The sequence below is a fragment of the Hetaerina americana genome, unplaced genomic scaffold, assembly GCF_022747635.1.
Source record: "Hetaerina americana unplaced genomic scaffold, ioHetAmer1.1.p SCAF_92, whole genome shotgun sequence".
Lineage (NCBI taxonomy): Eukaryota > Metazoa > Arthropoda > Insecta > Odonata > Calopterygidae > Hetaerina > Hetaerina americana.
In genome coordinates this window covers 910586-1170000 of record NW_027287561.1, presented here as the reverse complement: position 1 = coordinate 1170000, position 259415 = coordinate 910586, and the positions used below count along the sequence as shown (strand labels likewise).

The following is a 259415-nucleotide window of genomic DNA, read 5'->3' as shown; positions in this document are numbered from 1 at the left end:
TGAAAAAGAATATGACGTAGATGAAGATAGCTTAGGTCCAGGCATACTAGACGATGAGATAAAAAGGGCATTAAGGGAGATGAAACAAAATAAGGCCATAGTGTGACAAATTCGCACAGATTCACGGGAGCGGATGCGGACTCAGACCACAATTTAGTTGTTATGAAATGTATAGTAGCGTCCGTTTTAAAAAGATAAGGCAGGGGCGGCGAGTTGGAAAATGGAATGTAGAAGCATTAAATGGTTTGAAAAGGACGGAATACTAACAGGTGGAAGAAGGAATACAAATCATGGAGAGTGGTAAAGAGCTAAGTACTATCGAAGAAAAATGGGAAAGTATCAAGAAAGGGTTGTCTAAAGCCGCAAAGGACACTATTGGAACCGTTAACCCTAAAAGGACTGGGAAACCGTGGATCACGGATGAGATGATTACAAGGATGGATGAGTGGAGAAAATGGAAGAATGTACAAGAAAAGAAAGCAAAAGAAGCATGGCGGAAGGCGCAGTGCGAGGTTATGGAAAATCTCAAGAGGAAGGGCGAAATCGGTGCGCTGTACAGGAAAGTTAAATCTTTATCGGGAAGTAAGAAAGGAAGTTCTTTGCTAACAGTTAGAGATAAGGCGGGTGAGAAAATAGCTGACACAGGAAAGATCCAAGAGACATGGAAGGAGTATATGGAAGAACTGTATAGTAAAGAACTTCGACCAACAAAGTTAGACATTGAAAAAGAATATGACGTAGATGAAGATAGCTTAGGTCCAGGCATACTAGACGATGAGATAAAAAGGGCATTAAGGGAGATGAAACAAAATAAGGCCGTGGGGGTGGATAACATTCCCGCGGAACTATTGAAATGTTTAGGAAAATGTGGGAGGAAGAGACTGTATGGACTCATTCGTAGTATTTACGAGGAAGGAATCTAGCCGGGAGACTTTGTGAGATCGATTTTAGTTCCTATTCCGAAAAAGGTAAAGGCTATAATATGTGAGGACTACAGGACGATAAGTTTGATATCCCACGCAGCTAAGGTTGTTCTCGAATCATAAACAAAATGATAGAGATTAGGGCAAATGATTACTCAGGGGATGATCAGCTTGGGTTTAGGAAGGAGAGAGGTACGCGTGATGCCTCTGCAGTAATGAGAGTATTAATCGAGAGGAATATAGAACACAACCAGGAGGTATTTGCCGGTGCCATAGATTTCGAAAAAGCGTTTGATAGAGTGAATTGGGAAAAACTAATGAGTATATTGTAGAAAATAGGAATACATTGGAGGAAAAGGAGGCTAATCCGCAACCCATACGTGTCTCGCGTACCTGCGTCTCTGAGCGTACCTCTCTCCTTCCTAAACCCAAGCTGATCATCCCCTGAGTAATCATTTGCCCTACTCTCTATCCTTTTGCTTATGATCCTGAGAACAACTTTAGCTGCGTGGCATATCAAACTTATTGTCTCGTAGTCCTCACATGACGTAGCCTTTACCTTTTTCGAAATAGGGATTAAAACCGATCTCACAAAGTCTTCCAGCCAGATGCCTTCCTTACAGATACTTCGAATCAACCCATACAGCCTCTTCCTCCCACATTTTCCTAAACATTTCAATAGTTCCGCGGAAATGTTTTCCACCCCTACGGCCTTATTTAGTTTCATCTCACTTGAATCCCTTTCTTTCTCATCGCCGAGTGTGCCTGAACCTAAGCTATCTTCCTCCATGTTCCATTTCTATGTCTTTGATGGGCTAAGCTCTTTACCATACAGTTCTTCTATATATTCTTTCCATCTCTCTTGGATCTTTCCTGCGTCAAATATTATCTTACCCGCCTTATCTCTAACTGTTAGTATAGATCTTCCTCTCTTACTTCCCGATAGTGTTTTTTGTTGTATAGCGCACCGATTTCACCCTTCCTCTGTAGACTTCCCATATCCTTGTACTGCATCTTCAACCAATCTGTCCTCATTTGTGAATTAAATCATTGTAGTTCATTCTGCCTAACTGTGTGTTTACATTTTTCCATCTCCTTCTTTCGTTTATAAAAGCATTAATGATGATAGCTTAGATCATGCAATATAATGTTTACTAATCAAATCATCCGTAATCCATGGTTTCCTTCTCCTTTTCCGTATTAAGTTTTCTTTCGTTCCGTTAACCGATTTCAATTTCTTCTTTTAATATGCTGCCATTTTTCTTACACAGTACTTAGCTCCCTGTCTTCACTCAATTTTCTCTGAAGCCTCATATTGCTCCTTCGCCGCTGTCAATACGTCTACATTTTATTTCTTAACCCACCTTCCCTGCCTTATCTTTTTAAAACGGACGCTAAACTTCATAACCACTAAATTGTGATCAGCGTTCGTATCCCACGAAATTGTACGAATTAATCACGCTTTTCCTAAATCTGTGCCTAGCCATAAGAAAATCTAACCGATATATTTCGGAGTCCCCTGGCATTATTGACATATACATTAGTCTTTTTACCCTCATCTTTCGCCTCTTTGTGATATATAAACCAAGTGTTGGTGATGATAAACCCCTCGTCGCATTCTCATCCCCATCACTATCAAATGTTAACATCTAAGAACACACGCGGTTATGTCCTCTAACTGATCGTATATCCTATCGACTTCTTCCTCCTTATGGTTGCTCGGTGGCATGTATACCTGAACAATGACCAAGTTCGTCGGTTCCGCTTTTATCTCTACTAGTAATATTCTATCTGTTGCATTTTCTATGTTGACTACGATTCTTCCTATCTCTTTATTCAATATTATGGCTCTCGTCCCAGCCGCTGTATATTACTCTATAACTATCACCCCATTAATCCCCGCTATCCATCCATTTCACCTCGCATAGACCGTAAACACCTTTATTTCTTCTTTTCCATCTCCAGCTTTTTATCGTAACAGGTAATCTACCGGTACACAAAACACAACGCAATATCCAACCCTACACCAAGCCCCTCTTCAACTCCTAACACTTCCTTCATTCCGTCCAACCCAAGCCCTATCCTCTTCCTCCCCTTCCTCGATTGCTCAACATTCATCCCCTCCAGTTCATTTTCTCAATAAAAGTTAGCAATTGACATTGATCAGCCTGATTTCAGCGATAGATGACTGCTTGGTGCTGTTATGGCTCCCCGTCGTGCTCCAGAGAGCCGAGTCTGCATGGTTCGCCGCCGCATTTCAACCCGGCGGACTTCAAACTTGCCGCGGGGCATCGTCCTACGAAGGCGCTCTCCGCCGTCTGCGGCGCACCCTCCCTTCCAGTCGGGGTCGGAAGGAGGAGAGGGTGGATTCATCCCCCTCCGCCCCCCCGATAATGCAGCCGACGCCCCCCTCGGTCCCGTTAACTCCACTCGACAATCCTCCTGGTCTCGCCTTTTGTGGGAGGCGGGCGATGATGCCCGCTCTCCGCCTGCCCGACCGCAGCGCCGACGGCCGCTCAACTGCGTTCGACACTCGACGGAGGCCGACCATCGGCCCGCCGCCAATCCATCCCGGGAATAAGGTACCAAGCACGACGAGCAAATAGTGCGGATTTAAAAAAAACATTGATTATATTCACATAGCGACGAGTCGTTATGCGATCTTGAACGCATCGTTGTAGATGAAGAATGAGAAATTCCCGGGGTTTCCAAGAGTCCTCTGTTTCACGGGGATTTTTGGGTCAGTTCCAAGCGAAGAACACTTGGAATAGAGCCATATTTGCATTTACATCCGTATTGAAATTAATGTCCATCAAATATGACCCACTAACTGTGACAACGATTCGAATATGGGCATCGATGGTGAATATATGTTAGTTGTAAAAATAAGGTAAATGAAGCTCAGTGATAAGTTTCCAAGAATACAGCCTCTGGGGGGAAAATTTCGACCATTCGGCGATCAACAAGCATGTTTTGCTGTTTTAAATGGAGAAATAGCTAGAGAGTTTTGCTAAAGATATATCTACGAGTGCCTCGTGAAAGAGCGAAAAATACCACAAAGATAGTGCAACGATAGAGCCGTGCATTAACGCCCGACTGACGGCACACCGCCCCAAAAGCTGGTGTTCCATGCCCTCGCCCGACACGAAATGATCGAAGATGGAGGATTACGCCGGCATGTCCTCGACTGCTGAGTTTCCTTCAATGCTTTTAATATAGAGGTCTATAGACCTTTGTGAAATAACATTTCAGGATTTAAAAATGAATCAGGAGTGTAAAAAATATCCACACGCCCTCTCAAGCCCTGGGTTCGGAAATTGTTTTCTCCGTCGACCGGAAATGGAACGGACTGCAGCCGTGATCGCCGCAGCATAAATTCGAGAGTGCCTGTCGTGGACAAGGGCGAAGCGTGATTTCGATGGGGGCACACTCCTCCCCAGCGTAGTCACGAGGAGGGGTCACGATTCGTGGGGGAGACTCTACCCTCATTCCACTCCGGTGGGCACATCGGCTGGTGACCCAAGGGCGGTCGGGCGTGACTGGGACCGCAAATGCCGAGCGCCACGCGAATCGCTTCCCCTGGCGATCAACTAACGGCCTTCCCATGGTCGAATTTCACGATGGCAACGACGTCGTTGATATTATAAACTGAGGGAAAATGCGCCGTGAAATCGAAAGATTAAATTAGCGAGCTCATTTTCCGCATATTCGGCTTCGTGAATAATTTGGCCCTGAATTGAAGCTTACAGTCGGAGAGTTTTGGGCGTCGTGAGTCGTAATTCCTGCATCCACGACTTGGGGATCTCTGATAGCCTGTGCCAAATGGTTAACACTTGCGCGGTCTATATCAGTGATGAAATAACTTATGGGATTTGTTCTGCGACACTATAAATTGAAAACCCGACGTTTCGCTTCCCTTACGGGAGGTCTTTTCAGGTGGCGGGTATAAAAAATAACGACTAAATACTTCTGCCTCACTCCCGAAGAACTCCCTAAGGCAGTGCTGTTAACGTTTTAGGTTTTCAATAAATAGGGACGCGCTAAAACGCCAAAAATAAATATGTATTACTGTATTTCTCAAATTTACAATCGAATGTAAATGGTCAAGCAAAGCCTTTTTTTAGCTATCGTCAAACAAATCAAATTTTCAAGTGTTTTTACTTTGCCAACGATGGTGCCATCTCAATCACATTACAGCTGGCGCCGTTTCGTGTCGCGATATTGAGATTTGATTTACTAGAAATTAGACTCAATATATTAATAGTTCTATTCATATGAGCAGGTATTTGTGTGTCCATAGGGATTAGCCTTAGGGTTTTCAGCTACACGGCACAAACGACGGGCGTCTGTCCAAGGGCAGCTGCTTGTGGGTATATCATCCTTTGCTGTTTTCTATTATAATTCTTAGGCGTACCACCGATCTGGATTAAGTTTCCATGGATGCATTTTCGAACCGTTTGGCCATGAAAATTGGGCGATCCTTACTGAAGCAGAATAATGAACCACCCGGTAATCATTGGCATGGAAATGAAAGGCTATTGAAATTGAAGCATAAGGTACATTGGCGTGGGGAAAGAGTAAAATATTTGGCCGAAATCCTTAATATAAATTCCACGTGTTATAACGCCTCCACGTAACGTAAAGAAAACTTTGAACATAGTCCTTTAAATTTATTTATAAAAACAGGTGTTCACAATAAGAACTTTTGTAATAATTTATTTGATTTTAGTGAGATGAGTAGGCACTATGGTTATGGGTCGTATAAGAGATGATACCCTCCCCGGACTACAGTTTAGTTGTTATGGAATATAGCGTCCGTTTTAAAAAGATAAGGCAGGGGCGGCGAGTTGGAAAATGGAATGTAGAAGCATTAAATGGTTTGAAAAGGACGGAATACTAACAGGTGGAAGAAGGAATACAAATCATGGAGAGTGGTAAAGAGCTAAGTACTATCGAAGAAAAATGGGAAAGTATCAAGAAAGGGTTGTCTAAAGCCGCAAAGGACACTATTGGAACCGTTAACCCTAAAAGGACTGGGAAACCGTGGATCACGGATGAGATGATTACAAGGATGGATGAGTGGAGAAAATGGAAGAATGTACAAGAAAAGAAAGCAAAAGAAGCATGGCGGAAGGCGCAGTGCGAGGTTATGGAAAATCTCAAGAGGAAGGGCGAAATCGGTGCGCTGTACAGGAAAGTTAAATCTTTATCGGGAAGTAAGAAAGGAAGTTCTTTGCTAACAGTTAGAGATAAGGCGGGTGAGAAAATAGCTGACACAGGAAAGATCCAAGAGACATGGAAGGAGTATATGGAAGAACTGTATAGTAAAGAACTTCGACCAACAAAGTTAGACATTGAAAAAGAATATGACGTAGATGAAGATAGCTTAGGTCCAGGCATACTAGACGATGAGATAAAAAGGGCATTAAGGGAGATGAAACAAAATAAGGCCGTGGGGGTGGATAACATTCCCGCGGAACTATTGAAATGTTTAGGAAAATGTGGGAGGAAGAGACTGTATGGACTCATTCGTAGTATTTACGAGGAAGGAATCTAGCCGGGAGACTTTGTGAGATCGATTTTAGTTCCTATTCCGAAAAAGGTAAAGGCTATAATATGTGAGGACTACAGGACGATAAGTTTGATATCCCACGCAGCTAAGGTTGTTCTCGAATCATAAACAAAATGATAGAGATTAGGGCAAATGATTACTCAGGGGATGATCAGCTTGGGTTTAGGAAGGAGAGAGGTACGCGTGATGCCTCTGCAGTAATGAGAGTATTAATCGAGAGGAATATAGAACACAACCAGGAGGTATTTGCCGGTGCCATAGATTTCGAAAAAGCGTTTGATAGAGTGAATTGGGAAAAACTAATGAGGATTCTGCAGAAAATAATATTAGATTGGAGGGAAAGGAGGCTAATCCGCAACCTGTACATGTCTCAGACTGCTTAGGTGCGGGTGGGAAACGGGGAGTCAGGATGGGCAATGTTAGGAAGGGGTGTAAGGCAGGGTTGCTCATTATCACCGTTGCTGTTCAACCTGTATGCAGAGGAAATGATTAAAGAGGCATGGGAAGAACTCGAGGTAGGAATGAAAGTGGGCGGGGGATTCGTAAAATCAGTTAGGTTTGCTGATGAGCAAGCATTAGTTTGCCAGTCAGCCAAGGGGTTGCAAGCATTGCTGAGTGAATTGGAAATTCAGTGCGACAGGTATGGGATGAGAATCAATATTAATAATACAAAGGTTATGCGATTTTCTAGAAAGAAAATGGCTAAGCTAAACATTAAAATAGGAGGGCTAGAACTAGAGCAGGTAGAACAGTTTACGTATCTCGGGAGTGTTTTGGACCAACACGGTCAAAGTAGTAGGGACGTAAGGAGAAGAATTGCGCTAGGCAAAGAGGCTTTCACAAGAAGGAGGGAGTTGATGAGAGGGACGCTTAATAAGGATGTTAAGAAAAGATTCGTAAAAACTTTCATATGGAGCGTAGCTATGTACGGCGCGGAAACGTGGTCATTGAAGCAGGAGGATAGACTGGAGGCTTTTGAAATGTAGATGTTGAGAACAATGGGGAATGTGAAATGGACAGAGAAGAAAACAAATGGAGAAGTGCTTGGTATGGTGGGCGAAGAGAGGGGTTTGTTGGGAGAAATCCTTTGGAGGCAGGAAAAGTGGATGAAGGGGGTATTGACCGGCAATGGGATGTTGAAGACTGTAATAGATGGGAGAATGTTGGGCAAACGAGGAAAGGGAAGGAATAGGATAGGGATGTTGGACGGGATGAAGGGAGGAAGAAAGTACTCAGAGCTGAAGAGGGACCTGATGTAGAGTAGGATGTTGTGTTTTGCTAGGGGTCAGAAATTATTTAATTAGTAATTATGTCCAGCCAAAAACCTACCTTAACCGGTAGATTACCTAATAATAATAAGAGAAGATGTCAATTACGGAATTTGATCATATTACAAAGATATTCTTAAAAAAGCAGCAATCAACCCACGGTTACTTTAAAAGCTGAGGAAACCATTTTTGCTGTGTACATACTACGAAGCCCTCGTACGGTGTGTGAAATCTATCGGACATAATGCAAAAAAAACTTATCGACGCGTTTTTGGTATGAAATCAGGTTTTTTGTAGCATCTAACTAAATTCAGATTGACAATAGTTTTTGTATGGTTATATTAAATATATTCCACCGTTCCCGGAATGTGATGTAATTTTTCTTATAGGCTTATTGGCGTCGAAATATACGCAAGACGTACGTATCAGGTCGCCGAAATTATTTCCTCAAAAAAGTGAGTGAAAATCCGCTCTAACCCTTTCTTTGATCGAGGGGTGAAATGTGAGAGGGTGGCGGAGTGAGCGAAGAGCAAGGTCGAGGTCGAATGACATGTTCCAGTGTATACCACGCTGAGAGTAGGGACGGCACCTGTTTTCCTCCGGGGAAGAAGGATTTGAAAGTCACTGAAATTAAGAATGTCTGGATGAGAATGAAATATTTGGCGAAAAACTTGTTTATTCTTGCGATCGAGGAGTTAAAGCAGAAGTATGAACAATCGGCTAAAGTACTGGGGAAAAGCACTTTTTTAGTTAAATTAATTTTTTAATTTTTTAATCTAAGTACTGGGAAAGTTATTAATGTTCGTAGAGTTGTGTAAGATGCTGAGTGTAATGGATATACAGGTGAGGACGTTGCTCGGAAACCTTTCCCAGAGTGCGAGTTACAGAACTAACGCCGGAAGAGATTCCACGGAAGACCTGTTTTTGTCGGTGATATTCGTAAGGATTAAGGCGTATACGCATCCCCAAGAAAGTGAATAATGGGCGGGCCACTGGCGCAGGGAGAAATCTCTCGTAAGCCCTGAGTGGGTGTGAGTACTTGATACTAGCAAGTATCAATGCTATTTGGCACATTCAAGCTAGAGAGTGCGTGATTAATTTGAATTTATTTTATTACGTGTGATTGGTTGGCCGCTGGGGCAGGGAGTAAACTATCGCAAGCCCTGTCTGAGGAAGTGATTGATATGGGCGATGCTATCTTGTGGAATTTAGCCAGAGCGTTTTTGCCATCGAATTTCGCTTAAATCGTTTTTTCTGTTAAAACCCCCCTGTATCATTTTATTTTTAAAATTTGTTATTCATTTATTTTTCCTCCTTAATTTCAATCTCCATATCCTTTGCTCGCTATCAAGAGAACGGCTGGTATTGATCCTTCCCATAATATTCACACGGCCGTAGTTATCGTTCCTTTTCATGCATTAAATGTGTTTTAACGATTACCATAGGGAGCCTTTGCTAAAAAAATTACTACTATGGTAAGTTGCGCTCTAAATTAAAATTCTAGCCGTGCAACCTTTCTTCAAAACTAGCGGGGTAAATTTTTTCATAAATTTTCGGGAGATTATCCAACTCCGTGATGTTGAGTGGTGAGTAACCTTGGAGATATCAAGGCGAGGAAGCGTGCCATGCAGTACGAGGAGGAAACGTATGCACAACTTCTCCGTAGAGCCCTTTGGGATTTTCGAGACAATCACATTGTCATGAAATAGATATTGTTTGAGCAAAAGTTATATCATGCAAGTAACGCACATGAGTGTGGTGTTCGTGTATCCGTCGGAGATCGGGGGGACCCAACCCGAAGGCCGCACGCCACCCAACGCGGGCACGAATGCAGTCATGGAGTAATTTTAAAATAATAGAACTAAACAATTTCTTGAGGTACTCATATTTTTTCTATTATATCTCAAATGTGTTTGGGTATCAATGGGTTGATGAGCTGACCAGTCCTAATGATTTGTTGATCAAATATTTTTACTCGACTGCAGTGTAACAGTCGAGAGTTAAACATAACAGTTCCTGGCTTAACTTTGTAGAATTCATACGTGATGTGGATAGAAATGGGTTCTGCGCATCATCATCAGGGGATGACGATGCGCGGCATCGAAACCATGGTCGTGTGAAGCTTTAAATCTTAATGTTTCCAGTGCAGTTTCTTTTTCTACCCTCATCAGTCGAGAGTTAGTTACTCGGTTGACCTCAGCAGGCGAATGTGAACGGCATGGTGCCCTCAATCAGGTGTCAGAAGGAATGCTTCAACCTCAGAAAAGAATGTTTGTCGACTTGGCAGCAGAATTTTCTAAATGGAGATGTTTTTGGAAGATTTTGGCTATGATTTCGCGGAATAGTGCCGCCATTTTTACGAAAGATGCTGTTCTATGAGATCCAAAACTTTTCCCGATAAATTTGAGTGAGTGAGAAGAGTAATAGCTGGATGTCCATGGCTACGTGCTCCTTTCAATGCCGAAGCAAACGAAGCACGGGAAGACCCGGAGGCGGGAGTGCACAGAGTCGGGGAAATCTTTATAAATCAGCCACATTCGCGGATGATCAAGCATTGTTTACCCCGTCAGTCAACCACCACTAAGTGCATTACAGAGTCGATCTGATGAGTATAGTACAATGAAAATCGATCATGAGACATCGACCTTCCCCACAGACACCAATTTTCCCGCGTGAGTTACGACTTTTCAACGCACGGCGACAAGGCAAGTGCGCCCGAGGACGCTCCGGGATGAAACCGAGGAGGACCCTTTTCATGTCCTTCACATTTGTCTATTCATCCACGCCGCCGCCTTTCACTTCTCGCCGAGGACTTTTCGAGAGTTTTCTGGAAAATAGCTCGACCCCATTTTAGTAGCCGACACGGAAATCGACGCCGAAGTGAGGATGCGCAGGAGCGCGCTCGTTCAGGAGGGCGGTCACTTGCTGTCCGAGAGACGCCCTTCGACCCCTTTTCGACCGGGGTCTCCTCGCTCGGGGTCACGCATCCCTCAGCCACCCCCGAAGTCCTCCGCATGATCCCGCAGAGTTTAGAAAATGAATAGAAAGCATATGTAAAGATATTCTAACGGTGACCGGAAAATACGATTAATACGGATATTACAAAGAAACGTTGCGGATCATTAAAAACTTTTTGAAATTTAATAAAACCAATACTGCATCCAGATGCCAGTTTTATTGAAGACCGAAAAAAGGCTACAAATACGATATCGCTCCCTTACATGCTATTCTCTTTTAAGAAAATATATCCCTATTTTCCCATTATAACAAATGCCGTATTGGCAAACGCTGCCTTGTAAGGGGGACAGACTCTATTGGTGCTGCCATAAGCGGTCAACCATATCTCACGCCCCTGCCCAGCACTGCCCCTCTCGATTCTCGCTTTGGTGACCATCTGATCTGTGCTATTGATTCATTGACGAGTTTCGAAATCATAATAATGATAATATTAATAATATTAATAATATTAATAATATTAATAATATTAATATTAATAATATTAATATTAATAATATTAATAATATTAATAATATTAATAATATTAATATTAATAATATTAATAATATTAATAATATTAATAATATTAATAATATTAATAATATTAATAATATTAATAATATTAATAATATTAATAACATTAATATAAAGAAAATATCGATACATGTAGAAGTAGAAAAGCGGGACCCCCGCCACACGCCCTTGCGGCGGCTTGCGGGGTATTATGTAGATGTAGAAAAGCGGGACTAGCGAATCTTTCGAAACCCGTCAATGAATCAGATGGCTCAAGTAAGGTTAAAATAACTAATGTTAATAATATGATTAATATGTTTTATTGATATTATTGTCATCAATAATATCAATACTACCCACCATCCGTTCGTCATTCGCCCGTTACTAATCCTCCAATCCGCACACCCTGATTATATTCCGCACTCCTTTCCGCTGACCTGATGTCCTCGTCCCTCAAATGGCATGACGCGTTCCTCTCTCTCCTTACTAAACCAAAACTGAACGAGGCCCACGCAATTGTCCGCACGGTTTTGTGTACTTATCTTGGTGATCGTTATACGTTCGTTCTTTGCACCCCTTTACACTTTTAAGGCTTCGGGAACCTTTTTTCCTTGAGCCAGACTTGACCCAAGGAAATCTTCTCGTCATATTCCCTCCACACTCGATTCCTGGGAGTCCCTTCCTTCCATTTTCTTCCGAAACCTTTAGAAAATCAACGAGGGTATTATCTGCTGCTACTGTCTGACCCGGACCATCGGAGGAGGGTGTCCTCGTCTACGTGGCCTTATTTCCTTCCCATCCTCGCTTTGGCCGGCCTAATATCTTTACCACTAAGCTCTCCTCTTGCCCTGGAATCCCATTCTATCTCACGTGGTCGGCCCAGCGTCTCTATTTCTGCATCTTCGCACTCATCCAGCCTGCTTACACGGCGCTCCCACGTCTTCTTCTGACTGAAGTGCATGGATGTCCTCTAACTGAACTATCCACCGCATATTTTGGCCTGACAGAGTCTTGCCTAAATTTATTGAGTCGATTGCTTAGGTACCCGTGCATGCATTCTCCGACTTTCCGTGATTTCGTCCTCCGATTTCTTTTGGCATCCGTCCCCTTAAGTATCCCTCCCGTGACATCGTGATTCTCTTACCAGGCCTTTCTTTGTCTTTACGCCCTGCCCTTTTTAAGCGCCACCCGTCTCTTTCCAACTGCTGTTTTAATCCCCCATGCTCATTCAGCCCTCCTGCGTCGTTTACGTGGTGGGAGGGCACGTCAGGGGCGTTTCCAATGATCAATAGAGCTGTGCTGGCGGGTTGCTGCTGGTAGGGTCACCCATGCCAAATAGGTCGAAAGACGGTGGTCAGACGAAAGAGAGTCCTCGCAGCTCTTTGACTGCGATTGGCTCTGGGTAGCGTCAATGCTCGATTGGAGTGGACGCATGCGTGCAGCGTTGAGGTAACTTTTGAGGAAGACAAATCGAAACCACATTTATTATTTCTCCACAAAAATTGTGATGTTGCCCATGTCCTGTATGGACATGGGTTCTGAGGACTGCGGGATTCGACCCACTGAAATGCGCCCGGAAACGGGAGAGGTGATGCCTCGGAGGTCACCAGCACGCACCGATCACAAAACGCCAGCGGCAGCAGCACAGAAAGGGACACGGAGGAAGGTCGGAAAAGTCAGGATAGAGACTTGGCATGTTAGGAAGATGTTGAGGGCAGTGCAATCACAAAATATAAGTGGAGAGATGGGATGAGGGAATGGAGACGGTCAAGGGCTGTGCGAGGTGGGATGAAAGAAAAGCAGGGATAATTGGAGCGACAGTTGCAAGGTAAGACGATGTTAGTTAGTGAGGTTCTCGAAATGTAATAGAAATACACGGCATAAGAAAATTTTAATTTTCAATGAAGTCTCCTTGTACACTAATACACCTGCTCCAGCGATGTTCCAATGTCAATCCCATATCGAAAATTAGATTCTTTCATGCCTGCGAAATACCCGTCTATTTCCGCAGTTCTTTGATCTAAGAGAATATATCCGTCGACTGGGGAAAATTTTGAGCTTTGGGAAGATATAGAAATATAATGGATCCAAATCACGCGAATTAGGCGGCTGTGGCAACAATTCGTATCTTGGTTCACGTAGTATTTTTGCCATGGCGACGACACTACTGTATGGGAGTGCACTGTCTTGATAAAAGATGATCTTCTTCCTTACCAAATCTGGCGTTTTTCGTGTTTCTTCCGCTGTAGTTGGTCCAGGATATTAGCGCAGTATTGTCCAGTGGTTGTTTGACCAGTGGGAAGATAATCTATCAGCAGAATCCCTTTCGCATCCCAGAGAACTGAGGCCATCAACTTTCCGGCTGACCGTATTGCATTTGCTTTCTAGCGTGGTGGTGAATCAACATCTTTCCATTGATTTCATCTAATCTTACATAACACCCTGCAAACCACTGCCAGGATGTGTGGCAGATGGTGACTACACACCAGGCTACTTTTGATGTCAAATATCTCCCCCCCCCTGGGCGCTGTCGGACAGTATAATTCTGATCCCTTATCGTTCGTTGGAAAAATGGTATGTTAAATCTATCTGTTCTACACTTGATCCGTCTAATGTTACTTACATGATCTCTCCTACCATAGGAATAATGCATTTTAAACATCATCGAATTACAATACAACAACCTCAAAGTGTAAAAATCATTCGCTTTGATCCAGCTTCGGTCCCGGATTCCGAAGATAATAGTTAAAGTTTAAATATAGATAAAATTAATTGATTAAACATTTAGTTTTAATATCAGGAGGTTTTACGTGGAATTCAGTTGATTTTCATTGATCCTGATATTTGGTACGCTTATACAAACTGTTTATTGGCAAAAGAAAGACTATTTTTTTTAATGGAAAGTGATAATCAATTCTCGCGAGAGTCGGGATTTAAGTGCGCCACAGCCGCCGTTATTACTCCACGCATCGTCAGTTCTCCAAATGGTACTGTAATTAAAACTCACACTTTCGATTCCGAATGCCAAGATTCGATTTCCCTTGACCCCCTGGAAAGAGGGAAATGTATCATTCCCACACTGAGGATCGAGGACAAGTGGAATGCCATGTGCACGTCTGCCGTCTTTGCGGCATTTCCTGGTCAGAGATCTCTTTTGATTGATTGGGAACGTAGAGCCTGTGTGCGGTATCATTATTACTATTATATTAGTAGTGTTATTTTCTCATTTCATTGGCAAATATATTATTAGGTAATCGCATTACACCAGGTAAACAGGATACTAGATAATTGGAGGAATACATTCCATTGCAGCTTTTTTCGAGTCCTTCGGTGCTATTCGCGGAGTCACACTTCATTAGATCGGTGGCCGACAAGAAGTTAACGACAACTCGGCGGGGTGGCAGTGTCCTCCAGGCGGACGGGACCTCCGTCCAAAGGCCTCGAAACCTCCAGGGACGAACACCGTTCCCCGGCACTGCCGAACGCGCACAACCCCCCCATTGTCCCAGAGAGCGATTCGGCAACTCAAACCCCGAGGGGGAGGGAGGGGTGTGTGCGGCGGTCACAGGCCTCTCCCTCTCTCTCTCCTCGCCACTGCGAGAGACGACTGCCCCCCCTCCCCATTCAGTGAAACGACGACGCTCTTCCACAAGCGCGCGATCTCTGGGCGTCTACTCTCATCTTTAGACGAAACCACAACTACAATTTCACCCACACTATACTCCCAATAATGCAGGGAAATATGGAGCGACACTCGGGAATGGAAATAGCAACAAAGTACAAAATGAACTTGGGCTTTCCTCGAGTACACCTCGAGTGCACGTAGAAATTCCTCTCCAGTCTTTCACCGGGCGAAGGTCTCTCTCGACCCGGGCATCGTCCGCAGGGCAGTACATCGGTGTCGCGGTATGTTCTTGAGAAATTGCCTTCGCGAAGAAGTCAGCTATGGCGGGAGGGAAGGGGGAGAAGGGCGTAAAAAAGTAGGCAGAGGTCAGCACGTTCTGGGTTTTACCCAGGATAGGTAGTGAGTGTGGGTAATGCTTAAATACTGGTAATATATATGAAGTACTGAACTGTGAGGATCATCGGCCTGCATGGATTGTTTTATTAATATTGATTTTCATCCCATTCCTGTCGCACTGAATTTCCAAAGCACCCAGCAATGCTTGCAACCCCTTGACTGACTGACAAACTAAAGCTTGGTCTGGCTAAAGGTGTGGAGAAGAATGGAAATTGTGAAATGGACAGACAAGAAAACAAACGAGGAAGTACTTGGTATGGTGGGCGAAGAGTGGGGTTTGTTGAGAGAAATCCTATGGAGGCAGGAAAAGTGGATGTAGGGGATATTGACCGGCAGTGTGATTTTGAAGACTGTAATAGAGGGGAGAATGTTAGGCAAACGTGGAAAGGGAAGGAGCAGGATAGGGATGTTGGACGGGATGAAGGGAGGAAGAAAGTCCTCAGAGATGAAGAGGGATCTGATGTAGAGTAGAATATTCGATTTTGTGTTTTGTTAGGAGTCACAAAATATTTATTTAGTAGCTTTGTCCATCCAAAAACCTACCTTAACCGGTAGATTACATAATAATATATATAAACTCATTCATATGGATATAGGAATAGGGATAGGAACACATACAATGGACGAGCACAGTAGATGGCCCGTTAGGCGGGATTTCGTGTCTGAATTTGTATTAGGCCAATGTGGATCGTCTCTTCTTCTGGTTATGCGTGCCACGAAACACACTATTCTTAACCTTTATGATGTTGTATGTTTGCTATACTACTCTCCTTTGCTCTTGTTTGCTATACTACTCTCCTTTGTCTATTTCTCCTTTGGTGGGTGAAACATCTCCCTAACGCCATCCCTTTGCCAAAGAGTCGGGGCTCTCGGTTGCTTAAAGAATCGCAGGTCACAGTGTAAATTACGTTTCCTGGATAGCTCAAGTGGTCAGAGCATCCGCCCGGTAAGTGGAAAGATCCGGTGTACAAGTCCCGGTCATTGAAACACTTTTACACTTGTGATTTTCCTGATTCCGCCTTCCCCACCTCTACAATGTTCGTACTTTATATGTGTTCCTGTCCCTCTACCTTATATCTATTTCCATGTGAATGAGGATTTGTTCGCCGTTTGGCGGGATTTTGTGTTTGAAAGTGTGTGTATGTATATATATATATATATATATATATATATATATATATATATATATATATATATATATATATATATATATATATATATATATGTGTGTGTGTGTGTGTGTGTGTGTGTGTGTGTGTGTGTGTGTGTGTGTGTGTGTGTGTGTGTGTGTGTTATATGTACAGATGCGCAGTATCTATACAAGTTCATGATAACTACGAAGTTCTGGTTGCGCGTTATACATTAGTAGCGCGTAATCGATGGGAAAATACGGTAATTGGAATGGTAAACGCTCATTCTGAACAAATGAATGGTAATTTTAATGCAACAATTTCAGAGCGTAAAAATCATTCGCCTTGACTGGGACTCGAACCCAGATCCCTCAATATCCGGTCGAGTGCTTTAGCCACTTAAGCTACCGAGGCGTCCTCTTAAACTCTGAAATTTTGGGGCTTTTTTTAAAGGAACTAGATGTTATGACGAAATACCGTACATACAATGTCACATGCATTCGTAGTCGTGCGCGAGGCGCCACTGTCCACGAGGTTAAAAGCCAACTTTAAACACGTATGGTGTTTTCCCTTTGACAAATTCCAAAGAAACTGCGGGAGATGCCGCAACAGTAACTTTTAACGGAGTCATCCGCTAATGTGCATTTTAATGCAACAATTTCAGAGCGTAAAAATCATTCGCCTTGACTGGGACTCGAACCCAGATCCCTCAATATCCGGTCGAGTGCTTTAGCCACTTAAGCTACCGAGGCGTCCTCTTAAACTCTGAAATTTTGGGGCTTTTTTTAAAGGAACTAGATGTTATGACGAAATACCGTACATACAATGTCACATGCATTCGTAGTCGTGCGCGAGGCGCCACTGTCCACGAGGTTAAAAGCCAACTTTAAACACGTATGGTGTTTTCCCTTTGACAAATTCCAAAGAAACTGCGGGAGATGCCGCAACAGTAACTTTTAACGGAGTCATCCGCTAATGTGCATTTTAATGCAACAATTTCAGAGCGTAAAAATCATTCGCCTTGACTGGGACTCGAACCCAGATCCCTCAATATCCGGTCGAGTGCTTTAGCCACTTAAGCTACCGAGGCGTCCTCTTAAACTCTGAAATTTTGGGGCTTTTTTTAAAGGAACTAGATGTTATGACGAAATACCGTACATACAATGTCACATGCATTCGTAGTCGTGCGCGAGGCGCCACTGTCCACGAGGTTAAAAGCCAACTTTAAACACGTATGGTGTTTTCCCTTTGACAAATTCCAAAGAAACTGCGGGAGATGCCGCAACAGTAACTTTTAACGGAGTCATCCGCTAATGTGCATTTTAATGCAACAATTTCAGAGCGTAAAAATCATTCGCCTTGACTGGGACTCGAACCCAGATCCCTCAATATCCGGTCGAGTGCTTTAGCCACTTAAGCTACCGAGGCGTCCTCTTAAACTCTGAAATTTTGGGGCTTTTTTTAAAGGAACTAGATGTTATGACGAAATACCGTACATACAATGTCACATGCATTCGTAGTCGTGCGCGAGGCGCCACTGTCCACGAGGTTAAAAGCCAACTTTAAACACGTATGGTGTTTTCCCTTTGACAAATTCCAAAGAAACTGCGGGAGATGCCGCAACAGTAACTTTTAACGGAGTCATCCGCTAATGTGCATTTTAATGCAACAATTTCAGAGCGTAAAAATCATTCGCCTTGACTGGGACTCGAACCCAGATCCCTCAATATCCGGTCGAGTGCTTTAGCCACTTAAGCTACCGAGGCGTCCTCTTAAACTCTGAAATTTTGGGGCTTTTTTTAAAGGAACTAGATGTTATGACGAAATACCGTACATACAATGTCACATGCATTCGTAGTCGTGCGCGAGGCGCCACTGTCCACGAGGTTAAAAGCCAACTTTAAACACGTATGGTGTTTTCCCTTTGACAAATTCCAAAGAAACTGCGGGAGATGCCGCAACAGTAACTTTTAACGGAGTCATCCGCTAATGTGCATTTTAATGCAACAATTTCAGAGCGTAAAAATCATTCGCCTTGACTGGGACTCGAACCCAGATCCCTCAATATCCGGTCGAGTGCTTTAGCCACTTAAGCTACCGAGGCGTCCTCTTAAACTCTGAAATTTTGGGGCTTTTTTTTAAAGGAACTAGATGTTATGACGAAATACCGTACATACAATGTCACATGCATTCGTAGTCGTGCGCGAGGCGCCACTGTCCACGAGGTTAAAAGCCAACTTTAAACACGTATGGTGTTTTCCCTTTGACAAATTCCAAAGAAACTGCGGGAGATGCCGCAACAGTAACTTTTAACGGAGTCATCCGCTAATGTGCATTTTAATGCAACAATTTCAGAGCGTAAAAATCATTCGCCTTGACTGGGACTCGAACCCAGATCCCTCAATATCCGGTCGAGTGCTTTAGCCACTTAAGCTACCGAGGCGTCCTCTTAAACTCTGAAATTTTGGGGCTTTTTTTAAAGGAACTAGATGTTATGACGAAATACCGTACATACAATGTCACATGCATTCGTAGTCGTGCGCGAGGCGCCACTGTCCACGAGGTTAAAAGCCAACTTTAAACACGTATGGTGTTTTCCCTTTGACAAATTCCAAAGAAACTGCGGGAGATGCCGCAACAGTAACTTTTAACGGAGTCATCCGCTAATGTGCATTTTAATGCAACAATTTCAGAGCGTAAAAATCATTCGCCTTGACTGGGACTCGAACCCAGATCCCTCAATATCCGGTCGAGTGCTTTAGCCACTTAAGCTACCGAGGCGTCCTCTTAAACTCTGAAATTTTGGGGCTTTTTTTAAAGGAACTAGATGTTATGACGAAATACCGTACATACAATGTCACATGCATTCGTAGTCGTGCGCGAGGCGCCACTGTCCACGAGGTTAAAAGCCAACTTTAAACACGTATGGTGTTTTCCCTTTGACAAATTCCAAAGAAACTGCGGGAGATGCCGCAACAGTAACTTTTAACGGAGTCATCCGCTAATGTGCATTTTAATGCAACAATTTCAGAGCGTAAAAATCATTCGCCTTGACTGGGACTCGAACCCAGATCCCTCAATATCCGGTCGAGTGCTTTAGCCACTTAAGCTACCGAGGCGTCCTCTTAAACTCTGAAATTTTGGGGCTTTTTTTAAAGGAACTAGATGTTATGACGAAATACCGTACATACAATGTCACATGCATTCGTAGTCGTGCGCGAGGCGCCACTGTCCACGAGGTTAAAAGCCAACTTTAAACACGTATGGTGTTTTCCCTTTGACAAATTCCAAAGAAACTGCGGGAGATGCCGCAACAGTAACTTTTAACGGAGTCATCCGCTAATGTGCATTTTAATGCAACAATTTCAGAGCGTAAAAATCATTCGCCTTGACTGGGACTCGAACCCAGATCCCTCAATATCCGGTCGAGTGCTTTAGCCACTTAAGCTACCGAGGCGTCCTCTTAAACTCTGAAATTTTGGGGCTTTTTTTAAAGGAACTAGATGTTATGACGAAATACCGTACATACAATGTCACATGCATTCGTAGTCGTGCGCGAGGCGCCACTGTCCACGAGGTTAAAAGCCAACTTTAAACACGTATGGTGTTTTCCCTTTGACAAATTCCAAAGAAACTGCGGGAGATGCCGCAACAGTAACTTTTAACGGAGTCATCCGCTAATGTGCATTTTAATGCAACAATTTCAGAGCGTAAAAATCATTCGCCTTGACTGGGACTCGAACCCAGATCCCTCAATATCCGGTCGAGTGCTTTAGCCACTTAAGCTACCGAGGCGTCCTCTTAAACTCTGAAATTTTGGGGCTTTTTTTCAAGGCGAATGATTTTTACGCTCTGAAATTGTTGCATTAAAATGCACATTAGCGGATGACTCCGTTAAAAGTTACTGTTGCGGCATCTCCCGCAGTTTCTTTGGAATTTGTCAAAGGGAAAACACCATACGTGTTTAAAGTTGGCTTTTAACCTCGTGGACAGTGGCGCCTCGCGCACGACTACGAATGCATGTGACATTGTATGTACGGTATTTCGTCATAACATCTAGTTCCTTTAAAAAAAGCCCCAAAATTTCAGAGTTTAAGAGGACGCCTCGGTAGCTTAAGTGGCTAAAGCACTCGACCGGATATTGAGGGATCTGGGTTCGAGTCCCAGTCAAGGCGAATGATTTTTACGCTCTGAAATTGTTGCATTAAAATGCACATTAGCGGATGACTCCGTTAAAAGTTACTGTTGCGGCATCTCCCGCAGTTTCTTTGGAATTTGTCAAAGGGAAAACACCATACGTGTTTAAAGTTGGCTTTTAACCTCGTGGACAGTGGCGCCTCGCGCACGACTACGAATGCATGTGACATTGTATGTACGGTATTTCGTCATAACATCTAGTTCCTTTAAAAAAAGCCCCAAAATTTCAGAGTTTAAGAGGACGCCTCGGTAGCTTAAGTGGCTAAAGCACTCGACCGGATATTGAGGGATCTGGGTTCGAGTCCCAGTCAAGGCGAATGATTTTTACGCTCTGAAATTGTTGCATTAAAATGCACATTAGCGGATGACTCCGTTAAAAGTTACTGTTGCGGCATCTCCCGCAGTTTCTTTGGAATTTGTCAAAGGGAAAACACCATACGTGTTTAAAGTTGGCTTTTAACCTCGTGGACAGTGGCGCCTCGCGCACGACTACGAATGCATGTGACATTGTATGTACGGTATTTCGTCATAACATCTAGTTCCTTTAAAAAAAGCCCCAAAATTTCAGAGTTTAAGAGGACGCCTCGGTAGCTTAAGTGGCTAAAGCACTCGACCGGATATTGAGGGATCTGGGTTCGAGTCCCAGTCAAGGCGAATGATTTTTACGCTCTGAAATTGTTGCATTAAAATGCACATTAGCGGATGACTCCGTTAAAAGTTACTGTTGCGGCATCTCCCGCAGTTTCTTTGGAATTTGTCAAAGGGAAAACACCATACGTGTTTAAAGTTGGCTTTTAACCTCGTGGACAGTGGCGCCTCGCGCACGACTACGAATGCATGTGACATTGTATGTACGGTATTTCGTCATAACATCTAGTTCCTTTAAAAAAAGCCCCAAAATTTCAGAGTTTAAGAGGACGCCTCGGTAGCTTAAGTGGCTAAAGCACTCGACCGGATATTGAGGGATCTGGGTTCGAGTCCCAGTCAAGGCGAATGATTTTTACGCTCTGAAATTGTTGCATTAAAATGCACATTAGCGGATGACTCCGTTAAAAGTTACTGTTGCGGCATCTCCCGCAGTTTCTTTGGAATTTGTCAAATGAATGGTGTTGAGAGGACGGTCGTATCTCGCACGGAATGAATAAGAGGTTCGCAGGATTTGTTCCTCGAAGCCGGAGTGAGAGGCCTCAACGGCGGGGCCGACGCCCCCCACTCTGGGGCGAAAGTTTGCCTGCCGAGCGTGGGGTGTGTGGAGCGAGGAGGAGCCCGCTTTCTCCGCTCGCGCCCGCCCGGGTCACTCGGGTGATGGTCCTCGGCCCTGCCCATGACGCACCTCCGTGGTGCTCCCTCTTCCCCGCAAACGAGAGCGTCGGAGACCCTCACTTTCACTCGCTCACTCACCTCAACGAGGAAAAGTAAGGAGGCCGAGGGGCTGGCTACTCTTTAGGTCGCCCATCATTCGCTCCCCTCTCCTCGTTTTTTCCCCGAAACTGGAAAGTGAAGACGGAGCATGAATGCTACGAGATGCAGTCTATTGAATCAGTCGACTTTAACCAGCTTTGATCAGTTGCCGTGTCATGACGTCAACAACGTTCCCTATTTGCCATGGATCCGTTGAAATGAGGATGGCGATGGGTGCGGATTTGTGAAATCATTCCGATTAATTACGCGGTCACTCACAGATGTTATTGGTTGGTTCGATGGATTTCATGAACTCTCTCTCCCTCTGAGCTCAGGAACCGCGTTGTTTTCCTTTTCGAATGACCGAATGAATATTGAGCGTGTCAAGTTTGGATGGAATGCGAGGTGGCCGCATCCGATCGTGTGTTCTCTCCCTAAAGAAGCCCTCGACTTTCGCATGGCGTCGTGCTTGCGAAACAGAAACCCTTTGCGAAAGAGTGAGACCAAGAGGAAGGGTCGAGAAAGGGGGAGTATTTGAGAGGTGCGAGAAGGGGTGCATATTATTTTGGTTCAATATGTGTGTAGTTTAAAGAGTTCACTGCTGCTGTGGCGCTTTTCGCTGCAAAGTCCAGGTGCGGTGATTCCGTGAGCGGTTGGCGATTGGAATGTAACTCTGTGTCGCAGTCGCATCAGGAAAGTTTATGAACTCTATGAAAGACCCCACATACATGGCCACAGTATTGCTACACAATCAATGAAAGTCGTCGGGCTTCCGCTCAACCGATTGGGTACCTAACTCGGTGCAACGGCTAGGCGACCGGGAAAACAGGCGTCCGCCGAGGATGGATGGTGATGCAACATTTTTTCTGTGCTTTTCTATTTTTTCACCCCTTGTCGTAATTACCACGAGGATAATGCAACTACAAGGATATACACGATGTGCATATCCGCTCCGCCTATTCATCTTTGTAATCATCTCATTCGTGATCCATGGTTTCCTAGTCCTTTTAGCGTTAACGGTTCCAATAGTGTCTTTTGCGGCTTTAGACAACCCTTCCTTGACACTTTCCCATTTTTCTTCGATAGTTCTCAGCTCTTTACCATCCTCCATGATTTCCTCTATAGCCTGTTGGTACTCCTTCCATTTAATGCTTCTACATTCCATTTTCTAAACCACCACCCCTGCCTTATCTTTTTGAAACGGACGCTACATTTCATAGCAACAGAATTGTGGTCAGAGTCCGCATCCGCTCCCGGGAAGCTGTGCGAATTTAACACACTGTTCCTAAACCTGTGTCTAACCAGGATATCACGTAGCTGATACCTTTCTGAGTCATTCTCCATGTATACCTGCGTCTTCTGTGGTGTCCAAACCAAGTGCTGGTGATGACTAGCTCCTGTCTCCTGCAGAACGCAACTGCTTCCTCCCCGCGGTCATTCCTCGTTCCTAAACCGTAGTCTCCCACCTCATCACCATCTCTTCCTTCGCCTACCTGTCGCATTCCAATCCCCCATCACTATCAAATGTTTCCCTGCGGGAACACACGCGATTATGTCTTCCAACTGATCGTATATCCTATCGACCTCTTCGTCCTTGTGGTTGCTCGGTGGCATGTATACCTGAATAATAACCAAGTTCGTCGGTTCTGCTTTTATCTCCACTAGTAATGTTCTATCCGTTGCTTGTTCTATGCTGACTACGTTTCTTCCTACCTCTTTATGTAACATAATCACAACTCCTCGATAGCTCTAGTCCCCGCGAATGTATATTATTCTGTAATTATCACTCCAATAATCCCAGCTATCCTTCCATCTCACCCCCCATAGACCGAAAGTATCTATTTTTCCCCCTTCCATCTCTCGCTTAACATTCTCCAATTTCCCTGTCCTCATCATTGTCCTATCATTCCACGTTCCTATTCCAACTAATTTGGTCTTCTTCTCCGGCGTCTTCTGTCCTGCTGCTGTCGGTTTTCCCTTGCAAGGGTTTCGTGGGATGACGACCGCGGAAGCCTTGCCTCCCCCGCTGCCGGGCATGACACACGGCCGATTGGGCCGAGCCCCGTAGTTTCCAGGACTCAATATCTCTGTATTGTCCATCACATAAATCTTGGGAATGATAATTGAGGTGGTTTCCCATTGCCTTCCTCAATAGTGTTTTTTTAACGAGATATCATCACTCAATGGCCGCTCCACTGAGGTCGGACGCCATTGCAGCCGCCTCACTGAGGAACAGACGCTGCGTGGACTACCTTTCGTCTGGCTACCTTCGACCTATCTGGCATGGGTGACCCTACCAGGAGCAAATATTATTACTCCCGCCAGCACAGCTCTAGGGGTCATCGGAACGCACAAGCTATTCCACCACGTCAAGGTTGTAGTCCAGGGAGGGATATATACCTGTATACATATATACAGGGTTCGTCCGGAAAATAAGTGTACTGAGCTCAGGAAAAAAAATTTTGTTACACTTTTACATATCTTAAGGTAATATTCCTCAAAATAGGACCCTTGTGAGTCGATACACTTGTTCCAGCGGCGTTCCCATTCCTGGAACGCTCCCGCGAAGGCATCATCGGGAACCTCTCGAAGACAAGTCGTCACGGCCTCTTTGACGGCGTCCAAAGTCCCGTATCGCGTTCCTTTCAAACTCCTCTTTATCTTCGGGAACAGAAAGAAGTCCGGTGGTGCCAAGTCCGGGCTGTAGGGCGGGTGCGGCAGCGCTGCCACGCCGTGCTTGGCCAAGAAGTCCGACACGACAAGCGCGGTTGGAGACGGCGCATTGTCGTGATGCAGCCGCCAGATGTTTTTGATCGCTGGCCGGACGCGGGCGACTCGTTTTCGAAGCCTGTCGAGCACTTGGACGTAAAATGCAGCATTTACAGTTTGTCTTTCAGGTACAAATTCGTAGTGGACGACTCCCCTTTTGTCAAAAAAGACAATGAGCATCGCCTTGATCCGAGATTTGCTCATGCGAGCTTTCTTTTGACGGGGTGATGATGGGGTGTGCCACTCCGCACTTTGTCTCTTCGACTCCGGGTCGTACTCAAAGATCCACGTCTCGTCACCCGAAACAACGTTCTCTTAAAAATGTGGATCATTTTTGCAGTGATCCGCAAGTTGTGTCGCGATTTCCAAACGATTGAGTCTTTGATCATCACTGAGCACTTTCGGCACCAACTTTGCACAAATTTTTTGCATCTGTAATTGCTCCCTAATAATCTCGTGCACTATTGTTTTTGGCACATTACACTGCTCTGCTATCATCCGAACACTAAGACGACGATCAGAGTTCAGTACATCGCGAACTTTTCGCACATTTTCGTCGGTGAGTGTCGTTGATGGGCGTCCAGGCCGTGGTTCGTCGTCGACCTCTTCTCTGCCCTCCACGAACATCTTGTGCCACCGAAAGATCATGTTTCTGGACATGGCTGACTCCACGTAAGCCTGGTTAATCATACCGACAGTTTCGGTCGGCGCGCCTGGAGCGGCGGGAAAAAATCAGTACACTTATTTTCCGGACGAACCCTGTATAATATTAAATATAATACCCTGTAATTAATATCCTATGATAAAATAATATACCCTAATAAAGGGGTGTGGTACACTGCCCAATATATTGGGCAGTATGCCACACCCCTCAATATTAGAATTAACAACCACCGGGCCTCATGCAATAATTCTTCCCTAATTGATATGCTCTCCATCCTCTAACACGCTTCCGAACACAACACTCCGTTTGACAAATGATAAAGTGTATCTTTCTTAGTACCCCTCACACCATTTGATCCTCTACTGAAACTCAAAACATTATAGCAGTCGGGCTTTTGTAGTCCTGGAAATGGCCAGGAATCAATATTAGGCGTTAATTACCCTGCTCCAAACATTTCCCCACACTATCATCTTCTACATTTCCCCACCCTTCTAACGCTGCCCCTTCCAACCCTTCCCTTCCGAATTCTTTCCCCACCTTCCCCTTCCGTCCATCGCTGCAGCCCTTGTACTCCCTACAGTTCTATCCCTCTCTTTCTTGATAAAGGTGGTCACGACCACCGAAAATTCGAAAACTAGTGAGTTCCTTTTTTGTGTGGTTCTGTGTTTTTGTCTGTGTCCACTAGTGCTAATTCTTACACATTGTGTGTGTGTGTATATATATATATATATATATTAGCGTAAATATTATAATATATACGAGGGCGAATTGTAAAGTAAGTTCCCCTATTTTTTCATGAAAAATCAAATTTCCTGTCAACTTTGGGTACATCGTAGGAAAGGCTGAGAATTTAGATATTTTTCTACATCGTCGCCTTGACGGTCAATCACTTTTTGTATCCTTGTAAGCAGCGTTTTAATACCGGCATAGTACCTTTCTCCCGCCACGCCGCGAAGCCACTCACGACTGCTTCTGCGATATAAATTCATCGCCATTTAGTTTAAGTGTACGGTGAGAAGTGTATGGACATCAAAAACGTGCGTAAGTAGTTTAGAGAGTTTTTTGGCCGAGAATACTTCCACGATGAGCAGCGGTCGGGGCGGCCGAGTTTTCCGGAATCAACGGTGGCTCCAATTGACGAGATGGTGGGCGCTAACCGGAGAATTACCCTTCATGAGATAAAGGTATGCCTTAATAAAGAGAGTGGCTACTTCTCTGTGCAGAATATTGTGTCGGAGGTCTTCAGGTACTACAAGGTGTCTCACCAAAGGAGTGTGTTTACATCATGACAATGCACGTCCACACCAATATGCACGTGTCACATCAAACAACCACCCTACCCAATGAATTCGGTTGGGGTATCATCGAACACACTCCTTACAGCCCGGACGTTGCCCCCAGCGACCACCACTTTTTCCCGCTCTCAAAAACACCTTGGAGGACAGAAATTCAAGTCAGACGAGGAAGTGCCAGAAGCAGTCATCAGTTGGCTTCGTGACGCGGCGGGAGAAAGGTCCGACACTTGCATTAAAAAGCTGGTTACTAAGATGCAAAAGGTGATTGATTGTCTAGGCGACTTTATATAAAAATAGCTAAATGCTCATCCTTTCCTACGATGCACACAAAGTTTAGAATAAATTTGATTTTTCATAAAAAAATTAGGAGACCTTACTTTTCGAATCGCCCTCGTATTATGTGAAAAAATACGTTTATATCCATGCACTAATAGATAGTAACAACCAATGAATACATGAAATCATTATTTCCTGTGGCTATGTCTACCGTAAGTATACAGAAGATTAGAGCCAGGTGATTGAAATTAATTCTAAACAACAGAGGGATCAAAAAATAAACAATATAAACAATATTTACAAGCCAACACAATATGCCACCTTATTGCTTTTTCGCTATGATTCGTAAGTCGAAACGAGACATAGGTTTGTGTGGCCTTTTATTTGCCATATAAATTAACTTTCAGCAAATCAAATATAAAAAAAATAAGACAGTGAATGAGAGTATCGGCCTTCAGTTGTTCTAGACACCCTCCAAGTTCTATGAAAGTGCCGCCTACATGGTGATTATCTCAAACCTGAATTGAGTTAAGCTTTTGTAATTTAGGATTTTCCCAATAAAGTCACCCACGGTGAAGAAAATCGTATACAGTGATGTTTAAGCTAGGAGTATTCAATTTCGCGAAAGAAAAAGGAAATCGCGAGGCTGCCAGGATTTATCCATTAATAAATCTTTTCAATCAAAGTTACGTTCTAGTTAGAAAAAGTGGATGATGTTTGGTATGAAAGACTACGCAGAATCGGGAAGGATTAAAAGATTGTCTCATGAAGAAATAAGCCGGTGGGTCTTGGAAATTTGGCAGGGTGTCAGATGGACTTGCGTAAAAAATGGATTTGAAAAAGCTTTAATTTCAACGCCAGTGCTAGAAGATGAGGAAGAGTTAACTTTGGAGAGTGAACTCGGTGATGTGTCTGGAGAGACAATAAATGCACTTAATTCATTTAATTGTGATTCAGGTGAGGAATTTTTTGGATTCGAGTGATCTACCTATCCTATCACATATTTACGGGTATATAATACGACGTACGCTTCGTATAAGTGATGCATTAGAAAAAAGAAGCACCACGTATTACAATAAATGAAGCATAGAAATTTTATGTTTCTTCTTTTTCTCGTGGATGGCTGAGAAAGGCATGCTTCCAAACTAATTTATTTTTGCGAGACTCTTCTTTAAATTATTGTGGACATAGAAATGTAAATGTTTGGATTTTTTCAATTTTCATTACATAAGGAGCGTCACCATTTCTATCGATCATGTGAACATTTTTGTATACGTAACGCGCGCGTTATCGATGGGGAAACACGGTAAATACCAGTTTTTGGAGTAATGCGGAAGCCCTTTATGATGTCATAAGGCACTTTATTTACGACCCAGGTTTCCTTTCCCGTTCCCCGAAGAAGTAACGCTGTCATGAAACCTAAGGATTAAACAAAAATATTTTATGCTAGCGAGCAAAGTTTATTCTTTCGTCGTGAATGAATGTCGGTTTTTGGCTGAATAGCCTATGAACACGTTGATGCAATATTGGTTTTATTGGAGTATAAACCGCCACCTTCAGAGTTCCATTCTCGGGGGGAGGGAGCGGGGGGGGGAGGAACCGGGGGGGGGAGGGAAGGCGATAGACTGTGGGGAGCAGCGTGAGTTGGACTTGCATAGTAACGGATCAGACGTCGGACTCGCTGATGAGTCAGTCGTTTGCGGTCTTGGTTTGGTCTGCTTCCGCTACTTTGACGAAGTCTTCCTCCTTTGGTCCCATTGATGACTTTATCCTCATTCATTTCCTCTCTCAACTCCTCCTCGGTATCTTTCACTGCGAATATGACCTTTTTATGGGTCGACATTCACTTCCGAAACATTGTATTTATCACTTCAGCCCACATTAAGCCCACCAACAACCAAGAATGCCTTCCCTTCTACAGCTGCCACCGAGTCAAGCACCAAACGCTCCGTACCCTTCCCCTGTCGGTCGGTCCGTGGCCTGCGACTCTGCACCAACAACCCTTCCCAGCAGAAATACATGGACCACATGCATCATCCTCTCAGAAAATGTGGAAATCCTGCTCAGAGATAAAATTGTATGCGCGATACGCGGCCTGTTCGAAACGTCCTCGAACTTTATTCATTACAAAAATACTTATATGACAAATTATTGGTCAGGATCCCCTTCATAGTCTCCTCCCCAACGTAAACACTTATCCCGACGGTGTTTCCACTTTTTAAAACAGTCCTTGAATGCTTCTTCTAGAATGCTCGCAAGCTCCTCCTTTCCTTATCTCTGGAATGGTGGCTAATCTTATTCTTTTGAGCGAGGTTTTTAGTTTGGGGAACAGGAAAGAGTCACATGGGGCCAGGTCTGGGTGATTAGGGTGGGTGGGGAATCAAAGCGGTCTTGTTTTTGGATAAAAACTCGAGTTCCGAGAGACGAATGAGCCGGCGCGTTTGCACGATATAGATTGTTTACTTTCTCGATGTGGGGGTCATCAGTCGACGTTGTTACTCTTCCGGAATGTTCATTGTCTTCAACTGATTGCCGCCCCTTTTTGAACCGGATAAACCACTCATAACACGCGGTACGTTCCATGGCGTCCACACCACAAGCCTTGGTAATCAACTCAACAAAGTTTCCATGATGAATTTGCAGAGTTTCATGCAGCATTTCACCGAACATGGCTGCTCCTTCAAAGAGCTCATTTCCGCGGATCCGAATTTTCGCCAAACCACTTCACATAAACGGCCGTAACTAATCAACAAAACAAGATATCGACAAAGTGGTTGAAGGAGGTTATTTGGGTAGTTTCCGTGGGCACAACGCCATTAAGTGGATCAAAATATAACCGACTGGAGGCCCGCTATTTAAAATGTTCAGGGAACCTTTTGAATTGACGTCGTACACTCACCATCCCAAAACAACCGGCAAAAATGGCTTAATCTAATAACCATATTCTTCCCCGAAACCCACAAAATCAGAAATATTATCTGCGAAAACTATCCAATCATGCAACCAAAACAATGAATCCATATCACTTTTATGCTCACACTGTAATTTTCCTGAACTTCTTTGATATAGGACATATATGCTTTTGGATTCTCTTTCAAAATTTTCGCTTAAGTTTCCCTTTCGAATTCCCTTAACTTTTTCCGAAATTTCTTTTTGGCATTCACCCAAGATATCTTATAATCATAAGTTATCTCATTGATGCTGTCGCTACAGATATCATTCCTAATATTTTTCATGACTGAGTGACATAGAATTTGACGTCGCAATGATTTTCCAACATCCGCATTGTACAATTTGTGTTCCGTGCTATCCTTGACGAACTTACGCCGAAAAGTCCGGCCATTATTAATGTTCAGTTAATTGTTGACAGCTGCTTTGCTTGGACGTGTATTGGCTTGTCTTCAATTTTTGCCTGTTCCAAAAAATGGATCAAAGAATCTGTACCAAATCTTGTGTGAAAAAAGAAATTAAGGACGCGGACGCATTCCAAATGTTGACTGTGGCATATGGAGAAGCAAACTTGGACCGAAGCCACGTTTATCGGTGGAAAAAAATGTTCTCAGAGGACCGAGAAAATGTGAACGATGAAGCGCGAGCAGTTTGTTGCTGACGCCCGAGCACGGCAACAACAAACGAAAACATTGATTAAGTGAAGAAAATAGTATTGGCCAATTGTCAAATCACCATTAGAGAAGTTGCTGAGGACCTAAACATATCGATTGGCTCGTGCCATTCGATTTTTAGCAATGATTTGGGCATGACACGGGTCGCCGCGAAATTCGTACCAAAATTGCTCAATTTCGACCAAAAACAGCAACGCTATGAAAACATTGCTATTGAGGTGTTGGACTCTGTCCACGACGACCCAATTTTGCTCCAAAGGGTCATAACTTGTGACGAATCATGGGTTTATATGGTTATGACGTGGAAACTAAATCTCAATCATCCCAATGGAAGCTGCAGCACGTGCCAAGACCGAAAATAGCGCGCCAAGTTCGGTCGAATGTATGAGACTGCATCGAAGGAGGAGCTGAACAGGATCACAAAAATCGGTTTCTTGATGTTCTTCGAGGATTGGAAAAAACGTTGGCACAAGTGTATAATATCTAATGAGGATTACTTAGAAGGGGACAAAATAGATATTCATGAATAAATAAATAATTCGAGATTCACAAAAGTCGCGATGCTTTTTGAGCAGACGTCGTACCCTCAGTATTTCGGTATTAACTATCCTCCTTATAACTTGCAAATGGACTCTTTAGCACGCTTTTCAAGCCATTAATTACAACTGTATTTCGTTGAGTCTGCGCGATTTACTCTTTTCGTGTGAACACAATGCTTCCGCGGAATTAATATCAAATCATTCAGCACTCTATCTCAGCCCTGCTTCAACGCCAACGTAGATATATTTTATATGATCGCCGATGCGTCCTAATTGGATACAATTTTGCCACGTTAATTTAATAAAATAGGCATTAATTAGATATTTAAGGCATGTTTCGTTCTACTAATCTCGCAAATATGGGAAGAAGGGCCACCACATCATTGGTATTCTTTTCAAATTTTTGTGGAGAAAAAATAAATCGCCGAAACAATTAGAATAGTGTGGGCAACGCTTTGTCTCCTGGAACAATACGTTTTCCCACCATTCAGCTAATTAAGGGATTTGATTAAAGCTGCTTAAGAAATGGAGCAATCATAGTACAACCTCCTAATGGTGGCAACAGTGAAGAGCACTGTTATTTCTCACACACTCCTCCTCCATCTGCAGAGAAAGATTAGAGAGCCCTCGCCTGACCGACCGTCCGCCATTGCCCACATCGACGGACTATCGCGTCTTCCGACGCAGCATCTATTGACGTTCACAGCTATGGGTCTCTTTGCACGGGCAATGTACGGCCCAAAAGGTACGCCATGGAATATTTTCAGTTGGTGGTTTATCGCATAAAATATAGGATGGGAAATGTTTCTCCGACCGATTCAGTATACGAGTAAGAAATGCACAAGGACAAAGCCGTTAAACGTTCTATCAATTCATGTAATCCCTCGATATAGGAGCCTGCGATAAGTTAAGTCAAGAAACAGAAGCTATACCGATTGTGAATATTAAGAGTAACTTGTTTGAAAGTGTTTTCCAAAAGAGTTAGTACAAGTTTACAGTTAGATAATGGGATCATGTAAAAAGGGCAGCCGCGCGAGATTAATGCTCGGAAGTCACGATCTTGTAATTGTTCAGGGAAATTAGCCTCGGTTATTAATTAGGTTGTAATATCATATTCCGTGTATATTATTTGGAGGGGTTAGCTATATTTCATGAGATTTGAAGTTTTTAACTAACGTGATGCCCTGCGATTTCCATTAGAAATGCTATTTAGCGGCAGGTTTCCATATGAAACGCGCACAGCACTTTCCACGAGTTACTTAATATGCGATAATAATGTGATGGCTCAACTTTGGTGATGGAAGTTGTTACTTATTCTGTGGTCATCGGATTCCACATGGAAATTTGGCCTGTACCCACATATTTCCATCAATGAAACTAAAGCATAATCAAATTAAGTACAATTTGCAACAAATTCCCCAAGTTGAATACCGTTTCTACATTAAGTGAAGCGGTGCTATTTGGGGAAAGCATTCTCAAATTTCATTTATATTCAGCTGCACCGAATGGACACGTAATCAATTCTGGTTCCAAGTGCCACCGAAGACATGGACGGATGGGCACATAAACACTCGAATTTCAACAATATATACTGTGTCTTTGACCCTTGGGCCTAGGTCACGCGGACCCGAGTCTCTAGGTCAAAGTCGTTATGCACCCTACCGTGAATGAGCAGGCCTCTGCGCAGCGCCGTCCATGAATCCAAGACGCTTGCGTGATTCAGCGCGCGATTTACGTAGCATCGGAGACGGTTAACTTGGATTGCAAGTGACAAGCACCTATTTTTACGATTTTATTTTTAGATTTCAGCGCACATCTCCACAACTTGGATGTCGAAGTCGCTTTAGCGTCCTCTGGGATGGCCCCAAGAATGCGACCAAAACTTGCCCTGTCCGGCACAGCTGCGAAAAGAACGGAGTGCATTTAGTATAGGAAGTAACCGTTGGATGAGGAGCATGCATTTGATTTGAACCTTAGAGAATGGAGTCACTAAAGCAATTCTCTCTTGTGATGAGTTCTGCTAGATTTTTTCCTACCCGAAGAGAGTTGGCATGAAGTGTACCGTTCGAAGGCAACTGTAAATCGGAAGATGACTTCCTGTTCAAGACCAGACGAGAGGGCAGCTGCGAGTGGCCACGACACTTACCCGCTAGTGCGAATCCCCAGTTACGGGGTCGAGCGGAGCGTGTCGCGGGAGGCGTCGCGCGCCGACCGGAGGGTTGGCGGCGGATGCTGTTACGTTCGTCGAAGTCATTTCTTCCGAAACGGGCTGTCGCCTCGAACATCCAAAGAAAATCAAAAAGGCCGCGGAAGGACTGAAAACAATGACACATCGCCACTAGAGAAGAATTGCAGGCAAAGTTTTAAGTGTACAGGTAACATAACACGGAAAGATACTTTCGAATTATTTTCAAACGCGGCGACTTAATGTAATCAGCGAAGGACAGGGGTGCGTTGAAAGCTTTATGTAAGCGTGAGAGAAAAGGATCGCATGAAACTTAATCAAATAACATGGGCCAAGTGCGTGGAACGAGTTAGCCACTAAGACGTTCAAAATATTTTCTCGGGAATTTTCAGGCTTTTCCTCATGGAGTATTTTTATTTCGAGCTAAGTGCACTTGCAGCGTAACATCTTCAGGTCTTCACCATTATGCGGCCAAGCCAAGTTTCTCCTTCCATTATCCACCACGTTACAACTGAAAATGTGTATTAAAGTTTCGATGAGTCGGATAAAAATTAGGTACTAGTAAACGAAATATAAAACTCAAAATGAATGTGAGAGCATCGCATTGAAATGTTGAGGTTTCGACGGGAGTATGGAGGAGTATTTTATACGTAAAACATAATAATATCTAAATGGAAAGGATGGGAGAATAAAAAAGTAGTTGGAAAAAGACGGGTGGCGCTTAAGAAGGGCAGGGCGTGAAGACAAAGAAAGGCCTGGTAAGAGAATCACGATGTCACGGGAGGGATACTTAAGGGGACGGATGCCAAAAGAAATCGGAGGACGAAATCCCGGAAAGTCGGAGAATGCATGCACGGGTACCTAAGCAATCGACTCAATAAATTTAGGCAAGACTCTGTCAGGCCAAAATATGCGGTGGATAGTTCAGTTAGAGGACATCCATGCACTTCAGTCAGAAGAAGACGTGGGAGCGCCGTGTAAGCAGGCTGGATGAGTGCGAAGATGCAGAAATAGAGACGCTGGGCCGACCACGTGAGATAGAATGGGATTCCAGGGCAAGAGGAGAGCTTAGTGGTAAAGATATTAGGCCGGCCAAAGCGAGGATGGGAAGGAAATAAGGCCACGTAGACGAGGACACCCTCCTCCGATGGTCCGGGTCAGACAGTAGCAGCAGATAATACCCTCGTTGATTTTCTAAAGGTTTCGGAAGAAAATGGAAGGAAGGGACTCCCAGGAATCGAGTGTGGAGGGAATATGACGAGAAGATTTCCTTGGGTCAAGTCTGGCTCAAGGAAAAAAGGTTCCCGAAGCCTTAAAAGTGTAAAGGGGTGCAAAGAACGAACGTATAACGATCACCAAGATAAGTACACAAAACCGTGCGGACAATTGCGTGGGCCTCGTTCAGTTTTGGTTTAGTAAGGAGAGAGAGGAACGCGTCATGCCATTTGAGGGACGAGGACATCAGGTCAGCGGAAAGGAGTGCGGAATATAATCAGGGTGTGCGGATTGGAGGTTCATGAGCGGCATATCGTGTATGGAGAAATGAAGGTGGACAGGGAAAGACTAACGATCGAGTTTTAGAAATGTTGTGCGAGAGGTGCTCAACGCTATTGAAGATCAGAGGAAATAGTGCAAATACGTGATGAAAGGAATGATGATGTTGGTTGAATGGGGTCGGGGAAGGAATAAAATAGAATACACATTGAAGAGGCAAAGTGTTTCACCCAATTAAAACTGACGGATCGAATTAATATCTCACATAACAATGCCCTATTAACTTCGTCGCCAGAAAATTCCGCAGCAAAGTACACACACATACTTCAAAATGTGGCTGGCGGAATAAAATAAGGTTAATTAGTCGAAATTACGACGAAATAATTTGCAGTAGGGGCGGGGAGGCAACTTGGAGTCTCGGCCGGGGGGCTGTGACTTGGTGGCATGGGAAATGGATCGGAAGAGGGGGGTGGTCAGCGCGAGGAAGGGGGGGGGTGGGAAGAAGATAGAAGCGGGAGTAGGCCAAGGGGGAGGGAGGGAAGGGGACGCTTGGAGGGGGCGGGCCGGCGTCCGCAGGGGACGTGGGTACCCTCACCGGGGTCAGGCGCCACGTCTCCCCTCCACCCTACGAAACAACGTCTCCCCTGGCTGGACGCTGGACAGACAGTAAGGCACTCCGTCCAGTGGAGAGGCAGTGAAGAGGGGGAGAGATCGGAACTTGCAAATGCCGCGCTTTCAAAGAAGATAACGCTCAGTGTGTGAACCCCCGTTTGAATGCAGTCGGCTGCATATTTGAGTTGGGTTTGTTGGTTGTCAAGAAGGGCCCTCTTCCCCACTTGCAGGAAATTATTCTCTTTCTTTGTAACACAAAGGTATTCCTTTGAATAAGCTTCCTTTAAGTTATGAAAATATGTGGTCACACTAAATTGATCTTAATGCTCATTATTTTTTCAACGAAACCGTATGTTGTGGTAAATTTAAAATGATGAAAACAAACATTCTACGAGAGGTAGAGGGTAGCGGCGGTAGGTAAGTACCCAGAGAAAACCTGACACCAGGCGTTTCGCCTGCCTAGCAGGCCTTTTCAGAGAAGAATGACCAAAGTGATCCAGTGTGTGTCTTCCCCTTACTTGGCACTTTGCTTTTACCTCCCCCCCTTAAACAAATCCAGTGCTTATCAAGTTCACCGTCTCGGCTATTTCGTTTTCCATCACATATTGTTGTCTATCCATTTCCTGTTAATTAATATGGTATTTCTCCACAATTTATCTCTCATAAATCATTCCTTAGAATGTTGTCAATCTTTCAAATGCGAGATACTATTTGATAACGGTTTAACGGTTGCATTAGCCGAGGGAAATATATGCGATAGCCTCAATCGGCAGTTAAATCATTTAAAAGAATCGGAAAATTCCCCGATTCTCCCTCTGATGTCTCTCTCTCTCCAAGACGTTTAACCATTCTTTAATATTCTAAAGGTGACGGCGACCTTTTCAAGCTAAAACATAGCACGAGGGAGGTGGATGCTCACGAGCGAAGTCACTTGCGTGTCAATTACTCACTAGTTCACGGATGGTGCGTGCATCAGAGCGGCGACCCATGGGCGTAAAAACTTATATCGCTGCATGACCGGGGGAATGCCTGCTGCACTCCACGGAGGATTCCTCATGGGACGCAACGCGAGCGACATCTGGGAAGCTGGCGATTCTATTCCGCCGGTTCGGTGTCACCTCCTTGGCGATGACCCGCGATGGCAACGCCGAGGGCCATCGCCGTTAGACGCAAGATTCGCCAATCGGGCGATAATGGCGTGGGACCCAGGGTGAGTCGCGGAGGCTGCGCCCAGCCAGCGGAGAGATTGCCACCCTCGCGAACGGAATGCACGCCACGTGACTTCCCGCCCCCGCGGTCGAGACAACCCACCGCCGTGAAACAAGGAGTAAAAGCAAAACATATTTTCGCTTCGAATAATTGAGAATATTGCCATCGGGTTCCCAATAGTCTGCTGCGCGTGTTGATAACTTTATCACAGACTAAGGGCATGGACATGGATATACAAAGATATTCTGATCCAAGTGTTTTTGAAGAGCAGATTATTAGCGGCAGAATCACTGGTGGTGGACGACTCAAGGATCTCCACCGCCATTTGCTCGTATGAACTCTTGATCGCCAGTGACTTAAAAAACTTAACATTATTTTGAACTTCTCTCGCGTTACCCTCGTTATTCATAGTTAAGTCTTTCAGGAAATAAACATGACAATTTTCATGATATCTCCTGCCTATACAAATGCAACTATAGATATAAAACTAAACGATCTTTTAGGGAATTGATGGAGGAAAAAGTTAACGTTAAAAAAATGTTTTTAAATGTATAATTTCATATTGGCACGGATAAAAAGGTAATTTGTAATTAAAAACTGCACTCATATTTCTTCGCTACTTCGCATATTAGACTGACAATCTAATCAAGTGCAAAAGAGGATTGTTTTCTTACCAGCAACGTTTAAAAAAATTTGCTACAACATAATGTTTGGATTTACCAGAGTGTTCCCAGTGTTGGCCTATCAAGCTTCTCTGATCGTCACTCACGGAAACAAGGCTCAGCGAAATCTAAGATTATTCCCACGTGATCATTGGTCTTCTATCAGGATTCCTAGCATTTTTGGGCAAAATGTTTCGCCACAGGACTTTATTCCCTTAGTCCATGTCTTGGCCAAGGCTCATCAATTATTCTTTGTAGTCATTCATTTAATGAAGAGAAGGCGATTTGAACCTTGGACCATCGGATGAAGAACCGCGGTCTCTGTAAACAAGACTATCACACTACCTATAACTCAAATACCTCTGGGCAACAGAAGGTGGCACAAGAATCTTACTCTAGATGAAATGAATTACTGCCATTAGGAACCGATAGTCTATTGGTTTGCAATGTATTTGATAGACTATTTCACAAAGCATTGGTGGGTCATTTAAAGGGTATTAATCCCTGGGTAATCGTTTAAAAAAACATTATTTATCACTAGTTACTTAACACCAATTTGGAATTTAAGGTGACAATCTTACCTTGGTCGTCTTGGAAAATTGTGAAAGTGACCCGAATTTGTTAGAATAGTAGGTGGTACTGGTGACGAAATATAGGTATTTGAGTACGACCTAAGTACAGCCGCTATGAGTACCATTTGGGACAACTGAATAATGTCAAAGAGACCGTGACGAGGTGCCTGAATGAGTTTCCCGGCGACACTTTCCAGGAAGCGTACCAGAAGCGTGTCAGAGGTGCTGACATCGGGGCGTTGATGCACAAGGGCGCTGTTTTGAAGAGTTTTGGTAATTTGCACTTTGATATACAGCATGGTTTTCCCCTGATGAACGGAGTCCACCAATAAAGTAATGCGCATTCTCCGGGAAAAACAGATTTATTGATCGCCCTCGTACAAATGCTTATAATTCTTCAAAATATTCTCCCCCTGCATCAAAAATACACTTGCGGAGACGTGTTTGCCACGCCTGGAAGGCACTCTGAAATTCCTCTTGACGGGAATGCCTCTTTCAGTAACGTGGAGTGACATGCTTCTGGATGTTTTCCACGGTCTCCAAATGCTTTCCTGTCAGCTCTCTCTGTAGTCGGCGAAACGAATAAACGTCGCTAGGAGTCCCCCCAGCCCCCTTACAGTCCCAAGTCGGGACTGGGACTGTAAGGAAGCTGGGGTACCACTGGGGTGATACGTCATGCCAGCAAGTTAGTAACGATGAAGGACGTGTGACAACACTTTTGGCAGAAGATTCACGGAGACCTTGCGTATTTCCAGATCCTCGGTCACTACTCCATGTACCGCAAATGTGGGCATGTGTAGGGTGTCAGCAATTTGCTGGATGCTCTATCAAGGGTCGGAACGCAAAACTTAGCGCACACGATTCACGATTGAAAAGGTTCTTGGACGTTCAGAACGAGGTTCGTCGGCGACCTCCTCCCGGCCCTCCTTGAGCGCCTTGTGTCACCTCCCAGACTGTGACCTTGATATTCAGTTGCCCTTGAAGGCCTCTAGAAGCATCTGGATTGATTCGGTTGCCTTCTTTCTAAGCTGCACGTAAAACTTGATGGCGTATCGCTGTTCAAGTGAACGCTCAATCGTGTCGTGCAACAAAGTCGAAAAACACTTCTCGCGGAGGCACGTCTTTCCGCTCAGACTGCTCGGAGCAAGCTGGCGAGCGGCTGCGTTGGAAGGGCAGACCCCCCACCACATTTCACGACCTATTTTACCGCTTTGTCATGATAGTGGCATCAAAATAAACTCATGTGTATTACTTTCATAATGATCCATTTATTCTACTTATTTTTTGGGACAGACCATGCATACCAATAAGTACGTATAAAAACATTCTATATTATAGGTATAATACCGTTTAAGGTAGGGTTTTGGATGGACCCTACAACCAAACACTTATTTTGTCTCTTCGAAAAAAGCACAACTTTCCCTTTATTTCGTCCAATATTCCGATAATATTCCTGTATCATCCTCACTTGTCTAACTTTCTCCCCTCTTTCATTGTCGTCAACATCCCACTGACAGTGAATATGATTATGTCTTCTTAGGAATTTTTCCAAAAATACCCTCCCTTCCACACCATAACTAGCATATCCTTTTTCCTTTTCTTTCGACTTAACTTTCTCCATCCTTCTTCAAACCAACATTTCAAAAGCCTTCAATCTTCGTCCATCATCCAGTTTCAAATATCTCGTTTCCGCTCCGTACTTACCTGCGCTTCATATCAAAGTTTTGACGAGCCTTTTCCCAACATCCTCAATGCACATCCCTGTCATCAACTCCCTCATTCTTGTGAAAGACTCTTTGCCTAGCGCAATTCTTCTCATTACGTCCCTACTACTTTCACCGTTTCAGTCCAAAACACTCCCGAGATACATAAACGGTTCTACCTGCTCTAGTTTATACCCCCCTATTTTAATGTTAACCTTAACCTTTCCATTTCTAGAAAACCTCATAAACTTTGTTTCATTGACATTGATTCTATCCCGTATCTATCTCACTGAATTTCCAATGTACTCAGCAATGCTTGCACCCCTTGGCTGACTGAAAAACTAGAGCTTGGTCATCAGCAAACCCAACTGATTTTACAATTTTCCCGCCAACTTTCATTCCTACCTCCAGGTAGGAATGAAAGGTAGAGCGGTTTTGGGACGGGGTGGGGATTTAAGGAGAGGATTGGTTGATTTGAGAAGATCGGATAGGTTGGCGACGCGTTTGAAAGTAACAGAGGGACATTTGGGAAAAAGGTTGGCGGTGGTATTATGATTTTTGAGGATACTATAGAGGTCTTTTAGGATTAATCGCAGATATTTTAAGCCAGTGAATTATGTGGTGCAAATTGAAAGAGGGTGGGGTTCCGCGGCGGAGTAAGGTTTGGGAGTGTAGCCATGTTTTCGGATGCTTTTATTCAGGAGGGATTCGGGATAACCTAGTTTGATGAGGGAACAGTGTAGATTTGAAAGGAAATTATCATAGGAGTCGGGGTCTTTGCAAATTCTGTGTCCTCCTTGATACGGGTCGCCGCGAAATTCGTACCAAAATTGCTCAATTTTGACCGAAAAAAGCAACGCTATGAAAACATTGATAATGAGGTGTTGGACTCTGTCCACGACGACCCAATTTTGCTCCAAAGGGTCATAACTTGTGATGAATCATGGGTTTATATGGTTATGACGTGGAAACTAAATCTCAAACATCCCAATGGAAGCTGCAGCACGAGCCAAGATCGAAAATAGCGCGCCAAGTTTGGTCGAATGTGAAAGTTTTGCTTACAGTTTTCTTCGATTGCAAATAAAATAAAGAATATTACTTTTAAGTTATGAGCAATTAGCGCAAAACAATCCACCTCAAACGCCGGGATTTGTGGAGGAATAAAAAATGGCTTTTTCACCTTGAAAACGCCCCCGCTCATACATCGTGGCTTGTGCGTGAATTTTTGGCGAAAAACAAATCACCAATGATGCCGCTTCCACTGTATTCCCCAGATCTAGCCCCCAGTGACTTTTTCTTATTCCCGAAACTGAAGATACCCAAGAAAGGACGACGCTACACTACGATTGGCGAGATAAAGACCGCATCGAAGGAGGAGCTGCACAGGATCACAATAATTGGTTTTTTGAAGTGCTTCGAGGATTGCAAAAAACGTTGGCACAAGTGTATAATATCTAATGAGGATTACTTTAAAGGGGACAAAATGGATATTCATGAGTAAATAAATAATTTTGAAAAAAAACAAAAGTCGCGATACTTTTTGAACTTTCATATATACAGGGTCGCACCCAAAAGTGGTAGGACTGATTTTCTCTGGCGCGAACGGAGCGGTGGAGGGGGGTCTGTCTGGCAAGGTAAGGTGGAGGGGGCTCTTAGCAATAGACCGACACCAACCTCAGTCGTCTGCGGGCTGTCGTTGAGTGAGGACACCGTTTTTAGTGAAGCAAGTTTTTTGTCCGCGTCGAAAAACAAAATGAATCTCAATTTAAAGCAACGTTATTCCGTGAAGTTTTGTGCGAAACTCGGGAAGACGGAAACTGTGACCCTCGATATGATCAAGCAGGCTTATGGGGACACTGCCTTAAGCCGTTCCACAGTATTTGAGTGGCACAAGTTGGTTAAAGAGGGTAGGGAGCTCGTTGAAGACGACCATCGCTCCGGACGGCCGTCGACGGCAAGAACCGACACGAATGTGGACAGAGTGAGGACACTGCTGAACACAGACCGACGCTTAACCAGTGAAGAAATTGCAGACCAGTTGGGTCTGTCTGCATCCAACGTCCAACGCATTATTTCACAGTATTTGGCCATGCGCAAGGTGTGCGCAAATATGGTGCCGAAAATTCTGAGTGTCGACTAACAGGCAACGGCCAAATACGGCGTCGCCACGTTGCCGCACCCGCCCTATTCTCCCGATCTGGCACCACCGGACTTCTTCTTCTTCGCCCTATTCTCCCGATCTGGCACCACCGGACTTCTTCTTCTTCTTCTACTATATATATATATATATATATATATATATATATATATATATATATATATATATAGTACAATACACAGTAACACATAATATAGAAACACAAAAAAAGAGAACACTCACACGTATTTTCTTGATATTTCGACGGAAACAATCCGTCTTCCTCTGAAGATATAGAAGTAATCATTACTTCTATATCTTCAGAGGAAGATGGATTGTTTCCGTCGAAATATCAAGAAAATACGTGTGAGTGTTCTCTTTTTTTGTGTTTCTATATTATGTGTTACTGTGTATTGTACTATTCGGCACTTCCGTGTTACGTCTATGAAAGCATATATATATATATATATATATATATATATATATATATATATATATATATATATATATATATATATATATAATATCTTCGAAATGGAACGCTCTTCGGCGACACACAAATATATAAATATATATATACATATATATATATATATATATATATATATATATAGATAATTAATAAAAATATATATAATAATAATAAATGTATAACGTATACATTATATATATATAATTATGTAAATATAAACACACACACATATTTCCCACGGCCTACGTTATGCATCCGTTAATATTTTTCGTTCTGTGATTTAGGGCAGCTGAATTAGTATCCCCGAATTAGTAACCCTCTTTATTCTGTTTATGAATATAATGTCTTCATTAATAAAATGTCGTTTACATATTTGCAAGGGAATAGTATATAAACTTCATTTGCCAGTTATGATTAGAAATGTCTCATCAATTGCTGTTTAAAAACTAGCCAAAATGCTGTCTTATTAGGAACTGTTTTCATTACAAGAAAGAATTTGATGTACACCTCATAGTTGCTCTTAGAATATTTCATCGTGCTTTTTAGTTTATTTTATATTAATGGATTTTTTCTATTTAACAACGTTTGGAGACAAAATAAAGTTCATGACTCGTAATTAAACGCAGTCCAACACGGATTCAAGTAATCTTGCAATGTATTTACCGCAATATCCCAGCCGTTGTCAAGTTTGTGAATCAGACATCGATTAAAATAAATATAAATAATTAGTCAAAGAAATTAGGTTTCTATGATATTTTCTTGCATAGAACATGCAATGGTCTCTCTTTTTAGACTAATTGCTACTTAGAATTCATTTAATCATGCATAAAATGCCCTAATGCCACCCTCCAATCTCCATGGTTTTGAACCAATTGCGTTTTCATTGACATACGAGGGTGGTCTGAAAAGTTTCCGACTTAACAAAGATACGAGACATTTTTCCTGAAATTTTCTAATATTTTTGAGTTCGGAAACTTTCGAAACCACCAATGTACTTTTATTTCAATCAAATGATTTTTAACAATCTCAAATAATCATCCTTTTTTACAATGAAATGTTACACCGAGAACGCTAATTGATAATGACTAATCCTCCTTCCAACGCAAACGGAATCGACATTCGGAATTCAGTCGTCAAAGCCAGTTAAATACTCGAACACAAGTTATGAAATCGGGCCTTTCAATGGATTATTCATAAGAAATTTTCTTGATGATTTGTAAAATGTACTCGATATTCAAAATACATGGTCAAACTGAATTTTTTATGGCTCATTTCTAGTATTTATATACGTTTAAATTTTGCTCTCTGTAAATTAAATCGAATACGAAAATTTTCAATATTGCCGCCTTCATCTATATTGTGACGTCATCTGCATGTGTGCGTCATATCACTTGCGTGTGTGGCTACTGCGATATCACTACCTTATCATTAGTTTTACTTGAGGTAAATCTTACAAATTTGAATTGAAATGTTAACAAAATGGGTTTTTTTGTTTTTAGTTAGTGTAAATAATCTTGAAAATGTTCTTTTAAATTTCCTTGGACGGAGAAATAATGGAATGCATTTGAAGTTGCCGGATGGAACAAGAACGTTTAACCAATTCCCCCCTTTCTCGCTAGGAAGGCCACGATAACACTAACATGAAAATTTTCAGAGTTGCACAAAAATTTCAACTTTCAAATTCAAAAATTTCAAAGTTTCAAAAATTTTCACAAAGTGAAAACACCATAAGTGTTTAAAGTTGGCTTTAACCTCGTGGACTATGGCGCCTCGCGCACGACTACGAATGCCTGTGACATTGTATGTACGGTATTTCGTCACAACATCTTGTTCCTCTAAAAGCCCCAAAATTTCAGAGTTTAAGAGGACGCCTCGGTAGCTTAAGTGGCTAAAGCACTCGACCGGATATTGAGGGATCTGGGGTCGAATCCCAGTCAAGGCGAATGATTTTTACACTCTGAAATTGTTGCAATGAAAATTTTGTTTGCTGATTATACTTGAACGGATAATAAAATTGAAATCGCCTAAAAGCTGGCAAAAACCACAATTATGTTCAATTGCAATGGTATGGTAACATATCATAGGAACCATAGCACAAACCTAAACCAGCGATCAGGAGCAGACGCCGTGGACTTTTGGCAAAAGGAGTAATTTTCCAGCACGACAGCAGCGCTTAACCCTTTGGGTTGGGAGGCCTTACGTCTGATGTTTGCCTGTTTGGGCCACTACTTTTTCCTGACGTGGAAAAAGACTTGCCAACAGCGAGGAAGTCAAGGAAGCGGTGCAAAAGTGGGCCAGCCGAAAGAATTCTTTGCCAAAGGAATTTGCAACTACATGAAAGATGGAACTAGTTTTGAATGTTTGCTGCGGTTATGTTGAGAAAGACTGCCTACATTTTATAAGAATCCAATAAAGTATTTCTGAGTGATAGTCATTTGTCTATTTACTTTTTGAATATCGCTCGTGCATTGAAATGATTGGAGTATCAAGGGCCCTGACAATGGACATCTCGATTGTCCCGTTGATCTCAATGTGTCATAGACTGTAGAATCGGCTATAAGCGCGCGCGTACACCAAAAGCCTCAATTTTACGCTCATCCTCTTGTCTTTAAAACCAAGATTCAGATCCTCACAGCAATGGACTAAATATTAAGATCTTTACTAATATTTCCCCCAATTCTTCACAATCAATACTAGTACTTGACTATCTATCCCTTCTCTTCGCAAACGCTTTTTCCGCCGACACAACTTATTCCCCGTACGAGTAAACCTTTTCCTTCCAAATACTGCAACTATACGAGCCCTGTCCAGAAAGTAACCTCCGTTATGCTATAAAATATACACTGGAATAGATTCAGAAACTTTATTATTTTCATCTAAAAACTATATGCCTCTACTATTTTATACATATTCGCCAAAGAGATTTAAATATTTATCATATCTCTGAAGTAGTTCTCAAATTCCTTCAGCATTAAATCCTGCTATCTGAGATCGCAGCCAACCGCTGACGGTACCCTGAAGTTCCTCATCAAGACGGGCCCAAAACATGTAGTACCCTAAATTTTCAGTCGTGTTTCAATGCAACATCTGTGGAGATCTGTGGATAACTTTCTAAAGATTTCAGATATCATTGAAAGCCGGTTTTCACCAACTTCTCGTCAATTTTCAGGTGTAGTTCGTTGTACACCACAGACGGGCGGCCACTCCTGTCATCTTCATGGACATTTACGTTCAATCTTAAACAAACGACAAAATTGACGCACAGCTCTTGTCACTGATCACACTTGGTCCTTACAGAGTAAAATTTTCCCCAAGATGAATGTCAGCAGCTTTGAAGTTTTTTATCAGTATAAACCTTATCACTAAACTGATTTTTCATTTGGCGGGAATTTCGATTGTATTGTTCATTTTGACTCGACTTAATGACAAGCGGCTCGACCTTCCAGCACTGCAGCTCGAGGCGTACTGACGTACTTAGTGTGAGTCAGTTCAGCGACCATTCTCGGCTCCCTCCATCAGTTCTCACGCCACACGAAAACAGATGCTACTTTCTGGACCTTTGTGAACTTTTCCACCCGATCGTGTCGATACCACCTCATTTAACTTCAAAATAGCATTCCTATCGGTAGAGAAGGAGAATTTTCCAATAGAGATAACTTTTTTCATGATTGGAATAATTTTATTTGCATTGGCAGCTAATCATCACCCGTAAACTACAAAGCTTTCTAGCGATGTGCGTTAAGCAGACAGGGAATTAACGCGTAATAATGGCAGACGCACTTACTTACACTAATATACTTTGGGATATCTCAAGGTTTCAATCCCAAGATCAGCGACGACTTGCGCTTCCCTTTCTTTTCTGTCTAACCACGGCTCCCCTCTCCACGAGATAATTATTCCGTCACATTAATTCCGACCCTTTCCCTATGTAACTCCCCCTGGCGTGATTTTCATTTATTTTTTCTCAAGAATTACCTTCGGTTTTTGTGTTGCATTTAGGCTGCACCCGTATTTACGAGGGTCATCCGGAAAGTAGTACCCGTTCGTGAAATAAAGACACAAAAGTAAATATTAACAAACATAAAAAATTTTATTTGAAAGAGGATACTTTAAACTACTTCTCAACATAATCTCCAAGCAAATTAAGGCATTTGTCATAACGTGTGACAAGTTTCTGTATTCCTGCTGCATAGTCCTTCGCCGCCAGCTCATTGAGATACGCGAGGGACCCATCTTGCACAAATTTTTGCATAATGCAGATGGTGTTTAACAATTTCATGAACAATTGTTCGAGAAACATTGGGAAAATGCTCACAGATGTCATCAATTGTGACGCGCCGATCGTTCCTCACGAATTCGTCAACTGAGCTCACCAGTTGGTCTGTAATGACAGACGGTCTCTCCGAACGCTCATCGTCGTGTGTGTTCCCCCTCCCCATGTTGAAGTTGCGACACCACCGCCGAACAGACGACTCGTCCATTACATTGTCTCCATACACCTCCTTTAATTGGCGATGAATATCACATGGGCGAACGTTTCTTGCATTGAGGAATTTAATCACTGCCCTCACTTCACAACTGGCGGCGTTCTCAATTTTTTTAAACATTGTAAACAATCACAGAAACAACACAGGCAATGCTAGCGTCACGCAACTTGGCTCAGAGAAGGCAGACAAGCCACTGAAGCTATCTGACCTCGTCCAGCGGCTACTCGCGTCGTCAGCACTTCATGCGGCACGAACGGGTACTACTTTCCGGATGACCCTCGTATAATCCGAAATTTATATACGAGTCATAGCGAACTTTGTACACTAGGTGAACTGATTTTGTTTCTGTAGTATATATTGATATCCCAATTTTATTTTGTCGGATTAACATTTCTAATTTCTCTAAACATTGAGGTCACCACAACCACATATTTGAAAGTTAAAATTCTTTTTCATGGTGGCTATGATGAACCACCCTTGCAATATCAAATGAGTATTCATCTTCGAAAGGGATGGTATACACGCATTTGGGTATTTTATTTTTTTAGGGAACGCGTCAATCCCATTTCAAACTATCTTTCCATTCATAAGATGACTTTTAAAATATGAACAGTCACATGGGCAAAAAGGTAATTCACCGCAGCATGCTTCCATGCATCCAAAAGCTCAATTCATAGAATTGTTTGTAACAGTTACTCATCCGATAACGTCGACGACAGTTCATTGATGCGACAATATTTACATAAATTATTTCCCCGTTTCCGAGTGGACTACGCCTTCCCTGATAAACACGGGGGATGGCAGGCTTTCATCTCAACTCGAAATAAATGAGGATTGGAAATAATACACCCCACTGATCGGAAGATGGGTCTCCCCAGACAGAAACGCGAACGGGCACGCAGAAATGTATGGTTAGTTGAATCGGTGGGATATCAATTAACTTCGCCGAACAGGGACGCAGGAAGAGATCGCAAAGATCAGGCACGTAAGGGGGTTCAAAGCATTGCCGGCCCTCGGGTAACTCTGGCCGACCGAGGAGGGAGGGGGCGACGTACAGAGTCGCCTTTCGGGTTGCGAGAGGAGAGCGGCAGGAGTCGGGGGGAGCGTGCGGTAGGGAGGGTCGCCTCGACGGAGGGGGAAGGCGATGAGGGGGCGTGGGTTGGGTTCTTCCCGCGTTCCAGGCGGTACGGGGGCAGGGCGACCGCGTCTTCTCCGAGCACACAGTCCAGCTCCGGATCGCGTGCGAAGCGGACGAGACGGTCGAAGCGAAGCGAGGGGCGTTCTCGAGAAGACCCCATCCAGTCGGTCGCCGCCATCCCCAGAGACCGAACCCCTTTTCGGCCGGTGCACGCCATGACCCCGGGTGATTGATCCTGTCGAAGACGAAGTAAATACGAAGTCGCAACTCATACCCTCGCCGGAAGTGCATTCGAATCATTCTCCACATTTATGATTGTAATTAAATGACCGTTTGATCCTGAAAACCCAGAGACCACTGTTTAAGATTTACAATTATCTGGACGAAGGAACTGTGCAAGCATTGTAGACCAGTACCAGGGGAGTGCTTTCGATCACTCCGGAACGCGTAAGGCAATCGCATGAAGGGAGTTTTGTTTGCCTGTCACCGGAATCGACTGTTAGCTGAAGATTGTGTGCGGATGTGCATGAGGACACTCGGTGAGACGTGAGGGCGGTCCGTTTGGTACACACCGAGGAGGTAAACAAAGCGAGGGCGTGGGCGGTGTGCTCATTGACCGCGAGGAGAAACTCGGAAGGAAGGCGCGCGTCCCGGGGAGGAGTGCGTCGGTCGGAGCGGGAGACTTCAACGGTCGATCGATCGGCATCCACCGACCGCTCTCGCTGGCCGGTCCCCCGTTCCGAGCCCTTCGCCGGGGACAGCGAGCTCGAAATTCGACCGAGGCCTGTTGGGGGTGGCGTAACTCAGGAAACAAGAGGAGGCGTGGCTGTCGTCGGTGGCGACAGGGTGCATGGACGCTGGCTGCAAACCACAGATAAATATCCAGTGGGCGGCGATGGACGGGGTCTTCAAAATTGGGAGGGGATTGACGGCGAGGAGATTATACGTCCCGAAAAGGTTTGTGCTGAGATATGTTTAATTCTTTGCCACAACCCTCAAGAAAATGACAGCAGAGGGGAAAATATGCTAGAATAAAGCATAAATGTTTGGTTTAAGTTTTATGCGATATTCCAATTTGATGGTTAAATAGGTTACGTTACCGTAAGAACAACGTTCCTGTTCAGCAGTTAGGCAGTAGTCGCTTTTATTATACATTATTTATATAATAAAAAACAAGTACAGACATAATTCTGGTATTGCTAATCGCCAAATGTACAACTTAATACCTTATTTAATTCCTTAAATCTTACTCACGCCTCGTTATCTACTTTGCAATCTCTCGTTAGATAACCATGCAAAAGCCATAGCTATCCATATTTTCAGGTAAATGACAATTAGTCACAATTACATCCTGAAATACTGCCAACAAAAATATGCGACTGAATATTTCAGAAAGATAAAAGAAGAGTAAAGTAATACATTCTTCATTCTCAGCTTGTTATTGATAGATCCGTCTTCCATTTATATCAATCAATCCGAAGGTAAGGATTGGTCTCTTTATTTAAAAAAAAGGAATCAAACATGACTCTCATGAAATCGGAAAGATTTTCAAGGAAAAAAAGAGCGCTCAATTCAAGATTTTAAAACAAGTTTGGAAGTTGAATCTTTTGATGCATTGATATTCAATAGCGGCACATTAATTATTTGAAGTGTTCTCGCATTTGAAGCATCAGCGTTAACACAATATTGTCAAGGTGCAGAAGTTTCTCCTCATACTGGATACAAGCGGAGTACAGGGCATGAACTTAACATAAATCATCTCTCCATCTCGCTTAAGTTGGGATCTTCTCCAGTGCCTCTCATCAAGGGTAGAAGAGCATCCTCTTTCAGATACTCGAATAATTCCGCGAGGAACGACCCCCGCAGAAGAGCAGGGGTCGAGCGAGAGATGGGCCGTCGCAGCTTTGCGAGCCGTCGTGGGGGGCGACGGCCCGCAAAGCTGCGTAATGAGATATTGGGTGCGAGACCCGCGGGATTAATTAGTTTCGTTTGGTCGGCAGGGCTTTTTAAGGTTTCCGCCTCCAGACGTCTAGCAAAGCAACAGCACGCGGAGTTACATCCGGGGCTGTGGAGGCCTGGTGTGGGAGGGGGAGGGGGGAGGGCGAAGGAGGAGATTAAATGAGTAAACAGGGCACTCGGCCACGTGAACGGAGGAATTAAATTGACGAAACTTTCAAACGAGAAAGGCACGCTGTGCTTCTGCCTCCCTCGGTCCACTCTTCACTCCTTCCCCGCCCCAGGAGGCCCGCTGCTTGGCTCACGGTGAAATGATTCGCTCGGAATATTACTCAAACGGGAATAAAAAGAAGAGGTGATCATAAATTTAACAAAAATAGTAGGGCGATACTCAATAAGGTTTTGCAACTCCCGTTTGCGCATTCGGTCGTATCATCGTTTTAATAGTATGACACGACGATTATTATTCAATACTAATATTTCAAACATTTCCCCACCCATCCATCATGCGATTATAAATGTTGAATTTTTGAATGAAGTTTCATGCGTGGATTAGCGAGCTTAATAATGAAACGGGGCAGAATCAAGTCAGTCATTTCTGACCATAAAGGAAGACCTTGAGTGAGCCTTTGATTTAACTTAGTACGGGACGAACTGCGTTGGAACAGCAATCTTTTGACGTGAAAATACTTTTGAACTCAATTTCTTCGTTGTATTGTGCTGTCAAGAATGCTAATACAAAACGATCAATGTTATGGATTTGGTCAAACATCTATTATGACTAAATCATTGAACTCGGTGTGAGTTACGCGAGTTGACTCGTATCCGGTATGCACCCTAGCGTGTGTTTTTAAATCCGCAAGCTGTATCGCAAGCTGCTGCAATAGCGCGAGGCAGGGGCGGCTCGTAAACTCTATTTTATATTCCATTAATGCTCGAAAAAGATGAAATTTCATCTTGCGTTAATCACGAATATCCTGTTCATCACCTTCCGAGTATTTCTTCGATAGACACGAAACTTTTCAAGTTATTGCATATCAGTGTTTTCCAATAGACTTAAATTTATTATTAACAAGCTATTTTACTCACACATTCGTACATTAAAATCTCAAATTTTATAGTACTCATTAAATTTATTCATTCAGAGGTTCAAAAATGTATGTTAAGGGAATTGGACGTCAACGATATTGGCATGTACATATATACGTAATATCTTGTTAATACATGAACTCAATACATTGGTGGAAACACGATGAGGGAAGAATAATGGCGTCGAAGTGGACTACGAATGTAAAAAACTCTGGTACTTGTCCCTCCTAACGATAAATTAATGCCGATGCCTTGTGAAATCATGCCAAAACGCGAGAAATTATTCCCAATTACGAAAGCCGTTTTAAGCCGGATCTACGAATACAATAATCGTTTCCGCAAAACCGTTAACCTATATAATTAATTCCACCAAGGAAACTCGCTGGCTATTTAAAGCCTTGGTATATACTTTTTATCCTGCCGCCGTTAAAATGCTAAGGCGATAAATACTAATTGTTTGCTGCACAGAGGGAGAAATCGCTTTCGTTCCACGGATGTCGCGCTTAAGTCTTGGCCGGTTTCGATAGTGCGTATCCTCTGCAAGCGATACCCTCTATCGAAACCGGTCGAGACTAAATTTCGGCATGTCCTGTAAAGGCAGCGTTTTCTTCCTCGTCGCGCCACGAAGAGTTTCGAAAAAATGAAGCCGTTGCACACGTTCATTTCTTGTGAAAAGTGTGCTCTGGATCAACAAGAGAGTAAATTTGAATGTTTGAATTGTGATGTTCCCAGTTCCGTAATTATGGCGATTTGCTGCTCTCGAATCATTACCTGTATCGAGACATTCCACTCCCTATCTCGCAGGCATTTATTTTTTGCGGATCCCGCGAATGTCATTGTAAACTAACACGAAGCCCTCTTACGCGCAAGTAACATTTATTTAACCAATCTATTTTCCGACCAAGTTAACATTTTTCGAGTGGCAATAATCGATAACGCCCTAGATTTTGAACAAATTCGGAGCACAGCAGATCATCGAAACCCTCAAAAACGCGAAGCAAGGGTGTGGAATGGGAAGCCATGTGGTAACTGACATATTTCTCATTGTCAGCGACAGCCAATAAAGCAAAAACTTAGTTTTGAACCAAATGAATTACATGTATATCCCACGTGATGGCAGTGGGTGCCCGTTTCGGAACCACGCCTGAATAAACTCGCTGCACTCTCAAAATGTGCTCAATGAGGTCACAGAAGGTGGCCGTCAGCTGCGCGACCACGGGTGATTTCCGGGCGTCCCTCTTCCAGGATCGAAGCATGGCATCCAACGGTCATCAATTACTGCAAGACAACCTTCCGGCGTTGTGCGCAAGGGATCTGCCTAGCAGCGCCACCGCTAACTAACTTAAACTGGAGTTAACCCGAAGGGTATCTACCACGGCCTCCAGCGCCATGTACTCCTGGCCACCACTCACCCGTCACAAATGTGCAGGGACCCACAGGCCCACCCATATCACCCAAACGCCTGACCCCTACTTACCATATGCCCCATAAAAATGCCATCAACCCCTGGCTCTCTCAAACGTACAATACTTGCTGGCAATGCGTCTTGGCAGCGCACCATTCCTGAAGTCCGAGGAAGTAATAATAATAAACAATTTTTATTGCTCTGGGAGCAAAGTCCCTTGGAGCAGAGTACATGTTACATGAGGTTCTGAAACCTATGGAGTGAAACAGGTTTACATAATGCATAGAATAAGGTAATTAAACTAGTCACAAAACACAATTTAACATCAGTTGAACGAAACATATAGTACAATACATACATATACTATACATATACTATATATATATATATATATATATATATATATATATATATATATATAACAATATATATATATATATATATATATAACAATAGTTATAATTACCATAGCGTAAATATTTAGCCTGATAGAACAGTAATAAGGTCATTTTGGTAGTGTGGTAGACAGATATTCAAACATGTTCCTGTTGAATTGGGATGTGTTCCTGGATAATTTTACTTTATTAGGCAGAGAGTTCCATAGTTTATAGGATGAAATACTGAATGACTTTTCATATATAGCCGTGCGGTATTTGGGAAGATGGAATGTTTTTGTAATGCGGGTTGATCTCTTTGTCGTTAGTGAATTGAATATAAAATTTTCATATAAATTTGAAGGGGTTTTTGAATTCAGAACTTTAAATAATTGTGAGGTCTTTTGAAGCATTCTCCTCTGTTCGAGTTTTAGCCAATTCAACATTTTATAGTAAGGAGTTACACGTTCATTAAAGCGCATATTAAAGATGAATCGTAGACAAGAATTTTGGAGCCTTTGTAATTTTGTACTTAGCTCCTTGTTCACATCAGTATAGACAACTGAGCAATAGTCGAGATGTGGTAATACTAGCGTTTGAACAAGCTTCTGGCGTAATGTTATAGGTATTAGGTGTCTGAAATGCTTCATTTTGTAAAGAGTTTTGTGAACTTTATTCGAAATGGCATTTACTTGCAGGTTAAGGTGCTGCTTAGATAAACTCCTAGGCTTTTCACTGTATTCGAGTAGTCAATTTGAATATTTAAAACACTTATTTTAGGGAAATCACTTGCGAGCAGCATATGTACATTGGCGGTGCTTCCAAAGATTATCGACTTGGTCTTTTTGGGATTTAGATTTAGCCGATTTTCAGTCAGCCATTCACAGATGAGTTGGATATCCTTGTCGACCAAGTCAATGGCATGGTTAAAATCAGAGTGGTAGGACTCAGAGTATATCTGTAGATCGTCAGCATAAAAGTGATGTTTACAATAAGTTATTATGGTAGCTAGTTCTTGTATAAAAATAGTAAATAATAAAGGTCCGAGAATTGACCCCTGTGGAACTCCACATAGGACAGGTTGGAAAACAGATACATTCCCGTCTTCATCTTTAACAGCTTGCTGACGATTAGACAGATAGGAGCGAAACCAGCGAAGGACGGAGTAAGAGAACTTGAGTTTTCTCATACGTTCCAGTAGCATGTCGTGGTCTACTGAATCAAAAGCCTTGCTCAAATCGAATTGGACTAAAACTCTTACCTTTTTTGCATCTATGGATCTACGTATATCGTCAGTTACCTTTATCAAAGCCGACTGAGTGCTATAGAGCTCACGAAAGCCCGACTGATACTCATCGAAGAAATTGTGCCGCGTAAGATGCTCCACTGTAACCGTATGAACGATCCGCTCGAGAGGTTTGGAAATAGATGCAAAGAAGTGCAATAGGTCGGAAGTCAGACATTTCTTTCGGAGTTGTTATTTTCATTATCGGTCGAACTAGGGTAGGAAATACAGAGTGATTGAGTGAACAGTTATAGATGTCTAGTATCATTGGCATTACTACTGGGAGAATAACGTTTAGCATTCTTGCACTGATTCCATCGACGCCTGTTGAATTTGATTTTAAACTGTTCACTTGTGTTATGAACATTTCGTGTGTATAAAGGGGGAAATAAAGCCTTCCATCGTTAAAGTCGGAGAATAATGCATGATCTAATGAAGTGAGATTATTTTGGGTTTGAGTAGAATGGTTACCACCCTCGACATAATTTTCATCCTTGAAAGCAGACGTGAGAAAGTAGCCATTTAAATCATCCAAGGGGAAGTTCATTTTGAATGGGGAACGTCTAGGCTTTCCAAGTCCGAGGCGCCTCAGCTCCTGCCAAGTGGACTTTATGTCCCATTTATCGGAAAAGCACAAAACATAGTATTTTTGTTTAGCGGTACGGATTCGGTGCTGCACTTGATTGCGAGCCACTTTGTATTGTTCGTGGAGGTTCGGGAGTTGAGTTCTTCTGAAATTACGGTGAAGACGATCCCTAACCGCCATGAAGTTCCCAATTTCGGAGGTTAACCATGGAGCTGGATGACGTTTTGGCTGAATAAATTTTTTTGGCGCATGTGTATCAAAGAGTTGCATGAGTATTGTATTGAAGATATTAATTTTTTATCCACCAGATGAGTGTTGAAGAGTTCACTTAGGTTAGTTTCAAGTGAGTCTGCTGCAAATTCGGACAAATCAAAATTCTTGAAATCACGAAAACACATATAATTAGGTTTATAAGTTTGCAGTTTAAATCTATATTTAATGAAATCTAGTTCGTGTTCAGACAAAAAGGAGATCGGGAGCTGTCCATACTCTTCAACCTTGGGCATGTCGTCGACAGTAAAGAGGTCTAGGAGGGTCCTGCTATTCACAAGATGAAGTACTGAAGTGCCGCAAATGCCCGGGCTTCAGGCTAGAATTATTGTAAAATTCAGCAGCCTCGTGTCAAGTGCGCACCACTTCTCCGGGATGCATAGAATTGGTGGCCGCAGCGATCATTCCGCCAATTATAATGGTTGGGGCGATTCGGTGCACGAGTCACCCCGAGCACATAGACGTCTCCCCGCCCCCATGCGCCTCCCCAGGATGCATGCGCCGCTGCTTCGAACACCTGCGATGGCGACAATTGTGGAATTAAAATTATTCCAATTATCAAAACAGCCACCGTATTCTCACCAGATTTGCCCCCAGCGACCTTTTGGATTTGTGAACATTGAAAAAATGGCTCCGCAGAAAACGATTCACGTCGAATGAGAAGGCCATCGCCATCATTGATCCCCTATTTTGAGGCCCATCCGAAATCCCAATTTTTGAACGGTTAAAAGAAGTTGGAGAAACGCTGGTTAAAATATGAATGTCGAGCTAAAATGAGATTTTGTTGAAAAATAAGAACAATTCACTGAAAATAATATGTTTTCTATTTTTTACAAGGACTTATTGAATGACCCACGTATTACCCTTACAATGGACTACAACCTTGACGTGGTGGAAGGGCTTGTGCGTTCCAATATCCCCCTAGAGCTGTGCTGGTGGAAATAACGATAATTACTCCTAGTATGGTCACCCATGCCAGATAAGGTCGAAGGTTAGGAGCCACACGAAAGGTAGTCCACGCAGCGTCTGTTCCTCAGTGAGGCGGCTGCAATGGCGTCTGACCCCAGTGGGGCGGCCAGTAAGTGATGGTGTCACCTTAAAAACACTATTGAGGAAGGAAACGGTAAACCATCTCAAACTTTAATCCAAAGAATGCCATGACGGACATACTAGAAATAAGCCTGGTTCCTGGAAACTACGGGACTCGGCAAAATCGGCCATGTGTCGTGCCCGTGCAAGGCTCCCGCGTTCGCCACTTTGTTAAATCCTTGCCATGAGAAAGCGATAAAATAGGCAGAAAATAACCGGATTATTTAGATTTGAGACTTAGAATATTAGAAAAATGATGAAGGTAGGATAGTTAGTGAGTATAAAGTGAGAGATGGAAAGAGTAAATATAAATATTTTAGGCCTATGCGAGGTGAGGTGGGAGGATAGCAGGGATTACTGAAGTGATAGTTATGGAATAATATACAGCGTCGGGGACGAGAGCCAACGAGAGGTTACCATTACATTAAATTAAGAGGTAGGAAGAGGCGTAGTCAGCATAAAAAAGCAACAGATAGAATATGCTATTAGAAATAAAAGAACCGACGAAATTGGTCATTGTTCAGGTATACCAAGCAATCATATATGGAGGAAGAAGTCGATAGGATAGTATAGGATCAGTGCGTGAATGAAACGGGTATCAAACGCAGGTGGATAAATCAATGGCATGCCATTAGTAGTCGGGTGTCAAGGAGCAGACCCTAACGTTGCACCTTACGCGCTTGAAGAGAACACATGCGGGTGGAGTGCGAGAGGGCCGTGCACCGAACTCCTCACGAATGGAACCCCGCTCCTTCGGATCTGACAACTCGTTCGCTGGAGATCCGCAAGAGCCAGAAGTGTATTGGCGCGCGGGAGGCTGCGACTTGGGGTCGGTCGCCAGCGTCCCGTCTGAGGCGGAGGGGAAGGGGGGACGGCGGGCTCCTTTCAAAGGTGGAAGGGGACAGCAGCGAAGCGTCTCACGTCTTCTTAATTGCGACTTCTCGGCTGTCCCTCGAGATAAGGACGCCGCAGCGGAGACCATCGCAACTTCCGGCGAACTGCCATCCGTCGTCGCGTGGTGAGCCTCCCACCCCCGCTTGAGTTCGGCCTGTGATTCCATCGTCCCGACAGCGGTCTTGCATCTCTCAATTATCTCTTTAAAAACCCTTCATTGGTAGTATCAAAATAAAATAAATGGAATTATCAAACCATTCCGGCGATGACTTATCCGCGCCGACAAGATACGTGAGTGAATGTTGGACAACAACATCAGGTCTGCCATGTCTTCGTGTTTTTCAATAATCCTTAATTTTTCCAGCTACGCCATACCAAATGTTGAAATGCTCAAATGTCAATATGTTTATCCCTACAGTTTCGAATTTGATATCAACTATTCACAAATTCACTACTTCTGTGTGTTATTTCCTTGAATATTTGGCATGTCTCACATGCCAAATATTTTTCATCATTGAAATGTAAAAAAAGCAAGCTTACACCGTCCAAATTTTTAAAAATAATTTTGGCAGCACATAAATATTAACTATTTTCGTAACTTGAAACAATTGAAGTCATTTCAACAACGAAAACAAAACGAAGAAAGCTCTTTTAAGCATAGCTTCTCCAGAGGCCACGTCTTTCGCAAACACATCCAAACGGTGTGAACTACCGACCTTTGGGAAAACTTCTCATAAGACAGCTAACCTCTTCCCCCGCAAGAAATTTTTAAAATAACCCTTGATAATCCCTTTACGACGTCAAATGAGGAGGAGAAGGGAGAATTGGGGTATAAGGACTGACCTGTGACGAGTGAGGGGTTTTTTTAAACAGGTCAAACATAACGGGAAGACGCTTTAGTAATGGAATTAATAGATTTGTCCGAGAAGTGGGTTCGGAAGAAGCTTCATCCTTGAAGCCGTCTGATAAAGCACACGTCTCCGCTGCCCTGGCCTGCCTTCGCTCCGAGTCGAAGTGTCTGGGTGTGCCGATTCGGCGTGAGAGGGTGCAGCCTAAGAAGCAGCGCAGGTGGAGTTCCGAGCAACGTGACATTCACCCCCCTCCACCCCCTCTTATCCCGGCCTTCCATGCCGCGCCAGTTTGGTGCAAACCCTTCCGAGGATGACTAACGCCTTTCCCATCCCTCCTCTTCTCCCCTCACATTTTCTAAATCCTACAATCATCTCCCCACCCCCCTGTTTACCGTATAATTTTTCTCAAAACGGCTCTTCCACGCACTTCCATGCAGTCGGAGAAACTTTTATCTTTCGCCTCGAGAAGATGCATTTGCGTTGAAATGCGGAATTAGTTCCATGGAAAACTGAACTAATCTCCATCAGTATGAAAACTGTCATTAAGTACCGTCAAAATTAAAATCTGATGATTTAATTTATTTCGTGATCATCTCAGGTACTCTTGAAACCAGTCACAGGTTTCCGAGGAATTATTATCGTTAATAATCGCCTAGCAATGGGAAGGAGTGCAATTCTTCCTCCCGAAAGTGACGACGCTGAGCAATCAGTTGATTCAAAGCGGTGATGTCTTCTCTGTGAGAGGAGCGGCATCCATCTCGAACCACCATACTCGTCAGCTGCTGACCGCAGTCGCACCTTCACCTCCGCGGGGGCGGGAGGCCCACGCGCGAAGGGAGCCGGACGGAGTGAGGGCGGTGCGGGCACCATATACTAGCAGACGCGTCGGTGCGGTCACGTATAGCAGCAGACGGTCGTGCCAAAAGAACATAGCGCCAACCGTGAAGGTGAACTGTGCCCAGCACAGGGCGCAGCACATCCGTCCAGGTCAAACTTCCCATTCACGGAAGGGAAAAAATCGGAAATGCTCGGTTTTCAGTGTCCTGTACCTCTCCAGGTACGTCGTGCGCTGCGGTGCCATCCGATGTCAAAGACAATGCGACCTTTCCAGTGAAATAAAAGAAATCGGCTCTCCATCTCCTCCTCGACTTCTTGGGGCGCAAGCACTCACTTCTCCTGGGTCGTCGTCACTTGGAGCGCATTTTTCCAGGCCTCACCCACTCGTCCCTTCACGAATCACGCCCATTGCGCCCAAAGTTTTACGTCATGTTGATTTATTTTAGTGTCACCGAATTAAGTTTAAAATATAACGGATATGATTAGCTGGTGAGTACGCGACAATAAGGATGCCTTCACTGCACACGCCGAAGTATTCAAACTCAAAAAGGATCTGGATTGATGGCCTTAAGACGGGAATAGATGCTTGGGTATCAAATGTATGAGAGCCTTATGAACGCGCATGAAAGATACACTAGGTATAGAAAGGGCGTTGAGAGTGTTTCATGGTCCCCTTCCCTAGAAAAAGGGAATTGCCGGCTTCGTGGATGTTATGAGTATTGTTGAGCTTATGGGACCCATTGGAAGCAAAATGTTTCTGCCGTCATCATTTTCCTTTGATGCCTCAGATTTATTTCAATGGTGTCCTCTATTTGCGAGCCGAGAACAACATCTAAATGGAACTTGAAAGCATATTGCAGGGACAACTGGCGTAAATTCACCATGGCCTATTTGTACGCGGTGTGCACTGCACGGAACGCCATTTTAATTTTCATACGCTATAACTGAATATATTCTTATTAAAAAAACCGTTAGCTTATAAGCATCAATACAACATTCAAAGCTTAGAGACCTTATTTGAGTGAAATAAGGCTGCAACAGTAATTTTTTCTTTGTGCAAACGTATAACCAATTCAACGGATTATCGATTAATCCCATTGCGTATACCGGGTAACACAATTGTAGAACTACTGACCTCGGGCGCCGTTACATTATTTTACTGAAACGAGGAGTGGGCAGGAAGAAAACAGTTGAATGGAAGAGTAACGAGTCAACGGACACACTCGCTCTCGACCGACTTTCTCATCTCGTCCCCTGGCAGAATTACGTGCAATTAGACAAACACAAAGAACTTCGGGAGATGCCGCTACAGTAACTTTTAACGGATTCATTCAATAATATGCATTACATTGCAACAATTTCAAAGTGTGAAAATCATGACTTTCCCAGTATTTGAACCCTCTTAGTGTATCTCCCTATTGGCGATCACTACCAGTGTTCCTTCCGCGCAGGGCCGCGGTCCCGATCGGCGGATGCCCTGCGGTTGAGGTGCCGACATAAGGGCAACCTCTTCACCCGTCGGTCACGCTCGTCTGAGAGCTGAAGGCACTCTTTGCAAGGCTGATGACTAGAAAAATTTATTATTTATTAAACTGATTGAAAAATTCATAAGTGGTGCATATAAAACAAATTGAAAGTCGAGCCAATATACATATTAAGCTATGATTTATTTGAAAGGAAAAAATCCGCGAATAATACTTTTTGGAATGCTTTCGTTGTCGATTAAAATACAAAGATGCCACTTTTACAGTAGATAAATTTATAGCAAGAACTACAAATACCCATGTTAAGGAAAACATTACCCGCAAAAATAACTTTTTGGAAAGCTAACGGCGATAAAAGAAAACGACCGGCGACACTGGAGTTTCTAATTCCATTTTATGCATGGCTCTTTTCTGACACTACCCGAGTATGTATAAAGGTCCCAAAAGTATTATGACTTATTTTTTCCCAGGGGGACGATTTCTCTAGCGGGGTTCGAGGGAGGGGAGTCTCAGGAAAGACTGGAGTCCGGTGGCAGTTGGCGCCAAGCCTTTGAGAAGTGCGATTCGTTCGTTTGCGAAACCTCTATAATGTGACCTCGCTACGTTCCGTCATCACCCGGTTACTGAAACAGCGCTGCACCATCAAATTTTTCGTGAAACTTGGTAAAACTGGGAAATAGACTCACGACATGCTCAAGGCAAATTACGGTGATGGGCAAATCGGGTGTTTTTGAGTGGCTAAAGTTGTTTCGGGAGGGTAGAGAAGATGTCGAAGGTACCGAACGTTCAGGATGCCCTTCGAATTCAAAAAGCGACGAAAAGCATGAAAAAAAGAAGGCTTCATTGGACAGGGAACGCACATAAGTGTTCGCATGGTTTCTTGGCTTGCCAAAAAGTGACGTGCATCGACTTTTGACCGGAAAAATGGGCATGAGGAAGGTGTGTACGGGGTTGGTGCCGCGATTGCTCTCAGATGAACCGAAGGAAACTCGCTCGCGGATCTACCAAGAGCTTCTGGACCCTGGCTCAGCCGTCCTATAACCTTGATGTTACCCCACCAGACTTCTTTCTCTTCCCCCGCCGTGCTTAAAAAGGACGTCACCACGGGTCGGTGGAAGTGTTACAACAGGCCGTGACGAGGGAGCTTAGCAACATTCCGGGCGCCACCTTCCAGAAGACGTACGAGGCGTGAAAACCCATTGGAAGCGGTGTATGGACCCACAAGGGTGCTATGCTTCGAAGACTTCTGAGTGAATGTAAAAATTCTGGCGAAGCATTTTTAATCGACTAAGTCCTATTACTTTTGGGGCAGACCTTGTAAGACCGATTTACACCATATTTCACGGCTGGCCGCATATAAAACAGCGGAAGGTGCGCACAATAGCGTCCCAAGAGTAAGCAAATATCTCGAGAATCCACGTCATTCATTTACATTGAAAGGGCAGCCCTCGCCCCCGGGATGAACTTCGGCACCCTGACAACACGAGGGACCGCAGGAGAGCAAGGGGATGATTGTCCCACGCCCGTGACAGTGCGCGGGGGAAAGGGGGCCTCCCCCCACCCCCTCCTTCTCATGCTAATCGGACGATGGTTTTCGACTAGCAATCTAGCGGAGGGGGGCTGGCTTTGAAGGGTGTTGCCCCCCCCCTGGGCGTTGATCCCGCGCGAAGGAAGGCGTGTCCGCGCTTTTAGAAGGGTTGGTCCCTTTGATATTAAACACACGTCCACACGCGCAATTATGAAGATTTATGGGAAACATCGCAGCAATAATTCACTGGGTACGTGAGCGTGGATAATACTAGTAGTAGTAGTATTTAGGGGAGGCGGCCGACAGCTGAGGTCATTTGCGCCATAGGGGATGGAGAGGAAAGGATGAAGGGTGGAGAGAAACCCGGCGTCGGCATTAGCCTACTCTTTACGAAAGGCGCCAAGGGGGTAGTAGTAGTAGTTTTGAGGGGAGGCGACCGACAGCTAAGGTCATTTGCGCCATAGGGGAAGGACAGGAAAGGATGAAGGGTGGAGATAAACCCGGCGTCGGCATTAGCCTACTCTTTACGAAAGGCGCCAAGGGGTCCGCAGCTTAACGCCCCATCCGACGGACGGCGTACTCACTCAAAGTGCCCTCCACAAAGCACCTCACGTTGGGATCGAGATACCACTTAAAAATATTCAACACCGCCGGGATTTGAACCCGCGCCCTCAGGGTGGGAAGCCAGTACGTTAGCCCCCGCACCATCTCGATCCCCAGATAATACGTATATGTATGTGTGTGTGTATATATATACCCGAATTATACATACACACACACATATATATATATATATATATATATATATATATATATATATATATATATATATGTATATATACACTTATAAGTCGGGTATTTAGGGGTGTGTCTGCCTCTTCTATAAGCAATTGGCGGCAGCGTGTTTTCCATTGCCGGGTTGCAATTCGGTGACACGCACGCCTAAGTATCGCCAACTTTCCTAAAAGAGATGACTCTTATGATAAATTAATCAAATGAAAGAACAGCAATTGTGACGCCCGGAGACCACAAATATTCGACGCATAATTTTTCACACTTGTTGTCATGAATATTTATCACTCGTGTGCTTTGTGAAGAGTGTCCTTTGAAGCTGTCGTGTAGGTGTTGTTGAACTGAGGTGATGAGAAATTATAGGTTAGCGAAGAAAAAAGTTCTGTTTGATTTGATGACTAACCCGATATGGTGATGCATCCCTAAGACAGTGCGATGGAACGAGGCATGGTGACGTATTTGTTCCGGGCGCTTCCTTTGGCTCATTTCCGTTGGAACAGGAGGGAGATAGTCGCGTTTAATTTGAGCTGCAATGCAATGCATGAAATCAGGGTTCGGCAACGTAACTTCCTTTTTCATTGAGCAAAACCCCTTTTAAAAAAAAGGAAGTTATGTTGCCGCACCCGGTAGAACTCAAATGAGTCGCTTCGTGAGGAAGGGATAAAAAATATGCACGGTTGTGTTCTCAGGGTGGGACAATGAAGAACCTTAAAATCACATAGGAGGAAACATTTAAAAAATGTTTAATGTTCGTGAAAAATTGTATGTTATGTCAACGACGATATGTGTTTCCCATATGTGGATCCGCCCTTTTCTACAGAGCATTCGCAGAAATTAAGCAAAAGCCTAAAATATGATGAAATATTGACAAAAACGTGACGAAAATACATATAGCTTGCAGGTATCATTGCTCACTCACTTATACTAATTATATTGATAAATATTACATGCTGTTTCATTCGATTCATTTTATTTTGTACACAGCATTAGCATTCGTAATATAATGTAGTAAAATATATTATGTATAATAATTTTCCTAAAAGCATTGAAAATTGTGACCAGTTAAAACTCGACTGACGACACCACTGAATTTAATCCCACATCCTGCGTCATTATAGGGATAAACGGTAAAATCGGAGTGAGTTCATTGGAGTAATTTTTAGCGATGAACGAGCCCGGCCTCACCGATCTCAATTTGGTTACCACAAATTCGAGTCAACGACTTCATCTCGAAGACCATCGTGTAACTCATTTAGGGACCTCTAATTATCCTGTGAAGTACCCGAGTGGGAAGGAATGCATATTCAGCTGAGCACGCACGCCATTGTCAGGGCAGAGGGGGAGATTTGCCGGAGGAGACGACCCGCACCCAAGGTCATTAATGATGTCCCATCGGACCGTGTTAATCGGAGATAAGCGCGTTCGGTTTGGGCCCTTTGTGACTCCTCCCTGCCCGAGGCGGCAACAATGAAGTCCCGAATAAATTGACGGCGGAACATGGGGATCGACGAGGCGACCTTCCGGCGGGTCACGCTCCCCGCTGCACGCTCGCATGAATCGACAACCCCTTTGGTCGGTCGTCGGGATGCACGGCCGAATTATTAGCTGCGAGAACAAAAGATCAAGCCATTGAAAACTATGCATATGCAAATGCGATGTAGCCATTCGAAAGGGGCAGAGATGAAAAATCCAGCGCCTCTCATAATAATGTGTGATGCAAATGAATGGGGCGCCCACCTGCCGATGCATCCAGGTCATCTCTTCGCCGTTTCTATCGGTGATAGCTTGTGTGGCGCCAAGATTTTATGTCATCCACTCCACTCGATGGGCAAAACCTGCTCGTTTTTGATCCAATGCAATGGAAAGCGACCTCAGAGGATTCGAGGAATAATTTACGTTAACAAGCGTGTCAAAAATAGTAAAATAATTCTCCAGGGTCAGACTATTTATGAGTCATATCCAATCCTGGAATTCATGCGTTACATGTGACTGTAGTCGGCTTCAACATTTCAGGGAATCCACGCTGATGGCTTGGTTAATTTAATTACGATAACTTAGCACTTCTTCAATGATGGAACAAATACAATGGGTAGGAAAAAAACAAGCAAATAGGTTTCCGGCTTGAAAGGGGGAGAGAAATTGTTGGGAGAAATATGAATGAGGCAGGGCACGCGGGTGAAAGAGAACTAATTACGAAGTCGCAGTAGGACGTAGTAGTAATTGTGAGAAGATACGGAGCGGAAATGGAGGTGAGGTGGAGGAGGAGGGAGGCGTTCGAGGGCGCCTGGTGTTGTGTTAGACGGGGCTCATAGAAGTTCGCAGAACTGGGTCCATCGCATACCCATTATGACCCGGTAGAATAATGCTAACTTCTACAATAAGCAGTTCAAATCTCATTGAAACTTTCATCGAATATCGAAGGCAGCACAGCAGGAAGCGTCAAAGGGAATCATCCACGGGGATATTAATTCGATTCGAAAAATTACCTGCTCAAAGGTAAATGGAAATATATGCATATATATTCCTTAATAGTAATCGATTAATAAAACCCGCCTCAATTGCTGCATAATATAACACAACATAATGCAATTAGGTGAAAAAATTTCCACATTTGCGGAAATCGTCGTTAAACGAGAGGAAATAGTGGCGAAGTGAATCAGACCGGGAAATATGGTGCGCCGATGCCCGGATGGTTTTTTTTGCTTGCCCCACAAATCTAAACAATGCGCCCGAACCTTTGAAATAACGGGAGCGTGTATTTTCCATCCCCGGAAATGATTCGCCGCGCAAATGGCGAGGGAAATATTTGGAGAAGGATTTCCTTTCCGGTCATCTGCTCGATCAGCTGATGGATTCTCCTCGGGATTTCCACGGGCCATGCTCTGCGTTGCTGCCGACGTATCTACGGGCGTCTTGCACAAGCAGTCCATTCAAGATCCTGTCCTGAAGACAATCGATTGAACGGACTTACTGTCCGTTGAAACGTCGACAGTAAGTCAAAAAATAACCCGGTGGAAATCTCGAGAAGAATTCGACATGGAAAATATTTGGGCTGGCATAGCCATACAAAGTAATTTATAACTCAATGACATGAGCATTTAAAAAAAAATTTGCTTGCTGAAGACGCCTCGAAATTCCCTCCTAATCCATGCAGCAAAGAAACCGGGCGGTTTTCAAGCAAGAGGCACGGCAAAACGCACGAAAGGAGAAGCATGCAGCCACGCAGATATCGAGAACTAGCAGCCGGTGGATGATTTTCGCAGATATTTCCGCACGCATCTTCATTAGACATCATTTGGTCGGAAATATTCGTCCGGCTTCCTCTTCCGACCCCCGCTCACGGGATTGGCGAACTCATCACTCGGATGTGAACCCCACGATCCCGTATTTCCCTTCGTGATAACAGAATTGATTTTGATTGTCGAGGTGCTTCATCGTGATGTGTCACTTAAACGGGCATTGCCCCTTTCAGGCATACCCACCCCAATCAATAATATTCTAAACTATTGTCATAAGTCAAGTATTCACAAAATTGTTCAGAGAGATGAGCGTTTCAAGCTTGAATCGAAAATACCAATGAACATTGAACAGAGATAATTTCTAAACCTCATGCTCGAATAGCAAGTAGGGGGAATCCATGATATTCGTGGTTAGAGATTGCGTGTTTCTCCTCTGCTTGAGAGTTTCAAATTCAACTGCAAGTTAAAAGGTGCCTCGGGGCAGTTCCTACTCGAGGTGGATAGGGCGATATTTTTGTAACTCTCCCCATTCGGCAATAATCAAGGCCAGCACTTTAACTATCTCCACACTTCCTCAGCTATGTCATCGAGGAAGGACATAATTTATTGCCACATGGGCAAGCACAGAACGAGAAATACCTTATTATTGAAATATTTGAGGTTGACATTCTGCTTGAGCCCTCTACTCGACATTTCGCATCGTTTATCATTTTCTGCAAATCAACGACCCGTGAAAGATAAAGAAATCATCCTGCAATATAACCCTCGTTGGGTTGGCTATCAATCTCATGTGCATTAACTACGAGGAGTAGTCTTAGCTTTTATTTGTCACTACCATAAAATATGAAACGATAAAAAGTGTCATGCGTCAGAAACTATCGCAAGCGTGGAAATACGGCGGGTTGCCCGCGACAGAATGTCAGCGGTCAATCAATCGTCCGACCACCTAATTTGTTACCGTCGAAACCTTCTCTGGATATCGGTGGGAAGGACGAGGTCCTCTACACAAAACAGGAAGTCGATTTTCTGACAACCGCAATAATTTCTTCCTATCAGTGGACGCCGAAAATTAAACGAAAGTTTTTCATCGATGTGACGTTTGCCGATCGCACGAAAAGTAAAGCGCGCGCGGTCGTGATACGAGCTCGACGTTCCGCGATGGCTCTCCTCGTTCGTCAACTTTCCCAGCCTCCTTTCCGAATTCATCGGACGCCGAAGCGAGATCAAGTGTCTCGTCGCCATCAGGTAGATCCGCATGCCGCGAAGGAGGGGAAGGAGACCAGGAACCCCGCCCAACGAGAAGAGGATTCCTTCGCATAAGACTCTTGGAGACGCCGTGACCTTTTGCAGGCACGACCTTAAAATCCAACGGGCAGAAATATCCTGACATGGCGCGCCGATTTTTAGCGGTAACCCTGGGGAGGAAATCCGAATGACTTCGAGGGACATGTCAGGGTCACGCCATATAAGAGTTGACTCCGACGAGGGCCTAGGGTTGGCGGCGGGAGAGGGCGCACGAATCTTCGGCCGTGCAAGCTCTCTCGCTGAGGAAGATGAGCCGCTCGTGGCACACAAGCGGAATTCGTTTTAGATTTAGATAAGCCAGCACAAATGCAGTCATTTGGCTTTCGGAAAAGGGGGTCCGCGTTGTCCAGTGGCACAGAGAAGGACGAAGCCCGGCGTTTGGATGGACGACGGGATACATTCTCGATTTGAAAGATCGGTAGGTAAAGATGTGGGAGATTGAAATGTATTTCTTGGAGCACGTGGCCATGAAGCCATTCTGTCCAAGACTGTCGCATCCGTTCTAGCCCATCGAGTAAGAACAAGTCGATCCCGGATTACGGTGTAAGACGAATAAGGGCCAGAAAATTAGTACTTATCTACAAGGAAGTTTGTTCCATGGTACACGATGGGCACACCATACCTTCTGTTTTTTTCATTTTCGAAGGGCGCATGCGGTGGACAAGGGCACCACATGCTTCAGCACGTTTCCGTGAACAGCTGCGGCAATGCTCAATTAACTTCCCCACTCCAACCTCGACTAATTTCTTACAATTTAAGAAGATAACGACCCCATTTCCGCAAATAAACTCGCCTAGGATTGAGTGTCGCCTAGGAGACGGAGTAATCCATGAATAACTTTCGGTGTGTGTTTATTTATTACGATAACTCCTTTGAGTAGTCAGTGAGAGTCCCGGAGCACTGCGGTCAACAGACATGTGAACACAGAAAATGGTCGCATTCAACCGAATGAAGTGGCTGCGGAGCGTGGCATTTCCACATCGCGCAGCTGCTTCCCTCCCACCGGTCGCTGGGGGGAGAGGGGGCGTGGTGTGGGCCGAAAACCGCAAGGGGGAATTCGGCTGGCTCTCTGCTAGCGATCTAGGCTGGCTCTGCGCTAGGAACAGAATGGTCGGCAGGGAAAGAGATGATTTTCTAAACATCCTTACACACGATATCATGTCCCTGTGAATGTTATCGATGGGATTCTCACATCAACGAAAGCTGGATTGAGCAATTTGATTTCGCGAGTTAGAAAAAAAAGGATATCATGAAAATATTATTCCGCCCTTCCAGGGATAACAAGAATCGACAAGACACGAAGAAGAAGAGCGATACTCTGGTACATGAAATTCACGATGAACCCCAGGGTCGTAAAAATGAATGAATGCCCTTTCAGTTGAAAAATAGAGCGGAATGAGCGATACTTTCCACAGTCATAAGTATAAATATACTATGAATCTAATATCATAATCACTCTTGAGATTTTTAAATGTAAATATGGGAATTTCCAAGCGGGAAATATGAATGTGTGTCCCCTACAGTTTTAGAAATTAATCTCTCCGCGAATCAGTAATTGACATCACTGCCATCCACGTGTATATCCCAGGAACAAAAAACCTGACCCTCCTACGAGTTGCCAAACATTTTGGAAGACAATATGCTCTGTGGCACAACAGCCAGTCAGTCATTTAGCTGAAAAGAATTGCAGTGCATCGCCGTCGTCAGGGCCGAGAGCGAGCGGGCATTCATACGAGTTCAACAGCACTCTTCCTGCTCCTCTTCTCAAGAGGAGTCATTTACGATTATTGGGAAGGAGATGATATCCTTAAAGATGGAACGAAGGGAGGACAAGCAGCTTTTGCCGATCGGTGGTATCATCGTTCATGTCAGTGTTACGTTGCAAGGCGTCAACTTTAAGTATCTTGAAATGAATAGAAAATGATGAGACCCAAATGCAAGTAGGTACTTAAGAGACCCTTTAACGATCAGGGATCAGGAAATTGCACTTAGATACGCTTTCCACTGATTCAAGCGTGTCATTTGTTATTCTTGCCACAATAAACATGCAGCACGTCCACATTGTATGTGGACAGACTTTTTTCAATAAATTCAAATATATCAAATAAAACAAAAAACGTTGTTAAAATTCTAATCAATCGCAAATGGAATTCCAATCCCTTCGCTTAGAATGGGAGGAGAGGAGTATGTTTTCCATGTTATTTCATTATGTTACCAATTTTAAGACAAAACAATGCCCTATTAATCCAGGCTATAATATATATATATATATATATATATATATATATATATATATATATATATATATATATGTAAATATCTGTATGCATATAAAAACATCTTCGAAATGGAACGCTCTTCGGCGACGCGCAAATATATAAAAACACAGATGTAGATTTTTAAAACATAGAAATACAAAGGAAAGACACTCACATATGTAGTTTTGACGTTTCGATGGCACGACCGTCGTCATCAGAGAGTGTGTGTGTGTATGTATACATATACACACACGCACACACCTTAAAATACGGAACCTTCCACATGGTGAGCACAGTAATTCACATGGATACAGATATTAGGAAAAAGGATAGGAACATACAACATATACGATATCAGGAGAGGTGGGGATGGCGGAATCGAGCAGATCATAAGCGTAAATAAGTTTCCTTGACCAGGAATCGAACCAGGCATGTTCCGGGCCGATGATCCATTGAGCTATCGAGGAAACATAAGTTACGCTGAAGTTTGCGGGGGTTATGCAACCAATTTTCGCGCTTCCTTGGCATGAGGATGGCGTTGGGGAGCTGTTTCACCTACCAAAGGATAAATGGACGGATAGATAGATAGATAGAGGTCTTTATTTGGGCGAAATTGAGACCAAATGGTCCCTTCTTCCATTTAACCCATCGTCGCATACATATTATATTAGGCATTAAACTTATAGTTACATTCATATGTACACATAAATACATATAGACAGACATAAATTCATTTCGCACAGATTTGCACATCGAAAAGAAAACAGTATATACATATATATAGACACACACATACACATACATACACATACACACACATACATACCTATATGCATACACATACCTACACATATACATGCATATCCACACACACATACATACACACATATACATACATACATGCATGCATACACATACATAAATACATACATAATTACGCACATATACACCCATACATACATACATATACATATATAAATTAAGAATACACCTACACATACTCATATTAAATGACAGTGAAGATAGAGAACAATAAAATGAGGAAAGTCTAAGCAAAGAATGAGGTTTGTGGGAAAAGCTAGGGAGAGCGTGGCATTGCTCAACTAATAAAAACCCACTCAGGAAATATATATATATATATATATGGGTCGCGGTAGTCCAGTCGGTAGAGCGTTGGACTGCTGACCGGAGGGTCCCGGGTTCGATTTCCGGGCAAGGCAGTCTGGGCACCTGCAGCTCCACCCAAGCTATGTGATTTTTCGGGGACCAGGTCTTCCTGGGAAACCATAACCGGCATAGGGAAAGGAACTGGCCCACCTACCCTGATGTTTGAATTTCACACGCTGTATTGGGCTTAGTACTGGGTGAACTCTACCATCACCTACTAAACTGACCTTCGGGTTGATTACTGGTTATGGTTATGTATATATATATATATATATATATATATATATATATATATATATATATATATATATATATATATATATATATATATATATATAAGAATCCGAAAAAAAGCCTTGGAAATGTGGAATGCAAATTTTGCGAAAAATCTACCATATTTGTGGTCAGCGATGAGTGAAACTGATCCGGAGTACCGCCCAATAGGGTTGAGATGTCTGTCACGGAAGCGTTTCCGGGGTGCGGTGTAGGTGGTCGCCTGCGGGTGGGCCGCTGCGGAAGAGGATGAAACAAAAAATGCACGCATGGTAAAGAGTGGAGAAGGAATGGCAGGGAGGGGGGGCAGGCCGAGTGGCGGGGCGGGGCGTGACCCGACCGGGAGGGAAAGACATCGTTCCGTTTCCACTCACGTGAGCAGCGGGAGTGGCCAGACGCGGGGTCGTGGGATCGGACGTGAGGAGGCGAAAGTCCCGCGCGATTGTCATATTCTGGTTTGTTCCTGAAGTAGGGAGCGGATGGAAAGGGGTGCGGCGTGGGTCGTGGGGCCGGAGAGTGGGCCTCAGTTATGGGTGGAAAGAGGCAGAATAAACATGGCAATTTGATTGCCATGACGCCACTCTTGACACGACCTATGGGCACTTCGCGAATAGTCGAAAAGAAAGTCTCCCTTTCTCCGAAATCTTATAAATTATGTCGGAATAAAATTACGGCGTTTCCTTCCCGAATGGAAAACTCACCTAGAATAATAAACCGTTTGATTTGCATGCAAGGGCATCATGAAAAAATATTGGGATGGAATTATTTGCGGCTGATGCTTGTGTCGCGCTCAAATTGAAAGGCATCGAGGCCAGAGGAGTTCGATTTCCTGTCCTTGTTAGGGTGTGGAGGACAGTTTTGATGGCACTCAGCACTCTACCTTGAGATTGGTACTGTCGGCAGTGTCAATGGCGACCCGTGGACCATTTGCCGAGAGGACGCCTGATTCTCTGCGACCTCCCGACGGTGAATCGGTCGAACAAGTGCTCTGTAACATTGATCACGGAATGAGTCATCACTCAGATTGAGATAATCCAAATTTCCCCTTCTCTGTACAATAGGTGCACGTAGATTATCTGATTCAATATCATTCCACTTGATTGAATCTTGAACTTCTCAATTCAAAGCTATGTTGCGCATCCAAGAAACAGAGATACAGTAAAAAAAACAGCCAAACTGTTGAAATAAAATGGTTTTTTTCGTTTCTTCGGCGAAAATATCGTCTTACTCCAGTGTGGAAAGAGAACACAGGAATATCAAACGTTTTGAATGTCGAATCCTTTTACACAACAGTCAGGAGGGAAATCGATATTGGACATTTTTAACACGAGACAAGTCCGGTCAATATTTGAAAATCCAACACACAACTCTAGGCCACCTTATCTTTATCGAAGGTGCAGCATAGAAACAGGCACTTCATCTCCATCACCTATCATGAGAAACTAGCACGGGCGCTTGGTAGAGGCCGGCGCTGAGTGCTCTAGGGGCATTGATATTATTCAATGGGAAGTGAGTTTGGTCCAATTGCAACCAAGATAGTGCCCCCTTTTGCAGTTAAAGGGGGGCGCCGCATATTTTATTCCTAGTTTTAAGTTTCTCGCAAACCACACTTTCACCTCAGCCGTGTTTCTTTCTTCAATGCCATGTTTTTCTTATGTACAATGACCGGTAAAGGTGGGACTTAACTCACCGGGACGGTTTATACTTGCCCGCTTGGGCAGTCAGTGAAAATTTCGCAAACATCGCAAAGGGTGACGGGAGCGAGGAAGACTTACCTTACTTGGCAAAAAGTAAGTGTAAGATCATCAGCCTTCAACAGCATATGCATTCAAGTGTGCATTTATATGTGTTTATATGTATTTACATGCACACAAATATATATATATACACGAAATCCCGCCAAACGGCGAATAAATACTCATATATACAGAAACAGATATAAGGAAAAGGGATAGGAACACATATAAAGGACGAACACAATAAAGGTGGGGAAGGCGGAATCGAACGGATCACAAGGGTAAAAATATTTCCTTGACCGGGACTCGAACCTCGGATCTTTCCACTTGCCGGGCGGATGCTCTTAACCACTTGAGCTATCGAGGAAACGTAATTTACCCTGAGATCCGTGGGTCTAATATGTCGCCAAGCGCCCCGATTCTTTAGCCAAGAGATGGCGTCAGGGGACTGTTTCACCCACCAAAGGTTTCTGTATATATGAATATATATATATATATATATATATATATATATATATATTAGAAATTCAGTGCGACAGGTATGGGATAAGAATCAATATTAATAAAACAAAGGTTATGCGATTTTCCAGAAAGAAAAAGGCTATGCTAAACATTAAAATAGGAAGACAAAAACTAGAGCAGGTAGAACAGTTTACGTATCTCGGAAGTGTTTTGGACCAACACGGTCAAAGTAGTGAGGACGTAAGGAGAAGAATTGCGCTAGGCAAAGAGGCTTTCACAAGGAGGAGGGAGTTGATGAGAAGGACGTTGAGTAAGGATGTTAAGAAAAGACTCGTAAAAACTTTGATATGGAGCGTGGCTATGTACGGGGCGGTAACGTGGTCATTGAAGCAGGAGGATATACGTAGACTGGAGGCTTTTGAAATGTAGATGTTGAGAACAATGGGGAATGTGAAATGGACAGAGAAGAAAACAAATGGCGAAGTGCTTGGTATGGCGGGGGGTTTGTTGGGAGAAATCCTTTGGAGGCAGGAAAGGTGGATGAAGGGGGTATTGGCCGGCAGCGGGATTTTGAAGACTGTGATAGAGGGGAGAATGTTGGGCAAACGAGGAAAGGGAAGGAACACGATAGGGATGTTGGACGGGATGAAGGGAGGAAGAAAGTACTCAGAGCTGAAGAGGGACCTGATGTAGAGTAGGATGTTTTGTTTTGCAAGGGGCCACAAATTATTTAATTAGTAATTATGTCCATCCAAAAACCTACCTTAACCGGTAGATTACCTAATAATAAATAATATCAAGAAATAACGTGTGAGTGTTCTTCTTTTTTTTTGTTTCTATATTGTGTGTTACTGTATATATATATATATATATATATACAGTATATGTATATATATATATATGTATGTATGTATATATATATATATATATGTATATGTATATATATATATATATGTATGTATGTATGTGTATATATGTATTTATATGAACCATAAACACAGTAATCAGCCCGAAGGTCGATTTGGTAGGTGATAGTAGAGATCACCCAGTACTAAGCCCTATACGGCGTGTGAAATTCACTCATCAGGGTAGGGGGGCCAGTTCCTTTCCCTGTGCCAGTTATGGTTTCCCAGGAGGATCTGGTTCCCGAAAAATCACATAGCTTGGGTGGAGCCGCAGGTGCCCAGAATCGAACTTTTGCTTTTCTTTTTTGTGTTTCTGTGTTTTATTTATGTCCACTTATGCTAACTTCATATACATATATATATATATATATATATATATATATATACAAAAAAGAATAGATAATCACTTGTTTTCGAATTTTCGGGGGTACAAGCGACCTTTTTCAAGGTAGAGAAGGAAGGAGTGCCTTATTCCTCCATTATATATATAGACACACACACACACATATACACATAAATATATACACACACACATATACACATATACACGTAAATAACTTTGAACTCGGTTGTGTTAACGAGAATTTTGCGAATACAGAAGAGTATTTGAATCATTTGTGGAATATTGCTTTCTCACATTGTATCCGTTGTTCCGCGAACAATTTGTGGGGTTATAATAATGAAACGAAAGAGAAACGGAGTCACAAGTCCCTTTATGAAGCAAGTATTCGGTCTATCTGCTTCTATGCAAATAAACGTTCGCCATTATTGTATCGGACCAGGGGTGACTGAATGCTTGAATCTGTTCCTGAAGTTATACATCTCTCCGAGTGGCCGTTTCTATCGGCACCATTTGGTACCATCATACGTACAAGTCCCTCGGTTGCTCCAGAAGACCCAGGCGCCCTGTAACTTTCTGGAAGTCCCGGCATTATCTCTTAGTGATTTAATGGTTTACCAGCATTAGTATTCCAACAACCGAGTCTCTTTTTGTAGACATTTTTCATCTACATCTACATCAATACCCTGCAAGCCACCAAAAAGGTGTGTGGCAGGGGGTGGAGCCCCAGGAGGAAAGGGTAAGGGATGAGGGGGTTAGGGTTTTTCAAATGGATGGGGAAAGGTAAGGGGAACCTGCAAAAAAATATATATAAATATAATCGTATAACCCTGCGCAGTCGCTACCTTGTAGGTTAATACTTATTATGTCGAGCCGGCTCCTGGGGGATTTCGATTACAAGAATTCTGGCCTCTTATTGTTCTCGGAAAAAATGACCATTTAAATCTGTCTGTCCTGCAGTCGATCTCTCTAATCTTACATTCGTGATCCCTCCGCCCGTAATACGTTGGGGTTCGTATTATGTTCTTGATGTCATCGGAAAAGGACCCATCTTTAAATGTTTGTAATAAGTTTAATCTATATTGTAAACGCCGCTGTGTAAGGGAATCCCAGCCTAAATTTTCTAGCAAAGTAGTTACGCTACTGCGTTGGTCATAACAATTTTTGACAAATCTAGCCCCCCTCCGCTGAACTCGATCCAATTCCGAAATTAAAAAGAGAGTGGAGGATCTCCTCTGCACCTTATCCAATTCCTTAATTAAGGTTCATCAGTCCCACGTGCACGGGGACTCGCCGTGCATTCCAACTGCGGCCTGAGTTTAGCCCTTCTCCCTCCTCATTTTATTATTCCACGACCCGTAAAAAAATACTCAACCTCTTCAACCCTCGCACATTCTCCCTTGTTTATACCCTGTGAAATAAGTTGACGTCGTCGTAAAACCCAAGCATTCGACGGATTCCAAGGTGATTCATTCGGTCCTCTCTATTTTATATTTCCGCCATTATTTTCTTTCGCCCTCCATCGTCAGTGCTGTACATCATCTGATACTTGGTTATAACCCCGTTGCCCTACACCAGGCAGATATCTGGCCTAAAACGTCATAGGGGGCCACGTCCTATTTTATTTATTGGCAGATTGCTGTGTCGTCAGTGAATAATTTAGATTTTCTGCTAACGTGGGAACTAGAGTCGTTGATTCACGTAAAGAAGAAGATTAGGAGGTCCCAAAATGTGGCACTCCTGAATTTACGCCTGCTTCCAGTGAGCTCAACCTATCGAAGACTACTTTTTTTTCGGTTAGATAACGAGTCCCCAATCCAGTGGGTACAATCCACTTTTTCATTGTGACCACTCGAGAATCGAAACGAGGGCGTCGCCATCTAGCAGAATATTTTAGAACGACGACGACGACGTGCCTTGCCGTTTTTAGGCGGCTTTGTTTATCAGAGGTCGCCTTGTTGGGCTTATGCTCTGTGTCACAATATTGAATTCCTATATCTTCCTGGAGCACCACCAGCGTCGTTGTTTTTGCCCTCTTTATTTATTTTTCGTATTATTTTGGAGTGTGACATTATTTGATCTCTTATATTTATCATAGAGGCCTATTTTATTTTGTTTCGTATATATCATAGCCCCATTTGGGTTTTCTTTTAATTTATCAAAGTATATTTTACACCTTGTTAGTAAGAGATCTGAGAGTTTTTCTGTTTGTTTTTTGGTATACATTCTCGTTTTCTTTCCAGGGGGGGAGTCCAAAAGCCAGCCTCAGCGTCTTCCTTTCTGTGCTATTTAATTTATCCATCAGGGATCTACTGACTAGTCCCATCCACGCAGGTGCTGCGTAGGTCAATGTTGGTCTTATTATTGTCGAGTATATTAGTATTTTTATTTCCTTAGGGGTGGCGTTTTTTCGGATAATCGGTGCCAATTTCGACCTTATAGCGGCCGCCTTATCTCGTATCTGTTTGATATGTATTTTAAAGTTCAGTTTGTCATCTACAGGTACAGGTATGTCCACTCCTAAATATTTGATGCTTTGACTCCATTCAATCGGTTGTTGTCCAATCCTGATACATTCGCAAGATACTTTAGGTGATCTTGGGTGGACGAAAAGTATTGCTTTGGTTTTTGTGGTGTTTATCTGCAATTTCCATTTTTTGTGCCACGATGTTATCTCGTCCAATGCATCTTGTGCTCTTTCTTTTACTGAGTTGATGTTTTTCCCTTTTACCAGGATTGCGGCATCGTCAGCGTAGAGGGCAGTTATACTTCGCCAGTCATTTCTGTGCTTTGGAAAGTCGGTTGTATAAATGTTGAATAGCAGAGGGCCTAATATGGATCCTTGTGGGACACCAGCTTTGGCAGTTGTACTGTCGCTCCTTTCTTCGCCCCATTTGACTTTAAAAGTTCTTCCGTCTAAGTCAGACTTTGTCCGATTTGTCATCCATTTGGGGAATTTCCAAAACTCCATCTTTTGAATTAGGCCCCCATGCCAGACCTTGTCGAAAGCCTTAGACAGGTCAAGGAAGATACCAATGGTTTTTTCTTTTTTGTTGTAAGCGTCACTTATGAAGTCTGTGACTCCGTGAATCTGTTGTTCGGTTGAGCATCCCTGGCGGAATCCGAACTGTTCTTGCGGTATGACTTCCTTTAGCTCCGCGTATCTCTTGATGTGCGGTGCTACAACCCTTTCAAAGAGCTTACCCAAGCTTGAGAGGAGGGATATTGGTCTCAGGCTCACCTCTTTCAGCGTTCCCCCCCCCTTTTTGGGGATACATTTGATCAAGGCCTCCTTCCAATTTTTCGGATAATATCCGAGTGTGATTGACGCGTTAAAAATCCCTACCAAATACTGGCCGGCCGCTTCCGGAAGTCTTTTTATTATTTCGTTAGAGATGTTGTCCTCTCCCGGGGATTTCCCATTTGGGAGCTTGGCTATTTATTCAACAACATCATCCAGTGTGATAATTAGTTGCCCCTCCGGTGACCCGACGTCATTTTTGTTCTGTGATTTAATTTCGGCTTTTTCGGCCCCCGGGTCGTTCGTCGTAAAAACCTTTTCATAAAATTTTGCCATTTGCTTGGCCTTTTCCAGGGACGTCGTCAGGGTCTCTGTTTTTGTTTTTATACTTGGGTCACTGGATTTGAATAATATTTACTTTGAATAATATTTAGCATTTATGTTCTGCTCTCTCTCTAGCATTGAGCTGGATTAGGAGTCAACGCTTTGAGGGTCTCCTTTGTAAAAATGCATCCTCTCAGAATGAGTAAACCTACCAGCAACCTACTTGCCTCAGAAGAGGCGAGAAAGATACATTCAAAGACGCATGTATTTTCACAATTTGCCGTCCTCTTTGGACTGAACTGTTTGTGATATGGACAGGTAGGGAGGTTTGGGAAGTGCGTTGTTCACACAATTACCTGCAGGGGGTATTTTTCCCGGGGTGGCTCAATGCTCCAGTATGCCACCATCATCAAGCGTAGTAGTCTATTGATTGGAGGTATGGCTGTGACGCATCCCATTTAGAGCATCGCAAACCCGTTGAAGACTGGCTAACGGACACTTGGTCGCACGCGGATGTCGGCCTACTTTGGCTCTGACTCCCAGGCCCTCGCACGCTTCTCTTCTCGTCGCCTCAGCACATAGTGAACGGAAAAGCATGAGCGAAAATGGGTATCCCTGCCTCACTCTCCTTTATTATACGTAATTCTACCCGTTCAGGCTCTCCCTCTCTTCCTTTTTAAAAATATTAACCCAAACAAAACTTCCGCGTCCAATCAAATACCAGCTCGTATATTTAAGAGCTATCGTCGGATACTATTAGTAATTTAAAGTTCATTACAGGTCAAAAGGTTCCTAGCGTCTAGAAAATGGCTAATCTAACACCAATTAATTAACCGAGAGGAATCGAGTAATTACAGACCTATTTCCCTCACATCCATAGCATGTAAAGTCATGGAATATGTGTTTGTTCCATAATGAGGAAAAGCAATACTTAAGAGTTATTGATGAAAAGTCAGCACGAGGTCCGCTATGTGTCCATGATATTTTTATTTCGGGAGAGAGTAATATTCAGGTGGACACGGTTTTGCTAGATTTCAAAAAAGCCTTCGACTGATTGTTTCCTAGTAAGCTACTCACCCGACGGACTACTACCGTAAGCTACTCACGAAGCTATTAACCTCCGACGGAGATAAAAATATCCCAGCCTGGACTTTTTGAATGGCCGTGCATAAAAGGTATTTATAGATGGTGTAAGCTCTGATGCAGTGGAAGTTACTTCAGGTGTCCCCCAGGGAAATGTCACCGGACCTCTTTTATTCCTTCTTTACGCTGGCGACACTGACTCCAGGGTTAATAATAAGATACGATTACTTGCCAACGACGCAATGGGTAACAAAGATAGCGTATTCCTGAGGATAATATAGCTTTAACAGATGATCTTGATGAAATATAGATAGCATTGGTGCGACTTATGAGAATCAGAGCTAAAGTAAAAACTTTCTTTCTAAAAACGTTCTGAGATGAATTTTTGGAATAAGAGCAGTTCCCTCCCGAACGCCCACTGCCTTAAGAATACCGAAACCGAATGTGTAGGTTCAATTAAATGCCTGGGCTTTACCCTCACTCATGACCTCTTCTGGGTGAAACGCATGCGAGGAATATGTGGACAAGCTAGCAAAAAATTAGGATTTATTAGGAGAGCACTGGGTAAATGTGATGAAAAGAGAAATTTTTTCTTTCGCTCGTTTAGAATATGCTGCTAGTTGATGGGATCCTCACGAAGTCGGAATGATCGCGTGCAGCGGAGAAGAGCTAATTTGCTAAAATTTGATAAATTCAGCAGCGTGTCAAGATTATTAGAGGAACTAGCTTTGGAACCACTCGCGAAGCGTACACTAAATCACAGATTAAATCTCTTGTATAAATTGAAAGGATTACGCTTTAGCGATTATGTTGAAAATGTATCATTACCCCCATTGCACAGCGGTAGGAGAGATAATGTCATTAAAATTAGAGAGAGAACCGATAGATTTAAAATGCCACTTTTTCCACGCACGACAAGGAATCAGAATGACGTCGTCCGACCGCTCTAAGGGGCAGAAATATTTTGCTTCCTTCATTCTTAGTAGCCTAGTATGTCTCCATTATTTATTAGCCTTTCATCTAGCATAATGTGAGCTGCCTTCCGGTTGCGGGACCTCTCTTCAAATTACTTGTAAAACACTTTTTAAATAAGATGCGATGTCTAATACGGTGATCCGGAAGTCATTGTTTTAGTTATTGGCTTTTTTAAGGCTGTCCGTAACGATTTCGCCATTTTCTGCATGTATGGAATATACAGTTCTTCTTCGTTTCCCTTGTACTGTATTTTCCTGATGCAAGACCAAAAAGATCTAGGACTTATGTCTAAATATCCGCATTACATTTTGCTTTTAAAGGTGCATAAGGCTTTGAGTGTGATATTTTTCTTTCGAGTTTCTACTGGTTGACCGTCTCATGCCTTCATTAGATTTTCGCCATCACTTTTTAAACTGTTTTTAAAATTTGAGTTTAACTTTTATTTGTCCCCTCAAGGCAGGCGTGGCCTCTCTAGGGACTCGATATGATGCCTTTTTGCATGCTGCATTGGAATTTTTATGGAATAAGAGTCTTTCGTCATTGCAAGTATTGCAAAACTTTTTCCAAGTGTGCTCTATGTCAGGGGGTTGAGTTCCCAATTTGAAAGTTTGCAGTTCTAGTGCTCTCTTCACCGGAAGCTCATTGAAACTCCCATTATTGAATAGATCGTACACTTTCTACTCTTTCCCAATCGCTTCCATGGACTTAGGTCATCTTTCTACCAATACAGCTATGTTGTTGCTAATAGCCTCAGTTGTTTCCACGTTTTTAATTATATACAGGGTGCTAGTTGCAAATATCGTACATCATGTACGCTGCTACCTCGTGTCGCTGAGTATACTATTTGTTCCGAAGAGAATTGGGAGAAGTTTTAGACATGCACTGCCATTATTTGCCGATTGTCCCACGCAATGATTGTCTCAAGTTATTGACGGGAGAGAAAAGTCGCCTGAGAAACGTCGCTGAAACTGTGCGATAGCGGGCTGCCGTGGAGAGTTCATTTCGGTGAAAATGGTCTCGACTGGAATTGCAATGAGCCGAGCATTGGCACTGGGACGAACCGGGAGTCTTCAAATTTTCAGGCTTGAATTCCAACGAGAGCCATTCGTACCGAGTCGCTGAACTCGGGCAAAATGCTTCGCAGATTTTTGAATGGATGACGCGGAGCTTACGTCTAAGGATTCCTCTTCCCTTTCCACCTGTGACTTGATACCGAGTATAGTTTTGAGTATGACGCGAGAGGTTGTAATTTTCTTCGAAAGAAAGCAAAATATTCAGGTTTCCATTAATTTTTTTCACTTACATCTAGTCTTGGTGTACGCAAACTGCATCATTTTACATCGAAGCGAAGACCCGAAAAGTCTTCTAAAATAGGCGGATTACGGTGCAACTGATGCATTCACCGTCATCGATAAACTTAATCCTACGATGGGATGAGAGGACAAAAGGATGAACCGCCGGTCAGCAAGGAAAATGCAATGAAGGGAGCGCCCATGCGTGTTGCCAGGGCGCGCCGAAATGCCTGGCGCCGCAAATGAATAACGCGGCCCGGAAGAGAGACTCCATTACAGGGCCGCTCTCCTCACCCAATCGAGAGATCGGGTTTTGACTTCTACGGATTCGGTGCCTTGAATAAAAAAACAGCGGCGGACGATGCCTGAGAAAGCGTCCGAACACATCGCCAAAACCCTAGGACATGGGTCGATAGGTCGGCGTCCGCAGCATTAAGGTTGAGTCCTTCAATAGTGTGGGGTCAAATGGCATTCGAAGGTATTCCGAGTGTGGCACCCCCAAAATAGATTAAAGAAAACCTGTCCACCCCCCCCCCCCCCCCGTTGGAGGTTCCGACGAAAGAAATATTACCCGTTCTTCAACTTTCTGCTTCCGTTCCATTTTGGCGCGCTACGTGTTCATTTCGCGCACTTTTCTTGGGTGCGATGTGACTGCTGTGCGCACGGCCCACCCGGGGCGGGGGGTGGCCTCCTCCCACCCCGAGCGCACACCCCCTTCATCCCAAAGGGACCCGCGCCTCCTCTCCCCACGGGCGACTCACGGCAAGTCGCGGCTTCGGTACGGCGGTTCTTGCCGCTAGCCTTAGTGTTGCCAGTCGGTCGCACTCACGATTCGGCTCTCTTCTCCAAGCCGACGACGCATTCGGTCACGTGTTATATGCGCCGCCGTTCTGAATTGCCGATTTTCTATTCTCATTCTTTCGTAGAATCCAAACTAGATCTTTGGAACCACGACTCCTCAACACCGAAGAGCGGTTCCATGTCACGACGTGACGTCGAAACTCGCGACTGCAATTCGTTTGGTACTCAATACTTTTGGGAGAGAAAGAATGGTTCCCAGCACGTCAACTCTCAAGCTAAGGCTGAATTAAATTATAAGCTGCCAGCTCAAAATATGCGCCAAGGATATAACGTGATTGAGGCGCGATATGTCGACATCACTTACATGTCTTCAATATGCATAATGATGCGTTTGATCATGTCGCCTATCTATGGTTCAGCGTGGACCATTTTCGAGTTCCAACCACTCGCTGCTCATGGCACGTGTTCACCCGTGGAAATGCCTCCGGAAGCTGGCAATGAATCTGAAAAAAAGAGAATCAGTGATGACGACTCTCGCCATGCCGAAGGTGTGTTGACGGCTTATCCGACCAAGTGAAATGTCTACGGGGAATTACTACTTCCACGTTGAGGATGCGCTTTGAATTTCTTCCTTTAGCTCCGGTGAATAATGCCTACCACTATTTTAACGCTCATAACGCTTAATTTAAAGAAAACCTGAAGGCGAATAATGTTATGCTTCGTGCTAAATATTACCGATCAGAGTCAAGCGCAATGCGTTTGACTCAGTAACGATGTCACAAAAAACAAAGCAATGGCAATGTGAATTGACAAGAGTGCTTTCGAAGCGTCAACTATTTATTTCTCCGGGCGATGTTTTCCCTGGAGAAAACACGGAGAGAGGGAGAGGGGGGGGGCGAATAGAGTCAATCGTGCCCCGCAGGATGGCCCAGAGTGGAACAGCGCGCAATGTCACAGAGCGAGGGACTGGTGGTACCACCTTCGAGGAGACGTGGTGAGAGAGATGAGAGGGGCCCTTGTCATGGCCGCGTCGTGCGCCTGCCTGCCCAGCCGTCTCAAGTGTCTCACACGTGAAATCGGTGCGTCCTCACACTACGACTGATGCGACATCGCCGGTTAGTGACGGCACCGCCGAGCATTTTAACCTGAACATTCTCCCCGGCATTCAGTAAACGGTAGATGACAAGGAGGTGGACAAAGTTCTACCGTAAGTAGAACACATTCATTCCTATGGGCATTCCTCGTTAATTATCCGTGGGCACCGAGAAAGCGCACCGACCGCTACCCCCCAGATACTACCGCCGCGGGCGATAAATGAAGAGAGCCATATCCACAGTCACGCTGTCGACAAGATCCTTCACAATGGCGTAATTCATAGGACAAATACGCCTTGGGTAGTGATCAGTTATCGCTCTCATAACAGCGCCTCGTTTATTAAAAAAAATAATATTAATTCAACTAGGAGAGGAATCGACGAGCATGGGACGAAATTGAAGTCTTTTAACTTCCCCACTGCAAAGGTGTCGATTGACGCCCCTCTCTTTGCAAGTGGGTGAAATGTCTGTCGGCGGGCACATTGTGCGTTGCCCGATCAGCGGATATGAAAGGACTGATTGGGGATGTTACCACGACGTGAGAATTCCTCTAAGGGTTGAGTGCACCAGAATGGTGGGACAATAATCAATCGGATATCAAAATACTTAACCCAGTGATAGCCCTTTCGCCAAGTAAGAATTGGGAGGGCCCTCGGTGGAATAATGGAGTCCGTCGTTTAGTAAACACTATGTTCTTGCCAAGCAATGATTCCAGTAAGACTTGCACATAATATCCAAAACACTGTGGAGGAGGAGCAAGCGATCTTCAACGCCCCGACAGTGAAGAGGATACTTTTACAAATGGGTTCGTCAAGAATCCCATTGTATTCTTCCCATTGATTTCTGTATGGATTTCTGTATGTTATCATTTTTAATTTCAAAGAGTTTCGGCCTTCAGTACGACAAGCCGCATTCATTTAAATAATTTGTGTCCAATGTTTTTCAACATTTCGCACAAATGGTATTTTGAATCACCTTTAAGACGGAACCAAATCGACCGTTTTTGCGGGTCGAGATTTGGCGACGTCATCGCGAAAACGCTTCCTCGAGCGTTCGGGTCCTTCGATTAGGCGAGTCCGCGCACGATCTCGACGGTTCGAGATCGCGGGAGGGAACGGTGCTCGCCGTGGTGCTGTGACGATGCTTTCCTGTGCGAGGCGACTCTAGGCCGCCGCGATACGGAGCGAGGAAATTCGTTCTGGAGGGAAGGACCGCCTGCGTGGAATCGGAGCGTGGGGGACGACGGATGGGCCCGAGGTGAGGGACCGAGTAAAGGGAACGAGCACTCTCTTCCCGAAAAAGAAACCCTCATCTTTTTCTTCAAGTCTTGCGATGATAAGAGTTTTCCTCTTTATTGTTAGTATTGTTAATATTAAATATTGTCCCTTCCTCGCTTTTTCAGGGGAGGGCAGCCCTGATCCTCCGACGGAATTCTTTCGAGAACGCACAATCCGATCGGAACATTTGAAAAGTCGATGAAATCATGATTAGAAAAGTGGGCTCAAGTGGATGTGGAGAAAGATCGTCTGAAACTAAAGGCGAGGAGACGAGGATTAGAAGCCGCTTTGAAGTGAGCCAGCAATGGGGGGAGTCGGGGGATGGACACACAAGAAAGCGGGTCTTTCATTCGGAGGGAAATTGAGACTCCCCAGCAGGTTTCGCTCCCGAGCAAGGAGGGAATGGCACGGCGCAAACGGACTTTAGCCACTGCACTGGCGCATTAATTATGCCTGGGACACAGACAGCATCCAGGAGCCATCGTTTGTCCCACCTGTCGTCTACCTTTGAGCTTATGATGGGTTGGTTTGCCCCACCCTTCGATATTTTAATGTAAAGGCTTCAATTAAAAACACCATTAGCCAAAGTTTATAACAACCTCACTTCTAAAACTTAATGTTTTACCTCTCCAACACCCTTGCTGGCTTTTGAGTTTTAGCACGCTTTATTACCAAAGAATGCGAATATACGTTATGAAAAATGGAGAGGCATGTGGAGCCATGCTAGGTATGCTATTAATTTTGATCTTGGACAACAGATCTTAAAAATATCCCACGGACATGGGAGGGAAGGCAAGAAAAGTTACGTGTAATCGATTGAAATGGATATCCTATCTGCCGAAGAGAAAACTTCACGCCGCATTCATTACACGTGGCAATGTTAACGCCATGTTAACGTGCCACATTCGTGCCAGCAATGCTTTCTAATCCTAAGGACGACGGCATTGCAAATATAAGAAAATTACGAAGATTCGATATATTTTTGGGATTTTACATGATATCTAAGAAGAAACAGATACTTTAAAACATGTTTTGCTTAAATTACAATCGAGGCATGAGACACGTCCCATTCTGCGTCAATGGGACATATTCTCAGTTTTGATAAAAGCACTTAACGCATCTGTGGGATATTTATTTCTACACATACATGTATTTGCGCAAACTGCATTTCATTCACGACAGCTCGGTACTAAAACCTTATTTGAAACAATATCTGAATAAGAATAAGTTAGAGAGGTTTGATGCATTTATAGAAATTCCACTATGAAACATTTCCGTTAAAGGTGATCTTTGAGCAATAGCTTTTTAAAATTATTTACTTTGACTCATATTTGATCAAATCACCTTGGCACGTTTTATGATTGAAATGTGGAATATATCCAAAATATTTCTTAACATACGAGGGTGGTACAATAAGTCCTTAGAAAAAAGTAGAAAAAACAATTTTTTTGGGCAATTTTTTCCATTTTTCTACATAATCTCCTATCAACTCTATACATATGTCTAAGCGTTTTTCCAATTTTTTTTAAGCAGTCTAAAAAGTAGGATTTTGGAAACTCCTCTAAATAGGCATTTGTTTGATCGATTACTTCCTCGTTAGACGTGAACCTTGGTCCGCCAAGCCATTTCTTCAAGTCTGGAAATAAAAATTGGTCACTGGGGGTCGAATCTAGTGAATACGGTGGATTTTGTCACAATTGGAACTTTAACTCCATAATTTTGGCCATCGCAACTGCGCAGGTGTGCACCTGTGCATTGTCTTGATGAAAGAGAATCTTTTTCAGATGAGGACGCTTTTCCTTGATTTCTTGGCTCATCCCTTCCAGTTATGATGCATGATAATCTCCTGTTATCGTTGTTCCCTTTTCCAAGTAATCAATGAAGATGATTCCGCGAGCACCCCAAAAGACCGTGGCCATAATCTTACCGGCCGACTTGACCGTCTTCGCCTTCTTCGGAGCCCGTTCGTCTTCAAAAATCCACTGTTTTGACTGTTACTTTGTCTCTAGAGTGTAGTGGTGTATCCATGTTTCATCAAAAGTTACATATCGACGCAGAAACTCATCAGAATTGCGACGGGAAACCGCAAAAACAACCTCAGAGTCGACCACACGATTGCGTTTATTCTCCGCCGTGAGTAAACGTGGCATCCATCTTGGCGAGATTCTTTTCACGCCCAATTTTTTGTGCAAAATTAAAGCTACTGTACCTTGTGATAGGCCTTTGGCTTCTACTATTTCGAGCACTTTGAGTCGTCAAACTCTTAAAATCATATCGTGGATTTTGCCAATCATTTCGGGGGTAGACACTTCCACTGGGCGTCCGGATCTGCACTCATCTTTTGGGGATGTGCGACCATGTTTAAACTCATTCACTCAACTGTAAACAGTCGCAAACACAGGAGCAGATGCACCATGAACTTTACCCAACTCAGCTTTGATTTCTTTCGGCGTCAACCCTTTCAAATACAAGTGTTTAATCACTGCTCGAAACTCATTTTTATCCTTTTTGTAGACAAATTAAAAAATGTTTACTTCAATCGATGCCAGGAATGAAATTCTTCGACGGATACAGCTGAAACTTTAACAGCTGACTAGTTAGGGGTGTTATTTAATGGAAAAAATTTATTTTCGTATAAGATTGAAAATAAAAATATTTAAATGAATAAATAATTTAACGAATTCCCGCCACCACACTCGTATAAAAATAGAAATTATATGCTGAAAACCTGTCATTACCACGCATTAAAGGAAGTATTTCGGCTCAGAGTAGGTTTTGGATGAACCGTGGCACCACACCGTGCCCCAAAGCCTTGAATCGCGTGTCACAAAACATTACTGTACAACTCATTCTTCAGCTCTGCATACTCTCTGCCTCCCTCCATTCCATCCAAAACGGCCATTCCCTCCGCCTCGCCCCACAGTGGCGCCCTCCCCTCCAGTGGGCGCCCGGCTCTCTTGCCGCCACCCATTTGCCTATGCCCGGCCCTCCATCCGCCATCCGCCTCTCCCCTTCATCACCGGGGGACACTTCTGCCATCCAATCCACAGGTGAATAAATAAATAAATCCACACCGCACTCAGCACTCCCGATCTTTCTCACGTCTTCTCTCGTGCTTCCTGCCTCTGAAGTCCAAAAATAAATACCTATCTCTGGCGAATCTAGAAGATTGCAGAAACATTTTGAAATTAGTACATTTATTTGAAAAAATCTACAGATATACTCAGAAATGAGAGAACAGAGGGACAAAGCGATGAGAAAACAATGAGTTACCAAGCGGTTTCATCTTCAAAGGATGTTGACACAAAATTCTGAGTGTCGACATCTCTCATTGATGAAATTAGCGGAAATTTTTACCACAATATACCGCATGAAAAACCTCTGTTAAATTTTTACTGTATAGATATTTTCAAATATATTACTATGAAAGTTTGACCCTTCTGTGAGAAATAGCATCGAATGAATGGCATCGAATGATTGGCGCTCCAAATAGACGATGCGGCAGTCTTCCGATCGAGCGCCACGCTCATAACTGGTAAGGCTCGTCTCCTCCTTTTTTCGCGACATTCCATCTCACCCCGACTTCATTTTTTTCATTTGTTTCACATTAATCCGAAAACAGCACTTTAGCATTTACGTCGGCCTTTATAACATCGGAATAACAATAGAAAAAAAATACTAATACCCAAGCCCTAGGCGGATGAAAACCCACCCAGGCAGGAATCGAACCCGTGCCTTATGGGTTGGCAGACGAGGACGTTGTCCCGCCGCCACCGGGGCCGGCAGAACTTTTATTTATTTCCACGCTCCAGCACGAAGATTGTCTGAGAAGTCTCCGACCTCAACATGGCGATGGCCGCATTCTTCAACGCAAGTACGGGAATGTGCTTGCGCATGCTTCGAATGGTGCTCACCAATATTTCAGCCATTTTGGACCCTCAGTTGTTGTTTGATAATCGTTTGAGTGAGTCGTTGTAAGGGTTTTTGTGGAAATGGAATAAATTGGCTATTGAGCTGTCATTAAATATTTGTTTTTGAAAGGCAATGCGCCAAAGCAAATAAAATACGGATGGAACGCTCCATGTACGGGTTGGAATCTGCAGCTTCATTTACGACCGTGAAATTTTTGGTAGCTGAATTTAAACGTGGCCGTGCCAGCTTGGCTGGTGACGAGCGTTCAGGACTGCCAAAAACTGCGACAACCATAAAAAAAATGAAAAAAGGTCAACCAACTGAACGACTACCGAATAAAGGTAAGAACGGGAGAAGGGTGCGAGCATGTGGGAAGAACGCGCGTCCACGCGGAGGCAACCTCTGCCGTTGGCAACGTATTTCCGCGTAATCGGCCACTGGCCGTCTCTCCCGATCGCAGCCGGAGATGACGCCGAAAGCTAGGGCCGGGCGAACGAGGGGGGAACAGGGCGCCTCATTATTCTCCATCGGCACTCAAGGCTGCAGATTCATTTGTCGTCGGGATGAGGCATAGATGCCGGAACAGAATTCCCCTCGAGGGATCCATCACTGTGCACCAGACCTTGTGTTTGGTAGTGATTGATTCAATACCGAGGATTTGATTTGGATAAGAGATATCTCTCGTTCTGAGGAATTTGAACGAACTAGCGTAGGAATAACTTTGATTAAAAAACGAAAAGTGTATTCACTTGGACTATACGCAAAGAAGAAGAATCTCTGGAAAATGGGAAGGAAATGATAAAAGCATTCTTGCTGACTGCTCTGTTTCTGGAGTCGAGTCAATGATGCGTACGTATTTGATTATAGACAAGGGTCGGAGGTCATATCGGAGTGAAGAATGGGAAAAATGGGACTTACGAAGCGTGGTGCTGATGGAGGCGGGCACTGGAGAGAGAGAGCAGAGGAAGTACTCATAAGAGTAGAGGGGGGAAGGGTTGGCTCGGACAAGAAGGGCCGGATGGATTGGGGGCGCACCTGTTGAGGGGCGTTCCATGGACGCGTGACGGGGGATGGGGGAGGCGAGTGAAGAGGGGCCCGCATAGACGGACAAGCACAAGTGGTCAAGAGAATCAGCCTTCGGGTCGAAATAATGACAAATCACCTCAAAATACTTCTTTGGCGCCATCTATGTTTCAAGTCATTCCGAATTTCGACCGTAGTTAAAAATTTTGTCAATTTCCTTTTTGGGATTCGGGAATGTCGACGGTATCTGTTCCGAAATAGGTTCCCCTTGTAATTCAACCTGTGAGCGATTATCCAAATGGTAATAAAAAATTTAATTTGAAATGCACTGAAAATCATTCACGAAGTAGAACCGTCGTTTTATCACACTATATGTCATACCTTTATGGACTGTTGTGAAAACTGTTCTAAAAAGAAAAAAACCCATGTCCATAAATAAAAAGGGAAGCGAAAAAAAACCTTGTGACTTATCCGTTGTTTTTAGGTCGGATGTTTTCAGTCCGCAGAACGAGGGCGCGAGGCAATGGATTACGCCACGAAAGGGAATTACCGAGCTAAATTTTAAGTCCGTCTTGAGGCGCGCGTTTTGTCTCTTCCCCCTTTTTATTTTTTGGCGCTTCGCCGCTTTGACGGCGCGCAGTGCTCGGATTCCGCTCGGGGGCGGCGAATGAGGCCGCGGCCTTGCCTCCGGGGAACAAGTCCGCCTCAGAGCTAGGGAACGGGAAAACGTTCCCTCATCTCGTCGCACTCATGTCAATTGGAAGGTGTTCATTTCATGCTGAAGCTCCGTGCGGAAAGAGACAAATGAACTAAATAATTTTTTTAAATACTTTATCAATGGAGGTGAAAACCGCATCCAATACAAATTCCAAGAAAATATATTGAACGCAATAATACGGTGTCCTCGGAACTACGGGACTCGGCCCTATTGGCCGTGTGTCGCTCCCGGCAGCGGAAGAGGCAGTCGTCAGCTCACGCAATTCTTGCAAGACGAAAGCGAAATCGAAACCAGACGACCGACATATTAAGTAATAGGGAGAAGAGTTCATTAATACCCAGAGGTGGGAAAATAATGAGGCTAAAGAAGAGCGGTGGCGGTATATTCCACTTACTTCTTCCTAACTCTGTGTTTACATTCTTCCATTTTCTTCTCTCATCTATCTTTGTAATCATCTCATTCGTTATCCATGGTTTCCTTGTCCGTTCCACAGCAATGGTTCCAATAGTTTCTTTTGCGGCTTTCGATATCCCTTTCTTGATACATTCCCATTTTGCTTCGATAGCACTCAGCACTTTACCCTCATCCAAGATTTTCTCTACAGCCTACTGATTCACCTTCCTTGTCAATCCAGGTTTTTGCTCCTACATTTCATTTCCTAACCTGCCGCTCTTACGTTATCTTTTTAAAACGGACACTACACTTCATAAAAACTAAATTGTGGTCAGAACTGTGCGAATTGATCACACTTTCCGAATCTGGGACTAACCAGAATATAATGTAACGGATAGCTTTCTGAGTCACCTGGCAGTTTTCATGTGTACCTACGCCTTTTATGGTGGCTAAACCAAGTGTTGGTGATGACTAACACCTGTCTCCTGGAGAACTCAAATGCTTTCTCCCCATTCCTCGTGCCTCAACCGTTGTCCCTCACTTCATCACCATCTCTTCCTTCGCCCATCGCTGCAATCCCATCCCCCATCACTATCATATATTTCCCTGCAGGAGAAACGAGATTGTGTCCTCTAGCTGATCGCATACCTTATAGACTTCTTCTTCCCTATGATTACTTGGTAGCATGTATACCTGGACGATGGTCAAGGTCGTCGGTTATCTCTGCTAGTAAGATTCTGTCGGTTGCTTGTTCTATGTTGACTACGCTTCTTCCTACCTCTTCATTTAACACTATGGCCACCCCTCGTTGGCTCTCGTCCCCGCCGCTGTATATTGTTCTATAATTATCACTCCAGTAATCCCCACTATCCTTCCATCTCACCTCGCTTCAAACCAAAAAAATATACAGGTATACCTCTTCCCATCTCTCGCTTAATATTCTCCAATTTGCCTACCCTCAACATTTTCCTAACATGCCAAGGTCCTGTTCTAAATAATTCGGTCTCCTGTATCTTCTGTTCTGTTGCTGTCCGTTTTCCCTTGTAAGGGTTTCGTGGGATTACGACCCTGGAAGCCTTGCCTCTTCCGCTGTCGGGCACGACACACGGCCGATTGGGCCGAGCCCCGTATTTGCCAGGACTCATATTCTATCTAGTGTCAACCATTTTTAATCTTGGGAATGATAATTGAGGTGGTTTCCCGTTGCCTTCCTCAACAGTATTTTTAACGTGACACCATCACTTACTGGCCGCCCCACTGGGGTCAGACGCCATTGCAGCCGCCTCACTGAGGAACAGACGCTGCGTGGACTACCTTTCGTGTGGCTCCTAACCTTCGACCTTATCTGGCATGGGTGACCATACTAGGAGTAATTATCGTTACTTCCACCAGCACAGCTCTAGGGGGATATTGGAACGCACAAGCCCTTCCACCACGTCAAGGTTGTAGTCCATTGTAAGGGTAATACGTGGGTCATTCAATAAGTCCTTGTAAAAAATAGAAAACATATTATTTTCGGTGAATTTTTCTTATTTTTCAACAATCTCATTTTGTTGAAACTCGACATTCATCGCCATAGCACACGCGCCGGACGGCCCATTGATTCCATGCCATTTCGGAGGGACTTCCATGAAGACCCGGTCGCTGTCGGAATAAGCCAGGAAAATGCAAAAAGTATATATATACATTGCCCGAATGAATAACTATATGCATGCCTCCAAAACATTCTCGAATGCTTTAGGCAATGTTTACGCTGCTTTGTTTTCTTTACTCGTCATTGGCCAAGGGAAACGGAAACAAAGGGTGGTTTGCTCCTTTTACTCGCAGATTGCAATTAAATTAGGGAATACCTTTCCTTTAAAAATACCTTTAATGCTTCATCTGTTTGTATATAAATGAGTATATATATATATATATATATATATAAATATATATATGCATCAATCGCCTACGATAGATGTATGTTCCTGTTGTTATTTGTTGAGAGTATTGACCAAGGACGAAATATTATATCATTAATTTTTCCGCCTGTGCTATTTTATCATCAAATTCAATATGACCCAAGCTTAATTCATTTAAAATATAGTAAATCAGTGGATTCCTTCAAGTTCTGTTCCAGTTCAGTATTCACGATGGATACATTAACCCCGTCCAAGCATTTCCCCGGATTCTTCGTCGAGTGATATTTCTCACGCACTCAACGTGCAATTTACCCAGCCGCGTAATGCAGTGCTTGCCTTCTCTAAATAATGCAACGCCTAGGAGTCGTGCGATGCTATCGCAATCGGAAAGGCCTCTTCTAATGGGATTCGCCATTCTCACGCCCGCCTCGCAAACAATCGCGCCGACGAAGCAATGTCTTTCGGCGGAGCGCATTGACGTTTAAAGTGTTCCGCGGGGAGGCGCCCCCCTCCCCTTTCGGATTGGCTCCCGACCGGGCCGTGGGCATTTCAATATCTAAATGGTGAGAGATAAAGGTCTACATCTTGTCCCGGCCGTCCACTCGGGGGAGGCTCTTCGCTCTCGGGAATCCGAACCTGCAGCGCGGGGCCTACCCTACTTGCAGCGAGGGAACCCTCTCCTCGATTCCCGCGGATGTCCGTCGGGAAAGCAGACCTTCGTATTCCCACGACGGGTGCCCTCGCCCCCCTTGCACGTCTCAATCCTTGCCCCCTCCCCAGAACAGGGTGCCGTGGAAAGAATATCAGGATGGAACCTCCCTCGGTGTTTCCGCTTGACCGCGATGTGGCCTGCGCCCGCCTCTTCCCTCGACTCTCCCGTTCCCAGCAGCGGAGCGTGACCTCCACTCGCTCGCACTTGCCTCTCGCCCTGCATTGGTTTGATGCTTCCAGAAGGGCTAGGTCATCGTGTTTCAACAGCATCACGTACAACACCACTTTCGGCGTGTCCTATATTTTCATTAAAATGTTGAAATGATGAGCATTAAAAGGGCGGATTATAAAAGAATTCGGTCACCCTTAGTTATACCTAAGCAATTATTCCCCTCGTGAAACTAGGTATCTCGCCGACATAAGCTAGAAGCGTCGAGTCGAATAACACGTAAGGAGCCAAGTTGTCCTGTTTGCTGCTCTCCGTAAATAACTGCTTTTGTAGCAATCCATGGCGTAATAATCATTCGCTTAGACCGAGATTCGAACTCGGATGCCTCTATGTCCGGCCGAGTCCTTTAGCCAGTTATGCTATCGAGGCGTCGTCTTACACTCCGATATTTTGAGGGCTTTTTTTAAATACAGCCTCGGGACGCGTGTTGTCACCTCGGGCGACCGCCCCCCCCCCCCCGCACCCATTCCCCATGGACTGCGCCGAGTGCCTTCCCGCCGCCGAAGTGACTCCTTTCCTGACGGCCCCCGCCCTCTCTCCCACGCACGCTCTAGACATGTCCCGCGCTCTTGACCTGACTTGGCACCCATCCCTTAAATTAATTTCTTCCTCTTCTATCATTCCGATTCATTTCCCACTTGCAGATTAGTCGCGAAATAATCGGAGATGCATAATACCGCCGGCAGACACAAATAAGACCTGGCGTGATATTACAAGATTTTTATATAAAAAGTGTCGGCAACAATTTTTTCCTGCCGTGTGCGTGAAGTGCTGAACTCAAACCGTCGGTTGAGTGTGCGCATGATCGCAGATCGTATATTGACACTGACAAAAGATGACAGGAAACACACTTACATCAATTAAACTTGGGCGACGCGAAAGACCTGCGCTAAACTCGTCTCGAGGGTCTTGCGACGTAGGAACAATAGCAGATTCGAGTTTATGCTTGGGAAGACCTTCTGGAACGACATCGCGACTATTCCCCAACGCCATTGCAGTCCTGATATGGCACCAGCAGACTATTGCCCAAACCCAAAAGTGAAATTCTCCATCAAAAGACACCACCATGGGACCCTTCCCAATAGGAATCGATTGGAGGGAAAGGAGGCTAATCCGCAACCTGTGCATTTCACAGACTGCTCAAGTGCGAGTGGGGAACGGGGAGTCCGGATGGGTAGTGTTAGGAAGAGATGTAAGGCAGGGTTGCCCATTATCCACTCTACTGTTGAACGTAAATGTGGAGGAAATGATTAAAGAGGCATGGGAAGAGCTGGAGGCAGGAATGAAAGTGGGCGGGGAATTCGTAAAATCAGTTAGGTTTGCTGATGACCAAGCTTTAGTTTGTCAGTCAGCCAAGGGGTTGCAAGCATTGCTCAGTTAATGATAAAATCAGTGCGATAGATACGAGATGATAATCAACACAAATAAAAAAAAGGTTATGCGATTTTCCAGATAGAGAAAGGTTCAGGTTAACAATAAAATAGGAGGGCAGAAACTAGAGCAGGTAGAACAATTTACGTATCGCGGAAGAGTTTTAGACATATGGTGAAAGTTGTAGGTACGTAAGGAGAAGAATTGCGCCAGGCAAAGAGACTTAAAAGGCATAGATTAGGGTGGCATAGGATGGGATGAAGGGAAAATGGGATGTACACAGAGATGAAGAAGGGCATGCTATAGAGTAGGATGTTAGGATGCTATTTTATTTGGAGCAACAAAATATTTATTTGGCAGTTGTGTACATCCAAAACCTACCTTAACCGGTAAATTACCTAACAAATAATACATATGTATGTATGTATGAATGTATATTATATATATATTATATATATATATATAATATATATATCATATATATATATATGTAATATACATACATATCAAAGTTTTTACGAGTCTTTTTTAACATCCTTACTCAGCGTCCCTGTCATCAACTCCCTCCTCCTAGTGAAAGCCTCTTTGCCCAGCGCAATTCTTCTCCTTACGTCCCTACTACTTTGACCGTGTTGGTCCAAAACACTCCCGAGATACGTAAACTGTTCTACCTGCTCTAGTTTTAGCCCTCCTATTTTAATGTTATGCTTAGCCTTTTTCTTTCTAGAAAATCGCATAACCTTTGTTTTATTAATATTGATCGTCATCCCATACCTGTCGCACTGAATTTCCAATTCACTCAGCAATGCTTTCAACCCCTTGGCTGACTGACAAACTAAAGCTTAGTCATCAGCAAACCTAACTGATTTTATGAATTCCACGCCCACTTTCATTCCTACCTCGAGTTCTTCTCATGCCTCTTGGATCATTTCCTCTGCATACAGGTTGAACAGTAACGGTGGTAATGGGCTACCCTGCCTTACACCTCTTCCTAACACTGCCCACCCGGACTCCCCGTTTCCCACCCGCACCTGAGCAGTCTGAGACGTGCAGGTTTCGGATTAGCCTCCTTTCCCTCCAATCTAATATTATTTTCTGCAGAATCCTCATTAGTTTTTCCCAATTCACTCTATCAAACGCTTTTTCGAAATCTATGGCACCGGCAAATACCTCCTGGTTGTGTTCTATATTCCTCTCGATTAATACTCTCATTACTGCAGAGGCATCACGCGTACCTCTCTCCTTCCTAAACCCAAGCTGATCATCCCCTGAGTAATCATTTGCCCTAATCTCTATCATTTTGTTTATGATTCGAGAACAACCTTAGCTGCGTGGGATATCAAACTTCTTGTCCTGTAGTCCTCACATATTATAGCCTTTACCTTTTTCGGAATAGGAACTAAAATCGATCTCACAAAGTCTCCCGGCTAGATTCCTTCCTCGTAAATACTACGAATGAGTCCATACAGTCTCTTCCTCCCACATTTTCCTAAACATTTCAATAGTTCCGCGGGAATGTTATCCACCCCCACGGCCTTATTTTGTTTCATCTCCCTTAATGCCCTTTTTATCTCATCGTCTAGTATGCCTGGACCTAACCTATCTTCCTCTACGTCATGATCCTTTTCTATGTCTAACTTTGTTGGTCTAAGTTCTTTACTGTACAGTTCTTCTATTTATTCCTTCCATCTCTCTTGGATCTTTCCTGTGTCCACTATTATCTTACCCGCCTTATCTCTAACTGTTAGCATAGTTCTCCCTTTCTTACTGCCCGATAATGATTTAACTTTGCTGTACAGCGCACCAATTTCACCCTACCTCTGCAAACTTTCCATATCCTTGCACTGCGTCTCCCACCATACTTCTTTTGCTTTATTTGAACCCGCCTCAATATATTATTTAATTCTTTGTACTTCATTTTGCCTAATTCTGTATTTACGTTCTTCCATTTTCACCGCTTATCCATCTTTGTAATCATCTCATCCGTGATCCATGGTTTCCTAGTCCTTTTAGTATAAAGGGTTCCAATAATGTCTTTTGCAGCTTTCGGTAACCATTTCTTGATACTTTCCCATTTTTTTCAATAGTACTTAGCTTTTTACCATCCTCCATGGTTTTCTTTACCGCCTGTTTGTATCCCTTCTTTTTTAAACCATTTAATGCTTCTACACCACAACAACTAAATTGTGGTCAGAGTGCGTATCCGCTCCCGGGAAACTGCGAATTTATCACACTGTTCCTAAACCTGTGTCTAACCAGGATACAATCTAGCTGATACCTTCCAGAGTCACCTGGTATTTTCAATTTGTTCCTGCTTCTTTTGTGGTGTGTTAACCAAATGTTGGTGATGACTAACCCCTGTCTCCTGCGGAACTCAACTGCTTTCTCCCCGCGTTCATTCCTCGTCACTAAACCGTAGTCCCCCCCTAATTACCATATCTTCCTTCGCCTACCGTCGTATTCCAATCCCCCATCACTATCAAATGTTTCCTTACGGGAACTCACGCGATTATGTCCTCTAACTGATCGTATATGCTATCGACTTCTTCCTCCATATATGATTGCTTGGTATACCTGAACAATGACCAATTTCGTCGGTTCTTTTATTTCTAATAGCATATTCTATCTGTTGCTATTTTATGCTGACTACCCCTCTTCCTACCTCTTAATTTAATGTAATGGTAACCCCTCGTTGGCTCTCGTCCCCGCCGCTGTATATTATTCTATACTGATCGCGCCAGTAATCCCCGCTATCCTTCCATTTCACCTCGCATAGTCCTAAAATATCTTTTTTTCCCTTTCCATCTCTCGCTTGATATTCTCCAGTTTACCTGTTCTCATCATTGTTCTAACATTCCACATTCCTATTCTTACTAATGTGGTCTTTTCTTCTGCTTCTTCTGTCCTGCTGCCGGTTTTCCCCTGCAAGGGTTTCGCGGGATGACGACCGCGGAAGCCTTTCTTGCTTCCCCCGCTACCGGGCACGACACATGGCCGATTGGGCCGAGCCCCGCAGTTGCCAGGCCTCATATTCTCCATAGTATCCATCATTATATTTTTGTAAATGATAATTGTGGTAGATTCCCGTTGCCTAATTCAAAAGTCTTTTTAACGGGACACCATCACTTAATGGCCGCCCCATCGGGGTCAAACGCCATTACCTTTCGTCTGGCTCCAAACCTGCGACCAATATGACATGGGTGACCCTACCAGGAGCAATTATTATTACTCCCACCAGCAGAGCTCTAGGGGTCATCGGAACGCACAAGCCCTTCCACCACGTCTATGGATATATGATAAATTAGAGGACATAATCGCGTGTGTTCCTGCAGGGAAACATTTGATAGTTATGGGGAATTGGATTGCGACGATGGGCGAAGGAAGAGATGGTGATGAGGTGGGGGACTACAGTTTAGGCACGAGGAATGACCGTGGGGAGAAAGCAGTTGCGTTTCGTAGCAGATAGGCGTTAGTCATCACTAACACTTGCTCTAGACACCACAAAAGGCCCAGGTATACATGGAAAACGTCAGGTGATTCAGAAAGGTATCAGTTGGATTATATAATGGTTAGGCACACATTTAGGAACAGAAAGATCAATTCGCATAGCTTACCGGGAGCGGATGCGGTCTCGGACCACAAATTAGTAATTGTGAAGTTTAGCATCCGATTAAAAAAGAAAAGGCAGGGTTGCCGGGTCAGAAAATAGAACGTAAAAGTAGTACTAGAATCGAAACAGAATAATCGTCAGGTTGTTGAGAAAATCATGAGCGAGGAAAAAGAGCTGGGTACTAAGTGTAGTGGAACAATTTAAACACGTCCAAAATTTGACATTAGAAGTCGCAAAAGAAATTATTGAAATAGTAATTAGGAAAAGGGAAAGGAAACCACGGGTTACGGAAGAGATGATTAGAAAAATGGAAGAGGGACGGGAATGGTGGAATGCAAACACCGAGTTAGGCCAAATGAAGTACAAAGAGTTAAATTCTAATTTGAGACGGGCAGCGAATAAAGCGAAAGTGTAATTGGGGAAGACGCATTGCGAAGATATCGAAAGTTTGCGGAGGAAGGGTGAAATTGGTGCGCTGTATTAGACAGGTAGGTGTAAACACTCTCAGGAAGTAAAAAAGGAGAATCGCTGAAAAGCAATCAAAGATAAATCACGGAAAATATTAGTCGACCCAAGGAAGATCCAAGAGAGATGGTAGGAATATATGGAAGAAATGTATAGTAAAGAACTTAGACCAACAAAGTTAGACATGGAAAAAGAATATGACGCAGAGGAAGACAGCTTAGGTCCAGGCATACTAGACGATGAGATAGAAAGGGCATCAAGGGAGATGAAACTAAATAAGGCCGTGGGGGTGGATAACATTCCGCAGAACTATTGAAAGATTTAGGGAAATGTGGGAGGAAGAGGCTATATGGACAAGTTAGTAGCATTTATGAGAGAGGAATTTGGCGGGAAGACTTTGTAAGATCAGTGTTAGTTCGTATTCTGAAAAAGGTAAAGGCTATATCATGTGAGGACTACAAGACGATAAGTTTGATATCCCACGCAGCTAAAGTTGTTCTCAGGATCATCAACAAAAAGATAGAGAGTAAGGCAAATGATTACTTAGGGGATGATCAGTTTGGGTTTAGGAAGGGGAGAGGTACGCGTGATGCGATTGCAGTAATGAGATTATTAATCGAGAGGAATATAGAACACAACCAGGAGGTATTTGCCTGTTTCGTTGATTTAGAAAAGGCGTTTGATAGATGTGAATTGGTAGAATTAATTAATTAATGTATTGATGAAAATATGAGTAAACTGTGGGGATAGGAGCCTTATCCACCTTGCATTAGAGACGCAAGGAGAAGAATTGCGCTAGCCAAAGAGGCTTTCACAAGGAGAAGGGAGTTGATGAGACGGACGTTGAGTAAAGATATTAAGAAAAGACTCGTAAAAACTTTGATATGGAGCGTAGCTATGTACGGCGCGGAAACGTGGTCATTGAAGCAGGAGGATGGACGTAGACTGGAGGCTTTTGAAATGTGGAGGTGGTGAAGAATGGAGAAGGGGAAATGGACAGAGAAGAAAACAAATGAGGAAGTACTTGGTATGGTGGGCGAAGAAAGGGGTTTGTTGGGAGAAAGCAAAAGGAGGCTGGAAAAACAATGTTGAGTGGCGTATTGATTGGATCGCGAGTATTGAAGGGGAAGGAACAGGAAGGGCAATTTGGTAGGAGTGCAGGGAGTATATAAGAATGCGGAGTTGAAGAGGGGCTTCCTGTGATGCCCGATTTCAGGTTGTGCCCTTATGTTATGTAAGTGAATGTATTTTTGTACAATTTTATAAGATGTGTCCATCCAAACCCTTACCGGTAGAATGACAATACTAATTGGAAAAATAACGCAGGCATGGTCACGGGGATAAGGCCCCGGTTTCTCGTTTTACTATCCAAGGAGAAACCATGCCTTTAAGATCAATTTTTCTTCAGGAAAAATGCATGCATTGGTATAACGGAGAGAAGGAAATACTTTTGAAATGAACGCTAAGAATTAATGCGTGTTCTTCACTCGACAATGAGATTGGAGTCCATGAGTTGCGAGGAGGAGAATGCCGAAAATAAATTGGATAGAGAGATAAGCAAATGGAGAAGTTTATCGGAGAAAGGGCGAATGGAGATGCTGTGGGAGCGTTTACAGGAAGAAGCGGGAAAGTGACTCTAGAGGTCGAGAAGTACCGTCGTCCACTCCTGAATATCACAATTGCAAGTAACATGGAGCGGAAGAATGAGGGAGGAAGGCCTAGGCGAGGAAGCGAAACAAGGGAAGCAGTCGATGGAAAACATTTGCGTGCGAAAACGTTATGGAATGAAGAGAGTAACAGAGAGCAAGGTATTTGGAGAGCTGCTCCAAATGAACCATTTGTGATGATGATGATGAGGACCTTTTTGCATTTAACTTTTGAGTCATTGCGGTATCGCCTCGTAATATTCGTAAAGGGAAAAGTTATATCGACCAAATGGCATGACGTGCCAGTGATCCCGGAGTGGCACAAAATGTCTTCGACTAGACGCGATGGTATTTCGTATGATGCGCCACGTTATACGTACCAGCGACGTCGTTAGGAAAACGTTGAACCAAATATATTCGCAATGAAAAGGAGGATTCCTCCGCCACTTTGAGAAGCCCACGCGAATCGAATCGAGGCTGCACTCCAGATGCAGACTTGGAGACTTGCTCTTCTGGAGAAATAACCCTCGAGGCAGAGTCTTTCTCAATGGCATCGACTTACGTTTGAGGTGCCCAACACAATTTTTTATCTGCCACACATCCAGACGGGCATCGGGATGGTGCGGTGGCTGACTCACTGGATTCTCACCCACAAGTCCGGGTTCGAATCCTTTCGAAGGCTGATATTTTTCAGTGGTAACCCGATCCCTACTTGAGGTGCTTTGTGAAGAGCTCTTTGAGGGAGTACACTGTCCAACGAATGGGGCGTTAAACTGCGGACCCCTTGGCGCTTTCATTAAGAGCACACAAATGCCGACGCTGGGTTTCTCTCCACCTCTCTTCCTCCTTTCCCTGAATATTCCTAATGGCGCAAATGACCTCAGCTGTCGGTCGCCTCCGCTTCTACTACGTATCCATGCGCCCCCTAAACGCCGTTTCTTTTTCTATGTGAGGAAAGTCGGAAAAACCTGATATTACTGAGGGTATTCCGGAAGTTTCCTTCACTCGCTTCTTCCATTCTACCCTGCACATGCGTACTTCTTCCCAATCTATTACATCCATACTTCTTTTGCACACATTTTCTTCTGATTTTGAGCCTCATAATATTTCTCATCTCAAGATTTTCTTCAATCATTATCTATTCGCCACGACGTCCCATCGGTGATTCGAATTCCATCTCTCCTAAACGAGGCCAGGGCACGCCCCGTCCATCCCCCGTCCACCTGCGACCCGTGATATATTCATGGTGCCAATCACTCACTCCCCCCGTCGCTCGCATCGCATTCAATCCACCGAAGTGCTTTCCTTTGGAACAAAACCAGTTTCACTTCCATCGAACACGGTGGCGAGGAACACACACACCTTCCCATCTCACTCACCTCCCTGCGGTTGCCTTCGGGAAGCATTCTCTTTCTTTTTAATGCTCCAGAGAGACATCCCCTCACCCCCGCTGCCAAAACGCGACCTTCATGCCGTCATCCACGACCCTTCCAACAATTAATTATTCACCTATGCTGGATCTTATCTATACGCAAACATTTTGTTAGTGTAGACAAAAGCAACACTTTCAATAATTTCGCATTTACAGAAATTGTGTGACAATTATTAATTTCACTCATTAGAATTGAATTCCTAGCGGTTGCCCAGACTTCCAACTCGCGGAAGTCGGCCACGTTCTTCCGAAATTCTCGTGGAAAGGAAAGGTCTCCGAACTCTCGGAAACAAATGAAAGCGGCGTCCACGAATCAACTGCCCCCGAATTATAAGCGATCAGGATTCGCACGCACACAGCAAAAGCAAAAGAAGAACGCACGGCGTCCGAATACTCTCCCTCCCCCGAGAGAAAGATGAGGAACGAGCGAGTCTCTCTCTCTGGAAAGGCGTGGAGAAAGGCGGAACTGGGTCGGCGCTCCCCCCCCCCCGTCCCCCCTCTCCCTCTCGGGAGGGGGATTGTCTGCGCCGATCGCTATTCGGGTAGGGTGGAAAGAGGAACGGGGAGGGGGAGGCTCATCTCTGGGGGTGGGTTGGGGAAGAGACTTATACGAAACCCGCTAAGAAACAAGCGACTAGCGGAAAAAATATAAATGAAAAAGAGCTGACGGTAGGGAATCGAAGGCAGAATGCTGCTTTGGCGTGGCTCGGGCCCTCCCCCCTCTGCGGGGAAGGGTTGGAGGTATCCCTGTGATATTTGGGTCGGTCGACTCCGCCGTCCTCCCTTGCCCTCCGCGCGGCCACTCGCCCAAACCGTTCGCGACGATCCCCCTTCGCCAAACCTCTCTCGGCGCGAAGGCGCTGGAAGCCACTCGGGATTCGGCGGCGCTCGAGTTGCATTCAACACTCCCGAGGACGACCTTCCCCATTTCCATCAACGCGCCACTTCAAAATTGGCGAACGATAGGACGAACAAGTGCCACGACCATAGACTCTTTTGAGGTCCATCTCATTCACTCTATTATTAAGTCATGTGCCGGTTTAGTGTAGGTTTTGGATGGACACAGCTACCAAATAAATATTTTGTGACTCCAAACAAAACGCATTCCAGCAACCGCCTCTACATCAATTCCTTCTTCATCTCTGTGTACTTCCTTCTTCCCTTCATCCCGTCCAACATCCCTATCCTGCTCCTTCCCTTTCCGCGTTACCCTAACATTCTCCCCTCTATTACAGACTTTCATATCACACTACCGACCAATACGCCATTCATCCACTTTCCCCACCTCCATAGGATTTCTCCCAACAAGCCTCCAGTCTACGTCTATCCTCCTGTTTCAATGACCATGTTTCCGCGCCGTACATAGCTACGTTCCATATCAAAGTTTTTACGAGTCTTTTCTTAATATCTTTACTCAACGTCCACGTCATTTACTTCCTCCTACTTGTGAAAGCTTTTTTACCTAGCGCAATTCTTCTCCTTACGTCCTTACTACTTTGGTCTTGTTGGTCCAAAACACTTCCAAGATACGTAAATTGTTCTACCTGCTCTAGTTTTAGCCCTCCTATTTTAATGTTTAGCTTAGCCTTTTTCTTTCTAGAAAATCGCATAACCTTTGTTTTATTAATATTAATTCACAGCCTATACCTGTCGCACTGAATTTCCAATGCACTCAGCAATGCTTGTAACCCCTTATCTCCCTTTAAAACTACAGCTTGATCATCGGCAAATCTAACCGATTTTACGAATTCCCCGCCGACTTTCATTCCTGCCTCCAGTACTCTCCATGCCTCTTTAAACATTTCCTTCACACTTTACATTTAACAGCAACCCTGCCTACTAGCTTGGGAAGCTAGTAGGCAGGGTTGCCCATGACCTCATTTTCCTACCACTGCCCATCCGGACTCCCCGTTCCCCACTCGTACTTGAGCAGTCTGATACATTTGCAGGTTGCGGATGATCCTCCTGTCCCTCCAATCTACTCCTATTTTCTGCAATATACTCATTAGTTTTTCCCAATTCAATCTATCGAACGCCTTTTCGAAATCTACGAAAAAGGCAAATACGTCCAGATTGGATTCTATATTCCTCTCGATTAGTGATCTCATTCTCTCCCCTTCCTGAGCCCAAACTGATCATCCCCCAAGTAGGCATATACCTTGCTCTCCATCCTTTTTATTTGATGATCCTGAGAACAGCTTTAGCTGCGTGGGATATCAAACTAATGGTCCTGTAATCCTCACATGATGTCGCTTTTATCTTTTTCGGAATAGGTACTAATAGTGATCTCACAGTCTTCCGGCCAGATTCCTTCCTCATAGTTTCAGCCTATATAGACTCTTCCTCCCACATTTTCCCAAACCTTTCAGTAGTTCCGCAGGAATGTTATCCACCCCACGGCCTTATTTCATTTCTGACATTTCAACTGCTTTAATGCCCTTTCTTTCTCATCGTCAAACTTCCTAAAGCCTCACACTGCATCTTCCACAATGATACTTTTGCTTTATTCGTTGCCCGTCTCAATGTATGATGTAACTCTTTCCACTTACTTCTTCCTAACTCTGTGTTTACATTCTTCCATTTTCTTCTCTCATCTATCTTTGTAATCATCTCATTCGTTATCCATGGTTTCCTTGTCCGTTCCACAGCAATGGTTCCAATAGTTTCTTTTGCGGCTTTCGATATCCCTTTCTTGATACATTCCCATTTTGCTTCGATAGCACTCAGCACTTTACCCTCATCCAAGATTTTCTCTACAGCCTACTGATTCACCTTCCTTGTCAATCCAGGTTTTTGCTTCTACATTTCATTTCCTAACCTGCCGCCCTTACGTTATCTTTTTAAAACGGACACTACACTTCATAAAAACTAAATTGTGGTCAGAACTGTGCGAATTGATCACACTTTCCGAATCTGGGACTAACCAGAATATAATGTAACGGATAGCTTTCTGAGTCACCTGGCAGTTTTCATGTGTACCTACGCCTTTTATGGTGGCTAAACCAAGTGTTGGTGATGACTAACACCTGTCTCCTGCAGAACTCAAATGCTTTCTCCCCATTCCTCGTGCCTCAACCGTAGTCCCTCACTTCATCACCATCTCTTCCTTCGCCCATCGTCGCAATCCAATCCCCCATCACTATCATATATTTCCCTGCAGGAGAAACGCGGTTGTGTCCTCTAACTGATCGTATACCCTATAGACTTCTTCTTCCCTATGATTACTTGGTAGCATGTATACCTGGACGATGGTCAAGGTCGTCGGTTATCTCTGCTAGTAATATTCTGTCGGTACCTTTCGTCTGGCTGATAACCTTCGACCTATCATGCCATGACCCTATCAGGAGCAATTATTATTACTCCCGCCAGCATAGCTCTAGGGGTCATCGGAACGCACAAGCCTTTCCACCACGTCTAGAATGGCGTCCTCATATCTGCAGATCAAGGTTGTAGTAATTCCCAAGAGACATCGGATATGTACTTGTATTTAGATTAGAAATCATAATTTACCGAATCGATGAAGTAAAAAAATAAGCGTTTCATATTCTTAAACGGTTATTTTTTTCGATTAGATCGCAGTCCATGTTCCACGTGATCAACGATTTCATCGGTCTGGGCAATAGGCCTGCCACTCCGCTCCACCCTTCGCCATGTCTGTTCGCCATTCTCTATTTTTGACCTTAACCTTCCCATCATTCATTACCTTAGCTTCATAAACAATGCACACCTTCCGATGAATTCGGGCGATCATTTAGCACATAAAAATCGAATCACGTGCATGTATTTTTAAGTTTCTATCTATATTTGTATTGACCAACGCCATATTACTCTTGACAAATTCCAAAGAAACAGCTAGAGATGCCGCAACAGCGCCTTTTAATGGAGTCATCCGCTAATATGCATTTTAATGCAACAATGTGTAACAACAGAGTGTAAAAATCATAGGCGAATGATTTTTACACTCTGACATTGTTGCATGGCCATATTACTCCTTCGAATTATTGAGTATTCACTTCCGCGATACTTTCTTGGAATAGATATTTCCCCACGATCGAGTCTTCATCTCGAAGGGGGGAATTTGGTGTGCAGGAGGTCGAGGTGGTCCTTGAAAATGACATATGATCCAACAATTCCCAGGAAGTCAGCGTACAGCGCTCGGAATGTGGTCAACAGATTGCGATCCTTAGACTCCTCTCGAAACGGCTGAGGTTAACAGCTCGAACGATAATCGAGTCACTGACACTGGCCGAAACATGAATATATATGGAGGGGCCTATTAATATCACGGACTGAGAGGCGGATGCCACACACAATGCGGGCAGCTTCGAAATGTGTCGCGCGGTCACAAATAAGAGCGATGTCCATATCCAGAACGCAAATAAATCTTCAATAAGGGCTCGTATTATTTGCCGTTATCTGGCAGTGTTAACCCTAAAACAAGAAGTATAATTTTCCATTCCTACTGCTCCATGTCTTGATGAGTACTCTATGAACAAACAGTAGCATTTAATTATTAGGATTAAAGGGTCTAAGTTACGGGTACTTGAATACTGCAACCATTCCGAATTATCGTAATGCATTTATCGCTGCTCTTCAATTTATTATCATCACTGTAATCGCTTCTACAATCCTCGAATTCTATGAAATTACTATGTGTATTTGTTTATTTTTTATCGGTAAGTTCCTTTGCCGATATAGTGACGAACGAATAATGAGTCGTGCCAATGAGTCACAAGATGTGCTCTGAAAAGAGAAATATTCTTAGAGTGACTTAATTAGAACTTGCATCATGAAGCGAAGTTAAAACATCATTTAAAACTTTGCTTTGATTAAGGTTATTTTATAGGACATCCAAAGCGTAGGTAGAGTAATTACGTGAAGAGCCACCAAGGTCAGCCTTTTACCGGTCTTGATATAGGTTTTTTTAATTTTCAAAGATGGTCACGGCTATGAAATGGAGAGCGGGCAACCCAGCCTGCCCTGCCGTCAGCCGTTTCGATCGCAATTCCGTATCCACGCCGCTTGCCGATGCGTGGAGAGGCGAAACTCCCGAAGCACCCCCAATGGGCAGCGCCGAGGACACGGTCGGAATGAAAGCGATTTCCTAAGAAAAGGTCGAACATACCATGAATATTCCCCAAGAGCCTGCGACTTGCTCATCGCGCGGAGAAATAATTATCCCCACTTCTTCTCCACAGTCCAACTGGAGATACAAACGACGACGCACGCATACGAGCGCACAGAAAGATGACACTCGGCGTGCGCACCGTCAGATGCTCGAGTTCGGCGGCGAGACGTGCGTGGCAACCATCAACAAACACTACTCTCCACGACAGTTTTCACTAGAACCTCGTTTAAATTAGTTCACAAGCTTTATTGATGGATTTACATCAGTCCAAAATCATTGTGAGGATGGAAGGTTTACAGAATGTACCTAACTCTAATTAAGAAGGGCTATTTGCTGAGAAATAAAAGAATAATTCGAACGATATTGGCTAGGCGCAACCTTTCAACTGCAATGAGTCGCCCTCTCAGTTGACGTACATTCGAATGCTATCGGATCGCTCGTTAAACTTGTAATCTTCACTCTCATTCGTGCATTTAAAACCTCACACATCCTCTCACAACACCTTAGCTGCCGCAACACACAACTTCAAAGTAAGATCTGTAAAATTTCATTTCAGCAAATTTTAACCTTCTAACTATCATGCAGATAGCTCGCTCGGGCTCTTAAAATCGAGGTTAACGCCTTAATGAGAGTGGGGAGGCGATAAACCACGCATTGAGCGCAGGTTTATATGCGCTATCAAAAAGGCAATACGATGAAAATATATTTAGCAATAAACCAGGACGAAATGTATGAAACATAATTCATTAACATTTCAATTCACGTTCTGGACCACTGCATAAAATTGACTATGTTTATTGGCGGTGATAATAATACTGGAGTATGATTTGAGAGATGGCTGAAGCCGATACTCTGTGGAAATCCATCTTTGATGCACGAATAAAAGACTGCATATCCACAGGAAAAACAGTTTGCCGGTGGATAAGCGTAGTCTTTCATTTTTCCTTCGTGCTTTACACCAGGACGATCCGATTTGCAGTCCGGTTGAGCAATTACTCACAAGTCACAAGATCCTATTGCAACATTTTAAACGTCAGATCCCATATTTGGAAAAGAAATAAAGTGAATTCTAGGCTCTACGTGCACGAGTTTATACCTCATCCTTTCCTCATTTGCTTGTATCCTGACTATTAATAGGATAAAGGGTCACATTTTCTCGATAGAGTGAGGAAAAATATTGGCCGAACGCTCATGATATTTCTCATTAAGATTTTTCGGAAGGGATCGAGATGGTGCGGTGGCTACCGTACTGGCTTCCCACCCAGAAGGCCCGAGTTCAAATCCCGGCGGTGTTGAATAGTTTTCAGAGGTATCTCGATCCCTACTTGAGGTGCTTTGTGGAGGGCACTTCGAGTGAGTACGCCGTCCGTCGGATGGGACGTTAAGCCGCGGACCCCTTGGCGCCTTTCGTAAAGAGTAGGCTAATGCCGACGCCGGGTTTCTCTCCACCCTTCATCCTTTCCTGTCCATCCCCTATGGCGCAAATGACCTCAGCTGTCGGTCGCCTCCCCTAAATACTACTACTCTTTCGGCGCTGTGATCTAATAAAATCAAAATCCACACTATAAAAGTTTTAAAAAAAGAGGAGGTGAAGATAGTCTATATCTAGGAAGTAAACCGGTTGAGTGAATGAAATTCTCCTAAAATTGCCATGATTTTTCCTGAAAACCTTTCAACAACATTAAAGATTCAAGAAGGACTTCTCACTGAGGGAATATACGTGCTCTTACGTGCTCTAAAAGTGGAATTCAAGTTTTATGGATTGAACGCAGTGCTGTTACTCGTAGGCCTATTTTCTTCGATTCTGGTTGTAGCAATCGACGCGCCGCAGGGAAGTGTTCAGGTCCCCTCCTCTTTCTGATCCTCGCCAACGACACGGCTAACTTCTCGCTCAAACAGAAGCATTAGTCAATTTTGGACGACACGGTGAACTGTGGACGTTACCGCTGCTCTCTGTAGAGAGGGATCATGTCACCTACTGCTCTCCGGCGAGTCAAGCAATATTTCGGATCGGTGCAAGGAATGGGTCAAATATGGATTGTATTTTTTTCAAGGTATAATAATTTCGTTTTGAAAGAAATGGGAAACTCAAAACCTCGTACAAAATTAACGCGGTCTAAGTACAAAACTCGGAACTTGTAAGGTACTTGTGCGTCGCCCTAAAAAACACTTATCATGAAGCGAGCACGTCCTGAAGATCTGCAGAGCCGCCCTGAAGATATTTGGCTTCGTTTTACGGGTTGCTGGAAAATGCAAAGAGAGTGAGTGAGTGAGTGGGTGGGGCTACTTCAGGGTCACCGGTGAAGCCGCACAATCGGAACGGACGGCTGGAATGCATTGGGGGCACCTCGGAGAAGGGGCCGACGATGGATGGAGAAAAGGAGGGCCGCTAGGTTTGCGAAGAAAGGTTAACGATAAGAAAGCGAGCGTAACTCATTGGATAGAGGAACTGTATTTTATGTCGTGCTCACGAATCGTACGAGGAAAGAACGATCCTCTGAATCCATTGGCCCACTGCAGTCTATCTCCCTTATGTTATCCGAATGCCACAATCTGCCGATACAATTGAAGACCAGAAGGATTCCTTCGGTGTGATAAGGATAGTGCCCTTAGTCTATCTTTCTAATCAAACCCTTTCGTGCTTGTCCCATCCTCTCCATCTGATAAATTTCTAAAACATAGCTTCGAGATGGGAGCGAGACTGGTATATCGGAGGGATTAGGGCCCCCTTGATCCACGAGGAGAGCATGGTCTCACGGCTGTGAACCAAGAGGCACAAGGAACGACCTCAGGTGAGACTTATGCCTTTTAGGAATGCGGAGGGCTCCCCGGATTGGTTGCAGGCATCGAAGGATTTACATTACCCCAAATACGTAACATCGGCAGAATCGGCCCCCGGGATGAAATAAGAGAGAAAGGCGCCGTCACCCACAGTTTCAAGTGCTCCATCTTCCCACGGGCGACACGTATTCATTACAAAATCGCATCCTAGAAGACATTTATTTACTTGAAGACTAAAATTAATTCAATGATTTCATTCAACACTCCTAGAATTGCACAATGTGTGTAGGATTGCACGTGCGTCTGTGAGCGAGCCTTTTTACACGTTCGTATGAGAAAAATATTCATAAAATGCTTGTCGTCACCATCAGTATTTCAATATTAAAATCGGATTACTGCAGCCCAAGTAGTTGTTTTTTCTTTTCACTGTTGATTCGCCCAATCCCTGATAGCTTTTCTGTTTTATGACCTTTAGAAAGTACTCCATGCACATCTACACCTACACAAGGCCACGCGAGCGGCCCAACCTTACATGCAGAATTATTGGTTTAGACGAAACTACAGGCATCACCATTTGGTCAGATAAACCGAAGTTACCCCGACCCATCAAACCGACATTCGACTGCCGGACGCCGGTTTGATAGGTGAGGGTAGAGCTCATCAAGTACTTAGCCCTAGACGGCGTGTGACATTCACACATTAGGGCCCTGTGCCGGCTATGGCTTCCCAGGAAGTTCTGGTACCCGAAACATTTCGGCATCCTATGGAATGTGTACAAATGGAGTGAGGTGACCTGCCCGTCGGATGGAACGGAGCATCCATCCATCCAATATGACCTCAGAGGTCATATTGGGTATATTCTTAGGTAGACTGACCTCACACTCGAGAGAAATGTATCGTTGAAACATGATAGTATGACAAAAATATATCGGTGGAAATGGACAACATGTCATTTCCACTCAATGTTCATAAATGTCGCCGAGTAAAGGCCAAATCTGTGGAGTCATCCACTATTGCTCTTGAAGTGTGCTGCAGTGTTTCGGCGTCTTCCACCCAACCTCGCTCCCGACGGCGATCGACTTGGTGAAGAGACGGCGGGGAGACGTCCGGGGTGAGGCGGTGCCGATGGACACGACGGCGGCGGCGAGAGAGCGAGCGGGCATCGCTCTCGGTCGAGCGCGTTCCCGTTCGCCTTCCTCCCACGCCGCCGCCGGTTGGAGGCAGCGAGGATGGGGACTGACCCCGTTCCCCACGAACAACGCCACCGCCGGCCAACTGCTGCTCGTCCCCCCACCCCCATTCGATCAAGGATATCAGGCGTCTGACCCCCTCGACGGGAGACAAAAGATTAGGGAAGAGCTACAAATGTGCGGATACTTCAAGGCTTTATGGACCACCTTTGAAAAAGCAATCAAATAAAAAGTAGGAGGATGTAATTGAGGAATTCATAAATATAGATTGTATCAAATACGTCCATCCATATGTGACAGATAAAAACTCCTTCGTATGGAGACTATTAATGGTTATTAATTGCGATGCAATAAATGAAAACAAAATATTACTACGCAAGGATGTGTGTACAGAGCAATGCTATGGTACGTAACTTTGGCTGTTGGCCGTCCATAGGCACGGATTGAGAGGAAGTACGGAGGGGAGGGTCCGGTGTAAGATGGATGGAAGCTGATTTCGCGAAAATGCTGCTCTTTATCTGTGGATTTATTTGGACAGAGATGCAGAATTTTCGTTTGGTGACTACCCGCCAACCTGGTATGATAAGGGGCAAGATTGAAGGTTTAAATAATCGACTGGGAATTTATCTTTAGGAAATTGGAATGGACGCTTTAGACTTGCCGCCGGTCCTCGTATTCAGTCGGGAGCTCCTCAACCGTTCGGGAGGACATCGCATTCGAATGAGGCATCTAATAATCAGAGAGTCTATTGTTTCGCTACAAGTCACGTGTGTGAATGCAAAAGCTGTTTCAATGTCGGCGATGAATCTCCGCGAAATAGATTTGTGATCATCGAGAACACAGTCAGACAAAGGGTGTCAGACCGAATGAAAATTGCAACTCAAAATTTCCATGGCATGAAAAACAAACGATCGGATATTGAACATATTCTGTTAAGTACAGAGGCAGAGATAGTCGTCGGAACGGACAGCTGGCTCACAGAAGATGCGTATCGCGAAGGACGAGGTTTATCCCAGGCCGTTCCGCGATTTACAGGAAGGGCAAACCTGGTAGATTGGGGGAGGGGGTATTCATTGCTGTAAATCCACAACCAAGTAGCCAACGTCATGAATACCACGACGAAGATGACATGGAAAACGTTTGGTGCAACATGAAAGACTACAACGACAGAATCCTATTCGTGTGTTCATTTCACGGACCCCCAGATTCCAAAACAGATTTCCCACTCGAAGACCAAATATACACTCTCGGCAACAAACGTTCCTTTCAAACTCAAATGCGACACTAAGGAACCGAGATTGTACAATGGAGAAGTCAGAGCGGCATCGAGAGAGCAAAGAAGGTTGCAGGCAGATTCTAAAGAGAGTTTAAAACACAATTCCGTTGTTTATATGAAAGCATCTAAAAATAAACTAAAATAATGTCGCGGTAAAGCATCATACGCAAAGCCCTGCACACCTTCAAAACTAAATAGGTGTGCTAAAGCTATCTCGGGGAAAATCCAAAGTCACTCTGGTCATACGTTAGAGAAATACAGGGCAAGTGTGTATTCTCTGTGCATTCTCTGAAGACAGGAAACGGCGAACTTATTACACACAGCGTGAGAAAGGCGAATAATTTAAACAAGTTTTTCCAGTACGTCTACAATAAAGATATCATCGCACCAAACGAGCTCCACAACCACTCGGAGAACACATGAGAACATCAGCTCTATAGTATCAAAACCAACAAAGCACCAGGTCCAGAAGATATGCCTGCTAGAATATGAACGGAATTAGTTGAGGGCAAGGAGACTAACGGAATTGTCCCTTATTTAGAAAGCAATTATCTTAGGTAGAGGGAGAAAGTACCCCGCGTCTGGAAGCTAGCTCACACTTCTATAAAGGCGGCGAAAGGGAGAATGCCACCAATTATAGGCCCATATCTTCAACTGCATGCAATGTATTAGCACGCATTATTGTTAATGGTGATATGAGCTTTCTCTGCTGCAGGAAGACATGCCATTCACGCAGCAAGCGATGAATAGCTCGGATTCAGGGAGAGTGGCATGAGACATAATAAATGAATATATTCCAACATGCAATGAACTTGTAAATACTTTTCAGAAACAAGAACATTGCTCATTGTACTTCCACCATTTCTAATAAAATCTACTATTCTCAAGATATATTAATAGAGGAATGATTTTAAGCTCACGCGTAAGGCTATTTTCCTTGTGGTGTACAGAGAAGTAATGACTCTAGCAAATTACGGACTTTCATTTAGAGATTTAAACTAAATATCGGGTTGGTGCAAGACATGGGGATTGGAAAGGAACAGAAGCAAAGGCGTAGTTTTGAAATTTTGGGGAAAAGTGAGTAACGGGCGTTAAATTAGACATTACACGATAGAAGGCTTAGAAATAACTACGGCAGAACAAGTAAAATATTTGGGAGTAGTCCCAACATCACGCCTATCATTAGGAGCACACTTCAGGAGAAGAAGGGGATCGACCTCAGAGAACTCGGCGTCATTCATTGGTTGTCACGCAGATGCAACCCGATTCTTTTTTTGACGTGCCGACTAATTTGACCGATTCAGTCCGGAACACAAAAACCTTCACGAAATCTAAGACACAGGAATATTTTCTGAGTGTACTCCGAGGTCCTTTCCATTGGTGATTTCATTACTGTTGGCAATTTCATAATTGATCATCCGCCCACGTAAAGCCCTCCCATTCACGTAATTTGCCCACCTCTTTGCCATTCCCTCATTGACGATCGAAAGCACCTCTCTAGCTGCCCGTGAAATCGAACTTATTGTTCTCCAGTCTTCACTCATGTATGGCTGCCTTCCCGTTTTTGGGATGGAGACCAACGCTGATCTGAGAAATCCTCGGGTCGAATTCCTCCCTCATAAATGCTAAGAGTTACCAAATAAAATCCTTTCTTTCCAAATTTCCCTAAACGCTTAAGTAGCTTCGCGGGACTGTTGCCTGGCCTAACGCCGTTGCTATTCGATTGCGACTCTTATACTTCGTTTTAATAAATAATACCAAAAGAAAAGGACCAAATCTCAGTGCTTGATACTCAAAGTGTCTCAGCGCAGTTTTGGGTGCTTCGTTTAAAACATTTTTTTTCCTTTTTTGTATCAATTATAAAAGTTTCAGAATTAAAAATTAAGTAATTATTCATAATTATTTTATTTCTCCCACGTCCAGGAACGCGAGTATATTCTCAATAACGGAAAACAAACATTCGCCGGAAGAAAATCGGAACAATTATCGTAAGAGCAAGAATTCCTCGCTGTTCATCGTCATGACATCTCACCTCTTTTCAATGCAACAATTTCAGAGCGTAAAAATCATTCGTCTTGACCAGGATCCCGGTCAAGGCGAATGAATTTTACTCTCTGAAATTGTTGCATTGTAATGCACATTAGCGGATGACTCCGTTAAAAGTTGCGGGTGGCATCTCCCGCAGTTTCTTGGAATTCACCTCTTTTGGTCGTACCAGGTCTAAGGTGCGATGAGGACACTTGAGTTAATCTGTTCGTGAAGAAGTCACTCGCATATATCATCATGCCAGAGTTGAATGGGCAGCGCCCGTGCCAACGGGTGAAGTGAATCGCACTGGATGGCCCAGGGGATCCATCTCCCACGGAGCGGCGATTCGGCACTCGTGCCTCCCGGTTCTCCGCGAAGGCGGCAACATCCCCGAGACCCTTCCACATGACGTATGGGCGGGTGGGCAAACCAATTATGACTCGAGTCGAGAGGGAGTGGGGATGGTGCGGGATGAGCGGCGAACGGCGACCGCTAATGTCCCAACGGTATTCATATTCCATTCTCGAGTGACTCGCAATGCTCGAAGGCTGACCGCATCGAGAGCTATGAAAAAGTCTGGAGTACTCGATAGGTTCGGAGAAATGGAGAGTGTCGATGCTAGGCATTGCACCATCCAATGGTATTTCAATCGGAGAGCAGAGGGCAGACAGACACTTCTGAGGGTGAAAATCAACGAATCAAATAATTAGACTAGATATGCTTCACATAAGAAACACTGCAGCCCAGCGACTAATATTTGAGTTTTTTTTTGTTAATGGGTCCTCTTACGTTTTGGCTCATTGTGCGAAGAACGATGGAACCGTCGTGTTTTTTAATTATTAATTTTATTTAATATTATTAATTCAACATTAAAACACAGTAGACAACTTATCCAAATTGTTATATTAAATTAAAAATCATTAAATAATGATTTATTTGCATTCCAAAATGCTAAAAAAAGATTCCCTTGCATGCCTCAAATACGTCACAAGATTCCGGAAGAGATGCCCTCAATATCAAGAAATCGTGAAAAACCTGAGCAAATATGCACTCGATTTCAACCATTTACTTTCTGTCAATATAATGAAAAACTACCAAATCCCGAGCCGGAGGCGAAGGAGAAATGTTTTAGGAACGGTAACCGAGCATGCATATGCCACCTCTTGTCTCACTCACCGCGGAAGAAGCGAGACGTTTCGGAGAGATACGAATCCAATGCCTCCGCGGGAGAAGACAGCGATTTCTTTCTCTTCAGGCCATAAATCATCACTGTACGCGATCCATCCACGGTGGAGGAGCCACGTGTCCATCACACTGCAAAGGCACTCGATGGAATGGCAACTCGGGAAAGAAATTACTTTGTTCTTCCACATAAGTATATTTTATTATTCACGACCTGGGCTTCGACTTACAAAGTCATCATCATGTGGAAGAGCAAAGTAATTTCTTTTCTGATATGAATCGCTTCCACAAAGTGACGCCCCAAGCAATTCGATTAGGAACTTGGTGGAATCCATGCGGAATACTCGAGCCACCCTCACGGCACATTTGTTTTTTCCTACGACTGAAAACCAAATGAAGTCAAAAGTTTAAGATACAAAATTGTCACTGCTGATAATATTGAAGTGCTAAATATTTAACGCAATCTTTAAGGTAAACCATATTCGACTGTCTCAGCTCCAATTAACCCAAGCGATCGAATGGGACTTCTTTCGCAAACAAGCTATTAATAACGCTCAACTTCCGAACAGGAGTAATGCCTTTTTAAGGAAAAGATTAATTTCTTCCCAAAATTTAGTAGAGTTCTATTCCCTCCTTTTAAACTTTTATATTTTTTATGTTAATCCAGCTATTAAAAAAGTTTAGAGCAAATTCAAATTTCTCACTTATTCCATCGATTGATGACGAATCATCTCATGCAGTGACGTATTTGATCTGATTCAGGAAACATGATTCCGCTCAGCAATGAAGAATTGGATGTTTCCTCTGTCCCATTTCCCATCAATGCGTCCGCGAATCTTTCTTCCAGAATTCAACCAACTCTTAATCCTTCGCAAGCAATTCGCAATCCATATTAAATCAAGCTATTATGTACCTTCTGGAACTATCGGGACAGTGATTTATTTATTGTGGCCCAGACGCAAAATAAGAATAGTAACTCTTTATGGCCGCCCCACCTCCACATCTATACGAGCGCCATTTGCGGTTGGATTTTTAAAGACAGTAAAATCGAAGACTTAGAACGGAGACCCTCCTGCAGTTTAAAAAAGGCAATGGAAAACCTCGATTTAATTAAATGAAACAATAGAAAAATCACAGTCCTACCATTCCCGAGCCTGGCACGCCAATTACATTTGAGCGGAGTATTATCTTATTGACAATCTATCATTCTACAAATTTTCAACAATACTGAAGAGGTCTCCGTTTCGTTTGGATACATTTTAGCCAAGCGGACTAGATGCTCGCAAATGATTAGTGTCTTCTAGTAACTGGTCCTTTCATTCATTCCTCTTCTTTCTTCAGTTAGCCCTTTTTCTATCAGTTTCAGCGAGAGCCTATCAGTGATAAAGATTTAATATTTATTATTAGCCTCGAATGAACTTGGTGTGCTATTATAACTTTAATTTTCATGACATCAAATGCGAATTCCAAGAAACTGCGGGAGACGCCGCAACAGTAACTTTTAACGAAATCATCCGCTCATAATATACATTTGAATGCAACAATTTCAAAGTGTAAAAAACATTCGCCTTGACCGGGATTAGCACTTGGCTTTAACCTCGTGGACAGTGGCGCATCGCCTACGACTACGAATGCCTGTGACATTGTGTGTACGGTATTTCGTCACAATATCTTGTTCCGTTAAAAGCCCCCAATATTTCGCCGGGCGTCTAGATAGCATAACTGGCTAAAGCACTCGGCCGGAAATCGAGGGATACGGGTTCGGATCCTCTTCAAGGCGAATAATTTTTACGCTCTGAAATTTTTGCATTACATGCGAACTTAAAGAATTTCCACACTAGTCACAGTGGGAATGCACACTGATCACCGAACGGCCATTGACTTGTTTCCCATCGATCACACTGGAAATAACTACAGTTTCTATGCACAATTTCTTTTTTCCAGGGAAAATTTCGATGGTAAACAAGTAGCTTGGCTTAGCTCGTATACGACACTGCCGAGCTTCCTTGAGGTATTTTAAGTTCGAAGATAGGGGCGCCCGCTTGCGCCTTTTGCAACCTTAAGAATGAGCGTGCCGGGTGGCGCGTTTCAACTGGTCTAGACTTCTATCGCTTCTGTGAGAAGTTCCTTCTGTAAAATGCAGGAATTTAAAAGTTTAAAAATCATTCGCCTTGACCGGAATTCGAACCCGGATCCCTCGATGCCCGGCCTAGTACTTCAGCCAGTCAAGCAACGAAGGCGTATTAGCGGATGAATCTGTTAAAAGTTACTCTCGTGGCATCGCCCGCAGTTCTTTGAATTTCCTCCTTTAAACCAAAGATCACGACCATGCAGTAATTTCGACTTCAGTCGACCTTATTATAAAACAAGTGGTAGTCGCTGTGACATAACATTCCCAAACTAAAACCTTAAATTTCGAACTTTTAAAAGCTGATTTTCTCTGGAGATATTTTCTTCAAAATTATGGGTAAGTTAAATAAAAGCTTCAATGAAAAAGATCTCCGTGGATTACCTTCAACTGTGGCCAATTTAAACATAATCGCGGTCTGAGCCAACTATCACATTAATTTTTGTTTTGGCAGCTTGCCATGCTTCCGTTTCAGGCAGGATCTAACGCGTCAACTTACTGAAGAATATCAATGCTCTCTTTTTAATCCGAATGGCCATTACATAGTGCTTCCCCCAAAAACAGTTGCAAAGTCCCTTAGTCCTCATAATAATACGCCTCGTCGAAAACAAAATATTTGAACCCAAAGATCATCCCATCATCAACTTCGTTCGGTGAAATCGCTGGCTTTTCCCGTCCATCGCACAAAAATGATGTCACAAAGAATATTAAGTCTCTGTTCCAGTCGACGTCAGCCATCAGAACTTCGAACTTTCGAAATATTAGCCTGTCGTAAATGAGATGGCAATAACCCGCATCTCATTTAATTTGGCACGCGTCGGTGTGCCCAAATGAGTCAAACAGCCATCCGTACCGATGGAATCGTTCGACCTGCTTCCATAATTCCATAATCGGTTTTCGATTAGAGTAATAATTCGAGGCAGTGCTCAAATGGGGGACAAAAACATTTGTGATTCTGACATTTAAAATAATCTAAAAATGATAATAAACGTTCTACGCATGTTCCACCTCCCATCGGAAAAAAATTCGGGAACAAATGGCATCGACCAAAAATAGACATGTGAAAGGAAAAAAATATGGCAGCCGAGATGTAGCAGCCAAGGGCAGTATTGGATGGATGAGAAGAAATAGAGAGGTAGGCCCAGAATGGAATTTGTAAAAGAGGGGAAGAATGAGCGATTGGGTCACGGATCACAATTTTGGCACAATTGTTTCCCTCAGAGTGGCAACGGTAAAGAAACGGTAACTAGGGCTCGTTCAGACGGGAAGAATTCAACGCAAGCCCTCGGAGAGAGGATAACGACGACTCGGACGAGAATGGCGCCGCCGCCAACTTCCATAGCGGCCCTTCCCTCCCGGCCGACCCCCGAGGGTTGGCGCGATTCCGTCGAGGTGTCGCCTCGATCGCAAGTTGATTTTGGATTCGCCTTTTATCCGCGTCACTTGGGGGTCATGCGGAGAAAAAAGGCGGGGGAGAAAAAAAAGAAACAAAACGTCGCATTTCTTTCAGAGTCATTGGAGCAGGAAAAACACAATTGTGCGCGTCTTGGCGTGGGCTCCGGAGCGAATTCGAAGGGAAGGCCGCACTGCTGGAAGGCAGTGTCCATATTAAAATTTTAATTCTCCCGTGGCTTCGTTTGTGTGCACAAGATGTTGTAGTGACGACATAATGTAATGTAATTTACTGTACCTACTAAACCATTAACACAGTAATCAACCCGAAGGTCGGTTTGGTGGATGATGATGACTCGCCCAGTACTAAGCCCTGTACAGTGTGTGAAATTTACACATCGGGGTGAGGGGGCCAGTTCCTTTCCAGGAAGATCTAGTATCCGAATAATCACGTAGCTTGGGTGGAGCTGCAAGCCCAGAGATACTTGCCCGGGAATCGAACCCGGGCCCCTCTGATCAGCAGTCCAACGCTCTACTCCTGGACTACCTCGACCCACACCTATGCCTACTACTCCAGTCAATTTATCCTCAGTCTAATTATTCAAACACTACGAGTTACAAGTTGACAATCATTTTATTTTTCATAGCGAAAACTGATAGCAAAATATAACTTGAGTAAAAGTGTCAAGTGCCTTTTTACTTTTTCCTTACAATTTGATCTCGCTTTTTCGTACCGCTCTGATGATTCAATACTATCGGGTCAAGTATTTCTATACTCATGTTATTGGAATCTGCGCCATGGATGACGAGCTAAACAATGGCGTTAATTCCTTAGTTTATTCCTTATGCTTCACAAAGAGTTTCTAAAGCTTACACTCAATTTTTAGCGGCGTATAGAAAAAAATCACCTTTTAATCCTATGTGCGTTGGAGGATTTTATAAATGCAGTTGAGCACGAATGGCGAAAACTTTTGGTCTCACAAGAAAAACTGAAACTTGAGGAATTAAGCTATATGGGAATCGAGAATATCAATTCAGAAGTTGGACGAACAGGAAGCGGACAAACTAAAGAGAAGTCAGGGTGGCCAAGCGTTATGCCTTTGCCATTCCGGAAGCGAATTCAAATAAATCATCTCACTGTCCAATCTTTCTGCATGGATCTTTCAAGCATTCAACAAATGCGTCTTGAGTTTTCCACTCATTCGCCTCGATCGAAGTCCTTTGCCATCAAAGATCCTGACCCTTTTAAGGTAGTAGTGATTTGTCTGGCACGAGGAAATGAGAAAAGTAGATCCCGCACCCACGGCATCGGTGTTGAAAAGTAGCGAACTCACTTGGAGACACTGGTGGCGTTAAGACTAAGGAAGATGAATCCGGTATCAACTACCACAGCTGCGGGGGGTGGGAGAGAAAGTCCCGGAATCAACCCCGAAGTACTGCGATGGGGAAGGCCTCCCTTGAAGATTCACCCTTGCATACGACGTGAGCCCTCTCGGAAAATTCTGTCGCAGGTGAGGGAGTCACCGTCCCGGTCGGATCTCCTGGTGGTGACAACTGCGAGAGCAAGATGGGTCAAGGTGGGCAACTGCAGGACAGGAAAGAGTGCGGGAGTATACGTCCAGTCATCGAGAAGAGGTCATAAAAAAGGTATAGCTGTAAAAGGTTCCAGGAGAAGCATAAAAACCGACTACATCAGAACGAGGCACGAGAATCAAGCGAAGGCGTATGAAAGCAACCAAATATAAATAAACAGCGACGAAACTTGGTGTTGATGGACCGCCAACTGCAATCCAAGAAGCTTGATGATAAAATGGCTCAGGAACCCGGATGAAACAGAAAAAATATTGGAAGAAGAGCAAGAAAGACGAAAGAAAGAGTTGACCGCGATGATGGGAAGAAATATAGAAGTAATAACAGATTAGAGCTTAGGGCGATGAAAAGAAATGTGGAATGTATTACAGGAAGTTATTCAGAGGAGGAGCAAATCGTGATTAAGTGGGCGGGATCTCAGCGGCCAAATGAGACCAAAAGAAAGGCAGGAAGATACCACGGGAAGCCAAGAAATGAAACAGAGGACGCCCTTTGTGGGCAGTCGGGGAACCATGTCACAAGAGAGTGCAAGGAGGCCCAAGGGGAGCGGACAGAGAGCTGCTGCGAGGAAATCATTGACAACGGTAAAGGAATATTACGCATTTCCTTTATAAAGCGATTGGATTTCAATCGACAATGAATACGGACTCCATCGGGTGAAACGGGATAAAAGGAATGTGAGAAAAACACATTAACAAAGGCATTGAAAGTGACGTGGAGAGGATTCCGATGTCGTAGATGACGAATCATTCAGACGTATATAATTAGTATTGGCGTACTTAGCTAAGTGCTCCGGGAGTCGGCCCCGCATTACAAATGACAAAGTCCAACAAAACAAGTTTTAACATCTCTCAGAAAAGATATTCCAGAGTAAGGAATCGAGCTGGCTGATCCGGGCCACGGCCAATGGGGAAGCGACGGCCGCGTGAACCACTTTCCGTTTTCCTAACGTCATAATCAACTTCTTATTCACAGGATGTATGTGGTAGGGATTTGGCCGGAAGATTTCACCTGAGAAGAGTGAGTTTCCATCCCAAAAAGGGGAATCCAGTAGTATTTGAGGATTGCAGAACAATAAGTTTGATTTCACTCGCAGCTAATGTGGGATAGAGGAACATCGATATAAGGATAGCTTACTAAGGGGACGATCAGTTTGGGTTCAGGAAAGGGAGAGATACGCATGATGCTATTGCAGTAATGAGGTCACTAATAGAGAGGAACCTAGTATACAATAGAGATGAATATGTTTCGTAGACTTCGACAAGGCATTCAGTTGAGTGAATAGGTTCGAATAAATGCATGTGCTCCAAAGAGTAGGAGGGTTTGAGAACCTGGGCATGGTGCGAAGTCAGGCGGAAAAGACAGATAGGAGAGTCCGGATGGGCAGTGTCAGGAAGAGGTGTATGGCACGTGGTTTCCATCATCACCTGTGCTTCTCAACGTATACGTGGAGGAAATGACTAAGGAGGAGGCTTGGGAAGAACTGGAGATAGGAATGAAAGTCGAAGGGGAATTCGTAAACGCAGTCAGGTTTGCCGATGATCAAGCTTTAGTTTGTCGGTCAGCCAAGGAGTTATAATAGTTAATGAGCTCATTGGAAACTAAGTTTTATGAGCATTGGATCAATATAAACAAAACAGCAGTCAAGAGGTTTTCGAGAAGGAAGAAGTCGAAGTTAAACATTAAAATTGGAGAGCAAAAACTAGAGCAGGTAGAATGGTTTACCTATCTTGAAGCGTTTTCCACCAAGATAGTCTTCTTTGAGAACATGACACAGAAAAAGAACTGCGCAGGCAAAGACGCTTTCACATGGTGACGGTGAAGCGCTCAGAAGCGAGCACGTCCTGAAGATTTGCAGAGCCGCCCTGAAGATATTTGGCTTCGTTTTACGGGTTGCTGGAAAATGCAAAGAGAGTGAGTGGTGCTACTTCAGTGTCACCGGTGAAGCCGCGCACTCGGAACGCACGGTTGCAATGGATTGGGGGGCAACCTCGGATTGATTGAGCTGATGGAAGCGACGGATGAAAGGCCACCGTGTGTGTGTGTGGGATGAAGAGCGTTGCGATGAGAACGAGAGCGTTACCCGGTTGATCGGGGTGCAGTCGTCCTTCCAAACACGAAGGGACACATCGAGACTGATTCTACTGGAAATGTACTGGGCACTGGATGTAACTTAGGACGCCGAAGAAACCCTTTCGGTCTCTATTGTGAACTACATTGTTTTTGGGTCTTCTTAAATTCGACATCCAGACACTACGTTATGTCCGACACCAGTTCTTTAAGATGCGAGCTGATATTTGATCGGTCCTGGAGGAGACAATGTCTTATGCCACTGAGGATTCATTTGGGTGAACTACCGTCGGCGTGCGTTCTAATCCGACGGGTTGAATCTCAATTTCGGGGGTCGACTGATAAAAATGATTTGGCAAGCGATCCGAGGCATTTGACAAAACACGATGCCAATGCTTTGAAAGAAGGACTTTAATAAGTTGGCCATTCAGAATTACTTTCCCCTGTAACGTATTTTGAATTAGTTAACTTTTGACTTATTCCCCTGATCCCCTCATTGATACTCGACCAAAATGCTTTCGGATTCTCATTTAAATTTACAGGAAATATTTTTTCTTTTGAATTCGCTCTAGGCTTTCCGGAATCCCTTCTTGGGAATCACCCTAGATCTATTTCATCGTGAATAATATCGTTCAGTGTATTTTTCATCTTGAAGTCATATAGCCTTTGACGATTCTCGAAGTCCCGCGTTGTACCATCTAGGTTCCGAGTCGTCCTTCGTGAATTTAATTGGCATGAACTTGGTGTCTCCTAAGCGTCTGATGTTGAGGATTCCACGCATCCTCGGTATGTATCAGCAATTTTCAAATGTGCTTGAAATCAACAAATAAACCGCGTGACATGCAGTTCAAAGCCATGGATTTCAGCCAGATACGCCTACCGCTCCCCGTGAACCTCCAATCTCTCCAATGACTACTATTTTTGATTATTTACTGAGTCCAAAAGCAGAATCACTCCAATTCAATTGATCAAATAAAAAAGAAATGATTAAAAACTTTGCGGAGAGCAGATAAATATCGGCGCCACATAAACATTGAGGTTTGCGTTAAATGAATGAGGGGAGCGAAAGGAGGTCCGAAGGGGGCGGGGATGGGGTGGAAGGGGGTCATTGCATCGGGTCGGAGCGGGTCATTGCATTACAGGTTGGTGAACGAGTCTTGAGACAATGACGGACATTTTGCGCGATCGAGAGGAGAGGAGGGTGTGACACGAAGTCATTCGACCCTGTCGTACGCAAAATCACTCCAACAGAGAAAGGGGAGAGAGGTTCCGATAACCTGTCATTGATTACCACTCAAGATTTGTATGAAAAAGTAAATCACTCACGGCACGGCGATAAGCGTCGGGAGGAAATGCCGAGAGAAGAGCGGACACAATCTGGAGGGAAGCTGCCGAACGACGGCGGCGAAAGAGATTCAAGTGCCATCGGAAATCGTTTTATGATATTCTTCTTGGGCCCTTATATTAGCACCATATTTCAATTCGCGATGGTTTGCAATGAAAAGGTCTTTCGGTCATTATCTTTTCACGTCCTTCCCAATCCCTCGCATTGGGCAACGCCCTCCGGCTAAGCAACGCGCACTTTCGAGATTTCGACCGGAGGAGAGGCACGAGGAAATTGCTGCGCGGAGCAGCGAAATTAGGGTGCGGATTCGGAGCATCCAGCAGCAGTGCCTTCCCTCGGGCCGCGTAGGAAATTAATCTCCGGCATGAATTGGTGGAGATTTTCATTGGTTACATGACGACGGAGGTCAGTGGATTGGCCGGCGAATGAAAAGGTTTTCCTGCAGAAAGGAGGGGAAAAGCGGTCCGAGGTCAAGCAATACTTCAGGTCCCTCAACCTCTCACGTTAAAAGGTCAGCGTGATCCTTCTGCTGCCCTTTGGCAAGCAGACGCGCCTCGAATGAAACCAGCTGGTTGAGTCTCGGTGCCCTCAAGCCCACGAAATGCGGTCTTCGGGACGCGCATGTGTGTATGTCCTCCTCTTCGCCCCGCACCGCTGATTTTGCCGGAATGTCGAAAGAACGGCACCGAGGCGAGATGAAATTGCGAATCCAGGAGGAGCGAATCGCTGACTACGCACGAGAGTCGTTTGCAGATAGGAAGCACGCAGGGTGACTGGAGTGAACATCCACTATTCACCTGAAATTTGCTTAAACATTGACACAAGTGCGACCTGGAACACGTTAATAAAATCAATTCCGTAAACAGACGGCTGAAAGGACAGGCACATGAATTCTTTTCGATTCCCAAGAGCACTAATCCTTATTAAATTCCCAGCATAAATATGCTTCCGATGTACGTCAAGCGGGGAAAGGAAAACGGTCCCGGAAACTAACAAAAAATCACGGGGATACCGACATTGGCTGAACTACCCGATGCTTCATTTCTACAACCCGTGTTACGCTACGTCGTGGCATCTTCTGGCGGAGAATCTCACGGAACTAAGCGAATAAACATGGTATATAGGACAAAAGGAAGATCACGTGCAATATGAAGACTGTTTCATCATTGCAAAGTAATAAATGGCAGCTTTTATTTCAGTGATATCGCGAGGTAACTTGAAAACATTTATCTGAGAATACCGTAAAGATTCTTCCAAGTATTAAATTAAATATTTTTCATGACTAACAGGTAAACAAGGGAGTCGTGGAAGATTGTAAAATAATCCAATAGCCCTAGACGAGGGCCCCAGGCATACAAAAAAATCTGCCTCATCTTTAAAATGGTTTTTGGCTTTGTATTCTCTGCTTGGATACGCAGTAAACGCCATGGCGTCGTACTTATGGCAAAAAAGAAGAATCAGAGCAGTAAGAATGGGGCTTTAAAGATTGCAAATCGGGTAAGATAGAGGTGCCTAGAGAGGAAGATGAGAAAAACGACGCAAGCTCAGCTCATGCCAGAACAACATTCAGGGGCTGACGTGCATCGGCGAAGGCAATAGGGCGTGCACAGGGCGAAATGCACTCAAAATGTCCCCCACGCATGACGGTCCTTCGACCTTTTAAGTATCTACAACCACACAATAGCCCCCAAAGCTGCCGCTTGGGCGTGTGGCGGGGGGTGTTAGGTTACCAGCCATGAATGCACCTCACCTCATTACACCTCAACGCAGATTCTGGTTCGACTATGCATTTGAACAAGGTATTCACCACAAAAGAAATTACTTGCATGCAAAAATAATGACGCGATATATTCAAATCATGCGAGAGCAATGTTATAAAAATGAATATATTTTAGATGCATTCTTGATAGCAACAAAATATATATACTACCAATAGTAAACATCCCGACAGCGATCATTGATCTCCAATCGTACGAGGAAAAAACAATATTTTAAATCTATCCGTTCTACAATCGATCTTTCTGATTTTACGTTGGTGATCTGATCCGCCATAACAAGTGGGGGCCCGTTATATGCCTTTAACATCCTCAGATAAGTAACTTGCCTCAAACATACGCAGTGGATATAACCTGTATTTAAGCTTACGGGCAACTGGTGGCTCCCATCTTAATTCTTCCAATAGTGTCGTGACACTGCTACCTTGTTCCTAGCAACTTTTCACAAACCTAGCTGCTCTAGTGTTGCACTCGATCTAGTTCCAAAATGAAGCCTACTTAATGAGGATCCCATCGTACACCCGCAGCACTCAAAGTGGAGGCGCCACTAACTCACTGTGAGGTGATTACGCATGCATGGCTGATCACCAAACACCCCCTGCCATATGCACCTGTGGAGGCTTGCGGGATATTACAAGTATGTAGATGTATCCCCTCGTTGTACAAGAAGATTACACTTATATTTCTCAGGTATCATTTTCATGAATCCTAACTTCTCTTTTGCTATTTCGCGAACGTATTTTCCCCTGAACATGCCTTCAGTTATTGTAACACCCAAATATTTTACCGATTCTACGTTTTTTATGTTGGTTCCTTTGTATGGTGCAAGTGTTCTCGGGTGAAATACTCTTCTTCAAAAAATTAATCGAAAGGCATTTCTTCAAGTTTAATCCTAGCCCCCATGTCTCGCACCACCTTTTGATCGCATTTGGGCAAATAGATAATTATTCCCTACCTTCCAGACTGGATTCGTCCCTGTATACTATTATTGCATCGTCAGCAAAGAGACCAAGTGAATTGAAACATTCAATTTAATTGCCCTATCCTGTGGTCATTAAGTCCTTCAAGTGTTTCTATACTTAGGACGCCTTCGGATGAATTGGTTGCTAATAGATCAAACGCATTACTTCGCCTGGTTGAGGAGCTCTAACTGGTTTCACGAGTAAGATATAAAAACACGGAACAGTCACCCGTATGACTAACTCCTTGTCCTTGCCTGCTCCTATATAATCATAGCTGTTCTAGCCTATGGATGGAAGAGGAAGACATTTCACTCGTTTCGTTCGTTTCACTCACATTTACTTTGATCGTGTCATGTGAACATAATAAGCATACAGGGTTCGTCCGGAAAATAAGTGTACTGAGCTCAGGAAAAAAAATTTATTACACTTTTACATATCTTAAGCTAATATTCCTCAAAATAGGACCCTTGTGAGACGATACACTTGTTCCAGCGGCGTTCCCATTCCTGGAACGCTCCCGCGAAGGCATCATCGGGAACCTCTCGAAGACACGTCGTCACGGCCTCTTTGACGGCGTCCAAAGTCCTGTATCGCGTTCCTTTCAAACTCCTCTTTATCTTCGGGAGCAGAAAGAAGTCCGGTGGTGCCAAGTCCGGGCTGTAGGGCGGGTGCGGCAGCGTTGCCACGCCGTGCTTGGCCAAGAAGTCCGACACGACAAGCGCGGTGTGATGCAGCCGCCAGATGTTTTTGATCGCTGGCCGGACGCGGGCGACTCGTGCACTATTATTTTTGGCACATTACACTGCTCTGCTATCATCCGAACACTAAGACGACGATCAGAGTTCAGTACATCGCGAACTTTTTCGCACATTTTCGTCGGTGAGTGTCGTTGATGGGCGTCCAGGCCGTGGTTCGTCGTCGACCTCTTCTCTGCCCTCCACGAACATCTTGTGCCACCGAAAGATCATGTTTCTGGGCATGGCTGACTCCACGTAAGCCTGGTTAATCATACCGACAGTTTCGGTAGACGATTTCCCAAGCTTTACCGCAAATTTGATGGAATAACGCTGCTCCAAAAACTTCGGCATCGCGTTCCGTGACGTGGGTCGAGGGTGGAGGTTCGCGTTAACAGAGCTCCTCACTACACCACAGCTCAGAGCCGACTGCCTTTTTCAGCGTCGCTTGCCAACATACCCCCCTCCAATCGCAGCCCGTCAGAGCGGTGCTGGGCGCGCCTGGAGCGGCGGGAAAAAATCAGTACACTTATTTTCCGGACGAGCCCTGTATGTCTCGGGGTCCGCTAAGCGTTTTTGAGGTTTTTCGCAAGAATGAAGAAATTTTCTTTATCTCCGTTGAATCCGAGTTTGCGTGCGGCTCACAGAACTCGAGAAACCTTACTTGACAGGCGTCAGCAGTTTTCGTTTAGTCGTGACCCACAAAATGAAAATTCACGAAAAATTGGGTAAACGCCAAGTTGGAGGAGTCGAGAGATTTCTTTTTACGCACGAAGTTTGCCTTTCAACTTGGGATGACTTCTTTCAAAATTACAGTAAATTAAAAGCAGAGTCGCTCACTTACATATGGCACATTCTTCATTTTTATAATAAAATACGCATACAAATCTAGTAATCAATCCTCTCTTCAAAGCCCACTGCTTCTATACAAACGTTTAATTTCGTGCAATATTTTTTCAAGCAATAAACCAATATACTTGCCTCTAGACATGTTTTTGGCTTGGGATATAATCAACACGTAATTTTTTTCAACTTTTTGAGAAATTTCATTAAGTGATAGCTCGTAATGAATGCAGCAAAGCCCAAAGTCAGCAATTTCCAATTATTTTGGCATTTGTAAATAATAATTACAGAACCAAAGTCAATTGATCTCAGGTCGGTCTTCGACTATGGAAGTTTTCTAATACGCACAAATAAGGAAGTGACCACGATAGTTCTTGTATTAGACAATACATAGCAATGAAATATTGTATCACTTCCACCACAAATACTGTGATCAGAAAAACATTGACTCGATAAGTTCATAGAGTGTGAATACTGTCACCAAGAGTTACACTATTTAAACCGAATTCAAGAACGATCAAACTCTTTTATTAAACTCGCCTGACAATGAGGATACTAAAAAACTGGTTGCATAGTCCAGGTAAGATGAAACAAGTGAGAAGTAACATCGCTTTCTCATCGCATTCACCCAATACCCTCTTTAAGAATCATTTAAATTTTCGGTATTCTTCTCCAAATGTCAGCGTAATACGCACGCTTACCCCACGAGTGATCACGGGTATGAGTGATGCCTAGATATTTCATAGATTTTACTTTCGTCAGTTCGCTATTATTAATACTGTAAGCCGTTTGGGAAGAGCGATAACATTTCCAGTAGTTAATTACAAAATATTTTCAAAGTTTTAACTAAAATTGACATACATTTCACCATTCCTGAATAGCCTTTTGGTCATTAGCCAACACATCTCTACCGGGTAGGTTGCCAATATCCCTCAAATGCTGCGTCGTCAGCAAACAGGTGAATATAATAAGTTAATGATCGCTAAAACGTGACGAAACAATGTTATAGCGGCATTGATTGATTGCGTCCTGAGAGAAACACAAATACACCTTAATTGGATGACATCAGTGAGTCTATTTTATAGGGTTGAGTTGTACAAGTTTCTATAAACCAGATTCCATGCTCGCAAATGATCGTTAATATTCATCTACCATGGAATTCAAAAATAATTTATTAATTAAAACAAGAGCATCTAAGAATTTTGCCGGCCCTTACTCTAGCCGCCGTTGTTCATGCAAGTCGCAATCACTTGAAAAGGGGCTTCGAGATAATTAACATAGAAAGCATCAGCCGATGTGCACAATGCCCATCACTCGGAACGGAAGGAAAGAAGGACATTAGTATTTTACTTGCCATAGAAATGTCTGATTACCGCTCGGACAGTATTCTCAGAATGCTACGAGAATAAGGGGAAACGACGCTGGGCATAAGGAATCTTCGAATTAAATGGGATGAGCGGTTGTAGCTGTGGAATTCTCTGCATCTTCTCGGGTGACGTGTCGGATGGCAGACCGCGGAAAAGTCGGAAGGCGAGCAGTTATACGCGTGCCTCAGTCATCGCACGAAGGGAGGCGATATTTTCACCTTTGAAAAGTGTGCCAAATATTACTCTCCGTCAATCTTTGCTCGTATTAATATATTTATAAGATATATATAATAAGTATGGACGACTCTCAACCATAACTCGTGATGAAATAAGGGTAAGGTAATTAGAATGTGCTTCAAAAGAAAGTAATGGGCCTCAGGTAGAAATTATCATGCATGTTAACTTGTTTGATTCGTATATTTAAGCATTTGTTCAATTTTTCCGCCATTTACCCGCTACAGTGTGATAAGGGGCAAGATTGAAGGTTTAAATAATCGACTGGGAATTTATCTTTAGGAAATTGGAATGGACGCTTTAGACTTGCCGCCGGTCCTCGTATTCAGTCGGGAGCTCCTCAACCGTTCGGGAGGACATCGCATTCGAATGAGGCATCTAATAATCAGAGAGTCTATTGTTTCGCTACAAGTCACGTGTGTGAATGCAAAAGCTGTTTCAATGTCGGCGATGAATCTCCGCGAAATAGATTTGTGATCATCGAGAACACAGTCAGACAAAGGGTGTCAGACCGAATGAAAATTGCAACTCAAAATTTCCATGGCATGAAAAACAAACGATCGGATATTGAACATATTCTGTTAAGTACAGAGGCAGAGATAGTCGTCGGAACGGACAGCTGGCTCACAGAAGATGCGTATCGCGAAGGACGAGGTTTATCCCAGGCCGTTCCGCGATTTACAGGAAGGGCAAACCTGGTAGATTGGGGGAGGGGGTATTCATTGCTGTAAATCCACAACCAAGTAGCCAACGTCATGAATACCACGACGAAGATGACATGGAAAACGTTTGGTGCAACATGAAAGACTACAACGACAGAATCCTATTCGTGTGTTCATTTCACGGACCCCCAGATTCCAAAACAGATTTCCCACTCGAAGACCAAATATACACTCTCGGCAACAAACGTTCCTTTCAAACTCAAATGCGACACTAAGGAACCGAGATTGTACAATGGAGAAGTCAGAGCGGCATCGAGAGAGCAAAGAAGGTTGCAGGCAGATTCTAAAGAGAGTTTAAAACACAATTCCGTTGTTTATATGAAAGCATCTAAAAATAAACTAAAATAATGTCGCGGTAAAGCATCATACGCAAAGCCCTGCACACCTTCAAAACTAAATAGGTGTGCTAAAGCTATCTCGGGGAAAATCCAAAGTCACTCTGGTCATACGTTAGAGAAATACAGGGCAAGTGTGTATTCTCTGTGCATTCTCTGAAGACAGGAAACGGCGAACTTATTACACACAGCGTGAGAAAGGCGAATAATTTAAACAAGTTTTTCCAGTACGTCTACAATAAAGATATCATCGCACCAAACGAGCTCCACAACCACTCGGAGAACACATGAGAACATCAGCTCTATAGTATCAAAACCAACAAAGCACCAGGTCCAGAAGATATGCCTGCTAGAATATGAACGGAATTAGTTGAGGGCAAGGAGACTAACGGAATTGTCCCTTATTTAGAAAGCAATTATCTTAGGTAGAGGGAGAAAGTACCCCGCGTCTGGAAGCTAGCTCACACTTCTATAAAGGCGGCGAAAGGGAGAATGCCACCAATTATAGGCCCATATCTTCAACTGCATGCAATGTATTAGCACGCATTATTGTTAATGGTGATATGAGCTTTCTCTGCTGCAGGAAGATAATAAGCCAGGGACAGCACGGATTTAGAAAAAGCAGATCTTACGAAATCCAAGTGGGCCTCTTTTACGATTTTTAGTGACGACATCCTTAAATCGGGGTCAAACAATAAACAAGGTGCAGCAGTGCTTTTGTATTTCAAGGAAGCCTCTTCTAGACGGAAGCGTTGATTGAAGCGTTTTATGTTCATTATGAAAAAAATCTATTCATTAGGTACACTTCGGCGCTTAATTCATTAGCCGACCAACGAGGTGCGGCATCAAGATATAGGGAGCAGTCTTAGGAGCACCAAGTGAGTTCATTTGTTCCAAACGTAAATAATAAGACGGAGCTGCGATACAGGATGAGTAAAATAATCTAAATAGGCTAATATACATTTCTCGAGTCAAGTCTGCAGTGCGTGAGGCTCCTTTGTCCCAAAAACTCTTCTTTTCAGGCAAGATGGTGATGAACAGGAATCGCGCCCACTCTTCTGTATATGCGACGGCCAATGCATTAGATAGATACGATAGTTACACGCCGTCTAAAATATGGGTTTTCCAAGATTAAATTCCCACAAAAGACCCTCCAAGTCTGGCGTCCCTACGCCCCTGAGCCAAGTGCAGGTGGTGGTGTACGGTTACTCGTACTCGTACGTAGTTGCCCACGGGTGGCCAGGAAGACTCGCGATACTATGCTCGGTGTGTCGCCAGGGACATAGGCAATACTTTTCTCCCGAAGAAACATTGGCAATCCGAATCCTTTACAAGTAGAAGGAGAACCAATTGAATGGAAAGACACGGCGCTCTACCTGGGTATTACATTGGATGCGACATTACACTTCGCCCCACACATTAGAGCAGCTATTCTTAAAGCAGCTGGTAGCAGAGTAGGCCTCTCATACCTGCTCAGGTCAGCAGAAATTGACAGCAAACTTAAATTAAAAGTCATGTATTAGGCCGATGGTGGCATACGCCAGCACATCATGGGCTGGAAAGGAAAATGGGGGAGATAGATAAAAAATATCTTCATTTGAAAAGAAGACCCTTAGGATGATCTTGCGTCTTCGAGATAATTGCCCCGTAGAAGAATTATATTTGATAGCTGGAATAGAACCAATTAATGAATACATCAAAAGCCATGCCATAAAGTTCTACAAAAAACACGAAGGGCTTGAAGAAAAAATACTTCAAAATATTGGGAAAAATACAGTTAATAGGAAATGGGATGTTCACAAAAGACCCAGAGCTGTTACCGAAGAAGAAAATGATAAACCCCTAACAAAGAAAGGGCGAAGGGTACCGACTCCGAAATAAATACGTACATTAAAAAAAGGGGGTTCTATCTTATTTGATTCCATAAGTGTTTCTTCAAGATGATGACGGGTGCATATGAAATACAAGAAAGAGTTACCAATTTTAAGCTGAGCAAGTTTATTCAATAGATGGCAGCACTTTTGCAAGCCAACACGAAGGCGTCGTTTCTAGTGCTAGGCATACAACATCGGCGTATAATATATTTTCCTGTCGTTGAATTACGGAGTATATTAAAAACATTAAAAAGTAATATAACCCACTCACATTTAAGATAAAACTATGGCAAAGGGCGAGGGAATGGCCACCCAGGATTGATGATTATTTCGATCGGAGGGCCCGGGATCAATTCCAGGTTCCGATCCCGGCCCTTGAGCTCACTCAGTTTTAATCCAAGCCGTGTGATTTTTCGGGCGGCTAATCTCCCAGAGAAACCAGGCAGAAGCACGGTGAAAGGTCCTCGCTCGCCGCGCATGCATTTCGGCCACATCGAGAACCTCACGTGTTAGACCGACGCACAGGTTTATTGTTGCGGGAGATATGCAAAATGAAGGAGATGGAGCCACCCTAAAGGTTCGCGGCGTCGAGGGATGCCCCGAAGGCCCGTTCCCACGCCGCCTTCGGCCGCATAACAGCAGCCACGGAAAGAGATCGTCTGCTGCCAAACAACCTCCAAATTCCGCTCCGCCTTTCAATATTCCTCAGCGCGCGTGGGCTGGAGTCGCGGATTCCGGAGCGGCCATCTCTTTCTTTCGTCGTCACCTTCCCACGGTTCGATGACCACTTCCTTGGACTCTTCTTCAATCTCACAACCCTCTCCCCGCGATTTGTTTTTTCCCGGATGGCCAGCGAGCGACGGCGGCGCCGCCCGACGGCGATCCCACGCGTGCGAACACGTGCCGTCAAATAACCAAGCAATGTATCTTTCCACCAAGTTTTTTATTGAGTATGACTAGTTTCGGAGTCAGTACCTAGTAAACTAATCGTACCCTTGGTGCAAATATACATTGTTTTGTTTTTTTTTTACTCCGGCGGTAATGGATTTCCACAAAGTTAAGCGTGAATATAACACGTGCCCTGGTCACTGTCGAAAGGGGAGGGGGTGGGGCTAGAGAAAAGGTGGAGAGAAGCGAAAGGGGATGGATCGTCTGCGATTTCCATCCCGCCGTGGGAAAAGAATCAACTCTAGGAAAAAATGAAATGGGGAGGTGACTTTCAGTCCAGGCAAATTTCAGGCTGTTTTGTCGTCAGGGGTGAAGGGAGTCGGGAGGGCGGGCAACGGTAAGGGCCCACCCACTCCGGGCCTTGCCTTGATGGCCCGAAGGTGTGATGCAAGGGTGGGCCGTGTGGCATGGGGCGCACTTTCCCGCGGACGGGTTATTCGGAGCGAGCGAAAGGGTTGGTGGGGCGGGCGCGAAATCCAGAGGATGTCTCGAGAGGGAACGCGATGAGGAAGCCGACTGGGGCCGAGTTACCGAAAAATGAAATCACGCTCTGGAGAAATTGATGCGTCTTCAAGATGCGTGCTGGATATGCGAGTTGCCCAACGCTTCAATGTTGCTCTTCTGTTGACCAGGAAACTCGTGGCGGGCACGATGAGATTGCGAGGATTCAGCGAGTGGAACAAACGCGGTCGAAAGGAATCATCTGGTATCTAGGTCGCGGGAGGAATCAGGATATTACGGAAATTGCGATGACGTAAATTCAGGAGAAAGGTTACCAGCAAATCAGGGTCGCAGGCGCTCGCCAAAACCATTTCCACATTAAGGAGGAAAAATTCTACGACTTTGGAGGATAACTTTGTCGCGTAAGCAACGGTGATCTTAAGCAATTGAATTGAAATTGTGGTTCTGATGTGGAGGAAAACGACCAGAAATCTCAAGTACACGGCCTTATTGTTGAAGGGAAGACCACCCTTCATTTCTGATAATGCATCAGCATATACGAGGAAGGTACGTATGATGAACCATCTGGATCGGCCAAGTCCTTTCTATCGGAATAGCCATCATCAGCAGCCTCGTCGCATCCTCCTTGATACATTGCCTGCCTCATTGCATAATACATTGTCTGCATTATGTAACTACATCTACATGAGTACCCCACGATCCACCATAGAGGTTTATGGCGGGGGGTGCAAGCACCAGGTGGAATGGGCAAGAGATAAGGGAGAGAAAAAGAATAGGGAAAATATTTTCACCAAAAAAACTTCGCAAAAACGTGCAAATGTGTAAACGTACTTGTGGGAAACTTAGTTCCAACCAAGTGTTAATGTCACCCAATAAAATAGTACTTTAGTAAACAAAAAAAGCAGGAGTGAAAATGAACCACAGCCATTTGAGACCTCCACCATACCAAGACAAGTCATGCAGGACGGGAGAGTGAGAAGGGGAAATTCTACTATTCATGGACGTGGCACTCAAAACATAACTTTACGATGACAAATCACTGAGAGAGCTACTCATTAAAAGATCGAATAAACTCAAATATCGGCGAGGATCGGGACAGTGCGATGGCTAGTGTGCTGGCCTCCCACCCCGAGGGTCCGGGCTCGAATCCCAGAGATGGCAAGGTGTTTTAGAAACGCACCGGTGCCTGCAGGGTGTGTACCCTGTATGTCGGAGAGCACTTTGAGTGAGTACGCCGTCCGTCGGATGGGACGTTAAACTGCGGACCTCTAGGCGCCTTTCGTTATTAGAGCGGGCTAATTCCGACGCCGGGTTTCTCTCCACCTTCCTTCCATCTCCTGAACATTCCAACCCTACCCAATTACCTCCACCAATCCCTTATGGCCCAAATGGCCCCTCTGCCGCCTCCCTCCTTGTTTCATCGACCCCCCGTCTATTTATGAGGATAAAGCGGGGACGTCATCTCAAGCAAGACTTGATCCCTACGATCGCGAGCAAGCAGCACAAGATATTATTTTGTATTTTAAGATGAAAGTTGTCGCCTACCTCCGCCATTCTTGCCAAATGGTGATGCTATTACTTTAAACTGTGGAGATGATAACAAGAAATAGTCTCAAGATTTGATTTCCTGATCCTCACACGCATGGATACCACGTGCGGACGTACTCATAACTCAGTTCGGCCTCTAGGAGGAGTGTTGGGAAAGTACACGGGATGGCGCTTTGATTTCAGTGTTTTCGAGCACTCCGCTGAGGAATGAGTTATCTCGAATAACAGCCATTTTCAAATGCAGACTCCGCATCACAATGCCAAAGGAATAAACAAATCAGGGACGGCCGTTATTTCATTCGATTAGGAGCATCGAAGAACCTTCCCACTTGCCTCTTCCACGTGCATATCTGATCGAGCAATGCTTTTTTCCGTTTTGCATTCTATACGTCTATGTTTAGTTCATCTTGAGTATTTTCATTAATTTTTCATTCTGTTCTCCTCTTTTTCCTGCTTTTATTTTAAATGGATGGTTTGTTTGCATGCATTAGACCAAAAGGAAGAATATTCTCCCATTTTACTTTATGATTTTAGTACCACATGCAGGGTCTCCCAGTCATTTTTCATAATACACCAATGCTGCATTCTAGTGGCGGATATTAATTTCCATAGACAGCTTTCTATGAATCCATTTATTCTCGATTTACGTCTTGTGGCTGGTGATCCTACTTCCTCAATTGAAAAATAATTCCATTGCAAAGGGAGCAACATTTAATCTTACGTTTCCTTTACCTCTGCTCTTTCAAACCAATTATGTCTGTGTCCGCAAATTTGATCGAAAAAATATATCCTTTCATTCCTCTCTCTGAGATTTTGTTACGTACCATTGCTAGGATTTGAAAGTTATCGCGGTCATTTTTCTAGTCGTCCAGTAAATTGAAAACCTTTTAAAATTTCTGATGACAGTAAGGTAATGCTTTTCAAGTGGCAATTATTTTACTTATCATAAAATAAAATACCTTATTGCACAGGATAGTTGCAGCATCTCCTCAAGAGGATCATTCTACGAGAGTTGCTCAATAAAAAGCGATCGTAAACCATTTTATTCACATAGTATTTTTTGCAAAGTTTAAAATGATAATGAGTAATGATGGTAATCGCGAAGAGTTCCCCTTGGCTGAATGTACAAGGGTGTCCCGGCGAGGCGTCACCCACGGACCCGTCCCCGCACACAAGGGGACGGGATACCGCACTCGCCTGCCAACCCAGAGGTCGAGGGTTCGATTCCCGCCCACGTGGGATTCCCTCCACCTACATCAATGAGGTTGTTTTACTGCCTTCAATGTCATGTTTAGTGGTTAGGTGGGATGGTAGGGGGATAAGTTTCAATCTCGACCCAGTAAAAGAAAATAAATAAATAAATTTCTCTGAGCAATCTACTTTAATCTGGGGCGCTAACAACGCTTAAGGTTGGCACCATATCCTGTAATATGTACATTGCAGGGTCTAAACCGAAAAATGTGCGTCGGAGTTGTGACCAAATATCTGGGTCGAACACGTTAAATGCGGCTTACGAGCCGAGGTGATAGGTATTTGGGTCCAGTAAGGATAACGAGAGGAGATTCTTGATGCAAAAAAAATCATATCAATGAGAACTGTATAAATATCAATAAATAAACTTTGAACGCACAATATATCCTCTTTATTGCGACTTCATGACGAATCAAACACATGGGAATTGGACTGATGTGAATTTAGCGCGCTGACATTTCAAAACTCGAGAGAGGCATTTTCCCGTTCACTCGCCGCGATTATTATTAGGAGTTTTCGGTGCTTGAAAGTAATCTTCGTTCCTCTTTAGCAATTCCTGAATGTCGAGTATAGGACGTAGTATCCACCCACCCTCATGGGCCTCCTTTCCGTTCCTTGCAGGACGACGGAGCTGGTGGCGTTCCTGGCCCTCTCGACGACGGTGTTCCTCTTCATCCACACCAGGGACCTCCACACTCGGCTGCGGCACATGGAAGGGCGGCTCATTAACCCAGAGGACGAAGCCGAGGCGCGCAGTGGTGCCTTGGCGCTGACGCCGCCGGGGCTCCCCGGGGGGTCTACGCGGACCACGCCGGCGCCTCTGCGGCCAGAGCCGGGTGAGCGCGCTGGAAGGCAGGCACGGAGTCTCCGATGGATGATGGCGCCCAACGCCATCATCCATCGGAGACTACTCAGGAAGTCCCAAAGCGGTGGTCTCCACGACGTTCCATTTTTTAAAATCCATTTGCGTTTTGGGCTTTCTTTTCATTTTGACATTTTTTGCGGTTTAATTATTAATTTATAATCGTATTGATTAAGTGAGAGTAGTTCAGCGTTGTTGTTGCGAGAAATATTTTTGAAGAACCAATATTACCACTTTTACTTTGCCTGTTTTTACTCAGTGCAGTAGTTCTAATCACATATTATGCTAACCAAAAGCCTTTTGACAAATTCCTCCCAGCCTCCATTTTGATGCGCCGGCCGAAGATCATCGATGCAAGCAAACTTCCAGCGGGTGGGAAATATAGGCGGGTGATGTTTCGACGGCAGGGTGCCCGGCCTTGGTATAACCGCTAAAATATAATCGTTCGTAATCGCTTTTGGTGGTGAAACTAATCACGCCACCACCCGGCGGAGTCTCTTCGTCGGCGGTCAACAGTTCGAAATCGCTCTGGGTGCTGAGACACTTCATTCGTTCATGGTACCCTGCAAGTCACCGCCAGGGGTGTGGTGGCGGAGAGTCGCAATGGGCGTGAAGTGGTGCGTGATAGTCACCCAATGGCACCCAAAACCAAGATGGCGCCAATGAAAAGAAGGAATCTGTTTGTAGTGCTCCGAAAACTGATGAAATAAGGAGTCTACCGTGTAAGCTTTGCGCCAAAAGAGTTTTCCTCTTAAGATCAAATAATATCTCGGCTGAAAGCAGAAGATTTATGTTTATAGCAAGAGAAAAACGATGTTCTTGTTTTATCGAGGAATATCAATTCAATTTGCAGGCCGAAGAGGCTCGTGAGCTATTCCGAGTTCGCAAGTTAGAGAACAAATGCCTCGTCGCCAACAAATATTGCCAATGATTCGTTTGCTATCACCAAAAAACTTTTGATATTCTAAATAATGCAGAAACTGTCTCCTGAATAATTAACCCAAATACTCGCAGGAAGGATACCAATTCAAGCAGTTTACTAATTGTTTCCCGAGACACCCTCGAAAGTGCTGCTTCAATAGTTGCCCACAATGATCCCATTAGCATCGTTCCTTCTGTCACGAGAAATACTGCACTGATAGTCGATGACTCGAGCCTTAAACCTGCTGACGTAATCAGTACTGAGAAACACGTCAGGGAACACTGCTCGGCTACTGGCGATGGTTGAAAACCTCGAAGAATCCATTCACCATCCGGACAATACCGTTCGGCACAAATCAAGCGCAAATGACCTGAACTAACCACAAGTACCGGAAGTCGTCATGGGTGGCGTGTGCTGTTTCATGTCCAGTGGTATGAAGCGATTCTCCTGGGCAGTGTTTGTGGTCAATGGAATCCTATGCAGTGGCTACGTCAATCCGGAGTTTATGAGAAGCAACTACTTCAAAGGCAAGAATTCGCCTTGATCGGGATTCGAACCCAGATCCTTGGACGGCCGGCCGAAAGCTTTAAAGAATTAAGCTACCGTTACGTAAGTTTTGGCAGTCGAGGGGCACCGCGGTGAAAACCGTTGAATATTACTAAAATAATAAAACATGATGTTCATTCCTTGAAGTAAAATAACCTCAGCGAGGTTCTCAACATGCTGGAAGACAACCTTTTTCAAGCCTCCATGAAATATTAACTCTTTATTTGATATTTTTATTTTATCCAAAAAAAGGTTGGTGTCTAACGTACAGAAACGTTACTGGAAGGTCATCAGGTATTCAATCACGAATGATCGTCGGCCAGGCAAATACGTAAGTACACTGCAATGGTCTTCTTGTGAAGAAAGCGAAACTGCAGTCCGCCGAACTTAGTGCACCAGTAGAAGGAAATGGAAGTTGACGCAGACGCTTTGTGGAACTACAGGGTCCGTACAATAAGTATAGTGACTGGTTCGCTGTAGCCTCAGCGGAGCGGTGGATGGGGGTCCGACCGGTCGGCTCGGTAGAGGGGTCCCCCACTACTCAGGCGAACTTTAGTTCCGTCACCGCCGGGAATGCGTTGAGACAGGAGGTGGATTTTTGTGACATGTGATTGTTTGTGATGTCGTCGCGCCAGCGTGGAGCGCACCGTCGAGCTACGCTAGCTGTGAGGTTTTGCGTTTAACTCGGGAAATCCGCGTCGGAGACCCTTGTACTCATTAAACAGGCTTATGGGGACGATGCCTTAAGCCTCACAAGAGTTTTTGAGTGGAACAAAATGTTTAAGGATGGCCGGGAGCTCGTCGAGGACGAGCATCGCGTCGGACGCCCGACGACCGCTCCAACCAATGCTCAGGCGGTCAAAGTGAAACAGGCTTTGGACTCTGACAGGCGTTTAACCATCGCCCTTATCAGTGAGGAGACCGGGCTTTCAGTCGGAACCGTCCACACCAATGTAACAGAGGATCTTGCGATGAGGAAAGTGTGCGCGAAGCTGGTGCCGAAAGTCTTCAGCGAGGAACGAAAACTGTTGCGGGTGGAAATTTCGCAAGAAATTTTGGACTGCGTCCAGGAAGATGAAGATTTTCTCGACAACGTTATTATCTCAAAGGATAGCTCAAAAGGAGCTCATAGGATATCGGTTCGACTTCATCGAGGCGGTTCAAGCGGCGACGACAAAGGCTCTCAACAGTATTCCGGAAATCGACTTCCAGCGGGCTTTTGGCGAGTGGCAGACGCGCTGAACAAAGTGTATCGATGCAGGAGGAATTTAATTTGAAGATTATTAAGTAATTGTAATGATGAATGCAGTAAATTTTGATTTTTAGAACCAGTCCCGATACTTATTGTTCGGACCCTGTACCTTTGGAAGCCCTTGAACCAAACTTGTTCAAACGCTGCTCTGCCATCTTTACCCTCAGGCACTCATCTAGATTAAGTGGACCCTCGGCTCTGTGGTAAATAAATGAAAAATAATCTAAAATTAATACTTTTTTAGAAATTTTGGAATCAGTACCTTTGAAATAGACAACACGTAGCTTCACGGGCGGCACAGGAAGGGAATGGGTTCCTTCGATATTCAGTCATGCGGCGCAAAGCGAAGCGAATCAATGATAGGAGTTCGGTGAGACTGATTTTCGGCGAAATTCTACTTTCCCCTCCGCGGGCGAGCCGCAAGGGTTCGGTTCAAGGGATTCTTCTTCGCTACGATGGTCATCCCAAAAGGATCGCATTTGCCACGTTGCCAAATATTATTCTCCTCGCGACCGTCGTTTCCGTGACTGTTACTTCATGGTTTGGGGAACATCCACGACCATTCCATTTACCGGAAGCGATTTCGACATGCTCATTCGAACCTCCGCAAAAAGAAAGTCTTCAATAATCACGTAAATTCATCGTCATACCACGGGATGGTCATGCCAGCATGTTTGATTGACATGGACATTTGTTGAAATGAAATTTGTACTCCTCAAAAACTTTCTTCCACTTTCCGCGAAAGTTTTGCGGATCACCGCACAACGTTAATGGCAGTGTCTGTCCATCTTGGTAAGATCACGTCTGGTCGGGACCGTCGGTCGATCTCTTTAAGGGCGTGAATATGCTTCAAACGCACGGGACGAGAACCTAGATGAGAATTATTTCCACGACGCAAACTACGAAGATTCTTGCGCCTTCCATCCGTCATCCGGTCTCTACGAGGTCTTTTCAAAAATTTCCCGAACTTTTTTATTGCAAAAAATAATTCACTAACAAATTATTGGTCACGGTTCCCTTCAAAGTAGTCTCCCCTCCCCCTCCCTACGTATGCACTCATTCCGACGGCGTTTCCACGGATGCCAAATCTTTTTCCTTTCATCGGGGTTTATAGTTTGGGGAACAGGAAAAAGTCACATGGGGCCAGGTGTGGGTGAGTAGGGTGGATGGATAAGCACAGCGATCTTGTTTTTGGCTCAAAACTCACACGAGTTCCGAGAGACGCATGAGCCGGCTCGTTGTCGTGGTGAAAAAACCACTCGCCCCTCCTCTAAAGTTCGGGCCGTTTTCGCCTGATTCTCTCTCTTAGGCATTACACAACCCCCAGAAAGTACTGTGCGTTGACTGTCTGGGCTTTAGATAGCTATTCGTCACGCACAGCCCCCTTTGCATCGAACAAAACCGTCATGCACCACCTTGACATTCGAGCGATCTTGTCGAGCTTTTTTGGCGCGGGGAGGTAGGGTGTCTCACCAATCCATTGTGGTGCAGAATTTCACGCAAAATTTCGCAGGATAACGCTGCTCCTTCAAAGATCTCATCTCCGAGTATCCGATTTTTCGCCGCACTTCACGCACACCCCTTTCACATAAACGGCCCCAACTAATCAGCAAAACAAGATGTTAACGAAATGGTTGAGGGCGGTTATTTGGGAAGTTTCCGCGGACGCATTACCTTCAAGCGGATTAAAAAGTAACCAACTGGAGGCAAGCTATTGTATTGAAAAAGTTCGAGAACCTTTTGAACAGACTTCGTACTCTCATACACTGCGGTTGCTTGCCGGAGAGAGTAAACTAGCCTCGGCACAAACATCCTTTGTGAAACATGCCAAAATGTGGAAATATTAGGCCTTTACCCAAGAAATGCTAACCGCACCGCCTGGGGCTCCTTTCTCACGAGTAAACGTCTACAAATTACATGGGCACATGTTAAAAGTCTTGCCACTGTGTGTCTTACTTACAAGTGTTTTTGCGGATGAAAATTGCGAGTGAAAAGTATAGAAAAATAGAGTCATTATGAAATTTACTTAAAATGTTTTGAGTTGAAAATGAGTCCAAACAAGTTTATGTTTGGTGTGGCAAAAGCAAATAAAAAACAAAGTTAGTCAAAAACATTATGCTATGCTACAAATGGAGTATTTTTTTATGTTTTCGTTGTGGAGGGATCTAAACATTTTACAGAAATCTTGTGGATAAAATCTCGTGTGCGCATGAGTGCGGAAGCGATTCACATCGATCTCCGCTTTGGTGAACGCTCGCATTAAGAGGGGGCGGGGGCATTGTGAGCACGCTCTATTGGAGTCAATAGGTTTCGATTCAATGAATGAATAGAGAAGAGACTTTGTTGAGAAACCGCACATAGAAGACATTTAGAATTATCGAGTTAAAAAGGGACTGAAACCACTCCTAGCCATTGCTTAGTAAGGATTGACATGATTTGGGGAGGATCTACGGTTCTCTGGCGCGAGACAGCGATTTAGCCAAGTCTTGGTAATTGGGAGGATTCTTTAAAATCATTAATTCGTTTAATTTTTTAAAATAAAATCGTTAAATTTTTGAAAATAAATCCTAGATTATCATTGCTGTTCATGATGCTGAGGAGCATTGCCAACGTTGGAGACAATATCTCCGGAGTTACTTGGTGGAAGTCAGTCTTCCAGTTTGCACGACCATGGTTTGGCCGCAAAGCGACATCACTTGATGATGTTGACTTTGCGGCAAAACCACTGTCGGAAAAATGAAAATTCAAGTGGAATCTGCCAAATTAGCCTTCCGTCATTTACGCCTCATAATAAAAGGAATGATTCTGTTCACGTTTTTGGCCCATTGGGATGTTTATGATAAAATTATCAACACAACATTTGAGAATATTGTGCTTTTCTCGTTTTCTTATTTCGATACTAAAAAAATGAAACTAATAATTCATCTTTGTTCGATGCCGACTCTCAATTTGCTCCGATACGTCTCTCATTATCAATATTGAAGATTTTGCCTCATAATTGCGCTCTTTAATAATAACAAACAAATCAAATGTTTATATACAGTGAATTCAACAGAGATAACGAGCATAGCTCGGCTTTATAAGTGATATTCTTTCACGTGCATTACGATTGGAAACATTCACGCCAATGGATGAGTACAAAAGAGGTCGGGTTAAATGATATCAGGGTCGTCTAATTAACATGATTAGCCGATACCGTCCGTAACCATGACGATGCCGCTCCCGTTCATTTGCAGACCCGCCGAGGCCCCAAGGAGGCGGCGGTGGCACGGGGGGCGAGGGGGCGAGGGGCGGCCGGCGGGCCGTCTTCTCGGCCGCGGACACGGCCAACGAGATCCGGGGCCCCTCCCAGGAGTCCGGCCCCGGAAGCAGCGACGGGGCGGAGTACTCAGCGCGGGCCCTCAACAACACCGCCAGGGCCGCCGTCGACGTCATCTTCTTCAACAGGGTGCCCAAGGTCGGGAGCCAGATGTTCATGGACCTCCTGCACCGACTCAGCGTGCGCAACGGCTTCGAGTTCCGCCGCGATCAGATCCACCGAATGGAGACCATCCGGATGAGGCCGGAGGACGAGGTGAGGCATTCCCTCGCGTGGGCATTCACTCGGGTGAGCAGCGAACGTGACGGTTCCTTCGTGACACCGCGCTGAGCGACTCACATTGGACTCCGAGGAAAGAGTCGAAAATGAATTTTCTGTACGAACAGAACATATTTTTCACGGCCTCTTCCCTCACTAGCGGTAACACACTTCCTGGCAACAATATTACGTAGCACAGCGCACTACTAGCGCACAGTGCTAATGGTGCGCCACGTCAATAGTGCGGCTGTGATCATATCTGTTTCACTATGGACGTCAATCATTTCATTGGTAGGTGTAGTAACCAACGTAACCATAGGTCATCTTCCGAGGTTGGCAGGTCCTCCTCTCCTTTGCCCTGTTTTCCTCCCCGTCATTTTGGCCCCCTCTCTTGCCTTTCAGAGTCCCTTCTTAGCACGTCTCCACGCCAATTTCCTTTCCCCATTTCAATCTTCCCTCTTCTCCCCGACACCTCCTCGTTCCTCCTCACCTGGCCTCACACACTCCTTCCCCTCCACACCCACTTCTCAAACGCCCTCCACGGCCCCTTCATACAATGCAGTCCATGTTTCCTAAAATCATACAAATGTTGGCCGTGCGCCGAAATCAAGAAAGTTTTCTATTATTCATAATTTCGATTTTTGATGGATCCAAACTTCATATCGTGCGAGAACCGAAATGGCACTGACCGGATAACTGCACCATTAAAAAAATATAATTAATAAATAATGCATTTATTGTTTCTTTGATCTATGCAATGTATTTGAAGATGATCGCCTCGCGCTCCCCCCTGCTTCGAGTCCCCTGCGCCCTTGGCCTCCCTTTCCTCGCATCGTGCACCACGCCCGTCGCTCCGGCGAGGCGGTCCAACCTTGACTGCTCTCGCCCGCCGCGTGAGGTGCTCTTAAATAGCATTCTTTAACAGACATACAGAACAATGTATTCAGCTGTTTAAGGACTAATACCCAAAAATATTCTCCAAAGTATCTATACTGCGTCCGAGAGCACCTCCCGATTGAGGCAGACGAGAGAACAGGCAGATAAACAGCAAAAAGTGCCTTGAGAAAGTGATGGGACGAGGGAGGCGTGGTGGATGGCGCAATGCGAAGACCTGGAGAGTTCACACAGGAAGGGTGAGATCTGTGCGCTGTACAGGAAAATGCTATCAATATCGGGAAACAGGAAGCAAAAATTGGCGCAAGCTATCGCAGACACGCCAGGGAAATTATTAATTGAACCAGGAAGGGTTCAAGAGAAATGGAAATAATGCACGAGGATCTTTGTGGCGAATATAAAAGGCCATCAAACTTAGGCAAAGGTCGTGAGGACTAATATGTAGCTTTTGTGGGAGAGGAATTTGGCCGGAAGATTTTGCCTGATCAGTGTTAGTTTGCATCCCAAAAAGGGACCGGCAGTCTTATTTTTTAAAGGAGCATGTAACAATGAAGTTGACTTCGCTTGTAGCTAAGATGGTACATGCTATCATCAATATTATTACGGAGCGGAAAGAAAATGATTACGGCTGAGGAGATGATTGGATCGGGTGCGGAAAGGGCAGAGGAGGCACGTGTGATTCCATAACAGTTATGAGGTCGCCCAAGGGAAGGAACGTACTATGAGTAAAACCAGAATGTATTTTCTTGCTTGGTGGATTTCGAGAAAGCTTTCGATAGCGTAAATTAGTAGAATTAATCATTTTATTGGAGGAAAAGGGATTAGATTGGAAATACAGGCCACTTCTCCGTAATTTGTTCATTAGACTGCTCAGGTACGAGTGGCGGAGATCCGGGATGGGCAGCGTTAGGAAGAGGGGTAAGAGGTCCATTATCCCCTGTGATTTTCCACGAATATGTGGAGGAAACGGTAAAATGGGTATGGAAAGAGCCGTAGATGAGAATGAAAGTCGGTGGGATGAAAGACGTTAGGTTGACTGGCTAACTAATTGCCGAGCGTATTAGAAAGTATATTTGGTTCTTATGGGATGAGAATCAACGTAACCGAGACAAAGGTTATGAGGTTTTCGGGAAAGATAAAGGCTCAGTTGAATGTTGCAACAGGAGGGCGTAAACTAAAGTGCCAGGTTGCCCATCTCGGAAGTGATCTCGTCGAAAATGATCCAAGTTGCGGAGACATAAGAAGAAGAATTTCGTGAGGTAAAGAGGCTTTCATAAGGAGGAAGGAATCGATGACGGGGTGGTTGAGTAAGTAGGTTAGGAAACGGCGTCAGAACTTGGATATGGAGTGTGGTTTGTTGCGGCACGGAAGTACGACCATTGAAGCGGAATGATAGGAGATGTAGATCGGAGGCTTTTGGATCGTGGGGGAGGAGAAGGTGAAGTGGACAGAGGGGAAAATAGACGAGGAAGTAAAAGGGGAGGGGATCGCTGTGGGAGGTAATAAAGAGGAAAGGCTCGTGAATGTGATTTGCGATATGCGAGCGAGGAAGAAGGATGAAATGGCATCGGATAGGTCGGACGGAATGACGGGAGGTAGCCATTATGCGCAATTGAAGAAGTTTATTGCAGAGCAAGATTTAGGAAAGTATTGGCATAATTAATCGTTTCAGGCGAAACTTTTGTGAAATTGTTCCCGGATGAACAATGTCGAAATTAAACTTTGCGAATACACACATGAAAAATAAACTTTAATTGCGACCCAGGTTTCACTGCGGTGCCGCATCATCAGGCCTGTTCAGACGTTGCTCAAAAGTAGCGGTGTTTGGTCTGTGTCCATCCAAAACCAATCTTAAACGGTGGGCTACAAAATAAATAAATAAATAAATTACGGCACTCGATGCGTAATAATCGAAAAAAAAAATCTTTGACTCAAAATGATTCATTGAATTTGTTTACAGTTTTCTAAATATATTATTTAAATATAAATTAAAATCACGGCGACGCAGCAAGTGGAGGCGGCTCTCAATGGGGGCGGGCGCGGCGGAGAGGCACGGAGCAAATAACTAATGAACTTTCACGCCCGCTTGCTCTTGTTGCCCTGGTTTTAGCAACTAGTAAACGGTTTAATATTTTTCGCTTCAAAAACAATTTATTAGAGCAGGGTAATGCGTGTAGAGTAGAGATTGCTCTAACTGCGAGAAACCCTCGTCTTCGATTTCTTATTTACGGTCAATTACCACCATTTCTTAAGCTTTTTCTTCTTTTTTCAAAATAGTAAGCGACTAACAGAGCAATTAAACCAAATGGGAATAATTACGCTCCTTCACAAGAACTCCAAGTTTAACTTCTCACCGAGCCGACGGAGACGCAAAAGGGGAATTTGGTCATTTCGTTCCAATGATTAACTCTTTCCTCGGGTTGATTATCATTTTAAGAAGATCGATTATAATTGCTTATAAGAAATTATGACGTGAACAGGAACAGCAATGGGACGACACAAGGTATTATGGAACGTGTTCAGGCTGATTCCATGCACTTGGGTTGACCGCGAACATTCCTCTTTCAAATATTGACGAATTGAAAGTCTTTTGATGCTTTTCCCGAAGCCCATTACATAATATTCATATTTTAACGTTAATGGTGAATTTTTTTCGGGACTATCATGTTGGGAAACGGATGCAAATAGAATTATTGTACGTCTTATTTGCAAACTTCATGTGTGTTTAAAGGTGCAGACCACCCGAATTTATAATCCCCAATCAATTAATTAATCATGGTAATTTTTGGTGGATCCTTGACCGTAGTTCGCTGTACTCATGAACCACCTGGCACTTTACGTCTGCTACGATTAGTACAAAAACGTCTACGTAAAGATAGCACGACATGCGTTCGCGTCTTCGATTGTGAAACACCGCCATCCGTTTCGTCTTGGTGGTAACATTCGCCATCGCTCCAATCAGCTCCAGGCTTACCAATATTATTCATTCGAATGACCACTCTCGAGTTTAGAACACTTCCGTAATCAATGCGTTGCATAGGTGAACAATGTGAACAGAGGTACGTTTGAATAGGAGCGTCGCTTCTTTCCCCGAGAGAAGAGAAAGGTGTCGATGCCCCTTCGCCCGCCCATCCGTTGCAAGCGAATGATTCCAGTGGACCAAGTGTCAGAGGAGCCCGTTTTGCACATTCGCCGAGCGTGGGTGAGATGAGCCCGGCTCCTCATGTCCCGAAGGGAGGAAGGATGGTCGGGCCCCGTCGGCACACCTCGGATGGGAGAAAGGCAAGATGTGACCCACTTTCCCGGTTTCCCGTTCCTCGCGCTGGAGCCCTCTCCCACCCGGCCAACTCGCTGTGCAAGGTGTAGGTCAAGGTGGCGGGACTACCGGCGGAAGAGCTCCGCAGTCTTCCCACGAGGGGGCATAGCCGGGACGGGGAGGAGGAGGAGTGTCTCGGCCACCGCGTGTTTGAGTCTGCCTTAGTCATTCGTCTGGCGTCTTTTAATTAGGGCGAGGTTGACACTCTCCTCCCATCAAACCCCTAAACAAAACATTGGAGACAATTACCAATAGGGAATCGCGCCTATGCGGCAATGGAACTCGGGTTGGCATGCGAGGACGTTACCCCGCCGCCGTAGAAACGTATGACCCGCTCCCTACGAGGTCAACGTCACGATATTGTTCTTCCGAAACATTAATATTGTATCCCGAACGATTTCCATCATCAGTTCATAACTGATCGAGTCCGACGTTACACCGCGTGGAATTTTTAATTTTTGAGCGACATTTAGAACTTTTTAGATATTTTTCGCAAAATTTTACTCAATAAGTAATTCTTGAATAATATTTTTTTGAATGATACAAGAACACCTTTTATCAAAAAACTATTTTTCCCTTGCTTTGAATTCTTGTCGGCATGCTCCAGAAAAAAAGTATTACCGCGTGGAAGGCAAAAATGGTGTTCCGGTATTCTGTTTAATACTACTATCTTTCAAAAGAGTCAAAAATATTGAAAGTAGTTGAAGGTAAAACCTGAGGATTCAGGAAAGGTATCCGGAGGACTTGATTAAGCTTCTTTGTCGAGCTACGACGTGCCATTTTCCTAATACGCACAGAGTTTATTCCATTTGCCAGAGCATTCATTTCTTCGGTAAGTTAGAAATACATTCCCTGGAGGCAAATAACGAATTCGAATTTCAGTCATGTCTTTAAAATGAAAGTAAACAATGAAATACGCCTCTATGAAATAAGTTTTGTCCGGGAATTTTAAGTGGAGAATAACATGTAATAAACCGGTATATCCACAAGGACACGTCATGAACAATCACTGAAAGGCACTCGGTCACTAGAAATCATTGCTGGCTTCTCTCGCGAGAAACGGGACCACTCTGCGAGTCCACATTTGCAATTAATTCACTCCGACGCCTGTGCACAACCATCCGGCGGAATTATAACAAAAATCAGACCAATATGTGAAATCAAATCAATCTAAATCCAGAGATAGCTTTCATTTCACCCAATGGTGCTGCACGATGACTAAACAGCGGTCGTGGAACGAATTAATCGCAAATGTAGAATTGCAAGACTCTCGTTCCTCAAGAAGGAAAAATTCCAACGAGTGAAGATGGAAACATGTCCCGTGTTATTTCCTCCCCATTGGTCATTCACGCGCGAAACATTGTTCCATATAAGAATTCCGACACTAAATAGACGCCTTGACCTCACCTTGAGCGTTGCCACTGAGAGAAGGCGTTTGTTGTTGGGCTTCGCGAATTACGTGGAAGAGGACATATTTCTCTAAGATTCTCAATTATGAAATTTATCAAAATAACTCCTGCAATGGACATTCATTTCTGCATTCTCCTTTCAATCACACTTTCTGTATTCTCAATTGCTTAGGGTAAATCTTATGCTTCTTGCTTGTGAGATTGCTGTGAAACAAAACATAGTTACATTTGCCCGTGAAGGGTGTTACTTCTCTAGCGAATGTTTTGCACAACTTTCGAAATTAAATGCGCAGTAGTGGAGATGCACTTCATGTCAATGAAAAAATGGCATTCCGCCAATTGTCAGCCTCCTTATATGACAAGGGAGAAGAGAAAACTGGAGAGGCTGGAGCAAAGGCTTCGGAAAGGGTATTATAACCCCCGCTGCATGTCCTCTAACGCTCTGCCCTTGTTTCCCGCAGTTGCGGCTCGCCGCCATGGTGGCGTCCATCCCGCCGCCGGCAGTCTACGTGAAACACGTGTGCTTCACCAACTTCACCAAGTGAGTGCGCCGAGCGTGATTCATTTGAGTCGCGGGTGGGTGCGTTTGCGTGTCATTGCCTTTCTTTTTTTTCCTCGCGCAGGTTTGACCTCCCGGAGCCAATCTACGTGAACATGGTCAGGGACCCAGTGGAGCGTGTTATATCATGGTACTACTACGTGAGGGCACCATGGTACTACGTCGAGAGGAAGCATGCGTTCCCGGAGCTACCACTTCCTGACCCCAAGTGGCTCCGAAAAGTAAGACCTCTTTTTATCACTTCGTATAGTTACTGCTTTAACAAAATAAATATTAATAGAAACATTTATTAGCTTAAATATTTTAGGAAGCATTCTACTTACCGATATTAACCATACCTATCGCGACAATTTCAGAGAGTAAAAATCATTCGCCTCGACCTGGATTCGAACTCAGATCACTTCATGTTTACGGTCGAGTGCTTTAACCAATTAAGCTACCGAGGAGTATTCTTACACTCGACTCTGTGAGGGAACGCCTTGGCCGCACTCGTCCGGACATCGAAGGCTCCGGATTCGTATCCCGGTCCAGGCGAATAATGTTTACACTTTGAAATTGTAATTCGCATTATGGGATTACTCCGTGAAAAGTTACTGTCGCGGCAGTTCCTTTGAATTGATTCAAATAACATCCAAGTGAGTGATACTTGGATGGCGCGAAGGAAAGACCGTAGATTCCCCGTCTAACCAACCCGACACTTAACGGGTTTTTCACTGCGCACCACCCCTGCTTGAACTGTTGCTGTGTTCTCCAGCTTAGTTGCCCGCTGGCCCTCCAGCGCCCTTCCCACCGAGGTCCCTTCGCTCCAGTACGACCCACGCTCTGGAAATGACCCCTCCTCCCAAACAAACTCGTCCAACTGAATGCAACAACAACAGTTTATTCTCAATGTCAATTTTAATGAAGGTGCAAATATCCACGAAACATTTATTTATGAACCCACACAATTAATCTTCAGTTCATCTCGTCCGACTCGCGAGTTTTACCACGAAACCATCCATCTCGAAGAGTCCCGTAACACAGTCCGTCTATACAAGGTATGTCCCAAAGTTAGTAGGACTAAGTCGACTAAAATAATGTTTATTGCCAGAATGGAAGCATTCACCCAAGCAAGTCTTAGGAGTAGCATCCTTGCGCGTCAACGCAACGCTGCCAGAGGATTTTCTACGCCTCGTACGTCTTCTGGAAGGAAAAGCCCGGAATTCTGCTCTGCTCCCGCATCACGGCCTGTTGTAACGCTTCCACGGAGCCGTGGCGACGTCCTTTGAGCACGCATTTGAGGCGGGGGAAGAGAAAGAAGTCTGGTGGGGTAGCGTCAGGGCTGTAGGGTGGCTGAGACATGGTCGAGAAGCTCTCGGCAGATCCGCGTGCGAGTTCCCTTTGGCTTGTCCGAGAGCCGTCACGGCACCAATCGCACACACCTCTCTCATGCCCATGTTTTAGATTACACATTACTTTTAGGGATTCCAATGGATGATCAGAAACCATGCAAACACTTAATCTACCATCCCTGTTCACAACAAAGCCTTCACTCTCGCAAGATTTTTGTCACTTTTTGAGGTCGAAGGACAAGCTAAACGTTCGGCGTCTTCAACATCTTCTTTACCCTCCCGAAATAAGTTATACCAACCAAAAAATCCCGATCTACCTATTGTGTCATCAGTATATGCTGCATTAGTCCCTTTCCCGATTTTGACTAGTTTCACGCACAATTTGATGGCGTAACGTAGGTTCAATAACCTATTAATGACTTAGCGTTACGGCTTCACGTTATAATGGTTTCGCAAACGAATGATCCGCACCCCGCAAAGACTGGGAGCTAACCATCCCCGGCCTTCGGCCTTTCCTGGGACTTCCCTCCCTCGAACCCAGCCAGAGAAACCGTCGGCCCCCCATCCTTCTATCTGGGAAAAAATAAGTCATGCCACCTTTGGGACAGACCTTGTGATTCATTTCTATGGCATAATTCTGTGGGTATTCGTTAACTGAAAAATATAAATTAATTATTTAAACCTGGACCTGTTTAAAAACATTCCCTGTGAATCCTTTCCGCAGCATGTTCCTTAGTGAGAGCTTAACCTCGTTCCTTCCAGGACTTCGAGACGTGTGTGCTTAGCGGGGACAGCGAGTGCAGATACATCGAGGGCAATGTGAGGGACGGGATCGGAGACCACAGGAGGCAGAGCATGTTCTTCTGCGGCCACGGGGACGAGTGCACGTAAGTGAACCATTTCGCCAGAAGTTTCTCTCGTCTCAGCACCAAAGAGACACACTGAAAATCCTCCTCCAACTAAGCATTAATTTATTAATTGATGATTTTGTTTATTTTTTTAATTTGAGACAATATCGTTAATATTTAGGTCAAAGCGAAACTGTAAAGTTTTTGCTAAAAATGAATGCAGCATGTTTTTCCAAAAATGAATTCGATATGTTCTTAAGGAACCTCGATGGATGATGACGATGCTATTTCGATCCGCGGCGCTGCAGATCTAGTCCAAGAAGTGTGGCTATATATGCGCGGCATATGTTCTTCATTTGTATCTCCAAGAAGGTAGCGATGTAATTAGTCATAAGGCTAAAATTGGATCTTGAAGTAAGTTGAGTGGTAAAGAAATAAGTTGGATATAAAAAGATAAATTGGAGAATGGAATGCAACCAACACAACAAATCAGGGTGACAGAAGACACTTTGCTTTTCCGTATGGAGTATTTTTATTACGACTTATGTTTCGTTTCAACGCAACATCTTCAAGTGGAAACCTGAAGTTGTAACGAAACCTAGGTCTTAATTAAAATACTCAAAGTGGAAAAGCAAAGTTTCCTCTTTCGTCATTAAGGATTTCCACCATGTTGCGCCTGAAACTGCGTTATTTAACAAATCAAGAGTCAATACAAGGTGGCTAAGTATTCAGCACAGTGCCACATGATTCATCGGCATTGTCTCGTGAGGGGGGTGACAGGGAATGCTAGGCCCACGGCCATAAGGGTAACTGACCTTTTTTTAACTCAAGCATATGTTTTACTAATGGGGAATTCCACCTCTCGAATGCGATGTTTTATGCGATGCGATGACAAGGTCAAAGAGAAATGTCATCTTTCGCTGGCCTCATTTAGAATATGCTGCTGGTATTATTATGGGATCCTCACGAATTTGGATTAATTGTCGAATTGGATCGCGTGCACTGTAGAGGATCTAGATTTGTAAAACTTTGTTATGATAAAATTAGCAGCGTATTCGAAATATTAGAGAAGCTAGGCTGGGAATCACTCTCGGAGCGAAGGTTAAATTACTACAGATTGAACCACTTGCATAAATTGGAAGGAGGTTTATTTAGCAGTTACGTTGAGAATGTATCACTAGCTCTATGGTACTACGGTAGGAGAGACCATGTCAACTAAATTAGAGAGGTCAAGCGAAGAACAGATTGATTTATAACGTCACTTCTTCCACGAATGAAAAGGGATCAGAATTATACTGTCCGACAGCGCTAGGGGTAAACATATTCGGGTCAAAATTAGTCTGTTGTCTAATCACTCCCTGTCACACATGTTAGCAGTGGCTTGCAGGGTAATAATAAATACAAAATATTATAATATGATCACGATTCTGCTTGATAAAAGGGTTGCTCAAATCGCTTGGCTCTACAGTAAATTTCCTTCTGCCTGGCCTGTCAACACGAATAATTATTCCCTTCGTGTCCACGCTTAGTGTGAATGATGCAATTACACGTTTACATCCATGTAATGCCAAGGAAGCCGCCGCAGGGGAGTGTGGCGGGCGGTGTTGGGGAACCAGCCGCCTGGGCATAAATTCGCATTCACTCCTATGCGTAAGATCGTAATGATCGTATGCGTAAGTACTTGAACAAATATGCATACACGCACACGTCTCTGCAGTTATTGGTGCGACGATTACACTTTTTGGTAGTTTTAAAGGTGCATATCACATTCGTCCTTCAAGAGTTTTCGAACACAGCATTTCCAATAATTCGAGTATTAAGCATCTGTTTCAGTCCTGAATAAAACGGGTTTTCACGGAACAGGTGGCTTTTATTGGTGTCACTTTTGTTTCCGATATTTGGTCCAGCGCACGGCCCCAAATGCTCGACGAGTGTACTCGGCCCCCGAACACGCTCCTCTGCCTGCTCCTCTTCCTCTCAGAAAACTCCGAAGCGAGAGGACTGCGGCAACGAGTCGCCGCAGTCCTCTAAGCCCTTTTTATGGCTATTCACCTCGCATCCTTCCACCAAATCCTTTTCATTTATCATTCTTATTAATAGTTTGCTCCACGATTCTTAATTTACCTTTTGAAATAAAACGCTATACTTGTAAATTCGTCAAAAAGTGCTGAATAAACGCGGCCCCGGTGGCGGGCGAGGTAACGTCCTCGTCTGTAAACCCAGAGGTTGCGGGTTCGATTCCCGCCTAAGTGGTTTTTCCTCCACCTAGGGCTTAGGTGTATGTAATTTTCAAATGACATACACCCTCCCTTTGAACATTATCAATGCTCAAAGTCCGATGTGAAGGTCGAAGTGCTGTTTTCGAACTAATGCAAAATAAATAAATATGGGAATTGCAAAATTCAGACTTTATGAATGTTAATAATCTTGAACTTTTTAACCATAGCTCATCACTCATTTAAACATGACTTATTTACTCGCTCCTAAAACTTACTTTCGGGGAAACCTCGCGCCGAACTATTCATTTCGAGAATCCCTTCGCCCTTCCGGCGCACAGAATGAAGAGGGACGGGGAACTGCGAGCCCTCAGAAATGGCCTTTTGGTAGATTTAGAGACCCCGGGGACGTCCGAGGTCGTTGACCCCAGGCAGTCCGCGATTTGAATCCGAGAGTCGAATTCCGTCACTTGGCTACCTGACACTCTTTCCAGCTGCTTCCTTGGAAACCACCGGAAGGGTACTTTTCATGAACACATTGGGATACAATTTACATCCGCGCGGGCTCAAATCACTAAATTGAGATTTTTATCTAAAGTTTCACTAACCAGTTAAAGCCTTACGAGCCGTGGTCAACCTTACGAGTGGATGTGGAAGTAGAACAGGGTCACAAAAGGTCACGGGTTCACGTCTGGCATTCGCCTTTTCGGTGCTGTGTCCCCATATACGAGACGGTCTCCAACCAAATACATCCCGATATAATCACGCCTCACGCAGCCAATCCTAAAATAAAAAGTGTAGTCTCTAATGCTGGAGCGTCCTTCCATTGGCAGTTTTTTACAAGTTTGAATTTCAAGATTTGACCCGATCGCAGGCTGTCGAGGGTGCGCGCTCATCGCCATCTTGATCTTCATTGTTTCATTTCCGCCAAATGCTCCGGTGTAACAAAATGCCCACCGCAACGAACTACATACAATCGTTTTACCTCTTTTCGACTTGGAAATTTGTTTTCAATAAAAATGTCATGTGATCACCAATGAAAGGAAGATTGAATGAAGGCCCCCTGCTTGGTTAAAATTTCCGAATTCTGCACTAATTTTATTTTCTCCCGCCGACTTCTTCGCCCACATCATGTGAAGATGTTGACAGCTGCGACCTGGTCAGCTCCTGATTGGACGGAGAATTCGATTTCCGTGAGGGGCCCAACTCCCGATATACACCCTCAAAGAGCTTGCGCCCCGCAAGATTAGACGCGTATAAGTAACTTAAAATTGACGCAGGCATCATAATTGTCTTTTAGGAGGATTTAAAATATGGGACGAAAAGAATATCATGAAAAAATATTCCCAATTCATGAATACTACAAATCAAAATCTGAAGTTTCTAATTTCATCGCTGAAATTCTTAAAGTATTCGATTGAAGTAATTTTTAAAGTAGGCAGGCCTAAAAGTGGACGACACCCAGGAATTTTCAAATGATATGCAACATTTTGCCATTCTTTAGTATTTGTTCGTTTTTGGTATATATTATCATAAGATTTGCTAAAACTATTAGAACGTATCACATTTCTGAAGATAACAAAAGCAATGAATACGTGAGAATTCCTTTTACCCTTCCATGTGCAGTGGAAATATTAATGAATTCTATTTGATGCTCGTTTAAATGCCGATCCTTAGGCCAGGTTTGAAGGGGAAATGATGAGGGATCTCCTGTTCTAGCCATCACTCGATTGCATATTCTTATCGCACTCAAGATGTGCTCGGGCGTCGCGTTATTTGGTGCACTTGCTCGTTTCCAAACATCCTCCCGTAAAATCTCTTTTAAATAATCTTTAAGGATTGAACTAACCGGTCGTAATATTAATGTAAAAAAGTGGATCCTACATTTACTTACGGAACGATATTATTAATACACAGGTATTCTACGAAAATGCACGCTACAACAAAAATAGATCAGACGTAATAGGGAAAAATATCAATTTAAATTCGAATACGGAATGCATAAACAATAATATTAAGGAAAAAAATGTCTATTTCAATTTTTTTAATGAAGTCACGTGCATGAATTCTAAAAAGGGAGTAGAAAAGGTGGAGAAGGTAAAAGGTAGTTTTAGGAGAGGCGACCGAGGTAGTTATTATTAGGGGAGGCGACCGACAGCTGGGGTCATTTGCGCCATTAGGGATGGATAAGGGGAAGGAGAAGGAGGGGTGGAGAGAAACCCGGCGTCGACATTGGCCTACTCTAATAACGAAACACGCCAAGGGGTTCAGCAGTTTAATGTCCCATCCGACGGACGGTTTACTCACTCAAAGTGCCCTCCACAAAGCACCTCAAGCAGTGATCAGGATACCACTGAAAAAAATATCTGCCGCCGCCGGGACCCGAACCCGGGCCCTCTGTATGGCTAGCCGCCGCACCATCCCGATCCCCGCGGATAATGTGATCGTATTGTCACGGGCGTAGGTCATCGCTATTCTTTCGAGGTATAATGGTAAAATATTAGAAGCCATTGTGACTCTTGCTCGCCTGAATTTGGGGCATTATCGAAAAGAAAATTGAACGCTAGAAATGGCAAATATGAGAAGAAAATAGCTGGCGATTTACCCTCGGAAGCGGAATCTGATATCCGTGTCCTAACTCATATTTTCCGATGAAACCACTTATATGAAATGACTAAATGTTAAATGTTTGTTCTCGCCTCAATTTTTCCACAATTTATGCAGGATTGTAACAACTTACGCCTCTCCACCACGCCTTTCCAAAACTCTCTTGGAGAAAATTGTAGAAAAATAGCAAGTACTCCCGTTAACTATGGTATTTGTTTACTCGTATTTGCAGTGTCTGTGACCCTTGGGCACCTTAGAGCCAGGAAGTCCCAAGGAGTGGCGCGGGTGGCATTTTGCCCGTTCTTATTTTACTCTACAAAAGTGGGAATAAAACATTTAATACGAAACATGAAACTTCCTGGTTCACGGATACGTTCTTTCGAAAGAATTTCAGGTAAAAACTTTTATTATTAAAATAATAAGATACATAATATGTGCGGTGCTAACTTCACCCGGTTTCAATGAGCGAATCATACACAAGTAATAATAGATACAAGAAACTTTCTTCGTGCCTACAATCTGGAATCACAACAACGCCAATCTTCAATTATCGGAAAGCAAACTTGAACGTGACGCTTGTATAGTGAGCCGGCTATTAGGAGCTATTAGGAACACATCCCAGCCACCCGCTATTAAGTAACAAAGGCTGGTGTACCAGCACCCCCTGCCACGCGCCTCCGCCGTATTTCGCCAAGAAATGATGACGTTTATGTAAAGTACGTGTAAACAACTGTGCTTATTCACGTACGCCTAAATGATTGCCTGCATGATGAGTCTTGCGTATCCTTGCAGGCCATTCAACACGGAGGGTGCAATTCAGAAAGCCAAGTGGTCGGTGGAGCAGCACTACGCCGTGGTCGGAGTCCTGGAGGATCTGAACAAGACGCTGGCCGTCCTGGAAGGCTACGTGCCACGCTTCTTCTCTGGAGCACAGCAAGTGCATTCACGTAAGCAGGCATGCGGACGCTTAATCAAGCCGGTTGAGTCGTTCACCTCTCGCCCTCACGATTTAACTTTAATCAAATACAAGATTGTACGGCTCAAAACGTTCCGAATCATACGAGATAGCATGGGCCGAGTAAACAATGTCTCCTCTCTGTCAGCGATCCCTCTGAGAAGACGCACGCTTGATGGAATAGCGCCGTGAGATGAAAAAAGAGAAAAGTTTGTCGATCGTCCAAAACCTAAGGCCGGTTCGATGGAGCGCTTCATCTTCCGCTCTAAAGATGATGCACTCCATGGAAACCGACCATAAACTAAATGTTGTGAAACCGAAAGTTGTCGGGCCCCGACGCGGCATTATTTGCAAGGAGACGGAAGCCTCACGGGCCTAATTTTAAACACATTTGCATCGCCTCTCTGCATACACTGCCCTGCAGTGAGGGGGGAATTTCTCCCAGAAATCTAAAGTGGATAAGATGAAAGAATTAGAGAGGTGAAGGTGAAAGCTATAGAATATAATAGGTCGGAAAAGGACGGCATTGGCATTCATGCTCTTCAATTCCGACCGACCGAAACCCTGCGCGAAGATCTTTTTCATTCACTGCTCTTTTTTATTCCATTCACTTACAGATCAAATGAGCCACTTCCCGCAAATCAACCGCAATCCTTTCAAGCCCCCGGTGCGTGAAGAAATCAAGGACATCGTGAGGAGGAATTTCACCAGAGAAATAGACTTCTACGAGTTCTGCAAACAGCGACTCCATCGGCAGTATGCCGCGATGAAATTGGGAAGCCGGTAAATGTGGAAACAAGCCACCAGTCAGTTCACAGTGCTGCCTTCATCGTATTTCTCTCATTTTTATGGCCATTAAATATTGATGGACCTCATTCTCCTAATTTATAAGAGGTGGATCGCCTTTCAATTAGCTGTTAATCTAACCGAACATGTCTCATGCCGCGGAGTTTCCTCCTTCCTGACCACGTCAAACAGTTTTGTTCCTCACGCGGTCATTCCTTCATCATCATTGGGCGATGAGAGCATGGAGGACGCTTAATTGATCGTGCGCTCGTGAGTGCGTAGCAATGTGCGCGAACATGAAAATGGAAAGAAAAAATGACGCGCGATTGAGCGAAATGATAGACACTGATGGAAGGTAGAGAGAGCAGCGAGGAAGAGGATGAGATCATGATGGACGATGAAGATTCCGAGTGGGAAAAAGGTGAATGGTGATGGACATTAGGAGAACGGAAAACAAAGAGCCCAGCACTCCTTATCGCCCGTTTCAAAAGAATTAGAAAGAACGTATGCATACGCAAGCACTCCGAAGCCCATTATTAATTAATGCTTATGATTCGTGGTGCATTCGCGTACTTCGCGGGAAAACATGTGTTTTTGAACTTCACTCCCACCTGATTTCCATCCCGGAATCTTCGAGAAAGCGATCCTTCGCACGAGTGCCGAAGAAGTTAACTATTGCGCGATGCTCGGCAATCTGGTGCGCCTACATCATGTTCTTCCCGCCCTTATTCAAAGAGGGAGTGATCATGATCATGATTCGTGTCGTGCTGTGCGGCCTGTTCGAGGTTTCATATAATTGAGCCGTCACATAGAAGTTAAGTGAAAGGAGAGCCCGAATACCTTGATGAAAAACAGTAGTGATTTCAATTTATTTCCGTCGTAAGAGATTTTGGTTCGGTGATTGGGGTGGGGGGGGCAAAGCTGAAGGACGGCCGAGGGGGGAAACAATGTGTAGAGACGTGTGTGCGGGTGATCACCAAGCGATAAGAAGATCAGGAGAGTGCGGCCGACCCGTGGGGGGGGGGGATTGCGGGATACCTGTCGAGGCGGAGTTTTGCATTAGGAGTGAAAGCAAGGCTCCTTGGGAAAGTCACGCAGCGGGGTTGGGACTACCTTTCTCTATGACCGGTCCATCAAACGAAAGTGTCGGCATACGTTATCATGCTGCCGAAGTATCCGATCCATTTAATACGACGAAATTAACTTTCTGATGCGTCTGTTTTACGCATCCTCCTCCCAATTGTGCAAACCCTATTCCTTTGAAATCGAGATAGTTTACCTGGTGGTAAAATTAAAGCCTGGATGGAGTGATAGTCTTGGCCATGCATCCATGACACCCCTTAAAAAAGACTACGAGTCGCGCCCTAAGCGTTCAATGCAACACCGCAGGGAATCATCTCGAAGGGAACTTCGACAGTTGCTCGGGTGGAGACAGACATCTCCTCGTACCTCGAGCTCCCGAGTTCTTCGAGCTAAGTAGACGTCAAAGGCCGATCGCACTTTCTGCGCACCGTCTGAGGGCATTTGTAATTTGGAGAAGGGAAATGCAAGTGCTGATATACCTTTGTGATCGAGGAGTTGAAGTGTATTATTGAAGCTGTAAGCGATTGCTTGGAAATTTGCTGGTGATGTGTGGTTGCTTGTGGGTGATTCTTAGTTTTAAGATTCGGTTTTTTCCTTTATTAACTTTCAGAATAATTCAATAGCAGGTATAATTTTACTTCTAAGAAGGTTCTGAAATGATCCCATGGCTGATTAATTCGATAATTTTAGTCGTGTTGAGGTAAACAAACAAGTGAGATGTACATTGTGTGAAATAAAAATTAAGGATATTTTGTATTTTGTGATGACTTTAATAATAAATTGGATGTAGTCAGTAAATTTATTACTTTCTACATCGAAAGAGAACTTTCTCATTGTACTCAATTACGAATACTGCACTTGAACGGGAAAAAAACCAATCTGATCAAAGTAGAACAGAACTACCATTTACTCTTTTCTCAAAACTCTGTACGGGCTCTTGCAGGCCTTAGGTGGCATTTGACGTAATGAAAATTGAATTCTTCTTATTGGTCAACCCTGCCAACTACAATGGCAACGTGGTCGTGTTTCTTACCAGGATCTTTTTAATTTATGGGCCGATTGAGAAAGTCAAAGTGACTATGGCCTCGAGGCAAGGCAAAGCAGAGTGACCGAGTGAATCCTGGAAGGAGTCCGCGGTCATTGAACGTGGGAATCCCGCAGCCTCTTGGCATAATACGAGACGTGTGCCCTAAGTAACCGAGTGCCCTTGGTTTGGAATTGGAAGGAATAATGAGGGGAAGGAAAAAAGGCGATAGGTGGCGCTGGGGGGGAGGACACGTTGATGTCAAGCGCAAGTGGGGTGGGCACACCTCGAGGGGACGGCGTGTCAAAGGTCAAACCAAAGCACTCCCTTCCAAATATCGAGTGAGACGCCAGCGGTGGAAGAGTCTCTCTATTATTGCGCGGAGATGGGGTCGCGGCAACCCCCTTGGGCAGAGTGACGCCCCAAAGCCCAAGGTCACCTCTGTCTGGTCATTCGTACGATTTGTAGCGGATAAATGCGGCGCAATGCATTCCAACGGAAAGAAGAAGTGAGGATTTCTTGATCGGAAGGTATATTTTTAAATGTTGACTTTTTCGAGCCGATAGATTGCCTTACAGCAGAAACTGTAAATTGCAATTGGTATTCTTGTCTAGGTACATGATTAATTAAAAATAGCAATTTTCCACAAAAATTGCTATTTTTAATTAATCATGATATTCCACCATATCACGCCTGAAACGTCTCTTTTCATTAGGTACATGATAATAAGTTTTGATGCACACGATGCCCATTCGTCCCTCGAAAATGAGATAGCTAAAATCAACTGCGTTGGAGAATTGATTGTTTTTTCCCAATTCATCAATGGATTGGGAAAAACTAATGAGTACATTGCAGAGAATAGGAATAATTTGGAGGGAAAGGAGAGTAATCCGCAGCCTGTACATGTCTCAGACTGCTCAGGTGCGAGTGGGAAACAGGGAGTCCGGATGGGCAGTGTCAGGAAGAGGTGTAAGGCAGGGTTGCCCATTATCACCGGTGCTGTTCAACGTACTTGTGGAGGAAATGATTAAAGAGGCATTATGGGAAGAACTAGATGTAGAAATAAAAGTGGGCACAGAATCCACAAAATCAGTTAGGTTTGCTGACGACCAAGCTTTAATTTGCCCGTCGGCCAAGAGATTGCAGGAATTGCAGAGTGTATTATAAATCCACTGCGATAGAATTGGGGTGAGAATAAATATAAATACAACAAAGGTTACGCGGTATTCTAGGAATTGAAAAGCTAATAGCCGGGCAATTACTACAGCAGATGTGATACAGTTCGTAGTTTACGTACCTCGGCGGTGTTTTGGACCAAAATGGTCAAAGTAGTAGCGACATAAATAAAAGAACTTTGTTAGGCAAAGGAGCTTTCACGAGGAGAGAATTGAAGGCAGAGACGTTGGGTAAGGATGTTAAAGAAATGCTCGTTAAAACTTTGATATGGAATGTAGTTATGCACGACGCGGGAACGTTGTCATTGAAGCAGGATTTCGAGGCTTTTAGAATGTGGGTGTAGAGGAGGATAGAGACGGTGAAGAGGACCAAAAGGAAAACAAACGAGGAATTACTATGAATGACGGGTGAGGAGGGGGGTTTGTTGGTAGAAATCCTTTGGAGGCAGGAAAAATGGATGAAGGGCGAATTGATCGGCAGTGGGATCTTGAAGACTGTGATAGAGGGGAGAATGTTGGGAAAACGAGGAAAGGGCAGGAACAGGACAGGAATGTTGGACGGGATGAAGGAAGTATACAGATATGAAGAAGGGCCTTTTAAAGAGTCGGCTGTTGTGTTGGCTATTGTTAGGGCAGACCAGATGTTTATTTGGTAGTTGTGTCCATCCAAAAACTTAACCTTAACCGGTAAGTTACCTCTAATAGCATAATTTGTTTCTTTTGTGAGACACATCATGCAAAGATGTAACTGATCAAGGGCTTTCAATTTTTGCATAACACATGTTTTAACCTTCTTTTACTGCGCACCGATTTCACCCTTCCTCTGCATACTTAACATATCCTCGTATTGTGTCTTCCAGCATTCTTCTTTTGCCATATTTGTTGCCCGTCTCATTTCTAACTCCTTGTACTTCCTTTGCCTGACTCCGGGTGTACATTATTCCGTTTTCTTCTTTCACCTATCGTTCTAATCATCTCATCCGTGATCCATGGTTTCCTTGTCCTATCCCCATTAACGGTTCCAATATTTTCTTTTGCGGATTTCGATATCCCTTTCTTGTTACATTCCCATTTTTCCTCAGTAGTACTCCACTCTTTTCCCTTATTGATGATTTCCTCTACAGCCTGCTGATTCACCTTCCTTGTCAAGCCAGGTATTGCTTCTACATTCCATTTCCTAACCTGCCGCCCTTGCGTTATCTTTTTACAACGGACTCCTCACTTCATAGCAACTAACCTGTAATGAATCCCAATTCCGCTCCCTTAGAAGCTGTTTGCATTGACAACTTCCTAAACCTTTGCCTAACCAGAATATATTCTATCTGATACCAATCTGAGTCACCTGGCAGTTTCCATGTGTACCTACGCCTTTTATGGTGGCTAAACCAAGAGTTGGTGATGACTAACACCTGTCTCCTGCAGAACTCAAATGCTTTCTCCCCATTCCTCGTGCCTCAACCGTAGTCCCTCACTTCATCACCATCTCTTCCTTCGCCCACCGTCGCATTCTAATCCCCCATCACTATCAAATGTTTCCCTGGAGGAACATCCGCGATTATGTCCTCCAACTGATCGTATATCCTATCGACTTCTTGCTACGTATGATTGCTTGGTGGCATATACACCCGAACAATAACCACGTTTGTCGGTTCTAGTTTTATCTTTACAATTAATATTCCATTCATTGCATGTTCTATTTTTACTACGCAACTTCCTACCTCTTCATTTAATACTATGGCAACCCCTCGTTGGCCCTCGTCCCCACCGCTGTACATTATTTTATACTTATCACTCCAGTAATCCCCGCTATCCTTCCGTCTCACCTCGCATACACTTAAAACACCTACATTTCCCCTTTCCATTTCTCGCTTAATATTCTCCAGTTTTCCTGTCCTCAACATAGTGCCAAAATTCCAAGTTCCTATGTTAACTAAATTGGTCTTCTATCTTTCTTCTGCCGTTTCCTTTGCAAGGGTTTCGTTAGATAACGACCACGGAAGCCTTGTCTCCCCCGCTGCCGGGCACGACAAACGGCCGATTTGGCAGAGCCCCGTAGTCGCCAGGACTCATATTCTCTATTGCGTCCATCATTATATTTTTGGGAATGATAATTGAAGTTGTTTCCCATTGCCTTCCTCAATAGGTGACACCATCACTCAATGGCTGTCCCACTGGGGTCAGACGCATTCGCAATCGCCTCAATGAGGAATAGATGTTGCATGGACTACCTTTCGTCTGGCTCCTAACCTTCGACCTATCTGGTGACTCTACAAGGGGGAATCATCATTGCTCCCAGCAGCACCACAGCTCTAGGGGTCATCGGAAGCCCTTCTGCCACGTCAGTGTAGTTGTCATCCATGGCATGGGAAAACCAACTAAACAAGCATATAATATCAGATTTGTGTATTATTAAGGATTAAGTGAAGAGAAAGGTTAAAAGGGTGGGTGGTTGTAGTATTGTTTAAAGAGGTATGCAGAAGTATTGTAATCATAGAGCAGGTTGAGGGATGGAATATAGAATAGTAGAGGTAAAGCTGAGCCAATGATCTTGGCCAGCTTTCAGAACAATAGGCAAACAGGAAACAATAAGGAGAAAACATAGATATATATATATATATATATATATATATATATATATAATTCTGACCTTCTGGGGTAAGTGAATCCTTTTTAATCTTTTAATAGAACCAATGGATGTCTGGTGAGTTACGAGTCTCGTACAATCCCTAATAATAACCTGGATTTCAAAATTGTTATCATGAAGACATTCAACAATTCCACAATGTGAGGCATATATTCCAATTGAAGAGTGAGCTGGGAAGTAAGTGGCATACTTAAGTGGCATTGAGAGCCTTTTGAAAATGATATAAAGATTTTCCCGACATTATTTTCCTTAAAACCACCACAACTACAGCAGAGTTAATTGGTTCTCCCTTAGAGAACTGGATGTTTGCCTTCACCGTGCTCTCAATTTCATTTATAGATTCCTGATGGATAAATTTCAATTTATTTTTTGTTTGGTTAAAACTCTTAAATTTTTATTGTCTTAAACTTGTGAGAGTTGCTCAATATTGCCTGAATTAGTTGATTGTTTCAAGACCACCAGCCAGTCTTGTGTTACTGGAATTTCAGATGAAAATTGATCACTATGTTTTTAAGAAAAAGGGAAAAGCATTTTTATGGAGCTTAGAATGAACAAGTAAGTATCCTCCTGAGATATTTAGTCTGGTTTTGGCAATAGTAATTCAGGGTGAATGACCCTTGGGGGTTTTCCATAACTTGTACTTCACCAAATGTCATTCTTTGAACACTATCAGAAAATGGTATCCATAGTTAGTTATTCAATTAAAGCACCCATTGTCAGCATTGGCAAATAGCCTTGGTTATTACCAATTCCATTTCTGGCACCAAATAAACTGGTATGGTGGATAAGGTTAATATCTTATGCCTGATATGTCAAGTTGATGGAAGGTTGATAAAAAAAGGTTTCCTCTCAATTTATACCAAATATTATTACTATTATTACTATTTATTTGCCCAGAGATCATAATACAAAGATACCAGGTGGGTGGTGTATGTACATGATATAAGGCACGTCAAAAAGGAGAAAAAGACACTGGCTCAATTAAGATACATACAAGGAAATGATGCTCATAGTTACATAAATGTTTGTTACAAACCCATGAACAGTGGCTGTAACATACACATTCAGTATCAAAGTCAGAAAAATCATTGATCACCAGCATGAATCAGACCATGACCATTGCTGGAAACTAAAAGTGAACTTACTCGTCGGGAATGTTGTTGAGATATTCGTCAACCAAGTAGAACATATTGCACTGTAGATATCTTTTTAATGTATGCCTGAATGCAGCAGTTCCCTTTGTATCCTTGATACTTTAGGGTAGTCTGTTATATAATCTGATGCCCATTTCATTGGGTCCTAGTTCCAATGCTTTAGTTCTTATATTCCCATAATGGATGTAATTCCTTCCTCTGGTGTAATGATGAAGATAGGCAGAGTTAAGAGAATAGATGCCAATGTTATTTTTTATGTATAGAATTAGAAACATAATTTAGATGCACGGGAGTGTTAGCAAATTTAATTCATGGAAAATAGGCCTTGATGGACCATTGTGATGTTTCCTGGTGATGATTCGAATAGCTTTCTTTTGCATTTTAAAGATGGTTTGAGAAATAGCAGCTGATCCCCATAATATTATACTGTAGGTTATATTTGAATAAATTAAATATATTTAAAATAAATTAGTTTCATACAGGTTTCTTAATAAGTAGCAAGTTGAACTGAGCTTGTTTTCAAGGGCTTTTACATGAGTATCCCAAGAAATATTTGCACATAGAGAAATACCTAGAGATTTACATTCCGTCACATGCTCAATTAATTGGTCATTAATTTTTACCTGCAGATCATCTGACACATTCTTATTGTGTGTAAAGTATACTATTTTACTTTTATTTACATTTAAGTCTAGAAGGTTGTCTGTACACCACTTGTTCATTGCAAGTGTGACAGACTTAGATTTTTCCATAAGGCTCGGATATGCCTGTGTTGATATTATTACATTAATGTCGTCAGTATACAACACTGGTATAATTGTAAGGTGTAGCCCAAGGGTTGAGCTTTGCGGAATGCCTTTGTTAACTTGATATGCTTCAGATGAATATTTTGACCAATCAACTGATAGCACTACTTTCTGAGTGTGATTGTGAATATAGGACTTCATCCAATTTAGAGGAATTCCTCTAATTCCTATTCTATTGAGTTTAATTAGTAGTCTATTGTGGTTTACATTATCAAAACCCTTTGACAAGTCAAAAAACATTCCAAGAGTTTTGTATTATGAGTTATGAGTTCAAATTAGGTCCAATCGATTGAATAACTACAGGTGAGCATTAATTAGGAGGTATACCAAAAAAATACTAAGATTAGTCCCATTCATTATGTTTTTAAAAGCTGATAAGCTGGCATACTGTCATGAGGGAATCCTGTCCAACATGTCACGGGCAGCTGTCATCTCTTTAATATTTAACTTCTATTTAGGGTTTACAATCTTGTGTGAGCAAAAGTTGCTTTTGTGCTGTTTTATTAAATTTACCAAAGGATAATGAAATTCAAATTCCTTTCTGCGAAAATTTGATTATAAATATAAAATAAACTCATTAATTAGAAAATTTTAAAAAAGAACCAAAATTTGGAAAAATAAATAATTTACCTTCATTTTTCAAAGAATAATTGTATGAATTGATGATTCTGCCAGTCATCATATGGCGTGGAAATGATTGTATATACTCCGGCATATTTATGTGTTTACAGTAGTGGATGATTGGATCCTAGGATTTGCCTCAAATTGCTGACGTAGGTACACAGGTTATGCAGTATGATGTTTTCAGGGAACTCTAAAACAGTGAAAAAATCTTTGTTGCTCACCTTGATTGATCCCGTAGCCTTCTCTGTTGGATTACTACTACAGCTCATCATTTTACAGCATGTTGTAAGAGGAGGTGAATCATCAGCATTAAGTCCATGGATGCTCATGCCATTTTCAAGAAAAGTATGTGTTGCATTATGATTGAGACAAAGGGCGATTCGAGGGGAATGGACTTGTCCATTCTATTTCAGCAAGTAAAGTTAATGTGGCAAATGAAACATATTTCACATTCCTGATCAAGGCTGATTCACGGCAATTTCCACACATGCCCACAGATGGATAAATTTTTGGAGTGCATGGTTAAAAAAAAACAAAATTTTCACTCTTTTTTCACTATGCTTCCCATTTTAAGTTTACCAGTAAAATATCCTATCAGTATATTAACTAATCATTAAAACAATGTCAAAAAAAACAGAGGTATGTATCCCCTCTATCAAATTGCAAACACACCCTTTGTCAGTTCATATTGTATAGAAATAGAAATACTGTAAAGTGACAAAGAGTAGAGAGATTAATTTAGTAGTTGGTTAATCGCAAAAAAATGAATTTATTCCATAGATTTATACATATTGGTATAGGAATTCTTTCATTGTTTCCTCTTGGCTTGAAATCAACCTCCTTCCCGCCAGTCACTCATTCAGTTTGGGGAACAGGTTGTAATTCGAGAGAGAGAGGCAAATCTGAAGAAGAGGGGGAATGTGTTGGAATCATACCTCCACCAGTATGTCTGGAGCCGCCATTGGTGCAGATCTTGGTGGTAGTAGCAAATTCTGATAGGCCACAACTGCGGATGAGTGCACTGTCACGATGGCCACGGCCTTTTTGTGGGCCCATTGGGGACTTTCATTCTGTTGCTAATCGGTCTAATAAAGGTGCATAGTCAGTACCTTCAATAGCCTTAACCCATTTCCAAATAGTAAATGAAATATAACCTTTACTTTTAAATAAATACAGTCTCCATAAGCCAGCCCTCTGAAGGAACAATCCTTGCGTTCTTTGACGCACAATCTCCATGGGCAACCCTTTGATTGGACTGCTCCTTGGTTTCAGGAATACAGTTTTGCATCCGTTTCAACCACAGTGACAAAACAATGCTCCAAGATTTCAATGAAACAGCTGCCGACTGGGCTTGGAACATACGACACAACTGCATTTTCAGTCAACTGCGACTATTTGAGGCACCCATCTTGTGGGTGGCTCTCTCATGTCCAAACGTTGAAGCAAAATACTATGCACCCATCCACTCAGGATGCCTCTGTCATTTGCAATCTCACACACCTTCACTCTTCCATCACCACAGGATGGAGTTCATTAACTATTTTGAATAATTACCTCAACAGGGTGACCAGAATATTAGCCATCACTTGCTCTCACAGGTTTAGCCACTTAGAAATTTTTGAAAGCATTCTAACCCAGGGTGCAGATTCACCATCATGTTCAGCAAGTTCCTCTATAGCATTCTGAGACGATTTACTTCTCATTAAATAATGTTTGATCATTGCATGAAATTACCTTTCATCCATTTTTTGGAGATCACTTGACTTGCTCGATACAAACAAATGCTAAACCCAGACTAATGGCCCAATCTGGTTGAATCTTCGTGGGTGCCCCATCAATAGATACTACTGTAGTGGTATCCATATTGAAAGATTTCCACAGAATCAACAGTCTGTGGAAAAGTACAAAATCTTTTAATGTGGATACTAAATACTTCCACAAGTGAAATCTCAAACCACAGATTATATACTGTAGTGGTTTTCAAATATTCTTGGGCCTGCTAAGTACTTGAGCATAAAGTGTATAAGTAAAACAAAATAGATGCAAATGGCATTCGATGTAACTTTTGTGATAAATGGTATTATTATGGTTCTTCTGGCATTGACAAAAGTAGTTTAAATTACCTGTCCTGGGTGTGCAGTGACAGATGTGTAGATGTAACTACAAGTAGCAATCTTAAAGCTAAATCCTTTAATGGGCTCTGTGCCTCGGTCTATTTCTCGATCTATCTCAGTCTCCAAGGAGATATCATGATACTTCGAACATCAAATGAAGCCCTCTCTCTTGATAGCCAATTATTTGAAAATAAAATCAAATTTCTTGAGACACTGGTGAACTCTAAAATAAGTGATCTCTTTTCTTTTGATTTCAATGCAAAAAACTAATCATTCTTAGAAATTTCTGCTTCTTGCTGTGCACTTCACCATGCTCAGTTGGTGTTTTGGATATATTTCCTCATAGCACTTTTCTCATCACATATTCTCACAGAGTGAGTCAGAGTGATACAAAACCATTAGCAAAAATGTTCTTTGGCAACTCCAATTTCCTGCAAACTCCGGAGCTTCTCTCTTATAATTGAGGATGCAGTGTCGAGCGAATCAATCATTATAGATTGCATTGATGCTGAGCTCTGAGTTAAGACTTTGAGTGCCAGGCTTCAGAGTATGCAAGTGATGTCCTCATCCCTGTTTTTTGCATGCATATAGATCTCACAAGTGTGGTTCCAATTGTTCCCAAGATAGATTTCCAGCTTAACATTCCACTGCTGTCCAATACTCCACTCATCAGAATGCTCAGCTCAAGGATGCACGCTACAACAGAGTGCTGCCAACCATCCATCTCCCTCTCCTTGTACTAGCGAGTGAAAATGCATGGTCTACCAGATCGACCTTGAAAGCTTCAGCCTTGCCTTTAGTAATGAACTACGGATTCCTATTTTCCAACCCACACTTGATGACAAATTCGCACCATTTTATGATACCTTTATGCATTACTTCAACGTAAACTGCCCACTGCGGCATTATAAAATAATGAAAGTCAATTGGGAATCTAAAGAGGATAAGAGTTATGGATAAGCCTGAAATTAGAGTTATGGCATCCCTCCCAAAGCGATTTCACAGAGAAAGGGAAACAGGAAACTGTGTTGCAGTTAAAATTTCATTATTCTGATAATAAGATAGTCTACACCAAACCTATAAATGAGACTGGGAGGAATTTCAATGTGAGAGCAAAAGAGAGCTTCACTATTAAATCAAAAGGTGCATTAAATTTGATTTGCAATATCGTTCCCCTGAACCACAACAAATATTGCATTAACTCATTACATATAATAAATGCTTGATGACAGACACCACAGTTATGATTAATTTAGTAATCATTTATCAATTTTTTTAATCATCACTCTATTTACACTGTCAGTAAAGAATCAGTTAATGTTCCCTCATCAGGTGAAAAATCACACCAATGTAATCTGTGCCACAATGAAAATTAAATTTTGCTAAATCCTAAAGATTATAATGAAAATCAATAAATGTTGAAAAAATAAGCATGACACTTTACACAGTATAATGGGGTTTTTTGTTCAATAATGAAGGGTTATGTCAAATCCTATGTTCTTCAACCTCTGGTTTATTTCATCAATGGATTCCTTAGCTCATATACTTTCTCTAGCATACTTAATGTTTATTAAGTTATCCCAACCTATAAAGGAAGTGGTAATGTACTTGATCCACGTATTTTGGAACGCAATGCCCATTCCCTCTATATTCTAAGGTATTTGAAATGTTCATGTAACACCAATTTATATCCTTCATTCATAGATACAATTTATTGTCATCCTCACCAATTGGATTCACCAAATGGAAAATCACTGAAGATGCTACTTCCAAATTTGTTGAATCAGTGCTCAATGGACTTGAGTGGTAGAAAGATACAATTGGAATCTTATGTAAATTGAGTAAGGTTTTCAATAATTTAGCCCATTAAACCCACTTGGACAAATTGAATTTATGACTGTTGGTTGCCAGGTGTTTGTGTACATAATCCTGTGATAAAAGAAATGAGAGAGCAGCCGCAAGAAACAAATAAAAAGTAGCATAATGCCAGGAAAAATGCTATAAATGATAGAAAATAAGCCAGCAAGGAAATCTATGGGTACTGGTCCATTCAAAATTATAGCATTTATGAAACAATACCTTAAACTTCTGAACTTACTCGGTTATTTTCAATTTATGTGCCAAACGCAATGTTTATTTCTGTCTATTTTGCTCGGCCAGCAATGAGTTGATTTGTTTGTTTGGCAGAGGATTATTATCACACCTAGTTTATCAGACCAATGTAATGAGGCTGACTATCACATTCTTGGTACAATTAAATCTAAACTTTGCAACCTAACTTTTTTATGGCTAAATAGGGATGCACTGACTTTACTGCAAGTGCGATAATCATGAGCAACATATCATAAGCACCTAGAGCCATCAAAAAATTCTATACAACTCTTTGCGATTTATGTCATTATTAAGTGGTGGAAATCTTCACTTACTATTGACCAAGCCTCATCGCTGCAGCTGCATGTCTCTTTCTATTATTATTCTTTTCAATTCCTGATGCAATGTGTTTCCATGCCCATCATGCTTTTTATATTGCCCAGGAATTTCTTTCATGGCCTTCTGCTTCCTTTTTGTCCAAGTACTTTTCCTCCCAATTCATTTTATTCTTTAGAAAGTTGTCATGATTGTGAGCATGGCCAATAAATTCAATTTACCCTTTCTCCAATTCTTTTATCAAATGCCTATCCTCTTTAACTACCCTTATAACTTCTATGTTGCTCTTCTTATGTACCTAGCTTTCTCTTTTCATCCTTCTCATAATCCAAATTATCCATTAATTCTAAGTTAAACTTTTCCATCTTTCCCATTGTTTGTCTTTCACTTCCACATGACAACATACTCAAAATAAAGATTTTTCAATTTGAAGGATATTTAAATTCCCAAGTTCATGTGTTCGTTTGCAGAAACTTTGCCTTCACTTTCGTATGCCTCCCTGGACATAGACATCCTTCTTTTCACTGCAGAGGTACAAGTATTATCTCTTGTAATTATGCTACCCAAATAAGAGTTTCCTTTCTTCTAATTCACTCTTCAGGGTCTCTTTTTTGCTTTTCGAAACTACCATAGCTTCAGCTATTTTCAAAATAATATTTGATTTCCACTCTGCCATAGCTGTGAACAAGATGTGGAAAATCCTATTCATCCCTCTATCCGATTCAACGAGGGTGCCAGTACAGTCTGCACACCCAATGCAGTGTATCTTATTTTCAATATCTTTAATAGTAATACTAGTTATAGTTTTCTCTTTCATTGTCACTGTAGCTTCTTCAATTTATAAGTTAACTAGATATGATGAGGATATAAACCCTTGTCTTTCTTACCCTCCTAATCACTGGTTCATTAAATGCTCTTAAGGTGCATCGACTCCATCAGAGCTGAAATAAAATTATTCGCATGCAAACAAAAGCAAGCCTTATGCCATTGTGCTACATTGTCAGGTACAACTAACAACTATGTAAGAGATTTTTCAACTGGTCATTTTTCTCAGTTTATTGGAAGAGAGTATTCTCTTGGCTCTCTAAATGAAATTTCTGAGGAGTTTGGTGTGCCTAAAGTTGTTCCACAATGCTTAAAATTCAGTGAATTGCTGCCTCCCTAAGTGACCTGACATCATTTACATCTCTGGTATAATACATGGGGATGACACAAAATGTCTAATTACTCGTGGAAACTTATAATGAAGATATTTCTGTCATGCTTTGGCATGGAATTGACTCATGGTGTCCCACAACAATGTAACGATAAACCTCAAAAAAAGTAAATTTATTCATTTCCACTCATTGCAAAAGAGAATATTGTCTAATCCTCTGCTAAAAATTCATGATAAACAATGGGAATGATTTACTGTAACAAATATTCTGGAGATCCTTATCCATGGATCTGAACTGTGAATCCAACATTGACCATTTGTGATCCAAGGTAGATTCTGGTTGACATATCCTGAGAACAGCTCTGTCCATCACAAATCAGAAAGTGCCATGAATATATACCACGCTTCCCTAGACTCAAGTATGACATTGTAGTCAGGGATCATTTGCCACATTCTTCATGAGGATTTAATTTGCAGAGATGTGAAATGAGAATTACAGCCAGGGTAAATAAAACAAGTAGCTGTAAATGTCACCAGTTTGAAAGATATTACAGTACTGATATTCATATACTTGATGAACCAAGTCCTGTGATCAATAGTATATTGTTTTACTATCAAGGGAACTGCTACAAAAGGAAAGAGAAGTTTGACATGGCATTCTTAGAGATTTGATGATCATGATTTACGAGTTATTCAAGTCCTGCAAACTCTGAAGTTCTGGGTTGATAATTTGATTATTAGTTTCAGTCAATTGTTCCCTGCTCAACTTTGTGGAAATTCATTTTAATTAAATGAAGAATATAATGTATCTTTCCACTGTCTTTTATTCATGTACAACCAGTTTCAACGCTCAAGTGTCATCATCAGGTACAAATTAATCAAGACGCAGTCCATTTATATACCATTCATGAGGGAGAGGAGGGGTGAGTAAGAGAGGAGGGAGAAGGAGGGGAAAGAAAATGGGGTTGCGATCGGCGTTGATGGGGAGGGGGGAGAGGGGTTGATGTGGTCTGTGGTGGTTCATCATCAACCCCTCCAACTTCCGCCATCACATTTTGCATTAGCTTTCCACTTTTCATTTCCTACTAAACAGACTGTTGGTCATTCGCGTTTCCAAAAGTAATTTTGTTAAAGAAATCAAAACGATTAAAGGTTTAGCAATGAAAAATGGCTAAAAAGAAAATTTAATTGACAAAATACTGCAAAAAAAATGTTCCTTCAAAGCATTCAATCTTTTGTTCAAATCAATTAATGTGGAGGAAATAGGTTACAAATGGTGCAAATTCCCGTATTGTGGATTAATTTCACAAAAGTTAGCCAACCTTTTTCCTAGGGAGAAATTTCGGATAGCTTTTTACAATACTAATAACTTAAAATCATTCTTGAACACTTCAAGAGACAAAATATGCACACAAAATAAAAGTGGCGTTTATATGTTAACTTGTGGAGACTGTAGTGCTATATATATATGTATAGGTCAAACGGGGAGATCATCAAAAACACGGGCGGAGGAACACAAATGCTGTTTCAAGAACTGTGACCTCAAGCAATCGCACTTCGCCAAACATCTATGGGAAGAAAATCATGGGAGTGATTTCAACCCGGAACTCTTACACCAGATGGAAAAAGGAATGAGGATGGACAAGTGGGAAGAGCTCGAGATCAGAAAGAATCTAAAAACGGGTCATTTGGTTAACGATTTATTGTTTGAATACCTCTCCACAATCCTGGAAGTACCCCTTTCTTTCACAAAAAGACCCAACAAACCACCCACCCCACTGTGAACCCACCAATCACCTCTCCTGATGCTTTACCCTCCTCTGCCTCCTCTCCCTCATGAATGGACTGCGTCTTGATTAATTTCGTACCTGATGATGACGCTTGAGCGTTGAAACTAGTTGTACGTGAATAAATAACAGTGGAAATATACATTGTGTTCTTCATGTAATTAGTTTCAGTCTTTTGAAGGCCAACACAAGTAAAATTGATATGAAGAAACAGATGACTCTCATGAAAGACTCTCCATTCTCGGGATGTCACCGCGTAGGTTGTCACCGCGTAGGTTTAAACAACCTACGCGGTGACATCCCGAGAATGGAGAGTCTTTCATCTGAGCGCCGCGAAAATCTACGATCCCAGATGACTCTCATGATAAATGAAAGACCTCTAATGAAAATACAACCTAATTGGACAGATAAGAGTGTAAAAGTGGGGGGAAATGGCGGCAGGGGCGGGTCCACTCACTCACTTCTCCAACTCTCTGGACCTGCCCTGCCACGACATCAAAACAAAGACTCGATCCACTCTTTGAACCGTTGATTGGGGTTACAAGTGCTGCAGCATCGGGGATCTGGGAGTTTGATCCTGTAACTGTACCCTTATTGAGTCTGTGAACCCTTAAGACTTAACCTCCCCAGACTTCCACTGCGTAGCTATTTCCTCGGTCTAATTTCATTGCCATGTAAATGGTCAATAAACAAAGTGTAGAGCTATGTTCTGCCTTTCCTTCTCCCATTATTTCACAAGAATATTATTTGGTGTCAGGTGTGGGGTGGGAAGGACAACAAGAGGAAGGAACCTAAGCTGCCAGTCAACAAAAGCCCAGATGAGGCCATTCATGAGAGGCCAGTACTACATGAATACAGTACCAGTAGAGCGCTATGCTCCTTATGAAAGACTTTTACTAATCTTTTATTTACACTTCTGAATCAGTTATCTTCTTTTCGTAAATACCTCTTTTGCTAATGCAATCCTTCTTCCGCACCACTATGCCCCTTTTCTTCTAGAATATTGTCCAACTGCTATGCCATCAGTCAGATGGGACGTTAAGCTGTGCGTGGACCCTTGCCCCTTTTTGCTATGAGAGTGGGCTGATGCGGACGCCGGGTTTCTCTCCATCCTTCCTCCTTTCCCATCCATCCCCGATGGTGCAAATGGCCTCAGCAGGCAGTCACCTCCCATAAAGCTACTCCTACAAATACTGCCCAAATCAATGACCTGCTCCAGTTTATTCCTCCATTCTGGGATGTATAACTTAAGTTTCCCTACTTTTCACGAATTTCTTTAATTTCATTTTTGTGATTATTCTTCAACCCATGCCTCTCTCATTGCTCATATCAAGCTCTTCACAATAACTGCGATCCCTTGGCTGTCTGAATAACCATTGCTTGATTATTTGAAAACCTAACTGACTTCTTGAAATATCTTGATGCCCATTTCTATTCCCAGTTCAACCCCTTCCCATGTCACCCTTAACATTTCATCAGCATATATGTGGAAAAGTAATGAGGGCCAACCATGGTCCACTCCCCTGCCTAACCCTGCCATCCTGGCTCTCCCTGTTATTTTCACCTACGCCATCTGACTTAGGTACAAGTTTCAAGTAAGTAGCATATAAATAGCTTTAAGTCCGCATCTACAAAGACCAATTTACTTCAATGCAACAATTTCAGAGGGTAAAAATCATTCACCTTGCCTGGGATTCGACCCCAGATCCCTCAATATCAGGTCGAGTGCTTTAGCCACTTAAGCTACCGTGGCGGCCTCTTAAACTCTGAAATTTTGGGGCTTTTAAAGGAACTAGATGTTGTGACGAAATACCGTACATACAATGTCACAGGCATTCGTAGTCGTGCGCGAGGCGCCACAGTCCACGAGGTTAAAGCCAACTTTAAACACTTATGGTGTTTTACTTTGACAAATTCCAAAGAAACTGCGGGAGATGCCGCAACAGTAACTTTTAACGGAGTCATCCGCTAATGTGCATTTCAATGCAACAATTTCAGAGTGTAAAAATCATTCGCCTTGACTGGGATTCGACCCCAGATCCCTCAATATCCGGTCGAGTGCTTTAGCCACTTAAGCTCTGGGTTCGAATCCCAGTCAAGGCGAATGATTTTTACACTCTGAAATTGTTGCATTGAAATGCACATTAGCGGATGACTACGTTAAAAGTTACTGTTGCGGCATCTCCCGCAGTTTCTTTGGAACCACTTTACTTTGTTGAATGCCCTCTAAAACCCAGGAAGCATACATGGACATCCAAAAATTATATTAAATATTCATTTCTACTAATTTTCTCATCATTGCAAAGGTATCCCCTACTCCTAAAAATATCCAAAGGTATCCTCTCCGCTCCTAAAAATCCAAACTGATAGTTCTCCAAGCTAGTTGTTAACGCTATCTTAAGCCCTTATTTTGATGACATTCGGATCAACCCTTGCTAATGATTGCAGAATTTGACTCATCGAGTTTATGATGCACGAACGCATTATGCTCCTTCCCCATAAAGCAATTTAAATTAACAGTATCAAAATTTTGCACTGGCACAGACTCTACCTATGTCGGCCAGTTTAAATAGTGTTTAAAATTTTTGGAAATATGCATTGTAATCTGGAAGTTTTCTACTCGTACAAGGGTTTTACCTTTCCTTTTACAACTAAGCTGGCCACTGCGGGCAGTTAAGTCATCCATGACAAAGACTCAGATTTTTCTCATATTGGCGCCAATTCTATAATTGATGTAATGCATATTCGTACTTCCATGCCACCCTTTCTATCCTCAGAGCTCCGACAAAGACGCAGCGCTTTTTGAAGAGGGCTGACGATGCGACGTTTGTGTGCAGCATGGAAACCATTTCCTCCGGCCAATCTCAGTGCTCTTTTGAGTTCAAGCAGAAGTGGCGGTGAAATTACACATGAATGAGTACTAATATTTTTCTGCACTCATTTTAATTAATAGTATGTTTGTCTTTTTCCTTAATGGGATCATTATTTATATTGGCTTCATCAAACATGAATGACACATTAAACATTGAATTTGTACCCAATTAGTGTACATGTATTCGGGTCTCACCAGAAATATGTTGGTATAATTTTCACACTACGAACAAACTGTATCCAAAAGAATTGGTTATAGTTTGCCTTTAAAATGATCTGTTCTGACGATGGCACTGATACACACTGATAGACCCACATGTATTCCACAACTAACTTTCCCAAGAGGAGTTTTCGAATGCCCATACTCTCCGACATCTGCGACATTTTCGGAATATCCTGAATAATGAACCGTTCCAAGTATTGAGTATTGCGTGAACGTGTTTATATTAATGTTGACGACTTCGTTCAACACAACTTCATACCTGTATATCTTAAGCCTCCCAAATAATCACCACCGTTCTCTAAATCCGAAGGCTTATTTGCTACAGCCCTCCATTCCTCCCCTTTCCAATGCTGGGGTCGATCCAACCGGTCCATCTGGTCCTTATTTCCCCCATCACGTCGCATTCTTCTCTTTCGCCATCCTACTGCATTATTCCTCCTTCCCCGTCGCCGTTCGACCTAGAACATCAGCCTCCAGGGCCCCGAATCCCCTCTTTCAATGATCCGTCATTGCCGAATCCACCGCAGGGCCGCACTCCACCCGAATCCTCGCTCCGCTAACGCGACAGAGCCGCGGCAATCATTCCCGCCCGTCCCTTCGCGGCGGCACGAGCGCCGGGGGACCGCGGGCGGCGCGAGGGAGGCACATTTTCGGGGGCGCGCGGATGGCGGGGGCGGCACGTGACGGCCAAGTGTTGAGCCCCCTCCCTGGCGAGAGGCGGAAGTGGGGGGCAGGTGCAGCGTGGATGGGTGAGAGTCGGCGCTTCCGAATGCCAGGGGCGAGCGGGGATGATGCTCAGTCGACGACGAGGTGCGAGCGGGGGCGGACGAATTTCGGAGGGGGACTGAGGGATGGGGGGGATGTGTGGAAACATATGAAGACCCCATCCCTACTTCCGAATTTGACGATTCACTCCGAGGCCTTTCAAGAAACATTCAGATACCTCCTGTCCGTCACAGGCTCTAACAACCTCAATACTATATCAACATTTTTCCGGAAAGTCCATGCGTATTAAGTTAGGACGGTCACATTAGTATCGCATACAGGAACGCCAAACAAGAGACTTCGGAAACGGCGCACATTTTCCAGACCACAATAGATGATGGAGTAATTGGTTGCCCTAGATATTTCGGAGAGTGAAGTCTTCCCGAAAGGTCATGCAGGGTTCAAGCGAAATATGAATAGTAAAATAGGCGGTGGAGGCGGCTTTCATCGCAGCCGTCTCGAAACCCATAAGTCTAGTCGTAGACGATAACAGCATAGAGACCATAGGGCGCCAAGTGTATGGGTGGAATCAAAATATACTATATGCTGGGGTATATAGTTGCATGCATGCTATAAAACATGATAGCGATTCCTATATTTGCGTTTTTCGGATAATCAATTCTTACACACATCAACCCTCAGCCTATAAAATAGCAATAATGTATAGCACTTTAAAAAATAGCTTACGTTTGAGGCGATATATCGGTCCGCCGCCCTGAGGGGGTTCAGGATTTAGCTTCGGAAATTGCGTCTTATCTATAAATCATACTTAAGAAGTCGCTAGTAGATCACAAGGTTCCCTTAGATTGGAAAATGACTAACCAAGCACCTATATTTAAAAACGGAGACAAGGAGGAACCGAGCAACTACAGACCGGTTTCCCTCCCAAACATTTCGTGCAGGTTATAACACATATAGTTGCTAGTTCGATCGTGAGAAGTTATTGATGAAAAACCAGCACGTTTTCCGAAAAGGTGGATCCTCCGAGCCAACTTGCGCTTTTTGTTCACGATATTCTTACTTCGGGAGGGAGGAATGTTTCAGTGGACGCGGTTGGTTATCCTAGATTTTGAGAAAGCCTGGCATTGAAGCATATGGCATAGATAAAAATATCCTGGGCAGGATTAAAGACTTTTTTAAAGGTCTGGTGCAAAGAGTAGTGATAGATGGAGTTAGCTCCAATGCACTAGAAATTAATTCATGTGTTCACCAGGGAAGTGTTAACGATACGTCAACGACATTGTCTCCGTAGCCACTAGTAAGATACGTTTGTTCACTGACGATGCAGTGGTTTACGGAGATATCCGTAAAACTAAGGACACAGCAGCTTTATCAGATGACCTTAATGCTATACAACGCTGGAGTGACACTTGGTAAGTAGAATTAAACTTAAAAAAGTGCGTAGCGATGAATTTTTGGAAAAAGAGCAATTCCCTCCCGAACGCCTAATGCATCAGGACAAACGGAAATAGAAAATTTATTTTCGATTAAGTGTTTAGGTTTTACCCTCACTCTAAACTTGTCCTGGTTTAAGCAAATCCGGGGAATGTGTGGAAAAGCTAACAAAACATTACGATTTATTGGAAGAGTATTGCATAAATATGATGCAAAAATCAAGAGAAATGATATCTTTCTCTGGTTAGGCCTCATTTCAGAATATGCTGCAAGTATATGGGATCCTCACGATGTTGGATTGATTGCCGAATTGGATCGCGTGCAGTGTAGAGGAGCTAGATTTGTAAAACGTTGTTATGATAAACTAAGTAGGGTATCCAAAACATTGGAGCAGCTCTGCTGGGAATCACTCACGGAGCGAAGGTTAAATTACAGATTAAATTAATCTTGCATAAATTGGAAGGGCGTCTCTTTAGCAGTGATATTTAAAATTTATGATGCCCCAACGTTCTACGGTAGGAGGCATCATGTCAATAAAATTAGAGAGATTAAGTGTAGAAGAGATAGATCATGATGTCATTTCTTCCACGAGCGATAAAGGATCAGAGGTACATTAGCCGACCGCGGTAGGGTCATATTTGGGTCAAAATTAGTCTGCTGTGTATTCACCCCCAGCCACAAAACCTAGGCCGTGGCATGCAGGGTACTAAGATACTAAAAAATATGTTCACGAAAAATTATTTACTCATGTCAATAAAAGCATTAAATTTTAAAATAAGGTATAATATTTATTCGAACAAAATACCCTTAGAAAGAACAAACTCTCGGCAGGTGATTTGCATTTATTCAAATCATTTTCAAGCTGATGACCGCTTGCATCAGCCATAGGAAAACCGCCCGTATACCTGCTGCACGAGCAATAACGAAATTCTGCCTGAACCACGTAATATTGGATCTGAAATCAGGCGCCAAATGATCATGGTCAAATATTGATGAGAGGCCTTTATGTGCGATTAATATGTGATTTGTGAAACGCCAGTAACGCATTCTGTCAAAACTGGAAGATGTGATAGCTTATTAGAATTGTTATTTTTAATTAATTTGCATTAATTGGTTATCATTAAATTTTCTGAATTCCAAGACACAGCGGGAGATGCCGCGACAGTAACGGAGTCATCCGCTAAATGTACATTACAGTCCAACCATTTCAGAGTGTAAGAAGCATTCACCCTGCCTGGGATTCGAACCTGGATCCCTCGATGTCCGGCGAAATGCTTTAGCCAGTTTTCGAGGCGTCCTCTTAAGAAGTCCTTTCGTAAGTCCTTTAGTAAGCTATTGAGACGCTCTCTTACGCTCCGAATTATTGGGGGCGTTTCAAGGAACTGATTGTGACGAAATACAGCACACAATATCTCAGGCATTCGTATTCGTGCGCGATGTGCCAAAGTCCACGAGGTTAAAGCCAACTTTAAACATTAAGGGTGTTTCACCTTTGACAAAGTCCCAGAAACTTCGGGAGAAGCCTCAGCAGTAACATTTGACGGAATCATCTGTTGCATAAGCATTACAATGCAACAATTTGATCCGGGCTCGCATCCCGGTCAAGGCGAATGATTTTTGCGCTCTGAAATTATTAAATTTCATATTTAATAAAGGAATTGATGGTTGACTAATCACTAGCTGACAATAAATGTTAATCACATTAAATTTCGAAGTTCGTTGTTTGTTGTGAAACAATGGGTCCCGACGGATTTGCAGCGACAATTGCTTCGCTCCTGACGCCGGTCAAATGAAAGGTCCGCGTCACAAAATTTCAGAAAGGCGCCCGAAACCAGGAAAGCGTCGACCTCAGCCCCTTCGTCCCGCATTGAGTCGGCAGACGGCGCAGAGACTCGACGCGCTAGAGGTTGGTTCAACTCGGGTCGGTAGTCTAAAACGCCTCGGTGGGTTGGGCGCCGCGCGTTGGGAGATGGAGTGACGAGGAGGGAGGTGCGATCTGGGGAGGACGGGCTATTTCGAGGCGGGACCTGGAGGGAGGCCAACGAGGACATCGCCTCCTGTGCCCCACCCCGCATCCACCAAATGCACATCTCATTCTCCATCACCCAACTCATCTCTCTCTCCCCTGTGAATGCAATGACGGGATATCACTCTTGCGAAATATTTTTAATTTTTGCGCAGCACAAATCTCACGCATCGGAGGAATTAGAATAAATTTAGACACTAACTTGGGACATCCTGAGCGTTTTTGAATATTCCGTACTTAATATCAGGGAAATTATATCCCGGAACAACAATGAGTTTTAACCATTGCTCTCCCTCCGTAGAACCCCCTCCATTCGGAACTTGGACATCGACGCGCCATCATCGACGCATTCCAATTTTTGAGTCCAAATTAATCGACTGACAAGTTAGCCGAAGCCGAATCCAAATTTGACAGCTGTTCCGAACCCACAACTCGCACCCATGAAGCGATTAATGCCACGGGATTTTAATTTGACGAGGAGGGCGTTTGGTTGTGAGAGCGGATTTAAAATAGGAAATTTAAAATCTTCGTTATGTTTTACGTATGCAAGCGGGAAAATATGTATTGAGTATGCTCTTACGACGAAGGGAATTTGCAATGAAGGGGGATAATTAGGTGATTTCAAATTTGCAGGTACCGAGGCGTACTTCAAAATGTTACCGTTTTGCTTGTTGTGTTTTAAACATTATTGTCAATTCTAAACGCCACTTATTAAAGGATAGAAGTAATGGCTCAAAATGTATTTGGACTTTAATCCAACACTTTCCAAGTGGTTATTTCTACTCCGAAACACTCATATCGGAACATGCAGCATTCCACCATTATTCTATTGATCATTCGATGATTCCTTATTGTATGAAAGTTATCATGAGGACATTAAATTTAAAAAAAACAAATAACTTGATAAAATCCTCAGCTGTCAGTGAAAGCAGTATCTCAAAAAATACATAATTTTGCAATATAAACCAGTTTATGGCTAAGATGAATAAATGTTTGTGGGATATTTTATTCTGTGTAAGACTGGGTTAGTTTAATTATTATTAAGTTACTATTTTGATTGATAACTAGTTTTTTCGATATGTATTTGTCATCCTTCAGCCGACGATCCGACCGTGTAGGAACCCTCCGATCCGGCCTGGCGTTCACAACACACCGGAGGTCGCCAGCGGTGTGTGCTGCAGCAGCGCAGGGCTCTTCTACATTTGAGTGTAGGTCAGCCTGCAGGTCATATAGTAATAAATCAAAAGAGAGATGGTACTTTTTTCCACACTTTATTTTACAAGTCGACCGGTTTCGTCGCATAGGCGACATCATCAGGTATCACCTGATGATGTCGCCTATGCGACGAAACCGGTCGACTTGTAAAATAAAGTGTGGAAAAAAGTACCATCTCTCTTTTGATTTATTAGAATGGATTTCCACAAAGTGAAGCCTGAAACCATCGAGTTTATCAGGTCATATTGTGGCTCCCTTGACAAATAATTTAGTTTTAAATGAAGTGAGGATCAGATCTAGCGTCGCATACAACAGTTCACTTAATATTAATCACAAAGCATCGGACAGAAAATTTCATTAGCGATTCCATAATAATAAGGAAACTATCCTTATACTACTATAAAACTATACATTTTACTATTTACTAAAATTAAACTATAGGTTTCGGCGACGTACACAAATACGCCCCATATCAAAGTTTAGATGAGTCTATCCTGAACATCTTTACTCATCGTCCCCGCCATCAATTCATTTCTCTTTGTGAAAGCCTCTTTTTCAAGTGCAATAATTCTTCTTACTTCGACCATTTTGGCGAAAACTATTTCCGAGATACGTGAACCGTTCCACCTTCTTTAGTTTTTCTTCTTTAATTTATTATTTAATATAACCCTTCTCTGTCTGAAAACCTGCACAACCTTTGTTTTATTTACATTTATTCTCTGCCCATATCTAAATCACAGAATTTCCAATATACCTGCTGTAACCTCTTGGCTGACTGGTAATCTGAAGCTTGATCATCAGCAAACCTAACTGACTTTATGAATTCCCCGCCGCCTTTCATCCCTATCGCCATTTATTCCCATGCCTCTTTGATCATTTCCTCCACATACGCTTTGAACAGCACAGGTGATGACGAACAACCCGGCCATACTCTTCCTAACACTGCCCAGCCGGACTGACCAACTCAATTGGAACCTGAGCACTCTTGAGACATCTACAGGTGAAGAATTAGCTCCTGTCCTTCCCATGTACTCCTATTTTCTGCAATATACTCACTAGTTTTTCCCAATTCACTCCATCAAACGCCTGTTCGAAATTAACGAAACAGGTAAATACATGTAATACGTGTAATAATAAGTATATTTCTTAATTTTATTCTATAATCCTCTCGATCAGTGATCTCATTACTGCAATGGCATCGCGCGTGCCTCTCCCCTTCCTGAACCTAAACTGATCATCCCCTAAGTAATCATTTGCCCTGATCCCTATTCTGTTATTGAGAATCCTGAGAACCACTTTAGCTGCGTGCGAAATTAAACTTATTGTTCTGTAGTCCTCACATGACATTTAACCTCTACCTTTTTTTCGGGATAGGAACTAACACTGATCTAACGAAGTCTACCGGCCGAATTCCTCCCTCATTAAGGTTTACTAATTAGCTCATCAAAATTCTTCCTCTCACGTTTTCCCAAATGTCTTAATGAAAGTAGTTTCGTGGGAACGTCGTCCACCCACACGGCTTTCATTGATTTGCATTTCATTCATTCTCTAATATATAGTATATTGCCATCTTGTGCTCCTGAACCTATGCTATCCTCATTCACGTCATATAATCTTTCTGATTTGGCCGGTCGAAATATCCTCACCAGATACTGCCTCTATATCTCCTTCCATCCCTATCACAGGGCTTTCACCTTCCTGTATGGTAGAGCACCACTTTCACTTTTCCATTTGAACTTCACATCCTCTTACAATGAGCGTCTTCCACTACGCTTCACCTGGATCCCACACAATGCCAATGGCTCTTGAACTTTGAAATATTTGCATTTTAATGCATTTAGCGGTTGACTCCGTTGATGTTACTGCGGCAGTATCTGCCGAAGTTATTTGGATTTGCCTTGGTTTTAAGTTTGAATATCTGCACGGTTCTCCTGTTTTCTTACTGCAATGCCGCAAAGGGCGAATTACTGCAATCGAGCGAAGGTGGGACTACCCAAATTCGCCTCTTCGGCTTGCATGGGCTAACGCATGGAGACGGGTCGATTGCCTAGGCGCGCCCTTACGACACAATGATGCCAGAAATATCCTAACTATTTGGGGAAGAGAAGTCCGTTGTTATATTAAACGACGCTCCTTACTAAGTACTACTTCAATTTTCCTCTGGCACTCCAATATACACTATTGCAACACATCCAGTTTATCGACGATTTGAATGAATTGAAAAAATCGAGGGTGACAAATATAAACTTTGTGCATGATTTTGCTAAGTTTTGCTCCACGTAAGGTGTAAGGCAGATATAGTATGCGGGTCCTGGGCCAGCCGCCATCTTGAAAACGTCGGTCATATTGTATTCTGCCATCTTGACGGTTGAATAACGAAATAAGTTTCACCACTTGGTGTTAAAAAGGTGAACTAAGGCCAGTTAAAAGCCGAAAAAGGCGGCACCTACGGTAATGCTCGATGCTAATGATTGGAGTGCATAAGGGCGCGCCGAAAAAACAATCGAAGGACGTTATGCGGAAGCGCAGTTGGAGCTGAAGTGATGTCTTGCGAATGCGCAATTGTTTAAGTGTATAAAAGCTCAGCTCATTCACGCCATTCACCGCAGTGTTAACATGCCTGTGCTACGCATGCCCGATCCGACCCGAACCGGCCCGATCCGATCCGATTGACACGCCCCCGCCGTTCTCAACCACCACCTCCTCGCGACACCACTTTCAACTGTTCAGCCGGTGACAAGTCACGCGCCCATGGGCCATTCCAAAATGGTACCACACCCGCCCGCCAAATCTTTTCCAATTTCAACTGCTCACGTGGCGCTTTTCCCCTTTCAACCGTCCACCAGGCGCGCACACCGACGTCAGACGCATTTTGACTCTCAACCTCGTTCCCCCTTTTTTTTACCAACAGGTGGCTACACTTTCAACCTGGCCCATCGTCACGTGCACCAATCAGAGAGCTATAACATGTCTCCAAATTGACAAACCCCGCCAACTCTTTTCTAATTTCAACTCTTCACGTGACGTTTTCCACTTTCAACTGTTCACCAGGCGGCGAAACTGAGACGTGAACAGACGCCTTTCGAATTTCAACTGCTCTCCGTCCACCTTTTTACCAACAGGTGGTGACACTCTCTTTCGACAACATGGCCGAAGACGATCGTCACGTGCATCAATCAGGGACCTATACGTCACCTCACATTACCTTATTTGGAAAATCCAACATGGCCGCAATGCGTTTTTCGACTTTTAACTGGCTTTAGTTCGCCTTTTAACACCAGGTGGTGACACTTATTTCGTTATTCAACTGTCAAAATGGCGGAATACAATATGACCGACTTTTTCAAGATGGCAGCTGGCCCTGGCCATGGGCATGCTACATGTACTGTGTAATGTCCTCTCTCTCTTCGCATCTCCTGCTGGTCTCCTGGTAACCTGTTGCCATCTGTGACATCAGGGCTACTCGATGGAGTGGTCGATTGCTCTGGAGGTGAGGAAATAGTAGCACTTTTAGGGGAGGCCACTGACACCCAAGGTCATACATTATTTGGGATGAATGGGAAGAAAAGTGGAGAGAAACCCGGCGTCGACATTGGCCCACTCCAATGACGAAGGGCGTCAAGGGGTCATCAGCTGGATGGTGCACTCGCTCAAAGTACTCACTCTCCACAAAGCACATCAAGTTGGGATCAGGATACCACTGAAAAAGATCCGCCGACTACAGGATTCGAACCCGGGCCCTCTCGATGGGAAGACAGTATATTAGCCACCGCACTATTCCGATCCCCGTTTTGGAAATAGACGGTTCCGAAGCATCAAATTAAATTACTCATCCCTTGGGTCATTCCTCATTCCCCCGTCCCCTTCGCCTCCATTCTCCTCTCATTCGGCTGCTTAAGGTCAATGGGCCGGTCCACGCCACACGACCCTTGGCGACCCATCCCTCCTCCCGAGCCCTTCGTCTCTCGTCGCCTTTTGCCAGCCCACCCCTCTGAGGCTAGTTTATGGTTTATTAATAGCGACATGCCTTCCTTCTCTCTTACCACCTAGAAGGAGGACGATTCTTTGCGCCAAAATAATCATTTGCGCAAGGCCCTTATGCTTAAGACAATTAGAGCAGAGAGAAGGCAACTTCTTCTATCATTGAGGTAGCCGAGTCACACGCATTTCGGAGGTCGTCTCTTCCTTGCGCTCCTTCGCTTGGCTGCGAGGTTCCCTGTGAAATAGCGGAGTAGGAGTAGAATAGCTGGTAACCTATCACCCCACCGTCCTTGTGACGGTGTCGCGGGGACATGATGCTAGTTCTGATGTTTCGGAAAAGCCATGTAGATGGCAGTCTCAATACACAATGTCGCGGGGACATGATGCTCGAACATCTAGAAGGACTCATGCGAGCTAGTGTCCTTTTCGCCGAATCCGCGATAGCAAATTTGGCGAACAGTGGCTGGACACAGTCACCCACTACCGAGGTTAACCTGCTCTCTCCCCTACCGCTAATGATACGGAGTTCAGCGCCCGGTCTTTATACCCGTGAATTCATATATAAACCCCGAGCGCCCCAAGCAAAGCAAGGGCAGTGACTGGTGACACTAAAGGTTGTGGAACTCTCTTGCGGAGGCCGAACCTGCTGCTGTCTCTACGCTGCTCCCTCCCCGTAGACACTAAGGGTTGTGGAACTCTCTTGCGGAGGCCGAACCTGCTGCTGTCTCTACGCTGCTCCCTCCCCGTAGACACTAAGGGTTGTGGAACTCTCTTGCGGAGGCCGAACCTGCTGCTGTCTCTACGCTTCCTCTTTCCTTCCGGGCCGGGCTCCTTGTGTAGTAAGTCCAATAAATGTATAGCAATGAATGCCACTCTTTGATTCCACGAACCCTACTATGTCCACGCGACATATTGGTGTCAGGTGTGGGGTGGCGGAGTCTTGGAGCGGCTTATTTAAATGCAACTTGCCTTCCGTCCATCATGCTTCATTCGTTTGATTGAATTTCTATTTAAGAAGTAGTGGCGCGTAATCCCAAAAGGAAACTAACCCCATTATTTTATTAACGAGTATCGGTTATATTGCTAACATATGGCGAATTAATTTTGTCCTAGCCATATTGTCTTTAAATCATAATGGATTTCGGTGGCAAGGGCACGTATGGGCGCTTTGGTGATTCTCTGCCTTGGGAGCGTGATTTATCACCAAACAATACGAACTTAATTGATTTTACTACCGCTGTTAATATGATAGAAAGCGCTCCTGTTTCCCCTCCAACGATGCAACAAACATTTTCAGGACATCACATTCATTTAATTCCGTGTTTTAACGGTGATGGGGACGTAAGTATCGAGGATTTTTTGAACAATCTTAAGTTAGTGAGTCATCTTAGCGGGTGGAGTGAGAATCAGACCTTAAGCGTAGCACGGCTGCGTCTGAGCGGTACCGCTGCCGAATTCATTAAGTCAAATCCTCACGTTATTGAGTCTTATGAACTTTTTTCTAAACTAATGAAAAAGCGCTTCATTCCAAAAATTTCACTGGTCTCTGTTGAAAGAATGTTCACAAGCTGTTTGCAACGCCCCTTGGAAAGCGTGAACGAGTATTCTTCCCGTCTCAGGGAATTGGGACGAAAACTAAGAGATGCTTGTCTAGACCCAGACTCACAAGCGACAGGAATTATGCTCGAGAACCGCCTCCTCTCACAGTTCTTGGTCGGACTTAGGGAAGAAATTGGGCGATTCGTGCTAGTGCGCAATCCAAGAACCATGCAAGAGGCTGAGGAATTTGCTAACCTAGAGGAATTCAATGCTCGTAATTACTCAGGCGTTAGGGAAGTAAACTTCTTGCAGAACCATGACTTTGGTATGCCCGTGCGCAGTCCTTACGTGAAGACACCGACAACCTTTTCGTACAGTGACCCGACGCGATATTTCACAACGAGTCATGTTCAACCCCATCTCGAGCCAATCTTAAACCCCACTGTGAGCCCTAGTCTTTCGAATCAAGTGCATGCAATCCAGGCAAATGTACACACGAAGCCTCCACAGTCTACACTGCCGGTGAGTGGAGGGAACGTAACTAATGCGCCTCGGACTTGTAATTACTGTAAAAAGGTGGGACACATCGCGCGCTATTGCCGTACAAAACCCCGCGCATGTTATAACTGTGGGGAAGGGAGCCATGTCAGTAAAGATTGCCCTCTGATGATTTGCGGCGTGTGCAAGCAAGCGGGCCATCGCCCGATAGATTGTCCCACCCCCACCCAAAAGCGAGATCAGGGAAACGCGGCCACCCCGGCCGGCAGGTCGGGGACGAATTAGTGCTCGTCGTAGCTCCAGAAGTCGGCTTGACGGTCTCGGTTACAGTACTAGGTAGAGTGTATTCCTTTTTAGTGGATACCGGTGCCGCTGTGAGTATTATGCAGAGTACAAGTTTCCCTTTTGGAAACCTAAAAATTTACGACTATTCCTCCCCTGTGAGAAGTGCCTCCGGCCATACGCTCGCCACAGTAGGGCAATGCAACATACCTTTCATTATCGATGGAGAAGTTTACCCTCACGATACATTGATTGCAAATCTAGGGAAAGTGCCGTATGACGGTATCCTCGGACTAGACTTCATGGTAAAATACGGAAGTAGCATTTCGTGCGGAGAAGGTAAAATGAAAATAACAGAAGGGCACGAAACCATGTTAAAATCAGGTTACTCAAAACAGAAAATTTCCGCTGTATTTTTAGAGGACTTAATTTCATGTGATGATATCCAAGCAGTGCCTAAAACATCGAGTAATGAATCTTTCAAAGAGGATAACGCCAGCAGAAGCTCAAAGGATAAAGTGAATGATGGACTCGTGACTGTTGATGATTTGCTTAATATTAATTGGGAAGAGTTGAGTGATGATATATTAGTGCCGTCAGGAATCGAAGTCACAAGCACCGGTTTGCTTGGGGACATTTTTGGGGATACTGACGATGTCTTGGTTGAGGCCACTCACTTTAGCGAGACAGAAGGACGAGTAACCTGTACGCAAGAAATTTTTAATGGAGCAAATCTAACTGTTGGGCAGAAAGGCGAAAGTAAAACGTCAGTTGTTGAAAGCGATCCACCCGTAGTTCATGCAGAAAGTAATTGCGGGACAGATGGACGAGTAACCTGTACGCAAGAGAAAGCGTCGCATGAAGCTACATTTGTTGATACAATTAAAATTCCTCCACGCTCGGTTATGTTGACAAGTACAAAGATTCAGGACTATTATGGCGAGGATATCATTATTCAGGGAAGGGAGGGAGATGTATTAATACTTCCAGTTCTAGCAACCGTCTCCCCCGATGGTGTAATACCTTTGTTGTTGTGTAACACACGGCCTGAACCAAAGATGTTAAGAAAAGGGTCCTTATACAGTTTCAACATTTTTTCAGAAAGTCATGAATTACTAGTTGTAAATTCGATTGAAACAGAAACCCCAGAAATGTGGCCCGAGCACCACTCCACCGCTGAGTTACTGTCACTATTCTCGTTTTCTGATACTCCAAATGAAGCGACTGACTCTTTAAAGCAACTTTTACTAGAGTATGCAGATATTTTTATCCACCGGGATATTAAATTGGGATGCACCAACCTGGTCCAGCATACCGTAGATGTGGGAGATTCCAAACCCATTAAAAAGTCTCCATATCGCGTCCCTCATTCTCAAAGAGAAGCTCTTAAGGAGGCCATCGGGGATATGCTTGATCAGGGAGTCATATCTCCATCTACCAGTCCATGGTCTGCTCCTCTGATTCTAGTAAAGAAAAAGCATGTTCCAGGCGAACCTGTCAAGTATAGGCCTTGCATTGACTATCGCGCTTTGAACGCCGTCACCAGAAAGGAAGTATTTCCACTGCCAAATATGGACGAAATATTCGATCAGTTAGGAGGGACAAAATATTTCAGTTGCCTAGATTTATCTCAAGGTTACTGGCAAGTTGAAGTAGACGAAAAAAACAGGGTACAAACCGCTTTTAGCACTCCAGACGGGCACTACGAGTGCAACAGGATGGCATTCGGCCTTTCGATCGCGCCTTCCACATTCATGCGTCTTATGACCACCGTACTAGATGGAATGATCAATCGAGGAGTTTTGTTCTTTCTCGACGACATATTACGGCATGATGAGAGCATGGAAAAACACATACTAGGCTTGAGAGAAATTTTTTCAAGACTGAGGAAAGCGAATTTGAAACTGAAACCACAAAAATGTAAATTCTTCCAAACACGAGTGAAATTCCTCGGTCACGTCGTTTCCGCTAATGAGTTGGAACCCGATGAAGAAAAAATACATGCAATAAGCTGTTTTCCAGCACCACGTAACGTTAAGCAACTGCAATCGTTCCTTGGGTTAGTGGGATATTACAGGAAATTTATTTGGCATTTTGCTCAACTTTCGAGTCCTCTTACCTCGCTAACAAGGAAGGATACGGAGTTTATTTGGGAAAGAGAGCAACAAGAATCTTTTGAAAAATTAAGGGCTTGTCTCACGAGTCAACCCGTATTGCGATTCCCTGACTTTTCGAAAGAATTCATTTTGACCACTGACGCATCTTCCGTGGCTATTGCAGGAGTGCTGTCGCAGAATTTTGAAGATGGCGAGCATATGATAGCATGCGCCAGCAAGCAGTTGACACAGCAGCAAAAAGCATACTCCGCCACTGAGCTTGAGTGTTTGGCGGTCGTACATATGATAAGAAAGTTCAGAGTATATCTTTTAGGCCGTCCGTTCACTTTAATCACTGATCATAGCCCGCTCCGATGGCTACTTGCCCTTTCCGAGCCGAAACCCAGACTGGCTAGGTGGATAATGGAGCTCACCGAATACTCGTTTACAATACAGTACAAAGCAGGAAAAGATATTCCGCACGTAGACGCTCTCTCCCGCGCAGTGAACCCAATAGTAAATGCCCTCCATCAAGACGGAATACGAGCCAGTTTGGGATAAAACCAAGATTGCGCAAGAACAGTCAATTTGTCCGGAACTTCGACCACTGCGTACGCTAGCGGAAGAACGAAACCCCAACTATCTCTTAGACGAACATGGAGTACTCTATAAAATCCACGTTAAGACCCCCGATCCACTCTACACCATCTGTGCACCCGTAAGCATGAGAGATTACATATTACAAAGATGCCATGACAGCCCCCTAGCAGGACATTAGGAATAGACAAAACATTAAATATTGTGCAAAGACATTTTAATTGGCCCGGGCTGTACGCCGACACTCGAAATTACGTTAGTAATTGCGTAAGCTGCAAGAAACGAAAGGGAAAAAAGGAAAGAATACCTATTCAACCTGTCACCGAAGCGTCATATCCGTTCGAGAAAATTGCTTTGGATATAATTGGTCCATTAAAAGTATTCAATAGAGGCAATCGCTACATACTATCATGTCAAGATTATCTTACGAGATATCCGGAGGCCATACCTATCATCGATCAATCCGCAGAAACTGTAGCTCGAGCCTTCGTTGAGCAGATCATTTGCCGTCATGGGGTGCCAGCCACCCTTCTCACTGACAGAGGTGCCAATTTCACATCACAGCTTATGAGGCGAATTTGTGATCTATTAAAAGGAAAGACAATTTTTACCTCCCCTTACAATCCCGCTTCCAATGGTAGGCTGGAGAGGGCGCACCAATCTTTTGCCGCCGTTATTTCTCACTATGTCAACCAAGACCACTCGGATTGGGACGATCAACTAAATTTTGCATTATTTGTGTACAGAAATAGCAAACATCGAATCACAGAGCAAACTCCTGCTTACCTTTTATATGGGAGGGAATTGGATATGCCTTGGGATGATGTCTTACGACCCCTCCCACCGTGTTACACGGAGGTACCCCCGTACGATCACGTTTTGCAACGCCGGCTCCAAATCGCGCGCGCGCAAGCGGCAGAGAATAACCAGCGTAACATACAAAATGAGCATGATAAATACAATAGGAACTTACGGTTGCCGCCTATTCTTAACGGGCAACTCGTGTTGCTGCGCAACTTGGTACTTACGCCCGGGCAGTCAAAAAAGTTTACTTCGAAGTGGGTTGGCCCCTACAAGGTAGTCAAAGTTAGAAGTAAGGTGACCTTTGACATTGAGAATATCCGGGACGGGAGGATTCTGACAGCGCACCACAGGAATTTGCTTCCACTACCACCAGAGCCCGAACCGCCACCTAATTACGCACAAGCAGGACGCGTGATTGACGAGTTCGAGACAGAGCAAGGCGCCCAGACCACCCATAATCAAGTCCACATTCCGCAGCCAGATAAAATCACCAATGGTTCACCGACCGGCCCTCCTCAAGGGCAAAATCTCCAAAATCATCCTCCATCGTCAGAAAAATTTTATGACTTGCGGCCCCTGCCCGGGAGGATACGCTCTTAATTCACCCTACTTCCCTCCCTTGCATCTGCCTATTAGCTATGGCCCGAGTAATAGCAGTAATACAATTGCTACGGAGAAAGAAGGTAGCAAGGAAGATCAAAGAATTGTTTGGCGAGACACCTCCAATCTACGACCGCCTTCCGGCGGCCGATGGCCACTCCTGGTGGGATGAAAGCCCACCTCTTTCGCCTCCAGCCCAGGCGGATGGACCACCGCCCACACCGGGTCGCTTCCCTTCTCTCGTGCGACAACACCTGGGTGGCGGTGATGAGTATTGGAGTTCCTTCCGGTATCTACAGCATGGGGAAGGGCAACGCAGCCAGCCAATGTATTCCGCAGGAGATGGAGAGGGTCTAGCTCCAGCGTCACCAACCCAGGGAAGAAACTACTCCTGGTGGGATGAAAGCCCACCTCTTTCGCCCCCAGCCCAGGCGGATGGACCGCCACCCACGCCGGGTCGCAGTCTCTCAACACCGGAGATCCCGCCCAACGAAGAGAGAGGAGGGGATTCCTCTCCTGGCTCCTCACCCTTCGACGGACAAAGCAGTCCACCAACCGCTGACGTGGAAGCCGAAACCATGGACCTCCTTACCGTACATACTGTGTGTCTAGTGACAATAGGACTGTTGAGTGGAGCAAACACCTCTGGTCTGCTTTTCGTCCCGTAAGGACAATTGTACTTCATAGTGAGTGAATGGATAGTGAACATAGACCTTCACATACCTCAGCTAACAGCTGCAGTGGACATAGTTAAACGACAGAACACCCAATTCCATGAGATTAATTTAAAATTAACAGCACAACCAAACGCGAGCATGTTTTTTCACTTTGCTAATATCTAATTCTAATATAATTTTCTATATCTAACAAAGGGTACGGTTCAACTTAAACAATTTGGAAAGGCAATTAGAAATGTTAATTGGAGCCACCGAAGCAACTCTTAAGGGCAAAGGATTGTTTGACGTGGTCGGTTACGTACTGCATTACTTTACAGGCACGGCGACCGACCATCAGATACAAACATTAGATAAGAAAATAGAAGGGTTATCCATTCGCACCGAACATGCCCTAAATGAGCGATATACATTGGCTAGGAAGTTAGATAGGCTGGGAAGTTCATACCTTCCCTATTCCCTCCCAGCCAGTTCCAGGGTATCCTGAAAAGTATTTCCGGAGCGCTGCTGCCCGATTGGTCGCTCCCCCGCGATCTGGACCACAAAATCGCGATCATGTACGACATTGCTAGCGTGAGAGTGATCCGGCGGTTGGGCGACATCAAATTACTCATAATACTGCCGTTGACGCAAAAGGGAATGAGTTTCAAGGTGTTGCGAGCGCTACCTTTCCCGACCACCGATGGTGGGAATAAATCTGTCCTCATACAGCCTGACTCGCCTTATCTGGCCGTCTCAACGGAACAGAGCAACTTAGTAATCTTACCCTACGACTACTCACAGCAATGTAGAACTGAAAGCATGATCGTGTGTCCTCAGGCTTACCCAATACTAACTCCTACTCCCGCTCCTGTAACATTGCCGTTTTTCTCCGGAAAAGAGAGCTCATAAAGTAGAACTGCCAGATAGGATTAGCTCAGTCTCCATTTGCAATGTTTATCAAGGGCGAAACGCCTGGAAAGTGGCGCTTTAGCCTCAGTAGCGTCACCGAATTAACTAACGACTGCCCTAAAAAATACTCCAAGTTATCCATCAGTAGGCAAGGCACCCTAACTCTTGCATCTGGGTGTTCGGCCAGCGATGGAGTAAATTACATACCCGCCTTCACTGAATTCCACTGTGTAAGTACTTCCTTGAAAACAAATATTTCAGTAGAACCACTGCCAATGATAAATGAAAGTGTTATTGATGGCCGATACCTGAACCTCGCTAGTAACGACGCCAACCTTGAGCACCTCTTAAAGTCGATCGCAAAATTAGATACTCATGACGTACCCACCGTATCCCTGTCCGATATAGAAAGAAACGTTAATTCCCTGTCTCCCCTGGGTTTGGACATAAAGCGCGCTCATTACGAAGGAATCTCATCTTTGTGGTGCTCTTCGGCTCTCTGTGTTCGGTCGTTGTCTATGTCCATTGCAAGCGCAAAGAAGACCGTGTATTGCGACGCGATCCTCAAGACAAAATCACCGAGTGTAAAAGGAATCATGTGCCACCCCCCCTGTGAATATACATGGAAACGTGACTAACCAGTTAACTACAATCCATGTGCCGCTGTTTCCTACACTAGGCAGTATCAGAAATGTTCCATGATAAAGTGTATGCCGTGATAAACTATGCAAGTGAACTATTTATGGCAAGACATATTCTTGTAATATGAAAATTGTGACTATGGATTTAGTGAACTATTTCTACTGCGATGGGAACTGTGAAGAGGAATTATTTTGATGTAATGAACTTTTAAGGTTGGAATAGACCACAAATGTGATTTTCCATACGGTGTGTCGAGTGTGATCAATGGCTACAGAACTTTTATTTTATTATTATTGCCATTTTTTTTCCTCGCAAGTACTACCATATGTAATCATTTTTGTATATATGTATGTCTTTTTTTATTTTATTGTATCGGGGAGAAAGCAAGGTTGACTTCTAAGGGGCTCACAGTTTGATTTCAAAGCCGGGGTGATGTCGCGGGGACATGATGCTAGTTCTGATGTTTCGGAAAAGCCATGTAGATGGCAGTCTCAATACACAATGTCGCGGGGACATGATGCTCGGACATCTAGAAGGACTCATGCGAGCTAGTGTCCTTTTCGCCGAATCCGCGATAGCAAATTTGGCGAACAGTGGCTGGACACAGTCACCCACTACCGAGGTTAACCTGCTCTCTCCCCTACCGCTAATGATACGGAGTTCAGCGCCCGGTCTTTATACCCGTGAATTCATATATAAACCCCGAGCGCCCCAAGCAAAGCAAGGGCAGTGACTGGTGACACTAAAGGTTGTGGAACTCTCTTGCGGAGGCCGAACCTGCTGCTGTCTCTACGCTGCTCCCTCCCCGTAGACACTAAGGGTTGTGGAACTCTCTTGCGGAGGCCGAACCTGCTGCTGTCTCTACGCTTCCTCTTTCCTTCCGGGCCGGGCTCCTTGTGTAGTAAGTCCAATAAATGTATAGCAATGAATGCCACTCTTTGATTCCACGAACCCTACTATGTCCACGCGACAACGGCTTTCAGGGTAGTGTGTAGAAGATGCAGTTATGGGAGATAGCCGCATGGCTGTAGAATTCAGGTCGATTAATTTAGACCTTAACTCACATTAAAATTACATGCCTCCAAGGCGAGTGGTGACAAATTGGGATCAATTATGTCCTAAAAACATTGTATTATTATTATGGCGAACCAAGTTTGAATCGCACCATCTCTGCCATATCGAATTACTTATGCATCAGTGATCATCGAGTAGGATGCGAAGCAGGCCTGCGATACTCATAAGGAGCGAGCGTCGAGGTTCCACAGTTATTGTATAAATCAGATTATCACTGGATGACGATGACGTATTCGATATGGCGACGTAAACAATTCTCTCAATGTGGCCAGCACTACTTCATATGCTTGAGTGTGTTTTCCCTGGCGATGTGGGTATCGTCGATTTTTAGTTTGAATCGATGGTGAATTACGAGAATCGAATAACATACAATCATAGCTTTAGGGGCGGTGAAAATTTAAACGAGTCTCCATCGCCTGACTTCCGATTTTGCAACTGTGGACCTCCACGCAGAAATAATGAGAGTCCCAAGACTTGCCTTTTACCCCACCAAGTTGAGCCTCACCCACGCCTCATGGCCACCCCACGCCTGCGCCGCGTCGGAAATCAAATAGTGCAGCAAATGAGAGACAAAGCAGGACTCGCACTACAAGAGACTCTCGGGTGCATTTCGAAGAGGTCGAGCCAAATCATTCAATTTAATGTTCGGTGGAAAATGCCTTTGAAAGATCTTTGGGTTCTTTGCACAAACTTGTTCATCTTTAGTTAGGTCCCACCTGGAGTGTGCTCTGCAAGTGTACCATGGGCTCCTCACGAAGTTGGCTTAAGTTTGGAACTAGAGTGCAACGTAGAGCAGCTAGTTCTGTGAATAGTTCTTATGAACAAGGTAGCATGTCACGACACTATTGGAAGAATTATGATGGGGGCATTCGCTAGATGGCCGTAGCATAAAATACAAGCTAAACTTACAGCATAAATATGCGGCATGTTACTTATCTGAGGGTGTCAAAGACATATTGCAGGCCCCGACTACTTACTTACTATGGTAGATCAGATCACCAGCGTAATATCAAGGAGATAGATAATAGAACGAAGATATTTAAAATTTCGTTTTTTTCCTCGTATCACTGGAAAAAATATACATGACAGCAGTCGCACAAGAGATCTTTCGCATCGGCAGTGTATAAATAATGTCGATATCCTACTTATTATTTTTTTTATTTAATAGATCCGTCCTTTTAACAGCTCTACGGCATGATTTGAATATACTTATTCTGTTATGGTATATTGCTGCATTTAAGTACTTTCTTTTGTGTGATTAAACATTTTCGAGGGCATGATGAAACTAATATTCGTGTAGAGGTAACATGATTACGATCGTGCATGCATGGCTGGCGACCTAACCTCCCCCGCCACACTCCCTTGAGGCGTCTTACGGGGTAATGTGTAGATGTAGATCTAGAAGGGTTCGATTCGGTAAAATACCCTGATGTAATAATTACTGATTTAACTTGGGGTCCCACATGCGTAAAATCTGCCGGCAATTAAATAAAAAATTGGGATCAATTAAACGCATGTAGTCAGGAACGAATATAAGGCCAAGGACGGGTGCTACATAATACTCGTGAGGTCCCATTAGGAATATGCATGTAGTGCATGGGATTCGAGTGAAATATGCCTCCTTCGGGATGTTGAGAAGGTTCGACGCAGGGCGGCTCGTTGGCCTGCCTTCCTGCTCATCGCCCCGTGGACAATACGGGATAGCAACTGCGGGAGGTAACAAGAATGCCACCCGCAACGGAACGAAGGAGGGTTCGCACTCACCTGCGAGCATTTCATACTGATCTCGTGTGATTTTCTGGCACTTGCCATCTGCAAGTGAGCGAGTGGGACCTGACGTAGTTCGCGTGTGAAGCACAGTCCCGCCCTCCCCGTCCATAGTCCCTCTCCGCGAGGCATGCCGCACGCGGCCAACTGCTACCTCTTCCACCCGCGACGCCCACTCGGGCGGGGACCAGGGTTGAATTAGCCCCTCCGTACGTCCTCTCCGTTTTCCCCCTTGATGCGGTGGCAGTCTCTCGTAAAAGCAGCGGTTGATGTTCGTTTAGTATATCCCCACCTATTCAATACCCATACCTGGGAACTTTTGTAGCGGGTGATTGACACTTACTTCAGATTAAGTTTGCCGCTAACATGGACAAAAACCTGCGTGAACCACCATGCAAGTTCTTTTCAGGGATTTCAGCTGGATGTTTTCCTCGCCCCTTATACACTCTCCCGCACCCTCATCTCATACACTTTCCACCTTGTGCTCGCAGCCCTTGCCACACACCTTTCTGGTGGATCGCGCGGTGTTTGCGTGGACCTAGATGTTTCCTGCGGAATCGTCGCAGGACGACCCCTGCATCAGTTGCAGCATCAGGGACCAATCCGACCGTAAAGTAACGAGCAGCACATCGAGGAGTAAGGGGAAGAAATTGAAGGCTGAATCCCTGGACTTCGGATGAAAACGCCGAGTCGATAATGGGTCCGCTTCAATCCACTTGGGCGCGCGCCGCGCTTCGGACGCGGCGGAATCAAGGGGCGCGAACTCACCAGGGCTCCACCGCGTGCGCTGCTCTCGCGAACCTTAGAAGCACTTCCAACAACCCAGCCCCCCTCGATCCCCCTTCGCCACTTTGGACGACTGATTCCCCACACCGTGTCGGTGCACGGTCGCCCACGGAATGGTAGAGGAATACGCCAGAGGGCTCGATGCTAGGGAAAGGAGGAGACCAAGCAACACCACGCGTGATCGTTCAGGACGGGAAAGCAATATGATGCACGCGGACAAATAACGATGCGTGGAGAATATTTGTCCAACGCACAAAAATATAAAGGATGGTAAAATACGATGGACGGAAGAAGCAAAGGTAAAATTCTCAAAGATATAAATCAGAAGAATACGGCCTGTTAATTATTAGCGAGCATGTTTAATATCTTGTATTCCTTCAACTTAAGAAATAAACTGAAGAATAGAGCGAGGAGCATTTTGCCGAATGGCGGGGAAAGGTGTAGTGAAAAGAGGGTCTGACAGAGCGGACGACTTGGACCCTTCGAATAATGGCTCCCGAGGATGGATCGGCAAGGTCCAACGCGGAGATCCCACGAAGGGGCAGCGCTGCGGAGAGCGTGGCAACAACGGAGGAGTGTGGGGGCGCACGATGACGAGAGGCGACTGTGGGAAGGGAAATGAATGAGAGGACTCGCAGAGAGAGGGACCGCGACAGAACATATCCCGAAGGATGTAACTCATGCCATAGGGGCTAACTAAAGAGAGCACCAATTGAACATAGCCACGGCCACAAACGACTCGACGAATATTTCGCCACGCAGCAAGCAAAGCCGAGAAAAGCAAATAGAAAGCTAGCCATCCTTTCAAGCAATGAATGGCGCAAAACAAGATTAAAAAAGCACGCGGATCGTAGACCTAGACCTTCGAAAGGAAATGGATTTTGAATAACACTGCCTCTCGCTTCTCCAATAATTTACTCGTAGTCTTTGAAGTCGCCATTGGATGACCAATCGAATAAAATTAATAAAATTGATAAAATTATTGATAAGAAATCTTAAAATGTGTATTCTTATATATTTCCTCTTTCTACTGCTAAAGAAACATTCTTAGGTCACGAGATGGATGTATCTGGTAGTAGTGGATGCGGTTTCATAACTTATGTTAGACAAGCCAAGAGAGATGTCAAAGTGACGTCGAAATGTGAGGCGGAAGGAAAACGTAAGTGTGCCGTCCCTCACGCGGGCCCATCCGCCTGGAGTCCGGAATGCCCCAGAAATAAGAGGGAGGTTTCCCTGCACCGACAGACGGAGGCTAGGTGACAACAATGCACTGGCCAGCCACTTACCAAGTGTTGTTAAATCTGGAAAGATCCGTATCTTGTTCCATCGGCTCCAAGTTGCGGAAAACCATGGAGCAGGACAATGAAACTCAATGCCCACCTGGATGACGTTTATTGCTTTGTTTGACTTGTTGGAATCCAGTCAATGCACTGGAGGACAATTTAAGACATGAAATGATGAAGGGTCGTTAAGAAGTAGCACAGCAAACAGTCGATACCAGATTTGTAAGTTGTGTCAATTAGCAATCACTTCGCTACTCAGGTTCTAACTAAGCGTCTTTATCAATGCAGCGATCATATATACACATGTTACTGAACGAGAAAAATACTCAGATTATTAGGTAATCTACCGGTTAAGGTAGGTTTTTGGATGGACGTAATTACTAATTAAATAATTTGCGGCCCCTAGCAAGACACATCATCCTACTCTGCATCAGGTACCTCTTTAGCTCTGAGTACTTTCTTCCTCCCTTCATCCCGTCCAACATCCCTATCCTGTTCCTTCCCTTTCCTCGCTTGCCTAACACTCTCCCCTCAATTACAGCCTTCAACATCCCACTGCCGGTCAATACCCCCTTCATCCACTTTTTCTGCCTCCATAGGATTTCTCCCAACCAACCACTCTCCTCGCCCACTATACCAAGTAATTCCTCACTTGTTTTCTTCTCATTCCATTTCACCTTCTCCATTCTTCTCCACGCCCACATTTCAAAAGCCTCCAGTCTACGTCTATCCTCCTGCTTCAATGACCACGTTTCCGCGCCGTTCATAGCTACGCTCCAAATTAAAGTTTTTACGAGTCTTTTCTCAAAATCCTTACTCAACGTCCCCGTCATCAACTCCCTCCTCCTTGTGAAGGCCTCTTTGCCTAGCGCAATTCTTCTCCTTACGTTCCTACTACTTTGACCGTGTTGGTCCAAAACACTACCGAGATACGTAAACTGTTCTACCTGCTCTAGTGTTTGCCCTCCTATTTTAATGTTAAGCTTAGCCTTTTTCTTTCTAGAAAATCGCATAACCTTTGTTTTCTTAATATTGATTCTCATCCCATACCTGTCGCACTGAATTTCCAATTCACCAAGCAATGCTTGCAGCCCCTTGGCTGACTGACAAACTAAAGCTTGGTCATCAGCAAACCTAACTGATTTTACGAATTCCCCGCCCACTTTCATTCCTACCTCGAGTTCTTCCCATTCCTCTTTAATCATTTCCTCTGCATACAGGTTGAACAGCAACGGTGATAATGGGCAACCCTGCCTCACACCCCTTCCTAACACTGCCCATCCTGACTCCCCGTTTCCCACCCGAACCTGAGCAGCAGACATGTACAGGTTGCGGATAAGCCTCCTTTCCCTCCAATCTATTCCTATTTTCTGCAATATACTCATTAGTTTTTCCCAATTCACTCTATCAAACGCTTTTTCGAAATCTACGGAACATGCAAATACCTCCTGTTTGTGTTCAATATTCCTTTCGATTAATAATCTCATTATTGCAATGGTATCACGCGTACCTATCCCCTTCCTAAACCCAAACTGATCATTCCCTAAGTAATCATTTTCCCTAATCTCTATCCTTTTGTTAATGATCCTGAGAACAACTTTAGCTGCGTGGGATATCAAACTTATCGTCCTGTAGTCCTCACATTATGTAGTCTTTACCTTTTTCGGAATAGGAACTAAAACTGATCTCACAAAGTCTTCCGGCCAGATTCCTTCCTCATAGATACTACGAATCAATCCATATCGCCTCTTCCTCCCCATATCGTCTCTAAGCCTTTTAAAAGTTCCGCGAGAATGTTATCCAACCCCACGGCCTTATTTAGTTTCATCTCCCTTAATGGCCTTTCTATCTCATTGTCTAGTATGCCTGGACCTAAGCTATCTTCCTCTACGTCATATTCCTTTTCTTTGTCTAACTTTGTTGGTCTAAGCTCTTTACTATACAGCTCTTCTATATATTCCTTCCATCTCTCTTGGATCTTTCCTGTGTAAACTAATATCTTACCCGCCTTATCTCTAACTGTTAGCATAGGTCTTCCTTTCTTATTTCCCGATAAAGATTTAACTTTGCTGTACAGCGCATTAATTTCACCCTTCCTCTGCAAACTTTACATATCCTCACACTGCGTCTTCCACCATGCTTCTTTAGCTTTATTTGTTGCCCGCCTCTATTTATTGTTTAATTCTTTGTACTTCATTTTGCCTAATTCTGTATTTACATGCGGCTTTAGACAACCCTTTCTTGATCTTTCCCCATTTTTCTTCGATAGTACTTAGCTCTTTAACCATCCCCCATGATTTCCTCTATAGCCGGTTGGTACTCCTTCCATTTAATGCTTCTACATTCCATTTTCTAAACCACCGCCCCTGCCTTATCTTTTTGAAACGGACGCTATATATCATAACAAATAAATTGTGGTCAGAGTCCGCATCCGCTCCCGGGAAGCTGTGCGAAATGATCACACTGTTCCTAAACCTGTGTCTAACCTGGATATAATCTAGCTGATACCTTTCTGAGTCACCTGGCATTTTCAATGTATACCTGCATCCTCTCCCTGCAGGAACACACGCGATTGTGTCCTTTAACTGATCGTATATCCTGTGGACCTCTTCTTCCTTATGTTGCTCGGTGGCATGTATACCTGAATAATAACCAAGTACGTTGGTTCTGCTTTTATCTCTACTAGTAGTATTCTATCCGTTACCTATTCTATATTGACTACGCTTCTTCCTACCTCTTCATTTAATACTATAGCAACCCCTCGTTGGCTCTCTTCCCCGCCGCTGTATATATTCTATACTTATCACTCCAGTAATCCCCGCTCTCTTCCCATCTCACCTCGTATAGACCAAGAATATCTATTTTTCCCCTTTCCATCTCTCGCTTCACATTCTCCAATTTCCCTGTCCTCATCATTGTCCTAACATTCCACGTTCCTATTCTAACTAATTTGGTCTTCTTCTCCTGCGTCTTCTGCCCTGCTGCTGCTGGTTTTCCCTTGCAAGGGTTTCGTGAGATGACGACCGCGGGAGCCTTGCCTCCCACGCTGCCGGGCACGACACACGGCCGATTGGGCCGAGCCCCGTAGTTGCCAGGATTCATATTCTCTGTATTGCCAATCATTTAAAACTTATGAATGATAATTGAGGTTGTTTCCCGTTGCCTTCCTCAATAGTGTTTTTAACGTGACACCATCACTTACTGGCCGCCCCTCTGGGGTCGGGGTTGCAGCGCCTCAATGAGGAACGGACGCTGCGTGGACTACCTTTCGTCTGGCTCCTAACCTTCGACCTATCTGGCATGGGTGACCCTACCAGGATCAATAATTATTACTCCCGCCAGCACACCTCTAGGGGTCATCGGAACGCATAAGCCGTTCCACCACGTCAAGGTTGTAGTCCGAGGAGAGAGAAAAATACTACACAATATAAAAACTAAACCATAACCACGTACACAAAGTCAATATTTAAAGAGGTTTCATTTGTTCAAAATATTAATTTGTCATTTACATTCATAAGAAAAATTAAACAGCTCTATTACAAATTATTCTCAATATGCCTACATTTCCGAGATGTCTTGAAGCACGCTATAACCAGAAAACAATGATTTATATATTTTACTGTGAAAAATTGCAACAAGAATCAATACATTAGCTTCGTGAACATATGTACTGTTTTGTGTAATTTGTGACAAGCCACTTACTTGTAAAAATCCCGAATTTAATCGGATATCTTTCCGTTTTGTGAGTGCCAAAATTTTACCAATTTACAATAGAAAACTTTACTTATTTTATTGCCACGCATTAGGCCCAAAAAAGTTCCTAGCATCTTCTGTCAACCATTTTCAATGTCTTCGCGAATCAAATCCGCGCCACCACGAAAAGAATACGCTCCTTGCCAATTTCAAGCATTGAAGGGCGTTCCGTCATTAACTTCGAGTGCAAGAAAGAAGCCGCGATTTCCTAGCATTCTTCAAGCAATACTGTGTCACGTATTCTAAAAGTCATGTGCGAGCCTTGTGTGTTCATTTTGATTCATAAATTGAATGTTATGATATAGTACTCCTTATATGCAATTCTTAATTAATGAGCAATGGAAAATCTTGGGTCAGTCAGTCATTAGTGCCAATTTGTCTTACAAATCTACTCCCGATTATTGATGGAAATTCATTTTCCAATAAAATTACGCAAGCCATTTTGTATAAAGCAGGATGGGATGGGATTCAGATAATCAACACTCAACGCCATTTAATTTCCTTCAATGGTAAAATTTATTACATCACCGAGCGCTATACATCATGCAACAGGAAACAAAGATGCCCCGTCATTATCTCAGGTACTAGTACATATGAAATCATTAATATATTACAGAGTTCCTTTAAGATGGCAGTAAAATTGACAGTACTTATGAAACACATCCAGGAAGAGACAATCTCCCTCGTGAGTCACTTTTCAGGAGGTCACCGTGCATCACTGCTATCTAAGATGGAGACGGGTAGATAGATGGGGAGGGGTAGATGCAGAAGGATACTGGAAATACAGTCTTATTCTTTTGTTTATTCAAACGGGGAGGAGACTAGTGCGCACTCAAGCAGCTGGTGAACACAGTTTTAGACTTATTATGATCAATAATATATTTCTTGGGTGCGGGAGAGTGAATGGAGCGACAAGTGCAGTCCACTCGATCCGAATATCCACGTGGACAGTACCATTTTTGCATGGAATTCAACTTATTTTCGGTGAATGAACGAACGATCTCGTAAAACGAGAACGTTCGTCCATTCACAGAAAAAGAGGACACTGCCGCACACTTCCATATCGTCCGATGCGTTTGAACTAACATTCATTCAAAGAGAGAGAGAGACGCAGTGGACACCAGCCGCTTCCAATTTGCGCGCCCCCACAGGCGTCGTCATGTGTATACATACAAGAGCCTGCTTACCTGAGATCAAATTGAAAAAATAAAGAGATTGAGGGATTATGTATGATGCCTGTGGAGGAGGGCATAGCGCATGCTTCCAACGATGGAAGGCAACGAAACCAATTGATTTCGAGTGAGAGTAGTTTTCGAAAACTCAAAACCAAAATGGATACCGGTCTCACCCCTACAAATGACTCCATCGGCGTAAAAAAGAAATGGTTGAGTATTGCTACCATTTCGCTGATCGTCACGCTACCGGAGAGAAATGTCTTCTCTTTCTTGACTTACTCACTGTAGCGGACATCACTTTTCTCATTTGTCACGATGGCGAACAAGCCACATTAAAGGACTCAGTTCAAGAATGCCAATTGAAAATTAGATATTTCTTTAAAAAATATTGAAATACACTTATATAGTACATGCATCAACCGTAGGACACCGATTACAAAACTGCAAAATTTGGACTTGATGTTGCAAGATAGAATTCGCAGCGCGAGGTGCACGAAAGACACGCTCGCTCGATCTACGAACCGACATTTTTCAAACATAAGAGAGTCGCAAATGAAACAAAAGCACTACGTGAAACTGTAAAGCCTTTGATAGAGTCAGCCTACGCATGTCTTAGGAAGAGCAAGTACCAGTATGTGTTACATAAAAAGCGTCCATGTCCTTCGAAGCCCGCTTCATGACGAAAATTACACACCGTAAAAAATTGCCCTCAAACACACAGAGACCTGAAAAACGCAAGAGCGGAAGATAAATGAATAACTTGCGCGTCTTATGGAAAGGCAATTTCCAATAGGGAATCCTTAAATATAAACCATAATCTTAATTATATATATATATATAATTTACTCACTTGTTTATATATATATATATGATAGTGTGTAAACATATATTTAAACACACATCATCATCACGTTTGGTATCCGACAATTTGATAAATTAGCACCATATCGTTTGCTGCGACTAACGAAACACGACAACGACGGGAAAATGCCTCATAGCCTGGCTGAAGTCTTTTTGAAGTTCGCAATATTTAACATAAAACAAACATCTTTGCTCGCACCTGGGATAGATGCTATCACATTCAATTCAGCACCGGTCAAGTACTCCGGAACACGGCCACTTTCATTTACCGCCACTTTTCTATTCCTGCTCCCTCCATCATCATTTTCGTTCATTGAACGGCCATAAGGGCCTTACTTTTCTTTTATTTATTTCAGCTGCACCAACAAATTGTGATCCATCGCACATTTGGAACAATGCAAACCCGTTTTATCAAAGGACACAAGGGTCACAGTGATTATCCCTTGCAGCTCCCGAGGAAAAGCACACGAGTCCTAAAATACAAATATCGCTTATACTACAGTTACTATGTTGATAAAGTTAACATCGTACTTCAGCATTTCAAAATAAAAAAGATTGTTTCGGTACTAATTCATTCCATTTTAATTTATATTTTTTTCGTTTGCTCGTGGTTTCAAAAAAGTTGAAACGTGAAAATAACTAAAACGAGTAACGCTCGTCTGCAACGGACACGTCAAGTTCTTTAATAAAATACTATCTCGTATAAAATATCTGATCAATGGCGCAGCTGAAATTCTTAGAACTATTTCCAATTCCATCTAATCATATGCAATATACAATCCGGCGTAATGCGCGCCAGGCCGAACGACAAATATAATTCTCGAATTATTCTTGAATTCAAAGTTCCTTCGAGGTCTTCAGCACATTTATAGTTACATATTGCTCACGAAGTCAGGCAGTGGCAAGAATCTCTGAGTCTCAAGTAATGCGCCACACAAGAAGGATCAATAAGAATTCAATGAATCGAGAGCACATCCATGCCTTTCGCTCCCGTCGTCGTGGATATGAAAAATAAATAAAAATATATATTTATATTATACTCCTGTCAATCTCTTAATATTTTCATAGGACCTAATTAATATTTGTGGGCGGGATTGACATGAAAGCCCCCAGAATTTCAAAGTGTGAGAGAACGCCTCGATTGCTTAACTGCAAATGTAGCACTCGGCCGGATATCGAGAGATCCAGGCTCGAATCCCGATTAAGGCGAATGATTTTAACGCTTTGGAATTATTGCATTTGCACTTCTCCGTTTCACATAATCTGAACTCCTTTGAGTATATAGAATTTCTTATTTACAACCCAAAATTGTAAGAATGAACTCCAGTATTTGCCCAACTAGAGATATTTTAAGCGTATCAATCAAAATACCATCAGTGTATTTTTAATGTAATTCCAACGTTCATGCAATCACTCGATAATATTTTAACGGGTAATTACATCATACTACCCCTGTTTACTCCAATTGAATGCGTTAAATAGATTAATCTGAGAGTAAAATTCTTTTCTCAAACTCCGAGAGGCGTCATAACGTGCAACGTTCCTCAAAGCAGAGCACCGATCAAATCTAAACTGACGAATCGCGGCAACATCTGCAGCGAAGCATTTTATCGAAATTATACAGTACGATCTGGCCAAGATTGAACATATTTAAACAACAATTATTTTCCTCAAAATTTCGCAACAGCGTAATGATCGAAGAGCATTTTTTAGATTTTATATTGTGAACAATCTTTAGCTAGATAACATTTTCCTCAAGTTTTCCCATAATATCTCATCCGAAGAGAGCCATCGCATGAATTCTTCAATGGCTAATATTTGGTTCCATGCAGAGCTTCGTCCCATGCTCCTAATCCCGAGGAGAAATATCATTTTGCACCCCGTCATTACACAACACCATCCCACCCCACAACCGGGGTGCTGTGCGACCCGATTAACTCTTGGAGCTGCGTGCCGGCTGGAACGGCGACAACCGCACCTATTCAGGGGAGAGATAGATCGAAGGTAGAATGGGGCGAGAGGCAATTCACAGAGCATCTGCTCCTCAGGAGAGGCGAATGGAAATGAGGCGGCCAGGACAATCATTTTTGCTACCTTCATAAGACGACGCAACGAGGAGCCACCTCAGTTTCCAATCCCACCAAGTTGAAGTGATTAATCCTTATGCTTCCGCGACGTATATTTGATGAATTCATGCTACTTCCGGGAATTATCGTCTTGTACATGTCTATATATAGCGGCCAAATTGCAACGCAAATCACTTAGACCTGAAGACGCCTCCAGGACTAGAGGCGAGACGGTTGTCCATCAACTCACCTACGCGGCGGTATTTCCCGAAAGGAGAATGAATTCAAGTTGAAGCGATGTTTAATGATGTCAGGTTGATTGACGAGGACATGAAGAGGCCAACTCAATGATCTTCCCATTGCGGGGACAAAATATAATCTCAGCCGATTGGGGTGTTGGGAGAAGCAAATTCTTCGCAATCATCATTGACAAGTACTCTTCACATGGCCGTCGAATAACTTGAGAAATAAAAATGAATTAGCGCGGCTCACATGGGTAAGGGGAACAGGACGCGGATTCTATTTAATTATGTCAGGAAGAGGCGGTGATAGACGAATGAGTGAGCGGCAGGGATATGGATTAGATATTTACGATCATAAAATTAATTTTAGATCTTGGAAAATACGGAAAAAAGATTAAATTACGGGATTATTCGAAGCAAGTACGAGGAATGAGTTTGGCCAAAATACTTCATCATGCAATTTTAATCCCCAAAAAAATAGTGAAGCAGCAACTGCTAGATGAAAGTTGATGCCTGTAATATAATTTTCACACTCGTTAACGGAACTGATTATGCAAAACTGGTAAAGACAGCGAGTGAAATGGCGGGGAAAGCAGTGAGAGCAGGAGAGGACATAGAGCGACGCCAAAGCGGTACTGGGAAGTGTTTGGTAAACTTATTGGGTTTCGGAAAGGAAAACAGTGCACTGGAGATAGTTCACTGAAATACTGAAAAAGCTGGTTGGAGACTGATCTCATCCGAAACCCGTAATTGACTCTGACATGAGAAAAGCACGAATGGTGAGTAGGGATAGTGGAGATAAAAGGTTTGTATAAAAAGTATTGCTAGCAATTTTTTCTTGACGTGTGCGTGAAGTGCAGAATTCAGACCGTCGGTTGTTAAGTGTGCGCATGATCGCAGACACAGTATTTTCTTTTGCGATTGCCGAGCGAATTATTGGCATTGATAAGATGACAGTGCACACCATTATCACTGAAATTTGGCGATGCGAAAGATCTGCGCTAAAATCGCCCCGAAGGTCTTGACGGACGACCAAGAGCAGAGTCAAGTGTCTGCTTGCGAAGACCTGCTGCAAAGTCATCGCGACGATTCTCCAACCCCCATAGAGTTCAGACTTGGCACCAGCAGACTATTTCCTATTCCCTATAAAAGTGAAACCCACCATCCATAAAAAGAAACCACCATGGGACCATAAGTGCCCCCAAAGAAGCGTATCCTTAAGGACCTTACGCCTACCAGGGAGCCTTCGGAGTCGTGGAAAAGCCGCAAGGGCAGAAGTGCGTCCACGCTCGAGGGAAGAAGTGCTTTGAAGAGTGATGAGAGGCATGGTATCGCAATATCCGAGATATTTTTTTTCTTGAAACTTTCCCCGGTACTTTTTATACAATCCATGTAGACGGGGGTTCAGGTGACGATTTGGGTGCTTCTTCATGAACCGAGGGCAAGACCTGGGATGGCATGCGGGAAGGCACGATGCAATCAAATGAGGCGAGCAGGCTGAATCAGATTCGCAGATGCATGCGTGCATCAGCCAATCGACGAAGAGAATTGAATGATTTTGGATCGCATTTAAGGACGGAGGTCGTATGGCTTGGAGAAAAATCATGTGAAACCAAAGTAAAGAGATTTTCCGAAAGCAGTTTTATTAAATATGAGACAGCGTTAATGAGAATATTTTACGTATCTATGAAATATTTTGAACTAAAATGTCGGAGAATGAATTGATGGAGAAGAATTGCATCGCCAGAAGAGGCAGTCAGAAAAAAGTCAAAGAGGAATCAGTATAAAGTCTCGTCACAAAGAAAGCTGAGAACGATTAATGAAGACTTCGAGATTGAGTTTGAGCAATATAATGGATTTTTTGAGGTAAGAGCAATACTTTTTCTATTTCCGTATACGCTCAGACTACAAGTGAGTCTCGTCTTTTCCTCGGAAATATTAAATGCCAATTAAATTCGAGGTAGGAGAAAGACTAATTTTATGCAACCGCGAGCAAGACAAACCGATACGATTTCTGGCTCGGGCATCCTATTTCCATGGGGAAAGGATTTAGAAAGACAATTGGATGAAGGAGCCTTGGATGATGTACTAGAGTTAATGAGATGCAGACGCTGCTGTAATGTAAGGTCCTTGAAGGAGAAGGGCGAAAGACTGTGATCGCGATCAAGACGAAAGGACAAAAGTTTTTCGTGCATAAGTTCCCAAGAAGCTCATTCAGCTTAGCAATAATGTACAGAAACTGCCCAATTCTCACTTAAAATGAGTAACCTATAATAATTATAATAACGTATATTAAAAACATCTAAAAATCACTTTGGAATTGATAAACACGTGAAGAAAATATCGACGTTATCGCTTAAATCATAATTCTCGCCGCGATTTGAGTGGGTGAAATACTGAAAATTTAACAATACTTAAAAACAATAAAAAATCGTAATTTTGTTACGTAAAACAAATTCTCATCTCTTCTTTCTCTGGACTTATCTTTGACCCGAGTGCACCTGTTAAGATACGCCAGCCATATGAGTATAATAGGATATGTTCTGTTGTGAAGGCTGTGAAGGCATATGTAAGAATATTATGATTTCTTTGACAATAATCGCTACGCATTTTTTCCCGGAGTAATTTCCACACAATAATCCTAAAGAGGAATATTTTGTGGTAGCTTCAGTATTTTCCAATCTAAAAGATTTTCGAGAAGATAAAAATCGATAAAAGTATTTTGCTCACTTTCCTAGAAATAATTATTTTAAAACAGATAAGAAAATGATAAATAGAATACCTGTACATGTAAGACGATTATACTTTGCAGTTATTCCTAGATCACCGAGGCTAAAATGTTTCTGAATAAGACTAGCGTGTGATACCGATGTCTCATTTTGTTTTTGGAAGAAGATTAATTTTCAAAAGCTCCTTACCAACGCTCTCTCCTCACGACTAGCAGCATGAGGCGGCTTTCGCCGTCGGCAAGGGCCGCGCCAAGGGCCGACGTTCGCCCTTCTTAAGATGGGAGCCCCGTTAGCCGCCACGACCCTCCCCCGATGCATGCATGCTTTGGCGTAGGGAGCTTTCGGAACTTCGAACATGGCCATCCATTATGAATCCCAACGCTAAAAAGTTTTCTTTTATTTACCCAATTATTTCCGCACGGCCCCTCACCACAGAGACGCCAAGAGTTGGAGCAATACCAGAACAGCGAGTGGAACGTATTTTGATGAACATTTTGAAGTATACATTTGTCGGGAAACGACAAATTGTGTCGTCAATCACGATTATGAAATCTGTCTAAATCCTCATCATGAGAAACTCCCTCATGTTTTTTTCGCTTGGATTATTTAAATGGCATGCAGGATCGCATTCAATTCGTTCTGGCAGGAGATGCAGCAGTCAATATATCTTTTCGGCCTAGTTCAAAGTGCGAGTCAAGGTGAGGTTGGAGGCGTGGTTCATAAGAAGGTCGCCCAGTCTGATTCCGGAGAGGGCATCAGCGATAGATACTGGAAGGCCGCGCGAGATCGGTCGGGTGCGGGTGTGGGAGGGGGGCGAGCCTCAGGTTTCCTCTCGGCAGTCGCGCCTGCGTTCACGCAAGGCTCCACCGAAAATACATAATTGATGCCAGCGTTGTTGTCCCAATACTGAGACCCCTGGCACTGGAAGCGTACGGCAAACTCCAGCCGGCCCCCGTTCGGAAGCTTCCTGGGGAATGGGGCGGTCTGGGGGCCGCCCCCCGTCGGGTGAATGCCGGGGCGGAGCTCGAACGCGAAGCGGTCCGAGAATCCGTCGCAGGAGCCCGGGAGGTAAGAGGCGGGGACGTCGGCGTGGGACCTCCACCCGTCGGCGCTGGCCCTCGCGTGGACCGTCTTGTGGAATGCGAGGTTCCTGACCCTCACGGTGCCCAGCACGCTCCAGCCGTTCACGCCGTAGAACTCCACGCCGTCGTCCTCCTCGTCCGCCGTGTCCTCCTCCACGGCACTCTCCAAGCACACGCATCTCTCCCGTATCCTGTCGATGAAGTCTGCAGCGGCCCCAGGTTGCGGGAACAGTGGCGTCAGATGGTACCGCCGGGGTCTGCGAGGCACTCTCGCTTCGGGGGATATCCCCTGGGCCCAGTCCGCGGGGGCGCTCCAGTGGGGCAGAGAGGCGGCGCTGAGGGGATCGATGCCGCCTTCCGGAGCCAGGTCTTGGAAGGCCGACTTGGGGACGTGTGGGATCTCGTCCAAGAAAGTCCTGACGTCCGCCAAGTCAAGACCCAGGACATCGGCGAAGCGAACGATTTTCTTACGTGAGGGGGTACCGGGGGGGGTCTTTCCAGTCTTCAGTGAGGTTGACCTCCTGACCCTAGGAGTCCTGTCCTCTATCTCTCCATCATCTTGTTCGCTGCCTTGTAGTTCTTCCTTTTTCTCTCTGCCAATCTCAGCGCCAACTACGGAGGCTTCGCTTCCTTCTTGTCTCGTCTCTGTTGGTTCTTCGCTTTCAATGCACGCAATAACAGCATCTTCCCCTTCTATTATCTTCGCTCTACATGCCATCTCCTCGCAGATTATCCTGACCGCCTTCAGGTCCATGTCTGAACTGTCTGCATCCAGGTATTTCTTCCTTAATTCAATCTCGTCCAACGTTCCTTCTACCGGGGAGCACTCCCCAACTGCTAATTCAAAGCGGGCCTCGTCTTCGTTTTCTTCTTCCGATTTGTGTGGGATATGTTTATCGTCTACATCCTCCGAACACTCCTCAGGCGACTCGGCCACATATTCTCGTTTGCGGAGCATGATATCGGCTAACACTTGCATATCCATTTCCACAGAATCCGCCGAAAATACTTCTTCCCCCTTCGCCATCTTTTCAGCATTTTCCGTGCACGATTTCCCGTCTCTGTGCAAAGGGGCCACTTCGTCTTCGCTCTTGACATCCTCAGAGTCTGTCGAAACGGACAGATTGAGGCGAGAAACATCGAAAGATAATAAGGACACCGCTGCGTAAGTGTCGGGTTGGTCCCCACTGTAGCTGTCGAACTGATCCGAGCTATCCTTCGGTTCCCGCACCAAAGGTTCTTCATTTTCGCTGGAACTCCCGTTCTCTAATGCCCTCTCGAGTTGCACTCCGTCTTCGGAAGATGAATTAGGAATACTGTTGCTTTCCGAGGACAAATCATCTCCGCTTCCGTTGAGATGCTCGTCGCTTTCTTCCCTGAGTGGTACGTATCCTGTTTCAGACTCTTTCAAGGCATATTCTTCCTCCTCCTCGGGCACTCGTGATTTCAACGTCGAAGTTGGCGGGTAGCTGCCATGGACGCACACGGCTGCCTCCGGAGTAACTGGAGAGCAGGGAGGAGTGTAGGACGACGGAGATATTTTTCCTTTCGAATGCCTCGGTAGCAAATCTGGACTCTGTGATGGAGGCGTAGCCGGTGACCTGGCGTGGTGGTGGTGGTGCCTCGGGTACGCATAGTGCTGCCAATAGGCCGCCTCCGCCGCGAAGTGATGGCCTCCACCGTCCTGGCATCTCGAGCCACTGTTCGTTCCACGCTCCGGCGATGTGGAACACGTACCCCATGATGTCTCCGGGGGTGGTTCCACCCCCGCCTGGGGGAAGCACTCCAGGTAGTCGGGCAGCGCCGCCTCCCCGCTCTCCACCTTTTCCTGTTGAGCTGGCCACTTGATGTCTTTCCTCCTCGAAGGAGGAACATTTTGATAGGTCGCCCTCGAGTGTTCAGCGCCACGGAGATCAGTCTCGGGGGAGGGCGAGGCGTTCCAGCGGGCGAACCCCTGGTCGTTGTGAGGGGAGAAGTAACCGTTCGAGGGGCTCGAGACGCCAGCGAAGCCCGACTCGGAGCCGTTGCTGCCCGGACGGGGCGGGGTGCCGTTTCCTGGCGATCCGAGGCTCTCCAGACCGGAGTCCAGGCGAGGCCTGGGTGAAGAGGCGTAGGGAGGTGAGCTGCCGGCGGGCGACGGCGAAGACCCTCCTGGAAGCGAGGGCCCAGACTGCGGAAGGGGCTGCTGAACCGTGACCCCACCTGACGGAGAGGAGAAGCAGCTGAATGACGAGTTACACATGGGAACCGGCAGCCTCTCATGTTAGAATTGTGACATGGTTTGGCCCTCCTGGCCTTGTGGCCAATCCTGGATTTAACCTCACGAGGTTGGACCATTAAGGAGAAAGTATTAAGGTGAGTAGAAATAATTATATATATATAATTATATATACACATATATACATACATATATACATATAAATAAATACATATACATAAATACATACATATACATATATATACATATATACATATACATATATATATATATATATATATATATATACGAAGGCCGAAAGCATAAACAATTTACAATGTGAGTGTCCTTTTAAGTGTCAATGTTTTATTTGTGTTCTGTGTTGCCGTATATATTTATATAGGCAACACAGAACAGGATATATATTTATATATATACGGCAACACAGAATACAAATAAAACATTGACACTTAAAAGGACACTCACATGTTAAATTGTTTATGCTTTCGGCCTTCTGCGAGGCCTTCAAGTATATACATATATATATATATACATATATATATATATACATATATATATATACACATATACATATACACATATACATACACATATATTTACACATATATATACACATATATACACAAACATATATACACACACACACACACATATATATATATATATATATATATATATATATATATATATTTAAAGGTAATCTACCGGTTAAGGTAGGTTTTTGGATGGACACAACTATCAAACAAATATTTTATTACTCCTACAAAACACTAAATCCATCATCCTACTCTATATCAGGTCCCTCTTCATCTCTGAGTATTTTCTTCCTCCCTTCATCCCGTCCAACATCCCTATCCTGTTCCTTCCCTTTGCTCTTTTGCCCAACATTCTACCCTCTATCACAGTCTTCAACATCCCACTGCCGGTCAATACCCCCTTCATCCACTTTTCCTGCCTCCATAGGATTGCTTCCAACAAACCCCTCTCTTCGCCCACCATATCAAGTACTTCCTCATTTGTTTTCTTCTCTGTCCATTTCACCTTCTCCATTCTTCTCCACACCCACATTTCAAAAGCCTCCAGTCTACGTCTATCCTCCTGCTTCAATGACCACGTTTCCGCGCCGTACATAGCTACGCTCCATATCAAAGTTTTTACGAGTCTTTTCTTAACATCCTTACTCAAAGTCCCCGTCATCAACTCCCTCCTCCTTGTGAAAGCCTCTTTGCCTAGCGCAATTCTTCTCCTTACGTCCCTACTACTTTGACCGTGTTGGTCCAAAACACTACCGAGATACGTAAACTGTTCTACCTGCTCTAGTTTTTGCCCTCCTATTTTAATGTTAAGCTTGGCCTTTTTCTTTCTAGAAAATCGCATAACCTTTGTTTTCTTAATATTGATTCTCATCCCATACCTGTCGCACTGAATTTCCAATTCACTCAGTAATGCTTGCAGCCCCTTGGCTGACTGGCAAACTAAAGCTTGGTCATCAGCAAACCTAACTGATTTTACGAATTCCCCGCCCACTTTCATTCCTACCTCGAGTTCTTCCCACGCCTCTTTGATCATTTCCTCTGCATACAGGTTGAACAGCAACGGTGATAATGGGCAACCCTGCCTTACACCCCTTCCTAACACTGCCCATCCTGACTCCCCGTTTCCCACCCGCACTTGAGCAGTCTGAGACATGTACAGGTTGCGGATTAGCCTCCTTTCCCTCCAGTCTATTCCTATTTTCTGCAATACACTCATTAGTTTTTCCCAATTCACTCTATCAAACGCTTTTTCGAAATCTACAAAACAGGCAAATACCTCCTGGTTGTGTTCTATATTCCTCTCAATTAATAATCTCATTACTGCAATGGCATCACGCGTACCTCTCCCCTTTCTAAACCCAAACTGATCATCCCCTAAGTAATCATTTGCGCTACTCTCTATCCTTTTGTTTATGATCCTGAGAACAACTATAGCTGCGTGGGATATCAAACTAATTGTCCTATAGTCCTCACATGACGTGGCCTTTACCTTTTTCGGAATCGGAACTAAAACTGTTCTCACAAAGTCTTCCGGCCAGATTCCCTCCTCATAAATGCTACGGATCAGCCCATATAGCCTCTTCCTCCCACATTTTCCTAAGCATTTTAAAAGTTCCACGGGAATGTTATCTACCCCCACGGCCTTATTTAGTTTCATCTCCCTTAATGCCCTTTCTATCTCATTGTCTAGTACGCCTGGACCCAAGCTGTCTTCCTCTACGTCATTTTCTTTTTCAATGTCTAACTTTGTTGGTCTGAGTTCTTTACCATACAGTTCTTCTATATACTCCTTCCATCTCTCTTGGATCTTTCCTGCGTCAACTATTACCTTACCCGCCTTATCTCTAACTGTTAGCATAGCTCTTCCTTTCTTACTTCCCGATAACGATTTAACTTTGCTGTACAGCGCACCGATTTCACCCTTCCTCTGCAGACTTTCCATATCCTCGCACTGCGTCTTCCACCATGCGTCTTTTGCCTTATTTGTTGCCCGCCTCAATTTCTTGTTCAATTCTTTGTACTTCATTTTGCCTAACTCTGTATTAACATTCTTCCATTTTCTCCGCTCATCCATCTTTGTAATCATCTCATCCGTGATCCATGGTTTCCAAGTCCTTTTAGCGTTATCGTTTCCAATAGTGCGTTTGGCGGCTTTCCATAACCCTTTCTTGATACTTTCCCATTTGTCTTCGATAGTACTTAGCTCTTTACCATCCTCCATGATTTTCTCTACCGCCTTTTTGTATTCCTTCCTTTTCAACACATTTAACGCTTCTACATTCCATTTTCTGACTCGCCGCCCCTGCCTTATCTTTTTGAAACGTACGCTATATTTCATAACAACTAAATTGTGGTCTGAGTCCGCATCCGCTCCCGGGAAGCTGTGGGAATTTATCACACTGTTCCTAAACCTGTGTCTAACCAGGATATAATCTAAGTGATACCTTTCTGAGTCACCTGGCATTTTCCATGTATACCTGCGTCTTTTGTGGTGTCTAAACCAAGTGTTGGTGATGACTAACCCCTGTCTCCTGCAGAACTCAACTGCTTTCTCCCCACGGTCATTCCTCGTGCCTAAACCGTAGTCGCCCACCTCATCACCATCTCTTCCTTCGCCTACCGTCGCATTCCAATCCCCCATCACTATCAAATGTTTCCCTGCAGGAACACACGCGATCATGTCCTCTAACTGATCGTATATCCTATCGACCTCTTCTTCCTTATGGTTGCTCGGTGGCATGTATACCTGAATAATAACTAAGTTCGTCGGTTCTGCTTTTATCTCCACTAGTAGTATTCTATCCGTTACCTGCTCTATGTTGACTACGCTTCTCCCTACCTCTTCATTTAATACAATGGCAACCCCTCGTTAACTCTCGTCCCCGCCGCTGTAAATTATTCTATACTTATCACTCCAGTAATCCCCGCATATATATATGTATATAGGGGTCATCGGAACGCACAAGCCCTTCCACCACGTTAAGGTTGTAGTCCAGGGAGGGATACATCTAGCTGTGCTGGCGGGAGTAATAATAATTGCTCCTGATAGGGTCATGCCATGATAGGTCGAAGGTTAGGAGCCAGACGAAAGGTAGTCTTTGAAGTGTCTGTTCCTCAGTGAGGCGGCTGCAATGGCTTCTGACCCCAGTGGGGCGGCCAGTAAGTCATGGTGTCACGTTAAAAATACTGTTGAGGAAGGCAACGGGAAACCACCTCAACTACCATTCCCAAGATTAAAAATGATGGACACTAGATAGAATATGAGTCCTGGCCAATACGGGGCTCAGTCCAATCGGCCGTGTGTCGTGCCCGGCAGCCGAAGAGGCAAGGCTTCCAGGGTCGTAATCCCACGAACCCCTTACAAGGGAAAACTGACAGCAACCAAACAGGAGATGCAGGAGACCGAATTATTTAGAACAGGACCTTGGCATGTTAGGAAAATGTTGAGGATAGGCAAATTGGAGAATATTAAGCGAGAGATGGGAAGAGGTATACCTGTATATTTTTTTGGTTTGAAGCGAGGTGAGATGGAAGGATAGTGGGGATTACTGGAGTGATAATTATAGAATAATATACAGCGGCGGGGACGAGAGCCAACGAGGGGTGGCCATAGTGTTAAATGAAGAGGTAGGAAGAAGCGTAGTCAACATAGAACAAGCAACCGACAGAATCTTACTAGCAGAGATAACCGACGACCTTGACCATCGTCCAGGTATACATGCTACCAAGTAATCATAGGGAAGAAGAAGTCTATAGGGTATACGATCAGTTAGAGGACACAACCGCGTTTCTCCTGCAGGGAAATATATGATAGTGATGGGGGATTGGATTGCGACGATGGGCGAAGGAAGAGATGGTGATGAAGTGAGGGACTACGGTTGAGGCACGAGGAATGGGGAGAAAGCATTTGAGTTCTGCAGGAGACAGGTGTTAGTCATCACCAACACTTGGTTTAGCCACCATAAAAGGCGTAGGTACACATGAAAACTGCCAGGTGACACAGAAAGCTATCCGTTACATTATATTCTGGTTAGTCCCAGATTCGGAAAGTGTGATCAATTCGCACAGTTCTGACCACAATTTAGTTTTTATGAAGTGTAGTGTCCGTTTTAAAAACATAACGTAAGGGCGGCAGGTTAGGAAATGAAATGTAGAAGCAAAAACCTGGATTGACAAGGAAGGTGAATCAGTAGGCTGTAGAGAAAATCTTGGATGAGGGTAAAGTGCTGAGTGCTATCGAAGCAAAATGGGAATGTATCAAGAAAGGGATATCGAAAGCCGAAAAATAAACTATTGGAACCATTGCGGTGGAACGGAAAAGGAAACCATGGATAACTAAAAAGATGAATGATGAGAGGAAACCATGAGATGATTACAAAGATAGATGAGAGAAGAAAATGGAAGAATGTAAACACATCATCAAATAAAAAGGATGGAGAGCAAGGTATATGCCTACTTGGGGGATGATCAGTTTGGGCTCAGGAGAGAATGAGAAATGGTGATAGTGTCACGTTCAAAACACTATTGAGGAAGGCAACGGGAACCACCTCAATTATCATTCCCAAGATTTAAATGATGGACTATACAGATATTTTGAGTCCTGGCAACTACGGAGAGCTGGAGAGGCAAGGCATCCGCGGTCATCATCCCACGAAACCCTTGCAAGGGAAACCTGGCAGCAGCAGGATAGAAGACGCCGGAGAAGAAGATCAAATTAATTCGAATAGGAACATGTAATGTTAGGACTATGATGAGGGCAGGGAAATTGAAGATTATCAAACGAGAGATGGAAAGGGGAAATACAGATATTTTAGGTCAATGCGAGTTAAGATGGAAGGTTAGCGGGGATTACAGGAGTGATAATTATAGAATAATTTACAGCGGCGGGGACGAGAGTTAACGAGGGGCTGCCATAGTATTAATAGAAGAGGTACGAAGAAGCGTAGTCAATATAGAATAGGTAACGGATAGAATATTACTAGTAGAGAGAAAAGCAGAACCGACGAAATTGATCATTATTCACATACATACATACCACCGAGAAACCAACCATACGGAGGAAGAGGTCGATAGGGTATACGATCAATTAGAGGACATAATCGAGTGTGCTCCTGCAGGGAAACATTTGATAGTGATGGGGGATTGAAATACGAAGGTAGGCGAAGGATAGTATGTTGATAAGGTGGGGGACTGCGGTTTAGAAACGAGGAATGACCGCGGGGAGAAAGCAGTTGCGTTCTGCAGGAGACAGGAGCTAGTCATCACCAGCACTTGGTTTAGACACCACAAAAGACGCAGGTATACATGGAAAATGCCAGTTGACTCAGAAAGGTATCACTTAGATTATATCCTGGTTAGACACAGGTTTAGGAAGAGTGTGATAATTTCGCACAGCTTCCCGGGAGCGGATGCGGATTCTGACCACAATTTATTTGTTATGAAATATAGCGTCTGTTTCAAAAAGATAAGGCAGGGGCGGTGGTTTAGAAAATGGAATGTAGAAGCATTAAATGGAAGGAGTACCAACCGGCTATAGAGGAAATCATGGGGGATGGTTAAAGAGCTGAGTACTATCGAAGACAAATGGGAAAGTATCAAGAAAGGGTTATCGAAAGCCGCCAAACGCACTATTGCAACCGTTAACGCTAAAAGGACTAGGAAACCATGGATCACGGAATAGATGATTACAAAGATGGACGAGCGGAGAAAATGGAAGAATGTAAATACAGAGTTAGGCAAAATGAAGTACAAAGAATTAAACAATAAATAGAGGCGGGCAACAAATAAAGCTAAAGAAGCATGGTGGAAGACGCAGTGTGAGGATATGGAAAGTTTGCAGAGGAAGGGTGAAATTAATGCGCTGTAAAGCAAAGTTAAATCTTTATCGGGAAATAAGAAAGGAAGACCTATGCTAACAATTAGAGGCGGGTAAGGTAATAGTTGACACAGGAAAGATCCAAGAGAGATGGTTAAGGTATATAGAAGAACTGTATAGTAAAGAACTTTGACCATCTAAGTTAGACATAGAAATGAAACATGACATGGAGGAAGATAGCTTAGGTCTAGGCATACTCGACGATGAGATAGGAAGGGAATTAAGGGAGATTAAACTAAATAAGACCGTGGAGGTGGATAATATTCCTACGGAATTACTGAAATGTTTAGGAAAATTTGGGATGAAAAGGCGATATGGATTGATTCGAGGAAGGAATCTTGCCGGAAGGCTTTGTGAGATCAGTTTTGGACCCTATTTCGGAAACGGTAAAGGCTACATGATGTGAGGCCTACAGGATATCCCACCCAGTTTGATATCCCACCCAGCCAAAAGGTTTCTCAGGATCACAAACAAAAGGATAGAGAGTAGGGCAAATGGGGATGACCAGATTGGGTTCAGGTAGGGGAGAGGTACGTGTGATGCCATTGAAGTAATGAGATTATTAATTGAGAGGACTATAGAACACAACCAGGAGGTATTTGCATGTTTCGTAGATTTCGAAAAAGCGTTTGATAGAGTGAATTGGGAAAAACTAATGAGTATATTGCAGAAAATAGGAATAGATTAGAGGGAAAGGAGGCTTATCCGCAACCTGTACATGTCTCAGACTGCTCAGGTACGGGTGGGGAATGGGCAGTTTTAAGAAGAGGTGTAAGGCAGGGTTGCCCATTATCACCATTGCGGTTCAACCTGTATGCAGCGGAAATGATTTAAGAGGCATGGGAAGAACTCGAGGAAGGAATGAAAGTGGGCGGGGAATTCGTTAATCGGGTAATCAGTTAGGTTTGCTGATGACCAAGCTTTAGTTTGTCAGTCAGCCAAGGGGTTGCAAGCATTGCTGAGTGAGTTGGAAAGTCAGTGCGACAGGTATGAGATGAGAATCAATATTAATAAAACAAGGGTTATGCGATTTTCTAGAAAGAAAAAGGCTAAGCTGAACATTAAAACTGCAGAGCAAAAACTAGAGAAGGTAGAACAGTTTGCTTATTTCGGAAGTGTTTTGGACCAACACGGTCAAAGTAGTAGGGACGTAAGGAGAAGAATGGCGATAGGAAAAGAGGCGAGAGTTGATGACAGGGAGGGGTTTCACAAGGAGGAGGGAGTTGATGACAGGGACGTTGAGTAAGGATGTTAAGAAAAGACTTGTAAAAACTTTGATAAAGAGCGTGGTTATGTACGGCGCGGAAACGTGGTAATTGAAGCAGGAGGGTAGACGTAGACTGGAGGCTTTTGAAATGTGGGTGTAGAGAATAATGGAGAAGGTGAAATGGACAGAGAAGAAAACAAATGAGGACGTACTTGGTATGGCGGGCGAAGAGAGGGGTTTGTTGGGAGCAATCCTATGGAGGCAGGAAAAGTGGATGAAGGGGGTGTTGACCGGCAGTGGGATGTGAAGACTGTGATAGATGGGAAAATTTTGGACAAACGAGGAAAGGGTTGGAACAAAATAGGGATATTGGACGGGATGAAGGGAGGAAGAAAGTAGAAGGGCCTGATGTAGAGTAGGATGCTGGATTTTGTGCTTTGTTAGGAGTCAAAATATTTGTTTAGTAGCTGTGTCCATCCAAAAATCTACCTTGACCGGTATATACTATATATCAGATCCGTTGTGAAAATCCGATTGCAGTTGCAATGAAGTTGGATAGTCATTTGACGTTGGTCGATTTCATACAGGTGATTTCGGTCTTTGTCACGTCAGCATGAGATAACGGCATGATGGCAAATAGTATGAAATGGGAAGGCTCTGAAAGGGATGCGGCCAAAGACAGGAAGCAGGAAGGGATCGATTATTGTCAACACTTATAAACTGGGGATGTTCAGAGCAGGAATTTTAAAGAAAAAGCCTGATATAATCCCAATTATTCACCTAAATTCCTAAACTTAAAAGAGGGTAGACAGAATGGATGAAGGGACATACTTTAATTGTATCATTATGAAAATGAGACTTAATTCTTAGAGAGAACCAATCATTGACCAAAGAAACGCCAGTAATGCCATTTTTTCATGCAAAAACTCGCTGGTGCTCTTCGAACCATACGATTGTAAGATGTCCATAGTCACTGAAAACGATTACCTAGTTTTAGTTGTCAGTCGCCTAAGTAGATCAGCTATTAATAAAAAAATATGAAAACATACTCATTCACTTCCAAATGATTTTAAAAGAATGTCGCCAACCTCTTTTCCTCCAAAGTGAGCCTCCCTCCATTCATACATACGAGGAATAAGGACTCGCATTCCCGTATGCTCTCCTACTATGTTTGTCTTTCCCATGGACCGACTTTTGACCACCCTCCTTGTCAGTACATATATTTGATGGCTTTCTGGCCAAAGTTGAAGTCCCCCAACTACGCAGAATCGCTTGAGGCCATACAATCGTTCAGAGTGCAAACACAAGGACGATTTAGCCGTAGGGCCCGAACCTTCGAGTTTCGGAATACATAGATTCGGATTCGGTAGAGTTCGGGTCTTAAGTCGCCACTCTGTTGAAAAGTCTCCAGACTTATCCTCATTTAAAAGCAATGAAGGTGGATCCTCATATAACAATTTGAAACTCGCATAAGCGCTTAGTAATTTAGCCCACGGCGAATGTGGCACCATTGGTTACCATCATCAGCTGTCTCCTTGCGTGCAAGTTACTAGGGCTTGCAAAGTGTGTCACAGTTTTGAGAAATGATCCTCAACAAATGATAGACATAATCAGGCAGGCACCGAGTTCATGAATCAGCTAATTATAAATATCTGCTGACGACAGTTGTATAAAAGCGCGAGTGACGCTGCACCAACTAGCACAATTGTTGCACTCTTCCCGAGGAAATTCTTTAAATGGGATGAAATTCACCGTCAATATTCACTAGATATGCAACCGTAGAGCAAAATCCTTGCTTGTAAGTAATTGACTAATAAAAGAAAGTAGAATGAATGAGTTTTTAAGGTACAAATGTCATGGTTATTGATTTCACCGAACGTTTCCTTTTCTCCCTACCTCTAACATATGTGCCCTGCGATCAGATTAGGGGAGGAGCAGTAGCTGTGGCTTTTCGCTTTTAGGGATATCAGCACTCAATTGGCAACTGTCAATGAGGAGTGGAAAATACAACTCAGCCATTCCTGAGCGACTACTTTGGCAGCTGGGGATAATATGAAAATAAAACGACATCTTAAGCTCCATAAAACAGGCCAGCAAGAAATCAAGGGTGAATGTTATTCCCATATGCTGTCTTCTGTCTGTATTTGTATTAAAAAATATCAGATGCTAAATGGCATATTCGGGCAGAGGAAATACAAGTAAATTTAGTTAATTATGCCTATTTAGACACTATACTCTACATGCAACATTTGATGCATTTCGGGGGCTGACATTTCAAAGGAACAGAATTACTTCTTCAGGATACAAGAAATATGAAACTCCTTTATTTAGATGGACCATCTGCATTAACTAGATTGACGCGACAATAATACGAGCGGCCAGATTTACTCCGTCCGTCAGCGTCATTGACCGTGAGAAGAGCCAATGCAGCTGCCATTAAGTGCGTCACAGCCATCATAGAATGATCCAGTGGATAGGTCTCGTACATTGAGACATATTCATATACAGTTGCGAGGAAGGCAGAGGTTTCATGAGGATCAAAATCCGCAGACTAGTATGACCTGCTTCCATGGCTGTTATTTCCTTTCTACAAACGGGTGTGCGAGAATGGGACCATAGGAGGGGGACTGGAATCAATTGCGGCAATTATAGCGACACAATTTGTTGCTCAGGAATGGCCAAGTTAGAAATTGAGGCGGGCAACAAATAAGGCAAAAGACGCATGGTGGAAGACGCAGTGCGAGGATATGGAAAGTCTGCAGAGGAAGGGTGAAATCGGTGCGCTGTACAGCAAAGTTAAATCGTTATCGGTAAGTAAGAAAGGAAAAGCTATGCTAACAGTTAGAGATAAGGCGGGTAAGGTAATAGTTGACGCAGGAAAGATCCAAGAGAGATGGAAGGAGTATATAGAAGAACTGTATGGTAAAGAACTCAGACCAACAAAGTTAGATATTGAAAAAGAAAATGACGTAGAGGAGGACAGCTTAGGTCCAGGCATACTAGACCATGAGATAGAAAGGGCATTAAGGGAGATGAAACTAAATAAGGCCGTGGGGGTAGATAACAGTCCCGTGGAACTTTTAAAATGCTTAGGAAAATGTGGGAGGAAGAGGCTATATGGGCTGATCCGTAGCATTTATGAGGAGGGAATCTGGCCGGAAGACTTTGTGAGATCAGTTTTAGTTCCTATTCCGAAAGAGGTAAAGGCCACGTCATGTGAGGACTACAGGACATAAAGTTTGATATCCCACGCAGCTAAAGTTGATCTCAGAATCATAAACAAAGTATAGAGAGTAGGGCAAATGATTACTTAGGGGATGATCAGTTTGGGTTTAGGAAGGGGAGAGGTACGCGTGATGCCATTGCAGTAATGAGATTATTAATCGAGAGGAATATAGAACACAACCAGGAGGTATTTGCATGTTTCGTAGATTTCGAAAAAGCGTTTGATAGGGTGAATTCGGAAAAACTAATGAGTATATTGCAGAAAATAGGAATAGATTGGAGGGAAAGGAGGCTAATCCGCAACCTGTACATATCTCAGACTGCTCAAGTGCGGGTGGGAAACGGGGAGTCAGGATGGGCAGTGTTAGGAAGGGGTGTAAGGCAGGGTTGCCCATTATCACCGTTGCTGTTCAACCTGTATGCAGAGGAAATGATTAAAGAGACATGGGAAGAACTCGAGGTAGGAATGAAAGTGGGCGGGGAATTCGTAAAATCAGTTAGGTTTGCTGATACCAAGCCTTAGTTTGTCAGTCAGCCAAGGGGCTGCAAGCATTGCTGAGTGAATTGGAAATTCAGTGCGACAGGTATGGGATGAGAATCAATATTAATATAACAATGGTTATGCGATTTTCTAGAAAGAAAAAGGCCAAGCTTAACATTAAAATAGGAGGGCAAAAACTAGAACAGGTAGAGCAGTTTACGTATCTCGGTAGTGTTTTGGACCAACACGGTCAAAGTAGTTGGGACGTAAGGAGAAGAATTGCGCTAGGCAAAGAGGCTTTCACAAGGAGGGAGTTGATGACGGGGACTTTGAGTAAGGTTGTTAAGAAAAGACTCGTAAAAACTTTGAAATGGAGCGTAGCTATGTACGGTGCGGAAACGTGGTCATTGAAGCAGGAGGATAGACGTAGACTGGAGGCTTTTGAAATGTGGGTGTGGAGAAGAATGGAGAAGGTGAAATGGAATGAGAAGAAAACAAATGAGGAATTACTTGGTATAGTGGGCGAGGAGAGTGGTTGGTTGGGAGAAATCCTATGGAGGCAGAAAAAGTGGATGAAGGGGGTATTGACCGGCAGTGGGATGTTGAAGACTGTGATAGAGGGTAGAATGTTGGGCAAAAGAGCAAAGGGAAGGAACAGGATAGGGATGTTGGACGGGATGAAGGGAGGAAGAAAGTACTCAGAGATGAAGAGGGACCTGATATAGAGTAGGATGATGGATTTTGTGTTTTGTTAGGAGTAAGAAAATATTTGTTTGGTAGTTGTGTCCATCCAAAAACCTACCTTAACCGGTAGATTACCTTAAAAAAAAAATATGTATATATATATATATATATATATATATATATATATATATATATATGATAATAATAATAATTATGAGTAAATATCCTGGAAAACCACGTGCCGTCAATTGAAGAGACGTCATTCAACTTTCACTAGCGCCGTCGGGTGGATCGTAAAAATCTCTAGATCCGATATGCGTGTATGTGATAGTGCGAAAAACTCGGAGGACATCAAGTTCGCCATTCTTTGGACAGCTCTCTCCATCGCCCCTTGCTATGTGGACGTAGTTACTGCCCTACCACCTCATTCATTCTCCCCGATCCACCCCACCCCCGCGCTCCTTGAACTTCATGCCATTCCAGGACGTGTGAACTCTTCGCCCCTCTTTTTATGCCGGCATAGAATGAACAATTCCCCTTCTGCATTAATATTCACCGCGATTCCACCAAACCATCTCCTCTTTCCATCCTTCCTTTTCCTCCACTTGCGAATATCATGAGGGAAAAGTCTTTTGACAGATTTGCGTACTGGAGTTACCATGATGTTCCCACTGATTATACAGGATACCTGTATAGGCAGGTACCTGAATACAAGATGTGTACGAAATTGACGAGACTGGACTTTCTACGCTTGAGCTGCTTGATGGATCACAATCAGTGAGTGAAGTGGCAGCTTTTAGCGGATGCCGTGAGAAGTAAAACATTGGCTAGCTCGAGGCCCTTTCTCGACTTGTCTCCGCACAGCAGCGATTCTTGCCTGAGGTTGAGAACGCTTGCTGTACAACCTCCAGGGCCGGTGTGGATAAAGTTGTTAGAGAAGCAGTGTGTGCGCATTGAATTTGGTTTTAACCTCATGAAGTGGTGCAACCGAGACTTATGAAATGATTCAAGAGACAGTTGATAAGAAGACCACCGAAGAACAAAGGGACACGTTTGCCTCCGAAATATGTTTACTCACTTGCTGCGAATCTCGGGAGCAGAATTTCCGACAAGAACATCCACGTACTCACATTTCAGCGAACGATATCAACATTAAAAAGCATGGAGACATTGCAATCCATGTCCTGGTACTTGGTTTGGCATTTACATGCACGAGAAACGTAGACGGAAGCATCGAACCCGCAAGTGAAAAGCGCCAGACAGACCACGGGCCTCGGAATTCGGCCACCCTTAGCTGAAAGCCATGAGCGAGAAGAATTGAAAACTTGACTGTTTTCCTTCAAAAACGACGCAATGAAGTTAACAATCAATGACATTTATGAACCATATTGGCGGGATGGATCTAAGAGGACAACATTAATCTCATAGTTTTTTATGAGCGAGACTTATTTTTTGCCGTGGCAGTCTCCAGCTTTTCCTCCCCTCCCTGCACATCTGCCATCCACCCTGCCAGCCACCCCAAGGAACGCATCGTTTTCGGAGATCTTTGATTGGAATATATGCGGAAGTACTTTCCTCTCTCCGGAAACTAGAGACAGCGCTTAACACGAAACAAGGCCACGGACGATTTCCATCCAAACACCCCGCAGAAATGACCCACTTCCTCCCACGGACACCACCCCCTCCCGGCCCTGAAACCCAAACCTATTCCAGTTGACCGTTCCAAGTGAAATTTCGACAAGAAATGGAGGAAACCGTGAAAGATGGGCGGTAGGTCATGTGAGCGGAGGAATTCAACACCGAATTTTGAAGTGCCATTGGCCGTCCCATGGGACGTGGCCAGGGATGATTTGTTGGATGCAGGAGACCTCCGCTCCCAGTACCTGATGCTTCACGGTCGGTTGATCTGTACTTGGGGCTTCCACACCCACTCTCCGACCCGCGCCCCCCTCCGGAGGCCCCCGCGCGAGCCGCCCGCGGCCCCGGGCCACCCTCGTCGTCGCCGCCCTCTTCCCCCCAGCCCCCGCAGACCAGGTCGCCCTCGGAGTCCGGCGCGTCCTCGTCGGTGAGCAGGTCGGAGGTGCCCAGAGAGCGGAGGCGCGTGTGGAGGCGGCGGGCGAAGGATTCGGCCCGCCCCCGGCAGGCGACGGGCAGAAGGGCCCCGAGGCCGCAAGCGTCCCGCTCCGGGGCCACATGGCCGCCGCAGACAGCGCCCCTCTTCGGCCGGCAGCCGCCGGCAGAGCCCTCATCCGACCCCGCCAGTGCGAGGGCCGAGGAGTCCTTAATAAACGACAAGGTGGGCGTGGCCCTTGAACGAAAGGAACAAAAGAAAAAATTCGAGCCGCGCCATCAATGGTGGGCAGGCACTATGTTAAGCATCTATTCGCAATTGGGAGATTATTAGAAGTAGGAGCAAAAATTGCAGTTTTTCCATCTCGGGTGGGTCGGGGTTCAAGGTATGTTTACTTACAACACTGAAGTGAGGAGGGCCAAAACAGGAATTACTTTGGAGCAGCATCGCCAAAACCCATGCGCATAAGAGGGACACTCGTGCAAACATAGAACCAGCGACAGACAGAATATAACCGGTAGAAGTAAAAGTTGAATCAACATGCTTGAACTTTGTTCAGGTATACATGCCACCACGCAATAATAGGGAGGAAGAAGTCGATAGGGTAAACGATCAGTTAGAGGACATAATCGCGTGTGTTCCTGCAGGGAAACATTTGATAGTGATGGGTGATTGGAATGCGACGGTAGGCGAAGAAAGAGATGGTGATGAGGTGGGGTAGTGGTTAAGGCGCGATAAACCGCAGTAGTTTAGGCGCGAGGAATGACCGCGGGGAGAAAGCAATTGAGTTCTCCCGGAGACGGGGGTTAGTTATCACCAACAGTTGGTTTGAACACCACAAAAGGCGAAGGTATTCATGGAAAATTCCCGGGGATTAGGAAAGATATCGGTTTGACTACGTTGTATTCTTCTTAGACACATAATTAGGATTTGCGATTAATTCTCTGACCCCGGAAGCGGATGCAGATTCAGATCATAATTTACTGCTAATGAAGTTTTAGAAATCCATTACAAATGCAAAACGGGAAGACGGTTAGGAAATGGGTTGAAAAAGGTTTAACTGGGGCAATAAGAAAGGAGTAATATCAGCCCATTGTAATGAAAATCATGATTATGGAAAAGAAGATGGTAGCCATAATGGGTACAATAGAAAAGGTATATCGACAGCCACAAAGAAACTATAGGAAATGTTAATAGAAAAAGGACAAGGAAACCGTGGATTACAGACAAGATGGTTAAAAAGATGGACGGGAGAAGGAAATGAAAGAAAGTAAATACTGAGTTGAGCAGTATAGGGTACGAAGAGTTGAACAATTAACTGAGGCGGGAAACTATTACAGCGAAAGTAGCATGGCACGAAGACGCAGGGCGAGGATATGGAAAGTTTGCAGAGGAAGGGTGAAATTGATTCACAAGGAGGTGAAAGCATTATCAGGAATTGAAAAGGGAAAAAACGAGTGAACAATCAAAGTCAGGAAAGCAAGTGAAAAAACTAATTAATTAAACCAGGGAAGATTTAGGGGAAGTAGAAGGAACATATTGAGGAACTGTATGTTGAAGACACTAGATGGACTTAGACCTAGAAAGAGAATATGACGTATGATGTACGTCCGATAAATACGCGAACTAGCGCAATCTGTTGGCCATGACGCGGACTATAGCCCAAACCAGTAGCTAGGCGCTAGTTGGCTGGGACCCAATGAGGAGCCATGTCTGTGCTCGGCGGATCGTCGAGCTGTGCGTATGGTGCCAGTTACGTTAGTTTCTGTTGCCCTTGTTTTTACTGTTCGTCGAAAATGGAAATGGACGAAATCACGGAGCAACGATTCAACATCAAGTTTCTGGATGAAGTATGGTAAAAGTTATAAATAAATAACTGAATGTTGACAGCTGTTTACGGTGATAATACTCTGAAGAAAACATCCGTTTTCAAGTGGATTACATCAAACCAAAATATCAAGAAAAAGCCCGTCAGAAATCAAAGCCATGCTCCTTGTTTTGTATGATGTCAAAGGCATTGTTCATCATAAATTTATGCCTGAAGCACAAACAGTAAATGTTGAGTTCTACCTTAAAGTTCTCAAGAGTTTGATAGATCGAGTGCGACCGAATTTGACTCGAGGCGATGGATGGACCCTTAACCATGACAATGCACCTGCACATTCAGCATTGATTGTTCGCCAGTTTCTGCCGAAAAATTCAATCACCTTGATCCTTGATCATCCTCCTTATTCGCCAGATCTCGCCCCCTGCGACTTGTTCCTATTCCCAAAATGCAAAAATGTGATGATGGGGCATCCCTGGAAAGATGTGGACACAATAAAGCAAGAAACGACGAGAAAACTAAAAAGCCTAACTGCCGAGGACTTCCAAGGGTGTATTAAACAATTAAAAAGAAGATGGAATAAGCACATAGCAACTAAGGGAGAGTACTTTGTTGAAGGGGACAAAATCGATGTAGACTCAATTTTGCAAAATAAAGTTTTTAATGGCCTTAGTTCGCGTATTTATAGTACAGACCTGGTGGATGATGATAGCTTAAATCCAGGAATACTTGATGGGGAGATATAAATAGCATAGTGGATATTGAAATAAAAAAACGATATGGGGGTACAAAACATTCCCGCGGAATTACTTCAAGTTTAGGAAAGGGTGGGAAGAATAGATTCCATAGAATGATTCGTGACATTTATGACGGAGCTTTTCGACTCGAAAATATCCTCGGATTTGTGTAAGTTCCTATTTGTAAATGTAAGGGTAAAATGGAAGTCAAATGCGCGGGCTACAGAACATTTAATTTTGATTTTCACACGTCCCTTAAGTGGTTCTCAATATCATCAATAAGAGAATGGAGAGCAGGGCAAATGATTACGTCGGGGATGTTGGGTTTGGACTTTGGAAGGGGAGAGGCACGCGTGATGTCATGGAGCAGACACGTAAGCACTAAACGAGGAGAGCACGGAAATCATTCAGGAAGTATTATTTGCTTCGTGGTTTTCCAGAAGTTATTCGGTGAAATGATTCGGGGAGAACAAGCGACTATGTTGTAGAAAACAGGAGTAGATTCGAGGGATGCGAGGTACGTAACATGCCTCAGACTGCGCCGGTGCGAGGGCAGTTGGAGAGCCGGGATCGGCCGTGCTAGGGAAAGGGCATGTCTGAGGCGAAAGGGAAAAACTGGAGATAGGAATGGAAGTCGGAGAGGAATTCATAGCACCAATTAGGTTTGCGGACGATCAAGCCTAGCTTGCCAGTCAGCCGGGGGTTGCTGAATCAATTGACAAGGCAGTGCAATAAGCATGGGATGAGAAAAACGCAGGTTATACGGTTTCTGCGAAAGAGCAGCGCTAAGATGAATAATAAAATAGGAGTTCATACACTAGAGCAGTGGGAACAATTTACGTATCTCGGTAGTGTTTTGGACCAACACGGTCAAAGTAGTAGGGACGTAAGGAGAAGAATGGCGCTAGGCAAAGAGGCTTTCACACAAGGAGGAGGGAGTTGATGACAGGGACGTTGAGTAAGGATATTGAGAAAGGACTCGCAAAAACTTTGATATGGAGCGTAGCTATGTACGGTGCGGAAACGTGGTCATTGAAGCAGGAGGATAGACGTAGATTGGAGGCTTTTGAAATGTGGGTGTGGAGAAGAATGGAGAAGGTGAAATGGAATGAGAAGAAAACAAATGAGGAATTACTTGGTATGGTGGGCGAGGAGAGTGGTTGGTTGGGAGAAATCCTATGGAGGCAGAAAAAGTGGATGAAGGGGGTATTGACCGGCAGTGGGATGTTGAAGACTGTAATTGAGGGGAGAGTGTTAGGCAAGCGAGGAAAGGGAAGGAACAGGATAGGGATGTTGGACGGGATGAAGAAGGGAAGGAAGTACACGGAGATGAAGAGGGGCTCGTTGTGGAGTAGGATGATGGGTGTTGTCTTGTTGGGAGAACCGAGTACATTGTACGAGGCCTGCGTCCATCCAAAGCCTCCCTTAACCGGTAGAACCGAATGGCACCACATTAAAAGAGTGTTTAAAAGCAGCCTCCAATATTTCCGTCTAAAAAGAGAAAAGAGAAAGGCCACCTCTCGGGTAGGATGGAAGAGATTCATCGTGCAAGAGAGTCTGGAAAAGTTATTGGACGAAAATATTCGCCGCCCCTTGCGAGCGCCCTCTTGCGACGTGGAATTTAGTCCTGTTAATCCAGGGAGTACTTCTTGGTTGGTTTGGTTTAAATTGAAATCACTTGCGACACAAAAACTGTCATCAATATCTAAATCGTCCGTTCTCACCGCAAGATGATAATACTTCTCCTTCCTCGTATTGCATATCCTTCCTCCCCCCCCCCTCCCTCTCTCTCTATTTTCTCCATTTTATCTTTCGTGTTTCCCTTCGAAGTCAACCCTTCCGCGATGGATTAAGCCACACGAGGATAGACGGAGTGGTTCTCACTTTCATCTGCCTAAAATTCTTTGCCGAACACTAGTTTAAAAAATTTGAAATGCACATACCCAACAAACTCTGACTCAAAACAATTGTGTCAATCGGTGAAAATACATTTTAGCAACAAATGCTCTTGACAATATTTCAATCAAATGTCGAAGGTCAATATTTACACACGCTCATTCCTAGCCTATCAGGTGAAAATTTTATTAAAAGTCAGCTCATATTGATGCATATGGATAAACGTATGTACAAGGTCTGTCCCAAAAGTAGTGGCTTTATTTTTTCCCGACGGAGTGACGGGCGGCGGTTTTTCTGGCTGGGTTCGAGAGAGGGGAGTCTGAGGATAGGCTGGAGCCCGGCGTCAGTTGGCGCCTAGCCTTTGCGGAATGGGGATCGTTCGTTTGCGAAACCTCTATGACGTGACCTCATCACGCTCAATCATTAATAGTCTATTGGAACAGCGCTACGCCATCAAATTTTGCGTGAAACTGGGCAAAACCAGGGAAGAGACTCATGGCGTGCTCAAAGCACCGAACGTACCCAAGGTGATAACACCATAAGTAGATCGGGTGTTTTTGAGTGGCACGAGTCGTTTTGCCAGGTTACAGGAGATATTGAAGACGCCGAACGCCAAACGGACGCCCTTCGACCTCAAAAAGCGACGAAAATCTTGCAAGAGTGAGGGCTTTGTTGGACAGGGATCCCAGACTACGTTTTCCGCATGGTTTTTGATTAACTTGGCACCCTTTAAAGTGATGTGCATCGACTTGTGACCGAAAACATGGGCAAGAGAAAGTTGTGTGCGAAGTTGGTGCCGCGAGCGCCCTCGGACGAACAAAAGGAAATTCTCACGAGGATCTGCCGAGAGCTCAGCGTCAGCCACCCTATAACCCTGACGTTGCCCCACCAGACCTCCTCCTCTTCCCCTGCCTCAAATCTTCGAAATACTTGGAAGACTTCAGAGTGAATGTATCCATTCTGGCAATAAATTTTGATTAATCGACACAGTCCTACCACTTTTGGGACAGACCTTGCAACATGCATTGCGTAGTGTCTCTTTTAAAATATCTCCTAATCATCTCAAAGTTGTCTCCTTTTTAGTTATGTGTAAGAAATAGCATTTCCTCCGTCGTCTTTCCGATTGCAGAAATTTACAGATAATTCCCACAAATTCATTGACACTGCACGAGTTATTATCAATTAATTTGAGCAACTATTAATTTTCGAGCAAAAGAAATTATTTTAATTTTTCTTTCTCAATTATTGAAAACAAGCAAGCATACGCGGGTGATAAAATATAAAATAACTAATCAGTACTTTTAAAATCAGCACCGCTGACAATTTCGAGGCTAGCCTGCTCTCGCTATATCTCTCTCTCCCAAGAAGGGGAGTTTGGCCGCCCCTAAAGATTTCAATTTAAAATTGCTCCCTCTACTGTATATTCAGAGTACGGTGTCCGGCAATCTGGGCCAATTGAATGTAGAATGAGAATGGCGTTGAATATAGTGACACGAAGCAACTCACAATCGAGGGCAATACTTGACTGTTTACTCGATTAGCAAACTACAAATCTGCCATCCGATAGCATTTGTCGTCTTTGTTTTCTACTGGCAGCTGATAAGAAATTAAACTGATGAACTGTGGAAGCACGTATGCTATGTTAATGCGATTTCCCGTCAGGCAATTTTTCCCTTTTAACTTCTCCCACCAATGGCAACTTCAAAGCAGTTGACGTCATTGAATGCCACCACATTATTGACACTCAACCCTTCAAAATTTATTCAGAATTTCATTTCAAATATTACATTCTCGCTAAGAAGTAATTCAAATTCCCGAAATAAATTGAGGATTCTACATTTCCAGAGACTTATCCACAAACCGGAATCAAATGACCATTTTCGAGACTTTTTTAATTCAGGTAAAGTACCACTGGAGACAAAGAAATTCCTTGCCATAAAACAAACAATATTAACTCTTCTGACACTCGAGTGGGAATTTAATCATTCGCATCGCCTTCAAATACAACCCTTGGCTGCCACTGCAGTGTTTTTCCAGCTTTGGAATGCCAACTGGAACGCTTGTTTGGGATTAGACCGTAGTCTTAGCTTATTTTGTAGAGACCTAGTACTTTGCTATACGTTGTCCTCAATAGAAATTAGTCAAAAATAAAACATTTCTTCGCCTTTCTTTAACTTTAGAATTTTATTAAGAAATGCATTATTTAATAACCTTTTTTTATTTCCTGCTGCTTATTGAGCATATTTCCAGTATTTATTCGGGATCGCTACTTATATTTGACTTGACTCCGCGTTTAATACGAACCCGTTCCGACATTATTGTCGGCGACCAACGCATTCCTCGTGGAAGACGGCGAGGGGGGTTATCATTTTGACGGCAGCGGTCTCAGAAACGAATTAAGACGGCGAATAGAAATCGCGTCATACTATTAGGCAATATCGAACCCAATTATGAGAAACCAAGTGTTATAAAGAGATGACGTGACAAGGCAAAACAAGACGACAGCCTTTTCCTCACTTCAATGCGTTCCTCTTTCGGGTGCTCCATTTGTTGTGGTGCTCAATGGGCGTTATGTCGTAGATTTCACTGAGGATGGAACACATTGAAATTACTGTTGGACCCGTCCTCGGGTTGCCCTTGGGAAAAATGTGGACATTCGCGCGGAAAGCAAATGGCCAAGGTGCTACCCCTGGCGACGCTAGAAGAGGGGGAGGGGGAGGAGGAGGGGCACTTGGCGAAGCATTCCCAAGCGGCGGAGGCGAGTGAGGGCCAAAGAGAGGAGGAGCGGGGAAGGTTTCGGGAGGCAGTGGAGCCGAGGGCAAAGAGAAACTCGGTGCAGGTCTTTCCTCGCGACAACTCCCGCCGGAGGCTGGGTCGCAGCAGCATCTCATCGACACTAGGGAAACCACTCTCTCTCCCTCCGACCAGCTCACTCCCCTTTCCACTCCCGCACCACTCAATGCGCACGCTACGCCCTGCCCAACGACTTTTACAGCCAACATTTTCATACCCGTCGGTCCACAGATTGTTTTTATAAGATTTCATAGGTTATCACTGTCTTTTCGCGCCCGATGTATAAGTTTCCGTGTGAATTGGCGTAATTTGGCCGCGTTTGATGCGAGTTCACGGCCCCTGGCCGGTGCAATGCTTTATCTTTACCCTCGAGGAACTAGACCGTCGTTCGATTCTCGGACACAGCGAACTGATTCAACCGCCGCCGCACTTAAGTCACGTGTCGACTAATCGCACCAACGCGAGCCGAAAGGCTTAATTGGCGTTCAAAGTTGATACTCATTACCTTGACGAAGATGATCGAATGTAATGATTGGCAAATCATTGCAGACGGAGTGGATCGCCAGTGGGGTTTGCCATGGATTCTCATCTCCAAAAGCAGTTCATACATTTCCAAGTCGTCACAAGTCGATGCACATCACTTTTGGGGATGTCAAGTTCATCAAAAACCATGGGAAAAACGTAGTCAGCGATCCCTACCCAACAAAGCCTTCACTCTAGCAAGATCGAAGGCCCCGCAACATTTGAGCCACAGTTCAGCAATTACATTGGGCGGAATGGCATTCGTCCGCGCTGGTGTGAAATGCACGGGATGAAGACGCGGATGGCGTATTCTTTTCGGAATGAAAATTATATACTTCCCGAAGCACTCAGGTCTACTTCAATGCGCTCGCTCAAACTTTAGCTGGGTCGACGCGGGAAGATGCAACGCTAAACACGGAGGTCAAGGTCAGCGATGAGTTTGAGGTCGACGCCAGGAGAATATCTGGCGCTGCCAAAGAGAGGGAAGTCTCCCACCCGCTCGACAACAATAATTAATAATGAACGAAATGACATAATTCGACGGTTGGGCGCGCCAAGGCAACCTGCGGCCGCTGCTTCCACGCTCCAAATCGCCGCTCTTCGAAGCGAGCGGCCATTCCCGCGGAAAACTCTTTCCTCCGTGGTAGGCCCGCGCTCATCGTGCAGGATGCTGACAAGAAGGCATAAGCTGTGAGAAAACAGCATCTCTGCACAAACTGTTTGATGACCGGAAACAAAGAGTGGGAGGTAGGACAGGAAGCCACTTTCCCGTCAAAATTACTGAACATTTACAGGAGTGACTACGTAGTGAAAACTATTGAATAAACCAATACGATTAAGTCACCCTTCATTTAAAATTGGCAATAACGCTTTGGTAGACTTGCCAACTTCTTCAAACGTCTCAATTTGATGGAACTTTGGTTTTCTACTTGGACTGTGTTTAATAATACAAATTGCCACAGGACTGTTCCTATAGCTATACACTATACAGCCGATATTGAACTTGTTTTTCATAGTGTAAATCACATTTGTCGTAATGTCAATTACGAATGGATCCTACGAGTATTACACGTAAATGGGGCCTCATCTTTTTTAAATTTTTATTTCTTTACGTATTGGTCGTCGCGATTGGTTGGTTCCCATTACTTCCACTAGCCTTTCATGAAGTGATTCTCATTGAGTTTTGCGAAATTTTTATTTGGAAACGTCCCTTCGACCGAAATTTGAACAAGGTAAGGTTCGAACAAGGTTAGCTAATTCTTTGCCGGCTTTCATTCGAGAATCAGAGAAAAATATTGGTGAGCATAGGATAACATCAGTGATGCCATTATATTTCAATAACAAATCGGTTTCAACAAAAAACTATCACCAAGTAAAAATTACTAAATAAATGTGTATTTATTCGAATGGAATATCAATTAATAATACTCATAGAAACCATTACAATACTGGAGCATACAACCGTTCCTTTTGAAATTCCGATAAATACACGTAAGTCTACTCTCTTAATTCCGCGGGCCAATATTTACCTTTAGGTTCTGGAATAGCCTTTGCTCCGATCGAGATTTAATTCTTATGGGCCAAGTGTGGTTTAAATGGCGTTCGCCCCTCAAAAGCAAATGGCTATCTTATCTGCCAGAAACGTAGGCTCTTACTTCGCAGGAAGCAACAGGTCCTTCGTAGTGCTCAGGGAGCAGTTGGTCCAAGTTGAACATTCGGAAAAGGTCTCTTGAACTCTTTACGATATTCCAAAGAATGGAGTGGGCCTATTCATGTCTCGATCCAAGGTTTGACACCTATAGGCCTCCGAAGCCCGCTCACGAAAGAAATATACAAGACATCAGCTTTGACACAAGGCCTAACGTGAGATTTTCGGTGTCTAAACACCACTGGGAAGTTCCTAGCGACAAATTAACAACATACTATATTCAACACGGGGCGTTATACGCTTGAGAAGGTTTCTTCCGGTAACGTAAGGACACGAGCTTTGCCCATCAACGGTCAGTCTGTGCGTCGCTGCAACTAATCGAAGTCCAATAAGTAGTTTCGCGTGCTTCACCAGAAATTTAAACATTAAATGCGACAAAAGGAGATGAGTTATCTCTCTTCCTGACCAAGATAAAATGTCGAACTCTTCATTCGATCGAATGTTTGAACCGTTTGAATGCTAAGTCAGATAAGAGCAAGTAAGAATCCCTGAATTGAACAGTCGTTCGGCGCGCACCGCCTCCCCCTGTCACTGCCAAAACAGTGCCGCCGTGACGAGGGCTATTGACACTGCGATGCCCCGCGAGCGAGCGGCAAGCCCACCCGCGACCTTCCCGTCAGAGGTGACCTCTGCCGCGTTCGCTCGCCCGCGAGGGATCGGAGGGAAAGAGAGGAGGCGGACGGAGGCCGATCCCTCCGGGGGGGGGGGGAGGAACCCTGCCCGCCCCCGGGTTAAAAAGCGCGTCACGTGGAGCCCAAGCGCAAGCCATCACTGCGAGGCATTTTATCACGTCGTCCCCTCGCTCGCCCTTCTGCACGACCCTCACGGGATGAAATGGTGTTTTCGTGGCAGTTAAAAGTCATTTTGAAAGCAGGCAAGTTTCATTTGAAAATAATAACATAGAAAGTGTTTGGTGCACCTTAATACGGACCAATCAACCCAACATAAATTTATGCTCTTTCTACAGACCTCCAGACTCAGATTTGAAAACACTTCACACCCTCAACGATCAAATTTACAATTTTACACGTAAATATAATAACAGCATAAACATAATTGGTGGCGACTTTAATCTCCCTGGTATAGATTGGGACAACAATATCGTTAAATCTGGGACCCGCGATCGCGAATCTTGCAATTCCATGATAAAATTGGTTCAAAGAAACTCCCTCCATCAAGCAGTACGCATGCCCACCCGTGGAAAGAACATATTGGATCTATTTCTTACAAACACGCCTGAACGTATTATTAGTGTATCAACTGATGAGGGCTTGAGTGACCATAAAGCAATTAATGTCCACTTGGACATAGAAATAAAAATGATTGTTAAACCAAAAAGAAAAATTTATAATTACCATAAAGCAGACTTTGAATCTTTTGCCAATCAATTAAACTCTTCACTACCCGAGTTCAAAACCCGCTTAAGTCATGTCAACGTGGAAGAAACTTGGACAGAATTTGTCAATATCATGCAAAAAGGAATCGTAGATTTCATACCTATAAAATACGTTAAAGCAAATCGCGACCCCAGGTGGTACAATAAAGACGTTAGAAAAGCCCTTCGAAAACAGAGAATGCTACACTCTAGGGTAAAGAGGGCAGGCGTGAACACATCATCCCCTGAGAATAAACAATTATGGGACACATATAGATCCTCTAAAATTGAAACCAAAACACAATTACGTAGCGCCTTACTGGACTTTAAACGCAAAGTACTTTGCGAGCACTTGGACACTGACCCCAAAGCTTTCTGGTCATATGTTAGGGAAGTAAATGGGAGTAAACAAACCGTGGCTTGCTTAAGGGATTGTAGCAATATAATTCATACAGACAGTGAGGGTAAAGCTAACATCCTAAATTCATTCTTCCAAAGCGTTTTCTCGAATGATGTTGCCACCGCACATCTCCAAGAAACAATACATACTCCACCCATGGAAAAAATAACAGTGGACCAACAAGGAATTCTAAAATTGCTTAACGAGATTAAACCCAACAAATCCCCGGGTCCCGAAAATATACCAGCTAGGGTGATAAAACATTTAGCTCCAAACATTGCCCCGTACCTTGAGTTTATATTTAAAAAATCCCTCAAGGAGTGCAAAGTACCTAAGATTTGGAAAACCGCGCAAATAACGCCTATTTTTAAAGGTGGTGACAGGGAGGATCCCAGTAATTACAGACCTATATCTCTCACTTCTATCTGTTGCAAAATCTTAGAGCACATAATTGTCAGTTCAATAATGAGACACCTTGACAATATTAACTTTTTAAGTGACAATCAACACGGATTCAGGAAAACCCGGTCCTGCGAAACCCAATTAGGATTATTTACACATGATTTACTTTTATCGGGTGAGAGAGGTAGGCAAGTGGATGCCATCTTCTTAGATTTTCAAAAGGCATTTGATAAGGTCCCACATGGTAAACTCATTCATAAATTAAAGGTCGCGGGTATAAACAAGGGCGCCATAAGTTGGGTTAAAGATTTTCTTTCAGAGCGGGAACAGAGGGTAGTCCTTGATGGCGCTAGTTCCGACAGCGTTCGAGTCACGTCGGGGGTACCTCAGGGAAGTGTGATCGGGCCGTTGCTTTTCTTGATTTTTGTTAACGATTTGAACCGCGAAGTGAAAAGTAAAATTAGGATGTTCGCGGATGACACGGTGATCTATCGGGAGATATCTGGGGATGAGGATCGTTTTATTCTAGAGCAGGATTTAGATTGCATTACTAAATGGTGTTCTAACTGGGGATTGACTCTAAATTATAATAAATGTTCAGTGGTAAATTTCTTTAAAAGATCAACGGGATTTGCTTACAAATTAGCTGGAGGTGACCTGGCAGTAGTTGATACGGTAAAATACCTAGGTGTCACATTCACAAAAGACTTAACTTGGGGGACTCACATACGTAAAGTCTGCGGTCAAGCATATAAAAGATTGGGATTCATTAGACGCATTGTCGGCAAAAGTGACTCGAAGGTCAAGGAACGTTATTACCACGCTCTTGTAAGGCCTCATTCAGAATACGCATGCAGCGTGTGGGATCCGAGTGAAAAAGGCCTCATTCGGGAAATTGAGAAGGTTCAACGCCGGGCAGCCCGTTTTGTAAAAAATTCCTACGATAAAACGCAAAGCGTCACCGAAATGCTCATGGATTTGGGGTGGGAATCATTGGCTGAGAGACGATTCAATGCAAGATTGAAATTATTAAATAAATTTAGATCCGCATGTTTCAGCACCGAGGTCTCGCAAATTATTCGTACTCCTACATACATTGGTCGCTTGGATCATGCATATAAAATTCGGGAAATAGATGCCAGAACTAGCCGACTCAAGGACTCCTTCTTCCCACGGACAATACGGGATAGCAACTGCAGGGTTATAGATAGCAAAAATTCCACTTGCCACCCTCAGCGTCTAAAAAATAATTAGTTGTATTTAAATGCATGCTCTTCCACTAACCTTATGTGTTTTGTTATATTAACACATTCTTCCCGAATGACCTCATTCATGTTCTGTTCATCTGTTTTTAAGTTTCCCTTTCAATCCCTCGTCCCTCTCCGCGGGGGGAAATTCCTGCTACCTGCAACGTTGGGTCGCATTCCCTGCCTTTTAAAGACTCTTTGGGGGCAGAGTGTTTCGTGGTGCATTTTCATGTGGTGTTTCAATTTCTTGCTTGTTGTGTCCTGGCTTCCGTGTTGTAGGATGGCTTTCGTGCCGCATCATGGGGTGCAGTTTTTTAGTTGTTTTGCGGTGTATGTGTTTGCATGAGTATTGGATGAAGGGATTTTTGCATGAGTGTGTGCGCTTCTGTGGGTGTAATTTTCCGTGTTGTTTTTTTGCATGTGGTATTTTTCTTTTTTACGGTTGGTGACCTAACACCCCCCGCCACACGCCCTTGCGGCGGCTTGCGGGGTATTATGTAAATGTAGATGTAGATGAAATGCTTGCCGCGTCCATCCATTTCGCTCAACTACCGATTATTTTCACCTACCTTTTTGGGCAAACTTGCATTTTTTAAATGAATTACGGCAATGGACACTATTAAAGCTTTTAAAATACTTAGAAATACTGAGAAATTCCTTAGGAGAGCACGATTGTATAATAGTTTTTAGGGTCAAATGAAAACGAACTCGATGTGCATAGAACCCATCATAATAATATTGAAATTATTATACAAATATCAGAGCGTTGGGCTCCTGACCGGAGTGCCAGTGTTCGATTGCCCGGCACACCTGTGGGCACCTCCCATCATCCTAGCGTACGTATTCAAACAGTCACTCCAACTCCGTTCACAAACGATACAATGATATGGCATGCATTTTATATATAATCCCTTTTCAAAATTATAAATTGTTCCCCTACATCTCCTCTCAAATGGCAAAAATATTTAAAGAGTTTATTGCTCCTTTGAAAGTCGCTGAAAAATACTTCAATGAAACTCTTTGCACCTTATTAAACCTTCACTGTGGTCTCTCATCACCATTGCATCTCTCTACCCCCAACCCTCCACACCCACCCTAAGGGGACCCTCCATCAATCACCCTGCTAATCCTCCAAATCGTGCTCCTCAGTCGAGAGACCGTCCGGGCCCTCCTTACCCAACAACGGGCCTCTCTGAGCATGCATCCGATGGACAAGTCTCGAAACGGAGCCCTAGAGTCACCGTTCTCGCCACCGATACCCTCAATTTCTGTCGCTAGGGAAAACCCAAAGCATGTGTCAGAAAGGGAAGGCGCCTCCACACCGCACTCGTTAAACACAAGAGTCCCCAGCGAACCCAAGCCTATGCCCCCCCCCAATCATCCACCAGAGATCTCCATCAACCTCCTCCAACCCAATCTCTCCGGTCATTCCTTCCTCAATTCTTCCAAACCCAATTACAATCTTCCCACATCTGAATAAGTCGCTTCAAAATACTCGGTAACCATGCCAACATCATCATCGCTTCAGCAGACAGACTCCACAATTGTAATACATCGCAGATGACATGGAAGAGTCCAAGAGGCATACACCGCCCCATAGGCAGCCACCCCGACTCATCCAAATCCTTTATTTCATCAAGAAATCACTATCTTACCTTAAAGATAGATGGCGGTCCCCGTGAAGGCCTATTCGACGAAGACATTTCAACCTTTCCCCTCCCAACCCTGCTCCCCTCACTGCAACCTACTTCCGAAAATTCGCAAACCCTGGCCGGCTCATCATTTCTTCCCGTAATTCTCCACGGGAACGCATGTCAGCATTTACTGGCCAGCCATCTATGCCTACAACCCCCCGTCCAATCCTTGCGATCATGCATTTAAGACACATACTCTTTCCTATAATAACTAATAAATAACTTTCCCAGATTAACTAATTCTACCTCCATTCCCCAGAATGTCATACAGACATGATCACGGCGACTATTGATATGCCCTCCCTCGATACATCTACATCTAGCACGAGTCTCTCCTCCCTCCGGCAATTCCTTTCCGGGCGCCCCAATCCTCGAGTCCCGAGCACACATTTCTTTCTTCTGTGTCTATACGTACTTTTAGACGCGCCGTGCCTGATCTTGATGACAAAATCAAGAACGGTCAAATTGGTGCACTCCATAGGAAGGTGGAGGCACATCCAGGAAGCAAGAAGGGAAAATTCTTTCAAAATATTACAAGACAACACCGGAAAATTCTTTTTTGAAGCCGAGAAGATTCAAAAGAGCTGCACGGTAAATTGGTTAGACGAGTGAGATTAAACAGAGAAAGAGAATATGACGTGTAATGAGGATAGCTTAGGTCCAGGCTTACTCGATGGCGAGATAGAAAGGGTATTTATTTATTTAGCATCAGTCCGAAAACATCACTTCGGCCTTCACATTGGACTTTGAATAATGATATGAAAATTAAGACAATTACATACACCCAAGCCCTAGGCGAAGGAAAAGCCACCCAGGCGGGAGTCAAACCCGCGACCTTTGGGTACGCAGGTAAGGACATTACCCCGCCGCCACCGGGGTTGGCGATTTAGGGAATTTAAATCAAATTTGGCCGTGGAGGTGGACAGCAATCCCGCGGAACTACTTAAAGGCTTAGGAAAATGTTGGAGGAAGTTTTTAATGGACTAATTCGCAGCATTTATGCGTGAGCGATTCGGCCGGAAGACTTCGAGAGATGAGTGACAGATTCCATTCTAAAAACAAGAGGGGCAGCCAATAGCAATAAAAAGCCGAACGAAAAATCGAATATAAAAGCGTTAAAAGTGCTTGGCCACCACGACTCACCAACTCCCGGGTAGATCACCGAAGTTAATGAACGTCGGGCCCGAAGAGAAGTTGTACGTGTGGCCTCAATACATTCGGGCCGCGGTCCCTTGCCTGCCCCGAGGCAGGCAGGATAAGAATTGGTCGCCATAATGAACCAAGTGCCCCCCCACATCCTAACGGTCTTCCATATAGAGGGCGCTATCAAACTGGTGACAATTACTTTAAGGAATCATAGATTTAACGATGCCAAGCACATTCTCTCTCTTTGAAATCTGTCCAACTCTCCCTAGTTACGGAACTCCGTCGATTTCCCATTTTAGGTTTTTGGGGGTTTCCGGTCACAATTTCTCTCCGTTCCACGGATGCAGCAACGGCCGACAGATAACGCCACCGAGGATATTTGCCCTGGTCGCTTTAGAGAGCGGGAAGTGGGGGGGGGGGGGTCGGAAGGTCCACTAGAACGGGCAAGCGCGCCATCCTGAATACGGAAACGAGGAATTCCAGGAAATCCCTCCGTGGGAAACGGAAGTCTCTCTTCGACCAGCCGCGAGTTCTGCTGAAAGATGGAGAGGAAATTCTGCGGGTACCTGTCGCCTCAAAGCACCCTTGGAAGAGAAAGACGTGGGCACAGGAAATTTGCTGACCTTACAAAGAATTCATTCATAGGCATCCAGCCATCGCTTCCGGGTGCACACGAGTCTGCTTTCAAAAGAAACCCTTTCGGACCCCAGTGGTGCTTTGCGAAACATAAGTATCGTGTAATGACAAGAAATAAATATCTATATTTTTTTAAACATAGGTATATTGCTTTCCAGTAACGGGTACACTTTGAACTGTTACAATAACTTAATGCAAATAAATTACGCCAACAATTTTTGGGCCGTGAGGAAATGACTCCCTTACCCAATTGAACCGGCACGATGAGGAGGCCAAAAAGTTATGTCTAAATAATGTTTGAGAGTTGAAAGCGAATTGGTGAGAGTTCACGGTTGTTTGGAGTCGCCTCTATGGATATCTATAAACCTCGTTATATTCACTTCAAATTTATTTTTAAAAATAAATTGCATTTTATTGCAATGCTTTGTGAAAGGATTCCCGATCCAATTGATTTGGTCTTCATTCCGAAAACAAAAAAGTGATTAATCTAAGGAATAACTAACATTTTTTCAAATCACTATTTTAAAATATTTAAACAAGATGCCATACTTCATTTTTATTTGCTATATTTTTATGGAATAAATACCATAATTCCACCGTTTTGTTAATATTTCATCCAAAATTTAAAGTGCTTCGAACGATGCGACTAGCCACCGGGAAATGTCGAGCAATTTCGGGCAAGCCAGGGATTTCATCCTCGTTTATGATGAAATGTGTCCCAAGCAGAGAATCGTCATGGTAACAGGTTAGTAGTACTCCATCGGCACTGAACTAACAAAACACTATCCGCCATCCGCGCCAAGAGGGAAACCTGGCCTGCGCAACAGGTGGCTCCTGTCGCTGGACGGGCGGTGTCCCACGCACGCCTAGTACCATCTGGCACGATGATGCCGTCCAATGAGAACCGCACTAGCTGATTGCGATGGAGGAGACTGGATGGCGCCCTGCGAGTCACCGCAAGGCTGCGTCGCAGAGCATGATTTACACATCAGGCAAGCAACATTAAACTTGAGTTTTTATTTATTTTTAGTCACAGTAGATATCTGTGACATAAGTAAAATAAGTTAGATCGCGATAACTACAGGTACATGCGCCACGTTATCTCAGCGAGATATACTTGGCTGTGCACACGAGAGGAGCTGTTTGTTACAAGAATGACAAACTATGGGCAGAAAAGAGAATGAAAACATACCAGGCTAGTTAGAATGAAAAATGAAAAATACTTACCCCCCCCCCAGTCCGTTTGGACAACGTTATTCTGATCCCTTATTGTTCGTGGACGATAAGGGATCTTAAATCTATTTATTCTACACTTCATCTCCCTAACTTTAATGACATGATCTCTCCTACCGTAATACGACGAGGGTAATAATTTAATTCATTTCCAGCATCACTGCTAAAAGACGTCCTTCCAATTCATGCAAGAGATTTGATCAGTAATTTAACTTTCGCTTCGAGAGTGACTCTCAGCTTAGCTAGCTCCTCTAATATTTTGGATGCGCTACTAAGTTCGTCACATCTCTCCAACACTCTTCTAATGGATTCCAAAGTTTTGTTAGCTACTCCATATATAGTATAGTATTCCCCGAGTGTGTATCCCACCCAGGAGAGGACGGGGGTGAGGGTTACGCCTTCGTAGGTATTTAATCGCGCCTACGCTTTCTTTTTCGTGTTCCCGATGCAATAGGCGTTCGGGAGGGAATCGCTCTTTTTCCAGAAATTCAGGACTACGCACTTTTTCCAGTTTAATTCTAACTGCCGAGTGTCGCACTAACGCTGTATTGTATTAGATTTATCTTCCAAATCTACTTTATTCTCAGGGCTACGGATATATGTCGCCGGAAAATAAGTCTATCTAACTATCTGCCACGAAGTGTAGATCGTTAACGTAAAAAAGTAATAATTTTGTAAGAACACAATGGTCTGCGAGAATTTTTAGGTAAAATCTTTTTGAGTGATAATTTTCCAATAAAAAACCATGAACACAGTAATCAACCCGAAGGTCGGTTTGGTAGGAGATGACAGAGTTCGCCTAGTACTAAGCCCTTTTTACGGCGTGTGAAATGCACGCATTAGTAGGGTATTAAGGAGGTCAGTGCCTTTCCCTTCTGTGCCAGTTATGGTTTCCTAGGGAGATTTGGTACCCAAAACATCAGAAAGCTGGGGTGAAGCCGAGGGTGCCCAGGCCTTGACCGGGAATCGAACCAGGGCTCTCCGGTCAGTAGTCCAACGCCCTGGACTACCGCGACCCACGATTTGTCGATGTTTCTCTGATAATACATCGGAATAATAAGGGAAGATATACCTGGCACAATTGTTATTCCAAGAGGTCTTACTGTTCCGGGAGAATTCCTCCAAGTCATCGTTTTTCTTTCACTTCCTATTAGCCTCCCGCGTCTTTCCTGTCACTCGCGCGCCTTTCCTTCCTCTCCACCGCACCCGCCGGTGGTGGTGCTTCTTCCTTTCACGAGGGCCCGCTCCTCCTCCGCCCCCTACCCCCCACCCCCCGCCATAGCCCTGCACACTCGCCGACGAGGTCGATGTCACGTAGGCCCACGCGGCTTCGGAGTGCGCCTGCGCGCCCTCACGCGGGAGTGGCGCGGACGCCGAACGAAAACACCCCTCCCCAGGGCCCGCCATGTAACCATGGTAACAGAAGCGAAGAGAGGAACTTCGTCCCCACACTGACCTATGGCTTGGCGGCGAAGCCATTTATTCTCGAGCGGGCTCCACTTTTGTATGCCCTCCTCGTTCGCCCTTCATGCCCCCCCTCCCGCAGAGGGCGTTCGAGAAAGGGAACTCGGAAGGAGCGAGTCGGAGGCCGTCGTCGCTTCCCGGAGATGGTGCCCATCGAAGCATCACCGAATCAGTGGAGCCGAGACGGGAACCGCATCCATTCACAATCAGCACGGGGGACCTGTTAATCGGAGACTCTCACTCATTTGGTCAATTGCGGCCGGACCTCTGAACCTTTTCTTCGTTCCTCGGTTGGCCCCAAATTTAATTTGGGAGGATTTCTCCCGAGAGGTGAGCGCCGAGAAGAGGAGATTCCCCGATCGTGACGCCCCCCGGCAGGAGCGTCACGATCACTGGGCGTCGCGCATTCAGTGAGCTTCCAGCGAGAACGCCACGCCTTTTGCAAATTAGGATCCATAGGCCTTCAGCGACTGCGAATTACATAAGCTTTTGCGTTGGGGACACACCAATTGTGTATTATATGACAAGGAAGGGCATGCATACACTCGCAGACCCACTCTCTCGCTCTGACCCGAAAGAGGAAGGGCAGTGCTTTAACAGACAGAAATGGTGCCCGTGGTTATCAAATAGATGGATAGATAAAATAACTCCAAAAATAGTCTCAAAATAGCTCCCAACGCCTGTCCGAATGCAAGAAGTATGGCCAACAGCAGGAAAGCGCAAATGGCCCAATGTAACGTAATTACAATTAAAATTATTAAAATTAAAAATGATTTACAATCCCGTAGAAATAAATGTAAAGCTTTGTGTTGACCGTTCAACATTAACCCTTAGCTTGAAGTAGATTTTGGTTTTTCACGTATAGAAGATACACCATGTAAGATGCGTTACTATTTCACCACAATTATGTGCAGTAAATGCGTTGATAAGAACTGTATATAGATATGTATATCGATTAAGCTGTTCGGCACACTGTGACTGAACACTGAACTATCGCCAAGTGTACAAGAGATAGTCTTCTCCGCAGTAAAACATCGAAATGTCTGGGGATTTGGAATTGGATGCTTTCATAATTATATAAAAGAACGGCTCAGATTTACGAAACGACCCCGCGCAATCTCGCTCCATACCTCGGCCCGAGGAAACCCAGCGAGATAGCGCGACAGTTTTGCGTGAAGGAGCGCCGAATGGGCGAGAGTGACGTAGCCTCTTCAAGTCGGCATGTCCGTGAAATCAATGCAGATTTTTGATTTCCATCGATTATTTTGTCTCGATCGTCGTTTTTGGGACGAGAAGCCGTTGATCTGCTAGCGTTGCTCGCGCCACTTCTTCCTCCCCGAACTCTGTCCGAGGAAAATTGATGAAAATATTTCATTCTACACCAAAATATTGCCACAATTCCGAAATAAAATGAAACAGAAACCATACGGACTGAAATCGAAGTGTAAGTGTGAAGAAGCCAGCCGTTCTGAGGTGAGACATGCCGAGGGCAGAATCCTCCCGGATCGACCGCGAAGAAGAACAAAGAAGAAGCCACGCCGTGCGCTCCTTCTTTGTTCCAATCTGATCGACTTCGTCGCAGCAGTGCATGCAGATCGAAATATTTATTTATCTGACCTCACGGCCTGGTCTCGAGAAAAAGCATTTCTTAAGGGAGGATATGACGTATTTAGTGCACTCTACATGACTGCCTTGCGTGCAAAAAAGGATTACGGAACAAATAATAGTAGGAAAGAAATATTTCGCCGAATCTCGGGGAAAAGGTAATTGGCTGCTATCCATGATCCACCTAAGGAACTTTTCCATTTTATTTCAGAACTTATTATTCTTCCTTCCGACTGCTGTCAATGAAGCCTTAAGTTTAGTCATCGAACCGGACAAAGTTGTTAGTCACTTAGTAGAACACTTACCGGCGCGAAATTGCGTTACTCAACAACGGCTCTCATAATGAGCAGGAGCACAAAACAAGCGGGAACAGAGGAGTGCCGCCAAAAAGACTCACTCCCTTGGCGAACTTTACCCACGCCAGCAGCGAGAGAGGACTGGCCAAAGAGATCTCTCTCTCTCTCTCTCGCTATACGGCACCGAAATGGTTTTCTAACATGGCGAACGATTCATTATTTCCAATATTTCGACACAAGCACGTGCGTACGGCACGGCAAGATTTTAGCCTTTCCCATTCGGACGTCTAATTTTAGGGAGGTTTGTCGACGGCGGCATCTTCCCCTCCACAGCGCCCAGTTCAATAAGGGTTGGCCCCTCCGACTAAGAGATTACCGAAACCATTATTATGACAGGGCTCATTTCCATTCAAAATGACATCATAACAATGCGAGGTTCACACGTCATTTCATTCCAGATTTTTATTTGCAACCGTTTTGTTCCCGAACAGCTCGTTACACTAATTATGATACGTGAATCGTATTTTTGACCATATTAAATAATATTTCCTTAAGCCGTAAAGGGGTTTTCACCACTGTAGAAGGAAGGAAAAAGGAGGGAAATATTGAGATTGGTGCGGTGATTTACGCGGAGAGTTAATCCCTCGCCAGTGATATCAGACACGCATTCAAAATAGTTACACGCTCACATTGACACGGGGGTTTCCCGTATTGGCTTATAAGGAAATTTAATTATGGTAATTTAATTAGTAGTGCCTATTATCTAACAAAGTTTATTTAAGTGATATGTATTTCAATTACTCGAAATTATCATGTGCTTTAAAACGAGAAACAGTATATCATCATTTCCATTCATCATTTCGTTTCATTTCAATTTTCTCTATTACGTGACGAACACAATTTAACAGACAGCAGTGATGTTTCACAAGATTTCCAAAAATTGAACACGCTCATAGGAACCGTAAAACGCCGCACGCAAGAGAGCTATGGTATGTTCCGTATACCAATCCCGTCCACGCTCGGAAGATTTTTTTATCATCGTTAGAACGAGCAACAGAAAAATTGCATTTTTCATGAAAAAAAATTCTTGCTCAAAACACACAACAAGAGAAAATTCACGGGGGGGGGGGGGCGAAGCATACTAGAACACGATTAAAAAACGTGCGCGGGTCAGCAAACTTGAGACAGACAAGGAAATCAACCCATGGCTGCAGGGAATCCAGCATCCAGGAATTTTTCTCGGGTTTCCAACCGGGTCAGGTTTCGGAGTACCGACGTTTCGATGGCTGACTCTGCCATCGTCTTCAGGGTTGAAGTGCAGAGCATAGAAATGGCGCAATGGAAGCCCTGGAGAGGGCACACATAAAACCGTGCCGGTGAGCGTTACCCACCTTTACCGGTCGTTTCACAATAAAGAAATACCCTGGCAATTTGAACTAAAATGACGTCAGTGTACGTGTTGTTTGTGAGAAGAAGAAACTTAACAGCTAGTATGTGAGGAGTACATTCTCACATGAAATGAACATAAAAAATGACAAGCCGACAGGAAACGGCTTGGGTTAAGAACTATGAATAAACAAAACGGGAGAATGCAATGTACAAGGGGATGACTTAAGATTTAAAAGAAAGGATAACGAACTCTAATATGAGTATATGGCGGGGAGTATATACAGAATGGGGCAGCGCCCTTATACGTCCTACGGAAATTGCCGGGTATTTATACATGTTGCGTGGGTCAGGTGTGGCCTGATTGGTCGGATGAGTTTCTTCGGCCCGCTCCGGTCAATCGGCCTTGTTCCCGTGTGTTTCTCATCTTTTTTAGTATCGGCTTCCAAATATTACTTATCTGGAAGCCGGTGTCTCGGTTTAAGTTGTTTTTCTCCAGTCGGATCTCTATTCCTTCTTTTACCACGCGGTCCCAATAACCGTTGGCATGACATAGCCTCTTTGTGGCTTCAAAGTCGATTCTATGGTCATGGGTGATACTGTGTTCGGCGACTGCCGACTTTTCCGGGTAGTGGAGTCGTATGCATCTCTGGTGTTCTTTTAGGCGTTTTTCAATTGTGCGGCCCGTCTCCCCGATGTAAACTTTGCCGCACTCGCAGGGAATTCGGTAGACTCCCGATGACTTCATTCCGCGTTTGTCTTTGGCCGTGACAAGGAAAGATTTTAGCTTCCCTTGTGGTTTGTGAATCGTTTCCACCTTGTGTTTTTTCAGTATTCTTGATATCTTGTGTGATACTGAAGATGTGAACGGGATGCATGCTCTGGCGATTGGCTTTTCTTCCTCCTTGGAGGAAGAAAAGCCAATCGCGATTGGAGGAAGAAAAGCCAATCGCCAGAGCATGCATCCCGTTCACATCTTCAGTATCACACAAGATATCAAGAATACTGAAAAAACACAAGGTGGAAACGATTCACAAACCACAAGGGAAGCTAAAATCTTTCCTTGTCACGGCCAAAGACAAACGCGGAATGAAGTCATCGGGAGTCTACCGAATTCCCTGCGAGTGCGGCAAAGTTTACATCGGGGAGACGGGCCGCACAATTGAAAAACGCCTAAAAGAACACCAGAGATGCATACGACTCCACTACCCGGAAAAGTCGGCAGTCGCCGAACACAGTATCACCCATGACCATAGAATCGACTTTGAAGCCACAAAGAGGCTATGTCATGCCAACGGTTATTGGGACCGCGTGGTAAAAGAAGGAATAGAGATCCGACTGGAGAAAAACAACTTAAACCGAGACACCGGCTTCCAGATAAGTAATATTTGGAAGCCGATACTAAAAAAGATGAGAAACACATGGGAACAAGGCCGATTGACCGGAGCGGGCCGAAGAAACTCATCCGACCAATCAGGCCACACCTGACCCACGCAACATGTATAAATACCCGGCAATTTCCAGAATTTTCCCATCAAACGTAACAACTACCGGTAGTGGTGGATAATATCCACCGGAACGGAAGCAATTCGACGACACAGTAATGTGTCGCATCAGCAAGGGTCGAGGTCTCAACGAAAAAACAAATCAGGACGACTCAAACCCACCCTTAGAGATACGAAAACGCATACCAGGCGCGAGGGAGGGAGGGTGACACTTGCGCGCCTAACCCAGTTTCGTAGGACACGGCCGTCAAAATCAAAAGCCGTTTGCTGTAAAGCCAGAGCAACGGAATGGAGAGAGAGAGGGGGGTAGGCCTCCCCTCCGCCCCCGACAACACCCGTGCCCTTCCCCAATGCTGGCAGGAGCGAGGGGCTCCATCCCCCGGCGGATGTAGGGCGATCGATCCGAAGGGCATCGGCGAGATGGGGCATTGTCCTCATCATATAGGTCAAGCAAGGGAGCAATGCCCCATATACGCATGTGTACAAGGCTGCGGGCGGGCGTGAGGGCAAGGCGCCCGGAGGATGAAGTGTCCTAGGCACGCCGGGAGAACAAATCGTCCCTCGGGAAAAGCTCAAGGGCGAATCAAGCTAACGAACCCAAGAGGCATGCTGAGCGAGCGAGCAATGCTGGCGGCATATGCAAGTTCGAACGCCCCCATCTTTCGCCTCACAATGGCAGAGTAAAATACGAGGGTCATCCGGAAAGTAGTACCCGTTCGTGAAATAAAGACACAAAAGTAAATATTAACAAACATAAAAAATTTTATTTGAAAGAGGATACTTTAAACTACTTCTCAACATAATCTCCAAGCAAATTAAGGCATTTGTCATAACGTGTGACAAGTTTCTGTATTCCTGCTGCATAGTCCTTCGCCGCCAGCTCATTGAGATACGCGAGGGACCCATCTTGCACAAATTTTTGCATAATGCAGATGGTGTTTAACAATTTCATGAACAATTGTTCGAGAAACATTGGGAAAATGCTCACAGATGTCATCAATTGTGACGCGCCGATCGTTCCTCACGAATTCGTCAACTGAGCTCACCAGTTGGTCTGTAATGACAGACGGTCTCTCCGAACGCTCATCGTCGTGTGTGTTCCCCCTCCCCATGTTGAAGTTGCGACACCACCGCCGAACAGACGACTCGTCCATTACATTGTCTCCATACACCTCCTTTAATTGGCGATGAATATCACATGGGCGAACGTTTCTTGCATTGAGGAATTTAATCACTGCCCTCACTTCACAACTGGCGGCGTTCTCAATTTTTTTAAACATTGTAAACAATCACAGAAACAACACAGGCAATGCTAGCGTCACGCAACTTGACTCAGAGAAGGCAGACAAGCCACTGAAGCTATCTGACCTCGTCCAGCGGCTACTCGCGTCGTCAGCACTTCATGCGGCACGAACGGGTACTACTTTCCGGATGACCCTCGTACATGCCATAATAACGTAAAGCAATAACATCCTCATCGAAATGATAATTCGTCTAATGATGCATAGACGAGCGCAGAATGCACAATCAGCAGCCAAAACGAACACTCGACGTTTAACTAACTGATCCTGGTCCATTTAATATCTCCTTTATTCAAGATGCGCTCCCACAGAGCATCCAGCATCATAACTGCATTGAATTACATTTTTTTTAAATCAGTGATTCTCTTTGGTTTCCTGGAAATGGTGGACGCGAATTGGAGAATATATATAGACACACATTAAAACACGAAAACCCGCCAAATGGCGAGTCGGCAAGTCGGAAGATCCGTGGTTCAAGTCCCGGTCAAGGAAATTTTTTCGCGCTTGCATATGCTCGATTCCGCCTTCCCCACCTCTCCTGTGTTCGTCTTTTATGAGTATTCCTTTCCCTTCTCCTTATATCTATTTCCACGTGAATGAGTGAACATATATAATCATTCATGTGAAATTCACACACCAGTAGTAGGGGTCTGTTCCTTTCCCAGTGCTGGTCATGGTTTACTAGGAAGAGATCTACGAGATCCCTCGTATCACCCGAAAAATCACATTGTGGGGGTGAGCGTGCCCGGGGAGGCTTACCCGGGAATCGAACCCGGGCCCTCTGGCTAGTCCAACGCACTACACCGGGGCTACCGTGACCCAAATATACATATATAGATATACGCATATAATTATATACATATATAACGCAAACCAACGAAGCTTGTGAGTGGTTCGCGTATATGCGTGTGTGTGTGTACATATATATATATATATATATATATATATATATATATATATATATATATATATATATCCGAAAAAGGTAAAGGCTACATCATGTGCGGACTACAGGACAATAAAGCTTGATGTCCCACGCAACTATGGTGGTTCTCAGGATCATAAACAAAAGGATAGAGAGTAGGGCAAATGAATACTTAGGGGATGACCAGTTTGGGTTTAGGAAGGGAAGAGGTACGCGTGATGCCATCGCACTAATGAGATTATTAATCAAGAGGAATATGGAACACAACCAGGAGGTATTTGCCTGTTTCGTAGATTTCGAAAAAGCGTTTGATAGAGTGAATTGGGAAAAACTAATCAGTATATTGCAGAAAATAGGAATAGATTGGAGGGAAAGGAGGCTAATCCGCAACCTGTACATGTCTCAGACTGCTCAGGTGCGTGTGGGAAACGGGGAGTCCGGATGGGCAGTGTTAGGAAGGGGTGTAAGGCAGGGTTGCCCATTATCACCGTGCTGTTCAACCTGTATGCAGAGGAAATGATCAAAGAGGTATGGGAAGAACTGGAGGTAGGAATGAAAGTGGGCGGGGAATTTGTAAAATCACTTAGGTTTGCTGATGACCAAGCTTTAGGTGAATTCTTCTCGGGTCTTCCACCGGGTCAATGTTTCCATAGCTGCCGACGTTTCGATTCCCGACTCGGTCATCGTCATCAGGGCTTCTGATTGCCGTTTCGCCAGTTCAGTTCAGTTTCAGTTTTATAGGTTTTTATTTCCGTAAAGGAACAGCGTACAAGAAATATATAAAATATATGATGGAAACATAACATAACAATACGGAAACCCTGTTTTAGGATAAAATCCTCTGCAGGGTGGAAAAATTAAATATGGAAAGGCTACCAGATGGTAGCGGCTGCGGAAAATGTTTCGCCAAAAAATGTCCAATATGTCCACCCGCCTTCCCGGCTCAGTTGTCATCTGATTGGTCCACAGACCCACCATCATCAGGGTGCCTCGTGATCGGCCGAGCGTTATGCCTTGTTTCCCTGATGCATTTCAGAGTAGGTTTCCAGGTGTTGCTCCGATGAAAACCTGAATCCCTATTGAAATTTTTCTTTTGAAGGCGGATCTCGATTGCCTCCTTTACCAGCCGATCTCAGTAGCCACGCGCGCGGCGAAGTAATTTCGCCTCGTCCCAGTTGATGGCGGGGTCTCGGCCGACGCTGTGTTCGGCGATGGCCGATTTTTCCACCTGTGCCAGTCTCAGGTGTCTTTCATGTTCCTTCGTGCGGGTTTCGATCGTGCGGCCTGTTTCTCCAACTTAGACCTCGCCGCAGTCAAACGGAATTTGGTAAACCCCGGGAGTCGTTCCCGGGAGCCGGGAAACGTCGGCAGCTATGGAGACATTGACCCGGTGGAAGACCCGAGAAGAATTCGCCGGGAAAGCAACAGATCTTTCATGACCAAGCTTTAGTTAGTCAGTCAGCCAAGGGGTTGCAAGCATTGCTGAGTGAATTGGAATTTCAGTGCGACAGGTATGGGATGAAAATAAATATTAATAAAACAAGGGTTATGCGATTTTCTAGAAAGAAAAAGGCTAAGCTAAACATTAAAATAGGAGAACAAACACTAGAGCGGGTAGCCCTGTTTACGTATCTCGGAAGCGTTTTGGACCAACACGGTCAAAGAAGTAGGGACGTAAGGAGAAGAATTGCGCTAGGCAAAGAAGCTTTCACAAGGAGGAGGGAGTTGATGACAGGGACATTGAGTAAGGATGTTAAGAAATACCTCGTGAAAACTTTGATATGGAGCGTAGCTATGCACGGCGCGGAAACGTGGTCATTGAAGCAGGAAGAGAGACGTAGACTGGAGGCTCTCCAGCTCTGAGTACTTTCTTCCTCCCTTCATCCCGTCCAACATCCCTGTCCTGTTCCTTCCTTTTCCTCGTTTGCCTAACATTCTCCCCTCTATTACAGTCTTCAACATCCTACTGCCGGTCAATACCCCCTTCATCCACTTTTCCTGCCTCCATTGGATTGCTCCCAACAAACCCCTTTCTTCGCCCACCATACCAAGTACTTGCTCATTTGTTTTCTTCTCTGTCCATTTCACCTTCTTCATTCTTCTCCAAATTCACATTTCAAAAGCCTCCAGTCTACGTCTATCCTACCACGTTTCCGCGCCGCACATAGCTGCGCTTCATATCAAAGTTTTTACGAGTCTTTTCTTAACATCCTTACTCAACGTCCCTGTCATCAACTCCCTCCTCCTTGTTAAAGCCTCTTTGCCTCATGCAATTCTTCGCCTTACGTCCCTACTACTTTGACCTTGTTGGTCCAAAATACTACCGAGATACGTAAACTGTTCTACCTGCTCTAGTTTTTGCCCTCCTATTTTAATGTTAAGCTTAGCCTTTTTCTTTCTAGAAAATCGCATAACCTTTGTTATATTAATATTTATTCTCATCCCTTACCTGTCGCACTGAATTTCCAATTCACTCAGCAATGCTTGCAGCCCCTTGGCTGACTGACAAACTAAAGCTTGGTCATCAGCAAACCTAACTGATTTCACGAATTCCCCGCCAACTTTCATTCCTACCTCCAGATCTTCCCATGCCTCTTTAATCATTTCCTCTCCATACAGGTTGAGCAGCAACGGTGATAATGGGCAACCCTGCCTTACACCTCTTCCTAACACTGCCCATCCGGACTCAACGTTCCCCACTCGCACCTGAGCAGTCTGAGACATGTACAGGTTGCGGATTAGGCTCCTTTCCCTCCAGTCTATTCCTATTTTCTGCAATACACTCATTAGTTTTTCCCAATTCACTCTATCAAACGCTTTTTCGAAATCTACGAAACAGGCAAATACCTCCTGGTTGTATTCCATATTCCTCTCAATTTATAATCTCATTACTGCGATGGCATCACGCGTACCTCTCCCCTTCCTAAACCCAAACTGATCATCCCCTAAGTATTCATTTGCCCTACTCTCTATCTTTTTGTTTATGATCCTGAGAACAACTTAGCTGCGTGGGATATCAAACTTATCGTCCTGTAGTCCTCACATGATGTAGCCTTTGCCTTTTTCGGAATAGGAACAAAAACTGATCTCACGAAGTCTTCCGGCCAGATTCCTCCCTCATAAATACTACCTATCAGCCAATATAGCCTCTTCCTCCCACATTTTCCTAAGCATTTTAACAGTTCCGCGTGAATGTTATCCACCCCCACGGCCTTATTTTGTTTCATCTCCCTTAATGTCCTTTCTATCTCATCGTCTAGTTTACCTGGACCTAAGCTGTTTTTTTCTACATCATATTCTTTTTCAACGTCTAACTTTGTTCGTCTAAGTTCTTTACTATACAGTTCTTCTATACACTCCTTCCATCTCTCTTGGATCTTTCCTGTGTCAACTATTACCTTACCCGCCTTATCTCTAACTGTTAGCATAGATCTTCCTTTCTTACTTCCCGATAACGATTTAACTTTGCTGTACAGCGCACCGATTTCACCCTTCCTCTGCAGACTTTCCATATCCTCGCACTGCGTCTTCCACCATACTTCTTTTGCTTTATTTGTTGCCCGCCTCAATTTCTTGTTTAATTCTTTGTACTTCATTTTGCCTAATTCTGTATTTACGTTCTTCCATTTTCACCGCTTATCCATCTTTGTAATCATCTCATCCGTAATCCATGGTTTCCTAGTCCTTTTTTGAGTTAACGGTTCCAATAGTATCTTTTGCGACTTTAGACAACCCTTTCTTGATACTTTCCCATTTTTCGTCGATAGTACTTAGCTCTTTACCATCCCCCACGATTTCCTCTACAGCCTGTTTGTATTCCTTCCTTTTCAAACCATTTAATGCTTCTACATTCCATTTTCTAACTCGCCTACCCTGCCTTATCTTTTTGAAATGGACTCTACTTTTCAGAACAACTAAATTGTGGTTAGAGTCCGCATCCGCTCCCGGGAAGCTGTGCGAATTTATCACACTGTTCCTAAACCAGGATATAATCTAGCTGATACCTTTCTGAGTCACCTGGCATTTTCCATGTATACCTGCGTCTTTTCTGATGTCTAAACCAAGTGTTGGTGATGACTAAACCCTGTCTCCTACAAAACTCAACTTCTTTCTCCCCGCGGTCATTCCTCATGCCTAATCCCTAGTCCCCTACCTCGTCACCATCTCTTCCTTCGCCTACCGTCGCATTCCAATCCCCCATCACTATCAAATGTTTCCCTGCAGGAGCACCCGCGATTATGTCCTCTAACTGATCATATTTCCTATCGACCTCTTCTTCCTTATGGTTGCTCGGTGGCATGTATACCTGAATAATAACTAAGTTCGCCGGTTCTGCTTTTATCTCTACTAGTAGTATTCTATCCGTTACCTGCTCTATATTGAC

General features: G+C 44.0%; 2 protein-coding genes across 2 annotated transcripts; one reads left to right on the top strand and one right to left on the bottom strand.

The window, feature by feature from the left end:
* The first annotated feature begins 47964 nt into the window (after positions 1-47964).
* On the top strand, positions 47965-159621 carry pip (heparan sulfate 2-O-sulfotransferase pipe). Its single transcript, XM_071598266.1, has 8 exons — positions 47965-48816; positions 137269-137483; positions 143466-143803; positions 149887-149966; positions 150049-150205; positions 152078-152202; positions 157779-157933; positions 158559-159621. The coding sequence occupies exons 1-8, from the start codon at positions 48710-48712 to the stop codon at positions 158726-158728; spliced, it is 1347 nt and encodes a 448-aa protein (XP_071454367.1). The 5' UTR covers positions 47965-48709; the 3' UTR covers positions 158729-159621.
* Positions 159622-204975: 45354 nt separating this feature from the next.
* Positions 204976-229059, bottom strand: Gbs-76A (Glycogen binding subunit 76A). Its single transcript, XM_071598265.1, has 3 exons — positions 229006-229059; positions 228748-228922; positions 204976-214840 (listed from the first exon to the last, which is right to left on the bottom strand). The coding sequence occupies exons 1-3, from the start codon at positions 229057-229059 to the stop codon at positions 212274-212276; spliced, it is 2796 nt and encodes a 931-aa protein (XP_071454366.1). The 3' UTR covers positions 204976-212273.
* Positions 229060-259415: the final 30356 nt, after the last annotated feature.

Excerpts from the sequence above, each read along its gene's own strand:
- Gbs-76A (XM_071598265.1), bottom strand. The coding sequence starts at position 229,059 with ATGTGGCCCCGGAGCGGGACGCTTGCGGCCTCGGGGCCCTTCTGCCCG. Across the intron at positions 228,923-229,005 it reads GGCCCTTCTGCCCGTCGCCT|GACGCGCCGGACTCCGAGGG; the intron begins GCCGGGGGCGGG and ends CTCACCGACGAG. Across the intron at positions 214,841-228,747 it reads AACCGACCGTGAAGCATCAG|GTGGGGTCACGGTTCAGCAG; the intron begins GTACTGGGAGCG and ends CCTCTCCGTCAG.
- pip (XM_071598266.1), top strand. The coding sequence starts at position 48,710 with ATGGACGCTGGCTGCAAACCACAGATAAATATCCAGTGGGCGGCGATG. Across the intron at positions 48,817-137,268 it reads AGATTATACGTCCCGAAAAG|GACGACGGAGCTGGTGGCGT; the intron begins GTTTGTGCTGAG and ends CGTTCCTTGCAG. Across the intron at positions 149,967-150,048 it reads TGCTTCACCAACTTCACCAA|GTTTGACCTCCCGGAGCCAA; the intron begins GTGAGTGCGCCG and ends TTCCTCGCGCAG.